Source organism: Lampetra planeri, chromosome 19 (genome assembly GCF_965212315.1).
Source record: "Lampetra planeri chromosome 19, kcLamPlan1.2.h2, whole genome shotgun sequence".
In the NCBI taxonomy this organism is placed as follows: Eukaryota; Metazoa; Chordata; class Hyperoartia; order Petromyzontiformes; family Petromyzontidae; genus Lampetra; species Lampetra planeri.
In genome coordinates, this window is record NC_136125.1 from 2,339,227 (window position 1) to 2,627,584 (window position 288,358).

Genomic DNA, 288,358 nt, shown 5'->3' on the forward strand with positions numbered 1-288,358 from the left:
ACAGAGCAGCTGCTGGCGTTGGCTCACGACCTGGGAGTCCCCATCAATACGGCGGACGAAATGGACATCTGCTCCTTGGGGGTTGCTACAAGTATCCACGCACACGAGGTCCTCAAGCGCAAGCGGACGGTCGTCTGTGCATCGGCGGGGATCGCGACACCTGCCGCGACGGTCGCCGAGCCTCAGACTGCTACGGCTCGGGAGGAGGCTTTCACCGTGTCGAGACCGGGGGAGTGGAGATCGGGAGGTCGTTCGCCCATACGATCGTCCCGCAAGCTGGAGCAACCGAAACCTACGACGTCCCTCGTCATGTGTTACAACTGCGGCCTTCGGGGTCACGTCGTGTCCGGGTGCCGGGCTCCGCGTCAGCGCGCCACGGGACCACGTCCGGACGACGACCAAGGCCCCAAGTCGTCCCAGCTAACCCCGGCAAGTCGCGGCACCCCACACGCTCGGTCCACATACACGGCACACTCGGGTCGCCGCTTCGCGGTGGGGGGACCGCGTATGGGTACCGGGGATTCGGTTCGGCGAGGGGGGTTCGTACACGGCCCGGGAGCAGTCAAATGGTCCGAGTTGGCCCACAGGATAGTGGCTGCGTCGGCCGGGTCGTCCGTAGTAACGGGTTCTATTGACGGGGTTGAGGTCCGGGTGCTGGTGGACACGGGTGCGTCGGCCACTATCATTTCGGACCTTATTTATAACATCCTCCCCGTCCAATGTCGACCCCTTCTTCCGGTGGACGTACCGTTTTACGCGGCGAACGGGGGATCTTTGGGAATCATCGGACAGATTCGGGCGACTATTTGTATTGGCGATATCAAATTGGCGGGTCCTATTTTTGTGTCATCATCTCTGGCAGTTCCTTGTTTACTGGGTACGGACTTTCTGGCTAAAATGCCCATTAAAATTCTCGTCGATCAGGCCTGCATTGAGCTTCCATCGGGTCGGCGGGTTGCATTTTTAACGAGTCCTACCAAAATACGCACGGTTTGTGCAACGGTTCAGGCGCTGGCAACTCAGACTGTGCGGGTGCCCCCGGGATCGCAAATGTTGGTACCCCTTCGATTGCGAAAACCCCTCGGGGTGGATGCGGCGGAACAAGGTGTTCTGTTGGGGCCGTCAAACAGAGCTGTTGGGGGCCTCGACTTAGCGGTAGCTCAGACCATGGTGCGGGCGGACAGGGATCTGTTCGTTATGGTTCTGAATACGGGGTCGCGGCCAGCTGTAATTACACAGGGCACGTTGCTGGCTCACGCGGCGCCGCTACCCGTCGATGAACAGCTCGTTGCACATGCGGATTCTAGCCTCGATACGCATCCTCCATTGGAGGAGGGGACAGAATGGTTGGACTCGTTGTGTGCTGGGTCTAGTAACTTGTCCAGTGTGCAGTTGGGAGCGTTGAGGGGCCTGCTACTCGAATATGCTGACGTGTTTAGCAGACACAAGTACGATATTGGCTGCACGGACCTGTTGCGCCACCACATAGCGACGGGTGACGCGGCCCCTATTCGGCAGAATCCCTTCCGGCTCAACCCAGCCGAGAAGGAGCATGTGCAGTCGGCGGTTAATGACATGTTCGCTGCCGACATAATTTCACCCTCTTCCAGTCCGTGGGGTGCTCCCATCGTCCTTGTTAAAAAACAGGACGGGTCCTTGCGGTTTTATGTGGATTTCCGCCGCCTAAATAAAATCTCGATGGCCGACGCGTATCCACTCCCCAGGATGGATGAGTCGCTGGATGCCTTGGCGGGAGCACAGTTTTTTTCGACGCTTGACCTGCTTTCGGGATTTTGGCAATTGCCCCTCGATGAGGAATCGAAACCAAAGACCGCTTTCCGGACACCAGGAGGCCTATTTGAATTCAATCGATTGCCCATGGGCTTACATTCCGCTCCCGCCACGTTCCAGAGGCTCATGGAATTGGTTTTGTCAGGACTCCAATGGGACACCTGTTTGATTTACCTCGATGATATCATCGTTTTCAGCCGGACTTTCGAGGAGCACCTCCAGCGATTGAGAGGGGTGTTCCTCAGGATGTGTTCCGCTAAATTAAAATTTAAACCGGCTAAATGTCACCTGCTTCGGGAATCGGTCAGGTACTTGGGGCATATCGTTGGCCGTTCAGGGATCTCTACAGACCTTGCTAAGACGCACTGCGTCAGCTCATGGCCAACGCCAACCTCAGTCACTGAAGTCCGCAGCTTCATAGGATTCGCCTCCTACTACCGCCGTTTTGTCGAACATTTTGCCATCATAGCCAGGCCCCTACACGCTTTGACGGCTAAAGGGATAAGGTTTCACTGGGGGCCGGAAGAGGAGGCTGCGTTCTGCTCCCTTTGGGACGCCTTGGTGCGGGCTCCTCCCTTGTGTTACCCCGATTTCACGCAACCGTTCCTGCTTGACACGGATGCCAGTAACACGGGTATCGGGGGAGTGCTCTCACAGGTGGTCGGGGGGGTCGAACGGGTGGTCGCCTACGGTAGCAGAGTTTTGTCACCTGTGGAACAACGCTACTGTGTGACACGTCGTGAATTGCTAGCGATCGTTTTTTATACAGCAATTCAGGCCGTATCTCTACGGCCGTCATTTTACTGTTCGTACGGAACACGCGGCTCTCCAATACGCAATGCGGGTGGCGCAACCCTCCGGCCAATTGTCCCGATTACTGGAGGTCCTCCAAGACTATCAATTCACGACGATTTACCGTAAGGGATTGCGGCACTCAAATGCGGATGCCTTGTCGCGGTTGTCGCCTCGCTCGGAATGCGCATGTCTTCTGGGATCGGCGCGGTGTAAACCCCCTGTCGCCGTCCCCGCGGAAGTTTTGCTCGCCACCACTAACGCTCCGGGGGTCGACGCGCCCGCCGCTCCCACGGGCGGGGACTCGTTACTCACGTTGCCTCTTATCGAGTGGGGCCGTCTCCAAATGGCCGACAGCTCCCTACTCACGTTGCGTCGGAAGGCAGAGGCTCCCGGGGGGGGGGAGATGCGGGTCGGTTCCTGGGTGGTCAGACAGGGCCTCCTGATGAAGTGGGACAATATGTCCCGGCGTCATACGCTCGTTGTGCCATCTGCTATGCGGGGTAGGGTCATTCTGGCTGCTCACGAATGACTCATGCATTTGGGATTTCATAAAACGCTCGCCCTACTCCAACGGGACTATTATTGGCCGGGTATGGGGAGCGACGTGGCAAACATCCTCAAGGGATGTGTGGGGTGCGCTCAAAGAAAACCGAAACCAATAGCGGCTAATCCACCGCTACAATCCATTCAGGTTTTGCGCACGAACGAACTGGTTGCGCTCGACATCTTGGGGCCCTTTCCCGCTACACCTAGGGGTAACAAGTACCTGCTGGTTGGCGTAGAATACTTCACCCGATGGCCCATGGCGTGGCCACTCGCCAACCAGTCGGCTGCGGCAGTGGCGAACGCCTTTGTCCAGGGCTATGTTTTGGACAAAGGCGCCCCCGAACGCTTGCTGACGGACCAAGGAAATAATTTGTCGAGCGTTTTGTTGCGCGAGGTGTGCGACCTGTTGGGTACGAAGAAAGTGCGTACCTCCCCGTACCACCCGCAGACTGATGGAATGGTTGAACGTCTAAACAGGACGATTACTTCTATGCTGTGCCAACAGGTCTGCAACGATCAGGTTGATTGGGACTTACAGGTACCTGGGGTACTCGCGGCCTATCGAATGGCCCCCCATGCGGCGACGGGGTTTTCCCCATTTTTTCTCATGTATGGGCGGGAGGCCGATCCGCCCATGGATGTCCAACTGGGGATTTCCCAGCCACATGCGAAATCTAAATTGGCCGACCACATCAAATTTAATATCGCCAAACTGGCTGAAGCGCGAGAGGCTGCGAGGTTGAATTCAAGGTCTCGCCAGATCGCTAACGAAAGATTGCATGCACGAAAGGTGTATACGCACGATTGGAAACCAGGCGATAAGGCCTGGCTGCACTGCCCACATGCACCGTTGGCTACGTCCCCTAAATTGTTGAGACCATGTAGGGGACCGGTGGAAATCGTGCGTATTGCGCGACCCCAGAGTATCCAGATTAAATGGGAAAAACGCCGTTGGTACGTACACCCCTCCCAGCTGAAACCCTTCGCGGCACCACATGGCCTCCCTTTGTGCCGTAACGACCGAGCGTGTGATGTGGCCGTCGACTCGGGGAGGGATGTGTCGCAGTCTGATCCTCACGTGTCTCCACCTGACCCACTCCCAGGTGTCTCGGACCTGACGGCTGTTGACCGTCGTGAACCGGAACCCCGAGGCACGCGCGGATCTCCGATGCCTGCCCCGTGCCTTCCTGGACTGCCGGCGCCACCGGACGGTCAACCGCGTCTGGTGCCATACGACGGACCGGCCAGGCGGACTTGTGCTAAGACACGACACTTTTCATGAAAAATAAATAAATAAATAAAAGAGGGGGGGCCCGAGATTGCAGCTCGTCGCCACGTTCCCCTTCTGCCCAGTATAATGTCCCGTTCAAGGGGCGCTCGGAAATGAAGGGACGCTGCACGAGTCATTTTTTTTTTTGCATACACATTTATTGTTGTCGCTCGCCGGGTTGTACATATTGTTCTTGTTGTTGCGGTGGCATGTTCTGATTCTTGCGGATGGCGGAGTTCTTGTTGTGTTGTGTTGTTGTGATTGTTGCTTGTGTTACGGGGCACACACGGGGGGGGGGGGGGGGGGTAATAAAAATGTTTTATAGCAGCCGGGTCGGCTGCGAGTTATGTGGTAGGGGGTGATGTAGTGGTGGTGTTGACGCGCGCCGACAGTGATAGATCACGGGGCGGCGCGGGGTGCGTGGTTGTGCGCGCTGACACAAGGTGGGAAATAGGATCGTGGGTGCTCTCAGCGACGTCTGCATGAAGGACTATAAAGGGGGACGCGCGGGAGCACTCGGGGAGTTGATAACCAGTTGAAGATCGACGGAGTTGAAGAGGTAGACGGAGTTGAAGAGGTAGGGTCCTGAGACCCCTAGTCCCGCTGTCCTTGTAAGTGCCGGGACCCTGTGTGGCTCGGAGGCGAGACTGTGGGACCCGTGGTCTGACGTCCATGTGGGACGAGGCTGTGGGACCCAGAGTCGAGACGGACACCCCAGCCGGGTGGGTTCCGAGAAGCTACGGGGCGTAAGAGCCCGTGTGGGTGTAGCCAGGGGAACCCCGTGGGTTAGGCTGCAGTTAGCCACCCGTGTAATATAAGTTGGTGCTAATAAAGAGTGTGCTACCCGTAAGGTCATCTCCCGCCAAGTTACTACATTACATATTTACCGGTTGAGGGTGGGAGGAGCCAAGGCAGGCCCCTGGATATTATTATTATTGTGAGGTTGGTGTGGCTAAATCCGCTGCTAGGAAGGAGCTGTTTCTTTTTGTTTGCATTTTGACTGCTTGTGTTGTGGTTATTGTAAACATGATGCCTTATATAAAGGTGTCAGTTTTTGTACCAGTTGAAAGGGTAAAAACCTACTACTATATTTTGTCACTGGTAAAGGAGATGTCTCATAGTGTAAATGCTTACCCCGAGCTCTCAATACTCTGATAGTGCACACTCTTTGAGTTGTACGCCTTTTGGCGTCATCTGGTCCAACACCAATGGAGACTAGGCTCTAAGAAAAGCCGTCTCGGGTGTGGACCAATCAACTTCAAGGACAGTGCATATCATTATCATCATCAGAGTTGTTTCTTTTTGTTTGCATTTTGACTGCTTGTGTTGTGGTTATTGCAAACATGATGCATAGTATAAAGGTGTCAGTTTTTGTACCAGTTGAAAGGGTAAAAACCTACTACTAACCAATTGGAGAGTTTGCCATATATAAAGCTCTGCGAATCTATCCAACGAAGAATGAAGTTAATGCTCATAATGAAGCAGTGCTTCAATACTTCAGAGCTCTTAAGACCCCTATGTATACAACAACAGCAAAGGATCAATTAGTGGATGCCGCAAGAAATGTTGAAAATATACATTATCTGTCATGGCCTCGAAGGCCCGGCACCACACAGTGACATTCACAGTCACTACATAAGCAGCTATGCCTAATGAATTACACCTTTTTATCTAAACCCGGTTATAATCTGTTTAGATCAAACACTTCTTATGTAAGAGATATGTGGATGCCCATTGGTAGTCCTTAAAAGCGTTATTTTTGTCCGTCTCATTGTTTAATTTTTTTTTATCATATATAACATTATATCTCAATGAGTGGTGCTGTGGCATAGTCCCTCAAATACATAGAAGGTTTGAGCTCAAATCCTTTCCAATAAGTCCCATCCTATGGAATATCAATAGGGATTGTTCTGTGCATTATACTGGCCCCTGTTATGGAAGTGTGGAATTTCTACCACTGGCTCAGGGTCATAATTTTTTATTATTATCACCTCAGTGTTTGAGCATGGAGCCACTTTTACCTTAAATACATATGGAACAATCAATACTCATTATTTGTCCGTCAATATATATTATGAAAACAGCATTTTGGTACTGTAATATAAAGCGATAAAATGGGCATGCATAATGAAATGGGCATGGTTTACTGCTGGTAGGTCTATTCTGATGTTAATGTTGGATGAATTTTAGCAATGTCATGAGAGGTTTCCACCACAGTAAAAGTATATCATGCTTCTACTAACTTTCATAAAATAACGAAGAGACGAATGTTCTTTGGGAAAAACAAACATGTTCACAGTGTCAAGAGCAATCGTCTCCACCCACTTGCTTCCACGAGGGTTCACTGTAGTGTTAAACAGTCCTCGTGAAATGCAGCTCATAATTTTGTTAACAGCCACTGTAAGGATAAATGTCACGGTTGACTTGCAATATGCCCTCTATATTCACCTGCTGCCCTTAGCAGCCAGCACCCTACCGCTAATGGCCAGAAGCTCCTGAATTAATTGGACACGACTCATCTACCTTGAACTAGTGTTTTTAGGCAGTACTCTGCTTCCTCGTACTTCTCTGTTACCCTTGACTAGTTGTGGAGCAAAACCGAGCCGAGCTGCCTTCCGCAAACTCTGGCCTCGTTTCCGCCACTATCCTTCAATCTACTCCCCACCTAGATGGGGGGGGGCTAGATAGGGGGGGGGGGGCAGCAGGGTGGCGCATTTGTAACCCGTGGTCCAATAGCAAGTGGGACCTAGGTCTGATTCCTGACATGGGTGCCTTTGTGAAGTGTCTATGTCTTCCTCCTATTCTACATGGGTTTCCTCCGGGTTGTCCGGTTTCCATGCCATAGCAAAGAAACGCACACACATTATAACAGGTATTGTCCAAACATCAAAATGCCAAACGATTACATGCACATTACTCAATTGGGATTACACTTAACAGTATCATCCTTGACTGGAAAAAAAACTTGGCAGGGCCCTCCTGAAAAAGTCATGAGACTCAGTGACACTCGTTGGTAAATACTAAATAGGCGTAGTAACCCCACACAATCAGGAAAAAATTGTCATTGTGTTCTTCATATTTACTCTTTTTCCCCCAATTTTATCCCAACTTTGGTATCGGGCTCATGCAATGCGGAGAAGTATCCATGAGGAATTCCCGCAGACCATCACGGTGTGCTAAAGAACGGTCTGCAAACGCAGCAGTAGCAATCCGCTGTTCTCTAACCCCCTGCTTAACCCTGTAGCCATCAGTTCACTAATAGAGAGGGTATAGCCTGTCATTGCCATACAACATATCACGATGCTGGTATGTTTACCTAGACAAGCCGTCCTTCCAAGAAGCCATGTGTCATCTGCAGCTAAAGGGCTAAATTCACCTAAAGTTGTCACTGAGCGAATATAATCTGAGTATAATTTGATGAATTTCGCATTTACTAGACCACCACATCCCGTGGCTTCTTACCCACCTATTATCGTGAGTAATAGAAATAGGCAAGCTGCCATGGTATGCAGCACACTGGACTTGCAAGCTAGTTGTCACCGGTTTGATCTCCACACGCGGCAGTTGAAACAATGGAGCAAGTTCCTTGAATCCCCCCCCCCCCCCCAACAGCCTCTGTCCACCCAGCAGGATGAACAGGTTGAGCACAGTTTGCAAATCACCAGGTCGCGTGTGGTGAGGTAAAGTGTGGGGGCCCGGCCACCTCCTCAAGTATGTCTGGCGTGGAAGCGTGGACCGGTCCCATTTGTCCTCTCGATTGGCCCTCTAGCCGGGGTACATAGCAATGTCCCAGGGGGTACGTGAGGCGATTTGTAAATGTGTGAAACGATGTCAGACATTATAATCATTTTTGAATAATCACGTATGAATCTGCCAATATAAAATAACTACTTAAACATTTAAATCCATATGGTAACTTAGAACGCTATTAAAGACCTTTCTAAACTCAGTGATCATAAACAATATGGTTTCCAAGAGTAACCAGCGAGCGCAAACAATTTACCTCATGCGAGCAGAGCCTCCATTGATTTTGTTTTATTTGCTTGCAGTTACAAGATAGTTAGGATACCTCATGAAATGGACAACTGGTAAAAAATATTGATATTCATTATTCATATATTTATTTTCCAGAACCATGTTGGGTCAGGCAGAGGGGTACTCGGTTGAAACAAAATTCAACAAGGGGGTAGCCAAACAAAGGTTAAGAAACACTGCTCTTAAAGGTCCCATGATATAGGTCCCATGATGTAGCTGCTCACCCCGAACAAAAAATGCTTTGATACGTGGATTGGTTTTGTACTGTCCGCCTTTTGGCGTTCTCTGGTCTGACACCGGTTATACTAGGCCATTAAGAAGGCTGCCTGTGGTGTAGGCCAATCAGTTTAAAAAACAATGCATATATTATAAGAATTTTTTTTTTCATGTTCACAAGTACGTGTGGTTAATGCAATACTTGATTCCTTGCAAAGGATATCTATTTGGTGTTAGAATATCTTAACACCTGTTTTATTTCCAGAAAGGGTCAAACATATTATGTTTTCAGTCAAAAAAAAGTTTCAAACCACTGCTTTCAGAGCCCCCTCTAGTGCCGGCCATTCTGGCAGTGGCGGCGTGAGTGAGAAATTGCAGGGCTGCTCCTTTACCTGTTAATATCCCTCAGTAAAATTCTACTCTCCCCTGGAACTTCTGGAAGACTGCTTTCGGATGACTCATTTGCGAGTAAGTGTGGACAACAAGAATAATTTTTCCACCACTTCCGATTGGATCCTCTGACCCATACATAAGCCAGGCTCATGGCTATAATGGTGATGATAATATTGTTTACCACAGATCAGTTCAGGGGTAGAGATAATAAAAAGAGCATATAATGGGAGGACGTGTTAGAGCACGCGTAGGCAGCCAAAATAACAAGTCATCTTTTTTCTAATTCGGTGACAAAAAAGCCTCAATATTTCAAGTGCCGTAATGCTTGTGGCGAATACGAGATGGGGGTGGTCCTAAATAAATGACGTCACGAAGCAGCCCCTAAAGAGCCGCAGGTCTGCCGACCCCTGGGCTAAAGGAGTGTCGATGCGCGTGAATGTCACTCTTCGAAATGGATAATGATGACTCCACAATAATTATCAGACGACGTTAATGTGGAAAGGAGCAATCACAAACCGCAGAAATGCTGATGAGGGACGAGCACTCACGTCTTTGTAATGTACAAAGAAAAATAGTCGACGACCACCTGTCTTTGAGAGCGTTTCAATCAAAGTTTATCTGATAAGAGTGCTTAGAGTATTACGGCAACAAAGAGCAGGACTCGATTTAACGCCTCGTAGTCTTTTGCCACCGATATTATCCACAAAATAAATGTTTGGGTTAGATCGCGTAAATATAAATGCGTCGTTAAACTCACCGCCACCATCCGACACAGCCAATTAGTTAGGTTTGTCAAAGTAAGATGTATCCATTACAATGGATATCTATCACAGGACCAAACCAAATCAAACATGTTCCCCATTATTTTCTTCAATCACGCTCAAACTGGTTCATTTCGCTCTCACTAATTGCACAAACGAGTTGTATTCGTAACCTCCAAAATAAGTGGCTCAATGACCACGAAGCCATTTTTCACACACTGCAGCCCACCCGGGGGGACCATGCACCCGTCCCCTTACAGAACGGCTCCATCTCGACCTGCAGTGCAGCTTGTGCACCATCTGTGTCAACACTGCCCCTCACTGAGGCAGGAGCGGGGGGGGGCACCGTGAGTGCCAGAACCTGCAGAAACACTCGAGGGAGTCGGGTCCAGTTTTCGTGCCTTCTGCGGCCGTCTCGAACGCTCTTTCTACCGATAGTATGAAGCCCACCGGAGCTATGCACTTAGAAATTTTAGATTGAAAAATAATTTATTTTAAACTGCTTTTTTGTGTGTTAGTTTGTTATCCTTCCTCCGCACCTCCGTTTTACGGGCTGTGCGAAATAAGTTCAACATACAGTACATACATTTCCACCTCTGCACGCTCGCTGTGACCTCACCATCAGCACATTCACTGCACTACGAAAGCGGTTAACCGAGTTCGATTTCCGCTCACGGCCAACATCGGCGATGATTATATTATCTGAACCGGTCGTGGACCTTTCCTTGGACGACTCGGCCTCAAAATGAGTGCGTGGTGTGGTGTCAACATCGCCACTAGGGAAACAGGCGGCCGGACATGGTCCTGACCACCCACCCCTCGTGTGCTGTTCCGACCTTCATAGCTGCTTGCTAACAGCACTTTCCCCAACAGTCTATTAAAGATAAACGGTGGATCTTTGTCTTTGTTTGTCATCCGCAAATGCTTAATGTGTATGCATATTTATGCCATTGTGTCTCTCGTAATGTTTTGCAAATCTCTTCTGTCGCTGACAATTACTTTGGTAAAAGCGTGCGTCACTCATTCCGACTCACCTATTAATATTCTTAATATTTATTTTCCTACATTCTTCATACAATAGTATACATGTTTCATGTTTGTAAATACTTTTGTCTACATTGGAAACTACATTTATTTTAGCTAGATGCGAGCCCATGAAGCAGATGTCCCTGGCTGAAAAGACGCGTATTGTATGTGTATTGTAACTCTATTCCTGTTGTCATGAAACTAAATATATCCACACTGACATCACCTTATAAACTATTAACTTGATTTGAGACGAGAGCTTTAAAATGCAGGAAATTGCCCTTTTCTGAACGTGTGAAAAGTGGGGCGTAGAGAGAGTGTACATTGCAGCACTTGTACACTTTACAAGTCAAACGGTCTTAGCTGTAAATCATTAACAGGTAAAACACAGCCTGCCATAGGATGATCAAATTGTAAAGGTGTGCGTGTCACGGTCACACCTGCAGTAACATGGCTAAGGTCCACCACCGTGGCACAAGACAAACGGTAAATACAGTTTACGCGACGCTGTACAGCGCAGATCTCCACAGACGGACAACACGTTCGAGCAAAGGAAGTTGTGTACGCATGAAGAACACGCGGTTAATGTTGTACCTTTTAACGATGGACACGATATGACTAAAACGAAATAATTTTCTTCGAAATTTTGTGCAATGTGGTAGAGTCACAAATAAATATTCACAGTTTGTCTCCCTACCGAGTCGGAGCACGTCTCCATTTGGCGACCCTGAGCAAATTGCAGTAATTCCACATTTCTATGGCCGGGCCCAATGTATGAAAACAACAAGAATAGTAAACTCCCTACAACGTATCACTCGTTTTAACTATCTCCTAATGTGTGATGGGCTGTGTCTGCCTCAAACCAAGATTTGACGTTGCTACTACCCTCTTCATTGCGAGAGACGTGCTTTGCCACACAGCCACGTAAAAGAAGTCGATTCAAATCTTTGCAGTGGTTTATATATCTTGCTGCCTACACCGGGTGAGGGTGTAGATACTGCATGGGCAACCGGCAATCGTGAAAAGGTTAAAGAACCCCTTTACTCAGAGTAGCAGCACAACTCAACATCATTTCAAGGACCACACTCAGAACTTCAGGATCGTGCAATGGCTGGCGCTCGCCACACCACGATAGCGCAGTCTTGTTCTCAGGCTACAGAGGGGTTCACAATATTTATCCTCTCTAATTTGCATATTCGTTGACGGACCTTAGAATGACTCACATCCACACTCACCTTTCTTTGGCCATTGCCAAAGGAAAACACATTTTCAGTTAGAAGGAAAAGCCGTTAAAGCTTTAGTTAAGTTGTTTAAAAGTAATATTTCACCTTTTGGCTGTGTATTTGTAGGTGTGTATAATGTACAGTGTTCAATTATGTTACTGTTATACAACTATTGTAATTCAGTACAACCATAAATACTACGCGATTGCAATTGCAGTATATTGGATAAAGGTTACACTCAATGTTTCACGACAGACTGCAACCGTGCCTGTAGAATGTTGTACTGTAGGTGGCGATGTACCATTGTTATACTAAAACTAGCTGTACTACCCGGCTTCGCCCGGGACTTGTATCCACCACGCCCGGCCGCCTTTGTCTCCCCAGTGGCGATGTTAATACGCCACACCAGTTACTCGTTTTGAGGCTGAGTCCCTCCCTCACCGCTCTCCCTCCCTCACCGCTCTCCCTCCCTCAACGCTCTCCCTCCCTCACCGCTCTCCCTCCCTCACCGCTCTCCCCCCCTCACCGCTCTCCACCCTCACCGCTCTCCCCCCCCTCACCGCTCTCCCCCCCCTCACCGCTCTCCCCCCCCCCACCGCTCTCCCCCCCCCCACCGCTCTCCCCCCCCCACCGCTCTCCCCCCCCCCACCGCTCTCCCCCCCCACCGCTCTCCCCCCCCACCGCTCTCCCCCCCCACCGCTCTCCCCCCCTCACCGCTCTCCCCCCCCTCACCGCTCTCCCCCCCTCACCGCTCTCCCCCCCCTCACCGCTCTCCCCCCCTCACCTCTCTCCCCCCCTCACCGCTCTCCCCCCCCTCACCGCTCTCCCCCCCCTCACCGCTCTCCCCCCCTCACCGCTCTCCCCCCCCTCACCGCTCTCCCCCCCTCAACGCTCTCCCCCCCCCCACCGCTCTCCCCCCCCCCACCGCTCTCCCCCCCCCCCACCGCTCTCCCCCCCCCCACCGCTCTCCCCCCCCCCACCGCTCTCCCCCCCCCCACCGCTCTCCCCCCCCCCACCGCTCTCCCCCCCCTCACCGCTCTCCCCCCCCTCACCGCTCTCCCCCCCTCACCGCTCTCCCCCCCCTCACCGCTCTCCCCCCCCTCACCGCTCTCCCCCCCCTCACCGCTCTCCCCCCCTCACCGCTCTCCCCCCCCTCACCGCTCTCCCCCCCTCACCGCTCTCCCCCCCTCACCGCTCTCCCCCCCCTCACCGCTCCCCCCCCCCTCACCGCTCCCCCCCCCCCTCACCGCTCTCCCCCCCCTCACCGCTCTCCCCCCCCTCACCGCTCTCCCCCCCCTCACCGCTCTCCCCCCCCTCACCGCTCTCCCCCCCTCACCGCTCTCCCCCCCTCACCGCTCTCCCCCCCTCACCGCTCTCCCCCCCCTCACCTCTCTCCCTCCCTCACCGCTCTCCCTCCCTCACCGCTCTCCCTCCCTCACGACTCTGTAGAGGACGTGAAACTTTGATGAATTTACCTCAGAGTCGCGTGGTGGGTGTCGAGGCCTAGCACCGTGCAGAGCCTCCGGCCTCGCCTGATTTTCCCACCCGGCTGACGCTGGGTACGGGTGCCGTTCCCCCCCCCACCCCGCGCTACAATAATACTGTCTAATCGCTATAATTTTAGAATCTACCGACCCTATAATAGTAATTGCACACATTGTGGTGGGGGGGGAGTGAAGAGGACGTGAAACTTTGATGAATTTACGTCAGAGTCGCGTGTTAATGCGTGCGCCTATTTTTAAGGGGAATTAAAAATGGCGTCCACCCCGCGCCGAAGGCGTCGCTACCCGTTGCCAGGGGCAACCGCCGTCCAATGAAAGCGGCGAAGGCGTGGCTACCCGTTGCCAGGGGCAACCGCCGTGCAATGAAACTGCAGCCCGCGGCGAAGGCGTCGCTACCCGTTGCCAGGGGCAACCGCCGTCCAATGAAAGCGGCAAAGGCATCGCTACCCGTTGCCAGGGGCAACCGCCGTCCAATGAAAGTGCGTATGGTCCGGCGACACACACACAGACAGATAGACAGATTCGCGATTTTATATATATAGATACCGGATATGAACATATCTTAAATATTATTAAACAATTTTGATATTGATCTGTTTATTAATGCTCTCTAAATTATATTTACAATTACAAAATAGTTATTGTGTATTATTAGTATGCTTGTTTACCCAGAATAACTTTACCGCCACTGATTTTTTAGAGACTCCTGCCAAATATTCACAGTCGGGGGCGATGCTGTTTCTGTGTGTAATCTATATTATGTACTTTTCAGATACATTTCAGCATTGGGTTGTTTGAGCAATACCAGTTATATTGTTGTTTATTTAGCCATGGGAATAACCGTGATAATTTGGAGTAAATCCTTACACATTGCACTTCATTCACACCGTACGTAGCCAACCGTGGATACTGCTCCACATAGAACAGTGCCCGAGTCAGGAATCAAACCCGGGACCTGGTCGTTGTGAAACAAGTGTTACCTGTCGGCCAGTTAATATAGTTATTATTACAATAGTTTGGTCAGAAAATTCATATATATCCCAGGAAAAAAGGGCAAGTTGCTCACACCACACTGTGCGCCCCTTCGCAGCATGAAAAAGAAAAACAGCTTCTCGCCCAAACCCTGTAACGGTGGGCATCGTCTATGAAGTGGAACCAGATGTTGAAACAAATTAGCACAGTCAGCATTCACGAAAACACACCAAAGCCTTCATTTACTTGACTCAAAGTCACGTAATATTCCCAAAAGGATGTTCTTTTTTTATTACAGTATAACGGTAATGCCGAATATTTATTTTAAAAAACCTACACGAATGGAATATGTTTTGTAAACCATTTGTCAAGTATTCTACGATTGCACAGGGCTGGCAGACGAAGGTTTGTTCTGGGATTCGTCTCGTGAAGATAGTACACGCACACACACACACTTCCCGTGGGTTTAGCCCGCATGGCATTTTCAAGCGAGTTCACCATTGTAAAACATCCCCACGCATGGGTCATTCTCTGGAATGAGAAACACTGCGAGTATATACTATTTCCTTTCAAGCTCGTTTAAATTTGGTTGATCAGGTACATTATAAATACTGAAGTCTTTATGTATTATTACATGCATGGACAACCGAACTAGCCGACATGCTAGCCACTCAATAGGTAAAGGGGCAGCAGCCCTGCAATGTCTTGCTCATACCATCACTGGCACAAGGGCCTCAACTCGAGGGGGCTCTAGAGAGCCACTCTAGTGAGAGCATGGTTTTTACATTTTAATACGTAGGCTTTCTCGACCAATATTATCTATTATATAGATTTTTGGTTAGATCGCGATTTATGTGATCTACCTAATGCTGGTCGCGAGTTACACCTGCATGCTAGCCAGATGTCTAGGAAGAAAGTAGGAGCACCTACACACTTTACCCTACCACGATTTCACAAAAACATGAAATACTACATTGGTATGACAGAACAAAGGCGATTCGTGGAGCCTCTGCGAGGCTGCTCTGGGAAATTAAAGGAATCATAATTATTAATATGTTTTAGTTATAACATGGTATGCCTGTTGCCCAGCACTGCGCTAGATACAGACAGTACTGGTACACTCACCCTTATCGATGAAGTCCAACAGACTGGCTTAAATTACACAACTGTAGTAAGTTCAGTTACAAGGAAGTAACAAAGTTCTTTCTCTACAATCAACACGAACAAACAAAGATAATGTGTGTATGTATGGCGATGCTACAATGGATGCACTGAAATTCCATTCAAAAACTGTACAATATTTATTTATACTCTTTGGTTCTTTCGATGAAGTCACGTAGGTAGAAAAATCAAAGAAAATAAAAAATAATATATCACGACGTTTCTATCGCAACACAAGCGGTCATCCTCAGGCGGAAAAAATAATCCAGCAGTGGAACTGCTGAACCAGTGAGAGAGCTGTTACAACAAGAGGTTATATATGTGGCGAAGGGCAAGCAGGCGGGGTCTGAGCTGGAAAGGAATTCCATCCCTGCACGCAATCACGTCAGTTGTGTTAATGGGTGAGATTATGGAGAGCAAGATTATGGAGAGAGATTAGCATGAAATGAGCTTCCGTCGCTGCATAAGAGTATCATCCCCTCAGTGGGCCTCACCTGGTAAAATGGAAATAGTTGAATAGTTGAATATTCTACTCACTGTGCTGACTCTACTCACTCTGCTGCGCTATATGAACCCAGTTCTGGTTGTGGCTAACCTCAGTGGCCAGTGATATTTAAATCGGTCCTAAGCCTCCCTTTACTAACCTGCACTAGTGACGTATGGTCAAACAACCTTTCATGACCTACACGGCACGGGGTGGCATGCACAATGACATAGACACGTGGTGCATATAAGAAACCTTGCACATAAATTATGAAAGTGCGCTTACAATGTAAGCAGGATACCTTGTCATAAGATATGGCATAAACAGTTCTCATGTGTCTGTATCCATGGATCATTAAAAATTAAGTGGCCAAAACTCAACACCAGACCATGTATTGATGTATTGTATCGATTCACACGTTCCCCAAATAATATTTAACACAAGTTAGTATTTCCACGTGACAATATTCTTCACGTATTTTTTCTCTCAAGTTAAAACGAAGAACAAAGAATATAAAGCATATACTGTATACTACAATGTATTTTATGAGGTAGCCCTTTTAAAACAGCTTAACTACCCAGTTAACACTCCAGGGACACACACATTAAATTATGTTATTGCAATTTTATTTAGTAAACTCATCAAAGTGCAAGTGGCATCCAGGCCATCCCTTTATTTAACAAACGAGCTTCACAGTCTGACATTATGCACCATGAAGATAGATCTGTATGGTATATGCAGACCCAGAAAGAGGAGTCCTGGACAATTAGATCACTGAATACACAGCGCCTAAAACGAATATCAAAATAACTTAAGACATTTACCAATAACACAGTGGTCTTAAAATTAATCTGGCTTAAAATTAAACTAAGTATTTGGTGATGCTGCATTGGCATAAAAACAAATATCAAAATAACTGAAGACATTTACCAATAACACAGTGGCCTTAAAAGTAATGATAGACGACGTTTCGGGTAATAACCCTTTTCAGAGCACACACTAAGATGTATTTGACCCCTCTGCCCTGTCGATGTTATTGACAATGCGTTGAGTTTTTGTGTATGTTATTTGGCTTAAATGGTATCGTTTATAAGTTCACCTCTTTACAATTTGAGTGCACGTAAGGAACACAACCGAGTTAAGAAAATCCCCAAATATAAACGCACATATAATCTAAACTTTGAATGCACCACAGTAAAATCTTAAATTACTACATCTGAGATTATAGTGTGAGCGGAAAGTAAATTAAATATGTTGCAAGGTGCGAATGATCTTGTTAAGTTGAAGTCTGAGAGCACACTCAACTCGGCGGCACATTTTGTAGGAGGCGTCTTCTCGAGCAAACAAAGTATATTTTTGGGTAACACAATCATTAACTCGGTTTTAATGTACAGTAGTTAAAAAAACTAGATTTAACAATAAGTGATTAATTCCATTGTGTTTATAATGACGTGGTCTTTGTACAAAGGAATAATTTACCTGTGGACTGTTTAACTCACCAGCTTTGTTGAGATCCAGATAACGAATGTCAGTCAGAGCTGGGTGCAGGCCAATTTATATGCTAAACAAATCAGTATGAATGTTAATTAATAAGAACATGCGAATCAAATCAGTAAAACCGATTGTCCTTCAATAAAAATTAAAACCCATTGTTTCCTGCGTTTTTATTCTGCATATCTCAGCAAATCTAGGCACATTTATCAAAGTATCTGCATTTCTGGTCGTGGCATTTCCACACTTCCAAGGGGGACGCTCATCTCACCACAACACCACGAGAAGAACAATATTACAACAGTACCATTGAACAATGTTGTTACTGTTGTAACATTGTTCAGATTAAGTGAAGATGCGTGGAAAATCCATTCAGTTATCCGCAGGTTAGCGTTGATAATCAGAAGAACATTTGTGGATTATCCGGAAAATGTTGTAAAGCATTGTTATTCTTTTCACATCGAATATGTCAGTAGCTTGTATGTTCTCACAGACACCAAATCTATTAGCAGAACCATAACTGTACTGTATTTTTAGAACTACATTAATGCTGTGCCATTGCATTTCACTACGTTACTATGTGATTGACAAATACTGAGGAGACATCACAGAATACACTACTCCGCTGCTTCTGACACGGTTGTCTGGCTTGCCCACTGTGGCTGTTCTCCATCTACATCAGCCATACGTAATACGATTATTTTATGATGTATAAATTCACTGGGTTTTTATAATTATGTATGGTATACTATACTGTAAACTACACATTTCAATGATGAAGTCAGTATTTCAACGAATGGCAAGGCACATAAAAGGCGCCATTTGACACCTTTGAAGAACACATTTTCTCTGCCTCAAATCACGGCTGCTGAAGACGATCGTACACGCGCACGGATTCAAAATGAAGCAAACTAATTTGATTATCTTCTTTGTTCTTGAGGACGGCTGCTTGCGTTGTGGCCGAAACGTCGTGAGAATTATTTTATTATGCTTTATTTTTTTTATTTTATTACTTCCCTTCTACGTTACTTTACCGAAAGAACCAAGAAGATGAATCCCTGCAGTCACGAAAGCTTTAAATCGAAATTTAATTTCATTATGCCACTGGCGCGTTGGCAGAGGTGCACAAACACAAGTGACAAACGAAATGACTCAACACATTCATCAATAACCGTCCCTTTCGTCAATACACTATTACGTAGAGTAGGATTGCAGTGAAACGCCTATCTGCCCTATTAATTATCAGCTCTCCCTTTCTGTCACCCTTTCCCCCAAATTGCTCTGCCGAATATTCTTAGTATTATCCGCACGTAGATATGTTTTTTTTTACTTTGTCAGTGAACGTTACCAGAAAGTTTCTTACGTGAACACACGTCACGCGCTGTCGTATCTTTGTCCTGTGACATTTCGATAATGTTACGGAACAAAAAGGTGTTTTTCGCCCACCCACGTGAATTGGGCATCTCCCTGCCATTGCCGTTCGATAACAAAGCAACCAACCACTTGTGCTCCGGCTCCTGACGCTGCGACACACGGAGCAAGCCTGTGATGGAGACCTTGCATTCACGACCACAAAGGGAGGATGGTGTGCGCGTGTCGTAGCACCTGCTGTTATGCAGGTGTGATAACAACAACAAAACTGCTGATGACAACAACAAAACGCACATGCAAATTGGTTGGGTGAAAATTGTAAAGGTACATTTTACTCCACCAGAACACCGTTTTGTGTGACAGTTGAAATTCATTTCGCATAGCTATGATTGTTCCGTAGATTGCCGGCCTGACACCCGAAACAAATGCAGATAAAGTGAAACACTCCTGTAGCGGGTGCATTATTGGCAGATGCTATCAATATGCAAAAGTTTATCGTGTTATCCACACTGATATCCATGTATAGCCATGGACAATCGATACTTTCAATGTGCAGAAAATGTGATTTTCTGTGGGAAGGAATACGAGACACAGAGGATCACAGGAGGGTAGATAAGAGGCGTTTCGCAAATACATTATGAACACCGCGACCGATTTGCGTCGCCCCAACCCAGCACTTACAGTACGTCGCTGACAGCATCGTCCGCCCTCTCTCGTATCCGTCGCCTCAGCCTTCGAGTCCACCTACCCTGGACGTGAACTACTTTGCGTCGCGCATAAATAAATGTACCTTGCTGTAGAGTACAATATATTATTAATGTGCAGTTTTTTGGCGATGTGGAAAAAATCGCCTTGATTTTTACGTCGTTTAGGTAGTCGTCGCACCTTTCAGGAACGTATTTTGATGTCAACCGGGGTATTACTGTATATCATCATCAGCAGCAGCAGCAGCTTTAGTACCAATCAAATCCACTGCTGGATGAACACGACCCCATTCCTCACCACCTCGTCATGCAATTATCCATCTCGCTTCTGCTCACGAGCTGATCGTATTGCTGCATATTCACGGTGGTCGTCCTCTCTAATGTCTCCTTCGGATGCCGATAGTGCATATGTAACTTGTAACGTGCAGGAAATATTTGTTTAATTCATAGTGTTTACTTAGAAGAGTTTAATTCACAATATCAAATAGTTATTTTCGGTGTTAACCATTAAAATAGCATTAACTTGTTAAGGCGATGCAAAATACAACAAGAACGGCTATAAATACGGTGTAACAGAAAATATATTTTAAGATAGAAAAGAGTTGTAATTTGGTTGATGTAATATGTACCACACAGCAAAGGGTCACATGTAACTATAAACGGCAGTCACCAAATATCAATGTGCCAATTGCAATTAATCATAATAATAGTTATCTCCCCATAGATACCTCAAGACTCACGAAAGGCATTGCATTTTGTGTGCAGGAGGAAACCTGGGTTTGTGTAGAGCGCCTTTGCTCAAGAGGGCAAAATACTCAAGGCTCACAACATAGATACGCAGAATATATCTCTTTCATATATATCTGTCTCCACATAGTATATAAAAGTATTTCATACACATTCCATCGGCCCCACGGCCTTCTGGCAGGGCTTAAGTTGAGCTGCATTGATTCAGTCCAAGCAAACTCTTGAACGGTTTCGACATACAGTGTCTCATCAGCAGTCATGCTTATCTGAAGAAATGCTGGTGAGCTGCCACATGTTACGGGCAAGGACCCTCTCAGTAAGATATGGATCTGTTTGTCACAAATTATATAATAACGCAACATTCAATTACTTGGTGATGCAAAATAATCATGAGCGTAATTTCTGGAGAATATAAAGTCTAAAATAGGTAAGCAGATTATATTTATCTATATATCTGCCTCTTCACGTTAAAACTAAAAGTATTTTCTTGCACAACCCACAATGTCACAAATATACGTCAGCAACTAACTTGATGTCTTACCTCGGGCATATCATAGTTTCACCAACCCGTCAGTCAAGCAACTGATATTTGCATGCCGTCACAGCAACTGGCTGCAAAGAGCCTATAATACTGACACGTAGAAACACGTAATTGCTCTATGATTTATGGTTAACCCATGACAAAAGGCCAGATTCGATTAATATTTGGTTTTCTCTCTCTGATAAGGTTAAGCGGAAGGCAATAAAAGTAATGTACGGTGCCTCTCCAGTTGCCTCGAGACACGGGGCAGGTTCATCACAGCCCCGCCGCGTGTCTGAGACGCAACCATGCCAATTCTAAACATCTTGACGCAGCAGCGCTCTCAAGGCGTTCCAACAATTTGCCTGAAAGGCCGCGACATATTTCTTTCGCGTCGTTCGTGACGCTGTTCGGAAAATAGCACGCAACTCAAAGCCTGGCAGAAACAAAACCTCGGAGGAAATGGCAGGAGACAAAAAAATGCGGTGATGCTATTCGTGGTAAGTGATGTTATTATTGAAGTTATTTCAGGTCATGTCGGCTTTATGGGTTTGCATCCACAATGAAACTGAGACTGAGGCCAGGGCAATATAACTCCTCTAATCCATGCTCCGTATGTCCATGAATCCAAAAATTCATGGCGTTGTCGCAGTTCGTGAGAACTCCTAAATTGCGTGAAATCAAGGCCATAGCCACGGAGTCAACATTGGGGGGGACCACATATTCCAGGGTGTCTGGGGGTCCGAAACCAGAAAAATATCTAAATTTGAAAACTCATTTCCTGCCTAGAATATTTAAAAATTCACTAACACATAGTGTATTGTATTACATTGCTCTGTTTTTACTTTTTTTTTTACCATTTATTGTTTCATTGTATGTAATAGCAGAGATTAGGGATGAATAAAGTACAACCATAACCACAATCATATAAACAGAAATCTATGCATTGATTTATATGAGACAAGTCCAGATATTGTGGCCAATTTTTAGCAAATTGTTGTTTTTATTTACATAGCATAGCAATTTTTATAGCAATGTATTTGGGGGGGGGGGCATTTTGAGCATATTTGAATATTGGGGGGGGGGTGTGTGTCCCCCCCCAATATATATTATAATTACGGCCTTGCGTGAAATAATTCATCTCTGCAAAAAAATGACGGAAACTCACGGAGGAATGAAGTGTTTAGCTGCACACCTCCTTGAATTTGTATCGTGGAAGATTTGCGAATCACAAAATAGCGAGCCCCACATCAACGCGGTCAACGTGGTTTCCACTCACAGCACGCTCAGAGGCAACGTCAGCACAACGTCGTTCAGAGTGGTCAGCGGCTTGAACATTATCCCACGCAAGTGTACCTTATATCGCACACTCACAAACACCAACTGATTAAAGTAGCTCAAGTGATCGTCAGCAGAAAATGCCTCATGAACAAACTGCTCGGGTCCACCTGGGAATCCAAAGTGCAAACACTGTGTAGCTATGGACTTGTTTTTCTGTTGAGTTGATGAATACTGTGTATTTGTCGGGTTAAAGACCCAACGCAGAAGATCCCTGCTTTCGATCTTCCGCGAAGCTCATGGTCCATCTGAAACCGCATCCCCTGCACAAACCATTGCAGATACGAATACTTGATGCACAAATGGCGAATTCAAAACTCTCCCGGCAGTTTGCGACTGTGATCATCCAAAACAGACCGTGGTACAACGTAGAACAATGTAGAACGATGCAACGCCCCAAACACGAAGGAGACATCACACAGATAGACTCCGCTGCTCTTGATGTGGTTGTGGGTTGACCACCTGAATGTGAAATGGAAATTGTTGCCCTGCATTTACAGGGTGGTCCAGATGTATTGTGACCCCCATTTAATTATTTAAAACTTTTTATTATTGTATACCAATGGGTGTGAGAACAGAAATGAATAAGCAAAGGAATCAATGTTAGGGGTCTATTAATTGGGGGTCACAAGACACCCGGATCACCATGTACATCAGCCATACGAAATAATAAGTGGGGTTAAAAACTGCCCACACCAGACTACTAGACACACACGGCTTCATTATACAATTTGGCTTATCATGAGCACATTGAAGTCAACAAAACTCACATGACCACCAGTCCTCGCTCACATTGTCCCCAACTTATACGCAGCATCAGAATGCAGCCAATAAACTAACAACGCAAACTAAATGTTTGCTATAAAAAGGACATGTGGAATTGTTTTCCATCAGATCACTTCTGTGATTAATTATGTTGTCAACCTCTTTAATAATCAAATCTTCCATCTGTGTATTTGTTTGATAAATTATCAATTGGGATTAAACCAGTCTGTTTTCCTGATTAAATTAATGTCGTTGGTTCTGGGCTTCTGGCCATGAGTTAGCTCAATCAGTATTTTATTATGCCGGGCCTGGAAAAAAATCTTGTCCTGCTACAGCCTGAATGTCCTGACGAAAAAAATGTTGAGGATTTTTTTCCAGCCCACTGTGAATGGACTGCTGGATGAAGGCCTTGTGTTGGCAATGGAAGTTGTCAGACCATACTTCACCAGGCTGGTCAGTGCTGTATCGTAGTAACTGGAGTGCCCAGGATCTGTTCAGATACGACTCGCCACTGATGTGAGCAATGGGGTTCAGAGGGCAGTGCACGAAACACCCACACACGAATAATTGTGGCTCAATTCGAAGACACAAGATGCCAGGTAACCGAGTCCGTCATTCGTGTTAATCAGCGTGATGTCAAAAGGGACATGTGCTCTAATACTGAGAGAATGGATATTCTAGGTTTTGTATTCAGAATTAAGGATACAGCACATCAGTTATACAACTAGTTAATGCATCGCTGTGCATCAGTACTATATGGCAGTTTTGACGACATTAATACATTAAATTTTGTTCACTTCATTTATCATTTTTTAAACTACATCACAGCAGAAATAATAAACAAACCAAACATACGCGTGTAAGGTCTCATCTCTCTGCAGTTGCTCACCCGTTCCGTACATGGGAGCTTCCTCCGTGTATATCCACACAGTAGGGGGAGAGGGGCAAGGCGAAAGGAGGGGCTTACAACATTAAGCATAGCCCTCAAGGATAATAATTGTTTAGGTTTCGATTTAAAGCTTTCGTGACTGCAGGGATTCATCTTCTTGGTTCTTTCGGTAAAGTCACGTAGAAGGGAAATAATAAAATAATAAAAATTAAACATAATAAAATACAATTCTCACGACGTTTCGGCCACAACGCAAGCAGCCGTCCTCAGGTGAAGAACCGGTCAGACGCTGTCTTTCCGACAGACCGGTTCTTCACCTGAGGACGGCTGCTTGCGTTGTGGCCGAAACGTGACTTTACCGAAAGAACCAAGAAGAAGAATTGTTTAGGTGTTGTACACATATGGGAACCAAACCAAAGTGAAATATTTTTCGTGCACGTGTGATGAACACGCACAAAAGTAAATAAAGGAAGCCCCGTGACACCTTGTTTATAGGTTGTTTATAAACTCGTCTGAATAGGGGACTGCAGGAGCGAGCACGCCACCCGACCAGTTCGCTTGAGACGTGCCATCTGCTGCACGGTAGATGTTAAAGATCTCATGATGACATTCACTCGGGCAAATGATCATCAGGGGTGAGCCGTCCATATTGTCGAACTCTAGGCGGTCGATTAGGGCGCCAAGTTAAGTGGGGCGCCAAATTTGAGTTTAAAAAAATACAAATAAAAATATACAAATAAAATAACGAAGATTTCATTATTTTAATTCCCGTGCGCGTACAGAGAGAATATAAATTATAATTGATTTTTCAACGCTTTTGAGAATATATTGGTTGGACAGACGGACGGACAAACCGAATAATTATGCCTCTGTTTAAAAAAAATATGTTTAAAAAGCATTAAACGAAAAATATGGGCAAAATGTTTCCCAATTTACCAAAAACCTCAGCCTAGATCTGCCCTTGGGGTTTAGGGGTGGGGGCGCCGATTGCATGGTTCGCCTAGGGTGCCAGTTGCTGGCAGCTCGTCTTGGGCCGTCCCTGGTCATCATAATCATCATAGCATTTTGGTGTCAGGGACCGCATCTCCTTCTCTGACAGCATAAAGTTCAGAGAGCTGACCGAAAGTAGTCGCCAGTTCTTTTGTCGAATATGAATAACTTTAAGGTTTCTCTTTGTTAAACAAAGAACATATTGTTTATCCAGTGTATCCTGTAGCCTAACACAATAGATGATGGTGCGTACTTATGTTTTCATGCCAGACACATACTGAGAAGACACAATGTGAGTTTATTATTGCAATGTTACTTTCCATTGCACTTACAGGTATGTGTATGCGTGAACACGGAGACAAAAACAGTCTGCTAAGTCTTACGGTTGTGAGGGAAAGCGTTGTTTTCGAGTTCTTATTAATAAGGCTGGCACGTAATTAATAGTGTCTTAGAACATGTACAGGTAACCCAACATATGGGACCATGGGCTCTTGCAGACTCAAAAACTGCACTCACCAAAATATTGTCCTTTTCTGCACCCTATTTTCTATCCCAATTCAGTATTAATGGTGATGGTTGGTGAGATGGATGTGGTTATTTTTTTTATTTGTGCTTGTTTTTTTTCCAGTGGCGTTTCCTATGCGCTTACTTTACTAAAATGTCCATCCTTGCACAGAATGCTAGTTGGTTTGGATATGACTTAAACAACAGATACTTGTTTCAAATTATCCACAAACCAAGTCACTTTTGCATCAAGCAGTTATATTAAACAGAGGGAGCGAGTACAATTTATCCTTGTTTCGTGTGTGACTCATGCAACATCTGGAATAAATAAACGTTCTTTGTAATGTCTGGCCGTTTTTCCATAAAAATGTATGAAAAAAAACATTGTACACTATAGTGTCATGTAAAACGCAGCCAGTAGGTAGAATCGAGCAAGACCCATTTGAAATACACAACTGTATATCACGGACTTATTTCGGCACAATCATAGTTGCCCCATGGTAAAGTGTGGCTGTAATTAACGCCATCTGGTTGAGACCAGGTATTTTTTTCTTTACCATAACGAGCTGTAGAATGGCCTGCAGATTTGAGGACTTAATACTGGTAGGAACCTCCTGGTTACACCAGCCCACAGGGGATCATTGTGTCCGTCCGTCGTGCATCCAAAAATGGGAGGGGTGGGGCTGGGTGGAGAGGGGACGGTGGGGAGGGGCTGGGTGGGGAGGGGAGGGTGGGGAGGGGCTGGGTGGGGAGGGTGGGGCTGGGTGGGGGGTGGGAGGGGTGGGGCTGGGTGGGGAGGGGCTGGTTACCCCGTGGTGCCCTTATAAAACTCAACGTTTAACCTACTCACGCCGGCTTGTGCCCGCCCTCACAGTCGGCCATATTTGCGGAATACACCATGCCGCCGTTGACCCTGGCCATTGACCGAGCAACCCAACGTTCCTACCAGCTCCCTCCGCAGGAATGTGTCGTGTAGTTTGCACACATGCATGACCTGGGGATAATAAGACGTTTTTGCAAGCAACTATTTCCTGTGTGCAATATTTGCACAGGCACTGACTAGGATAAGGGAGCGATGTTGCTTGAACGCTGTTGTAACTGTGGCAAGTTGTTCCCATTGCAATTTATAACGTGCTGCTCAATTGAATACTGTGGCAAGGCAAGTTGAAGATATATGTGTCCGTTACCCCGTGAAATGTACTTGTTGTTGCTGGCTGCTTCACGATGCGGGTCTGTGGTCAGCAACTGTGATTTTTTTTAAAGCCAGTGATCTATCACACTTGACTTCATGTTCAAGGTTTACTGCTCTGTGACCAGGTCATAAGGCCGTCATGTCAACAGCAATGATAACGTGTCATGGGAACCTTGCCAAACACTCTTTGGTTATAAAGGCATATGCTGCTCACAAACTAGTGTGTGTGTGTGGTTCCAAAAACACCACTTGTTTAAAATCAAGACAATGTGGCAGTGACATACATTGTTATTTGGCCTAAGAGAGCACATCGAATTACTGCAATTACATAGAAGTACCAGAGAGTAGACAGAGAGTCCTTATAAGCCAGCTGTAAACATCTAATTTGGAAAGCACGGTCAACATGTCACAGCTCACGATGTTGATGTCACTGCACCTCACTGGTGCGTTTTTCGTTCTACTCGGTCCCATCGGGCTCTCTCTGGGGATTTATTTTGATTGCTGATTTGACGTTTTTAGGACCAAGGCTCGGTCCTCAATATATATCTTCCATATTACATTGGGCAGGGCAGAATACACAAATCCACGCTTTTCACCGCAGCAGGAGTCAGGCTGGGAGATATCCACAGGACCAGAGAGAGAGAGAGTCCCATTTTAGGATGCGCAGCTGTGCACACATACACGAACACGCGGTATAAACCACCCGAACGCCCACCACCCAGAACACTCTGCGGACCGATCGTGCAACTTGTACACGTGAATTATCAACCTGGATTCACCGCGAATGGGAAACGAGCTATGTGAGCACAATGCGAAACGCGTGGAGGGGGCGATGCGCGGATCCAATTAACCGATGCGCGTGGCCGATTAACCGACGGGCGGAGCAAAGTTCCCCCTTCAATGGGAGCTCCCAAGAGCTGATGTTGATGCATAGCATTGAGGTGGTTCAGCCAGATAATTGCATCAGGAGCAGCGGAGTGTATCGCCATGATGACGTCTCCGTCATCTTTGTGGATTGGGCACTAAGTCATCATGTACGTCTCGTGATCAATCGGGTACAGACGTCGTGGGACCGCCGCACCTGTTGCGTCTCGAGGCTGATTAGGATGTGACAAATGTATTCCTATTGTTTGTGTTTTCATCGATAATCTCCTCTCGTATAGCCATTCCATGGCTGGTGGGAAGCGCTGCGCTCTAAAGTCTAAAGCACAGGGCGACGTGCGCGCTTTATCAGTGTAGCTGTCCAGAATAGACTATACAAGCTGGTGACCTCTGGTACAGACCTCAGGTACAGCATCAGCAGAGGGGCTGAATGCACGGTTTAATGTTTAAAGGGGTTGTACGATGAGTTGCTATGCCTGCTAACACTGATGGGCACAATAGACCCCCGCAATCGTGAACATAATTCGTAATATGTGGCCAGTATGTGCCGGTCGAACGGATACAAAAAAACATCAAATAATAGACACACATGGAAGTTACATCATTACACACGTACCACCGTCGTAACTCCTCCACAATGTATGTCGGAAGGGGAGTCCACGCAGCTCCAGAAAGCTCTTCAGAGGGTATTTGGGCTACTCTTCTACACTCACCATACGTCTTGGAGTCCCCGTACTTTACCGCACCACACATGGCGACCCGCCGATCGATTGTGGTTGTACCCATTTATACTGCCCAGTGGAAGGTGAGGCGGGGTTTAAGACAATTTCTTTGTTGTTTCGACTGCCGCTCCGAGAGATGGAATCGAACCAGCGACTGACCTCTGGATTGCAAATAACACAAAATTAAACACATTTGTCAATAACACTGCCTTAAAGGGATATATAAAAAAACGACGTTTCGGGCTTCATATGTATAGGCATTTTCACGTACTTATTTTTATTGCTCTGGATGTATTCAGTTGCTACCACGAGCCTGCGTGCTCTGATTAGGTTGTCACTGGGTTTTTATAGTTTTATTTTTTATTCTGTTTTAGCTCTGCACCTGGTGACATCCAGGTGAAAGGTGCTTTACAAGTGTAAATTATTATTTATTTTAAGGCAGTGTTACTGACGAATGTGTTGCGATCTTTTCGGTATGTTTGATTGTGCACCGCTGGCCAACGCGCCATCACCAAATCGCTTTTTTTAAGCTGCATTTGCAAGTCCAGAGTGCTGACCATTAGACCGCAGCAAGCTCCTTTCGGGCTGGAAAGTGAGGCTTTCCTGGACACACACAGCTGACGAATACGTGACGGGCGGTTGCTCACGGTGAGAGAGAGAGAGATTTGGTTCAGCGAAGTGATCGGCACCGTATCGCGCCCTTTCAGCTGCGCGCTTCTGCGGCCGTCTGGAACGCTGGAGCTGTGCTCTTTAAAATCTAGATTTAAAACTTTTTTTATTTAGAACTGCTTGTTGTGTTTAAGTTTGTTGTCCTTTCCCCGCACCTCAGATCAACACGGTTGGATAAAAACGGTGCGAAAAAAGTTCAACATATACACATTGCGATGTTTTCAGAGAGGCGAGGTGAATGAAGTGAAGTGCTGGGTGCAGTGATATGAGGGGGGGGGATACTGAGAGAGAGAGGGAGGGAGGCGGGGTGGGTGAGTGGGTGGGTGGGGTGGCTGAGCGAGCGAGCTGGGCTTGCTCACAGAGGGCGTAGCTCTGGATGTCGAGAGGGCGGGGGGTCGCGCGCGAGCGCGCAACGTGGCAGAGTGACGCCAAAGTTTATATGCCCGCTATTGCGCTGCGGGCCAGCGCTGCCTCCGCAATCTCCTCCACCGCACTCGGGCCATGATGGCACGTGTCAGGAGCACGGCAGCGCGCGTACATTGAGTTTGGAAGACACTCGCCTCTCACTCGGCATTTGATTGAACAGATCCGTCTTCGGTCGCAAAGCCCAAGCTGCGCTCTCGACGATGTCAAAGCTCGTGACAGACGCGTGATGCAAGGGTAGCAAATCGGCGAGCGGTGACAACTAAGGGACGGGGGGGGGGCACGCTATGCGACTGCCTTGTCCGCGAGGGTACACAGCACGACTCGGCGAGTGAGCACTCATGGATAGCCAGCAAGAAGCGGCCACCAGCGCCAGCAGCAGCAGGGCGCACGGTGATGACTGCGAGGAGGAAGCGCAGCGTCCCAGTCGGGCGGACCGCTTCAAGCCCAAGCGGAAGACGACCGAGGGCAAGACCCGCAGAATCCTCTCCAACATCTTGTTAGAGGAGGCGATCGACAGCGGCAAAGATAACCCCAACCGCGCGTTCGCCAGCAACGCCATCAAGACCACCAAGTACACTGTGTGGTCCTTCTTGCCAAAAAACCTATTCGAGCAGTTCCACCGCTTCGCCAACGTCTACTTCGTCTTCATCGTGCTGCTCAACTTCGTGCCTGTGGTGAACGCCTTCCAGCCCGGCCTGGCAGTGCTGCCCGTGGCCTTCATCCTGGCCGTGACGGCCGTCAAGGACCTGTGGGAGGACTACAGGCGCTACCACTCGGACCGGGAGATCAACAACGCGCCCTGCCTCGTCTACTGCAGGTAAGCGGCTCCTCCGCATGACCCTGCGTGACCCCGACACTGAGGCCCGCGGTAAATGTGCAATGCTCTCCACACAAGTGGCGTAGCAGCGACATCATTAGCTCAGGTGGTGCCGGCAATCGGTCATGCGGGGGGCTGGGGTGGGGGGCAATATTTGATTTTTCTCACACGGTCGCCAAAAGTTAACTGCTCTTAATTATATTCAAATGTGGAACCTTTGAATTAAAGCATTTTCATGATAAAACAAAATAAACCGCGTTTTAAATAAGTGTTGTTTTACACTGTGGTTGAAAACATATCTTATGGTGGTCGTCAAGGGGGGCCCCTTCTCGTAGCTTTGTCCACCAGGGGGGAAGAGGGGGGGGGGGGCAAGGCACCCCTTCCTACCCCACTCGTTACGCGCATGTCTCCTCCAACCTCGAATATGCAGTGTGAGCCATTAAATACCCTGCACATCGGAGCATTGTTATATCCAGGACATGCAGCAATGGACCCGTCGAGACACGGACACATCATTACATCTCTCTTTGTAGCAACGACCTGTGTCACATTTCGTGATATTTAATTTGAACACAAAAAATATATATTCAATCTGAACCGATCGTATTCTTTAAAGGTATGTCGTGTATTTCTGGAGGTTCACGACTGCATCTCCGCGCCGTCACCTCGTGCGCCCGCCCGCACGTTCGGTGCGACTCTCCGGCGCGATGCCGAGTGACCGGGACTCGCTGTGTCTCGCCACAGCGCCGCCACGTTACGTGGTGCGTGCGTGATGTGCGCGCGCGTGTGTACACATACGCGCGTGTGTATACATACACACGCGCGCACAACAACAAAGATCCCCTGTAATAGCCTGCAACAGACTGTTGGGGGCAAGTGCTGCTAGCGACGATTATCTGAACCGGTTCTGGGCCTCCCCGGGGTCGACCCAGCCTTAAATGAGTACCTGATGAGGTGTGTAAAAACATCGCCGCCAGGGAGACATAGGCGGTCGGGCTTGGTACTGGCCACCCACCCCCTCGTGTATAGTTTCGCCCTTCAAAGGTCCTCGCCAACACACGAGAGCGCACACACATGGAGAAGTGTGAAAAGAGGATTTCCCCATTGTCATCTGAGATATAATCAATATTTATAGCTTAGCGTGTCCCAGATGAACACAATGGGCATCCCTTCCTGCACAAAGCTCTCGGTACGATGGTAATGTCACTTGGCCCTCTACACACAAGGATATATCGATGTAAGAGAAAGCCTTGTACTCACAAGCAGGAATGCTGGGGCATGAATCTACCTATACATGGCCCGAATGAGACAGCCTCACACGGAGCTATTGTTCTAATCAGATCAGCTCGTGCAGGATTGAGATGGATTGTGGCATCGCAGGACTGAAGGATGGTGATCGTGTGAGGAAGCTTTCCACCAGCAATGGCTGATGATGATGGTGATTCACTTATAATCCGGACATTTCATGATTCACATAGTTCTTGGTGGTGAGGATACAGAATGAAAAAAATCCCAGCCCCTGTTGACTCAGCCCACATTTCTGCTGTAGTTGATGCACTAAGCTATATTGTGCCTGTAATAAGTCAGCAATGGGTTGTTCTAGTCACGCTGACCATGATTAGAATGTGGCATCCCCCACCTTTGACATGGAGCTGCCTATGGAGATGGAGTACAATGATCATCGGCCAACATTTGTTGAGAGAGGGAATAGTGAAACATTTTTTCTGCGTAGCTTTCGTGACTTTTATTTTTTTTGCCAACAAAAAAAGAACCCGAAAAGAGCCCTTTTATGCAACTCTTATATACACACACACACACCAATCTACCCAGCCACCCACTTACCCAGCCACCCTTTCAGATACATTGACAACGCCTGCGAGTAACGCAAATGGAGAATGTCTTTGTATTCATTGTGCCGTGTTCTGGGTAGAACTAAAAGTCATCTTTAGACATTTCTTTTGCCATGAGCACTTCAATGCACGCGTGTTTATTTACAGTCGTGGTTACATGGGTGTAACAGTAACAGTTCTTCCGGCTACGTGTAATATTGCTTTTTCTCACTCGGAATATCGATGTTGAGAGGTTTTACTCAAAAATGCAGCTTGGCACCAGTCATATGTGAAAATTGTCATCATAAAATATCGACTCGGAGTATTATTGTTGTTTAATTTTGAGAAATACAACGATTACACGTTGATTGACAAACCAGAGTCATTGCCATTACTGCTTCGTGTTACATAGAGCACGGTGTTTGCTCTAAGCAATGGACAGGTAATGATTTGCAGAGCAGGTGGTATGTCCATTACAAGTTGTGTTTTGCAAACCCTGACCGGTACACCACTACTAATAGTACATTTGAACTTGATCTTCAATAACTCCGCTCAGTATATTTTTCAATGAGATATTTAGTTGGTTGCATCCAATGGCACAGCACAAATACATGTGGGCATACATTTACCTGATGTGTTATGTCACCTATTCGACAATGAGGAATTAATTATGGTGATTGTTTGAGATTATGTCCAAAGTCCATTATCATAGACAGAGGAGTTCTAAAAAAATAATAAAAATGGATTGTTATGGGAAAATGTTTAGAGCACTCCACATCCTTCCCACATGTAGATGGAAGGAAGAGGTTGCTAAAGATGCCTCTGCTGTGGTCAGAAATCTCAGAGGTTGCTAGAAATCAGTTTATTGCAACGGAGTACATCATCATTAGAGCTGCGAGATTCCCTCGATTCATAGCCTGCAATCGCACTTACATTCCAATAGATTTCTAACTGGGCCTTGGCATCGGTAAAATCTTGGAATCATGGGGCAGGGGGAGAGACTTCACGGAAGCCATCGGAACGTTCTGCGTAGGCATTGACCATTAGTACTCGTCGGTATCTGCCAGAACCACCATTGAAACGGACGATGACCAACACCAAGTCTGTGAAATTAGCTCAACCCTACCCCGATTCTGTCGTTCAGGGAAGACGGGAAGGCCTGTGGTCCCAGGACACACAGAATCAGTCAGAATCACCATTATGGCTGAATCACCATTCTGGCTGAATCACCATTCTTGCTGGCTGGAATCAACAATGCCAAACATAATTGAAGGCATAGTTGACTCTTAGCCAAGCTAGATTCGCAATCGAGTCCCAATAGAATATCATTCTATTGCACACACCTGCCATGGTAGAACCCCTGTTAGGGTATCATTTCAATTATCAAAAAATTTAGGATGAAAATCACCCACAGAGGAATCACACAATTCCTGTAGGAATTACCCAGCTCGAATGACAATGTAATTGTTACTTTGCGCCATGCATTGCCATCGAGCTCATAATGTGGCTCTGGTGGCCCAGAGCACAAATGTTAACAATTGTCATCTCAAGTCTCATAGAATCAAGAGCCTTCAGTCATAAATAATTATCGCGGTGGCAAGATGTTAACTACCTCGCCTGGTATACAGGCCGTGGGATCCATCCCAAGCTTGACGCCTGTTATATATTTGGAGTTTGCATGTTATCCCCGTGGTTGTGTGCATTTTTCTTTGGGTCCTCCGGTTTTTCCTTCCAAAGTTATAAACATGCGTTTAGAGTACTTGGTTACTATACATTTCCATGTGACAAAGAGCTACATAGCTCAGTGGGCCTTACCTGCAAAAATAAAAGTAGTTTAGTTTTAGTTTATAATTAAAATATCAATAGGTATTGTTACTGGTTTCTAAAATAAACACTATTTTTTGCAACAGTGTTAATCATGAAAACTATACATATGCAATATAGCAACACTCTATACGGACACACATTCGCACACGTGCTATTCATACACCCTCCTTGGTTTGTGCGCTCACGCCATTGCCATATGCTACATAGTCCTGTTATGCGCTTAGATTGAATACTTTACATTGGCTGAAAAGCTACACTCGGTTAATCCTCACAGCAAACCTTGAAAGCGCAGCTGCATTGACTCTGAGCTATGTGGCTGGCTTGACTTAAGTTAAAATTGAGCACATTTTTGGATTACGGTGCACTGCTGTCGTTATTATATATGGCACATTTGCCTCCACATTGGCTTTTGTTTAAAACGTTTCCCCCTCCCCTGCCTCACGTGACTGGCCTGGACTCTGTCAAACGACTGTACTGATAAATGTCTGCATTTCAGTTGCATTGCAAAGTTGGAACAAAATTGTCAGTATAAAGGTGAGAGTGTGTTTGGGTTTATTTCACATTGCTTAGTTTCAGCAGTTATTCTCTTCACCAGCAGCCCAGTATGAAACCTTCACTTATTTGGTTTGTGTGTACACGTGTGTGCATGTTCTCACCAACAGCCTGTTAAGAATATATTGGGGGTCTTTGTATTTGTCTTGTGCATGTGTGCTTGTGGGGACCGATGGCGCAGTGGTTAGCGCGCTGTGCTACAAACCTGGAAACCCAAGTTCTTTTCCCGCTCAAGTGGTGAATAATTGAACCGGGCCTGGACCTCCCATAGGTCGACTCAGCCCAAAATGTGTGATGTGTAGATATCAGCACTGGAGACACAAAGGTGGCCGGGTGTGGTGTTGGCATCCCACTGTACCGGCCTCATTTATTAGTGTTCACAAATAATGATTGCCCCAACAGTCTGTTATCGGATATGTGGGGGATATTTGTCTCTGTGTGATAAGTTATTTTTAATCATTTAACAATGTTACACATAGTTTTTCAAAAGTAATATACACATGAATGGGCGTTAGTAGGCCGCTCTGATGTTCCTGGAACTACCCTATTATAAACACCAGTTAAAGGGTAACTACGTTTAAACTGATTTAACAAATCCAAGGTCACTAAGCCCCAATACAATGGTGGTATTGTAAGAGACTAAACCTAATCCTCACCTCCCATCGGTATCTTTGAGAGGGAAAGCAGGAATACGTTGCAATAGGAGCTCAAAACGGTCGTTGTTTAAGTGTGTTCACAACAGCTTAATGCGTAATCTGCCAGAAGTGACTTTAAGGCATTCCCAGTATAATGGCATGAGAGTTCATCTCTTGTGCAAACTGGTTCAGATATAGAAATGAGCTGCATGAACCAAACCTAAACAAATCAAAATTTAATATATATCTTGTTCCACCCTCCCCCGAAAGATGCAAATGGCCCCTCGCCAATCTTTTTACAAACACCACAGCTTTGCCGCTTTAAAAATATATAGCTACAGTACAGTGCTATATTTATGATATGAATGTAATGTGTCACCCGAACATAAGTCCATTGTCTCTCTGTGTGTGTGAAGGGTATGGCAGCGGTTAGACTCGCAGTTAGCACGCGGCACTACGAACCCGGCGGCCCGAGTTCGATTCCCACTCACGGCCAATACCAGTGACGATTATCTGAACCGGTCCTGGTCGACTCAGCCTCAAGTACCTGGTGCAGTGTGTAATCATCGCCACTGGGGAGATAAAGGCGGCCGGGCGTGGTGCTGGCCACCCACCCCCTCATGTGCCGTGCCGGCCTTCATAGGTGCTCGCTAACAGTACTTGCCCAACAGTCTGTTAAGGCTATACGGGGGATATTTGTCTTGAAGGAATGGGACGGAGTGTGTGGGAATGGGCGATAGTCGTGTGGCGTTGCTGATCACTCATGAAATCAGATGGGTCGTGAACGAGGGAAAAAAGGACGGAAATCGACGGTGTTGAACGGAGTACTACAGCGTGCAGTTAAATCTGCGGCGTTCCTTCCGAAATGTCGCAATGTTGTAACTTGAACGTTTATTGTGAAAAATATTGATTTGCTATAATCGTCATATTTCACATGGGTCTTTAAGTAAATGTATAACAGACATTTATTATTCAGTAGCTGTCGTCACGCTAAACAAACAGCGTGATATCCTGGATACCAGTAATGCAAAGAAACATTACTTCCAAAAAGGACTCTTGAAGTAGCCTTGAAACCACTCTTAATTGGCATTCATTGAAAGTGTTCTTTTGTGCACAGGTGAAAGAAAATATTCCAAACCAAAGTTGCCCCAGGCACTTTGTAGATACACGTGAAGTTATTCAGGTCAAAGAGGCAAACATCCATCGTGCATGAGAACACAATGTATTCGTTACACCTTTGACAAAATGTATTCTAATATTTATTGAAAAAAAACGCATTTTACCAGGTAAAGCCCACTGAGCTATACAGCTCTTTTTCAGAAGCAATCTGACCACAACCGATAATAGCTCAACGAAGTGGCTTATCGTGTGGACATTTTTAGAGGCCAAATAATCTATACGCACATTTCTAAATGTGGAGGGAAAACTGGAGAACCCGGAGAAAAATGTACGTGACTACTGGGAGAGAGAACATGCAATCTCCATATATACAGGCGTCAAGGTCAGGATCGAACACACAACCTCTTGCATAACCAGGCGAGGTAAATAACATCTTACCACCGCGGTGTATTTGTGCTTTAAACTTATTATATTCTTAGAAAAGTATAGCAATTTAATTATACGAGTTTGTTCGCAAGAAAAATAATGTAATAGCATTTTTAGGATATTTTAGAATTCATTTGTAAGAATTACCCCGATGACTGGCCTTTGTATTTAGGGTCTAATTCGAGAAGTTGAGACATCCTGCAATAAAAAGTGTTGAAACAACACCCGATTTGTTAAATACCTTCAATAATTAATTTAAAATTACAAACTGTTGTATGGGATATAAGGGCGAGCGGTGGAACAATGGTTAGTGCCCTGGACTGAACCAGGCCCCATGAGTTTGATGTATCTCAATTGCGAGTGAAATCTGAATCTGCTATGAACCCACACAGAATAGTTCCGTGATATACATTATGACGAACCCCCCATTGCTGACAGAGCATAGGGAGGTCTCGATCCAGCAGTGGGTTGACAAAACTATGTTAATTCGTATTATTTGGAATATACAGCATGTATACAACTTACAGAAAGCCACTGTTGCCTTACTTTAATGAATGGTGTGCATCTCAGTTGATGGTCCAGAACCGACATTTAGCATTCTTATGCCGGAGATCCATCGTACCTTATGCCAACTCCTGTTGACTTTCTATCATAAGTAGCAACCTCCTGTTCCTGCCTCTGGATAGATACAGAGCTAAGTTAACCATGACCCGGACTGAATTTCCGACCGTGCAGCTCCTGCTGCCATGAAAACTGCACTCCATCCCAGGACATCGTGCAGCGTAAATGCACTGTCACAATGGAACATTCCGTCTTATCGATTCGTTTCAGTTGTATAAATACTCTGATTAAACTTTAAATATATTGTTTAGAGCTATGTGATGAAAAGTTTTGTGTGAATCTGTTCAAGTAAACTCTAGAATTCTCACGGATCAGGTTTGGCTACAAAGCACAACAGGTGTAACATGCCACACAAGCTCTAGTGAAAACCCGTGTTTGAGCATTCCACACTTAATTATTTTATTGCCTGCTCCATTAAGTTATATTTGTAGTCATGAAAGTCTAAAACACAGAGGTCACAGAAACTAAAACAAAAGAAGAGAATTTTGCGTGGTTGAGTGCTCTTAACGACATTGCGAGAATATAATTTAGTGCACAAATTAAGATCAGAAAATTTCTGGAGCCAGTTGGACGAAAACATTCCACGTTTAAAGCAAGCACATGGCATTATTATACAGTAGACTACCAATGCCCTCCCGCACAAAGTCGAAGCATCTGGGCTGTTTGCTAAGAAAACAAAACGCATGAAAGGCCTCAAGGTTGCCTTTAGTTTCAGGCTCGGTGTGATACGTGGAAAACGGATATTGCATTGAAGAAAAAGAAGACCCCGTGGTTTTTTTAATTCAATTTTTAAAATAGTTTATATTAAGATAATAGGGTTTCCCACTTTTATCTCGCAACAAAACAGATGTTAAGATGTTAAAACGCCAAACTGAAGCCTTTTACAAAGAATCATGTTTACATTAACCACAATGCTTGTGGTCAGAATGCAAACAAAAAACATACTCTGATAATATATGCATTGTCCTTGAAACTGATTGGTCCACACCAGAAACAGCTTTTTTTTTAGCCTCGTCTCAAACGGTGTTAGACCAGAGGACGCCAAAAGGCATACAGCCCAAAGGCAATGCACTATCAGAGTATTGTGAGCTCGGGGTGAGCATCTACATCATGGGACCTCCTTTGCCAGTACCAAAATATGATAATAGGTTTTCCCCTTTTATCTGCCAACAAAATAGGTGTTAAGATGTTAAAATACCAAACTGAAAGATTTTACAAGGAATCATGTCTACATTAACCACAATGTTTGTGGTCAGAATGCAAAAAAAAAACCTACTCTTGATAATATACTCTGGTGTGGACAAATCAGTTTCAAAGACAATGCATATATTATCAGAGTAATTTTTTGCATTCTGACTACAAGCATTGTGGTTAATGTAGACATGATTCCTTGTAAAAGGTTTCAGTTTGGTGTTTTAACATCTTAACACCTGTTTTGTTGCCAGATAAAAGGGGAAAAAAACCTATTATCATATTTTGGTACTTGCAAAGGAGGTCCCATGATGTAGTTTATTTTAAGTGTGTGATGTGGGTGTGTGTGCGCGCTTCAAAATAATAATTTAGCTCTTACTTGCGAGATCACACGAGAAGGGCATCTCAGAACGTGTTTTCCCCGACCTGGTTTTGAAGTGCAGTACGACTGTCTGTGTCAGTTTTCTTCAATAATTTTCAGAGGGGGTTCATTTTCACCGATAAGACACCAGTGAGGGCAGCCACACTGCCTGCACAGAGCGGTTTCACATTTGTGTATTGCCGGGGACCGCACGTCAGGGGCCGCGCTAAAGGCCACTAGTGGCCCGTGGGCCTTGCAATGAAGAACACTGGTCTAGGTGTAGATCCTGCCCCTGCAGTTAAGACGCTGTTTTCTTGAGCCAGTTTGTATGATTTAATGATGTGAGTTTGACAGGTACGGTGTAAAAATGCAGGGAATTACCAAGTAAGGCATGGCAAATATTGTAAAGTGAATGCTGAATGCCCTGTTTGACGCTATTTTCAGGAATGTACGTATGTATGTTGAACTTATTTCGCACTGAACGTAGCCAACCATACTAATCGGAATTGCAGGAAAGGGGCCATTTAGGTGAGACCGAATTTTATATAAATATCAAATTGTCCAGTCATGGAGTTTAAAAACAACAAAATACTTCCATGTTGGAGCGGAGCATCTCGTAGAATGTTTCCATTGTAAATATTGTATTTAATGTGCGGTTATATTTAATGTACTGTATATACAAAAAGTGACTTAAAGCTTTCGTGACTGCAGGAATTCATATTCTTTGGGTCTTTCGGTAAAGTCACTTAGATAGAACAATACAATACTAAAAATAAATAAAAATGAAAATAAAGTGAGTAAAAATTATATAGAATAAAAATAAATAGAAATGAAAATAAAGTGAATAAAAATAATGAAAAATATCACGTGTCGATCGCAACACAAGCAATTGTTATCAGGAGAAAAAAGGAGAAAGCTGCTGAGCCAGGCTGTTTTAAAGATTTGAAATGGGTGTAGCTCAAGGGTGATAAACGAAGTGGGCGGGGCTAGTGATGTTAAAGTGAGAGAGATTAGCATGTCAAAGTAAGAGATTAGCATGTCAATGTAAACGGCGGCTGTATTAGTGTGAACCTGATAATGTAAAATCAGAGAGTCGAAAATAACTGCTAACATCGGAAGGTAGGATGGAAACATCACAGCCGGTTATGAATTAAACTGGTGAATACTATCCTTCCAATGATTGCTCAGTTTGTACCCATCTTCTCGGTTGAAATTGTGTCTGTCTATATATCTGGATGGCTTCATAAACTAATCTTTGTTGATAGCCAGTGGGTTTGCAGAGTACCTTCGTCTTGGAAAAATCTATATCGTGTGAGCCCACCGCATTAAAACAATGATCAGCCACGGCTGAGGTGTTTACTGCATGGGCAAAACGATTGCTGATGAAATTGTTGGGTGGATGTCAAGGCCTCCGTACTATATACCCTTGTGTTTTGAAGCTGGGTCTGGCTTGGGCTGAACTGTGAATACTTTTTCAGAGACTAATCGTAGTGGTTTAGAAATATGGGCTGAACATTTTTACGATCACTGTGGTTAACAGTCTTGTAAATCTGCTGCTCATAGCTGTTATGTGGGATTTTTCAAGATGCAGCGAGGTATGGGTTCAACTGCATCATAAAAAAAATATTGGTGAATTGTCCTTTGGAGCTACCTTGCTACCTTGTGTGTGTATGTTAGGGAGTGCATACGTGTGTATGTTAAACTTATTTCGCACCGTTAGTAGCCAACTGTGCTAATCTGAGGTGTGAGAGTGGGCAGCTGAAGGTGGTTTGTGCACAACTCTATGATCTCTGCAATCTGGGTTCTATTCCCATCCAGAACAAGTGGCACGTTGTATCTGAACCTGTCTTTGGTCTCCCATATATCAACTCAGTTTACCTGTTTACACAGGAAGCACAGACGAACTCAGTGTCAGAAAGTTGTACCGAAACCAGAGTTGCGCAATGAGATGGCATTGACCGCATACGCTCCTCGACAAACAAACACGCAGCAGCAAGTTACAGCCTCCAGCACGCAAAGTACACCACCAGACACAGCCTTCCCTTCTGTCGTCACAGGCCGCCACACACAGACCATGCCTGTTCGCTGAATACAGAAGGTGGCTCGTGTCCATTCAACACTCTATGAATAAATGTCCACATTCCCAACATTTCAGCAAATGCGAGACCGAGTACATGTGTTTGCATTGCCATTATACCACTTGCTTCACATGCAGCATGAGCAAATATCGGTCCTTCTGAAATTGGCAGTTACATAATAGCTAAACTAGAGGTAGCATAACCATGAAAAACACACGTACTTCTTTAAGTTTAAATTTTGACATGTTTCTCAAAGGGCACATATTTAAGTTCATTTTAAGTCAATAACTATCACGCATCTATTTTTGGGAGATCTCCCTCTCTGTGTGCCACGTCTTTCTTTTGGAAATTGTATTACGTACCGGATTTTAAATTGTCACTGGGTGTGGGCTTTCTCTCATGCGTGCATACTCGTTGACAGCTGCATTAAACTGGTGCTGCCCCATGCGTAATACGTGTCTAATGTCAATGTTGAGTTTATAGTTCAGTAACAAGGTGGCTATACTGATTTCCTCATGACTATGGCTGCATTGTGAATCCGAGATTGTGTAATTGTGCCTGTCATCTAGCAAGGAATGTGTCCGCACATTGACGACAGTTATTTTTTTTTAAATACACATTGTGGATCTCTAATTAATAACTGTAATATAACTTACATTGTGTGTAAAATATGTATGTGTGTTGAACTTCTTTCACACCGTACATAGCCAATCTTGCTAATAAGAGGTGCAGATATCCTGTACATGCCATACATTATATCTCAGGTGATGCTGAAGCTTCGATGTTATCTACACACATCGAGGTTTGACCGACATTCCTTTTGTACTGTTTGGGTTTACTCCTATTAATACCTCTGGTTATGACGGTTGGCTACGCATGGTGCAAAAAAAGTTCAACGTGCAAGTTTGCGATCGTATGAATGCGCATATTTCCGAGAGGTGAACACAGGGAATATATCCCGATATACCATACACAACTACTTTATTTCACTTTTTCAAATCAATAAATTTGGTTCTCAATACCTTTCCAAGCAAAGTGCCTAGAGAGAACCCACGTGAACGGTGGAAGGATACTCAATGTTGACTCTGCAGGCGTCAACATTGAAATATATAGCAGCCAAATACTCCAAACACATGATTCTAAATGTACCCGGAGAACAATCCACGTGACCACGGGTTGAACATGCAAACTCCTAATAAACAAACGTCAGGGTTGGGATAGAATCCATCACCTCCTGTATACCAGGCAAGGTAGTTCACATCTTGCCACTGTGGCATTGGTGACGGACATAGCTGTGGGAACACAAAAGTGAAACGCTGCCCACTGTGGTATTTTTCAGATGACGCTGAAGCTTTCAATGTTATCTACAAGCATCGAGACCTCACCTACATTATTTTTCGTACCATTTTGTTTTGCTCCGATTGCACCTCCGATTTGCACGGTTGGCTACTTACAGTGTGAAAGAAGTTCAACATGCATACTTGCGATCGTATGAATGCAAACATTGCCGAGAGGTGAACGTGGGGAATTGAAAATCGGAGGTGCGAAATGTGTTATCTACTCGCATCGAGGCTTCATCTACATTGCTTTTCATACCGTTTGGGTTTACTCTGATTAGCACCTCTGATTAGCACGGTTGGCTACTTGCAGTGTGAAAGCAGGCCAATATGCATACCGGTGATCGTTTGAATGCCCACATTTGCCGAGAGGTGAACGTGGGGAATTTAATGTTTAGCTCCATCACTGTAGAAATTGTGTTTTGTCCGGCCACCCAACACCAGGTGACGCTCCCGGTGGCTCTGCATTTGGGCCGATGGAAATGACCCGACATTGTGGTCAGATGTGAACATGGGTGACGGTGCAGGTGGAACAGTTTTGTGCACAGCGAAAATAAAGGAGATGTTCACAACGGAGGCACTTCATTCATTCCACCGAATATTTACATATTTCACTCTGTAGTGTACTGGTTCTCCTTCTTTATGCTATATTAAATTTTCATGAGCGAAACATTATTGGTATTCACATGGTAAAGACTAGTTATATATTTATAATCTATAAATGCAGTAACATAGATGTACTCTACACATTTGTTTAATTACAGTTTACGAAGGACACTTTTGAGCAAATACAGTCCTGTACTACTCGGTATCTTATCACAAATGCATGTTGATTCTAAGTTTGCAAATTGTGGCTGTAAGAACACTATCAGATCAATATATCACCCAAAAACCTTTTTAACTTCCTGTAGCAGTGCAACAATTTCCTGCCACATCATTAAACAAGAGTCGTCATCTGTTCATCTCAGATGTTTGACTCCCCACACCATAGTCAATGGTCTCAACAGTTTCCTGTGATGTATTGAATTAGTATAGTCTGTTTCAAGGCCTTACCAAACGACCCTATTCTTTACAAACACCACATGTGCAAACCAGTGTTCTTCACTCATTTTCAGAGGGAGGCCACTCTCGCCGATAAGACATCATTGTGAGGGGCGCCACCCATTTGATGAAATTTGGGGTTGACAGCGGCAGCACGATGACAATGGGGGCTGTTTTCACATGTTGTGATTGTCGGTGGGCCGCATGTCAGGGGCCATACTAAAGACCAACAGGGCCACCAGTGGCCCGCGGGCCTTGTAATGAAGAACACTGGTGTAAACTCCACACTGCTTTAGCAGGGTCCAGCGAATATGGATGAAATCATTGAATAAATAGAATGTGCGACCGTGGGTGCTGTTAATGTTGGGTCCCAAACTTGCTGAGCGATTTCACATTGCATCTGATTTATTCCCTACACATAGTAGCAAATCACTCTCATCCGAAATTACAGACTGCCAGGTCAAGTGTCACTGGTGAGAATCTACCCAGGCCAAAACAAATGTCCTGGTATGAAAAACAAAAACCTGGTCAACGGTCTGGTGCCCTGCAGCCCTTCCAACTGAAACAAAGATCCCCCTTATAGCCTTCACAAACTGCAGGAGCAAGTGCTATTAGCGAGTAGCAACTCTGAAGGCCGGCACAGTACACAGGGGGATGGTTGGCTAGCACCACGCCCGACCACCTTTGTCTCCCTAGTGCCGATGTTTACACACTGCACCAGGTACTCATTTGAGACTGAGTCGACCAAGGGGAGGCCCAGGACCGGATCAGATGTTCGTCACTGGTGTTGGGCATGAGCGGGAATCAAATCTGGGTCGCCAAGTTTATAGCGCAGCGCGCTAATTGCAACACTATCACTCCCCATCCTTCCAACTAAATGCACACACACTTTAAGTATTCAAATATTTTAAAATGATCTAAGCCAGTGACACTTTTGTACGTGCACTGTCTGATAAATGAAACAATTCTTGCATTCCTGTAATTCCCCACCCACACATATCATTCAGAGCCATCAACGTGCCAGGTTTCCTCATTTCCGCAATCCTTACGTTAGAAGATGTATGGCCATTTTTCAAACGCTGTTTGTACTTTCAGGATGGAGTACGATTCCATTAATAGAACACACATTGTTTGTCCAAGCCTGTTGTAAAGTATCCCTTGGTGACTGGGCCAAGACCACCAGACTACCGCAACTTACTACCACTGCTAATACGGTAATCCTATGGTCACATGGGGACAAGCCGCCAATTGTCAACGCCACAATTGGAAGACGGAGAGATAAAGTAAATGTCTGGTGGAACGGGTATCACGGCTGTTCATGCACTGCACTGTGAATCCGGTGACGTGAGCTCAATTCCCAGCCATAGCAAACATCTCAAGTATCCCTGGGCCCTCTCTTCACCAACCTAAACTGACTATCCTGGTGAACTATGATCAAACCCCAATCACCAATACTGTGTGGGGGACACTTCAATAGGCAGTGGACCAACAAACGGCTGTGAATGATTGTGCTGTTATTATTGCAGGCAAGCCACAAGGTGTTGACAGTGACGAATGGACATATATGTATTCGTTTACTTGAAAAAAACGTACGGTATCATTATGTAAATATTGGCAATCGTGTATACTATATTATACTTAAGGAAATCAGTTTCAATGGTTGCACATTGCATACAAATATACATTTCAACTAAAATAAAAGGCATAAAGTGCCGTAAACAGGTAACTTTATGTGCATAAACTTAGGAACTGCAATTACTGCATATTGCATCATTTACAAAGAAATTTATGATTTACCTAAAATAACTTGATTGTGAAGTTAAGCAAACAACTGTGAAGCAGGTGCTGATTTTATAAAAAGGGAGACTTGCCGTCCACTAGAGAACTTTGTTCTGTTATTAAGTCCTTATAAAGAATCCATTCACAGAAGCTTTAGCTGTAAGCAGATCTGTCCAGGTAGTGGTTTGACATCTCCCATTACACAGTGGTGGCCTTGTGGCAAATGTTTTTCGTGCAATACAGGACCCACAATTAGCCCGTAGACAAAAGTTGTGCAGCCTTCATGACTCCGATTACACTGATAAAGCGGTGATGACTTCCAATCCGACTGCACGTTCACATGAAAGTCACCGATATAATAGGTGGATGTGGAACAGTTCCCGAAGATTACAGAAGTAAAAAAAAACGTTAAATGATTTCTACATGGTACTGTATGAAGTGACACTGAAGGGTTGTGCACGGTTATGTTGTGAGTCTTAACTTGCTGGCACTCAATTTAGCCATGAACGTTGTTGAATAATCATAACAACAATTCAACAATGGATAACGTAAACTAACTCCAAGTTTCCAAGACTAGCCGTCGTCGTTGCAATTGGAAGCTAGTACAGTACTGTCGTAGTTGTGTTGTGGAAGTGTATCATGCGTACACCCTATATTTGTATAAATAAGCATCGTCAAAGAAACTGCACCTTGTCTATGGTAAATACACATCCTAGATGGCACGTATTTCACCGGTTGAACATGCACAATAATGCCCATTGACTTGAGGCAGCAGCTCACAATTACTTTGCTTTATGTTTCTTTTCGCATTTGCGGTAACTTCTCCTTTCACATTATTGACAAACCAACTCGCGCTCCAACAAGTGTATTCTTTGTGCGCATAATAGATCTAGTTATGAAATGTTATGTTTGCTAAAACACCACCAAACATAACACTTATAAATGCTAAAACACCACTTTTTTATAAGGACATGTCGGAACACGGGCACTCTGTTATAAGCGCCTCTCCTGTGTGCGAAAGCAAGGGTGAATGTTGTCCTGCATCTACAGCAACCATACGAAAGGAGAATAAGCACGCATGTTTGTCCGAAGAACTCCTTCGAGACCACCACATCAATTGCATTGAATGAGCTGTCGTTTGAGAGATTGTTACATCTCATGTTTATATATCAACTCGGCGAAAGTGCCAAGGAAAATAAGAAAACTTTAATTCAATAAAATATCAGCCCTGACGCTGCATTTACACTTACATTTACATGAGCCCCTGCAAAGCAAAACCCATTTCATACCCATGCAATGGACAGGCATAATTGTTTTGTGCATGTATTTAGCAACTATTACACTTGGCATATTAACCTACTTTTTGGCATTATAGTGTGAGACATTCTGTTCTCGTGTTATCTGCCCAGCATCTAGACTCACCATTGTGCTTGTGCTATACAATTCCACCGTTTCCTAACTTGCATGGCTAAACCAGGTTTCACGAGTTTGGCGTTGCTCAGAGCTGTTAATGAGGCATGTATAATAATACCGAATTACCATATGTGAATGCTGTCTGGCTTCTAATGTTCTCGTTGTATTAGAATAGCTCAAAAGGTGACACCACCTGCGTTGCTTGTAAGAGAAACACCGCTTACCGCACATGCGCGAGCGGTGAGTGTAATGATTTCTCTTAGCTGAAAGAAGCATGGGTTGCCATTCATCTCTGATGAATAGAAAAATACATCCTCAATAATATTTTACCAATTGTGAGATTTTTAAAATGATTTAACTTAATGTTGCCAGTCTGCCATATATTATGCATACAGACATTCACGTGTTATGTATATGGTGGAAGATAGGAAATGAGTGAAATTGTTTGGAAAGAGAGATTGCAATAATCTTCTAAATCATAATACAATTATTAACAACACGGATTTTTATCGGTTTTGCACTTGCCAAGCACCCAAATCACAGGTATAGAAGTGCGTGACCGTATGCCCAAATACCTGTACGCTGAAAAGTTTAAACCAGACAATACAATGTTATGGGGAAATTATTGCAAAACTATTCACAAAGTCATTTTTTCATGATTAAGCAGTTCAGTAAGATTCCTAACATATTTTTTCAGTTCCATATATAAAGTACATACATGGGTGTGCATGCGTGAAAGTGCCGGCTTATTGCTCAACTTCTGGGAAGGGTGTTGTGACGTCCTTGTGACGCAGACTCGCAATGCAAATTACCTGTGGCCTCGTGAACTCCTTCCGCCTTGCAGCGATGCTGCCTGGCAGGTTTGGCTCGACCGGTGTAAATTTTATGGCGTGCCGAACACACGCGCAATTTACTGCACAGGAATGTGGTAAATGTCTTCAAATCCTTTACAAGTATTGAATTTCGTTTATATTAATGGATTTCACTTTTTTACATACATTTAAACATTTGAACATTATGGCGGAACCCCGGGGTCCCATCAGCCCCCGGCTCTTGCATAAACATTAGATTATAATGTAAACAAAAACTTTGCTCTTTTTCACCAATGGGTTTGAAGGATGGTGGCATGTGTTGTCTTGTTAAACTATGCCTTTAAAACTGAAAAATACTTACCTGCAGTACCTCTATTTAAATACACTATCGATTTTTTTTACACCCCTCTGTCAATTATCGTGTTTCTCAGTGTGGATTTGTGAACACACTTTGTAAACAGTACATAATAATAAGTAATATAAAAATACTTTTTTTTAACATGCTTTAATGAAATGTACCCTACTCGTAATGGCAGGACTCCAGGAAGTGGCCCCGCAGCTTGCCACAGCGTAAGGGGCCGTGGTGATTTACAGGCAATGTGAGTTGAGCGTGGACAATTAGACCCGTAAAAAATATTGGTTAAAAATACATTTTTAATTTCTAATGATAGAAGATACTGTAGTATTGTCATTAGTATGACATACCTATACCAAGTTTGCAGTCGATACATTGGAAAGACGGTTGAAATTGAGTTACAAGATTTGAGGATACGACAACAGAGAGAGAGAGTTAAATAAAAGCGTGTAAAATATTTAAAAATATTTTTAAAATATATAGAATATAGTCAATGTCATCAGTATGACATAAGTATACAAAGTTTGCAGTCGATAGCACATTGGGAAGTGGGTAAAAATTTAGATACAATATTTTTTAAGGATACGACAACAGACGGAGTGAGTTAAATAAAAGCGTGTAATAATAATACAATAGTACTCGTTTTCAATGGGCTGTTCACATTGTAACAGAGTAGTGGGTCGCCGCTCCTCTTATCCGCGTTAATACGAGCAGTATGTGAGGACTGGCTTAACCGCAAAAAAAAACCTATCTGCACCGATGCCACTGGAAAAGAGAAGTATTATCAAACAGGAGAAATTAACGGTGCAACGCATCTCATCTGTTAAATATCTGCAGGTAATAGGATTGTCATCGATTGATCCTGGCTGCAGACATTGGTAGGTCACAAAAAAGAATGAAGCTAAGAGAGCAGTGTCCGTGTATTATGCAGACTGTTATGACAAATAAATGACTTAAGTCGTGTAGGTAGTTTGAGCAGCTTTGGATAACACTTATGATCCTGCCCATACCCGAGCATAGAGTGCATTCGCTTGTTCAGCTCTTCGGCGCATTCGTTCTCGCTGCGCTTGGACACGACATGACAACAGAACGATCCGCGCCAAGTGGGTCGCGGCGTTCATGTGCGCGGTGGGATGGAGTCGCCAAAAATACATTAATTAAATATGATTTTGACTTCCGTTTATTCAGGACCCCGGGTACCGCCATAAGGTTCATTTTTCCATAGCATCATGTTTAAAATTAGGGCGCATTGTGGCAGAGCTTGTCAAAGTGAACATGTTCAGCAGCGTAGCCTATGTAAACTTTTGGCATTGATTCGTACACATGCAAACCTGAGTTCGATTGCCAGCCATGGCTAACATCAGTGCCGAGTGATATCTGAATCAGTCCTGGGGCCCGCCCTTCACCAACCTTCACTGACTGGCATGATGGAGTTTGGTCAACACAACCTCTATGACTGATGCGGCATAGGGAGCCTTCAACCATCAGAAAATTGACAAAGGGCCGCACATTATTGTGATGTATTTCTTTCAAATTATAATTTGATAGCATCACATACACATGGAAGAATATTCCCACCAATCTTCTTTCATATGGCTGATGAAGATGCAGAGTAACAACTACAATTTTCACATTCAGGTGTTCAAGCCAGACAACCACTGTGATTTCTCCTTTGTATTCCCTGCAATCACACAAGTAAATGCATATCCATACAAAATTCATGATTCTTCTGTAATATTTGAAGCATATATCTGAACAATTATTGCCAATCAAATTTTACGTTACACGAACATTTGGAGGAAATATAAATTACATGCAAATTTAAACACAGATACATATATATCTACTGTTTACACGACAGTGTAATAACTACCGTTAATAATAATAATGACATTTAATAATAGTTAATAATGACATTTATAACGCACCAGATAATTAATCTCGCGATTGTTAACTGCTATTTCCTTGGCTTGAAGCAACCCTCACAAAAAAAGTTGACCATCAAGCAAGCTTAAAAAAAACACACGTGATTGGTTTCTATTCATTGATTACAGTGTTTGGAATGGTAACCTTTGCCCACCCATGACCGTTTGACATCACCAAAACGACTGAAAGGGATTTGGGTTGTTTGTGATCCTCTGACGTGTGCAGATTGCTGTGACCCACCACAAAATAAAAGGCGACCGTGAATGTGCGACCTTTAAGTATTTACGATGTTTTCTCGGCGAATGTGCTGAATACGCTATTCATCAATATTCAGGTCTCTGGCAAAGACATGCATGAAAAGCAATCACCGGAGAACATTTGCTTTATTATGAGATATCATACTCAACACTCTTCCTTTTGGTGGATAATTTTGGTTCATATTATTGGTGCAATTTATCACTCAATATAACAATTCTTATGAACTGAAAATGTTCATGAATATTAAACCAATTTCCAAGTACAGCGCTGAAGAAAGACAATCACGTGGAACTAAAACTCTGTGAAAACGGTGGTGCTTTGATATTCTAAAGCAATAGGGTGCTATCCGTCAAGCGAGCACTGGCAAGCATGTGGCACATTGTGAATTACACCGCACTGGGGTGTCTGAATTACCCAGTAGGTTTAGTCAGTTGTAGAGGTCAGAGCCGGCTCGGGTCAGTTTGTCCTAGAGTTGACAGTTAATGCATATGTCCCTAGGTGTACCTGTTACGCACAAGCAATTAAGAATAAATCTCGACAAACAAATATATAAAGAAAAAATACTGGATGCACAGGTGATTGTGTGCTAATGATCACTACTCTTGAAGCAATAACATTTCTGTAGAGGCAGTTTCCTTGTAGTGGTGCCCACTGCACTCTCTGCTTTTTAAGATTCCCGTCGTAGGTGTGTGCAGAACGCACCATTCCTGACTCAACTGGTGATCGTTCGTAAGTCGAACGGTTTGTAAGTCGGAACACAATAATGTATGTACTGTATTTGAATATATTTTGTGGTCATTGTTATAAAATGTGTTATGTTTGAACAAAAAAGAGAAGCATTGTTAAACTCATAAATAAGAATAAATATTGTACATTTGGCGAACGAAATAGTTCCATGGTCCGGTTTGTAGGTGCGAGTTCACATTTGTAAGTCGGATGGTGATTTTTTTTTTATCTTATAGAAGCTCGTTCATAAGTGCGGATGTTCGTAAGTCAGGCGTTCATAAGTCGAGGACCTTGTTTATTTAAGTTTTACACATAAAAGACTATGTAACACAAAAAACTGAGCTCAAACACCACGTGCAAAGGATTATAAACAGTTTGCATTGTTATTTGCAGCCATAAAGGGTTCGAACTGTGAATCTCTGCAGTAAGTTGCTACTGCGTCGCAGTCCACAAGGGAACCATGCTGCTTGTTGTCGAGGGTTTGTCATAGCTCATCATCACTGCGAGTCCATATAGCGAGCACCGCTTCACGTAAAGCAAGCAGCGGTTGTCTTGTGAAGAGGCTCGCCAACGTTGCCGCGTGGTTTCAACAGAGATGTGCACTGCTTGTTTGAGCATTGGAACTTCTGTAATATTTTTTACTCGACTTATTCACAGTGCCATGCACAGGACTCTTAACTAATGTGGACCGGGGTGGGTGTGTGACATGGTCCTGGCAGGGCGCAGCAGGGGTTCGTCGAGAGTTGCTGGAAGGACGTGCGCGTCGGGGACTTCCTGAAGCTGCGCTGCAATGAGATCATCCCAGCCGACGTGCTACTGCTGGCCTCCAGCGACCCCGACGGGCTCTGCCACCTGGAGACGGCCAATCTGGACGGTGAAACGAACCTCAAATTGCGGCAGCTCGTCAAAGGCTTTGCCGACCTGGTGAGTGACGCTCACTGCCCAGAGCTTTTGCCCCAATGGACAGGCTCATGCCCGTTTGTAGGCCGGTCCTGCATACACCTTGTACCGCACAGGGACACCTACCACTGGGGGTCCCCTTCGCTAGATTACGGCAGGGCGATGGAAGGGTGGAGAAAATATTTGATGGAAGGCAATATGAATCGCTGAGGCTTTTAATGCGTAATAAATGCAAATCCTTTGAGCCAAGTCGAGCCGTGCGCTGTGGTCTACTGTGCGCGTCTCTTCGTTGCTGGTGTCGGGTGCCATTTTTTTAGTGCAGGTGAACACATGCTTATAATAATGTTGCCACGCTCAGAGGTCAAAGGGAAAGAGCACATTGTGCTGAGAAAACAACAACACTGGTGGTATCCGTTGTGCTCTGAGTTGGAATACATTCATGCCAACGCATTATTGAGGACTCTTCTCGCCACCCCATTCAAGAACGCTTACCTTGAAACTCACGAGGTTCAGCCGTGAAGGGCCCTCTTGCACTGTGCCTTCCATACAACTGTTAAGATTAATATGTGGAGTTTCACGAGTCATCGTAAAAATGTATCCCACTCAGCAGGATGTTTCAGAATGGATATCCTTGAATGCGCACGCAGGCACGTCACTTGCATCGTGAAATACGCATCTGTCATAACCTTCCTCAGCAAGTTATAAATAGTTGTGGCCCACATGCAGCGAGGATTGCTTATGAGGCCTTTCTCCACCCATGCCATCTTCCTCGCTCTTTCCTATCCAATCGCTGCCTTACGTCAGTGTTCGTGCATGGCTCACTAAGTGACCTCTTATTGTTTTCACGATTTAGCTTCTTAAATTTAAGACGAGGCAAAAGTAAATGTCTCCCACCCATTTATGAGTATTGCTTGCTGGCTGCTGCTTGCCTTCTTAGGCGGTGGCCTAAAGCTAGTGGTGGAAATGCCACCGTCTGACAATATGTTCAGTTTAAAAATACTGTATCAATAATAATGCTAGTTGATATAATTCGCATTTGATCACATGTTTGTTTGCTGGCAGATACGTCACTCACCACTGATGTTACTCTTGGCTGAGACTCAAACTCGGGTCACTAAGTTCAGAGCCCAGTGTGTGATCCACTGCTCCACTGCTCATCTGCCAATTTTTTTTTTATCTGTGAAAAAATATTATCTGGAAAATGTAGGTTAGTTTCACGGACAGGATAGCAGCACCGTTGATTTTCAACTCGCAATGTTTTAAAGTCGTTTTGAATGACTGCATCGTTAAAATGTATCACTTTGGCAGCAATTTATAGCACAGGAATGTAATAGTGCGATCACGAGATTTCTGCCCAAGGAGACGAGAAATTACTTTTTTGACAGAAGATTAACGGCAGCAGACCCATTCTCAGTAATCCACACTAGCCAGCGTGGTGAAGTATGGTCAAACAACTCCCATGACCAACACGGCATGGGGGAGGCATTGATCCAGCAATGGAGTGACACAAATATACTACAAGTTTTTCTTATGTAACAATGCCAATATATATCACATGGAAATAGTGTGTAAGATTAATCTCAATCAAATCCTGATCCTTTTTTACGGGAAACGTAATAGTTAACCAAGTGGCTCACATTCTCAAACAGAAACTAATTCAGAAATCATCTTGCGTGGTGCAGGGAGTGTGGATTGTGAGGGTTAAGATAGACTAAACACAGAGATGTAGTTGGTTCTTTATCACTGCAGCCTACATCTTTTAGAGCATCTAGAACTTTTTTTCGCGTTTAGTGTCTTATCCCTTCCCTGCACATCCAGCACAGTTGCTATGTACGGTGCAAAAAACAAACCCTGTAAATTCCAGCGAGTACAGCTACAGGTGTCACGGCGGTCATCTGAGGTCAGCTACACAAGCAACGCACAGTATCTAAAACAGCAATGACAGCAGGTTTAAATGCCCCTTCTCAAGTGAGTCCAGGCAGGTGCTTATCTCAATTGCTGCATCCACAGCCATTGGTGGGAGTTCTACCTTCCTATGGCAACATTATTATATCCACAGGATGACAGCAATTGAAATCCAACCCAAGCAGTGCCAGGCCATTGATGAGCTACTCATTTCACTGACCCTGGCTAGGAGTTTACATCTCGGATTTCGTAATTATGGGGCCTGCTAGTCTACTGAGATAAATCCTGCACATGAACTAGATTTTTGGGCAATAGATAATGATTTAAAATGTAAACTAAATAAGCATCGATAATAATAAATACAAGTACTAACTAACATGTCATTGTAACTAGAACTATACTTCGCTCGTCGTTTAAAAACACCCGCGATATCCAGCGATTGTATGGCCTACGTCAGTGTAAACATTGCATTACATGATTGATAATGCAAATAAATATTGGATTCCAGAGTGTGCTGAGTCGCCACCTGTCCAGACAGTCTGGGAATCAGCATCTGTGCTGTGGTGCACGGTATTGATTCGTACCCATATAGATCCGGTACCGGCGTTACTGTGTTAAGCTGTAATATGTTTTACTGCACAGTTTTCATAGATCTAGGCTGGCTAAGAAACTTGTCTTTGTTTGAGTGGAAAAGGTGGGAGCCATCGAGGATACCTAAAATAAAATACATTTGTAACATTTTATAATTTTCAGATTTAGTTGTTTAATTTTTTATTGAGCTACGCATCAATTAAACTTCATCTGTCCACCAATATATTTGGATACGAGGCGTTTTACGAAGTCAATTCTAAGCTTCACGACTTTTTGAAGTTCTGTGAACTGTCAAGGACAATTGGCACTGGATAAAGTGTCTCAGACGAAAGAATGTGGGCTTTCTAAAGAAGTTTTGAACAACCTGTTTGCATGGTATTTATTGGCATAACTTCTTTCATGTGGAGCCTTTACTTCCTGGTTTTGTCTGTTGAGTTTGGCTACCTAACACCTCCCATCACTGCATTCTATGGCGACAATCCAAACAACAACAGGCTGAACGATTGAAAACAGAAATTATTTCATTGAGTTCCCTGCTGTTGACGCAATCTGTGCAGGTCATATTTTTATAATCTTCACATTTGCTTGTGAAGATCTCAAGTTAGAATTTGCGGGGCTCCAGATGTGCACCCTTCATTGACTTGAAAAGCGCTTCATTAAAACGCTTGTTTCGTGATTACTTGAAATCGACGAGGGGAGCGAGGAAAATAAATAAAAACGTGTTCACTCTGCAAAGGGTGACTGATTCCAGCAAAGTTCGCGCAGGATACCAATATTATGGGCGCGGGTTAGTGCACATGGATACAACAAGGACAACGTGTACATTGTCGAGTTCATGTGGCGAATCTCGTAACTTTTTCTTGTATATTTCAATATTTAAGTGCAATTCACCTCACTCTTAGTAAAATTTGTGTTAAATAATTCGAATATTCTGCATTTCACAATGAGCCAGATGATTGTGTCAGGAGTAGCAGAGTGTATCATCGTTACTGTGATGCCTTTCTTGTATTAAAAGGGCCTTTTGATATAACCCAGGTTGCCCTTGCAAGAGGCCATGCATCATGCCTCAGGAAGGGCCTTATATATAAAAAAAAATGTTATGATCCCTTATATTATATTTTTATGTTGCTACCTGTATCATTGCGTGTGTGCGCAGGAGTGCGATTTCGACCCTATGAAGTACACAAGCACCGTAGAGTGTGAGAGGCCAAACAACGACCTCAATAAATTTAAAGGTTTCATGTGAGTATTCCTTGTGGTCTTGGAGGCACGTCATCACCTTATTCGGATCTAGTGCGCGTAAAGTGTCTGTTGTGAGAGTGTGCCGAGTGGAGGGGTTGAGGATTGGCCGTCTCTCCACAGGCTGCACAGCAACGAGCGCAAGGTCGGACTCAGCAAGGACAATCTGCTGCTGCGAGGATGCACGGTGCGCAACACGGAGTACGTGGTGGGGATCGTGGTTTATGGCGGTAAGATCAGAGCCACTGCAAGCTCTAACACAGTGTTCTTCATTGCAAGGCCACCAGGGGCCACTGACGGCCCCTGGTGGCCTTTAGTGCGGCCCCTGACGTGCGGCCCCCGACAATACACAACATGTGAAAACACCCCCCCCCCATCATCATCGTGCAGCTGCTGTCAAACCCCAATGGCTACAAATGTGTGACAGCCCTAACACTGATGTCTTCAGCAGTTTTTTCTTGCTGCGGTTGTCCCACCTGATGACGATTGCTTGTGTTGCGATCGAAACGTCGTGATCTATTATTTTTCTACCTACGTGACTTTACCGAAAGAACCAAAGAGTATGGATTCCTGCAGTCACGAAAGCTTCAAATCAAGACTGATGTCTTATCGGCAAAAGTGCCCCCCCTCTGAAAATTGACTACTATATTTACCCAAGAATGTCAGTGTGTAACGCGCATGGCGTCACTCCACGTCGACCAGCTCCCCTTATTAATAATCATGAACAGGTTACGTCCTCCACATGGACCCGCCCTTCATTAATAATCATGCGCAGGTGACGTCACTGCACATCGAACAGCCCCCCTCATTAATAATCATGAACAGGTGGGGTCCTCCACAAGGACCCCCCCCCCCTGTCATTAATAATCATGTCGGGTGACGTCACTCCGCATGGAGCACCCCCCCACATTAATAATCTTGAGCTGGTGACGTCACTCGACATGGAGCACCCGTCCTTGGACGGGCAAAAGGCTAGTTAGTGAATACCACTGCTCTTAACAGCTCATTATAAAATAATACTGACTAAATAAATGCCCGTTTTTATATGAGGCATGCTTCCTTCTGTAATTGCATCCACCCGTTTATACATTCATCTATTTATGCATCATTTATTTTTCTCACGTTTACATTTTGACATTTTGTCAAAATACTCATGAAAAGCATTTCCTATGTGCACGAGTTGCATACTTTCATCTATACAGATCTACATGACAAAATATATACTGTAATCAATTTAATGGACTTATATATAGTTACATAAGGCACCTGAAATTACCTTTGAGGTTTGTGTTGATGCATGTAATAACCCAAAAATCAACAATTTTGGTAATCAACTTGCCAATCAATATTACTTGAATAATATCTCATCAAAGCCCTAAATGATGAGTGACGTCTGAACTGATGCTGCGGCCTCCCGCTTCACTAACCTGTATTTTTCAATGTGGTGAACCAACAAAGGGCTGTGCATTATTACCGTTGTTAATATCACCCATTGTTAATCTGCACAGGTCACGAGACGAAGGCCATGCTGAACAACAACGGGCCTCGCTACAAACGCAGCAAACTGGAACGCAACATGAACATGGACATCATCTGGTGTGTGGTCATCCTGATCGTGATGTGCCTCTTCATTGCCATTGGTAAGTCTTTGTCTCTCTCTGGGTGACCTTGCCTATAAACATCTGGCAGTGCCACCAGTATGGGTTGAAGCGAGCCCCGAACCAATGGCTGTTTTTCATCTCGCGACCCCCTTTGCTGCTGCAGCTCATGGCCTTTGGATGGCTGGATATGAGGAAAATCCGCCGTTCGACGTCGCGAACAAGGACGGCGATCACATCTCGCCGGTGCTGTCGGGCTTCTACATGTTCTGGACCATGATCATCCTTCTCCAGGTAGGTAGCATGGAGCATCTTTTTGCCGCGAAAACTATGCAGAGTGGATGTGTGTAAACCTGGAAGCTCAAAGCTGTGCAAGAAAACAAGCACGTTTCGACTGCAGCTGATTAATAAGTATAACCCGTAAAAACAAAGTTTTTCACTATAAATCCTTTATATGCGTGGCAATGAACTTAATATAAAGGATTTAAAAATATATTCGCCTGTGGAGGACGCGGGGATCGATCCCGCGACCTTTGGCATGGGAAGCGAGGGCGCTACCAACTGCGCTACTCCGCCACAGCCTGTGGAGGGGTTACGCTCTGGGCTCTTACACTGTTACGTTCAGCCAAAGCCATGAATGAGTTCTATTTGAATATATGTAAAATACATATTTTTTGCCTAAAAAGTGTAACATTTTGGGAATTTTTTTTCAGGAACATTAATTGTCTCGCACAACGAGTCTGTGTGGAAAATGTCAGCTCGATTGGATCACGGGAAGTGGGTTAAAAAACGACCGAAAGATTTGCACGGTCGTAAGCAAGCAAGCAAGCACGCAAGCACGCAAGCAAGCAAGCACGCAAGCAAGCAAGCGAACTTAATATAAAGGATTAAAAAAAAAAACTCTGGCCAAGTTAATGTATTGTTCACATCCTCTACCCAAACACTTTGATTTCATTGGCTACATTGGGTGGTGGATGTTCTTGCTCTTTTATAAGAATGTGGAATAATTTTCGCACCTTTTGAATATAATATATACAGAAATAAATGTCTGCGGTCCGACCTTGCTGAGTACATATCTCAGCTGGTTAGGCACAAGCGCATGGTGGAAATTCTTTAGTTGTCGGAATCATCAACTGTTCTGTCAGTACATTATGTAGGTAGCAGGTGTCTCTTCTTGCAATTTGAGTATGTGCTGGGTTTTGTCCAAGAACTCATTTCCTCCCCAAGATAGAATGCTGCTGCTCATTTGTGAATAGTTAAAAAATCCCAAGTATGACGCTCCGAAGAACAAAGATGAAATTGGCGAGATGTTTTCTCCCTCGCCTGGTAAGCAGGAGGTCGTGGGTTCGATCTGACCCTGACACCTGTATATTTGGAGTTTGCATGCTCTCCCCGTGGTCGCTGGGATTTTTCTCCCCGTGGTCGCTGGGATTTTTCTCCAGGTTCTCCGATTTTTCCCTCCACATTTAGGAACATGTGCTACAAAAAATGTCCACGTAATAAGTCACTTCTTTGAGCTATCATTTGTGGCCAGGTCGCTCAATGGGTCTTACCTGATACAATGAAATTAGTTTAGTTTAGAGATGATCCTTAATGGAAGATTGCACAGAAACGCTTGCCATAAATTAATCACAATACCTTGCTGATCTCATCAAGGAGCATAAACCATCACGCAAACCCGGGCATCCTCGCAGCTGCATTTGGCTAACCGTTGAACAAAGACGGTCACTGCATCGTGCGCTTTCAGATACGCTTCTGCGACCCTCTGGAATCCTATTCCTTCCGATTTTAGGAAGCCACTAAAGCTATGCACTTTTAAATCTAGATTTAAAACTAATTTCTTTAGAACAGTTTTTTGTGTTTATGTTATTGTCCTTCCCCCGCACCTCCAATTTGCATGGTTGGCTATGTACGGTGCAAAATAAGTTCAACATACATACCTACATACGTTCCACTCACTCTGCCCCACTCCCACACAGGTGCTGATCCCCATCTCGCTCTACGTCTCCATCGAGATCGTCAAGATTGGGCAGATCTACCTCATTCACCAGGACGAGGAGCTGTACGACCCAGAGAGCGACACACCCCTCCAGTGCCGTGCCCTCAATATCACTGAGGACCTCGGCCAGATCAAATACATCTTCTCCGACAAGACGGGCACCCTCACCGAGAACAAGATGGTCTTCCGCCGCTGCACTGTTGCCGGAAAAGAGTACTCGCACAGTAACAATGGTATGTCAAACAGTTTGCCCAACCATTTGTATATCAACAATCGCATCATTATTGCACGATCAGAGTCACAGTGCAAGGTTTGATCAACATCCTTTTGGAGGAAGTCCCCGAGTCAGCAGACGGTAACGTCGTGTCATTGAATGGCTCTGACAGATGACGTGACAGAAAAAGGCCCAAGAAGATGACGCATCATACTCTTGTGTCATTTCAGCTTGCCTCTTATACACACACACACAGATACAGACAAAGATCTCTGGTGTAGCCTTCACAGACTGTTGGTGCAAGTGCTGTCAGCGAGCACCTATTACGACTGGCATGGTACACGAGGGGGTGGGTGGCCAGCACCACAACCAACTGCCTTTGTCTCCCCAGTGGCGATGTTTTTACACACCGCAATAGGTACTCGACCTAGCGAGGCCCAGGACCGGTTCAGATTATTGTCACTGGTGTTGGCCGTGAGCGAAAATGGTGCTTGGGTCACCGGGTTTGTAGCGCAGTGTGCTAAGCGCTAAACTACTATTCCTCTCTTATACACACGCACAAAGACACAACATGCTGTGCTCTTCAGTGATCTCCAAAGAGTCATGTGGTTGGGTTTGTATGCAAATATACATCCTGGAAACTAAGCCAGGCCAACTGCAGTGAAAACCAGTCATCGTGCAATATTTATTGTGCATTCACTGGTGATCAGGCTGAGGCGAACAAACTCCCGAGACCGGGGAGCCACCTTTACACTATCTCATCATCCAGATGCAAACCCATGGTCTCAACAGGACAAAGGACAGTGGTTTAATGTGGACATTAGCCCCATGTGATGCCTGTCCATCTCCAAAAACTCAAACTGTGGCTTGGACATCGCCGAATACGATGCATGTTTGTGTTACTGTGAGCAGTAAAACGTTACAGAACATACACGTAAGTTGTCGTTTATTTAAATAATATTTGTGCTTTTTAAGTCAAGATAGAAAAATGTGCACGCACTGTTAATTAACTTTCATATGCAGTCACAATTATTTTTTTTGATACAGTAATTTGTACGTGCTTGGCAAACTCTTCCACACCTGGCCAGATGTATTGGGAAGAGGTGGGGGTACCCACACTTAGCCCCACCGCACGCGACCTCCTGACCGGCTAACTGTGGTTGTACCCATTTATATTGCCGGATAGACTGAGGAGATGGGGTCAATTTAATAAACTTGCACCATTGTTTCAACTGCTGTTGCCAAGGAGATGGAATAAAAACAATCTATTTAAACTATTATATTTTTACCAGGTAAGGCCAACTGAGCTACATAGCTCTTTTTCATAAGCAACCTGCCCACATATATTTTCTCAATGATGTGCCTTATCACGTGGAAATGTCCAGCAGCCAAATACTCGAAACGCATGTTTCTAAATGTGGAGAGAAAAACTGGAGGACCCGGACCACGAAGGAAACATATAAACTCAAAATATACAGCATGCGTCAGGGTCGGGATTGAACCCATGACCTCCTTGTATACCAGGCGAGGGAGATAACATTTCGCCAACACGGCACCGCAACAGAAAAAAACCTGCCTCAAATGACTATTGCCATCTCCCAATGACGGTCCTTCGCTATTGACCGACATTCCACTTCCATCGCAAAAATCAATTCTATTCATAAGATGACCACTGCACACTTTCCATGAAGTAGTGCTCATTTTAATGAATGACGGGCCGAGTCCATCCTAACGACGTCCGACCTGCAAACCCAGCGCCCCGCTAATGCCCTGCGGCAGCTGCCACGCAGTGATGGCCGCACAATTCCCACCATGCCCTCACTGACGGACCCCCACCCTCCATTCCTTTTTCTTGTCGACCCTCTCAGCGCAGCGCCTGGCCGCCTACCAGGACTCGGAGTCCGACGGGGACGAGTGGGCGAGGGGCGACTCGCTCCAGCGGGGTGAGCCGCCGCCCACCGCACTGACCGCATCGCAGCGCGCACGCACCCTACCCTCACGCGCCTTTGGAGGGCGGCACGCGGGCAACCGCACCCTGCGGCACCGGCGCAGCCTGCGCAGGACGCCCAGTGCCCACTCGACGCGCTCCGCCCCCGGCGCCCGCTCCACACCCTGCCAGATGGGCCACCGCCGGCAGCCCAGCGTACTCTCCAAGGAGGCCGCGTTCAGCAGCCCAATGGTGAGTTGCGCGCCGGGCGTCCGGCGCCGTGCGGAGACAGCGAGGGTTGGTGGTTCGTGCGCGAATTCGTGAAAGTCCCTCCCTACCCGCTTGGGGCCGTGAGGTCGCCACCTCCTGGCTTTCCAGGGTACGGGCGGTACAGCAAGCAGATACATTTTTATCCGTGTTCCATCTGTACGGAGGTTGAGTGTTACCCACCCTCTCACGCATGCGTTTTCCCTGAGTGCGTCGGTTTCCTCCCATCTGTATAACCACATTAGCGGAGCTGGCCAAACATCCCAATATAGGGATACATTGCCATTGGCCATGGCTGCCTTTTTGTTGTTAATAAATCAGATCGATCATTTAGGGTATTGGGGGGGGGGGGGGGGAGTGTGGATGACATGCAATTGGATGGTGGAATTATGTTCAGTTTTAGTCACACGCAAAATTATTCACACCTGAAGTACATTTGTGGCTGATTGAAGCATGGTCACATCAATGTCTAACAATTGTATGGACAACACCTGATATAGGCACACATGCTCCAAGACCATGCAGAACAGTTGTGCCGACAGCAAATCTGGAATGCATCATGTTGCCATCCACTGCTATAATAATACTCATTCAGAGGTACATAATTGCTGTGTCTTTGCTCACTGTGTCCAACACATAGCATTGTCATTACATAGATTCGCTTTGGTTTTTACAGGGGATTGATTTGCTCTTAAATGTGTTTTTGTTCTGTAGGAGACAGATGTGACACCAGATCCCCAGCTGGAGTCGCGAGTCAGAATGTACCTCAAGAATCTCAACTCTCTCCCCAGCAAAAACGGCACTTTTGTGATTCCCGAGGACGTCGCGAACGTGGTAGACTTCTTCATCACGCTTGCCATCTGCAACACCGTCGTGGTGTCGTCTCCGAACCAACCACGCATCAAGGTCAGAGACTCGACCCGAATGTAGCACGGAAGAAAACGATGCTCCTTTACCCGTTTAGTCAGTCCTGCCACATGAGAAGCGGTCAGAGTGATCGACTCACAATCCCGGTCAGGGATAGACTCGACCGGTCATTCTACCAGCTCCATTAAAATGAGCGCTACTTCATGGGAGGTATACAGTGGTCATCCTATGGATCGAATAGATTTTGTGATGAAAATTTCGATCATTAGCTGAGGACCGTTGTTGGGATATGACAATGCTCATTTGAGGCGGGGTTTTGTCTGTTGGGGTGCCGGGGTGGCGAGATGTTATCACCCTCACCTGGTATGCAGGAGGTTGTGCATTCGATCCGACCCTGACATCTGTATATTCAGAGGTTGCATGCTTTCCCCGTGGTAGAGTGGAATTTTCTCCGGATCCTCTGGTTTTCCCCTCCACATTTAGAAACAGGCATTTATATTATTTGGCTGCTTCTATAAATTCCCACATATGATAAGCCTTTGTTGAGCTATCATTTGTGGCCAGGTCACTTCTGAAAACGAGTTAATAGCTCAGTGGGCTTTACCTGGTATATACCAGTAAAACATTATTTTTCAGGAGGGTCCTTCCTCTTTTTATAATTTGAGCCAGTGCAATGTTTAGTATTTTTTTCATGTAGAAATAATCTAGAAAAAACTCAAATTTACAATGTAAGATCACTCAAACACTGCACAAATGGCATGTTAGAACCCTACTTGATGTACTTCCTATTTAGTTACATTAGAGCCTCAAAAACATGTTAGTTCAATTTCTGCTTGAATTAGCAACCTCGCTCCAAGGTAATGGATTACTAGTCTGCACAACAATTCACATCCAAAGAATGTAATTTCTATAAAAACAAATCTTTAATAAAGGAAAGCTCCTCTTATCCATGGCGCTAAGGTGTACCAATGTCATGGATCTGATTATCCCCCTCATTATCCATGATATTACTCGTCTTATCTGTGGGGTAAACACATCACGAATAGGACACATTTCCTGTGGAAACCCTCTAAGCCACAGAAACATTGTGAGTATAGGGAGCTATGCATCATGGGTAAAATCACAAATATTCATGGATAACAGGAAGAAATATGGCCGAGGCTAACAGGAGTTTTGCAGACCCTACAGCGACCATGGATAATAGGAGGCACATGTAATGTGCCTCTATTGCAAACCTGCAAATTAGAAAAAGCTTGATGCAACGAAAATAAAATACATCTTGTGGAATGTCTGTACCAAGTGCATATCAATGTTTAATAGATGTAGTGCATTAATTGCTCAGCTTAACTTCTTTTGTGGGGTTGTTTTTAAATGTAATTCCATTTTAACGAATTGCCAAATTATCAGTCATCATGTGTAAAGCACTCTGAGATGCCTTGGTATAATGGAGGCCCTATCAAATACAAATAATGTCATTATTATAATTATTTTAACACTCAGTGTCACGCATTGTCACTTGAGTTTCAGTGCTTTTTGAAATTTGCTCTTGTAGTATGTTGTACTCGTCGCTTGTCACGTTAGTAATTTTGCCTCGATTGCGTTGCGTACAGACGAAGAAAGCGTCAGCAGTAACATCACCGATGAAGAAACTCGAGGAAATGTTGAAGAAGCTGCGACTCAGCTCTGTGACTCCCAGCTCAAGCTTCAGTTTGCATTCAAAGGCAGCGGACAAGAGCTCCCCAGCTGCCTACCGTGACAACCTGCAGGCCAAAGCGGAGACGGGGAGGCCTGTGTCTCACCCACCAACCCCTTGCTCTCCGCTGGCAGCCAAACCACTGGCGGCTGGCACGCCTACGAGCCTGGAAATCCCGGGGCTTGGGTGGAACACTCCTTCCCCTACGCAGGAAGACGAGTGTCCTTTATGGATGAGTAACGGGGTACCGCCCACGGCAGAGCTCCGCTACGAAGCAGAGAGCCCAGACGAGGCCGCGCTAGTGTATGCAGCGAGGGCCTACAACTTCACTCTTGTCTCAAAATCGCCCGACCAGGTCACCATCGACGTGCCGTACGTGGGGAGGTTGACCTTCGACCTCATGCACGTAATGGCCTTCGACTCGACGCGCAAGCGCATGTCGGTGGTGGTGCGGCACCCCCTGACGTACGAGATGGTGGTGTACACCAAGGGGGCCGACAACGTCATCATGGACATCCTGAAGCCTTGCACCGGTGAGCATGGCGGGCGGCACTTATGAGCATCAAGCCAATTCAGGGCCGCAGCCTGTGGTCCTTGACAAGATAGGGTGGGCGACGTGGCGGTAATGCAGCAAAAAAAGGGCCCCGGGGTTCGATTCCGGACTCGGACGTCTTTCTGCGTGGAGTTTGTGTGTTCTCTCAACTTGCTCCATAAGGGTTTCACCCAGAGCTACTGATTCCTCCCATAGCTAACAACACATGCACCATGTAACTGGCATTAGCCAAACATCCCCGTGTTAAAAAAAATACTCATTTGGGATGACACAACATCGCCCCTACTACAAAATAAAAACTTGGCCTGACCCTCCTGAGTCTGTTAGGCAGTCCTGGGTGAACAACCGTAAAAAATTAAAACTAATACAATTGTATTTGACTGCATGGGTTTTTGAACTAATATACTATATAATAAGTAATTGTTATAATTTATCTGCCATGTTTCATTGGCAAATTCTACATAAGAATTTAAGATTAGGTTTACCGCTTTTGGTTCATCATTAGATCATACCGACATTTCACCTCTAAGTGGCGGTGACATGACTACGGCGGTTGCGCCAGGCTAGATGAAATTTGAGGCCACGTGTCATGTAGAAGGGTAGCTGGCACGAGGTCATATATGTTGACATACAGTAATGCATGTAAAACACACACACACTGAAAGGCATTTAATAAATATAGCGCAAAATAACTACAAATATATTTTGTATTTGTTTGTGAATAAATGCGGCTTAGATAATTGTGAAGCATATAAGATTATTTTTTTATCAAGACATTTCACCAGTCACTGACAATTGTAGCTGAGTGGCAGTTCCTTGAGAGGGAATGTTATATATATTTTTCTTCTAATGACAGGAAACTCTGACAAAGACAAAGATAAGGCAAAAATGCACGCACGGACACAGGCCGACCTGAACCAGTACGCCATGGACGGACTGCGGACATTGTGCATCGCCAAGCGGGTAAGACTTTCAATTATTTTATATTATAATACAATGGAAATCGGTGGCAAAGAAGTACAATGGGCAGGTTTAACTGTCGGTGGAACAATGTATTTCGAGTAACACCTCGATATGCGTGTATTCAATTAACGAAGTTTTGGTATCACGATGTTTAGATTTGTGTACCATTATTTTATGCAGTAAGCTCAACAAAATATACACTGAAATTGATAAATAAATCGATCTACGATTCCGTAGGAATAAGAATAAAATGATATTTATTCATTATGTGTCTTTCATTGGGAAGTTATTAAGTGTTTATAGTATGAAATGGTAAGTTACGAAGGATGGGAGCGCATCATCATAGTCCTAATGTTATACGTTATTCGGTATACGAAGTTTAAATTATACGAAGCTCCAGAAACGCATCTACTTCGTATATCCAGGTGTTACTGTCGTAAGGTTATAACATCCGCCCACCTTCCCCGGTCCTTTCTCTCTGCCTTTAATATATTTGTCTTGCCTGTAGTTATTGCCTCAGCTTCGTTTCACAAACATGTGCATAGGTCGGAGAAGCTTTAATTCGATTTGGACAATTGAATTGTGATCACTTGGCAATAGCTTTCGTCTTGCTGGGCGCCTTCTGTCCTCTCTTCATGGGCAGGTCTAGCACCAGTGACACCTTTGACCTCTGCCCATTACAACTCGAATCTCAAAGCGGCAGATGTTTCCATGACAACTTGCTCTTATCTGTCCCTCTTACATTGTACGCTATCGATCGAGGCCCCACACAAACACAACACTTATTTCTAAGCCCTTTCTACAGTGGATGCTTCACCCATGACGTAAATATATATTTGTGTACTGGCTCACAATGCAATTTTGCTTAAAATTCAAGCGAAAAAGGAAGTTGTATGTTCCCATACATACAAACAAAGATAAAGATCCCCGTGTAGGCCTTAACAGACTATTGAGGCAAGTGCTGTTAGCCAGCACCTATGAAGGCCTGCACAGCACACGAGGGGTTGGGTGACCAGTAAGACGCCCAACCGCCTTCGCGATGTGTACACACCGCACCAGGTACTCCGTTGAGTCTGAGTCGAACTCGGGGAGGCCCAAGACCGGTTCAGATAATATAATCGTCCCTGGTGTTGACCATGAGCGGGAATGGAACCCAGGTCGCTGAGAGCGTCGTGCAACGTGCTAACTGCTGCATTACCGCTCCTCACAATGTTTGTACATGTGCGCATGCACACACACGTAGTTAGGTACGCATGGCTACTTGTATGTTTGTACTGCCGTATTAAAGCCTCCTCAAGCTGCCGCGACTCGCACAATCCTGTGATGTCCAGTACTAATCCACCTCGCACCTGCACGTGAACTAATTTCATTGCTCCATCTCTTCAGTGTGCTCACATTCGCACACATTCCATTCTTTGGCTGCCACTCCAACGATTATCGTGGCCATCAGCCATCATCCCATCTTGCAAGGGGTACTGCCCAAACCCCCTCACTTCACATTTTGAATGAAGTCATTGCCCACCTGCGGATGTTATCTAATCCACATGTGCCTCGTTCCATCTCTCAATGCACAAGCACGCATCTCTCCGTGCTTCTTTCCACACTCTTCACTTTTTCTTAAATTGTGTCGTGAATGATCGTGCTTATAATGCATGTCACAGCCTCTGAGTAATAATCACACCGATACGTTCATCTTCATTTTTAAGTTCAGCTTCCCAATAGTGCTCTAAACTGATCTTCTCTCCATCTTTAGTTCATAATTTTGATTTCGGTCCACCTTTAATAGAGCCCTCTCGAGGGTACTTGGCCTAATCTTCCACGCTGGCCAAACATCTTGGAAGGTGTGGGAGTACCCACACTTAAAAAATAACAAGGTTCACGTTGGTAGCGGTGCGCTTGGACTAAACTATACATCAGCGTATGTGTGTCTGCATGTGTGTGTGTGTCACTATTTGTGGGGAGCGTTAGTATAGCAGTTAGCGTGCTGCACTACTGTAATGCGAGCAAGGATTGAGGGGGGGCGGAGTCTGGGTCACGTGGGGAGAGGGAGGAGTCAGGGTCACGTGGGAGAGAGGATTTTGGGAGAGAACCGAAAGGGGAATGGGGGGGTGGAGACGGAGTGAAACGGGAGGAGGCCACGCTGGGCAGTACGGGGAGAGTGGTACGGTTGCCACGCGGTGGGAGACGTCGACACCGTCAGCCATCAGTGTCAGATGCAGAGAGCTAGCGGGCTGTGGGAGGCTAGCTGTATACGGGGCAGCAGTGAAGCTGGAGAGCGGAGCAGCGGTGTGGCTGCAAGGCGGAGCAGCAGGGAGACTGCATATCGGAGCAGCAGAGTGGCTGTGGAGTGATCGTCGGGAGAGACGCGGGCCTGAGCGAGGACGCCGTAGTAACGAGATTCTACGAATCCAATAAAGGACAACGGAGATCGACATATGAGAAAGAGTACTTTATTACATTGGTGTCAGAAGTGAAATGGCATGTCAAAACAGCTCAGAAGGAAGAACGTCCCTGCACCATCTTCTGCAGCATCTTCTGACGACGACCTCCCTCCAGCGGTGGCGCTACCGACGATGGAGGCGGAAAGCGACGCTGGGACGAGCGGGGGTCCGGGCGTGCAGGACGTGGCCACCTCGGTGGGCCCATCCGCGCGAGTGGACACTGATGAAGGATGGTGACAGGTGGCGGCCCAACTGGAGGCACTGAAGACGGTGTTGGCGCAGTTGTGCGACCTTGTGACGCCGGCGACGACTTCGGGGAGGCCCGGCGGGGAACAGCGGGCCGGGGCCTTGCCGTCGCCATCAGCCCTCCCGACCACGCGGCACGAAGACGCCATCTTGGGCGTGGCCGAGTAGGAACGGCGGGAAGCCGCCATCTTGCGCCCTCCGCCGCGGGAAGCCGCCATCTTGCACACGTTGCGGAGTGACGCCATCTTGTTGCTGCCGCGTGAGTCACCATCGGCGGAGGACGGCGGATCAAGGACCCGCAGCCGTCATTTAACAACGGTCAAAGAATTCTCCATCGGCGGCGACTGGAACGCATTAGCCTGCCGTTTTCAAGCGGCCGTACGATCCACCAAATGGACGGACGCGGAGGCCCTGGAAGTCCTAACCAACACTTCTCGACGACGAGTCCGTCAGGTTCTTCCGCTCCATCAAGGCCGATAAGAAGAGGACGCTGCAGGGTGTCTTCGAGGAAATGGTGGATGCGTACGAGCCTCCGGACGATGCCCATCATAGATTTGTACAGCGGCAACGGGCGCCTGAAGAATCACCGGTGGCTTTCAGAGGCGCCGTTCTGGAACTGGCGATGGCAACATACCCCGAGAGAGCCGGATTTGTTGGAACCCCTTATGTTGGGCAAGATGCTGGAATTGTCTAGAGACCTGGGGATCCCCATGCCGGTGTGCAGCCATGATAAGTTGACGTCCCGTGCTGCGGCTAAGTGCTTGGATGCTCAATTTAATCTCCGACGCTGGAAACAAGTGTCAGCTTGGATGGGGGGCCCCATCGTTGAAGGCGGTGCTACGGGGTGGGATCCTAAGAAGGCGGTCTACGTTCCTGACGACAAGGGTCCGCAGGAGTTGACGGCTGCCTCCGCCCAGTGGCCTGCTCGGGGGGGAACGGGGCCGAGGTCTGGCCCGCCGGCGCGGGAGCGTCGGGACAGAGGGGGTGCCGCGCGCTGCGGCCGTAAGGGCCACTTCGCCAGGGACTGTTGGGCTCGCATCCCGGGGCCGCCCCAGCAGGAGGCCTCGACCACGGACGTCGCGCGAAAAGACCAGCCAGGACAGGCAAGTCGGTGCGCATCAGACACCCGGCAAGGCCTGTCACCTCATGCATCACCATCGCCGCGCGGTCCGTGTGTCGTTAACAACGAGGTGCCGCCGATTGACCCGTATCGCTCGCTGACGCAATGGCGGCGATTGGCACGGAGGGTAGTTGCGGCCGCTACTGGGTCGTCCACAGGAGGTCGAGGTGCGTATTTTGGTGGACTCCGGTGCGTCCGCGACCATTATTTCGGATGTCATTTTCCATCTTTTGGGCATTCCGCCAGGGAGAGTGCAAGCGGTTTATGATTCGTGCATAGCGGCGAACGGGGGAAGTATGGGCATTGTGGGCCAGGTGGACGCCAACATATCGATTGGGGGGGTGTCGGCTTCAGGGACCGTTTTGATCTCTAGGTCCCTCGCGGTACCCTGTTTGTTGGGGACTGATTTCCTGGCAAAAATGCCCATTCAAATAAGGGTTGATAAAAATTGCATTGAATTTCCGGGGGGGTGGAAAATTTCGTTCTTACCGTCGCCATGGGGCCGGTCTGCCCCTGTTTGCCAGGTACAGGCGCTGTCCGAGGTATCTGTTGACATTCCACCTGGTTCGCAGATGCTTATCCCGTTGAGATATCGGAAGCCAGTACCTGGCGTTGAGGGAGCGGCGGGGGTTTTGTTATCGCCGTCCACGGCTATAACGGGTGGCTCGGCGCTGATTGGGGCACAAACGATTGTCCGGCCGGGCCAGCCCCCGTTCTTGCAGGTGCTGAATGGGAGTGCGGATAATGTTAGTGTCCCGGCCGGAACGGTTTTGGCTCACGCCACGACCGCGTTCACGGCCCATGACAACCGGGGCCGCCGGGACATGGTAGGCGGGGTTTTGGTGCCTACAGGGCAGGATGATCGTTGGGTTGCTGAGTTGTGCGGGGAGAATTCATCCCTGACCGGAGAGCAACGGTCCGCACTTCGCGCGCTGTTGCTAAGCTATTCCGACGTGTTCAGCTCGGATGATTTTGACTTGGGACGCACCTCCTTGCTTTCCCACCACATTGATACGGGGGATGCCGCTCCGATTCGGTTGAACTCGCATCGGTTGAGCCCGACGGAGCGGGATCAGGTCCACGGTGCAGTGGAGGACATGCTGGCAGCTGACATAATATCCCCGTCTAACAGTCCATGGGGCGCGCCGGTAGTCCTTGTGAAGAAGAAGGATGGGAAACTGCGATTTTGCGTCGATTTTCGAAAATTGAACAAGGTGTCCATCGCAGACGCGTACCCCCTGCCGCGTATGGATGATTCCCTCGATGCCTTGTCCGGGGCGAAGTTTTTTTCAACACTGGATCTCTCCTCGGGATTCTGGCAGCTTCCCCTCGATGAGTCCTCGAGGGAAAAGACGGCTTTCCGTACGCCGCAGGGATTGTTTCAGTTTAATTGCCTTCCAATGGGCTTGAATGCGGCCCCCGCCACTTTTCAGCGGTTGATGGACACATCAGTGAGGACGGGGTGGCCACGGACCCAGAGAAGACGGCGTGCGTCCGCAACTGGCCAACCCCGGCCTCGGTTGGGGACGTACGTCGCTTCCTTGGGTTCGCCTCATATTATCGCAGGTTCGTTCCGAACTTTGCAATGATCGCTAGGCCCTTGCACCTCCTTACGGGTAAGGGTCGAAGGTTCAGTTGGGGTCCGCCGGAGGAAGCGGCGTTTGAGGGCCTACGCGATCGGTTGGCGACGGCGCCGACATTGGACTATCCGGATTTTAATCGACCTTTTATTCTGGATACGGACGCTAGTGACACCGGGATCGGGGCCGTTCTGTCACAGTCCAAGGGCGGCGTGGAATGCGTGGTAGCCTACGGTAGCCGTGTGCTGTCCCCGGCAGAAACCCGCTACTGCGTTACTCGCCGCAAACTATTGGCTATTGTCTATTTTCTCCGCCAATATCGGCCATATCTATACGGCCGTTCGTTTATTGTGCGCACGGACCATGCAGCTCTGCAATATGCCCTGGAGACCCTGCAGGAATTTTCCTTCGACATTCAATATCGGAAGGGGTCGCGTCACGCGAATGCGGACGCGCTCTCCAGATTACCACAGGGGTCCCCTTGCGCTTGCGCGTCGGGTACGAATAGGTGGTCGCCGGTTCAGCTACCCCCTCGGCCTGTCGTGTCAGCTGTCGAGGTGCCTGGGGCTCCGGTGTGCCCAGAACCGGCCGATGGGGTTCTGAACCTGCCGCGCTCGGTATGGATTCGCGAACAATTGCTTGACGACTCGTTGGGGGCTTTACGGAGTCGGGCTGCGAAGGGAGCGGGGGGATTGCTGTCCGGTGGGACGCCGGGGGCCGCTCTCTGGGATGGTTTGCTCATGTGGAGGGAGGGATTGCATGACCGCTGGCGTCTGGTAGTACCGTCGTCGTTACGGTACGAATTGATTCGGACTCTGCACGGCGACACTTTATTACATCTCGGGGTGCAGAAGACTTTGTTAACATTGCAGCGAGACTACTTCTGGCACGGCATGACGACGGATGTCGTCGGACACATTCGGGCGTGTCCCGAGTGTGCCCGGCGGATGCCGCCTAAAAACCCTTATGTGCCGCCGGTGCAGTCTATACAGGTGTCTCGAATCAACGAGTTGGTGGCGCTGGATATTTTGGGACCTTTCCCACCATCCGCTAGGGGTAATACATTTTTGCTGGTCGGGGTGGAATATCTTTCCCGTTGGCCGATGGCTTGGCCCTTACCCGACCAGTCGGCGGCGTCTATCATGGACGCCTTCCTGTTTGGATATGTGCTGGACAAAGGGGCGCCGGAGAGGCTACTCACGGATCAGGGGCGAAATTTTTCTGCTAAATTGTTGGTGGAAGTGTGCGCTGCTCTGGGAACCAAGAAGGTTCGTACGTCTCCTTACCACCCGCAGACGGATGGCATGGTGGAACGGCTTAATCGGACGCTGTCGGCCATGCTATGTCACACGGTTGACGGGAAACAAGCTGATTGGGACTTGCATATACCTGGGGTACTCTCCGCGTATCGGATGACGCCTCATGCATCCACAGGGTATTCTCCATTTTTTCTAATGTACGGCCGCGAGAATGTGCCGCCGGTGGAAGTACAGCTGGGTACGGGGGCGAAGGGTCCTGTTAAACCTCTCCCCGAGTACATTCAGGACACTGTTCGACGCGTCGCCGAGGCACGGGAGGGGGCCCGATTGGCTACTGCCAAGACTCAGGCGCGAAACGAGCGTTGTGCCCGGCGCTCGACCGGTACATGCCCCTGGCGAGTGGGGGACATGGCATGGCTGCACTGCCTGCAGGTGTGGCCGGGGACCTCCCCTAAGCTTCACAAACCATGGCAAGGGCCGGTTAAGCTTATTGAAGTCCCTAACCCGCAGTCCGCGCGGGTTCGGTTCAGATCGCGGCGCTGGTACGTCCATACGTCTAGGTTGAAGCCCTACGTGGCCCCGCGGACGGATGCGTCATCCCCTGATGTTGCCTTGCCGGTGTCTGTTGCACCCGACGCACCTCTGCCCTTGCCTGTTGACTCTGCAAGCGCGCCTGTCGTGCCTTCTACAGACGAACCAGCCGTGACGCAGGTGGATGCGGCGAATCCTGCTCTGGGTGGGCCTACCATGGCGACGGGGCCACTTGACCCCGCTGCCCCTCCAACCCCACCACAGACACGGTTGCCAGAGACCCCGGACTTGGGTCTCTCTGGGGAACGGGACCTTAGCGTTGACGGGCCTCCAACAGCGGCGGGCGGTTCTACTCCCGTCGATCTTAAAACCCCGTCGCGTTCTCGGTCTGTGGGGGGACCGCCGCCCGTTCGGGACGGGCCGGCGACCCGCACGCGTTCCAAATCCCTTTCCTTTCGTTGATTGTTCTTGTTGTTCTTGTTATCGTTGTTATATTCTCCGTTGTCCAGTGATGCCAGATGGTTAAAATGTTGCTCGCATTATTTTATTATATTTATTGCAGCCGGGGACGGCTGGGTTTTCATCAGAGGGGGGGGGTCTTGTAATGCGAGCAAGGATTGAGGGGGGGCCGAGTCTGGGTCACGTGGGGAGAAGGAGGAGTCAGGGTCACGTGGGAGAGAGGATTTAGGGAGAGAACCGGAAGGGGAACGGGGGGTGGAGACGGAGTGAAACGGGAGGAGGCCACGCTGGGCAGTACGGGGAGAGTGGCGCGGTTGCCACGCGGTAGGAGACGTCGACACCGTCAGCCATCGGTGTCAGACGCAGAGAGCTAGCGGGCTGTGGGAGGCTAGCTGTATACGGGGCAGCAGTGAAGCTGGAGAGCGGAGCAGCGGTGTGGCTGCAAGGCGGAGCAGCAGGGAGACTGCATATCGGAGCAGCAGAGTCGCTGTGGAGTGATCGTCGGGAGAGACGCGGGCCTGAGCGAGGACGCCGTGGTAACGAGATTCTACGAACCCAATAAAGGACAACGGAGATCGACATATGAGAAAGAGTCCTTTATTACACTACGAACCCGGCGACCTGAGTTCGATTCTGCTCACGGCCTACACCAGTGACGATTGTCTGAGCCGGTCCTGGGCCTCCGCTAGATCGACTCAGCCCAAAATGAATACCTGCTGTGGTGTGTAAATATTGCCACTGAGGAGACAAAGGCGGTCTGGTGTAGTGCTGGCCACCCGCCCCCTCGTGTACCATGCCAGCCTTCATAGGTGCTCGCAAACAGCACTTTCCCCAACAATCTGTTCAGGATACACGGGGGAATCTTTGATACAAGCACGCGCACACGTCTGTACACAGGCACGTATGAAGCGCGTGTCGTAGCGCGCGCACGCATGGCAGCGCAGGTGAGCATGGAACGTGTGGCTGCGCTGTGTGTGAACGCGCAGGAGCTGACGGAAGATGAGTACGCGACGTGGGCCAAGAGCCATCTGGAGGCCGAGGCGGCCATCGACTGCAGGGAGGAGATGCTGTTCGAGTCGGCCCTGCGACTCGAGAGGGACATGCAGCTGCTCGGTGGGTGCCCCCCGCCCCCCCTGTGCCCGCGCCACTCCACGCTCCCCGCGGGGTTTTTGTCCGAGGCAGTTGGATGAGTGCCACCCGTTAAAGGGGGAAGCTACCGACGAGTGGAGAGGCTTGGTTTTTTTTTCTCATCTCAGACATCAGCTGTGCTAGGGACAGGGTGTTTGTAGGCATTTGTGTGTGTTTGTATGTATGTATGTTGAACTTATTTCACACCGAACATAGGCAACCATGCTGATTGGAGGTGTGTGGGCCTTGGCATGCTGCGCTACGAACCCTGCGACCCGAGTTCGATTCTCGCTTATGGCCAACACCAGTTACGATTATCTGAACCGGTCGTGGGCATCCCCTAGGTCGACTCAGCCTCAAATGAGTACCTGTTGCGGTGTGTAAATAACATCGCCACTGGGGAGACAAAGGCGGCCAGGCGTGGTGCTGGTCACCCAACCCTTCATAATGTGCTCGCTAACTGCACTTGCCCCAACAGTCTGTTAATTTTATAAGGGGCATCTTTGTCTTTATAGGTTAGTGCTTTGAGATGAGCAGTGATTAGCACATTGCTGATCACTGCTCATCTGATGTGGGTTTAAAGCCAGGCCATGTCAGTCATAAAATGTTAATTTGTAAACACCTGCACAAGGGATACAAAATTGTGCAGGCATGGTGCCGAGTAAGTCGACCAATTGCTGTGATGTGTCTATATGGAATCATATTAAAATTCATGGACCAATTCACGGAACTATGGGCCTTGAACACCAATTTTTGTCAGTAGTATTTGTGTGAACTGTGCAAACTTTGGGCCAGGTTTGAGCTCTCTGAGTCTTTTCAGGAAGCCATGGCCTTTTAAATAAATACCACTAGGCTGAAGATGCTTGACCTGTAGCAACGGCATTGTAAATACATGGCATTATTTTTTATCGGCTGCACCCTCCTGATGAGACTGCAATGTAGAAACTGATGCAGCATTTGTTTTTAAACAACGAAAAAATATTGGTCTGGAAGACCCAGTGGTGGATGATCTCAATGTTAGTTTATGATGGTGATGAAGCCATTACTCTACCTGCTTGTCTACGGAGAATACTCACAAACGTAGGCTTTGCAACATGCAACAATCAGGTTGCACATCTGTCTTAGGTTCATAGACACCTTGGGCAAAATGACAAATTACGAGTTAAGAGCCAGGGAAAACATGAGAATTATGATGTCAAACGGTGAGCATCGATGCGGCGAAGTGCAACCGGCGAGCTGACGAGCGATGGTGCGGTGCGGTGCTGCAGGTGCCACAGGTATCGAGGACCGGCTGCAAGATGGGGTGCCGGAAACCATCGCCGCCCTGCGCGACGCCGGCCTGCAGGTGCATGCCCACCTTGCACTCGCTTGCACGCACCCTCTCTGCATAGGCCTCTTCAGATGCAGTCACTGCTCATATCAGGCCAATCACCACTCGTCGGGCCAATCGCCGCTCATCGACCAATCGCTGCTCATCAGCCAATCGCCGCTCATCGGCCAATCGCCAATCCAAAAGCTCTTAGTCTGAAAAGCATAGGAAGTTATGTAAAATTATATATTTTTTTATCTCACCAAGTTAATCTGTTCCTATGACAGTGCATGTAAAAATAATAATAATAATAATAAAGTATGACAAGTGGAGCATTGTGGGTAAGTAATTTAATCGATGTCGTAAGAAATATTTTTTGTTCTGTCTGCCTCATGACTTCCTAGACTTATATTAACCAGCAGCATTGGTTTAGGTAAACAATCACCTTCTGGGTATCATCAGCAGAGTTTATATGAGAATGATGACCTTCATTTATAGCGAGATAAGAGCAAAGTGAGGCCAGGAATCTCTTTTACAAGTGAAGTATTGGAAAATGACGGCAGGAAACTCCTTGACGGGAACACACTTCTTTTATTAAATCTTGACTCGTAACAATACAACGCGTGGCCTCTCTTCTCACAATGCGCTTCTCTTGACTCTGGATTCTGTGCTGCCGGCTCTCTGTGCCTCGTGTAGACTCCGCGCCTCGGCTACACTCCTCTCTCGCCTCGTGTAGACTCTGCGCCTCTGCTACACTCTCCACTCGCCTCGTGTAGACTTTGCATCTCCCTCTGGCTACACCGTATGCATACTCGGCTCGTGTAGACCTTTCTCTCTCGCTGGCTACACCGTATGCATACTCGGCTCGTGTAGACCTTTCTCTCTCGCTGGCTACACACTATACATTACTCAGCTCGTGTAGACCTTCCTCTCTCGCTGGCTACACACTATACATTACTCAGCTCGTGTAGACCTTTCTCTCTCGCTGGCTACACACTATACCTTACTCTCCTCTACTCTCCATTACTCTCCTCTCCGGGCTCTATCTCTGCACCTTCGTCTTCATTCTTAGATGGTTCCACTTCTGCCCCCTGCTCCTCTGTGCATCACCTTATATACCCCTTCTTCCCGGGAGACGGAGCGGATGCGGACCTCAACGTCGGCACCGCTCCTCAGTTACCCAATCCCCACGCGCTATCCCTACGATCCGGTTCCGCTCAGCGCGTGTTTCCACTCCCCGACCAATCACACCGCGCTGCTACCCGATCACTCCCTCTGGGCGCGTCACCGGCACACAGCCAATCAGCAGCACTACCCCCACCCGCGCACTGACGCCTGCTCCTCCCCGTCAGCGCGCGTCACCACACACACACCCGTACATACGCGCTGGCACACGACATATACACCCAGCGCGTATCACCACTACATCACCCCCTCCCACATAGCTCGCAGCCGGCCCGGCTGCTAACAACAACCAACCGCGACGATAAAACGACAACCAACAAAAAAACCCCGTAACCCCCCGAGTGTGCCCCGTAACATAACACAACAACAACAACAACAAGAATAACTATGTACAGATTGACAATGAACCCGAAAAGTCAACAATAACACGATACGAGCAAATTCGAAACGAACGCGCCCCACGTCCCTGCGACTACACGCAGTGACGAGGCGCTCCAACTGCCCCGACTCCTCACGAGGCAGGTCATGCAAAGTAGCACGACCTGGCGCGAGTCCGTCTGGCTGGTCCATCGTATGGGGCGGGACACTGACGACCGTCCGGCGGTTCCGGCTGCTCCAGACGGCGCGGAACGGGCCTGAAAGGGCCGGCCCTGCCGCGGAGATCCGGCCGCCGGTGATCGGCAGCTGTCAGTTCCGAGACACCTGGGAGCAGATCAGGCGAAAATACGTGTGGATCAGGCAGAGACATTTCCCCCTCTGGGTCGCCGGTCACGTCACACGCCCGGCCATCACGACACAAGGGGAGGCCATATGGAGGCGAGAACGGTTTCAGTCGGGAGGGGTGAACGTACCACCGGCGCCTTCCCCACTTTATCTGAACGCACTGGGGCCGTGCAACGCGCACGACCTCCACGGGTCCCCTCCACGGTCTCAACAATTTAGGCGACGTAGCCAAGGGTGCCTGAGGGCAATGCAGCCAGGCCCTGTCACCTGGTTTCCATTCGTGCATGGACACCTTCCGTGCCCGCAACCGTTCATTAGCAATTTGGCGAGCCCGCGAATTAAGCCGCGCGGCCTCCCTTGCCTCTGTCAGCTTGTGAATATTAACTTTAATATGTTCTGCCAAATTAGAATTAGTTCGTGGAGCGGACAGGCCAAGTTGCGTTTCTATTGGCGGGTCAGCTTCCCGACCGTACATCAAATAGAATGGGGAAAACCCCGTAGCTGCATGGGGGGCCATTCTATACGCGGCAAGGACTCCCGGGACCTGCAGGTCCCAATCTACATGTGCCTCGCACACCTGCTGGCACAGCATGGAAGTCAAGGTTTTGTGGAGTCTCTCCACCATCCCGTCAGTCTGCGGGTGGTACGGGGAGGTACGCACCTTCTTGGTACCCAACAGATCGCACACCTCTTGCAACAATTTACTCGAAAAATTTTTACCTTGGTCGGTCAGCAGGCGTTCGGGAGCCCCCTTGTCCAGGACATAGCCCTGGACGAAGGCATCCGTCACAGCCGCTGCCGACTGGTTAGCGAGAGGCCACGCCATAGGCCATCGGGTAAAGTATTCGACCCCCACTAACAAATATTTATTCCCTCTCGGCGTGACTGGGAAGGGCCCCAAAATATCGAGTGCAACGAGCTCGTTGGTACGCGAGACCTGAATAGATTGCAGCGGTGGATTAGCTGCCACGGCCGGTGGTTTACGCCTGGCGCACTCAACGCACCCCTTCAGAATATGCACCACATCACTTCCCATTCCCGGCCAGTAATAGTCACGCTGAAGCAGGGCAAGCGTCTTGTTAACCCCCAAGTGCAAGAGGCGTTCGTGTGCCGCCAAGACAACCCTCCCCCTCACAGCGGAAGGCACCACGAGTGCGTTCCGCCGGGACAAACTGTCCCATTTCAATAACACGCCCCGCTCAAGTACATAGGAGCCGGTACGCTCCTGGTCCCCCTCGGGACCCCCAACCTTGCGGCGCAATGCTAGCAGCGAGCTGTCCGCCATCTGGAGGCGGCCCCATTCGCTGAGCGACAGCGAGAGCAGCGAGTCCCGACCCTGAGAGGCAGTGGAATCATCCCCGATCGGTGCGCCCGCTGTCGCAGCCAGTGCCCCCATCTCCCCCGCAAGCGTCGGTTTACAGCGCGCCGATCCCGACAAACACGCGCATTCATCACAAGGCAACAACCGCGACAAGCAATCGGCATTCGTGTGTCGCAACCCCTTACGGTACGTAGTCGTAAACTGATAGTCCTGGAGGACTTCCAACCAACGCGACAACTGGCCCGAGGGCTGGGCGACCCTCAATGAATACTGTAGCGCCGCGTGGTCCGTTCGGACTGTAAAGTGACGACCATAAAGATATGGCCTAAACTGCTGCACAAAAAAAACAATGGCAAGCAGCTCGCGACGGGTGACACAGTAGCGCTGCTCCGCCGGAGACAACACCCTACTACCGTAGGCGACAACTCTTTCGACACCCCCAACGACTTGGGATAGCACCCCCCCAATGCCCGTGTTGCTAGCATCCGTGTCCAGCAAAAAGGGACTGGCAAAATCGGGATAACACAAGGGTGGGGCACCCACCAAGGCGTCCCGGAGGGAGCGAAACGCGGCCTCCTCCTCCGGTCCCCATTTGAACTTCACTCCCTTCGCCGTTAGAGCGTGCAAGGGTTTTGCAATAGTGGCGAAGTGCTCAACGAACCGCCGATAATAAGAAGCAAACCCGATGAAACTACGCACGTCAGAAACGGACGTAGGTGTCGGCCACGAACCGACACAATCCGTCTTCGCGGGATCGGTGGAGATCCCCGAAGAATCGACAATGTGACCCAAGTATCTAACGGACCTACGAAGGAGGTGACATTTGGCCGGTTTAAATTTCAACTTAGCCGATCGCATTCGCAAGAACACCCCTCTCAATCGCCGGAGGTGTTCCTCAAACGTTTTACTGAAAACAATGACATCGTCCATATAAATCAAGCATGTATCCCACTGCAAGCCCGACAAAACCAGCTCCATAAGCCGCTGAAACGTCGCTGGAGAGGAGTGAAGTCCCATGGGTAACCGGTTAAACTGGAACAGCCCCCCTGGAGTCCGAAATGCTGTCTTAGGTTTCGACTCTTCGTCGAGCGGCAACTGCCAAAACCCCGATAACAAATCAAGAGTCGAAAAATATCGCGCACCAGACAATGCATCGAGGGACTCATCCATCCTGGGGAGCGGATACGCGTCAGCCACAGAGATCTTATTCAGGCGACGGAAATCAACGCAGAATCGCAGGGACCCGTCCTGCTTCTTAACCAGCACAATAGGCGCTCCCCACGGGCTAGAGGAGGGCGAAATAATATCGGCTTCTAGCATATCGTTAACAGCCGACTGAACATGTTCCTTCTCCACGGGACTCAGTCGGAAGGGATTTAGCCTGACCGGCGCCGCATCGCCCGTTTCAATGTGATGGTGCAACAAATCCGTGCACCCAATGTCATACTTATGTTTACTGAATACATCAGAGAATTCAATGAGCAACTCGCGCAGCGAACCCAACTGCGCCGCCGACAAATCGTCCGAGGCGGCACATAACGAATGGACCCACTCAAGGTCTTCCCTTGGCTCAACGTTCCGCGCGGGGCTCGAGCCCACCTGCGCAACCAACCCATCATCCCCAGGGACCTGCGCCGCGTGAGCCAGCACGGTGCCCTGCGGAATGACAGCTGGTCGCGACCCCGCGTTCAAAACCATCACAAACGGATCCCTGTCAGCCCGCACCAAAGTGTGAGCCACCGATAAATCAAGACCCCCGACAGCCTTGTTAGAAGGACCCAAAAGCAAACTCTGTCCCGAAGCCTCCCTCACCCATGGTTTCCGCAACCGGAGGGGAATCAACATCTGTGAACCCGGGGGCACTTGCACTGTCTGCGTCGCCACCGCTTGTATCGTAGCGCACGCCGTCCGAATGTCAGTAGGGCCCGTCAAAAATGAAATCCGGCGACCCGATGGCAGTTCAATGCATCGTTGATCGATAAGAATTTTAATGGGCATTTTAGCCAAAAAGTCAGTGCCCAAAAGACACGGAACTGCCAAAGAAGACGAAACGAAAACGGGTCCCGACAATTTGATATCTCCAATGCAAATGGACGCCCTAACCTGACCGATAATGCCCAACGATCCCCCATTAGCGGCGTAAAATGGCACATCCACTGGAAGCAGCGGACGACATTGGACCGGAAGAATATTATAAATGAGGTCCGATATAATAGTTGCCGATGCCCCCGTGTCCACTAACACCCTAATCTCAACCCCATCAATAGATCCCGTAACAACGGACGAACCCGCCGAAGCAGCCACAATTCTATGCCCCAATTCCGCCCATTCAATGTCTCCCTGGTCCCGGCCGAACCCCCCTCGCCGAACCGAATCCCCGAACCTTAACCGGCCCTCCTCCGCCGCAACGCGGCGTCCCATGTGTGCCGAATAAACAGGCCGAGCGTGTGAGGTGCCGCGACTTGCCGGGGATTGTAGAGATGACTTGGGCTCTCGGTCGTCGTCCAGCCGAGCTCCCATGGCGCGCTGCCGCGGAGCGCGGCACCCGGACGCCACGTGGCCCCGGAGGCCGCAGTTATAGCACGTGACGAGGGTCGGAGTAGATCTTGGTTGCTCCGACTTTCGGCCCGATCGCAGAGGCGACCGGGCCCCCGGCCTCCAGTCCCCTGGTCGTCCCGTGGCGAACGCCTCCTCTCGTGGGCTGACGACTTGGGGTTCGGCGACCACCAAACCCGGGGCTGCGACGACAGCAGCGTTGCAACCAACGCCTTGCTTCCGTTGTAGGGCCTCGTGCGCTTGAATACTCGTGGCGACTCTCAAAGAAGAAATATCAATCTCGTCAGCTGTGTTGATAGGGACCCCCAGGTCCTGCGCCAACTTGAGCAGCTGCTCCAAAACCATCGCGTCTTGGCCCTCCTCGTCCATCCGAGGGAACGCAGCATCAGCAAGAGCCAGCAACGCCGTGCGATAGGCCAGCGCGGTCTCCGTGGCCGCTTTCCGTCTTGCGTAGAACTGATGGCGGCACGTAGAGGGAGGCCCGTAGACCCTGGCCAACAACCCCAGCGCATCCTTCAGCGTGGAGCGGTCCGACTTCCGTGCAGCCCTGAAGGCCGCGAGCGCATCGTCGTCCAGCATGGCGGGCAATGCCCGCAGCGCCGTAGCATCGGACCACGCTGACATCTCTTGATGGGCCAAAAACCTTCGCTGAAATTGGCCCCAGTCTCCGCCTTCCGCCTTGAAGGCTGACAACGTGGGCAGGCGCTGCTGAAAAATGAAGTCATCCGCCTCGTGGTTCCTCTCCGCCTGTCCGTCGGTGTCTAAGATGGCGGCTCCAGCAGCAGACGTAAGATGGCGGACCCCCTCGCGCGCTGATGACGTCGATGCGCGCGCTTGGGAACCCACCACCACGTGGCGCTCGCCGTTCCCGCCAAAAGTAGGCCCAGGCGCAATGGCGGGAATCCCCCATTCGTTTTGGCGGGAATCTGCGGGGCGACCTTGTAAAATGTCCCCCACCGTCCCCGCTCCTCCCGACGAGCTGATCTCCGCCAAGATGGACGCGGCGGCGAGCAGCAGCTCCGCCAGTCGGGAGTGCGCCTCACGAAGCCCGGCGTCTGTCCCCGGTCGCTCGGCCGGCGCCGTCGACGGACCCTGCAGCGTGGGCAAGTCCTCTTCCTCACCCCCCGCCACCAGCGGCCCCGAGTCGTCCAGGTCTTCCTCGCGGTCAATCCCGTGGGTCCTACGGGTCTTCCTCGTCTCCATACTTGGAAGCCCGTTTCACTTCTGACGCCAGATGAAGTATTGGAAAATGACGGCAGGAAACTCCTTGACGGGAACACACTTCTTTTATTAAATCTTGACTCGTAACAATACAACGCGTGGCCTCTCTTCTCACAATGCGCTTCTCTTGACTCTGGATTCTGTGCTGCCGGCTCTCTGTGCCTCGTGTAGACTCCGCGCCTCGGCTACACTCCTCTCTCGCCTCGTGTAGACTCTGCGCCTCTGCTACACTCTCCACTCGCCTCGTGTAGACTTTGCATCTCCCTCTGGCTACACCGTATGCATACTCGGCTCGTGTAGACCTTTCTCTCTCGCTGGCTACACCGTATGCATACTCGGCTCGTGTAGACCTTTCTCTCTCGCTGGCTACACACTATACATTACTCAGCTCGTGTAGACCTTTCTCTCTCGCTGGCTACACACTATACATTACTCAGCTCGTGTAGACCTTTCTCTCTCGCTGGCTACACACTATACCTTACTCTCCTCTACTCTCCATTACTCTCCTCTCCGGGCTCTATCTCTGCACCTTCGTCTTCATTCTTAGATGGTTCCACTTCTGCCCCCTGCTCCTCTGTGCATCACCTTATATACCCCTTCTTCCCGGGAGACGGAGCGGATGCGGACCTCAACGTCGGCACCGCTCCTCAGTTACCCAATCCCCACGCGCTATCCCTACGATCCGGTTCCGCTCAGCGCGTTTCCACTCCCCGACCAATCACACCGCGCTGCTACCCGATCACTCCCTCTGGGCGCGTCACCGGCACACAGCCAATCAGCAGCACTACCCCCACCCGCGCACTGACGCCTGCTCCTCCCCGTCAGCGCGCGTCACCACACACACACCCGTACATACGCGCTGGCACACGACATATACACCCAGCGCGTATCACCACTACACAAGGGATACCTGTGGTTCGAGGCATTTCAAATAATATTCACTTCAGCGCTATTTACACAAATGATTGTTAGTCAAGAGGTCAATGCCACTATATTAAGCAATTTTCATTCGCAGTCCTGAAGTAATGGTGTAAATTTCACATTTATGTAAGGGACCAGGATATTCTTTCCACAATGTGGTACCTATTATATTGGCCTGAGAGGAATGATGTGCTGAGTAGGGCGCCACGGTGGCGAGATGTTAACTACCTTGCCTGGTATACAGGAGGTCATGGGTTTGGTCCCGACCCTGACGCCTGTATATTTGGAGTTTGCATGTTTTTCCTGTGGTCACATGGATTTTTTTCCAGGTCCTATGATTTTTTCCCCTCCACATTAAAAAAAATGCATGTAGAGTATTTGACTGCTATACATTTCCACATTATAAGCCACTTAGTTGAGCGATAATTTGTGGCCAGGTCGCTTCTGAAAACTAGCTATATAGCTAAGTGGGCCTTAGCTGGTAAAATAAAAAAAATAGTTTCATAGATCCCCTTGATGATGATTTGAACTCATATCGTTCACAGTGTGAGAGGGACACTACCACAGCACAACACCGCAGGTCACACTCTGGATTGGAGTTGACGACCCTAAGGATACACTGATTATGGATTAGCAGGAGTATCGTCAGATAAATATCCGAACTGCAAAAAATATTTTGGTTACATTTTTTAAACAACGTACCAAAGGCATTATATGCTACTTCTACGTGTGCTGTTACTCAGCTATTGTAAGAATCACCTGTATTTACTGTAATCCATGTGTAGGTGAAAATATGGACAATATAACACTATGCATACATTCTTGAATTGTTGGCATTCACATTTCTGATTACACAACAAAGTTTCTTCAAAGATAAATACATTTGTGTGCTTGGCATTGAATATACTGTACGAACAATGCACATATAAACCGTGTGCCTCTTTCTGTTGCTGTCATGAATCTACGATAGATTTGGGTGCTCACAGGAGACAAACAGGAGACTGCCATCAACATCGCGTTCTCCTGCAAACTTCTGGACGCCAGCGACGAAATCATCACTCTCAACACAGAGAGCCTGGTGGGTACCCTCGCCAGCTCACCAGCCAGAGGTGCCACGACTTCCGTGACAGTTCTAAAAAAATTCGTTTTCAATCTAGAATTAAAATTGCATATCTCCAGAGGCTTCTTAATGTCAGAAGGAAGAGCATTCCAGACGGCCGCAGAAGCGCGCGATGCAGTGACCGTCTTTGTCCGATGAGGAGGACCGGAGAAGCAGAGGGCAGCACCGACATCGAACGTTGTGCTTGCTTGCGTCTACAGGTGGCGTGCGACGCGCTGCTGAAGCAGTTGCTTCAGATGATCGAGAACAAGAGCTTGAGCGTGGGGGACGTGGCACTGTCATCTGTGATGGCCGGTACCGTGGTGGCCGCACGCCGCGGGCTGGTCATCGACGGCAAGACACTGTCGTTTGCACTCAACAAGGACCTGGAGGAGAACTTCCTGAAGCTGACGCACCACTGCCGCTCGGTGCTCTGCTGCCGCTCGACCCCGCTGCAGAAGAGCATGGTGGTGAAGCTGGTGCGGGAGAAGCTCAAGGTCATGACGCTAGCTATCGGTAAGCGCGCGTGCGCACGCCCACACCGCTGTGACATTGAACATAATGACGGTGAACGGGTCAATATCAGGAAACACTTTGTTTTTGCTTATTTTTAACAAAAGTTTCAGGGCCGGATTTCACTTGTTGGCAGCAGATGCGCCTTGATCGAAGGCCGTCTATAAATAACATAATATCACATAAGGTACCACTTCTATGCTTAAAATAAGAAGGAAATGACAATACAATATCTGTAGAAAATATTCCAGCAGTAATTTGCCTGTTTTACAAAAATACTGATTGGAATTGCCACTCAGACTACACATGAGTTAGGCTATGGGCTAATAAATCAGAATAGTTTTTTTACAAATGCATAAATGTATTACCTCCACAAATTTCAATGATTCTAAATCACAGATAGTATATACGTTTTGACTTCTTAGGATTGAGCTGAAATGTTTCCAATTATTGCGTCTCCAATCTGCCAATCTCCAAATTTTCCAATTCTCCCAGGTTGTAGTTGTGGCATTCAGCTCGATGATAGGTGTAGCAATATAAACTGACTTTGGCAAACGGGGAAATGAATGTCGACCTTTATTAAGCGCTTCTTCCACAGCATTTAATTTTGATATGAGGGTGAATAACGTACGCATTTGTTGTACCTTGTTTAACACCATCTTGACCATTGCTACATCAACTCTGTCTTGCTTCCACTGCCCCGCAGGGGATGGAGCCAATGATGTCAGCATGATCCAAGTGGCCGATGTGGGAGTGGGAATCTCTGGTCAAGAAGGAATGCAGGTTGGTGTGAAGTTTGTGAAGAAGATGATCTGTGAATGTTCAAGGAAATGCTGCGTGATATGCTTCCAAGCCAAACACAAATGAGCAAAGCGTAGCCGCTCATAATATAATTTCAATCGAATTTTATCATCTTCTGGTTGTCTATTGCAGCTGCAATGGACCGACATTTGTTTTATGGATTCAAATTTGTTAATTTGAGAAATAGGATGTGTACATGCACAGCCCTTTTGCCCTATCACTGCTGGATGAGGGCCTCCCCACACCATACAAGTCATCAGGGTTAATTGGCCATGCTTCACTATGCTGGCCATTGTAGGTTCATGAAGGCAGGGATCATAGTACAATACTACAGTGGATATTTCTGCACTGCCGTCCGCTGAAAAAAATCTCTCTGCATGGTGGTCACCCATCCAAGCACTGTCCAGGCTCGAAGCTGCTTAGCTTCTGAGATAAACTGAATGATGTTTGTAATACATTTAAATAAGAAATTTTGTTTTTTCATGTTGACAACTCTAAACCTAGGCTTACCAACCACTGCAGTGTATTTGTGGGTACACATGAACGTGTGATTGCTGCAGCAATCTCTGTTATTTCAAACTCCTTGGCTAAAATGAGCCACCTTATGATTCATTTCCCAACAGGCGGTGATGTCAAGCGACTATGCCATGCCACGTTTCCGACACCTTCACAAGCTGCTGCTGGTGCACGGACACTGGTGCTATGACCGCCTGGCCAACATGGTGCTCTACTTTTTTTACAAGAATGCGGTACGAGCTTGCCCACTCTGCACGTACACACACGCACACACACGCACTCTCCAGCATCGTCCTCTCACCAAGGCAGCTTCTGGGCGTCACGGTGGCGAGATGATAACTGCCTCGCCGTGTATACAGGAGGTCGTAGGTTCGTACCCAAATCAGTTGCGTGCCAATACACCACTCAAAAGACAATGCATTTACATGCATGTTTCTCCTCTTCTGGTATTAAGACATCATATATATCCCACAATACATCCTGATTTTTTATTGTACCTCAGGTGGCAACCCTAATGTGCACACAAACTGATTGAGGACCCAAGTTCTGAGTTATCCTCCACTCCACAAGAGGTTGAAACAGGCTGATTTTACTAGGACAATGAACTGGATTGTTGTACAATGGATATTACTTCAAATTACAAAAAATATATATTAAAAATTATAAATATGACCAGTGATATTGATAATAAATTGAAAACTAATTTCCTAACTAACTTTCTAAATTGAACTACTTTTTTTGTCTAGTTTGTTGTCCTTCCCCCGCACCTCCGATCACCACGGTTTGCTACACATAGTGCGAAAGAAGTTAAACATGCATGCATACATAATCGTGCCAGCATGTCATTGTAGTGAGTTCTACGCTTCCTCAGTAGCAACTGTGCATGTATGGAGTTGGCGTGGATTTAACGTGTGCGTGTGCGCGTGCGTTCCCCCTTCGCAGGCGTTCGTGACGCTGCTCTTCTGGTACCAGTTCTTCTGTGGCTTCTCAGGCTCATCTCAGATCGACCAGTGGTATCTCATGATGTTCAATCTGCTCTTCTGCTCGCTGCCGCCCCTGGTGACGGGCGTGCTCGACAAGGACGTCTCTGCCGAGACGCTGCTGGCCAGACCTCACCTGTACCAGAACGGCCAGAACTCGCTGGTGCGTACGGCAAACACTGTGCCACGGCTCTCCGTTGCGTTCGCAGGTCTCACGCCGCGCGTCCTTTGGCACGGTGTCCGACATTTCGCTCTACGTTGCCGAGAACTTCCTCCGGAACCGAACTGGCATTCGGCTCTGCACGCTGGGTGCGTGTTCGGTTCCCGAAGAGGCTCCCCAGGGCATGGAGCGGAACAGTGGACATTGTGCCGAACGACGCGCAGCAACGACGCAAAAATGAGCCCGAGAGCTAAACGGCACGACCACGAAAACCTCCGCAGTACCACGCGACGTAGTCTGTAGACGTGTGTAATGACGTATGAGGTGATCGAGTCTCATGCTCATGTTGTACGCCTCGAATTTGTGTGCGTTAATAAAATAGTTCAATGGTCGATGTATAATTGATATGCTAATGTTACACTTATGCTGATTGAGCAAAATAAAGCGTACAAACAAAACCACGGAGATGTGCTGGAGAGGCAAGAGAAGGGCAGCCCTCTCAGACCCTCGTGAAGCACTGACGACACACGGGTTTGTGTTTGCTGGGCTCCCTGTAGGCGTACCGACCAAGTCTGTTCTGGGTGACCATGGTGGACGCGCTGTACCAGAGCATAGTCTGCTTCTTCCTCCCCTACTTGGTAAGCGTTCCATTCGCCTGCTAAACCACCAGCACCACCACTACCACACGTTTCTTCAACACATCTCAATTACACCCACTGCTCAGCGCGACAGCATTGTTCAAAAGTGTGCTTCAGCAGAATTCGACGTCAAGTGAAAAATCACGTGTATTTTTTTCTGTCCTGTTTCGTATGATGATGACCATCAGTTTTGCTCACACAGTGAAAATAATAGGATAATGTAAATATGAATGATTAAAATGTATTTTATACTTTCTGACTCTTTCGTTCACATTGATATTAATAAAGACTTTACGTGCAAAGTTAGACTTTTTTAAATTGGAATATGGCAAATGGTTTTTAATTATTCATTCTTAATTATAATGCACTGCCATGACAAATGGTCAAGTTTAGATATTTTTAACCAAATCATTACATTCCTAAAACATGCTGATGCATGCCTATACTATCTACTAAAACAGTCTACTCCACAAAACATTCAGTAAACTTTTCACCACATTGATAAAGGAGCTTCTTGTTCAAAATGAGCATGGGCACGTGCTCATCTCTGTTGGTGGCCCTAAACCAGTGGTTGAAACAACTCCACATTTCTATGACCAGCACCAGTATTTTCTCAAACCACTGATAATTTTCTCACAAAGTGGTACTAATTCAATAGTCTTGGAAGTGTTAAGACGGACTTGCCTACCAACCATGGATTTGCCATTTGAGTGCTGTACCCCAGGATGGCCAGGTAGAAGGTTTGTTCGGTAAGGGAAAGAGAGTTAACGGTGGGGTCACACAAACGACTGCCCTAACTGTGTGTGTGCGCTGTTCTCAAGGCCTACCGTGGATCCGACATTGACATTTTCACGTGGGGAACACCAATCACCACCGTCTCGCTCTTCTCCATTCTCCTGCACTTGGCGATCGAAACCAAGACCTGGGTACGGCACACGCTTGTTCATAGTTCGTGTTATTTGATGGCGGATGCTCAGGAGTTTAATTCCCCGAAAAACTCGAAAACTAAACTATTTTTTATTTTACCAGGTAAGGCCCACTCTGACCTATATAGCTCTTTTCAGAAGTAACCTTATTACGTGGATATTTCTTGCAGCCAAATACTCTAAATGCATGTTTATAAATGTGGAGGGAAAAACCAGAGGACTCGGAGAAAAATCCACGTGACCATGGAGAGAATATGCTAAATCCACATATATAGATGTCAGAGTCGGGATTGAACCCACGACCTCCTGTATGCCAGGCGAGGTAGTTAACATCTTGCCACCGTGTCGCCCACAAGGGGCTTTATGATGATAAGTGACGAGTGTTTCCGCACCTCCGATCAGCACAGTTGGCGACGTACGGTGCGAAAGAAGTGCAACATACATAGATACACAGACTGGAAAGAGTGAAATGAGGCTCATGTATGTTGTGCCCTGTGTGCTCCCTGCAGACGTGGATTCACTGGGGGAGCATGGCCCTGAGCTTGCTACTCTACTTCCTGTTTGTGCTCGCCTACAACGCCATCTGCATCACCTGCGCCGCTCCTTCAAACCCCTACATGATCATGGAGATACTCATGACGCAGCCTCTCTTCTACTTGGTCTGCGTCGTCACGCCGTTGGTCGCACTGCTGCCCAGGTAATCGCCCTTTACTCGCCGCACCCTGCAGCTTGACCTCGCACCGATAAATAAGCCCTCGTTTTTTTTTGTAAAAAAAATTTTTACACAGAAATTGGATGTAATACAGATCGAATGGCCTGTGTGCGTGAGAATCAATCATCTTTAAACCGTATAGCTTGTAATTGATTAAAGCGATCCCTGCTGCCACTACAGACATTACATTACACCACAATATACATATATTAATTAATTCACTAAATCTGATTGTGGCCCTGGAATCGCTCGGTGGTGTTGCATTGTTGCACATTAAAAAAAAAAATTATGAACCCCAGAACACGGACATCACAGAGAGAGATTAAAATTACGAACTCATTGTTACACACTTAATATTTAAAGCACGACTGTGTATTTCACCGACTTCCCATTCCTCAGGCTTGTCTACCGGACACTGGAAGGCTCCTGCTTTCCATCTGAGAATCTGCGCGGGCGGCAGTTGGACAAGCTGCCCGATGACATCCGGCAGGGTGTGTTGCGGGCCGGTCTTGACCCAGACCCCGGACCCGCCCCTGTGCCCCTCGGGGCCAAAATGGGCCGAGTCCAGTGCGCATCTCCCATGCTCTCCCCGACTGCCGCCGACTCGGGCATTGCGCTCGATAACTTGTCCATCAGAAACAGCCGGTGCGAGGCCGCCACCGCCGAGAAAGACTTCCTACAGTCACCAAGCAACGACTACACACCGCTTCCTGAGACCGGCACGGCAAAGCGGCCACAAGCGCTGCAAACGGTGTGGGATGTGCAGTCCTCTCACCACCACCACAACTACTTGCACTCCGTCAGCACCTCTGAAGCCGACTCGGGATTTCAGAGCCCGCCAATGAGCGAGGAAACAAACACATTGCCAGGAACCCCTCTGTCGGACACAGACACTGTCACGACGCAAACAACCAATTCGGCGAGGGCTTCACTGCGCGGGCACAGAGGCAGAACGAAGGAGCAGCTGTGCCACATTGCCAGCAATGGGAGAGCGACTGAGCCAGGAGACACTATCGCCATGTCTAACTTTGTGAAGCTAAACACGGGGAGCCCAAAGCGTAAGGAGGTCATTCTCGATCCACTAGGCCTGCCCGAAATGCAAGAGACTGTTGTTTATTTGGATGAGAGTATTTATGAAAATGTGTCCACTTCAAAGCTGTAGTATTGGCGACTCTTTAACGTGTTTACGCGTACAAAACACCTGGACAAAGCTTGCTGATTTTATCAACAAAGCCATTTTATTAGCGTGACACATCCAAACAAGGCAAAGTTGTTTTCGTTATAGAAAGGCAAACTGACTGCTTTACACACGTGCAGTGGTAAAGAATGAAGATTTCTGTCATTTCCTAGCACAGCGGGGCCAAAGCATAATCTTTCCAGATTTACAGTATTTATTCATCAAATTAATGTTGTCTGAGCAAACTTAACGGACATGCTGAAACCAGAAAAATAAGTGCCTCTGTATTTCCCATATCACTGCACCTTTTAATAGTAACATCACACAGCTATGGGTCACAGTTTATCAGTTGAAGTGGAATGCGAAAAGTGGCGACTGGATAGGGCCAGTAACAAAGCAAATTATTCTAACTAAAGCAAAATTGCATAAACATTTCGTGAAATTGCAAAACGGTAATTTGCATCACAGCACTGCGGTGCTCTGTCGTGTTACACACAGCACTGCGGTGCCCATCACTGTACCACGAGTTTGTCTTACAGGAATGTTTCGTACCTGATGCTAGGAATATTTATATTGTAAATGCAATGCCTGCTTTGAGTAAGCAATGCACACGTTGGCCTTAATTTACAAGCAGATGTCGTTTGGCCAAAGTGGTCGACATTTAGCAAAGAGAATGGAACTCTTTGCTACGTTGTGCCTTCATGCAAGGCACATTTTTTTAAACAATTTTTTCTTCTTCTTTTTTCATGGGTTAAGCAATATGCAATCAAGAATATTTTCATTGGAAGCCACAAAACCAATCTAATACAAATGGTCTCGTGAATTTAAAATGTTTTCTATGTGACTGTACTTATTTAACTCATCCGATTTCCACGTGCGTGGATCAGAATGTTTCATCTTGAAAAGATATTCCGATGAATTACCTCATCCGTTCCCTGCAAAAACAGCGTCCTAAGGTTTTGTGGGGTAACATGCATTCAGAATGTGCTCCTGCCAGTGCACAGGTTGCAAGAGTCGAACATGTGGCATACTTGGGATAACCTTCGCTCTTGGTATTTAATATTAAATTCACGAACTAAGTAACACACATATCATTGAGAGGCCACAATCATTTACCCAATGTGCATGTCCAGCTGTTTTTTCATTCACCTGCTGGATGTGGGCCTCTCCATGTGGTGCAGGCCATGGGGGTCATCAGACGACACTTCACCACGCTCGTCGGGTTGAGTTGGAAAATGACGGAGAGCCGAGGTGTTGGGAGTAGAATATGGTACAACAAAATATTTTGTTGCCCTGCCATCTGCTGACAATGTGGCCCCCACAGCAGTCCACAGCACCTGTTTTTCGCCAGGCAGGCTCACCCGTGCATTTTGCTTCCGAGACCTGACGAGATGGGGCTCATTTATCCCTAACCCCCCGTGTATTTCAGCATAATCCAACTTGCAGTTACGTACTGTGTTTAGCGCCCAATCTGTATTGAGCTTGAATACATTTACTCATCGCACTCCAACTGATAAGATGTGATTTGAAAGACGAACAATCACTGATGAGGATTAACTTGCAGTGTATTCTATTTTGTACAAAGGGCCACGTACTGGCTGTCCCATTAGCCCGGTTCCACTCATTGATGGGGCTTGGACACAGCTTCTCCCGCAAGGAGGGTAGGCATGAGGACTTGGGCCAACATAGGGCTCACCTCCACGCTAAGCTGAGACATTCTTTCCTGACAATTACTCAGTATATGTTAACATTTGCGTGTATTTTTTTTTATTGGTCAGCAACATTACATTGTCTGCATTTTTGAAATCCCACCAATTTAATGTCTATTGCTATATGTTTTACGAAGCTACGTCTTTGTTGTCACTCGTCATAGTTAGAGCAGCTGCTTACAGTGATGCTAGAACCTCGACAAGTCTGACTGGGCGGAGGGAATTTCAAGCTATGGGGATGTCAGGAACGTGCTGCAATTTTGAAAAAGTGTATAGTATATTGCACATTACATTCACACAAAACACCTAACACATTTAATTGCGCTCAATAACGTCATAAAAAATCAACTGAATGTATACAGTTGAATATTCGCAGTTAAATAACACCTAAAAAGTTACTAATGTACAGGTTAGTCTTAGTAACTTCCCTCCACCATCGAGCAGAGGATGATGGTGAAGATTGAGGTTCGCTGGATTGGGAAGGCTGAGAATGAGCTTCAAGAATGTTTTGAGTTTATTTGCAAACTAAATAAATGCAGATGTTTAAAAGCCAGGGAGAGCTCTGTCAGGGCGTGTGGATGACTGGAGGCACAGGTTGCACGGGTCTACCACGTGGTCTACTTGGGATAACATCGCACCCTTGGTATTTCATATTAAATTCCCAAACAAATTAAGTAAAACTTGTTGATCTGTGAAAAAGATTCCTTTTAAATTAAATAAAAAAATGTTTATTAAAGGATAAGGAACAAAAACGAGAGTGTAACTCTGGAGGAGATTTGGTTTCCGAGCTATCGATTTATTTCGGGGCTGCCTTTCCGACTGAACTCGAATAATGGCTCAGTCCGGCTTCAAGAGGTTTTACTGCACATTCTGTATGCAACAATATGAGGTAAGTTCATTGCTTTATACATACAATATTTTTAGTTTCGTTTCCCATTGGCAGACATTTAATCGATGGGTGGTTCCCCTTAATAAAGGTTTTAAATTGACAGCATTGAAATGATAGCGTTTAACACCAGTGTCTGGTCATAACATTACCGGTTATAGCAGGACATCTATGGACTCCTTGGGTTGATGATCCCCAGTCAGGATAGGGCCCAGGTAACATAGATTATATGACAATCGTTTATAATATATAGTACAGATGTGCCTTAGCGTTTTCCGAATTGTAATGTTTTCTAAGGGCTATAAAGAGGACACCTATGCAAAATGTTCATCCGTATTGTGGGACGATTGAAGCCATGTTATTTATAATAATCTGCTCTGTTATAATTATAGTTCTTTATACAAACCAAAATGTGCGTTACCATATGAATGCTTTAAATGCTTAAACAAAATGATAAGCATACTGTACGTGTTTGAAAGCAGTACCGAGAGTGGTAGTTGTCGATGTTATGTTGGTTTTAAAGAAAATTATGCAATATTTCAACATGATATCAAATATTAATTTTATTTGGAGGACTTCTTTGTATATTTGTCACTGTGATTCATGAAACCGCCAATGGCGGTAAAATGTAAAAAACAAAAGAGTTCTGGTGCATTTGCAGCTTCAGAATGCTTATGAATAATGTTTACAATGAAGGATTACTGTTTGTGTAATATTGTGCTTAAATGAAACAAAGTTTTTTAAACAATATTAAGGGTTTTATATGAAATGAAATTGGCAATATGTTGGGTTTTCTGTACTGGAGATTTGTTGACCTTTATAAACACTAAGTTTACAAGGAAAATGGTTTTACAGTCACTGTTGCGTTAAAGTAATTTTATGGAATGTTAACTGTTGATCCAAAACTGGTTTACGCATCCAAATCTGCATGTGTAATAAAAAATAATATATTTTGTAGAATAAAGTTGTTTGAATTTTTACACTTGCGCTTGTAATTTTTTCCGTGGCTTTTTGTGACGCCATAAAATCGCACAGCTTCAGAAGCGCGTGCTCAGTGTGGGCGAACATAAAATAAACGTGAGCATTTCCTGTAAAAAAAAAACCACCAGTGAAGAGGACAACACACCCGCCGAGCTACGCGCTGGCCTCTTTACGGCAGCACAGCAAGCAATTCGTGGAGCAAGCGGTACGGATTCTAGCGTGTTGCCCGCTTGTGCCTGTGCGTGGGTGTACCCCATTTTCCTCAAGTGAAGCAAACACCCAAAGTGGGGCCCTCCTGAAAAAGCCTTGAGAAATATTGAGGTGTTCCTGGATAAATAAAGGGCATTACTATTATATAAGAGCATATATATAACTTATTTGGTGCGGGCAACAGCACACTACGCATGATATGTATACGCGTGAAGGGATGGATGCTATCTCTCCGTTTAAGCATGTACATTCTAATCGCATTGAAAGGCCCTGTATTATGTGCACATTCCAACAATGAGAAGATATTTTACAAGAGTTCATTGGAGATTCAGCAACGCTCCATATCTAGCAAGCAAGCAACACAAATCGGTGACTTAAAATTCTCAAATTTTTTGCTAAAACTAATACACCATGAATTATTCTTTCCAAAATCTAAAAATTCGTTGGGAATTTTGTTAATGATATATATATACAGTATCTTGAAATGTGGTTGGAAACACACTATTACTTATGTTTAAAAAATACATATTATCGTACAATATTTGGTAGCTGCCATGACAACAATTATGTGAGCATTGTTTGTATTTATGTACCTTAATATAAGCTTCTCTACGCGCATTCCTTACAATAAACCATCTCATTCCATGTCTGGCTCGGTGCCATCGTTGATTCATACGTCATCATCAGGTGACATGGGGACTCTTTCATCCAGCATTAGATCGAAAATGGCTATTAATGATCAAATATCGTTAAATACTCGGCTGCGCGTCCAGCTAACCGCAGCGGTACACTGCGTCACCTGCTTTTTATATATATTTTTTTTATTTCGATTTAAAGCTTTCGTGACTGCAGGGATTCATCTTCTTGGTTCTTTCGGTAAAGTCACGTAGAAGGGAAGTAATAAAATAATAAAAATAAAACATGTGAGAATTGTTTTATTATGTTTTATTTTTATTATTTTATTACTTCCCTTCTACGTGACTTTACCGAAAGAACCAAGAAGATATTTTTTTTAATTGAAAAGCCATATCGTTCAAACAGTTTTTTGTGTTTTAGTTTGTTGTCCTTCCCCTGCACCTCCGATTAATCACGGTACACATACGGACCCGGATCAACAGCCATAACAGAGGGCACACGAACATTCCAGAGTAAGGCTTGCTGTGTGTCCAGGGATTGCGCCCTCTGGGTAGTCCTTCCTCCCTGAACGGGGGCTAGTTTTGGTGCAACAACCGGGTTCCTTCTCTAACCAAGGTGGCGGGGGGGGGGATGACGAATATAACGAGCGAAATAAAATAAAAACTTGAGGCCCACAACGGCCATTCTCCTCCTAGGATCAGCTGTCGTTTTTTTTTTGTTTAAAAGAAAGTGTGCAGGAAGATGTGCCTCTCGATCCAGCCCAGGAGCTGCGTCACGTTGGTGTAGACGCCCGGTCCCACCGACTTGGAGGAGCACACGGAGCCCCACGAGGTGAGGCCGTACAGCGTCCAGCGCCGGTCGGTCTCCTCGCACACCAGTGGGCCCCCGCTGTCACCCTGCCACAGCAACAGCCACACAAAGTCACACCGGCGGCGGGAGCAGATGCGGATACTTGAAGCGGAAAGTGGAAAGTTAAATCTCTCCCGTCAGCGTGCGACTGTTTACCCAGACTAGACCGTGGAACATATAACGACGAAGCAATGCCCGATTCACAAATACGAAGGAGGACTGATCATACGGCGATGCACCACTCTGCTGCTCCTGACTCATGCATCTGGCTAAACCGCCTCAATGATGAATGGTTTCAAGCTCAAGTTTACTTTGTTTATCCAGGTGAGAACTCGAGAGATGAGGATGAGTCCCATTTGCAAGAGTAACCTTGGGTCGACGGAATAACACAAAGTGCTCGCCACAAATTAACTACAATACCTTGCTGATCTCGTCAAGGACTATAAATCATCACACGAACTCCAGTCATCCTCGCAGCAGCTTTTGGTTGGCCATCGAACAAAGACAGTTACTACATTGCGTGCTTTCAGATGCACTTCTGCGGCCCTCTGGAATGCTCTTCCTTCCGATTTTAGGAGCTATGCACCGTTTAAATCCAGATTGCAAACTCATTTCTTTCGAACTGCTTTTTTTGTTTAGTTTTGTGTCCTTCCCCCGCACCTCCGATTAGCATGGTTGCCTACGTATGGTGCGAAAGAAGTTCAACATACAATACTTGTCTCATGACCTGCCCGACCGTGAGCTGTGCATCGCTCAGGAAAATTCCTCAGCCGCAGAGCTGCCCGCGCCTGTCTTGCGGGTGCATGCACAGCGGTTGTCCGGAAGCGCCGTCGTCTCACCATGCAGGAGTCGACGGAGCCTGCCTCGTAGCCGGCGCACAGCATACGCGGCGTGAGCGGGCGCAGGGGGAAGAAGCCCTGGCAGGCGCTGGGTGAGATGATCCTCACCTCGCCCTCCTGCAGCTTAGACGGGACAACTAGAGCAGAAGCAGGCGCACGCACCACGGCAGGATTTCACAGTCACGAGAGATCCTTTGCATTATTTTACAGCAGTGGCATCTGTTGGCAGCCGATGAGGCATTCAATGAAATGCCCCCATTACTTAACCAGGTAGGAGCCCGTTGGGATACAACTCTTCAGAATGTAGTCACTGTCTGCAGACTGGTATCTATAACGTTGCATTTTTTTGTACAATTATTTGAAATTTTATGTAGAAAATAGTCGCCGAGTCTCAAGATTCTTTTGTAGGAGTATCCTGCTCAAGTTGTTAAAAACTAGTTTCCTCTTGTGAGCATATCTGTTTATTGAAAGAAAGAAGTAACAATACCTGGGAAAGCCCGTGTATATGCACACCTCTTAATATACACGACGCAAGAGGCTGGGGATTTAAGAAACTTGCCTCGTCGTTTCGACTGCCGTTTTGTGAGGTCACATCAAACGGACGACCTGTGCATTGTAAGTCCAATGTGGTAGCATTACTGTAGTGGTAGCACATTATAGGTCTGCGCTCGTTCAAACAGAGGTGTGAGTAGCAAAGCTACACGTACTCTCTCCTAATGCCCTGCCATGGCGAGCGGAACTCGACATTGGCATATCAGCTCCTGAAGAACGCGATGCCATCTTGCGCAATGCCATGTGACGCACATGTGTACGCGCTCATCCGGGGTCAGAATCGTGTAACTCTCTGGAGAACAGCACGTATGTGTGTATGTATGTGTTGAACTTATTTCGCACCATACGTAGCCCACCGTGCTCATCGGAGGTGTGGGGGAAGGACAACAAACTAGATACAACAAGCAGTCACAAGGAATGACTTTAAAATCGAGATTGAAAATTAGCTCCAGTGGTTTCCTAATATCGGAACATTATGTGATTGAATTAAATGAGTGGTGAAGTTTGTCTGTGCAAGGTTATTGAACCAGAATTGTTGAAGTCCTTGGTTAAAGGAAAGAGCCGGTGGATAGCTAGGGAATGCCCTCACCTAACCATTGATGGATTATGGATGATGATGATTAAATTGATTATATGTGTACCCTCACCCCCGACGACTGCAGCGGTTCAAGGAGAATTCCTGGCACCACCAACACCAGCACCTTCTCAGCGCAACTTTGTGGACGAGCTGCCTGCGAGAAATGCTGAGCTGCGTCCCCCGTGCTCACCCTTGGCGCTGGTGACTCCCCAGCCCGTGATGACGCAGTAGGTGTCATCTGGCACGCCGACACCCCTGTGCGGGAGGCAGGCGGGCTGCACGTGGGGGCTCTCCCACACCTCCTCCCGCAGCTCCACGAGCGCCACGTCGTAGTCCAGGGTGCGTGCGCTGAAGCGCTCGTGGCGGATGATGCGCCGCACTTTCCTCTCCTGCCGGAATGCCGACAGGTGCCCCAGGTTGTTCACCCCAAACACGGCCGTCCAGGCCTCCGGGTCATGTTGCCTAACAAGGGCGGAGAACTGCTTCAGAAGCTGAAGGTGGGCCACACGAAAGTACCGCGATCCACCTTGAGATTTCGCGCACGCTCTCTAAGGGCTCGTGTTCAATCCTGAGGCTCAGTGAATGCCAGTGTCCTTCTGGTTTAAACTTACCCAGCAAACAATGCTCTGTATTGAGCTACATCTGAACATTGCGTGGCAGATGCAGCTATTTGCTCCTCCACCAACGGACAATTAAGATTATTTCTCAGTGTGACTGCAGTCACCAATCTTATGTTAACTACCTCGCCAAGTATACAGGAGGTCGTGGGTTCGATCCCGACCCTGACGCCAGTATATTTGGAGTTTGGATGTTCTCCCCGTGGTTGCGTGGATTTTTCTCCGGGTCCTCAGGTTTTTAACTCCACGTTTAGAAACATGCGTTTAGAGTATTCGGCTACTAAAAATGTCCACATGATGTCACTTATTTGTCCGATCATTTGGGGCCTGGTCGCTTCTGAAAAAAATAGCTGTATAGCTCAGTAGGTCTTATCTGGTAAAATACAAATAGTTTGAATAGTTAGATATTAATCTCAAACCATGAACTGCATAGTTATGCCACTACGCTGTTTCAATCACTTGCTAGCAAAATTTATGTTATTCAGCAGTCTACTGCGAAAGCCATTCATTGACAGGCCCACCAACCTCAACATAAAAAAAATATGAACTCTGCTGATGTAGTCGGTGTGAGCTCGCCTGTGACGAATCACACGTATGATTGAGCACTCTGCTGGTTATTATAAGAAAAGGCGATGGTGATCAAGGATTGGACCCCAAGTGCGACAATACACGAGTAGAGTACGAGTCACGCCCCCAATTTATATTTGGGTGGACTTTGTGCTGAGGAATTGAGAAGCGGTGTTGTGACGTGGAGGGTGTTTCTGATCACTATTTCAGATATGCAATTTGCCCTACTGAAGAACACTTTGAAATAAAGTTTTGCCGTTTCGCAAACCCCTGGTGCTCAGCTGTTGTGGAGTCGCCCACTTCTCCAGAGGACAGAACACAACGCAGGGTCTCTAGTCATCGTCTCCGAACTTAATAATTTTGATTGTTGCTATTGTCGTCTGTTTCGCCAAGCTGTCCCGCTTGCAAGGATTCACGACAGGAGGAGAGGGACAGGGCAGACCAGCTCCACTGAAAAACTCCCCGTCATAACAAAAGAAGAGGACTAAGATGACAATCTGCTGAACCGAGTGTGTGTGTCAAGCGAATATAAGTATCTCTCTGCTCAAATGAGCATGGAGGGGTACTCATCTCTATCGATGGCCCCTGGACTAGAGGTGGAAATTCCACATTCCTATAGCAGGGACCAGCCTCTCCAGAAGACAATCGATGTTCACCTCCAACAAAGTGGTACTCGTATTATTCGGGGATGATGGCCCGAGTGAAATACTAACTCGTACTGTTCTATTCTAATTTGCAGATCCAGTGCTCTAACACAGATGTAAATAAAATGTAACAAAAAATCGTCCTCCTATAGAGAGACTGGCCACTATCAGCATACCGTGACCTCTGGGTGTAACGCAGTTTGGAAATCTAAATTATTATGATTATTCAGTGAAATGGGCATCACACCAAACTCTTACATGCTGAGCCCTCTTGACTTTACGTTGTGAACCATTGCGTTCCTCAGACAGTAAGTGAAGGCACTGAATATGGCTTCCCCTGAGGCTGTGCTTCAGCTCTCAGACCTGCACATGGACTCACGAATTTCCATACGAAGCCGACCGCAGAGCTGTAGTATAAGCAGTGCGTAAGCTCACTTTGGGAATGAAACCCCATCAGTATCTGCTTGTTTGATTATCAGCTTCGCAGATATACTGTGGGCAAGACAGGAACATCCGCATGGCACCCCCGCGACGTGTCACCCAGTCATCCTCTCGTCGCATGACTCATCAATGCGCGATAAGAAGCGGCGAACCAGCCATTGCTTTGACGTCCGTCTCCCAGGGGCACGCTCAGCGTCACAGATCTTCCATCACCAGTGTAACCCCGCGGGCGAATGTGTGTCCGCGAACCCCCTCACCGCGTGAAGCAGTGTGCCCCCGTGAGCGCCCATCTGCGGTGGATGAGAGTGCAGCCGCAGGAGTGGGGCCTCAGCGCGGTGCGCAGCGAGCCTTGCCATGGCCAGCGCCCCTCGCGGCTCGCTCGGCCGCCCAGGATTCTCTTGCTCATGCGTCGCGGCGACGACGTTGAGCGCCGGCCACAGTCTGCGCGCACATCCCGGGCAGGAGCGCAACTAATGGGGTATGTGTGGCAGCGTTTATGCGACGCATAGCGGGAACTCCAGTCGGACACAACGGGGCCCCCGAATCAACAGGTAAACAAGTAAAATAAACGTGAAGAAAATTAACAAAAAATATGAGAACAATAATACTGTATTTCGTTATAGTCTACATATCTATATATATAAAATCGCAAATCTGTCTGTCTGTCTGTGTGTGTGTGTCTGTGTGTCGCCGGACCATACGCAGTTTCATTGGACGGCGGTTGCCCCTGGCAACGGGTAGCGACGCATTCGCTGCCGGGTGGACGCCATTTTTAATTCCCGTTAAAAATATGCGCACGCATTTGTGGTATAAACTCGATATACCCAGCGTTGCCCGGGGGGAAAATACATTTAAAATCTTATGAAAACTTTCAAACATTACATACCAATGAAAAAACAACTGTGTAATTACTTTTAAACCTGACGCGCCAAGAATCGATTCTCTGAATCGCGCAAAGGAATCGAAGGTTGTAGATTCCTTTAGATTCGGACGATTCCCGTTTACTATAAGTTGCTTAAAGTCGATATAAACTGCTACGAACGGGAAATATCCGGCGTTGACCGGGGCAAAAATGTAATTAAAAACTCCTGAAAAAATAACAAATAAAATAACAATGAAAATGAAACTCTATCATTCAAAATGTAAACCCCCAACATGCCAGGAATCGATTCTTTGAATCGCACAAAGGACTAATCGAAGGTTGTAAATTACTTTAGGATCGCGCTTCCTGTTTAATATAAGTTGCTTATAGAGTTGATATAAATTGCTACGAATGGGAAATATCCGGCGTTGACTGGGGCAAAAATATAATGGTGAGGGCGGTTGTGAGTGGCGATTGTGAGTGGTGATTAGTGAGTGGTGAGGGGAGGTTGAGTGGTGAGGGTGAGTGGTGAGGGTGAGTGGTGAGGGTGAGTGTTGAGGGTGAATGGTGAGTGGTGAGGGTGTGATTGGTGAGGATGAGTCGTGAGGGAGAGTGGTGAGGGAAAGTGGTGAGGGTGAATGGTGAGGGTGAGTGGTGAGTGCTGAGGGTGAGTGTTGAGGGTGAGTGGTGAGTGGTGATTGGTGAGCGTGTCATTGGTGAGGATGAGTGGTGAGGGAGAGTGGTGAGGGAGAGTGGTGAGGGTGAATGGTGACGGTGAGTGGTGAGGGTGTGTATATATGTAAGGTTATTAAGAAATATATTTTTCACCCGGGCAACACCGGGTACTACTGCTAGTTAATGTATATGGATGAAAAACAACCGTGGCTATTTCATTAAAAGTGAGTTGGGAGAAAGGAGGGGGGCCCACAGTCGCATCTTGCATAGCCCCGTTGCTCCCCTGCGTCCGGGGATGGATAGATGTGGGCAGAAAGCATTTTGTAATTGGTGAAGAACCCCTGTGAGGACAAGATGTATGCGTGTGGCAAATAGCAAACAAGTGTGAAGTAAGCTTCACTAATTCAGCATCACTCATACCTCACATTGCACAAATGGGAATAGTGTACTCAGATTTAAGTTGAGTATGTAGTAAACTCAGAACTACAGGCCTTTTTAACAATAACGTTTTTAGGCAGATATTGACCAATTTTTTCAAGAAACTGAATTGCAAGCTGAATTAAATAAGTGTGTTAATGTTCAAAACCACCTCTAGGTATGTATGTATGTTTAACACGTAGGCTTTCACGACCCCAAAATTATCCATACGACGTTTTTTTGAGTTAGATCACGTAAATATAGATGTGTTGTTAAACCCGCCACACCTGACACAGACAATTAGTAAGGTTTATCGCGCAAAACAGAACGTGCCAATTCGTTACTAGTACAGCACACCGGTGTGTTGGAGAGTAAATCCACAACATTCACATTTAACCCCGCCCCCCCAGCCCCCTCTGGCCTTCGCATCTGAGAGGTTTACAATAACCCCTCTATTAAAGAATGAAACAGGAGGATTTCTTCACAAATATGGCTGTCGCCAGATGAGGCTAGTTGTAATTACTGGCCTTGTAAGTGTTGTGGATTTACTCTTCAACACACCGGTGTGCTGTACTAGTAACGAATTGGCATGTTCTGTTGATGTGACAACAGGGGCGGTTTCTTCATTAGGGCGATTGGGCGACGCACCACCAATCTCAGCCGTTACTGTGCCTCTGGATATAGTCCAATCAGCGTCATGTCACATTCTGTGGAGTACCGCCTCTTTTTGGGCGATTTCACTCTGGCTGAGAATCGCCCAGAGTGTTCCCATAGACTTACATTCAAAGATGTTTTTTTTCGAACGGCGGGCGCTGCAATGCATTCTCTATGGCTTCCGGGAGGGCTCGCACTAACGTGCTTACGTCATCATAGGTAAGCACGTTTCAGTCAACAATATTATTTGTCGCCACCTAGTGGAATCTTTAATAAAAGAAACTGAGTGGATTGTAATAATAGTGAGATAGAAACAAACAAGATGTATTGTAAGAGTCACTTTATTTTTCATTAATATTAAAGAAGTGAAGTTGCCTTTACATGCTTAAGCTGTTAATTTATCCATTGCATGGGTGGACCTTATCCTTATCAATCATCCAGACATTTGCCCCCCCTGAGAGATTTTGCAGGAGCCGCCACTGTGTGACAACCCTTATTAATTGGCTGTGTCGAGTGGTGGCGGGTTTAATGATATATTTATAGTTATGTGATCTAACCTAAAAAAAACCTCTAATATGTATGTATGTTGAACTTCTTTCGCACCAAACGCAGCCAACCGTGCTAATCGGAGGTGCGGGCAGGAAGGACAACAAACTTAAAAACAAAAATAAGTTCTAAAAAAGTGAGTTTTCAATCTAGATTTAAAAGTGCATAGCTCCAGTGGCTTCCGAATTTTGGAAGGAAGAGCGTTTCAGACGGCTGCAGAAGTGCATCTGAAAGCGCGCGATGTGGTGACAGCCTTTGTTCGATGGCCGGCCAAAAAAGCCACTGCTGCGAAGCACCCTGTACTTGCAATGTAGACATCGCTGGTTCAAAACAATGGGGCAAGTTTCTTTAATCGACCGCTCCTCCATCCCTCGGCAGACCACATGCGGTGGGGTAAAGTGTTGGTACTCTAAATTATTCAAAGAGATTTTGGCCATCTTCTTGGTTCTTTCGGTAAAATCACGTAGAAGGGAAGTAATAAAATAATAAAAATAAAACATAATAAAATGAAATAATTCTCACGACGTTTCGGCTACAACGCAAGCAGCCGTCTTCAGGTGAAAAATGAGACACTACCAAGCTAGGAACTTATATATAAGCTGGGTTGGAGGTGGAAGAGCGCCTTAACAGAAAGAATGTGCATATGAAGAGGAATTTAGCATATTCATGGGAAATGCGTAGGAGGTGGGCGGGGGGGTTTCATAGTCATATTATGCCCATGCATTATACAGGATCAGCAGCACCAAGGGGGGGGTGCAGGGAGTAGCATTAACAAAGGAAAGGAATGTTAATGATATGTAGCTGCAGTTACTAAACAACCACGTATCCGTGAACATAAAGCTGACCTGAAACACGGTAGGACAAACACCTCAGCCGTGGCAGATCACTGTTACAACTCAGTGGGCTCACATGACATTGACTTCTCCAAGACAGAGGTTCTCTGCAAGCCATCTGGCTATCATGAGAGATTCGTTCATGAGGCGATCCACATATACAAACACAGAGACAATTTTAACCGAGAAGATGGATTCTGGCTTAGCAATCATTGGAAGGACGTAATAAACCATTTCGATACACATTAGGGTGGGTAGAATAATACATAGTGTTATATTAAAATGTATAAGGTATAGGGCGGTTAATAGCAATACAGTATATAATTTAATGTTGGGTTTATCTATGGCAGTATATAGTACGGTATATGCTCGTGTGATGTAAGAGAATAAAGTTTAGATGGAAGCATATTATATAATTTTTACGACGTAGAAGTGTAATGTATTACTTGCTGTTAGTAACTCAGCTTATTGTAGAGTATAGTAAGTATACTGATGGTGCTATGCAGTTTATACTTTAGTTTTTTATGTAGTTTATACTTTAGTTTTCTACGTGGTTGTTTAGTAACTGCAGCTACATATCATTAACATTCCTTTCCTTTGTTAATGCTACTCCCTGCACCCCCCCTTGGTGCTGCTGATCCTGCATAATGCATGGGCATAATATGACTTTGAAACCCCCCCCGCCCACCTCCTACGCATTTCCCATGAATATGCTAAATTCCTCTTCATATGCACATTCTTTCTGTTAAGGCGCTCTTCCACCTCCAACCCAGCTTATATATAAGCTCCTAGCTTGGTAGTGTCTCATTCTTCACCTGAAGACGGCTGCTTGCGTTTTAGCCGAAACGTCGTGAGAATTATTTTATTTTATTATGTTTTATTTTTATTATTTTATTACTTCCCTTCTACGTGACTTTACCGAAAGAACCAAGAAGATGAATCCCTGCAGTCACGAAAGCTTTAAATCGAGATTTTGGCCAGTGTGGAAGAGTAGGCCCAAACACCCTCGGAAGGGTGCTCCCTGGAGCTCCCTTCACGGTGGACCTTTCTGACAGCAGTGGCGAGAGCCAGCAGTTGACAAACCGATGCGTTGTCACGTGTGCTTGACTCTCAGCACGTTGTGACAATTTGTCTCGCAACGAAGATGAGATTGCAGTCGTGTAGCCACTGGCGTGCATAACGAATAGTACAATGTAGAATCCACAGGTTGTTAACCGAACAAGAAGGTTAATGATGTGGCCATTATTTTAATGGTTCCACAAAAAGTTCGGAGCAACGCAGTATTTTTTACGAGTGAGTTCACAGCATCCCCACAAGCCGTCCATAAGCACCAAGAGTCGAGCATTTCTATTGCACATGAAATATTAAGAGTAAAACAGTGCCTACATGTACATGATTACATTTTTAAACTCACCATTTCTGTGGCAGATAACAGACACTATGCTCTCGCTGTCACATGGAATCCTAGGGAGAGAAAAGGTGGCAATTGAAATAAAAAAGACATAATAAAACAAAATAGTGGATAAGGTCCATCATCCAGAAGGCCTTCCAAACCAATGTTATCCAGCAACTTTTATTAAAATAAAATAAAAACTGGGCCAGTTTTTACTTTGTGAGTCCCGTCGGCAGGATGTGGCCCATTAAATTGACATCTCCTGGACATCTGTGAAAAAAGAGCTTCATAGCTCATCGGATTCCTCCAGCATGAATAAAGATTCTGATTCTGACATAAATCCTAGGATCCCAATGCACAATGCATGAAAAGCAGGGAACAAAAAGAGAACCAGGGCAGCCTCCAAACTAAAGAGGGAAGGCCACAGTAAAGAGATGGGTTTTCAAAGCAGATTTGAATATATCTACCGATTCCGATTGCCTGATTTCAAGTGGCAATGATCTTTCTCACAAATATAGAATTCTTCACAGCAACAATGTTTTATTCTTATTATTTATAAATATACAGCGGTATACACAGGACGAGATGTGTGAATATGCGAGTGTCTGCATCGAGTGATGGAAGCTTACACAGCAGGTGAGTGGAGCACCTGCATTTTGAGCCCCAGAGCAACCACCGGAAAATTGTCCCTCTGCAATATGAACACATCTTAGTACGTGCCGTTTGTCATTTGCTATTTATCTGTGGGAGTGTACGCTGTGGAAAGATGTGTTCCTCTCCATTGCATATGCAATTTTCACCAATGGTTCAGGGTCGGCAGTGGAGATAGGAATGACCAATTGCTCATTTTGGGATGGTGACACTTTTACTGCATGCGAGATGTTAACTACCTCGCCTGGTACACATTAAGTCGTGGGATCGAAACCAACCCTGACGCCTGTATATTTGGAGTTTGCATGTTCTCGCCGTGGTCGCGTGAATTTTTCTCCGGGTCCTCCGGTTTTTCCCTCCACATTTAAAAACATGCGTTCAGAGTATTTGGCTGCTATTAATTTTTTTGTCTGCCTGCAACCAGGTGTGTGAGCAAGTTAGGCAACCAGAGGCACGGTGATACGTTTAAAGCGATATGGCACGGGTTGGTTTGGAAACGAATGTGGGGTCACCTTGCCTTCACGCCCGTGCGTGGGGAGGGGCTGCATCAGCAAATACTCACCCCTCTGCGAGGGCGGCCTGAACGGTGCTGGTGTTTGTCTGATGCCATCCAGGTGTCAGGTGCAGAGGAGGCAAGAATTTCTTCCTCACTGCCCTTTGAAGAAAGTGGGTGTCTGCCTCGCCCCTGGACAACAACAACAACGGCAACAGAACAACAGCAACAAAACACCAATCAATGCTATTTGAGATATCAAACATCACAACTTATCGTGTTATCGGATTCACAAGATATATGTCCATAGCTTGACAATCATAATAATTATATTTTTTGGTAATTTTGAGGGCATTTGAATGAAGATTTTTATTATTATAATTATTATTTGGTATTTGGGCTATGTGATCCACATACATTGGTCTGCCCTCATAAATAATGGTTTAGGGTCTTAATAGCTACAGTGCATGGCTTACTTTAGCAGTTTCCTCTTGTAATGTAAGTTACAACTCTCCATGCTGTTCAGCTGTGCCAGCATTAACAGGCTTGCACTTTGCACATTTCTGACACGAGTGTTGGCTGCGGTCCAGCAAAGTGTAGAATATTGTGTAGGAAGAAAATGCTGAACAAAAACGTCACATTTTCCCCACATGGTTATTTCCACAAGACAGCTGCACTTCATACGCTACGTCAACTATACTTAGTGTTACGTGCTTAGAGCTTTCAACTTTAAATTTTGCACAATACAATCTAGTTGACCAGCACAGTCACAATGATGATGTGTCTACAGAATTATATTTAGAACTGGCAGCTATGGATCAAACGTGATTTTATTTAGAGCCCGTAACATATGTGGTAGACAATACACACTGCACCAGTTTCAGAGGGACAGGGAAAGAGGCTTTGTCAATTGTAATATTCTACTACACTGACAGCTATGTCACTCTTCAGCCCCACGCTCAGACTTGCCAGGCAGAACCTGTTTTGTGCAGTTCACTGCAGCAGGATTTGCAAAAAATACACCGTGCACATGTTTTAAATGATAGTAGAGTGTGAATCACATGTGAATGTTGAATTTAACATTGGAATATATTTACGCCCAAGAGCTTTCACGAAAAGGTTTAAATAATTGTATCTGCTTGTGCACAGTTACATTTTACCTGGTTATATATTTATATGGAAGAGGGGTGATCGAACAAAGGGTGAATTCTGAGTAAAGAGAGCATTTATTTTAAGGATCACCAAATCTCATGGAGACAATGTTGAAGTCGTCGCATTGTGCGTTCTCAAACAAATTAATAAATTTAAGCTGAAAACATTCATGAAAACATGTCAAAGCAGGATATGACCCGACAATGAATTACTACTGAAATATACTCTTTAAAACCTATATAGTCCACGTACTGAATGTCAACGGCTTAGATGCCTATACAATCAGCCATTTACCAGTCTATGTAAAGTCTCTGTGTTGTTGTCGCTGTGTACAACAGACTGCCGGGCCACATGTGGCTCTGCCCCGCCCAGTTTTGATGTTGCTTGAATTTTCCCGCTCGCCAGTCAGCCTACGCCGAAAGACCGAGCTGCGTGTCATTTGTGTTCAGCGATTTTTTTTTACGTCTGGATGTGTATGTGTGTGGAGGTGCTACTCGCTAACAGCATTGCACCAATATGGTGGATATTTGTCTTTGTGTGTGTGGGGAGCGATAGTATAGTGGTTAGCGCGCTGCGCTACGAACCCGGCGAGTTCGATTCCCGCTCACGGCCACCAACACTGGTGACGATTATCTAAACCGGTCCTAGGCCTTCCTCCTCTAGGTCGACTCAGCCTCAAATGAGTGACTGGTGCGATGTGTAAACATCGCCACTTAGGGAGACAAAGGCGGCCAGGCGTGGCGCTGGCCACCCACCCCCTCGTGTGCTGTTCCAACCTTCATGGGTGCTACTTGCAAACAGTACTTGCTCCAATATTCTGTTAAAGACTACAAGGATGATATTTCTCTTTGTGTGTGGGTGTGCGTGTGAATCGGTGTTGCCGAGTCACCAAGGGCCGTCACGCCAAGTGTTCCACTCTCACCAGAAACCCATCTGAGCGCAGGCCAAGTGGCTGAGCGCCACACTCCACCCGTCCGCGCAGACCCCGCGCGACTGTGCGTGTCTGTGGACGAGCAGCGCGCTCCGGGGACCAGGCGTCACCTCTGCGTTGTGGTCCGACATCCCCACTGTTCGAAACATCACAGATTGCATGAGTTAAAACTTTTTTTATTTTCCTGATAAGTTTTCCCCCCACTGTTGGTTTACACATCCACAGACAACTTGTATAGGTATTCCGGCACCCGTCTCTTCTGGTTCCACTCTCACTTCTCAAGTGGCAGCTTCCGTGATCCCATACGAGGACAGTCTTCCTCTCACAAACCCCGGCACTGGCAAAGGTGTCCCTCAATGCATGTCATGTACACATCCCCACAGTATCTACGGCGTCTTGAGATACGTTCGCATAAACGTCCGTGTTAAACGGAGTTTTATTATTGTGTATTACACTAACAAGCACGGGGTGGTAATCATCTTCTGTTAATGGCCCAATGAGTGATGCTGGTGTTGGAAAGATTCCTAGGATGGGGGCGAGACTGTCGACCGGGCAGCCAGCTTGAACGTCCCACAAAATGAAAATCGTTGTGTTGACCCGAAAATAATTAATTGACCTCCAGTGGGATTTAAATTATCAATCTTCCCATTGCAAGCCATATGCTCAAATCTCTCCACCACATGCCTGAACCATGGGCAATTAGGCGTTTACAAACAACACGTTCATCAACAATGAATGCAGCGCTTGGTAATCGTTTCTGCCGTTAAACAAACGTGATATTGTTCAATCAGTGTATTGGCACCAGCCAGTGTTTACTGTTGCTGCAGTAATGGAACGGTGACAAACAATACATACGCAATCCATCAGTACCGTGCCACAAGGGGGCTCAGGCACGCTAATGTGGTTTATTAATCGGCGTAGCAGCTAATGTGCACGCTGGCCAAGGCAGAAATCATTTTCATCGCTTTCCGCATGAAAAACTATTGCGCAGTGATGTACGCCGCTTGCGCAGCAGCTTTGGATTTGAGCGCGCGCTCCCCAGATTGTTGTGACAGAGCCACCCACAGTAAATGTGATGTACCAATCGTAAAAAAAAACACAGAAATGCCCCTTATTTGTGGCATTGCACCGTATTTATGGCATTGCTATATTCGTAGAAAGTGCTGACAACAGAAAGTCCATGGAAAAAAACCTTATCCAAAATTGGTCACGCGAATGAGAAATAGTCGACATCCCATTGTCCCACGTGATCGTCGTGTTGATGGACGGGGTGGCGTGGCATCTAGTTTATGACATATTGCACAAGTTTAAAATACCATATAGCCTACGAGGACGTCAGCTTTTACGAATGTTAATTGGTCTCTGTAGGCAGTGCGGTCCTGTCTAACAGCTTAAATTAGTCTGAAGTGAGCAACTGGTACCATGTTTACAAGCGCTGGGAGGGCAAGCAGCAGCTAGGTTTGTATTAGCCCACTTGCGACTCAAATTGAGCTAAAATAATTTTACCAACCATTGAACATTGTATGAGTTGCCGATACATTGGACAGCAGAATTATAATTTGGACAATGCAATCACAGGCAGTCCTCGACTTACGAACGACCAACTTACAAACGACCGTAATAACGAACCAGCTTTCATGAAATAGAAAAAAAATACTTAAAACGCAAACTTGCAAACTGAACCGCGGAACTATTTTGTTTAGAGGAGCGATCCCACGCGAGATGTAATGAGTCGGCCTCGAGCGAGGAGTCAATGGATGTGTGTGTGGGGAGCGGTAGTGTCGCGGTTAGCTACGAAACCCGAGTTCGATTCTTGCTCACGGCCAACAGTAGTACCTGGTGTCGTGTGTAAACATCACCACTGGGGAGTCAAAGTAATATTTAGAAATACTTTTTTAAAAACACGCTTTGATGAAATGTACCGTACTGGTAATGGCATAATTCCACGACTCCAGGAAGTGGCCCAAAAGGCTTGCCATAATGTGATTTACAGCCAACGTGAGTTGAGCGTTGACAATTAGACCCAAGCCGAAACATAATATTAAAAAGATGGTTTAAAAATGTGTTTTTATTTTTAATGATAGAATATAGTATTGTCATCAGTATGACATAAGTATACCAAGTTTGCAGTCGATACCACATTGGGAAGTGGGTTAAAATTGAGTAACAAGATTTGAGGATACGACAACAGAGTGAGTTAAATAAAAGCGTGTAAAAAAAAGGCGGCCAGGCGTGGCCCTGGCCACTGACCCCCCTCGTGTATCGTGCCGGCCCTCATAGGCGCTACTCGCAAACATAACTTGGCCCCAACAGCCTGGTGAAGGCTACACGGAGGATCGTTGTCATTGGGATGTGTGTCTGTGTGTGTGTGCGCATGCCCCGTGTGTGTGCAATTGTGATGACTCATTGCCCCCTTCCGACGACAGTACAAGCCAGTATCAGGACCCAAGGTAAGTGAAAATAAAAGTTTTTACTTTTATTTTATTTGTTTTATAGTGTTACACTGACCGTATGGGAATTTAAATAGTGCATTATTGTGTTCCGGCTTACGAACCGTTCGACTTGCGTACATGTCTCAGGAACGAATTGTGTTGGTAACCCGAGGACTGCCTGTATATTATACTAATTCAGGACTCGGTGCATTTTTAAGAAACTATATCTCACTGCGAGCTCATCAATGAATATCAATGAATGTGTATGTACAGGGCAGCAGGGAATATTAATACTCATGAAAACAAGTTGGGGGCCCGTGCATTGGGGAACCAACTTGTGACTAGAGATCATTCTGACTCCAACAAGATGATATTTATCATTGGTTTGGAATTTTCTCACCACGTGTAGAAGGCCTTGAGTAGAGGCGCCCATCAAGGGGAGGAGGAGCGCAAGGTGGAGTTATGTAAACACAACTCGCATAGCCTGCTGCGGTCAAAATATCTCATTTATTATATAAAGTCTGGTGTCATGAGAATGTGTTACCGCTTACCTTATTTATGCAAAAATGCCTGAGGTTTCCCCACAAAGCCTTTAGAAGAAAATAATATTTTTATGGGTATTAATTTGCTTCATCATCAGCGATGTATTGTTAATAGCACTTACTAAGGGTGTCCCCTTGCATGTTGCGACTGTTGTTTGACAGACTGAAATGGCTAAATTGATATTTTCTGCATATTTGGCCATTTTTTACCAAAAGTTGGCAGACAATTGCACTCTATAATAAATGTATCAAGCCCCAGTGTACAAACCATGCAATTTAAAACATCGCATCAGACTACAAAGCTCCTGCACATTTCTGTCAGTAGAGCTCCTTTAAGATTGCTGCCTGGAATAGACCAAGGCATCGGCATCCAAGGAGAGACTTCAAGATTAGGTCTAACGACAGAAGCTATGCCAGATTTTTTTCTAAAGTTAAAAACCTCACAGGGGAGTTGCGTTTGGATAGTTTCAAAAACAGAAACCACTGTCTTACTGTGCACACCTCAAAAGACATGGTAGCTCAGATGATACATGATACACGCTCACATGATAAGTTCATTGGCCCCGAAACACCACCATTACAGTAAAAGTAATTGGCTTAACAAATGGGATTCATGTGGTCCATGTGACCCACGCAACCATGCTGCCCATGCCACAGCTCCTTAGGACACAACGTTGATACCCACCACAGTCCCATTCGTCAGATCCGTCTGCACAGTGTCTCTCGCCGTCACACCAGGCCCTCTGCGGGACACACTGGTGGTTCAGGCAGGCCACCTCCTCCACCTCACACTGGGCTGCAACACACAAGAGACCGGTGTTGGTACAACAGCGAAGCACCGCATGGTGGCCAACCGAGGACCTTGGATGTGTCACAAACATGCAGTCAATCATTGGGTGTTTTTCTGTGTTCACTCCAGATCCCTTCTGTTATCCTTATAGTATGGATGTTGAATTTCTTTCACACTGTACGTAGCCAACCGTGATAATCGGAGGTGTGGGGGAAGGATAACAAACTAAACACAAAAAAGCAATTCCAAAGACATTAAGTGACAGTTAAAAATAATGTTTTCACCACTGGCGAGGGTTTGAAAGGCATTAATATGTTCACGAGTTGTTAAGCCAAGATAGGCCATGGTTAGGAATCCTACGATTCACTGGGAATGCCTAAGATTCAGAGAAGTGAACTAAACCATGCATTATGAATTATGAGAACGGCAGGAATCCGAAGCTGGCCAGGCACGCTGCACTTTTGTGTGTTTGGTTTCTTTTCCAATATCAACAACTCCTTGTTTATCACGTATTTATACATCCACTTGTAATCTGAGCATCGTTTTCCAGGTTGTGCGATTTTTCCATCCCAGAAAACAACACGCGGATTATTACGTATATGTATGTGTGTTGAACTTCTTTCGCACCGTACGCAGCCAACCGTGCTCATCAGAGTAATATAACAGAATTGTTGCAATTTCCTACGAGTGGGCAACATCGTTTATTTGTTTCATAGCCAGCCACTGACAAAAGCAGTGTAGAAAAAATCCAGAGATTTATTTTCATTTATATTTATGGGGAGACCTAGAGATCCAATAACTGGTACAAATGTTACGATTGACTTCTAACAACATCTTAATAAAAAAAAATCCACATATTTGTTTCATGTCGTACACCTCCAATTAGCATGTATGGTGTGAAATAAGTTCAAAATGCATACATACATTGCAATATATAAAACAATATATTTATATTGTTTTATTATATCCCTTCTACGTGACTTTACCGAAAGAACCAATATATTGTTTTATATTTATATTATTTTATTATCTCCCTTCTACGTGACTTTACCGAAAGAACCAAGAATATGAATCCCTGCAGTCACGAAAGCTTTAAATAAAAAAATACATTGCAATGTTTCATCAAAATATTAACAACAAAATTAACTGCAAGAAAATCGCTATATTAGTTTTTTAGGCATGTTATTCAACTTGTCAGTGAGCTGCAGTAATAATAAGTGTCACGTAGTTAAACCCTTGCAGTTAATATTGTTGGCTGCATTGGGTGGTGAAAGTCTTAACAACACCAATGTTGTTAGAGCATTACGTGGCCTAACCGAAAAATCATGTATGAATAACTAAATATCCGTCTTTTTTAAGTTATTACATAAAATGCAATGTCTCACAATGTCTACAATCAACCACGTTCAAAAGGGGTTAATGGCGATGCAGTCAATGACACTCAATTATGCAATAAGAGAACTTTCAGACTTTGTTGCATTGTGGTTGCGTTGAATGAAGTGCACCAATTAATTGCAGCTTCTTTAACGTATTGACCTCATGTGAAGTATAATATTCAGAGATAATATTGAATTATGCTGAACAAATGTTTTTAGGCGTTTTGATTATTTTTATTACAATGTGACACAACTCTTTGAAAATTGTGGTAAACACTCAAATGCCAGAGCAATGATGCTTGTGGGGGGTTATTAATATTGTGAATATGCACATATAAATATACAGCTCAACACACGAGCATTTGGAATCGCCTTCAGAAACGTGACATTAATACTGTACTGTAATACAACACAAACCTACAGCAAAATTTCTCATCTTCCTCATCCCGGCAGTCTGGGAAGCCATCGCAGTGCATGTCGAGATTGATGCAGCTCTTGTCGGAGAAGCATTCCCACATCCCTCTCTGAGCGCACTCTGCAGTAGAAACACAATAACGGTTGCCTCCGTTAGTGTACAATATCCCCTGGGAGTTCCGTGGCAAAATGCAAAAATGAAGTGTATTGCTTTGTCCTCATTTATATGCTTGCCATCCCGGATAATCATCGGCTTGTGAAACATGGGCCGCCGCGTTGAGGACTTCCTTTCATTTGGATGAACGCAGCTGGAGCATACGCAGCGACGCGGAGAGTGGGTATCCAGAAACACTGCTTTATCCATCAAGGATATTGTGAGCTAACCGCTCAATCCGTAACGCTTGAAGTGAAGCCTGCAGCTTCATTTATGAGAACTTCAAACTCGTATAAATCCGCACAAGACAAACTTTATTATTTACGGCAAAGCAGAGATGGGTCTACACGTTTCATAATTACACAATACATGAAGGCTTGGAGGAGCTAATATCTTTTCACTCTAGATTTATTCGCAGCATTCAGGAGTATATTATTTTGAGTTGTATAAGGCATTTACATATTATTAACACATTTGCAAATACAATTCCAGTGCTGTAATTAAAACGTTCATATTTTTTTATTCAAAACGTGGGATTCTTGCACTACTATGTGGATATTAATTGTTAAAATCAATATAGAGCACTGTGGAGCATTGTCACTGCTTTTGATGGTTCAAAGATAATAAAGATGGATGCTTTATATGAATCCTTACCACAACAGTTCCCTCCTCAAAGCATGAGAATTTACCTCGGTGAGTTTACATTCCTAAAAATCTGGCACAGAATTCATGTACAGATTTATTTCAGCTGCACGTAAGGGACCCTAAACAAACTAAAATATTGACAGTTGATATTGACACCCAAAATGCATTTGAGCTTCTAGCAATCAATGCCTTTGATCCATTTCATTTGATTTCCAACTGAATTTTCTGCAGAATTTGTGTTGGCACGTACTGTTGTAAAAGTGGCAGGTTTAGGAATTGATTTCTAATTCTTATATCACTTCATTTTGAACTTGTGAATATGATTGATGTGACTCAATAAAGGCCGTGGCTATTGTTATAGCATTGAACCAGTTGTATACATTTCACATTCCTGTGGCAGGAACTTAAAAACACCGATTACTTTTCACAAAGCACCACTTATGGTATCTAAACTAACCTGGCCACAAATAATAGCTAAACGAAGTGGCTTATCAATATTTGACTGATATAAATGTCCACATGATAAGCTACTTCGTTGAGCTATCATTTGTAGCCAGGTCGCTTTTGTAAAAGAGCTACATAGCTCAGTGGGCCTTACCTGGTAAAATAAAAAATAATGTATAGGATGTTTTAAATGTGGAAATGTATAGCAGATAAATACTCTAAACGCATGTTTCTCAATGTGGAGGGAAAATCCGGACGACCCAGAGAAAAATCCATACGACCACGGAAAAAACATGCAAACTACAAATATACAGGCGTCAGGGTTGGGATCGAACCCACGACCATCATGTATACCAGGTGAGGTAGTTAACATCTCGCCACCGCGGTCTACCATCGCTGAAGGGAGGATGCGCTGAGCGAAGCTGTTCACAGCACACAGTGATGGTGGTGGTGTCCCTACTACAGGAGAGAGACTTTCAAATCAAGAGTTTGCTTGTAGTAGAGTGTGCCCCCTTCCCAGCGACTCCGATGTAGCAACAGTGAGCGTTGCTGTATAGCGGGCGTCGCACGTACCGCAGTCCTGCTCGTCGCTCGCATCGTCGCAGTCGCTGCGCGAGTCGCAGCGCCGGGCGGCGGACACGCAGTGGCCCGAGGCGCAGCGGAAATGCAGCAGCGGAGAGCACCGGGCTGAAAGACACGCGGGCGCCAGGCACGGCTCGCTCGCAGGGGACGAAGGGGGGGGGGGGTGCTGGCAGTACATCGTTTTCTGTGTGTGTGTATGTCACAGGGAACTGTGCCACTGTGCGTGTCCCTATCATCGTCGTTATCATCAGTCACAGTTACAGAATGGCTTCCTGTGATTGGGGATGGGAAATGGTGGCAAGATTAGATGAACACACAGACAAATATTCCCCATATAGCCTGAATAGACTGGTGGGGCACGTGCTGTTAGCGGGCACCTATTACGGCAGAACGCAAGGCCCTATAAACACACACGAGGATGATTTCGGAATCAAGTTCAGGGTGATTCGGAGAATCCACGCTATTACTGAGTTCTATATAATGATGCAAGTGATACTCCTCTCGTATAATTAAGTATCTTAAATCCCCTTCCTGCCTCTGTTCACCCAGCAGAATAAACGATGAAAACATTTTCAAACTTTTATTTTACCAGGTAAGGGTCACTGAGTTATATAGCTCTCTTTCAGAAGCCACCTGGCCACAATTGATTCCTCATCGAAGTGGCTTATGTTGAGAGCGATATCAGCCAAATACTCTAAATGCATGTTTCTTAATGTGGGGGGAAAAACCAGAGGACCTGGATAAAACTCCACACGACCAAGGGGAGAACATGCAAACTCCAAATATATAGGTGTCAGGGTCGGGTTCAAACCCATGACCTCCTGCATACCAGGTGAAGTAGTTAACATCTTGCCACAGTGCCACCCGAAACTTGTACGCCAGTTCGTTCATGGGCAGGTCGCGTGTGATGAGGTCAAGTGTAGGTGCTCCCACCTCTGTCAAGACATCTGACCAGTGTGGGAGATTAGGCCAGAATACCCTACAAAGGGGGTTTTACATAGAGCCCTCTCCTGAAGGCCCTTCTAGCAGCAGAGGCATGAGCAGGCATTTGCAGGGGGCACCTTGCCATAATGTCCAAAAATCCAACATTCTCTTATAACAACTGCGTTGTTATCCGTGAGTATAATAGGCTATTTCCAACAAGGTTAGACTGGACCACCCTTTAATATTCAAATGTACATACGTATGTTGAACTTATTTCGCACAGTACGTAGCCAACCGTGCTAATTCGAGGTGTAGATTGTGCCTTCAATTTTATAAAATCCAGAAGCTGTCCCTCCTGCAATGCTGTGGTATGAGTTACAATGGAGCCCGCAAACAAGCGTGAGTATCTATTATGCTCCTCTGTGTAGCAACATGGATTTTCTGGGTAGCCACACCGCCAAATAACTCACAGATTTCTTGCCTTGCATATGGGCGTTGAAACGTTAAGCTCATTATTCAAACCTGGTCAGAGCTTGCCAAGACAATGTGCGAACACATTGTGCAGGGCCATGGAAGGAATACAAATGCTCAATGCCAAAACGTAAAAAATATGAATCACGGAATTTTTTTTTACGAAAATGCTATAAATTCAAATAATAATATAAATATTCTAACAGCTTACATATATCACAAGCTTAAACGTTGTATCTTTCATTTATAAACCGGTCAAATGGTATTTTAAAAAGCATGAAATACGATACTACTCTTATCTATCCCTCCCTTATCCACAACTCCTATTATTATCTGCGAGGCTGAACCGCTCCACAATTATTTCCCTTACGGTGAATTGACCGCTCCAGTTATCTGCAGTCACATAGTGAGGAGTGGGCTGACAGAGCCACAGCTGGGTGCGAAACCCCCGGGGAGAAGAAGAACACCGTGGACAGTTCCGCAGGCTGTGATGCCGCAGACAAAGAGCAGAGAAAAAATGAAACTGGGCCAACGCTGCCTTTCACCGATAATAACCAAATCCCCATCCTTCATCCATACCCTTACATAACTGTAATGTCCATAAAGCCAACATTCCTTGATAACACTGTTTATATATGTACTATATATTTTCATACAACAGCACATTCGAGTATTAATGTTGCGAGATTTATCACTGCATGATAATTTATTATACTCCCTTTTTTGAAGACTAAGACATTTAATTCTAGACACCAAAATAATTAGAAAAAAAAGTTTCCCCTAATATGTTAGCAGCTATTACTACAGAGACATTCGAATGACAACAGTTAAAATGAGAACTTTGTATATTGAGAAACAATTTTCAATAAAAACAAGACGATGTGCACTAAAAAAAATGTGCCACCACGTCAAATAGGTATGCCGTGTGTGTAACACCTGCACGCAACTAAAGAATCCACGTTTCCTGAACGACTTTACTGCCATCTCTTGACCATGTCTGTTAATGCATCGGCAGAGGTGGGACAAAGTCATTGTTATGCAAGTCCAAGTCGAGTCGCAAGTCATCAAATTCATGACTCGAGTCTGACTCGAGTCCAAGTCACATGACTCGAGTCCACATCTCAGAGGTGGGACAAAGTCATTGTTATGCAAGTCCAAGTCGAGTCGCAAGTCATCAAATTCATGACTCGAGTCTGACTCGAGTCCAAGTCACATGACTCGAGTCCACATCTCAGTGCATCGGGACCCCTTGGTAGCTGGGCCGTTTGAACCGAAAACGTCGCAGCCTCCATTAGCAGACATGTTCTGACCAAATGGAGTTGGTTGCTCGAATCGTACACCAGGCGGTCATTCGTTCACATTTTTACGTTTCGGCACTGCACTATGCTCAAAGATTTGCGTGTCAAAGAAGGCTTGTGCAGGATATATGAAGAAGTACGGTATTACCCAGGAAGTCAGTAAACTTAGGCTTTATTGCCGGAGGGTCTGAAAACGTGTGGTCAGCTGAAAGGCTCCCTCTGGCACCCCTTGACCTCCCCAGTGTGAACAGACTGCATACAGCAGCAGAAATGCGATGTTAAAACATAAATAAAATACAACTAACATGCACAAAATATTCAGCGCTGCCATAATTCGTCGTTTTGCCAACATTGCACATCCATGTGAACGTTATTATTTCGAAGTATGACGAACCTACTAAAATTATACCGTTTTTTGCTGTTATGTATAACTAGTTATGCATGAACCCACATGAGTACATAGGCCAGGCTATTCTAATATCCACAGAACCACAACAAACAATGGGATTCATGTAACGATTCCAAAATACATTGTTTTTTCCAAAATACAAATCTCAATGAATTGATTTTCTAAAGTGTTCTATAGTTCAAAATCACAGAGGTATATGGCATTTACATGTAACCTACATGCCAGTCCTGTTTTTAGTTTTGAGATAATACATGACTACTTCCATAGATCAACGTCAGTTCATAGCATGTGCACAGAATACAAATAAAGCAAATTATGAGATCCATTTTGATTTTGAGCATATCTGGATTGTGTTGTGAATGTCAGTGCCCCGAACAATGCAGAGGCTGCTCTATTTGAGCACGGAACGATCCGGCAAGGATTACGCTGTGGATATTTCTGGCTGTGCTGTGGCAGAAAGGAAGCTAAAATAAGTGATACAGAAGTTCAATGAATTCTTCATTGTAAAGTGATTATCAAGGTCAAAGAGCACACTGACAGAATCAAGAGACAACAGCTTATGTCACCTTTGCCTGACCTTAAAAATGAATGCATACAAATATGTCAAACTATAAACTACATTTTGCCAGGTGAGGCCCACAGCTATATAGCTATTTTTCAGAAGCGACCTGGCCACAATGATAGCTCAACGAAGTGGATTATCAGGTGGACATTTCCAGCAGCCAAACACTCGAAACGCACGTTTCTAAATGTGGAGGGAAAAACGGATGACCAGAAGAAAAATCCACGCGACCAAGGGGGAGAACATGCAAACTTGAAATATACAGGCATCGTCAGGGCTGAGATCGAACCCACGACCTCCCGCATACCAGGTGAGGTAATTAACATTTCAACACCGTGTATGATACATTTAACTATATTTATGTCTTGGAATACAATAACTAAATAATCGTTTCTGCTTTGTAAGATCACTTTGGCTCTGGTTGTAAAACATTTCCCTAGGGTGTATCTGGTATGAATGCAAGAACTCAACCCAACTCCTGTGCTCAAGGCAGATTCATCTATTCGATTATTTATAAATCATACACATTATGCAGATTTCTCATGAAGGGTAATGATCAAAATGAACTAGACAGGACAAAAAAGGACTGCAAACTAAAAATATACAATGGGAAAGGAGAGATAAGACAAACAGCATATACAATACAGCCAGTACAAAGACTTGAGAAAGAAAGTAAATATTCTTGATTTGAAGCTTTCGTGACTGCAGAAATCCATACTCTTTGGTTATTTCGGTAAAGTCACGTAGGTATAAAATAAAATATAAAAAATAAATCACGACATTTCTAGCGCAACACAAGTGTCCGTCATCAGGTGGGAAAGCATAGTCTGCTGCTGAGGCAGACTGTTTTAAAAGGTTTGAAATGGGTGTAGCCCAAGGGTGATAAAGAAGTGGCCGGGGCTAGTGATGTTAATGTGAAAAATTAGCATGTAACTGTAAGATAGGAGAGCGGCCTCCTAGATGAGGACACGGAAGTGGCTATGTTAATGTGAGAGATTAGCATGATGTTAATGTGAGAAATTAGCATGCAACTGTAAAAAAGGAGGGTAAGCATGAGAGATCTAAGAGAGAGGCATAGAGAGAGAGACACAGAAAGTCGGAAATAACAGCTAACATAGGCAGGTAGGATGGAAACATCAGTCAATTAAGACTTTACCTGGTTAATAACGTCCTTCCAATGATTTCTCAGTTTGTACCCATCCTCTCGGTTGAAGTTGTGTCTGTGTTTATATATCTGGATGGCTTCATGAACAAATCTCTGAAGGTAGCCGGTTAGTTTGCATCTACGTCCTTCCTTGTGGAAGAGATACATAGATGACACATTCGTCATCTGACTACATGGCCTGCCAGACCACATCAATTCCATACACCCGTCTATCAAATTCACCATGGAAGTGAAAAAGGATGGCAAGCTACCATTCCTGGATGTTTTGATCGAGAAGATACCTGATGGCTCGTTGGGACATTCGGTCTACAGGAAAGCCACCCACACGGATGCCTATCTAAAGCCTGACTCCCACCACCATCCAGCCCAGAAGAATTCCCGTATAAAAACACTACACCATAGGGCCCGTTGCATCTCCGACCAGCACCACCTAGCCAGTGAGTTGGAGCACGTACACCAAGCCCTCAGGATGAACGGATACTAGGACCGTACAATCCGCAAAGCTGTCTAAAGTGTTCCATAGTTCAAAATCACAGAGGTATATGGCATTTACATGTAACCTACATGCCAGTCCTGTTTTTAGTTTTGAGATAATACATGACTACTTCCATAGATCAATGTCAGTTCATAGCATGTGCACAGAATACAAATTAAGCAAATTATGAGATCCATTTTGATTTTGAGCAAATCTGGATTGTGTTGTGAATGTCAGTGCCCCGAACAATGCAGAGCCTGCTCTATTTAAGCACAGAACGATCCGGCAAGGATTACGCTGTGGATATTTCTGGCTGTGCTGTGGCAGAAAGGAAGCTAAAATAAGTGATACAGAAGTTCAATGAATTCTTCATTGTAAAGTGATTATCAAGGTCAAAGAACACACTGACAGAATCAAGAGACAACAGCTTATGTCACCCCTCATTAAAATGCAAATCAATTTATAACATTTTTGACATGCGTTTTTCTGGATTTGTTGTTATTCTGTCTCTCACTGTTTAAATAAACCTACCATTAAAATTAAAGACTGATCATTTCTTTGTCAGTGGGCAAACGTACAAAATCAGCAGGGGATCAAATATTTTTTTCCCTCACTGTAAGTGTAGTGTATCGTGTCGTGTATAGTGTAGTGTGCAAGTTAAACGTTGAGTTTTATAAGGGCACCAAGGGGTGACCAGCCCCACCCCACCCAGCCCCACCCCTCCCATCCCCCACCCAGCCCCACCCCTCCCACCCCCACCCAGCCCCACCCTCTCCACCCAGCCCCACCACACCCTCCCCACCCAGCCCCCTCCCCACCCTCCCCACCCAGCTCCACCCTCCCCACCCAGCCCCTCCCCAGCCTCCCCTCCCCACCCAGCCCCTCCTTCCCCACCCAGCCCCTCCTTCCCCACCCTCCCCTCTCCACCCAGCCCCACCCCTCCCACCCACAACTGAATCACCTTAAGGCTGGGAATGTTGAAAGAAACACGAAGATCCGCTATTTTCTTTTCAAGGATTCCATTTTATGAATGGAGCCACCCTCCCCCAGTTCAATTTTGTGAATGAAACATCGCCCGTCTCCTCATTGGCCCCCGAGTCGCGGCGGTGCCCCCCCCCCACCACTAACCCCCCCCCTCTACCAACCCCAACCCACCGCTCCCATTGGTCGGTGCCACCGAGCCAATGGGAGGCCTCTGGTGGGGCGGGGCCATGCACAACAGACAGACAGACATATCATCCCTGGTTGGCAGTGTGGAACTGTTATTCCGACCTGTAACATAGCCGCTTTTGTGTCCTCGTCTAGGAGGCCGCTTTCCTATCTTACAGTTACATGCTAATTTCTCACATTAAGATCACTAGCCCCAGTCACTTCTTTATGACCCTTGGGCTACACCCATTTCAAACCTTTTAAAACAGTCTGCCTCAGCAGCAGACTACGCTTTCCCACCTGATGACGGACGCTTGTGTTGCGCCAAAACGTCGTGATTTATTTTTATTTACTTTTATACCTACGTGACGTTACTGAAAGAACCAAAGAGGTAAGTAAATATTTTTCATAGAGTACATGCAGTACAAATGATAGAGACAATACAAATTATACAGAATAAAGACAAGACACTCAATTAGACCATGAAAACAGTACAGATATGAAAGGCGTTAAAAATGAGACGGTACCGGTGAGACGGAGCAAAACTGTGAAACAAGACAGAATAATTAATTGTTGAACGGAGGAGACAGTTTAATCGCCGCACGGGTAGTGTAGTATTTAGTTGGGGGGTGCCGTTGCTACTGCGAGAGGAAACCACAGTGAAGCTAATTCACTCGCGTCCACCCTCGGCTCCCGTTACAATCAGAATCATAATCTTTATTTAAGCTGGAGGAGGAATCAATCCGATGATCGACGAAGCTCTGTCATAGGGAACTTTTTTCCCAGGATCAAAGTATGAAAAACATCATACATAGAAGGGAAGTAATAAAACATCATACATTTTACCCTTTCATGCAATAAAACAGGTGTTAAGATATCACAGGACCTTTTTGCCAGTATCAAAATATGAAAGAATAAGATTACGTTTTACCCATTCTGGCAATAAAACAGGATGTGTTAAGATGTTTAAACACCAAATAGAAACATTTTTGCAAGGAATCAGGTCTGCACGAACCACACAGTACTTGTGGTGAGCATGCATACAAACATGCTCTGATAATATATGCATTGTCTTTCAAACTGATTGGCCTACACCAGAGACAGCCTTCTTTAGGGCCTAGTCTCACCAGTGTCAGACCAGAGAACGCCAAAAGGCGAACAGTACAAAGACAATGCCACTATCAGGGCATTTATAGCTCGGGGAGAGTAGCTACAAAATGGGACCTTTTTTGCCAGTATCAAAGTATGAAAAATTAAGAATAGGTTTTACCCTTTCTGGCAATAAAACAGTTGTTAAGATGTTCAAACACCAAATAAAAATCTTTTACAAGAAATCAGAAGGTTTTTATTTGGTTTGCATGTTCATCACAAGTACGTGTGGTTAATCCGAACTCGATTCCTTGCAAACGGTTTATATTTGGTGTGTGAACGTCTTAACACCTCCTGTTTTATTGCCAGAAAGGGTACAACCTATTATCTTTAAAGCTTTACGAAGCTATTTCTCACAGACGTCCAGCATCACGCACGGTGCCGCGCGTGGCACACCGGCGTCCCCCCCTCTCACCGTCCGCGTTGTTGGCGTCTGGCAGGAGGCACGCATCCGGCGGCCCCCACTGAGACAGACGCCCGCATTCGGCCTCAGGGGGCCAGCTCAAGCCGACGGCCAAGAGGTGCCTCTCGCAGCTGCCTCGCACCTCCTCACACAGGGACCTGCGCACAGAGAGGCCTCCGTCGTGAGACCGGCACCCACATTCGTTTTTGGACAAGTTGCATGTGTGTTACTGTATGTTGAACTTCTTTCGCACCGTACATAGCCAACCGCGCAGGGGGGGGGGACAACAAATTAAAAGACAAAAAGCAGTTCTAATAAAATGAGTTTTCAATCTAGATTTAAAAGTGCATCGCTCCAGTGGCTTCCTAATATCGGAAGAAAAAGGTTTGGTGCTTTACACACATATTGTTAATTGACGACAGAAGAGATTGGCGTCAGAAAGATGTGCACTACTTGAGCATATTGACACAAGATAGAGGAAAGTGGAAACAATTACGAAATGTGTAGTGGACACCTAGGGCTCTCTGCCCATGGATCGTGATGATGATCGTTAATTATACAGCAACTACTATTATTATTATGACCTCGTCACATGTGACACGTGGCAAAGGACTTAACTCACAATCAGGAGGTTGTCCGTTTTAAACTTGGCCGTGATAGACTCTAAATCAACAGCGGCTGTCCTATTGACTATTTCCTACCATAGGAATGTGATATTTCCACCACAGGCTGAGGGTCACCAATAAAATGAGTATCAGCTCAAAGACCAGATTTCTGATACACCAATGTTCCTGGATGCTGTGTTATTGTGAGGTTTTTTTTTGGCCGCGTGTCAGGTATTTTTGACTCAGGGTGCTGGATTCTGTGTGTCTCATCACAGTCGACACTCGCGTTGCTCATTCCCATGGTGCCTGGAACAGCTTCGCATGAGCGCCGCTGCTGCTTCCAGATCGTTCCTGCGGGACCCATAACCATACGTTCCGTCTGCTTCACGGTGAACGCGATAATGATCCCCTGACGTCATTTGTAAGAAAAGGGTTAATATTTGGCATCATTGTCAAACGTTGCCAAAATTGAAAATTACCCGCAAATTACTCGATTGGGATTACACGAAGCAGCAATCATCACCCCACACCACCTACTGGCAGAATAATGCCTCAGGTCACTCTTGCAAATGAGACTGAGACTATCATGGTCTCTTGAGTTCTCACCCTGGGTGAAACTAAATAAAATAAACCTCCCAGGCAGAGGTTGAGTCAACCACCAACTGGGATTTTAAAGTCAGGATCTTCTGATTGTAAGTTAGGTGCTCTGCTTAAATGTCATCTAGATAAACTCATTTATAATCTGAATATCTTACATCATCATCATCCATGGGCAGATAGCCCGTCGGTGTCCACTGCATATTTGATCATTTATTTCCACTTTCCTCTGTCTTGTACCAAGTCGTGCCACATATTTCTGGCACCAATATCTTCTTATGTCGTCGTCAAAGCCATTCTCTATTGAGTCTTCCTCTTTTTCCAGTTCCTTCCATTTGTCCCAACAACACACTTTTAATTCCCCTGTTGTCCATCCTACATGTATGTCCAAATAGTTCCAGTTTCCTTGTCATCACTGCCTGCATCAGGTATTCTTATATGTGCAACCTTTTTTCTTACTTATATTTTACAGTCAAACATTAAATCGATGGAGCACCTGAATAAGCAAGGCTTAGTGAGGGAAAGGATTGGTGGATCATATACATCAATAAAACTCTCAAATCTCTTGGTCTGCAAGTTTTCCAGGCAATGACAGTACAGCCAGTGAGTTTCTGACACATCCTTGCAGACTTTTCATAAGGGCATCACAAATATGTTGCTTAATAGCATTTTCCATTTTGGACAAAAGCTATGCTATTAGTGTGAAAAGTACACTAGCTCAGAACCGTCAATTTTACATCTGTAGCCCGCATATATTCTTGAATCCAAGTGTCCATCTATCGGTTGATGAGTGTAACTGCAAGCAAACCCATTCGCACGCATGCATCTCTCAGAATTTTTCAGTTTTTGTTCCATTTTGTTACTCTAATGCCCATATTTATGATCCATATCAATACAGATTGTACGCATTCATTAAACAATCATATACCCCCAAGGACAAATTGACATTGCAAAGCGTTAAAGGACCCATGCGTGTGCATGACTTTTCTTCCTTGTTTTTTTCAGACGTACATGTCCTCAAAGAGACACAGTGCATCGTCGCTGCAAATTCTAATAAACTTTTAGCGCCTTACTCACAAGTGACAGAGAGGCATTTAAGAAACACGTTGAAGGTCAACAGTTCCAAGGGATGCTACGTAGGTTTGATTCTAATTTTGGCCGAGGAACTCCCGTCTCTGATGCGGGGGAACGGGGGGGGCTGGGGGGGAGGGTTGGGGGGAAGGGTAGAGGAGGGGGGTCACGGACCGGCAGGGAAGTATTTTGTGGCTGGAGTTGGGCTTGCATTTTGGCAGGAGCAGCGCGCAGCTGAGGAAGGTCATGTGCGGATGGCAGGCGGTATGGGTTAGGGCCTGCAGAAGCTCGGCCTCCCAGCTGGCAGCAGCGGCGGCCTGCGTGCCGTGTCCCAGGGCGTTAGGGAAACCCGTGGCGTTATAAGGCTGGTTCAGGCACCACTCCAGGGTGATTGGTTCACACAGGTCTGAAAAATAAGATGAAACGGAAAAATGTGCGTGGCATGTAGGGGAGACGCTTGCCGTGGTGAATTGCTGAGCACACCGGACTTGTGATATAAATACGTGCGGTCGGGTGAAGTGTGGGTACTCCCACCTCTTCCACGACGTCTGGCCAGTGTGGAAGAGTACACCAAGAATAACCTCTAAAGCAGTGTTCTTCATTGCAAGGCCCACGGGCCACTGCGGCTCCTGGTGGCCTTTAGTGCGGCCCCTGACGTGCAACCCCCCACAATTCTCAACATGTGAAAACAGCCCCCATCGTCATCGTGCTGTCAAACACCAATGGTTTCAAATGTGTGGTGACCCTCACACTGATGTCTTATTGGGGAACATGCTCAAGAGTAATTTCAGGGCTGCACCTTAACTTTTTATATAGCATGTATCATATAATTATTGTCGACATGAATCAATAATGTTTTTCTTAGCCACCGAAAAAAGCTGTTATGGCTCACATAGGATCGAACTGGGCATGCCTCCATTTAAAATCAATGGCTAATCTGCGTTCCACAGGGGTATGCACTAATTGCACATTGATGCCAGGCACATAGCTTTCAGGAGTACCATACTGTACACTGGAGCTCTTTAGAAGATTGACATTTTTTGTTATGGGTTATCCTTGAACTTAAAACAGGTTTACATTTTTGTTTACATTTTAATATTATTCTTTAGGTTTTTTTTTTTTACCAAATATCCCCTTACAAAACCAACTACCTATGGGGCAACGTTTTGTGTTTCAATGTTCAGAGTTTATTGAAGGCCGCACATTGTAAATGGTGTGGCTATAAATATGGACCCCAATCTGTTTACGTCCCTGTCTTTCTGCACTGAAGAAGAGCCATTTACCAAACACTAGGCTGTGATATATAATTCAGTTCCATGAGCGTTTGTTAGTATGAACATAAAAAACTATTTGTAACGAGGACATTACAGCATAAGTAGAAAAGTCATACCAATACTGTATATGCTTATGTACATACGCAGGATCATGACCATTCAATGATCTAGATTAAAGCCCAGTTATGTAACAGCTTAGTGAAATAACTGAACTGCTGAATGAAATTCTGTCACAAGCAGGGCGGCTTATTGGTAATTAGAAGTTAATCCATGGGTGTAACAATTCCCACCTATGCAATTCCCACAATGCTACTCATCTGTCACAGATTGCCGTTTACGCGCGCACCGCACGAGGTCTCTTACTGCAGTCGAGCTCATCTCGCATGTCTGGGCAGTCAGGAATCCCGTCACACAACCGGCTCTCGTGCGTGCAAGGTGACGCTGCAAAGCAAAAATACGTTCACAATCACGTGTATCCATTTTGTCGAGATACTACTGACTAGAGGCCTTACTATGCCGTGACCCATACTGCACCACACTGATCAATGTGCGGTCCAGATATCACTGATTTTGGCAATGGCTGGGAAGTCAGTGTTGCCTGTTCATATCAGAGCGAGTGAACTACTGCAGCATTCCTCCTGTCAATAGAATATTAATCCGAGCAACTTGAGGACCCTTTGTGGACCTCCAATTAGCATGGTTGCGTGACGTACAATGCGAAAGAAGTTCAACATACATACGTACAATCCATTTTTGAATGATAGGCTCACCGTGCCATGTCAATTATGGTGGCTGTTTTACCATACAATAAACATTATTTACGGGTTTCTTCTCTCCTGGTATTGAGAAGCCAGTAGGGAAGTGTTGTTTAATTGAGCCATGTTTACGAGATTCAGGATGAATTACCATAAAACTGGCATACACTTGTTTTCCAGTCTCGACCATCCCTTTCAGAATAATATGGTATAACATCTCGAAAATTCCCACCGACCTAATGTCAGGTTTAATTTGAATCCACAACCGTGAGTGTATATTGAGTGCACATCTATTCAAAAGACAAAGTTTCTCCATACACAAATGAGCATCAGGTGATCCTCATCTACATAGGTGGTCCTGAACCTGAGACCACGATCTTCACAGAACCACCGCTGCTGTAGCGACATTCAAGCAAACTTACCTCTGCTTTCAAACGGGCAATGGGAAGATACCCATTTCCCACATGGGTGGGGGTATTATTTCCTCTCTGGAGAAATCGTGGCACAAGGCAACCTCTGAACAGGATTTAAACCCGCATCCTGCCAATTCAGAGCCAATTGCTCTGCCACAGTGTCATGGTTGGCTACGTATGGTGCGAAGACAGTTCAACATACATACCCAACTGGATGAACTCAAATCAAAGTCTTTAACCAAGGGAACTGCTATATGTATGTTTGTTGAAATTATTTCACACCGTATGTAACTAACCGTGCTAATCGGAAGTGCATCACCTACCCCTATATTTTCACGACGAAGGACACATTTGTGTAGGTAAGCAAAAGAACTAGAGGCTCACCTGGACCACAACCTTCCTCATCGCGCCCATCCTCACAGTCCCTCTCCCCATCACACAGGTACGAGGGAGGGATGCACAACCCGCCATCACACTCCTGCATGCCATGGCTCTTGCACGCTGCACAGGTATCATCATCATCTTTGGTTAGAAATGTCTCTCATTGGTTTAATATAACTGGTATAATTCAATGTTTATTTGCAAAAGATAGTAAAAATATATATATTTCATTACAGATGTAAGCTTGTTCAGTATATGACAGGAATTTAACCTTCGTCCAGGTTAACAAACACCATTGCATCACCACACCACAGTCCACATAATGCTTATCAACGTCCATTCAAATGAAATCTGATGAATGGTAAATTATGAACTTGCACTGTGGCAGTATATGAGGACTGTTTTTTTAGTAGCCCTCCATTAGCCATTACTAATCGTACAAAAGCTCAGCCCACACACATTATCGTCATGTTGAAAGCTCAATAACAGAATTATCCACAGCTCAATAGAACATCGGCCTAATTTGAGGAATCGTTTGATCCGAGACAGTGGTGCATGGTAACGAGAGAGAAACCCACTGCAGTTCAGCTCATCGGATCTGTCGGAGCAGTCGGCATCTCCATCGCACACCCAGGCACGGCTCACGCACACTCCGTCTCCGCAGCGGAACCACACCGCGTTGTCGCAATCTGAGGATGCGCACCGAGGTGAGGGAAGCGCACAGCAGCCTACGTCGGTCTCGGGCCCATGTAAGGCTTTCCTGCGGGAACTGTGGCCAACATACACGTCGTCCTTGTCCGCATCGCATACCAAACGATATTATTTCTTAAGGGGTGTGATTTTTCGCCCACGGATTCGATACATTGTGAAATAAAACTGGGCTATATAGGTCCCATATAACATAATATATACCACAATGTCACGACTATTTCCACAGGTTATAGAACAGTCAACAGAGCATTTAAATGTGTAATTTTTAAGAAACATTTATACACATTTCCCCTAATTGCAAAGACTACTGAAGACAAAAGTCATTATGATTTGACACCCGAAGATCAAGGGCTGGCGTGTGCAATATTACAGGCCCAACAGGATGCTTGATTCACTGTGAGGAGATCACGACATTTACAGTGATCGTTGCAAACAACGGGATCGTTGCAAATAACGGGGTAAACAAAATAATGTGAGGGCGTTATGAAAGTGGCTTCTTATGCTGAACACGTACACACTTGGTGATAACAAAAGTGTAGCCCTGCAACAGGGGCAAGACCTCTTAAAGCGAATGTCCCTCAAGAGGCGGTCGACTTAAGAGGTAGAACTGAGGTCATGGGTCCCAAATGGCTTCTTGGAATGCACGGTGGTGCACGTCCAGCAATATCGTGCATTACTGACCCTTGGGTGTTGGCCTGAAAACATCCCCCCCTCCCCCACTGCCTCCCACATCAGCTATCGGCTATTGTGCTCACGGCAGGCAGTCTCGTCGCTGAGGTCCCCACAATCGTTGAAGCCATCGCAGCGCTGGGAGAGCGAGACGCATCGGCCCGTGCCACAGCGGAATTCTCTGGCTCCGCACGCTGCAGCCCCCGGTTCACCACCGGCGCACAGCGCGAGCCACGGACATGCACACCGCATGCAAGCAGCGGTTAGCAATGCATCCGTCCGTCGATTACATTAATTCGCAACCAGATGAAAGGCCATTGAAACAAAGGTCACGTTTGTAATGTGGGCCTTGAGGACAAATGCAATTAGTGTTTACAAATAATATATGTATACGCCAAACTTGTATTGATGTTTATGTCAGGAAGGTAACATGCTGAAATCTTGACTTAAAGCTTTCGTGACTGCAGGAATTCATATTATTCGGGTCTTTCGGTAAAGTCACATAGATAGGTTAAAAGAAAATAACAAAAAACTACGACGTTTCGATCGCAACACAAGCGTTCGTGTTGCGATCGAAACATCGTAGTTTTTAGTTATTTTTTGTTATTTTCTTTTAACCTATCTTTGTGACTTTACTGAAAGACCCAAAGAATATAACATGCTGAAATGTCTGAAGAAATATAATCTTTAAGACAAAGAAAATGGAGCAAGAGCTGAAAGGTTTGCAAAGAAGCATTGAAAGATGTGTGGAAAAATTACGCTGAGACAGAAAGAGGAATATATGAACGAGAATACCAATGAAAATTATGTACATCCCATTTACGCCTAAGCAAAGTAGGTATTGCACAGGAAACACAGCATTTTATGGGACCAGGCTGGTAATGGGATGGCAACGAAAACAGGGAATGCACCAAAGAAGGATAAACTCCTGTGGAGGAGTGAGATAATGTGTGGCACCACAGGTCCACAGAGATGACAAAGATATGGGGGGGTCTTAATCCAGTATTGGTTGGTTCGTGGCTGGTGATGAGCATGACGACCTGAAATTTTACATAAATTATTTTGTTATATGTCCACTTTTTATCATAATGCATTGTTCCACAAATATTAGGCACGTGTGTCTCCACTGTGTTGCTCACAACAGAGCTTCTCATCACTCCAGTCACCACAGTCGTTGTAGCCGTTGCAGACCAGCTTCTTGGAGATGCAGAGCGTTGAACTGCACCAGAAGCCTCCCTGTGCAAGGCACGGACCCACTGCCCCATACACAACACCACAATGACACCGGGTAAATGTTAACCTTTTGGAGAGTGGAAAATGAGTCTTACATTAATGTAACATCACGAATACTGCACCACAAATATCGATTTGTGTTCAAAACATAATCCGCAAGATTTTTTTCTAAAATCAATTTAAATTGTAATGTATATTTGTTGTCCTTTGCTAACCTTTAAATGAAACATACCCTCATTCAAATATATATATAATGTTTTAGAGTAAAATATATCTGTGGGATTGTCATTCTCCCTGTAAGTCTTTGTGACCCATCACTGCAACACGCAATTTAGCAGTCGAAGATAAAGAATGTGGCAAATCTTTCAGGTACGGAGCTGTCACTGCAGAGTGCATCCATTTTATGGGAACAAAACTACATTATTTACAATCACGGGCCTCAAATAATAGTGGCGTCAACAGCATTGGTCCTGGTACTATAGATAGCTGTACGCAATTTGCACATCCCGCAGGGAAGCACCACTTTGGTAGTGGGTCACAGTGTCCCTGTGTTTTCTTTGCGGTCTGGTAACACTTTTAGCTCTTCAATGCATTAATTTAAAGTCAATTTCTTGTTTTAATTGTAGTTATTTGTGTCCAACAATGGTTCAAGACACACCATAAAGTTTGTTTAGTTTGTTGTCCTTCCTCCGCACCCCCGGTTAGCCCGTACAGTGCGAAAGAAGTTCAACATACACGCAGGTGGTTTTAAACATTAGCACACTTTCTTAATTCATCTTGCAGTCCAGTTTCTTGAGATTTTTTTTTTTTATATTTGCCACAAACTGAATTGGTGAAGGCTTGCAGTTGTGAGTTCATTGCATACTCATAACTTAAATCTGAGTATTCCCATTTGTGCAATGTGAGGTAAGAGTGATGGTGAATTAGTCTAGCTTACTTAACATCAGTTTGCCATTGGGGAAAAGCCTACAATCTGTACTTGAGAAACTTGAGAATCTGATGATTGAAACTAAGAATACCTCGTGATGGGTGCCTGCATGTCCTGGACTAGAAGGAAGAATGGGTTGGTTAATATGACAGCTTTATACGGTGTTGCATACACGAATTAAAAAAAGTAGAGCACAGTTGTTTTGGACTTGAGATACTCTGTAAAATAGTTGGCAATCGGTTATCATTGCCATGAGCAGACTGACCAAAGGAGATAAACAGGCAGCAAATCTATGAGAAAAAAAACAAGCTATTTTTCTACCATTGCGATATCAAAATTACTTTGTGATACACCGTCTTAAATGGCAATATTTATCTAACTGCAATTACATGAACATGTTCATGAACTGGAAATAAATTGTTAAATATATATTACTATGCTGCAGCTGAATGTATAAAAAATGGGAATGTAATTCGTGTTTTTCCTGTAAGTGAATGGATGAGGCTGTTCTTGTGGTGACATTGAACCAAGCTTCATGAATCTGATATATAGCAGAGTTAAAACATAGGCATTTGCTTATTTTTTATGTTAGTAATTTCTTGTTTCACAGAGGCCTGAATGTGACTGTCACATCTGGTTATGATCTTTCCAAAAGCAAAAGCTGTGAATTAAATGACTAAATTCATCACTTGCATCCCCTCAGAGTGAGCAATCCACTAAATCATAGCAGTAATATGAGCACTTTCTATTTCCATAGTAAGTATCGAATTTCAGATGGCGACGGGGCATTTAATCCCGGCTGGATGGAAACAAGTCTGGAGGCAAACCATGTGTGTTTGGCAGTGGAAAAATCCTTTGGTCGTCAACTCAGTGTGCTATGTACACTTCGGTTAAATCTAGCGAAGCGTTAAGCACTGTGCAAACACCCTTTTCCAAAACCCAAAATACTCTTTCGTTGATTTGCCTCGCCACTTTGAACCTACGTTTCCTCACAACATTACCCTCGTCCTGATTCTCGCCGATCGACGGATTAAGGCAGGCATGAGCCGGTGCCTGGCAGCGCCAAGGTGGCCTGCGTGGGGCTTGGCAAATTTCAGTGAAATCCTTTGGCTTGAATCCCCCTCGCACTCAAGTGGTAACTTGAATACGACTGGTTCTCACTGTTATCTGTCATTCAACACCTTGTCTTTGAACGAATGCCATGATGATAATAGCCATGTTTTGCCTCATTTACTTGGATTCTTTTACACACCATTTTATTCGTAACTAGAGGTAAAGTCGATGCTACAGTATTTAATAGGTCAATTAAAATTATCATCCTTACAATTAAGGCTGTGAGAGGCTTCTGCTAGTACCATTTGGCCCAGTGTGGAAGGTATTTTATAACATCTCTTCACATTAATCTGCAATTCATGCCAGTCAATGCAGCACATTTTAGAAAATAAATGCCTCACTCTACAAGGGAGTCGGGAAATTATTAGAACAGCCGACGAAGCATTGCTTAAAACCCATATGGCATATTTTCCGTGAGGAAAATTACCAAAAAAACTGCTCCACTTTGCCAGTGCATCAGCAACGAAAAGGAGCTATATTTGGAGGTCTGCTTACGTCAGCCGCAATTAGGGACCAGCACCTGTCTGCTCTGTCCACAGACAGCCTTGTAATGACGTACACTTCAATTCACACGCTTCTCCCAGGAGGAGCTATACATTAACCCAGGGCGGTAAACAAATGAGCAAAATTTCCACACATCACAGTATTAGAAAGGATATTTTTTCCAAGACCGGGGGAGGGGTGCGAATGTCAACATGTTTTCATTAGTGTGTTATTCCCACGACACTGATTGCAGGCTAGGGTGCTCGGTATGACATATCGAATGTGACCACACCAGTCATGAAACATCTGTGGTGTCAAACAAACCTTTCAAAGGCATTTTGTTGCTGGTGAGGGTCGTAACCAAGTTATGCTCATTGTCTCTTTTTTTCTGCAAATTATCTTAACATAAAATAAAGATTGATAATTTACAGACCTTTGTCAATTCACTGGTGGATGAGGGCCTGCCCATGCCGTGTAAGTCATGGTGCCTAATTGGCCATGCTTCTTTCTTGGCCATACTTATTAGGAAGCCACTGGAGCTATGCACTTTAAAATATACATTGAAAACTATTTTTTTACTGATTTTTTGTTTAAGTTTGTAGTCCTTCCCCGCACCTCAGATTATCACAGTTAGTTGCTTACTGTGCGAAAGAAGTTCAACATACATACTTCACTTTGCTGGCCAGCGCGAGTTGATGAGCAATGGATGCGCATGTGACTAATTTAATCTCTAAATTAACTTTCATTTTAACACGATAATTTCTGGACCTATCAACTAACAAAATAGTTTCTTTAAAAAATAAAGCATGAGCAAAGTCCAGGCAAACGAGTTTCTGTGAGGACACAGCATCAACAACGATGCCCGTATACCTTCCTCACTGACTTCTTGAGGGGCAGCCAAGCAGGCGTTGTGCTCATCAGCTGCGCCGGCAACGGAGCTGTCATTGTGAAAGTGGGAGCAGCTGAGGAACTCTGGCCACCCGAGCCCAACTTGAGTGAAGGCCCTCTCGCAGCTGGAGCGGGCGGCGTCACAGTAGGACATGCAGGGCAGAACCGGCAGGCTTGGGGGGCGCGGGTGGAGAGCAGCACAAAGCAAGGCCGAGTCAAAGTGTCTCCCAGCTCTTTACACTTTTTAAACTTTTATTTTATTTTACCAGGTAAGGCCCACTGAACGATATCTAGCTCTTTTCCAGAAGCGACCTGGCCACACGTGATAGTTCCACGAAGTGGCTTATCGGGTGGAAATGTATAGCAGCCAAATGCTCTAAACGCGTGATGCTGATTCTAAATGTGGAGGGGGTCAAAACGTGCATTGCAACGACGCCCATCTCAGTTGGCAAGCCCTCAGCCAGCCGTGGAAGAAAACGCAACAGAATTGGTGATAATTTCGTAATAAGTAAAATGATAAAATGTAAATTTTACAAAAAGTGCAAGGAAAATCTTAGGAGTAATTGATAAAAAAAAACTGTTGATTATAATTGTTTTGAAAAAAAAACGAATATGGTATTCCTCTGTGTTGTTATTCATGTATTTCGATAACAGTTAAACATATGTGTATATAAAGCATAAGTACTGTTTTACCCATTCCGTGCCATATTTTTGTATATATAGGTGTGTTAGCCAACATTTAAATCACGTAAACATTTTAATACGTTCACCTTCAAACATGTCACTTTTAGGGCGTCAAATTTGAATCCATTGAGTTACAATGTTATATGGTGCATTTAGCTATTAAACATGTCACACTTAGTCAGTTTTATCGCCATTCAATTTATGACAGCTGCTGTTAAGCATTATCTTCTGACATTGACTTCTATTTTCTCCCTCCCTGAATTGCACTATTTTGGGCGCTGTAAAAGTTGCAACTTTTAGTGCCGTTTTCCTTGATACTAAAACAAAACATTACTAATGTTTATACTCTTAGGTTCTTTCGGTAGAGTCACGTAGATAGAAAAATAAATAAAATATATGTCACGACGTTTCTATCACAACAACAAGCGATCGTCCTCAGGTGAAAGAGAGAAACATGCCTTTGTAACAGGGCATTATATAGAGGGGGGAGGGGAGGCCGCAAAGGGGCGAGAAGGTGGGGATAAAATTCAAAGAGGGCTTGGGTGAAATAGAGAAAATAAATGTGACAAGGAAGCTTAGATATCAAACTTTACAAAATTTAGAAATGTAATGCAACTCAGAGATTCGGCTAAAACAACTGTTAACACTTTACCTGGTTGATGACGTCCTTCCAAATATTGCTAAATTTTGCATCCATCTTCTCGGTTGAAATTATGTCCGAGTTGTGTGGAAAACCTCCCCATAGAGGCGGTTCAATCTTGATTAGAAGCTTACGTGACTGTAGGATTTCATACTCTTAGGTTATTTCGGTAAAGTCTTCAAATTAAGGACGATCACTTGTTGCGATCGAAACGTCGTAAACTATTATTTATTTATTTTTCTATCTACGTGACTTTATCGAAATAACCTAAGAGTATGAAATCCTGCAGTCACGAAAGCTTCTAATCAAGATTATTAATATGTATCTAGGACTGCAAACAATCATTTCGTTCATGAAGACTGTATATGAAATTAATTCAACGTGCTCCCCTTATGGTTCACATTTCAAACTCTGCTTGGCACCATAAGGATAAATGGTAAAACTCCAAGCATGGTTTAAGATTTACTATCGCCGATTTTTTAAGTCTCAGTTCAAATAACTCGCAATACAAATGTTATAACCTGCATCTACAAAGTTGTACATTTATCCCAATAACTTTTAATTCATCGCAGTCCTTGGCTTTATACATTTATATTTCAATTTAACCAAGGTTAATCGTGGTACAATATTCTATTAATAATGACAAGCAAGGTTTTGTCCATGGAGAAATGACTGTTGGCACCCCATGTACCCAGGGAAAGCCATGACCAGCGGTATCCTTCAGCCCAATCCAAAAGCGTGCAACTAAATTAAGCAATTCCCACAACAAGCCCCTTCCCCGCGTATGCTCATGAAATGTATCAGCCAGTCCCTACGCATGCCACTGCAGCACACAAGGCTGATTGCAGTTTTTCACACTGAGACTTCTCATGTCCGTGTCTGTTGAGAGTTGGAGGACATCTCACGCCGACTATGCCCAAACGCAGACCGAATATTATGTGGACATGCCTTTTAAAAACAACTTTTTGCCATCATTCAAATCGCATTTTGGTCAACATCCCACCCTCTTGTTGCAGGAAAGATGGCCATGTTTGTGGCAGATTGCCTTCACCACTTTTGGCGTGAAAACATGGATGTGACATCATGGATCAGTCCAACACAAAACGTGTTTTGATCAATTAAAATATTCTATCTACACCTGAATTTGTGCATTTTTTGTGGATGAATCTGAAAATCAGTGACACACCTTTACGCTGGACTGTATAACCATATACAGAATGCAGCTCCGAGGTTTGGAAGGAAATGGGCCAAAACAAATTTGCAGACAAATATGGGCAGAGGAAGTTTCAATAGATGGGCAACGTGCAGGATGGAGAATGCATGAAGCAAAAAATACTGTAAGATCAGACCTGGGAGGTTGGTTACAATAGTTAGAGAAGCAAGGAATACGTGGTTTTGTGCAATGGTATCAACAGCATTGGCTCGACAATGCCTTGACCTTCTGACATGTGCTACCGTACACTTATGTGTGTGTATATACAGTGAGGGAAAAAAAGTATTTCATCTCCTGCTGATTTTGTACGTTTGCCCACTAACAAAGAAATGATCAGTCTATAATTTTAATGGTAGGTTTATTTGACCAGTGAGAGAATAATAACAAAAGAATTCAGAAAAACTCGTGTCAAAAATGTTATAAATTGATTTTCATTTTAATGAGGGAAATATGTATTTGACCCCTCTGCAAAACATGACTTAGTACTTGGTGGCAAAACCCTTGTTGGCAATCACAGAGGTCAGACGTTTCTTGTAGTTGGCCACCAGGTTTGCACACATCTCAGGAGGGATTTTGTCCCACTCCTGTTTGCAGATCTTCTCCAAATCATTAAGGTTTCGAGGCTGACGTTTGGCAACTCGAACCTTCAGCTCCCTCCACAGATTATCTATGGTATTAAGGTCTGGAGACTGGCTAGGCCACTCCAGGACCTTAATGTGCTTCTTCTTGAGCCACTCCTTTGTTGCCTTGGCCGTGTGTTTTGGGTCATTGCCATGCTGGAATACCCATCCACGACCCATTTTAAATGCCCTGGCTGAGATTTGACGGTACATGGCCCCGTCCATCGTCCCTTTGATGCGGTGAAGTTGTCCTGTCCCTTTAGCAGAAAAACACCCCCAAAGGATAATGTTTCCACCTCAATGTTTGATGGTGGGGATGGTGTTCTTGGGGTCATAGGCAGCATTCCTCCTCCAAACACAGCGAGTTGAGTTGATGCCAAAGAGCTCCATTTTGGTCTCATCTGACCACAACACTTTCACTCAGTTGTCCTCTGAATCATTCAGATGTTCATTGGCAAACTTCAGAAGGGCATGTATATGTGCTTTATTGAGCAGGGGGACCTTGCGGGTGCTGCAGGATTTCAGTCCTTCTCGGCGTAGTGTTTTACCAACTGTTTTCTTGGTGACTATGGTCCCAGCTGCCTTGAGATCATTGACAAGATCCTCCCGTGTAGTTCTGGGCTGATTCCTCACTGTTCTCATGATCATTGCAACTCCACGAGGTGAGATCTTGCATGGAGACCCAGGCCGAGGGGGATTGACAGTTCTTTTATGTTTCTTTTATTTGCGAATAATCGCACCAACTGTTGTCACCTTTTCACCAAGCTGCTTGGCGATGGTCTTGTAGCCCATTCCAGCCTTGTGTAGGTCTACAATATTGTTCCTGCCATCCTTGGAGAGTTCTTTGTTCTTGGCCATGGTGGAGAGTTTGGAATCTGATTGATTGCTTCTGTGAACAGGTGTCTTTTATACAGGTAACCATCTGAGATTAGGAGCACTCCCTTTAAGAGTGTGCTCCTAATCTCAGCTCGTTACCTGTGTAATGGGTTAAATTTAGGCGCACACACTTCTTGGGAGGCAACACTCATTTATTAATAAACACAACGGTTACTTAACAGTTACTCTTACTCTACACATAGGTTGGTGACCACCGACCTACCCTAGCTAACACACACTTGTCTCTTAGCTACTCCAGCGTGACCCAGCCAGGTGGCTGCTGGCAGTCCGCTCACTGTAGGCCTTCTCTTCTTGGCATCTTCACGAGGCGTCTTCTTTCTTCGCAGGAACAGCCCCAACCTCCTGAGGCGGCTGCTTATATGGGCCTCGGCGTACCCGGGCCCCACCCCGGCCACGCCTCCCCTTGAGCACCCTCTCGAAGCCCCCCCTGCTGTCCACGTGCCCCCCGAGGTCCCCCTAGACCCCCGGCCCCCACTGGGATCAGGTCACGCGTCCAGCAACGGCCCTGACGTCATTCCCGCCTCCAGCCGGGATGACGTCATGTGTGTGTGTAGACCCACATGGTAGTAACGCTCCCGGCACAGTGACGTCATACGTGTGTAATGCGGGCGAAAGCGACCTTCCGGATGTGACGTCACGAGGAGGCGGAGCCAGGTGACGTGGGTGAAAGGTAGGGGGTCCTTAAGCGGGTAAACCGGAAGGAGAAGGCAGTCGGGGTGTGAATGGAAAGGTGTGGGGCCACGCGGGCGTACGAGCCGAGGGGGCACTGTCAGAAGCGGGAGCCAACCCTGGGAACAGTAGGGAGCTACTGGGAGGTGTAAAGCTGCAGACAGAGATAGGCAGTAAGGCTGTGTGTGAGGGGCAGCGAGGTGGCTGCCAAGAGTCGCAGGAGCAACGAGAAGGCGAGACAGCACGAGGCTGTCAGAGCTGCAGCAGGAACCAGCACAGAGAGGAGCTGTGTGAGAGTACAGCAGCGGAGCTGCTGTGGGGCTGCAAGAGCGACAAGAACAGCAGCGGGGCTGCTGATGTGGACTGGAGTGACATCGGAACCAGCACAGAGAGAATAAGAGAGACAGCCGTGTGGGAACGCAGTACGGACCGAATAAAGGACACTGAGCCAGAGATCGTGGTCAAGTCTTTTATTACACTGGGGTCAGAAGTGAAACGGCATGTCTAAGCAAGTAAGGAAGAAAATTCCCCCGGCGCCAGCATCGGCTTCTTCGTCCGACGACGACGAATTCCCTCCGACCACGGATTCTGCTGGGGTGGTGGAGGAGAGCCCTGCTGAGGCGAGCACGGGGACGGGCGTGGAAGATGTCGGCGCGATGGCGGGTCCGTCAACAACATCGGACGCTGACCAAAGATGGCAACAGGTGGCAGAACAACTGAAGACACTCAAGGACGTCCTGGCGCATCTATGTCACCTCGTTACGCCAAGGACGACGATGGAACGAGAAGGTGCTCCACGGGCCGCCACGTTGCCTGCCCTGCCGCCGCCATTGGCCATGCGGCAAGAAGACGCCATCTTGCGCGCTCCGCGGCGCCAAACCGCCATCTTGGCCACGCCGCGGGCCGACGCCATTTTGAATTTGCCTCCAGAACAACCATCATTGGAAGACGGCGTAAAGAGGAGTCGGAGTCGCCACCTTACTACAGTTAAGGAATTCTCTATCAGGGGCGATTGGAGCGCTTTCGCCTGCCGATTTTTGGCGGCGGTTCGTTCAGCAAGATGGACCGATGCGGAGGCCTTGGAAGTGTTGCCGACTCTACTGGACGACGAATCTGTTCGATTTTTCCGTTCCATAACGGCCGATAAGAAGAAGACTTTATGTGGAGTTTTTGAGGAAATGGCCGACGCCTATGAGCCACCTGACGACGCGCATCGGCGATTCGCTCAACGACAACGAGCACCCGAAGAATCGCCCGTGGCGTTCAGGGGTGCGGTGTTGGAGCTGGCCATGGCAGCATATCCTGACACGCCACAGGATCTGCTCGAGCCTCTCATATTGGGGAAAATGCTGGAGCTGTCTCGGGATCTGGGGATCCCCATGCCTGTGTGTGGGCATGAGAAGCTCACGTCCCGGGCGGCAGCAAAGTGTCTGGATGCGCAGTTTAATCTCCGTCGCTGGAAGCAAGTGGCGGCATGGACGGGTGGGCCCGTCAAGGAAGGAGGCGCGATGGGGTGGGACCCCACAAGGGCGATCTATGTGCCGGATGAGCGGGGTCCACAGGAGCTGACGGCTGCCTCCTCTCCATGGCCGGGGCCGCGCGCTACGCCATCGGGACGGGGCCGCCGGGATGCAAGACCTGCGCTTCGGCGCAACGAGGCCGATTGCTTCCGCTGCGGCCGTAGGGGCCATTACGCCAAAGATTGCTGGGCCCGCTTCCCGGGTCCGCCGCAGCAGGAACCCACAACACCGGACAAGCCGACCAAGGAACCTCCGAAACAGGCATGTCGGCACGCACCAGACACTCGGCAAGGCTTTACACCTCACCCACCACCTGTGTTGCGCGATCCTATTGTTGTTGTTAAAGAAAGGCCATCGACGGGGCCTTGTCATTCAGTTACGCAGTGGCGCAAATTGGCACGGAGAGTTGTCGCGGCCGCTACGGGTTCGTCCACTGTACCGGGGTCCATACAAGGTGTGGACGTGCGCATTTTGGTCGACTCGGGAGCGTCTGCGACTATTATATCGGATGTCATTTTCCATCTGTTGGGCATTCCGCCGGGGTCTGTTGCTGCTGACTCTGACTCTTCCCCGCCTGCGTCCATTGATCTTGCTAGAGCGCCTGTCGTACCTGTTCCAGACAGGCCGACCGTGACACCGCGGGGGAGGAGTGGGCCTGTTCGGAGGGCGCCTGCCAGGGCTGCGGTACCTTCAAGCCCGGCGACCCTTCCGACCCCGCTGCAGGCGCATTCGCAGAATACGACCAAGACTGATTCGTCAGGGACACGAGATGTCGGTGGACTTCCAATCGCAGCAGGGGAATTACCCCCTGTCATTTCTCGTGTTCCATCGCGTCCCCGTTCTACAAGTGGGCCGCCGACCGTCCGGGACGGGCCGGCGACCCGCACTCGTTCCAAATCGCTTACGTTTCGTTGATTGTATGTTGTTATTGTTCTTGTTCTTGCCGTCGTATTTATCGCATGCTTTCGTACGTTCGTCGATGTTACTTGTGTGTTGTTCTTGTTGTTATATTGCATGCTTAGTGTCCTTTAAGGGGGAAGGTCGGTTCACCGCATTACGCTTTGGTGTTGTTCAGCCGAGGTCGGCTGGGTTTTTTCTATGGGGGAGGGTGGTGTAATGCGGGCGAAAGCGACCTTCCGGATGTGACGTCACGAGGAGGCGGAGCCAGGTGACGTGGGTGAAAGGTAGGGGGTCCTTAAGCGGGTAAACCGGAAGGAGAAGGCAGTCGGGGTGTGAATGGAAAGGTGTGGGGCCACGCGGGCGTACGAGCCGAGGGGGCACCGTCAGAAGCGGGAGCCAACCCTGGGAACAGTAGGGAGCTACTGGGAGGTGTAAAGCTGCAGACAGAGATAGGCAGTAAGGCTGTGTGTGAGGGGCAGCGAGGTGGCTGCCAAGAGTCGCAGGAGCAACGAGAAGACGAGACAGCACGAGGCTGTCAGAGCTGCAGCAGGAACCAGCACAGAGAGGAGCTGTGTGAGAGTACAGCAGCGGAGCTGCTGTGGGGCTGCAAGAGCGACAAGAACAGCAGCGGGGCTGCTGATGTGGACTGGAGTGACATCGGAACCAGCACAGAGAGAATAAGAGAGACAGCCGTGTGGGAACGCAGTACGGACCGAATAAAGGACACTGAGCCAGAGATCGTGGTCAAGTCTTTTATTACACGTGTGCACACAGTAATGATACCACAATCACTACATCTGTATAAAAGACACATGAGAGCCAGAAATATTTCTCATTGAGAGGGGTCAAATACTTATTTCCCTCATAAAAATGCAAATCAATTTATAACATTTTTGACATGCGTTTTTCTGGATTTTGTTGTTGTTATTCTGTCTCTCACTGTTCAAATAAACCTACCATTAAAATTATAGACTGATAATTTCTTTGTCAGTGGGCAAACGCACAAAATCAGCAGGGGATCAAATACTTTTTTCCCTCACTGTATATAATAAAGTCACTCCTGCACTCCACTTCTTTCACTCTCTTAACCACCACCACATGCTGGAACTTGGGCTGAGCACTTCACAAAAGAGCTCTGCAGATGTAGAACAGTTCCGCAGGGTGCAGATGTACTGAAGCACATTGCATGTTTGTGCGTGTGCCACCCGAGTTCGATTCCCGCTCACGGCCAACAACAGTGAAGAATATCTGAACCAGTCATGGGCTCCCCTAGGTCGAATCAGCCTCAAATGAGTACCTGGTGTGGTGTGTAAACATCAAAGGCGACCGAGTGTCGTATTGCCCACCCCAACCCAACTCGTATGCCGTGCCAGCACTTGCCCCAACACTCTGTCACAGACTATACGGGGATCTTTGTCTTTGTGAGCGCATCAAAGGGGCTCGGCATGTGATTGGTCAGTATGCTATAACGAGTGTTTATCTCGTGGCAATTAAATTGAACGTTTTAGTCATTACAACTGGATTAAGCCCACGTAAGTGGAAAATCAAACTTAAAAAGATAATCAACCCATTACCCTTGAAAAACGTGGCTTATTGATTGGGGGGGGGGTGCTGACCAGTCTCAGCGGCTTTGTTGACGTGCTTTGCAATGCGAACTCTACCTTTGAGGCAAACACTGTGGATGCACCACTGCGCAGCCGAAAGACAGCATATGGCGGTAGCATCCAAGCTGCTGCAGATCCTGGAAGAAGGTGATGAGGAGCCTGAGGTCGACGGGAGGCAGGGCTGCCATGATGGTTTCCGCGTAGGGAAGCATCCCACACTCGCTTGAGGTGATTGGAGTGCACACAACTGGATGTACAAAGTTGGGAGGGTGGGTGAATTTAAAATAGTGCATCGCACTCTTTTTCTGTTGTGCATTTGCAAGAGACATATCTGAAACATTATCTCAATGTGTTCAAATTAACATTGAAAAAAATACTGCTTAGATTTTAAATATACAGTATTTTAATTGTTCTGCATCACAAAATAATGCCAAATTAGCATATCATTTTTGTGATGCAACATTAGAGGATTACTTGAATCCTCAAAAACAGAAATTTAGTTAACAAGTCTGCAGATGTTTAAGCTGATATACAATCAAGTACCATGTTTCTTTTCAGATACAACATCTAAAAGTGAACCAGGTGGCTCAGATCACAGAGCCAGCATCACTTATGGAACGTGTTTAAACCGGGTTCTCTCGTGTAGTGAGTCTATGGTTTAAGCCCGGTCACAAAAATGACTGCACAAACAATTTATTTTTAATATAAATAATTTTTTTACTTAATTTTCCGAATTTCCATCTCTGAGAAAGATTTTTTAAACACAGGTTTGACTGTCGTGCAACACACTCACCGCAGAGTGTATTGGAAAGTGTAATCCCGATTTTTGTAAAGCGATAAGACATTTCAGGGAGAAGTGCTGCAAAAAAAAGAAATGTCTTCCACAGCCATTCCCAAACACATCGGGGTGCACGGCCCTGTGACATTTCTGAATTCATCACCTCGTGACACAGTGCCATAAAAGCACTAACCTAATGGATTGAGGGTGGGCAAGGTGCAACATTGAAAAGTCTCCACCCTGGCTTCTTAAGATTGGGGGCTAAATCAGGCAGCTGTGCAATTTTTTTTTACTTAGCTGGGGTATTGTGATTTAAATTCAACGATGCTTTGTGGAATTACGTAGCATTCACAAATTTTTGTATTACAGTATGTGGTTTGTAAAATTGTACTAAAACAAATACACCGTGATAATAACATTCACCTTGATGACTCTTTATGAAAAAGGGCTTTTCCGTTACCAGTGATGCAATTATCTCTGGAATAGAAGGAAATGCGGTGGTCCATGCATTTGTCGATGTTGGGGCCACACTTGGCCTCACATGATCCACGTCTTCATCGAGAGCCTCTAAAGTCTGGAGCCAAGGGTTCATGGCAGGGGTGCTCTCTCGGTTCCGAGCATCCAGCAAAGGTGGGGAATACTTGACAGGCATTGATGTTGAGCTGTCAAATATTTCATTAAGACCTGACACATCGTTTACGTGACTTGGTTCTTCAGTTTCCACGACATGAGATTTTTTAAGATTCATAAAGTCAGGCACAAAAGGCACCGCCACGTTTTGTCTCGTTATGCTGTCAAAGTCTCTTATTTCTTGGGTCTCACCATCAGGAATGTCTTCAGTCTCATCGTGAGCGTCTCCAAAATTTTGGCGCATATGATAAGAGTCGTCTTCACCGAATTGTGTCTCACTTAAAACGTAGTTACTAAGATCTATTTTCCCACTATATCCAAAGAGTTCATCGCTGTATGGAACATGAATTTCATTTGAACCTTCGAATAAAACATCGCTCATTTCTCCAGAATAAGTTTCCTGCGAAGAACCTGAACCATCTACATCGGTGTTTTGAGCTAACGAGAGTTCTGAATCTCCTGTGGAATGTAGTGTTGCCATTGCAGTTTCTCTCGACATTAAAAATGTGTCGGAGGTCCTGTTAGGGACAATGGGAAGATTGAGACCGTCTCCAGATTGAAAGTCAACACCATCGTCTGCTCTGCCATCTTCCAGTCCTGACTCTCCCTCACCACTCCCAGCCGACTCATTGTCCTGAGTTTCCAAACCACCGTTAAGTGGAGGGGCGATCCAAGAGTCCTGTCCTTGCTCCGTATCACCGTTTGCGCTTGTGATACTGAAGCCATATTTAAGAAAATCTTCATCCAGCAGACCTGGGTGGAGAAATACGAGTTATGCAAATTCGATTTTTAAACACTGTTTTAGCCAATGCGCTATTATATAACTGATAATTTGCTTCTAATTTTTGCTACACACTTGGACAATCTGTTGTTTCACGTAGTTGTAGCTACATTGCATAGCACACCTAATGCTTCCATTACAATCACTAATTTACAACAGCCAGATCCCAGGAGTTTATTCAGCCAAAATTAAGCTTAATTACAGAAAAATGTATACCTCTGAATCCCAAATTAATTTTGACCTGGGTCTATTAAAAGACACGTGACCTGTATAGATCCCTTTTCCGTACTAATCACCAGTGGGCAAAGGGGTGCTGGTCAGCAAAATATATTTGACACAAGACATGAGTGAAACATACGTACTCGTGTATGCATTTCCACAGCCCCTTTCTGTCAACAAACATGTTTTCCCAAGAAAGTGATGGGGGCAAAGCTCCTGCAGTATTGACAAGTGTAACAAGGCCAAGTGCGTTAATTAGCCAAAGAGCAATGCTATAATTGACACGTTACACAACATTCATGGCATATCAATCCACCACTGTTTCCCTTCCTAATGGTCATTTAACGTGTAATCAGAGCATATCACAAGCACTACGTTTTTTGTATTTATATATAAATTGCTCCAGTCTTCTGCTCGCAAGCTGAGGCTGACTGGAATACCTTATAAATACACAAACACAAGTTGGGAGAAATATTTTTGTTTGTATATATATATACATTTTAGATCGTGACTCTAATAATATGAGTGATGGGAATTTATCTTCTGCGCTGACACTCTCTGACTCTGACCCGAATCCATCATCAGCGTACATTTACTGCTGCCTTGAAGACAAAACATGCAAATGTCGCTATTCCAACATATGGGGTGTTCCCTTATCGCTTTTATGCTGTGCTTCTAAAATGATAAGCTATTAACTCATTAAAAAAAAAACATTTTTGTGATTTCAATGTTGGCATTTATCATATCTCTTAATTGAAACCCAGTGCGAGTAGTTTGAGTTTTCTTGCACATACGAGTTTTTCTCTAGGTCCACCCAATTAGGATCGGATCCTGTACCAGCATTTGGATGAAAAGGGGACTTGGAACACATTGAAGCTTTCCTCAGGACACAAAGAAATTATGACTGCACTCTGTAGGGTCACCATTTTTCTCACTGTAGTCCAAACTCAGGCACATTTCTTAGTCAGCCTCGGCTTAACCAATACCGTGCAGTTTACTGTTAAAACAGTTTAGCACAATACCGGGAAGTAGTTCTTGGTACAAATCAATTCCAGCCACCCAAACATCTTGCCAACTCCAGAACTATCCAGGTGAAATCCAGACAGGTGGCAACCCTGGCTGCATAACATAATAATGACAGTAATAATGAACACAACACTTGCCTGTGGCTGCGAAAAGCAGTAGCAACACGCATGTGAGGCAGGTGAAGAAGAGGCCCAGTGACGACACCAGGTGACGTCGTTTTACAGAGTCCCCTTGCTTTTCTTGGTCATCCATCACTTCACCATCGGGACATATACTAACACGTTCACATCCTATGAGAGGTTTGACATTTTTCGGGTTAAATTATGAGCACGCATTGCATGCGGACATGAAAAACAACTACCCGAGGTGTTTAGAATTCCATGTTTTATTAACGACAAATGTGTTAAAGAAAAAGATGAATTAGGTGACTCGGTTATATTTTTTACAATGGTGCTTATTAACCATGTGTCACAGCAGGTAGTCGACAGCGGTTACAGTATGTAAGCAGATTGCTCTCTTACTTTACATGATCAAATTCACCCCTGCTTTTGTCCACCTCTTTAATTAGCCCATGACTCCATGAGAGCGTTGTTTGAATAGTAAATTACATAGTAAATAAATCATGACTGATATTCACATGAATTTAAACCCCAAGGTTGTACTTTTAAAGTAATGTGTCAATTAGACATTCTTAATTTGTCAATATGCAAAAAAACACGTTAAACAGCACTTACATTCACCACATCTACGCCTCTACATAAGGAACTAAACAGGTGGACTTTTCCACAAATCTGGCTGTCGCCTGATGAAGCTAGTTGTAATTACTGGCGAAACGTCGTACTCAGTTTGTAAATGTTGTGGCTTGGCTCTCCAACACACCGGCGTGCTGTACTAGTGACGAATTGGCACGTTCTGTTTACGTGACAATCCTTACTAGTTGGCTGTGTCGGGTGGTGGCGGGTTTTAACGACACATTTATATGTTTAAGCGATCTAACCCAAAATAAGTAACATTAAAAATACTTTTTTTAAACACTCTTTAATTAAATGTACCGTACCAGTCATGGCAAAACTCCACGACTCCAAGAAGTGGCCCCGAAGTTTGCCATAACGTAAGGGGCCGTGGTGATTTACAGGCAACGTGAGTTGAGCGTGGACAATTAGACCCAAGCCGAAACATAACATATACAAACGATTGTTTAAAAATATATATTTTATTTTAATGATAGAATATAGTATTGTCATCAGTATGACATACGTATACCAAGTTTGCAGTCGATACCACATTGGGAAGTGGGTTAAAATTGAGTTACAATATTTGAGGATACGACAACAGACAGAGTTGAGGATACAACAGAGTGAGTTAAATAAAAGTGTGTAATTAATAAATAAAACTATATTATGGAAAACATACGGTAGTTGTAAAACTAAAGTTACAGGCGTATGCACCAGTTCACTGGAAGCACAGAAGACACCACTCTGCCGGCATTAAAATATTTAACACACCACTTGGGTCTAAAGACAATTCAATAATCAAACTGCAAGTGCATGCTGGTTCTGGCGAGAGGATTTTAACAGAGAATTGGTGCAGTACTCACATGAATGTTTAAAACTTGTCACGGACCATCTAAATCCTCTCTGTTCGTGTGTGCTTCGCATGTGAGCGGTGGATGTTGTGCATATAAAGGAGTCGAGCCGATTGGAATGATCGTTGGGGTTCCCGCTGCCTTGGCAAAGCCGGGCTATTTCAGGGCCAGAGCAGCTGTCCCCTTCACCGCATACCGACCCCCCCGAAACAGCCTAAACATAGCCCCCCATGACATCACTGGAAAACACACGCCGTGCTTGGCATCCCCCCTTCACTTTGTGTGCGTTTAGTTTGTCTACCCACCCCCACCAGCACCTCCGATTAGCACGGTTGGCTACGTACGTTTGCGAAAGAAGTTCAACACACGTAGATTACATACTTTGTTTCATCTGCTGGGTAGCTCTTCGCCTCCTGGGCAGAATCACACAGAGGCATCCAGCGCACGATCAACCACGCAAGGTGGCAGTGCCACCGTGCTTATCGGAAATTATTTTGACGGATGAAGCTCCCGCCCGGCCACCTCGTGCTCTTTCAAAGAGAAGCTTCGTGGCTCATTGTATCCATCCCTTAATGATTTACGTGGTTTCCAAACGAACATTATTCGTGTTTTTAACAGTATTAAAACAATTTATATTGTTTTCACAGCCCTCCGTCAATCCACTGCATGTCGCGGTGAATTTGTGACAACACCGCTACTCCGATGAGCACGGTTGGCTACGTGCGGTGCGAAAGAAGTTCAACACGCATACATACGTACATACATACAACAGCGTTTTTGCAATCGATCACCCGTTCCGATAGTCAGCAACTAGCTACACTGATCGTTCGCAGTGGAATTCCGGTGTAGTCGTAAGCCTATGTAGTAGTTGTAGAAGTTGGTAGTTATCGTGGCGAGTTGCAGTGGCTGTTTTGTAGTTGTTGAAGTTGTCCAAGCTGTGATTAGTGCAGTTTTAGTGAATAGTGTAGTTGTTTAAATCGCGTCATAAACGTACTGTTGTCGTCGTGACCGAAGTTGTAATTGTTTTGATCGGTGTAGTCGCGTAGTTGAAGTTGCTAATTCTGCTCCTGCTGCGCGTGGGAGCGGTGGTGCAGTGGTTAGGTCCCCTAGGTCTACTCGGCCTCAAATGAGTACTGTACCTGGCGTGATGTGTAATAAACATCGTGGCTGGGGAGGCAAAGGCGGCCGAGCGTGGTGTTGGCCACCTAACCCCTCATGTGCCGTGCCGGCCTTCATAGGTGCTCGCTAACAATTGCCCCACTTGCCCCAAGCGTATGTTAAGGCGATACAGGGTTTTATAGTTTTTTGTCTTGACTGCTGTAGCCCCTGGCTGCCGCGAGGTGGCGGTAGAAGCCGCGCAGCTCCCCGGCCGCGCGGTGGCGCCCGGCGAGCCTCGTGTCCCCAGGTGCAGCGTTCAACAACACAGCGGGCGGTGCCAGGTGGTGAGCGGGCGGTGCCAGATGACTGGATGGTGGCAGGTGAGCAGGTCGTGCCAGGTGAGTAGCACGAGGAAATGAAGAAAAATTGTATGGTCTCAATTAACTACATAGCTCATTCAGATGCTCATAAACATAAAAGCTACCTAAAATAAAAACGAGTGAACAAACACGTTATGTGAAGTTCAGCTTTTATCGTCACAAACATGCTTATATTATTGTTGTAAAGACTGAATGGAGGTAGCAAACACAAACAGTTGCATTTTAAAGCACAGTTTTTACTGAGCTGTCAACAGAGAACATGAATGACTAAGGACGATAGCTGGAGAAAAAGAAAAAAGCATGGGTTCCAAAAGTAACACTACAAAAAAATACATGCCTGCAATTCTAACAAAAACAATTCAAACATCCGGATATTTTCATCTGCTTATTCCTTTGCACAGTTTAAACTTGCAACTGTTTATCTAATAGCTTGTGTACGAATGTTGTTTATGATAAATCCGCGTTTTGCATGTTTGAACACGAAGTGTGTTCCCGATTTACTAAAATATAAAAATACAGATCGTGCACGCGGTAGAACTCTTATTCGCGGTGATATGGCGGGGGGGCGACCAATATCGCGATTTTGCCTTGCGACTCTAAAGCATAGCAGGGGGCTCTTTGAAGCACAACGTATTTGCACACAAGTTTAAACACGTTTTGAGTGTACAAGGACTCCTCTACTTACGTACGAGTTAGGTTCCAGAGGTATGTTCGTAAGTCGATTTGTTCTTAAATCCAACTTTAGTCCTGTCGATTCCAAACGTGATGTATGACATGTGCACTAAACACGGGGGATGGCTTTAAAAGTTGAATATACTACTGTAGATGTAGATGCCACTGGTTCTTCACTGCCATCTATTGCGTGGCGGTTGAACTTGCCACTCTCGGTCCGAACAGACAACTAGACATACGTTTGTTCGTATCTCTGCAAGTTCATAAGTCAAATGTTCGTAAGTAGAGGAGTTCCTGTATCTCCTTGTCCGTCTCCGTGTATGTGTCTGCGTTCTCGTGATCAAAGCAAGTGCACGGGCAGCTCTTTCACAGTGCCTTTTTTTCGTATGTTGAACTTCTTTCACACTAATAATAATAGGGATTTTCTCCTTTTTTCTGGCAACAAAACTGAAACCTTTTTACAAGGATTCATGTCTGCATTAACCACAATACCTGCAGTAAAAATTCAAACAAAAAACACACTATGATAATATGTGCATTGTCCTTGAAACTGATTGGTCCACACCAATATCAGTGTGTTTTTTGTTTGCATTTTGACTGCAAGTATTGTGGTTAATGCAGACATGAATCCTTGTAAAAAGGTTTCAGTTTTGTTGCCAGAAAAGGGGAAAAACCCTATTATTAAATTTTGGTACTGGCAAAGGAGGTCTAATGATGTAGATTCTTTCACACTGTACATAGCCAACCGTACTAATCGGAGGTGCATGAAAGGACAGCAGAAAAATGTTGAGGATAACCAACGGATGTAATATGCTGCACGGCATTCTCTTATCCATGAAAAATTGGTGAATAATCGTGAATTATAGGAAGAGGCCTCACATATTTTGCGCACCCTGCCGCTGTCGTGGATTATAGGATCACAGATAAGGGAAATTCTGTATTTCGAAATGGTACGTTTAAAAATAAATTCCTCATAAAATTGTATATCGTAATATAATAAAATCTAAATAGGAACTATATTTGTACTGCATAAAAATACATGCATGTTGTATCAACACTGCATAAAAAGACACACGTAATGTTTCATGTTTTGACAAGTTAGTCCAACAAAAACTTAAATGTGTGAGACCACCTCGCCCCCCCCCCCCCCCCCGTAAGATATAAAGTTACTGGAGACAGCCTACATGGCCTCTATTGTGAGAACCCACCACCTGATTTTTACTAAAAAAATGTAGTGTGCCAGAGCAATTGATAGCATCCCTTAAGTATGCACCGTACATAGCCTACCGTGCTAATCGGAGGTGCTGATTTTTATTTAGAATTTATCCAGGAGAGCCACGTTGAGTCGTAGGACTCTTTTTGAGGAGGATTCTGCATTGTTTTTATTTTACGATGTTTCCATCTCATGTATTAATGTTTGTTCACGTGGGACGAATCTAGAGCACCCCAGCAACATGAGGGGGGGACCCTCTATCCCCGTACAGTGGGAAACAGATAGTGATTATCATGGAACTTTTTATTCCAGTGTCAAAGTATGAAAAATAAGAATAGGTTTTACCCTTTCTGGCAATAAAACAGGTGTTAAGATGTGCAAACACCAAAAAGATACTTTTTGAAAGTAATCAAGTACTGCATTAACCACACGTACTTGTGGTCAACATGCAAACAAACACCCTCTGATAATTATATGCATTGTCTTTGAAACTGCTCTGGATTCCTCCCAGTGCACAAACATTCATAAAAGGCCCCATAGATAGAATTGCTCAACCCGAGCTATAAATGCTCTGATACGTGCATTGTCCTTGTACTGTTCGCACTTTTGGCGTTCTCTGGTCTGACACTGGTGAGACTAGGCCATAAAGAAGGCTGTCTCTCATGTAGGCCAATCAGTTTCAAAGACATGTTTGTTTGCATGTTCACCACAAGTATGTGGTTAATACAGACTTTATTCCTTGAAAATGTATCTATTTGGTGTGAGAACATCTTAACACCTGTTTTATTTCTAGAAATGGTAAAATATATTCTTATCTTTCATAGATGGTGATTAGTCCACTTGCTGTAATATCGTCCCCTAGCGAGCCAGAGTATGGCACCTCCACACCTACGGGAAGTGAGTTTCACAACATTTGTGCGATCGACCAACCCTCACCTTCACAGTGCTGGGTTACATTACAGGTGTGCTTCACCGACACCCAGCTGATGAAAAATAATAGAAACTTATACTAGTTATTATTCACTGGCATTCCAACATTAAAAGGAAACAAAGTGAACACATAGGCACCAATTCGTTATTCGCATACTATTGTGACAAAACGAATGCACCCTCCTCCCGCACCCCTCAACGTTTTAATGCGAGCTAGAAATGGATGCTCCCCATGTAGGTGTCCCGCTGGCCTCCGAGACACCATTGTCGTAACCATCTTGCGGGTCTGCAGTGCCCTCGAAGTGCACAGTTTCGGCATCCAGCTCTATGAGGCTGTCCTCCGAGCCTGGGGACATAAAAGAGCTCTCCTGTTACAAACAGGAACATACTGGACAAGCAGGTGCAGAGTGTGGCAACATTCTCCTTAAACAATGAGATGTAAAAATGTGAATACTCTTCAGCAATTTTTTTTAATTTTACCAGGTAAGGCTCCACTGAGCTATACCTGTATATATTTTTTTCAGAAGTGACCAGGCCACCTATGATAGCTCAACGAAGTGGCTTATGTTGGAATTTGATTGCTGCCAAATACTCTAAATGCATGTTGTTTTTAAATGTGGAGGGGAAAAACCGGAGGACCCGGAGAAAAATCCACGTGACCAAGGCGAGAGCATGCAAACTCCAGATATACAGGCATCAAGTTTGGGATCAAACCCACGCACTCCTGCATACCAGGCGAGGTAGTTAACATCTAGCCACCGTGGCACACCAACATTTGACAGGCTGATGGCACGCAACTTGCTTGAAATCTTCCTAAAGCAGACAGCTTATATAAAATGCATAGGCATGGTATACATTTCAAAAAAGTAATATTTTCAAAATGGAAAGTTGTGGAATGTCCTACTAGCATTATCTTGTAATGTTGTTACCATCCACAGTGAGACTTGAGGACATTGTTAATGGAAAAGGAAAATCTTGGACAAGAGGAGTTTTCATCCTCATAGCCATAAATATTTTTTTATATCTCTCCAATGACATTGACATCTTCTGAATCAATGGCAGAATTTTCCCCATTAAGCTAAAATAAATCAACCAATATCACATTTGTTAATTTGTAATGTTTAGAAAAAATCTAAGTTGAAAATTACGGAACAATCTTACAATGATTTTTATATTCAAATTGTATAAGTTACAAATGAAATAACATATCTGTTATAAAATATGACATTTCAATTTAGACTAAATTCAATCAAATATTAAACCTGTAATATATTTTTAGTAAATTGGCTAAGATAGAGCTTAAGGGCAACATCATACCGAGGTAAAATCAATAATGATATTCCTCACAATTGTCCAAATTCAATACTGAGGTAACACTGCGACATGCTACTCTAATGTTGTATGTATTTATTATTCTGATAATTATGAATAATAATGATATTATTATGTATATATCCACAACGTTCATGTTGCGAAAACATAACAAAATAATAAAAATACAGTTTATAGCTTTCACAGCTTGATGGGCTGTTTAGGGAGTGGGAAAGGGAAATGTCTCAAGTAACTGATAATATAAATGTACTTGTGATTGCACTTGTGATCGTCGTCAGACCTGTAAAATCCGCGGGTTAAGAATAAGATAACTTAAACCAGAAATGTGTGTGGGAAAAGTAGTGGTTGTGTAAGCTTAATACTGCAGAATTATCATCTGAGCCACGGGGAAGGTAAGCGGAGCAGGTTAAAGCCCATTGTACACGGGGCCCTTCTGCGCCTGCACGGAGGGGTTACCTTTGCAGCTGAGGCTGCCCAGGGTGTCTATCGTTTGGGAGCCGCTCGGCGTCTCCTCCTTGCCGATGCCGTCCTCGCCGCTCGACTCCCGGCTCATCTGCCCGTAGCCGTTGGGCGAGGATGCGGGGCTGCCGATCCAATTGTCATCGGCGCCCGTGTCACCCGTCACCGAGCCCCACGACGGGGTGCGCGAGGCGGCCCGCGGCCCGCGGAACCCACAGCCCTTCCAGCCCTGGTACGCCAGCGAGTTGAGGAAGCCTTGCAAAGGGTTTAGGATGCCCTGGAGACAGCGTTTTTTTGTATGTAAGTAACTTGTTGCATATTCTGTACATTTACATTTGTTTAGATCCGTTGTGACTGTGAGAAAACGCTACTGGCAAAACGTCACGGTATTCGAATCTTAAATGTTGTGTTGGTTTACACTCCGACACACCGGTGTGCTGAAGTAGGAACTAATTGGCACGTTTTGTTGAAGTGACAAACCTTACTTATTGGCTCGGTTATAACGACACATTTACATTTACACGATCTAACCCAAAAAATATTTATTTTGGAGAAAACGTTACTAATTCGAAATTGAATAGGTGGCTTTAATTGTAAGTTCAGTGAAATTCTACCTTATGTAACATCACAATGTACGCAATAATTATGATATTTTCAATCCACTGCTGGAAAAAGGCCTCTTCTCCATGCCGTGTTGTTCATGGAGATTGTTTGACCACCCATCACCACACTGGTAAGTGGGAGAGCGAGGGGTGCCCAGGATTGGATCAGATATAAAATCACCGCTCATGTTATCCATGGCTGGGATTCAAACTCAGGTTGTACTTGAACCACTGTGCCACCGCTCCACTCAAGATATATATGTAATATATTTTTACATGCCATATTTGAGTGGCAAGAAAAATATCATCCAGATATTCCAAGGACTGCATGCAATGTTATCCAGCACCTACCAAAAGTGGCTTGTGCGCACAAGGTTGTGTGGAAAGTACATCCAGCACACCTATCTACCCAGTGCTGTTGTTTATATGCCATGTACCAAGTATAGTGTTATTTGTAATTCATTTGGACAAAGGGAACGCCCAGACGACATTTGTATATCAATAGGGACTGTTCTTGTACAGATACATTTTACCCGAGTCTCTGATTTCGGAGAATATATTAAACGCAATCTTATTCATGTCAAAGGTTTAAAACAAATTCTGCATTATTATAGATTCAATTAGCATCATCGGATAATTGCTAATTTTTTCTTTTATTTAAAAATAACAGAGACTTCTATGTGTGTGTAATGTTGTAGCCAACCTGACAACTTAAATTCATGATACCCGAAAATCAGATTAATGAATAAAAAGCTTTCCTAACGCGTTCACTCCCTTCATTGTGTGCACTGTACAAGCTGTAAGATCTCAATCCACTCTTGATATAAAGCACACCACAAAGTGTCTCGGGTTCATAATAAGAGCACTACTGTGTAGAGGACGAGCAATGTTGTTCCATACCATCATGTACCATGTGATGAAGACAGTATTTTTTATGTCTCTGTTGGCCTTCTCACCGAGACCAAGCGAGAGTTCCTGCACAAACAGCAGTGCTTCATTTATAATGTTCGGAATCCAGCTGAAAAAAAATACAAATATAATTACTTTGATAAGCATTATCACGGTCAATATGCACAGGTTGGTAAATACATTTATTTTATAACATTGAGAATATAATTATTCATAATAAACGTTTTTGGGTTAGATCGCGTTATTTATAAATGTGTCGTAACTCTCCACCACCTGACACTGCCAAACAGTAAAAAATGTGTCACGTTTGAGTTGGGGGGGGGGGTAATTACCAGGGCTTCACCATTCTGGAAAATTGCCCGATGATGCTGGATTTAATTACCAGCGAAACGTCGTACTCAAAAATTGTAAATTATGTTAAATCACTCAACACACCAGTGGGCTAAAGTAGTGAACTATTTGTCTTTTGTAAACGTGACACATTTTTTACTGCTTGGCAGTGTCGAGTAGTGGAGGGCTACGACACATTTGAAATAAACCACTGTGACGACGATCTGGACGTGTGTCTTTGTCTTTATTATTTCTTCCACAGCTGGACAGCGCCGCTTTCTCTCTCTCTCTCACTGGCACGGCTGCACTCAGTTCCGCCCGGCTGGTGGTTACTCGCTCTCTCTCTCTCAACCTCTCCCGCTCCCGCGCGCCGCTGATAGGCGGTGCGCTGGGAGGAAGCCTCCGGTCCGCCAAGTGGCCGCTGGTGTTCCGGAGGCGAGCGACGTGGTACCGCTCCTTGACTTCACACTCTGCTCCCGAGCTCTCTTCCGCTTCCCCTTATATCCCCCTGGCCCACGCCACCAATCCCCGCCTACAGCCACGCTCCCTCACGAACCTTCGAGATGGTTACTTCCCTCTAGCCTTTTGAGCTCCGCCCCTAACCTCGGCCCGTCCCTCTAATTGGGTGATGGCCCAAGGGGCGGAGCCTATCCACTGATCGGCGCTCATCGATGAACTCTCGTATTACACATTTATAAATTACGCGATTCAACCCAAAAACTTTATTATGAATAATATTGGTCACGAAAGCCTACGTGTTAAACAGAATATAATTACTTATCTGCTTCTGAAATTCATTAACTACAGTTATATTATCCATGACTCCTCTTCTGCACACTTGTGGTCCGATCCACAGTTTTTTTTTCCCATCATCCACAGATCAACAATTCCTATTCATCATTTTAACTGATATATTAAAGAGGGCAGAAAGCACCCAAACGTATGGGTGCTCAGCATTTCCCTTAGTCAATTTTAGCGAAGGTCCCTTTTGTCAGTGACGCTGCCTTCAAAATTGACACACCTCGTCCTTTCGCTTGGCCATAGCCCGCTTGTCGGGCACTTGTATAGCATGAGGCCCCTCCCACTATGGCTTGCCACGCCCACTCTGTTACTTGGCAAACGCCCACTGTTTACTAGGCAACGCCCACCCTGCTATTAGGCAACGCCCATTGTTGCTAGGCAACGCCCACCTTGCTACTTGGACTCTTCACTGGGATGTGACAAATGCGGAGGATGCCATCCGCTCCATTCGGTGTAAAGAGCAATGCAAGTTCAGTGTTGAGTGGTTTATGTTCAAGTAGTATATAGAACTGCTGTTTGTATTTAGTTTGTTGTCGTTCCCCGCACCTCTGATTAGCGCAGTTGGCTACGTATGGTGTGAAATAAGTTCAACATACATACATAAATTATGTGTGAGTGGTATGTGTGTGCGTGTAGATAATGTGAATTTACAGCCCTTCTGTCCATTCACTTCAGGGCGAGAAGGCTCCCCGCACCGTGTGGCAGTATGGGGAGCCAGACAATGGGAAGGCTGCGGAAAGTTCCACGGAAAACATGCGGCCTTTCCATGGCTGCTGGCAGTTCCACGGACAAAGTGCAGCCCTGGCGGAAAGCTGCAACTTTCCCCATTGTGCGTTGGGGCCACAGAACGTGAATCCCACTTGTGAAGAATTCAGAATTAAATAAAAGCTGTTCACTAAATTGCGCAATTACTCACGGATAAGAGAATGGTCACAACGCGGAACTAGCCGAATGCCGCATGAGAAAAGTCATACAATGTAACTGGATACGTGTGTAAACGCGATGATCATGGATGTGGGTGACTTGGAATATGGTGATGGAAAAAAGAAGGAACGTCCCAAATTACAACTGACAAGCATGCAATTCCACAAGCTCCACGAGCATCATTAATTGCATTTGATAAGGTACCAAATACCTGTCATGTAATATTAAAGGGGAGGTGTGGTGCTTTTTGTACCAGATGAAAAAGACCAGCATTATTTTAAAGAAGTGAGTTCGCAGTTGACACTCCAGCCTCCGCTCATTTTCAGTGTAAATGCCATGTCTTCCTTTCAGTAATGATGAGACTGGGGAAAATACAATGCAAAGTAGCAATTAAGTGACACATTAACACATTCCTGCGGAGGGAGCTGGTAGGAACGTTGGGTTGCTTCGTCAATGGCCAGGGTCAACGGCGGTGTGGTGTATTCCGCAAATATGGCCGACTGTGAGGGCGGGCACAAGCCGGCGTGAGTAGGTTAAACGTTGAGTTTCATAAGGGCACCACGGGGTGAGCAGCCCCTCCCCACCCAGCCCCCACCCAGTCCAACCCTCCCCACCCAGCCCCTCCCCACCCTCCCCACCCAGCCCCTCCCCACCCTCCCCACCCAGCCCCTCCCCACCCTCCCCTCTCCACCCAGCCCCACCCCTCCCATTTTTGTATGCACGACGGACGGACACAATAATCCCCTGTGGGCTGGTGTAACCAGGAGGTTCCTACCAGTATTAACCTCAAGACTACATTTCAGCATGATCTTGCTTTTCAGGATGATCTTGCTTTCGAATGTGTGGTCCATATTTTGAGCCAATTGATACAATTGTAAGCTAAACCACGATTGTCCACGTCACTTGTTGAAGTCTTAAATATATGGACTTATCCGGACTACTCACCATAGCTCGGCTGTCTGATTAATTACAGTATGAAATTAATTTATTTCAAACTATGGATTCGATTACCAGACTAGTCGAATTCCACAAAGACGGTTGGAAAAAAGTTTCACCGCTATTCCGATGTGTGTCACTGAATGGGAGGTGATGGACGTGGCTTCGTGACATCTTCGCTGGGCATGACTCATCGGGGGTTTCCCGCCTTCGGGAGGCAAGGTGTGGGGGGCGGCGAACCTTTTTAAGGGGCCCAGATGATCAATAAAAAAAGTCGATCACAATTTTTCGTTGAAAATCAAATGACTCGACTTATGATCCCAGTTCCTCTTTTCACCATCCCCTGTAACCGACCCAATAGTCTCAAATCTACAGTTACTCCACATGCAGCTCTAATAGCTCAGGGGAGGAAACGACTGCAAAATCCTCAAAGCTTTACTTTTACCCACCGTGTCATGATAGAGTTATTGTATTCTTTGTCCCTTCCCTCGAGTTGTTTGAACAATGCAAATTATAACGTGCACAATATTTAACTGACATATATAACTGTTACTGTGAGGTGCTGAGCCAAAATCAGTGTCACTCATGAGCAGGGCAAGGGATATGGGGTCTGTAAGTGTCTCTTCAAAGTCATTGCAGAATGAACGCTGCTGCGAACGTGGACTTCCAGATGGAGGGGGCTGCCACGGACAAATGATTGTATTTTTCATTCTCATAGCTCAAAACATTTCTGAAGGCCCACTGTTTCTAGCCGTCACGTGCCATTTTTAACATCAACACAATGTAAACCAATGCTCGCTCACCTGTAGTCACTGTCCGGGAGAAGAGGATAGGGTTGACAAAAAAACCCATGAACATTGGGATGTAGGTGCAGATGTAGTGAGGTATGGCATGCTCTATGCTCTGTTCGCACCTGCAATTGAAAAGAGAATTACAAGATGTGTGTGCTCATACGTGTGCTTCCTGTGCTGAAGGATAATGCACTCTACTTCTGTAAGTCGATAATGTACTTTCATACTACATGTATGCTCCTGCATATGCATTGGTATCTACAGTAGTCATAATGAAAATGTACACGAGGGTTACCCCTGTCCAGGATTTAACATCTGTGTCCAGGTTACAGGAATTGATTTGTATTGAGATATGACGTATTGCTCAAGTTTAAAGCTCAACTTTATATTGTTTAGCAAGGTGACAACTCAAGAGACCAGTCATTTGCAAGGGTAACCTTGGGCTATACTCTGCCAGTAGGGGGCGATGATTGATGATTGCTATGTAGTCCCAATCGAAAAAGTCCATATTAGGTCGCCCCTTGATGCTGATTGCCTTCCTTCTGCATTCACATAATTTACATTAATTCTGTTGTGGATACATTTTGTCCTGTTACAGCCCTACTGATGGGGTCGCGCAACCACCCAACTTCATGACCGTGTACTCCGCCGTTTTCTTTTTTCTACGCCGAGAATACTAGCAGGTCTGGGTTGTCTGTGGAAAAACGTGGCAACCCGAATACACATGTATGGCGCTTAACCCCACAGTTTGTGAGGATACACGGGAAATGTTCTGATATGCAATTCTTAAACTTTTTTTTGTTACACTCTCATGAGTATTTTTAACCGCCTATTACAACAGAAATGCAGTGCTGTGCATAAAATAATACATTTTCAAACACATTTAAATGCAACCACAATGTAAAGTGTTCATAGAAAAATGTTAGGTGTTTTATACTAGACATCTGGGAAGAAGAGCTTTATAGCTCATTGGATTTCTCCGGGAAAAATATATTTTTTTAATGTTTGTCTTTATGTTATCCCAGTGCTGGCGTGTGCGTGCTGACGTGCACTAACGATGAGCATAAGAACACAGGACTCACATGAAGAGGCTCGGGTAGTAGAGAGTGAGCACCCCTTCCACACACAGCAGGCAGGCGAGACCCCAGGCAATAATATGGTACAGGGTCATAGTGCTGCCCACGTCATGAGTACAAAGAAAAGAACATACACGTTGCATTGTTCAATATTGTACAAATATTTGAAGTAAATGTTTTAAAACGTTATATTTAAATGTTTTCGGCATCCAATGAGATGTCCGCATTCCAGTAATGTAGCTTTAAATCGACATTAACACCCTGTGTAAAACAGTCAAACGCAATGTCTGTTTTAAAAATAATGTTGAGATGGCGTTTTTTTATTGTCACAAAATGACCAGTTCATTAGGTCAGGGCTCACCAGATGGTGTTTTAAAGATTTTTAGTGAAATTTGTAAGGAAAAACACCTCACGCATTTTTTAAAAATAAACTCTTGAAATTGTGATTGTATTTAAATAAGTGTTTGAAAATGATTATTAGTTAATAATATGTCATGTTTTGATGATTAGACATACTGTATGAGCATGTCGGTTTTAGAATTCAATGTCGAGTGGCCATATACAAGATGTTACCTAATCCGCTGATAACGGTGGAAATGGTTAACGCACTGCATTATGAACTCAGCAACTTCAGTTTGATTCCTGCTATGGCTAACATCAGTGATTGTGTGACCCTCCATAAAGCCACATTGACCAGCGTAACAACGTATGGTCAAACTACCTCCACGGCAAGGGAATGGCTTTATCCAGCATTTGATTGACACAGGGCTGGACATTCCAATTGTGTGGTTCATACTACGTGTATTCCTGTACTTGTGATGTTACGATTAATTGTAGTTTTATTGAATCAATGATAAAAATAACACAGTCCCTTCCAATTCAAATTGTTTTCTCCAAGTGACTAACATCCATTCGCTAAACATTTAGTGCTGCTTAGTATGATTGCAGCAGGCTCAAATTTGCATTTGCATTCATCATGAAATTGATTAAAAAAAATATCAGTTACCTTCTTGACTTCATGCCACTTGACAAAAGCACACATTGTTGTGCAAGATTCACTTGAATATAAAACATGTTAGCTTATCCCTGAGATATTAAGCAATGCAATTCTTGCACAGAAAAACGTATTGGCATAAAAGATGCGTGAGTCATTAGCTAAAACGATAATCTTGAAATTACTGTATACTACACTCTCTTGTTGCAGCCAATATCTCCAGCCAAAACTGGCTGGAGTCGTCTTAATTAAAACGCGAGCAGATTGGCGTCTTAACCAATGGAATTACTATCGATTTAAATACGCAGGCAAGATTCCATCTCAAGCCCAATGAGAGCCCAGTAATATGACTCGGCAACAACTATGTTGGGAGGCTCTGGATTGCGTGCTTTCAACGATCTGCATTTGTTGAGGATAGGCCTCGCAGGACGTTATTTTAACTGTGCGTGCGTTGAACTGTCACATTCTTTGCAGAGAAAATGAGAATGAAAATGTGTGTGTGAAAGTGTAACTCTTGCCCTAGCGGTTAACAAGTGGCTGCAGGAGTGAACGGACCGATGTAATGGGATTTGTAGAGCCCAAGTGAGAAGTTGCACTTTTTCCTTTACAGCACTGCAGTTCATTAGTAAAACTAATGAAGCCATAAGTTATATGCATGCAAAATGTTCATAAACGTACATTGAGTTAATTAAATACATGCCTGCACTTAGTTCTTCTATATTTCATTAGTGGTTGCAAGTTATGACTATGTATAAAACAGTCTGCAAATGTAATATACCAAGCGAACATAGTTTTATTTTACACATTGGAAAAAAACAAATAGACCCACCTGGAACCTGCAGCTCTCTTTGCTACCAAATAGGCATCAGCAGCAAAGCAAAAAGCCCAGAGGAAGTTGGCTGAATAAAATAGCTGTATCCAAATCTGTTAACACAGAAACAACGAATGTCAACATTTATAATATGTTAATTTGAATACAATTGACGTTTGTCATCACGACAAAACTTTAAATGTAAACGTAGTCACTCAATAAGAAGTAGTCTTATTTTTTTCGATCGTGAAAGAATGACAGTTGAGTCAACCCCCAAATCATGTGGCGTTGAGATTGGCAGCTAGCCGTGCTAACCGAAAGACCAAACATTGATTGGTTTGTAGTCGTTATGTGCCAACATTTGTTTAAACGCCTATGCATTATTTAAATTGATACAACTATCAGATATAAAGACACATGGAGCTAGAGACAAGGGAGACATGGAGGGAAATACGGAGAAACATGGAGCCGCAAAGAGTGATAAAAGGAATTGCATTGAGACACTCGTCAAGTCTCACCTGAAGAAGCTCCATATGCAGCTTTAGTAGCCTAATAGTACAGGTGTTGGGCTACCATGGAAGCCAAACTATTGTTTTAATGTTTTAACTTAATCCTCGCTATGTGCATAATTACTCTCTGCCCCACTTTTGAATATTTGACAAACGTTTTTCAATAACTGATTACATATTTTTTCCACTTATTTCGTATGACTGATGTAAATGCAGAGCAACAACTATAATTTCGCATTCAGATGGCCAAGCCAAATACAGTAACCGGTTTGGGGTGGACCATGAGCATTCGTGGAAGTTAAAATCCAGGGAACCTTCTACGTTGGGTCTTTCACATGGTGTTTTTTGTGAGTTATTTTGAACTCCATTCAGCTCTCCAAGCATCATCTGGATTTAATTCGTATTATGTAATGAATATTTAGTTGACTGGAACACATTACTTTTTGTAGGCAAACATAGGGTTTACACAATTGCACAAAAGCGTTGTTCCAAAATGGGTGTAGGAGCTCATTGTAGAAAATGGGAGGCACATTCTTCTCAGCTACTGTTACAAGTCATGTTGTGGTCATGGGAAGTTTGGAATGCCAAGCATGCTGAGTGTGTGAACAAAGAATGGCATTTGTTATGATTTGAACAATAATGCATAGAATTAAGTAGCTGTGCTGGAGATTAAACTGTAAGATGTTTGGTTAAGAATACAACGAATATAATTAACTTCCATACATTTATATTAGTTAATAAGATTTTTGGTTTTGCAGAAAAGAATCAAATATATATTCCAGATGTTTTATTTATGCCAATGGTTTCCATTAACCAACAACTGCGTAGAATGCATTCGTTTTGGAATGTGGGCTATAATAACTGCCATATACCATACTCTCTGGTTCTTTCGGTAAATTTACGTAGATAGAAAAAAAATAGAAAACACGAGGTTTCGGTCGCAACTCAAGCGTCCGTCTTCAGGTGTGAAACAATTATCTGCTGTTGTGGCTTTATACTGTATAGGCACGGGAGGGGAGAGGGAAGGGGGGGGAGTTTGGCTGTGGGAGTTCACAGGGGAGAGGGGGGAGGGTTTGTGGTGTGCATGGACGGGTGGGGCTAAAGAAATTAGCAAGTAAATGGACTTGTAGTACAAGTCGTAATCAGACGACGACAACTAGGTGGGTGAGAGAGGATGACGACGACCGGGTGGGTGAGTGAGGATGACCACAACCTGGTGGGTGAGTGAAAATCATAGCAGTTTAAACTTGACGTGGTTTATCACATCCGTCCAATGATTGCTCAATCTGAATCCATCTTCTCGATTAAAGTTTTGTCTGTGTTTGTATATCTGGATGGCTTCATGAACAAATCTCTGAAGGTGGCCCGAGGGTTTGTAGAGCACCTTGGTCTCGGAGAAAACAATGTCATGTGTGCCCACAGCGTTGAAACAATGATCCGCCACCGCCGAGGAGTTGGTTCTGCCGTGTTTCAAATCCACTTTGTGTTCGTGAACCCGGTCTGAGACACGTCGCTTCGTTTCACCAAATGTAACTGCTGCCGCAGACACAACTCAGCTTATAGACACCAGGACATTGCATGTCCGGAATCGCATCCTTCACCGATGGGATCAAATCACGGATTTTGTGTACTGTATTGAACCGAACTTGGATCTTGAGTTTGTTTAAGATTTTGGCAATCCTTTTGGTGACCCCTGCTATGTATGGTAAGGTGATGGTTTTGATTGGGTCCTCAGATGGTTCTCTACCCATGGTTGGGGATGCAGCTTTGCGGATTGTGCGGTCAAAATATCCATTCCTCCTGAGAGCCTGGCATACGTGTTCAAGCTCACTGGCTAGGTGGTGCTGGTCGGAGATGCAACGGGCCCTATGGTGTAGTGTTTTGATGGGGGAATTCTTCTGGGATGGATGGTGGTGGGAGTCAGGCTTTAGATAGGAATCGATGTGGGTGGCTTTTCTAATGACAGTGTCCCAATGAGCCATCAGGTCTCTTCTCGATCAAAACATCCAGGAATGGTTGCTTGTCATCATTTTCCACTGTCATATACCAGTGGTGATACATCTAATTTTATAAATGATAGACAAATTACTTATTTAATTATAACGTGAGTTTTCTCATGCGACATTATTTATATTTATAATCATTGGGATTCTAGTTATTTATGTGTATTACATATGCGTCTGTAAGTGAATTTTCAAAAAGAGTACCTGTTTTACTACACGTTAAATACTGTATAGAGAATGCTCAAAGCAGCAAAATACTCAGATAAAAATTCTATTTGGAAAAAAAACTTTTTTTTGCTTGTTTTGACTTCGGCATATTTTGCAAGATTATATTTCTGAATTAAATATTCAGGGATTAATCAATACATTTAGGACGAGAGATCTTTTGAATACACAACATATTGGTAAAAATATATAATGTATTAAGAATATATATAAGCAGGTGTATTTTTTACAACAATATCTCCAGAAATGAAGACTGCTCTTGTACAAATTTGAAGCCATTTAGGGCAAAATTAAGTCATTATACCATAATGCTAGTTCACTTATACAACACAATGTTTAAAGACTTGAGGCCCAATTCAAGTAAAATTAGTTTTTACTCTTTTGTGGAATTCTGTCAGAAGACAAACTATCCACGTTTAATGTATCAGTTTTGGCCCGAATGCGTGGTCACAAAAACCCAAAGGCAAACAATAGCTGAAGTGCTGATAACAGTTAGGGCTGTGTATGCTGAACTTGGCACACTCACCCTGTTTCCATTCGTCTCGCTTAACCCCCAATCCACTCGGAATGCAACTGGTATTCTTGTTTGTAAATAAAACTCTTCTTTGTCTACCTTTAAACACATAATATCCTCTACATTCCTGACAATTATGGATTGTGCTATTATTTGCAGAGCTGTTTTAAACTCAGCGTTGACTTCGTTCAATAAATAAAAAATCCTCATCGCATTTAATTTTTGATTATTACTCAATGCACCATTGTAATCGCTATTCTCAGTTTGGGCTGCGGCCTTTCAGACAGGAGAGATACATTGGGCCAAATGTCTTCCATGCGTATGAAAACTTGTTGAAGGCACAACTATGTTTCTTATCCAGATGCAAATCCTCACATCCTAAGATGTTGCTGCCCGCTTTCACTGCAATAAATTTGATCTGGCATAAATTTCAGTTGACGCTCCTCGATCCTGGAATTGACTGGCCTCTCAACTGTGTCTAATTGCAATTCTGACCTTAGCAGCGCTTGAATAAAAACCATCACACTTAACCTAAACCTCGAATTCAATTCACACTGGCCAATTTAATTTGGACTGTATGTATATATGTTGAACTTCTTTAACACTGTAGTAGCCAACCATGCTAATCGGCGTTGTGTGGCAAGACAACTAAACACAAAAAGCAGTTCTAAAGAAATGCATCGTCAATCTAGATTTAAAAGTGCATAGCTTCAGTGGCTTACCAAGTATATAAGGTAGCCAACTTCAGCATTGGCTTATCCGGAAAATTCCCAGATGCCCTGTGACTCTGTTCAACCTTTTTGTGTGAGAACCTGGTCAACTCACTGCGGTGGAAGCACAGAAGACGCTGGGCCACACGTAAGTGGCATTCACTGTGGACATCCCAGCGACGAATGATGGCGAGGACACCCACACAGATGAACGGACAATGATGCCTGCAGGAATGGCATTTCTTGAAGTGAAACATTGATGACATTAACACAGCTTGTGTAGAAGATGTGAGAAATGTGCATACGCATGGTTTAAAAAGAAAACCCACAACATTGACGATCCATAAACAAATGTTATACCACACACATTTAAACAAATCATTTGGTGATACTTACATGGGCAGTATCAAATTAAACAAAAATATACCACAACACATTAGTGAACACTTTTTGCCTGTGCCCTAAACGTTGCCGATTACATTTGTGTTTTCCCTTCACGGCAGTCTTACTTACGGATTGTATTTAGTTTTTCTTATCTGTGTGCCACTGCCAATGCAGTACAGTATCACCAAATAAGTGGTCTGCCGGCCGAGTCGCCCTTTGAAAAAAGAGGCTCTTACCTCAATGGGCTTCACTGATTCAGAAATACTTTCTTCGAACGTTTACAAACGTTGGGCATGCTCGAACACCCAAATCACCCGCAGTGGCTGCCCCCCCCCATCCTCCCCAACACCCGCCCTGCCCCCCTATTTAACACAAGGGTTTGAAGAGTTTAACACAGAGACAACAAATACCGAGGCAGCCCATGGTGTCGCACAGGGCCAGCATGCGCACGATGTGCGTGGAGGCGGAGAGGCGCGCGGTGCGGGCGGCGGACACGTGGGGCGACGCGTGGGGGCCACCCGCACCCCCGGCATCTCGGTACGCGCCGGGGCTGAGCTCCTCTCGCGGCGGTGGGGGGCCACCCCGGCCGCCACCACGCGCCTTGTGGACCCTGGGCAGCAGCTGCATGAGGGAGCCCACGAGGCTGACGGCGGCGCTCGTCAGGCACACGGCGTTGAAGCCAAGCGGCGTGAAGGACAGCATCGCCGATGTGGCCGGGTCGCGGTTGGGGCAGCAGAAGGTTTCCAGCCTCGGAGAAGCCATGTGTCCCCCTCCTTTGCTTTGTGCACAACCAACTTCACCTCCACCCCGGAGCAAAAATGCGCTTTTTGGATAATTAACCGTTACCGTACGGACTGTGCAACAAAAACAACAATAACGATACTAAAATGTGCAGCACTGTATGTTAACAGCTATCTAATTTAATTCCCTTAACTTTGAGTTGCATTCTCTTCACATTTGCCGTTTCGGCGGTATTTACTATTCCCTGGCAAAATTCCCTTTGCAGCGAGCGATGTAGCAGCAGCAGCGGCGGTCTCGTTGAGTGGCGCGCCTCTTATAAGCCCCTCGCATCACATGGCTGTCATGTGCTCTCCACATCTTAATGGGCGCTTTCTTTGTGGAACGGATCAACCAAATGTTCACTGTCACTTTACGAGAGCGTACAGCAACATCCATCCCGCGTTCGCATGTTCATCTATTCACGATAATTGGGAATGCAATTAAAGGAAAATGCAAATGATACATATGTTTAAACAAACGTAATCTATAAAATATAATGGAAAGCCATTCTTGGCACCAGTCATGGATGCTTGGTTTGGTGTGTCTGAAGAGATTAGTGCACGCTCTATGGGATGCCACTTTCCATTCATTTATAAATAGAATGTGTGCTGTGTACAGACTGCAGTTGGGGAACACGTCTTCTAACATTATATTCTTGGTTCTTTCGGTAAAGTCACGTAGAAGGGAAACAATAAATAATAAAAATATTAAACAATAAAATTCTCACAACGTTTCGACTGCAACATAAAGCAATCATCATCAGGTGTGAAAAACACAGCAAGAACACTTTTTTGAGAATTTTATTGTTTTATATTTTTATTATTTTATTGTTTCCCTTCTACTTGACTTTACCAAAAGAACCAAAAATATGAATCCCTGCAGTCACGAAAGCTTTAAAATCTTCTAACATTGTTCATGTTTTATCAAAATACAATAAGTGCACTGAATTATATGTATTTTACAGAGTAAAACATTGCATGAATAGTACCTTCAGAGTAACCAGTATTGCCTACATTGTATTGGCTTTGTCATTGTACTCTTGAAAAAAGTACTTGGAAGAGTTAATGAAAACGTATAGATTTAGCACCAGGATGTGTGGATGTTTCAGTCTTAATGAGGTGTTTATTCTGGACATCTGCCTTGTTTCACTCTGTTCGCGTCAACATTACTGGGTGATATTCTAGGCTGGTGACAGTGCCATCCCAGAAGGGGGATCGGTACTTGAGTTGGTAGCGAAGTTCATTGTTGAGGGCTTTATTGATGGATGTTTGGTTTTAGAATATTAGCAAGAACAAGGGCTTGTGACTCATGAGAACACAGCATGGCAACACACGCTCAGATCCTGGTACTAGACGAATAGAACCAGGTTCCCAAGATAACCATGCCACAAGGTGACATTCAACCCACACCTCGTCTAGAAGTCTCAGGAGGGTAATTATAAACTAACCCGCTGGTTCATCAGTTCCACTGCTGGATTATTTTTTCCGCCTGAGGACGACCGCTTGTGTTGCGATCGAAACGTCGTAATATGTAATTTTTTGTTTTATTTTCTTATTTTTCTACCTACGTGACTTTACCGAAAGAACCAAAGAGTATGGATTCCTGCAGTCACGAAAGCTTCAAATCAAGATATCAACTAAACTTTGTATTTATTTAAAACTTGTTTTATTTTGCCAGGCAAAGCCCACTGAGCTATTATATATTTTTTAGAAGTGACCTGGCCATAAATTATAGCTCAACAAAGTTACATGTGGAAATCGTATGTGAATAAATGTGGAGTTGAAAAACTGGACCTGGAGAAAAATCCACACGACCACGGGAAGAACATACAAACTCCAAATATACAGGTGCCAGGATTAGGACCGAACCCATGATCTCCTGCATACCAGGTAAGGCAGATAACATTTCGCCATTGCGGCGCCCTGTAGGTTAGGAAGATGTGCTTACAGCAAAGGAGACCTCACTTCTCAACAGAGGCCCTATGTATTGGAGAATATGAGTACACCAAAGTGTATTCCCTTTTCAAATTCAAACACAGGCACACGTTACACAGGCAGTGTTTAAAAATTGTACAATTTCTCTTTTAATGCGTTTTCACTTTTAACACCGACACAACAGCTCATCCTTGCAAAGAATAATGATGTACGATTGCTACAACATGGAACATGCGGTATCATTCAGAAATTACCAAGTGGTTCTGAATTGCCAAAAACATGCAATATGGCGTTGTGATGGATGATCAAACTACCAATCTTCAAGTGACTGCAGATAAAGATATAGCTACTTAAACTGACCGTAGTATAAAGCCAACGCGTTTTTTTAACTCTCAAAGATGCTGCCTTACAAACGGCCTATAATCGCACCTTAAATTATCGTGCAAACCGAATCCAAATTAATGCACTTAATATTGAGACCATTGTTCGATGGAGATCCGAGTAATCTGTGTACAGACACACACCATGTGGTAAAGGCCTAAAAAACAAGAGAACAGACTAAACGCAATTCATACCAAGTTAATGTATTTTATTTTACAATCTACGACGATTTTGTGTACATTCAAAGTTTTAAACTTGTTTTAATAAAAAGTAACATTGAAATAAGTTCATTAGTATGAAATGTACCGTTAAATATAATTAAAAAGTGCAGCTTTTGGGTACTTTTAATGTGTTATAATTATTTAGAGTGCCCCAAAAGTACTCAAAATAGCTTTTAGTCTTTCAGCCAAGATACATTAGATATCGGACACAGATACATGCTTCACCCCTTAAAAGAGCCTATTAACATGCCAGGCCAAGCATCGGAATGTGCACACAGTTCTGGATCTTAGTCGAAGGTTTGGAGAGAGTTTCATGGTCAAAAAAGCAGCCTCTCTGATGTTTGGGCGATGTTGCACACCCAGGCTAATGAGATATCTCAAGGGATTATGCAGGTGAGATGTTTAAAAATATATAAAAAATGTGCGCTGTTCAATGCACTGCCTGTAGGTTCAACGGTTCAACTGCCTTTGCTAACATGCAAACATATATGGATTGTATGAATTAGATATGGAATTTCACAAATGCAATTAAGTGAATATATAAACAAACTTTCGGTTTTAAATTGTCAATTATAAAAAAAACATTTAAACTCTACAACCTGCAGCCTTTGAACAAACGAGGCTTCACCATCGAGATTTCACACGACCATAGAATGAATCAAACCCATTTACCTAGAGACATTACGAGAATGATTGCAAGCAGCCTGAAGGAGAGGTATACGAGCGTGGCGCATGCCCCTCCGTCACCCAGCGCCTCTCCCAGACGGGACATGCGCACGAGTGCAGAGGTCACGGACTGGAAGGCGTGGGCCCAGGAGCGGGCGCCGTACAGGCCGTGCAGAGAGAGGCTGCAGGCGCACAACAGCACGACCAACAACAGCAATCGGCTCTTGACTCGCGTCTCACGGCGCAGCAGAGGCAGCGCCAGGCACCGCCTCGCTCCGCGGTGGAGCAGGGGGAGTTGAAGAGCCTTGAGGGACTCCACGAACACCAGCAGCGCCAGCGCCACCCTGAGACGCTCATCCAGCGTGGTCAGCTTGCCCAACGTCGGATTTTCTCCTGAAAAAAAATGACGACTTTAATGTGACTTCGACTTCAGTGTGCGTAGATATTTTACGGTCGTGCTGTATTTCCTCTGATTAGCACGCTTGGCTACGTACCGCGGGAGAGAAGTTCAACATACATTTATGTGATGTGTTTTCGGGTTGTACCGCGAGTTGTTGGTCACGATGTCTCATGTTTTACTCCACGTGCTGGGTGTTGTGTATATACCCCCTTTTTAAAAAATGTTAAATATTTTTTTTTTAAGAATTATTTTGCCAACATATAATATCGTTTTTTTTAATAAGACGCGGCAACGTGAGAACGGACACGCCCCCACACTCCCACAGATGTGTGCACACCTCATTTCAAAGGAAATAGGGCATAAAAGAAGGGTAATCAAGATCATAAAAACTCCCCGAATTTCACACAGGAGGAACAAGGGAGGGGGGAATGGCAGGCAGGGGGTTGGAATGACACCCTCTCGTAAAAAGCCTTGCAGGGCCGGGCACCACGGAGGAAGAGATGGTTATGTTCTTAACAAAGAAACAGCATTGACGACAAAAAGCACATACGGGTCTTTGAACCATGTTAGATGCACAAGTACCAACTTAGCCATGAAGATTAAGCAAACAGTATCCATCCTCACTCCAATTGAAAACCAGAGTCGCGATTCATCAATTGTTAATTAAATACGGACATTATTTACCTTAAATAATTCCTACGCGGCCGGGCCGAAGCATCAAAGAATAATTAAGGCTTGGGGGTCCAAAACAAAATTCCTAGCCGGGATAGCAAATTAAATAATCACGAAGTCAAATAATAAGTAAGGAATTAAAGAAGAAGAGGAATCAAGGGCGGATAAGGCTCTCAAAATTAACCAAACACAACACCCATGGGAAGCGAGCAACACGACCGTCTTTGTCTTTCCGAGAGGATCTCCACACGCAGGCACAAAAGCGAGAAAATGACACCCATAAAGGGGGCAATGGCTCAAAGGAAATTAACACGCTCTCGGAAATAAATAAATAAATAAGCGCATGCGCCGGGTGCTTCCACCGTGGAAACAACGTCTTTGTCTTCCCACAACACGGACAGCAAAAATTGCACACGCAAGGAAATAACATTTCCATGAGAAATCGGGTCACGATGAAACATCGGGAACACGGTTTCGGCATAACTGGGGCATAATGGAAATAAGTCGCATTTCAACTTCCAAACCAAAACAACTTAAGCTGTGTGAGACAAAAGATATGATCCCGAGCAAGGGAGGGAATAATTAAGCTCGCTTAACGCGTAGGTTTTCGCGACAAATATTATTCAGTAACAAAAACATGGATTCGAATATTTCTTTTATATATATATAACTCGACGCGAATCATCGGTCTGGCTAATGGATAACTTCGGTGGCGCCGTCACGAGGCCCCCACCCCCCCCCCCCCCTTCCAGAACGACACACAGCTGTGTCTTCAAAGCTAATAAACACACGGACAAACACGCACGCGAAACACACGGACGGACACGCACACGACACACACACACACGGATGCAGATGGTCCCACCCACAGGAAGGTTTTATGACAGACTTTGAACAACTCGGGAAACTGAGTGGATTTTCTCAATATATACCGAAGGAAAATCCATACAAACAGATCATCAGGGCCTCTGGCCCCATCACAGATCATCCGGGCCACGGGCCCCACCACAGATCGCCAGGGCTCTGAGCCCCATCTCGTCGCCAGGGCTTCGACTCCACCACAGATCGTCAAGAAGTTTTTCGTCATCCAGAATGACGAGGTTCGCGGGTTAGCGACGTGCCGCTACAAGCCGAGGTCTGCACCAACTGAGAAGAATCGCTACCCTGAGTCGCAGAGCTGCGAGTGAAGCCAACAAAGACGCCAACGTCCACCCTGCCACGAACGAAGCATCGCTCCTCGTCAGAGTGACGACCAGCGAACAACCCGCAGGAAAGGCGGAGATCGCCAAGCGAGCGCCACCGAGCGCCACCCAGCGCCAGCAGAGCTGCGCCACCGTGCGCCACCGTGCGCCACCGTGCGCCACCGTGCGCCACCGTGCGCCACTGTGCGCCACCGTGCGCCACTGTGCGCCAACGAGCGACACCCAGCGCCACCGAGCGACACGAGCGACCGAGCATCTTCAAGGACAGCATCGTGCCAACTCGTCATCCAGCGGTAGAGAGAGAGAGCGCACAAGCCGAGCGACACGCTGAGCGAGGGAGCAGCAGGCGCTCGCGGCGGCCACGCCCAAGCCAGAGAGAACTTCTGGCCGCTGGTTGTATCCTCCTACACCACACAAGCTAACGACACAATTCATATTACGAGGGGACAACGCACACACAGCACGCACACGAATAAGAAAAATTGTCATTGCGTTACAGAAAGGGTTGCCATTTCGAGGTGGTGCGTTCAATATCAACTGATCGTGCAAAGCAGTTGCTGCCGTCGAGTTACATGAATAAGAAATGTTTTAGTCATTCATTTTCGTTAACTGCATAATTTCGCCAATGAATAAAAAATGTTTAGTCATTCATATTAGGTAATTGCATAACCTCGTAATTGCATAAGGATTTTAGTTATTCACATTAATCGAATGCATAGTATCGCAAATGCATAAGAGTTTGGTTATTCATGAATTATTGACGCATGTTTGACCTGCATGATAGAATGTCACATGCTTGTTAGAATAAAATTGCTTAACACCAACTGTTCGAGTGCTTCTTTCCAAGTCCATGCAAAACTATCTTATTCTTGATAACTGTATCCTGTGATGAGATATGAAAATGGAGACCTAAAATATCATAACACACACTAGGATAATCGGTAAACGGTAAATAGATGATAATCGTGTTATCCTGATTGATATAACTCTGGATAAACGAAGCTGAGCCTAATTATCATAACTGCTCACAGTAACATAATCGCAAGCATCCGCATAAATTACTACGATTATCTCCGTGATTATCATAATTCATGCATACAATTACTCACACCATCATAATTTATGCATATTAACTCACACATTAACATAATTAATGCGATTTGCGCATTTTTCGGAAAATTATTAATTTTTATTATTTTCATCAAAATTTCATAACCCGACACAGACAACATGGGCTCAAAAAGCTCCCAACACGAGAATTAAAACGCAAAAAGACATCGTATCAAAATGAAAAAAAATGAAGTTGAATTCAATTAGAAAAAAAGTTCATTAACATTTTTAACTCATGCATCGGCTCAATCTCATTCCATTCTGCAGGGCAATGAGTTATTTTGTGTACTGTAAAGAAACACCACAAGTTATATAACAAAAAACATATATAATAGGACTGTTGCACGTGTTTAGTTTGTTGCCTAACTGATTGAACACAATCAGCACTCCACAGCATTTTTTGCTTTGTTTTCACTTTTTTTGTATTGTAAATTATGAGATGTTTATGATAACTAACATTATATTGATTTGTGTATAGCTTTGTGTGGAAAAAATACGTTTCCCCAGGCTTCCAAATGCACTGTAGTAACTTATCTCATAATAAAGGTTTTTGGGTTAGATCGCGTAAATATAAATGAGTCGTAACTCTCCACCACCCGACACAGCCAGTAAGGTTTGTCACGTAAACAACGCGCCAATTATTTACTACTTCAGCCCACCGGTGTGTTGGAGATTAAATGGCGTCATGACGTTCACAGCGTCATCTTGCTCTAATTAAGACCGGAAGCAGGTGGATCGTTTCACTATTCTAGCAAATCGCCAGATGATGCTGGATGTAATTTCCAGCGAAACGTCGTAGTCAGGCAGTGGAGGGTTACGACACATTTATACTTACGTAATCTAACCCAAAAACCCTTATTGTGAATAATATTGGTCGTGAAAGCCAACGTGTTAAAGTAACTTACCTTCTGCTCCTGTAACCTCCCAACCAAATCTGTGCCCAATCTGAGCATTAAAAGTCAGCCATTAGCCACACTCATAAGAGTGCATCTCCTATCTGCAGCTGTCTATATAATGTGTCTTTCACTTAATCAGTATCCACATTTGTCTGCACGTATACTTGGACCAGCAATAATTTGGTATATCTTGTTTCTAGTCTCACTGTAATTATGTCATTTACAGGTTCCATGCAATAATGGATCTAGCTAGCTCTGCTTCATATAGAACTCGTAACAATTTTTTGTAAGAAAAAAATGAACGTTGAAAGTTTCCTTGATCATGTGTGGATTACTTTGAGGTAATGAATTGCATTGGGTGTGCATACCTTGAGTATGCCAAAAAGAAGTAGATTGCGACCAGTGTTATCCTCAGAACGAAGCAAAGTAGTTCCACGTAATTCATCACTTTGCCGAAGTAGGACATCTTCTCTTTCTTCATTTTAAAACTTTCACAGACCAAAAGAAGCAGGCCCAAGACCAAAATGATGATGTAAGCAGCCATGGTCACCACAAACCAAGCATTCCCGATTTCTTGTAAAGGAGATACCTTGAGATGGTATTGTGGATGTGCAATACCTAGAAAACGATACAACACCTTTACATTACTAACAACATGCACACAATGGATGGCATTTTTTGACTTAAACTTTCGTGACTGCAGGAATTCATATTCTTGGTTCTTTCGGTAAAATGACGTAGATAGAAAACAAAAAAAATGTTGGATTATAGTGTTGGATTATATATTTGCACTATAATCCAACATACTAATCTAAGTTCATTTCCTTTAACATGCCACGCTATGTATTACCTTTACACTATAATACCCCATTAACACTACTTCGGCTACCTTTGTTCTCAAAAACTTATATAAACTTTTGCTGGTAACAGCTTCTCTTCACAAGGCAGCAGACATCGTGCTGCTCGCAGCAGACATCGCGGATGTCACGATTTTCACCTGAAGACGTTGGCTTGTGTTGCTATCGAAACGTCGTGATTTATTTTGTTTTATTTTTACCTACGTGACTTACCGAAATAACCAAAGAGTATGGATTCCTGCAGTCACGTAAGCTTCAAATATAGAAAGAAACTACATCGAAACTAACGAGCAAATCACCTGGGGACAGTGAGATGTCTTTAATTGACGAAACCAGGTGAGCTGAGTTAGGAACAGAAGAGGTGGTCTTACCAGTGAATGGCTGCAAGGTCTCAGACAGATATCGGGCCAGTTTGTAGGTGGGTAAACCAATGGTGGAGACGATGGGACGAAGGGGTATACCTTCTTCATGGATTTTTGGTAAGCCATATAGTCTGGGTGGTCTAGCAGCAGAAGGTTTTAAGGAAAACCGTTTTGTCTGTTCAATTAATGAAGCTGAATCGGTGATGATATTGTTCGTTTTTGTAACGAGGCATTTGGTGGGGTCTCTAAAACAAATTAAAACATATTTCTCGCCCACTCACTTTGGAACCCTTATAAGCAGTTACATTTGGAGGCTTGCCCCCTCTTTTCTCTCCGCCTGATGAAGACCGCTTGTGTTGCGATCGAACGTCGTGGGTTTTTTACTTTTATTATTTTCAATTTATTTAAATTAAAAAATTTGTTCTACTATTTCATTTTATTAAAAGTTTTCTATCTACGTGACTTTACCAAAATAACCAATATGTGCCCATCTGTGCATGTTATTTTTATTTGCTGCCAGCCTGCACGCATTCAAACATATGACATTGTGCCTTTAAAACGTGTTTACTCTATTGATTTTATGTGATTCAATGTGTGTGTGGTCGATAGTAGGGGAGTGTTAGTGTAGCAGTTGCCCCAACAGTCTGTTCAGGCTATAGGGGGATCTTTGTCTTTGATAGCAGGGTTACACACTCACCGGTCAGAGAGAAAACCAGCAGCATATTCATATGGCAGAGCAGATTTGTGTTTGCGTTGAACACCGTGAGCTCTGTGACGAGTGCTGACGTGCGGGAATCTAGCCAGGAGTTTTCCTTCACGTACGTGAGAGTGTCGGCTGCTTTTGCTGCATTATTTACCAACTCCACCAAGTAACCATCACTCCTGAGTGACTCTGCAAAGAAACGCCAAGCATAAAAACCACGAATGGGGTAACACATTAGTCAATAACACTGCCTTAATATATTATTTTTTAAATTGCTGACATTTTAGGCAATGGTCCATGTACTAGAATACATTTGCGATTACCTTTTTTTGGTGACTGTGATTTGCACCACTGCCAATGCAGCGTCACAAAATAATTAATTTAAAAAACTGTAGACTGTTTTTCGTATATTTTTTCTGTTTTACTGCCCTTTTATTCTGTTGAATGTAACATTACTAGGTGACAAATCCCTTGCACAATTAACCTTGTAGTAACTAAAATCCTACCAAATGTACTTGAGGCATCCTCGTCTGGCATATTCTGGAAGATCCAGTATTTGTCTCTGTAATCTCCTCCTGTTGTGTTTGATGGTACCCAGGCCTTTGCATAGTGTTTTATGTCCACTACTGGCGGATAGTGTTTAACATCTTGCAACATCTTCACATACTTCATCTCAATTGGTCCTGCCACAATAATGCACACATTCATATACCAGCACGATTTAGTCATTTCAAAAATTCAAACAACGCACTTACAATTTATTTTTTTAATAAATTTGTCTCGGTGTTGCAATCGGTATTGCAATCGTCAATTGCAATCGCGTATGCACTTCAACAGTTTTAAAATAAACTATTGGTTGCCAGTAAACAGAATTAGCATGAAACTAAGGTGTATTTTTACACAACTAGGATAATAAAAAACAGATTGGACCTGCGGGTCTATTGCGTTAATATTTTGTTGTGAATATTTTAGGTGGAATAGTAAAACAAAGAATGTGTAACCATTTATATTCTGTGACGAATAAAATAAATATTGTGCAATATTACGTAAAATGTTAAACAGGTATTATTGAATGCATCGATATTTCAGGAAACTTTGCTTTAAAATTGTACAGGAGTACATGTTTTACCTTTTGTGTATCTCAGCTGCCTTAGCCACACTGAGCCCACCAAAACCATCTCAGGGGAATGCATGTTGGACAGAAAGGTGTTGGCTGTCTTTACATTGCTGCTGCTTTGTTTCATATTTGGTAAGAGTGAGCCAAACATCCAGTCCCAATAGCCGGGGGCATCATCGATCTTAAGGAACAAAACGATATATATCACCGCTATACGTAAGCGACAGTAAAATAATTACAGTGGATTTGTGATGCCTTTATATTTGAGAAATAATTTGCTATAATAAAACACCTGTGTAGAAATTACCAGATCAAAAATTACATAATTAACACAACATGCCGACAAAATCTACACAACATTAAGTTCTGAAAGCAATGCTATTAATATTAATACTATTTTATAAATTATGGTCACAGCATTACAAATACAATATTTACACTTCATATAAATGCTCTAATAAGCTGCGTACTGTACTGATGGTTTTAGTCCAGATCATATCCCACCTGCTCCCTAAAGCAAAGTAATGGGTACCAATTAATTGATTAGCACAGCTGGCTACATATGGTGCGAAAGAAGTTCAACACACATACATACAACATTCATATACCGATGTAGAATCCAAGTATCTTGTTTGTAAACATAAATATAAAGTGTTACTATACTTACATTTTCATATTTTCCCGTGATGAAAATGTTCTGCACATTTTTTTTAAAAATGAATGTCAAAACCATTCACGTGTGTGTAAGCGGCAAAGAACAATGCGATCAACTGGAGGACATTCAAGAAGAGCTTGATGCTCAAAATCCTTTGCAAAGTCTGTCCAAAAAGAATGCGTGCTGGGCTTTGCATAGATGTTCCTGTGTAAAGAGGAACATTTCAATGTTTTAGAATATAACGATGTTGTTGGTAATTTATTTGTTATTTATGTCGACAGTGCACCGACTGGCGGCCATAAGGGCTAATTACGGGTGGGAGAACAGCACACAAACAGAAGAGAGTATGCACACGAGCGACCACAAGGAGGGATAACTATGCCGAGGGTCAAAGAGGGGATCTATCTGGAAGCTCCCAGAACCCGCAGGAGAGTTCGATAACAGGGGCGTGGCCAGGGGCAAGGCATGGCCACGCTGGGGGGATAAAAGGTGGAGAGGAACGGGGTTCTGGGCGCCGTGGGGTTCGGGGTCCTGGTGGTCATCGCTGTCATCATCGTCATTGCTGTCGTCTCTTCGTCACCGTCGTCGCTATATAGTCAACCAGCTATATAGTTAGACATTGCCTTCATTGCCGAATAGTCAGCCAGCTATATAGTCAGCCAGTGTTATGTTACCCTGTGACTTCTTCTTCTTGGTTCTTTCGGTAAAGTCACGTAGAAGGGAAGTAATAAAATAATAAAAATAAAACATGATAAAATTATTCTCACGACGTTTCGGCCACAACGCAAGCAGCCGTCCTCAGGTGAAAACCAGGTCCGTCGAGGCGACAGAGTCTGAATGAAACAGCACACGAGCTTGGAGCATATATATAAGCTGGGCGCCTTGACAAAGGAATTTGCATATCAAGAGGAATTTAGCATATTTATGGGAAATGCAGGAATGTGATTAGTACTACATATGCATGTGCATTATGCAGGATTAACAGCATCAAAGGGAGCTAGAGTTGCTGATGCTGCTGCAGTTGCTGATGCTGCTGCAGTTGCTGATGCTGCTGCAGTTTCTGCTGCTGCTGCAGTTTCTGCTGCTGCTGCAGTTGCTGCTGCTGCTGCAGTTGCTGCTGCTGCTGCAGTTGCTGCTGCTGCAGTTGCTGCCTTATCCATTTTAATATAACACTATGTATTATTCTACCCACCCTAATGTGTATCACACTGCTATATATTTACTATACAATTACGACACCATACATTACTCTGCACACTGCACCATGCCAGTGAGTGGAACGCGGTCTGAAAGTCACCGTAAACGTGAACACAATCAGTTAAGATCCGAAATGGTTTATTACGTCCTTCCAATGATTGCTAAGCCAGAATCCATCTTCTCGGTTGAAATTGTCTCTGTGTTTGTATATGTGGATCGCCTCATGAACGAATCTCTCATGATAGCCAGATGGCTTGCAGAGAACCTCTGTCTTGGAGAAGTCAATGTCATGTGAGCCCACTGAATTGTAACAGTGATCTGCCACGGCTGAGGTGTTTGTCCTACCGTGTTTCAGGTCTGCTTTATGTTCACGGATGCGGTCCGAGACATGTCGTTTGGTTTCTCCAATGTAACTGCTACCACAGAGGCAACTTAGTTTGTAGACGCCAGGGTACTGTATGTCTGGAACCACATCTTTTACAGACGGGACCAGATCACGGATTTTATGTACTGTGTTGAATCGGACCTGGATCTTGTGTTTAATCAGGATTTTGGAGATCTTTTTTGTGACCCCAGCAATGTAGGGTAAGGTAATGGTCTTGAAAGGCTCCTCAACAGGATCCTTCTTGATGGTTGGAGTGATGGCCTTGCGGATTGTGTAGTCGGAGTAACCATTAGCCTTAAGAGCTTGGCGTACGTGTTTGAGTTCACTGCCAATGTGTTCCTGGTCGGAAATGCATTGGGCTCTATGGTATCGAGTCTTGATGAGGGAATTCTTCTGGGAAGGATGGTGGTGGGAATCCGGTTTTAGGTAAGCATCCGTATGGGTGGCTTTCCTGTAGACAGAGTGGCTCATTGAACCATCAGGTCTTCTTTTAATTAGGACATCCAAAAAGGGTAGCTTGCCATCTTTTTCGACTTCCATGGTGAATCTGATGGCTGGGTGTATGGAATTGATGTGGTCGAGAAATTGGTCTAGAGCAGGCCGGCCATGTGGCAAGATGACAAAAGTGTCATCTACGTACCTCTACCATAATGTCGGGCGTAGAGTGGCAGTCTTGATGGCGTCAGTCTCAAATTTCTCCATGAAGATGTTGGCTACAACCGGAGATAGGGGGCGCCCATTGGGGTGCCCTCAGTTTGCTTGTAGAAAGTTTCATTCCAGGTGAAGTATGTATTGGTTAAGCAGTGTCTCACCAGGGGGGTATCCCAGCATTCAGTCCTTGATGAACCAAGTCTTCAATGATTGCGATGGTGTCAGGTACAGGAACTTTGGTGAATAAGGAAACCAAATCAAAACTGACAAGCAGGTCGTCTGGGGACAGGGCAATCCCCTTGATTGTCGATACCAGGTCAGTAGAGTTTAGTACCGCAGAGGTGGTTTTTCCAGTGAAAGGCCGTAAGATTTCAGACAAAAAACGAACCAGTTTATAGGTGGGGGAGTTGATAGTAGAGACAATGGGACGAAGAGGTGTATCTTCTTTATCTATCTTTGGCAAGCCGTATAATCTTGGTGGCCTGGCTGCAGAAGGTTTCAACGAGAACTGTTTGGTCTGATCAATTAATGCGGTTGAATCAGAAATGATTTTCTTGGTTTTAGAGACGAGGCTGTTGGTGAGGTCTTTTTTTATTTTTGTATAACTGCAGCAGCAGCAGAAACTGCAGCAGCAGCAACTGCAGCAGTAGCAACTGCAGCAGCAGCAACTGCAGCAGCAGCAACTGCAGCAGCAGCAACTGCAGCAGCAGCAACTGCAGCAGCAGCAACTGCAGCAGCAGCAGCAACTGCAGCAGCAGCAACTGCAGCAGCAGCAACTGCAGCTCCCTTTGATGCTGTTAATCCTGCATAATGCACATGCATATGTAGTACTAATCACATTCCTGCATTTCCCATAAATATGCTAAATTCCTCTTGATATGCAAATTCCTTTGTCAAGGCGCCCAGCTTATATATATGCTCCAAGCTCGTGTGCCGTTTCATTCAGACTCTGTCGCCTCGACGGACCTGGTTTTCACCTGAGGACGGCTGCTTGCGTTGTGGCCGAAACATCGTGAGAATAATTTTATTATGTTTTATTTTTATTATTTTATTACTTCCCTTCTACGTGACTTTACCGAAAGAACCAAGAAGATGAATCCCTGCAGTCACGAAAGCTTTAAATCAAAATTTACCCTGTGACTATCATTAAGTCGTAGCTGTAAGCCGACGAGAAATAATACTGGTAGGAACCTCCTGGTTACACCAGCCCACAGGGGATTATTGTGTCCGTCGTGCAGGGAGGAGCTTGGTGGGGAGGGAGGGGCTGGGTGGGGAGGGTGGGGAGGGGCTGGGTGGGGAGGGTGGGGCTGGGTGGGAGGGGTGGGGCTGGGTGGGGAGGGGCTGGTCACCCCGTGGTGCCCTTATAAAACTCAACGTTTAACCTACTCACGCCGGCTTGTGCCCGCCCTCACAGTCGGGCATATTTGCGGAATACACCACACTTGCCGTTGACCCTGGCCATTGACCGAGCAACCCAACGTTCCTACCAACTCCCTCCGCAGGAATGTGTTAAAGAAGTCCTCTAAAGGTAGTGTCTCTGAAGTCATTACGTTACATGTATTTAAAAAAACGTTGGTATTTTCACTTTAACATTGCCAATTAAGAACCCACGAATCTCAGTACAAATATTGAATTAAACAATGTAAATGTTTACCATGTTTACCATTTTAAATCCACAGTCATGTTATTATCCACGGGAAATTGTGGACAATAGGGCGAATTCAGTGCTGACTGTTGTCTCACTCACAAAACTCTGCGAGTGCATTGAAGCTTCTGGTCAGGGTTAGTGATTTGGCCGTTTTAATGGAATCCTCCGTGAGCCAATCGAATAAATTCGCTACTCTTGGCAACTAATCCCTCTTGTCCAAGGAGAACTTGGTTGAAAATACCACGATGAATTAGACCTTGGATAATAGAGGAGCGTGGAGGAGAGGATGCCGACTCTAGAGATCTAATATAAATGTAATAAAGGACTTCGTCAGGCACTGCTGGTCTCCATTGCTCTTTTATTTAGTTCCTTCTCGCACCCCGCTGGTCCTGACCGCGGACCAGCGTCTCCTCACGCGCGCCCCGCATGCGCTCCCTCATCAGCTCCTCTCCTCACGCGTGCCCCGCATGCGCTCCCTCGTCAGCTCCTCCGCTCTTCCTCGCACCCCGCTGGTCCTGACAGCGGACCAGCGTCTCCTCGCGCGCGCCCCGCACGCACTCCTCCGACAGCTCCTCCGGTCCCGCCACTCCGCACACCGCTGGCCGACGGCGTGCCGAAGATCCTTCAGCCACGTGGTTGATGGCGCGGATCCCCTCCGGCCACCCAACGTGGCTCAGCTTCTTTACTCCAGCAACTGATCCGGAGCCCTTCCAGGCTCCCACCTATATCCCCTTTACCACGTGATCCTGACTCCTCCCCTTCCGGATCGTCAGATCCGGCCTTCCCATACTCCCCTGCTGGCTCCACCTCCATTCACCTCGCTTCCGATTGGACCCTAGGTGAACGGCGGCCCCTCCCACACTCCCCCCATACAGGGCTCCGCCCCCCAATACCTCGGGCCGTGTGATTGGGCCAGAGTCCAGCAGCGAACCCCATTTACGCTCGCATTACATAAATAAAAGTCAAAAATTGTATGTGGGTTTGTGTGTGGCCGCGCGCTTGGCTCTCCAACGTTGGGGTTTTCGTAAAGAATATAGCCAGGTACCACACCGTAAGCCCCGCGGTGAGCAAGCGCTATTCCTTTTTCAATTCCGTCAACTTTAAAATAGTTTAATTAGCAATTTAGTGCGATTTCTGTGCACTTATTTATTTATGACGTGTGCACGACCATACCAACTCACGCGCCTTTGAAGGGGAGGACGGCCCATGTCAAGTCGCACACCTTCGGTGGGAGCGAGGGGTGTAGGCGCAGCTTTCTTGTGCCAGAAAATAAGTTACGCCTTAACTTGTGAGAGCAATAAGTCTGACGCGTATTTGAGGTGTCTTAACTCAAAGTGTGTCTTTATTTCTTAGTTGCACAAAAACGAGCATTTATACCTTCGCCTGTTCACGTACTGTATCACCCTGTCGCACAGTAAAAGACTATCCACTCGCTCTCCACCCGGCTCTTCTCATAGCCCCCGTTTATACTGTAAAAACCGGAAATGACGTCATGGGTTCAACCAACGGAGCGTCTAACCACAGGGTGGTTTCTAAACAGTTGGAATATTCCAAATCAAATATAACCAGTCCGTCAACAAATGTATGACGGATGTACATCACATTTATATACAGAAATAATACACTCACTTTCTGTCTTATGGCTCTTACAAGAGGGACATTTTCTTTCGCGTAAAAAATCCTATAAAATACACTAAACGCTCAGGTTAGTTATTCACTGTCTCATGTCCCCCCCACCCCAATGCGTGCAGTTATTACTACTGTAGGACTCGTACAAGGGTTGTCTTTCTCTCCTCTTTATTTTCCTCTTAGAGTCCACCTTCGCCGCGCCACCGCTCCGCATCTCGGCGCGGCCTCGCTCCGCTCCGCGTCTCTCTGCTGCACCACCGCTCCGCGTCTCTCCGTGCCCTCTACCTCACTATCACTACACTTGTCGTCTCTACGGTTTCTCCTACTCTGCATCCTTCCGATGCATGGCTACCCTGGTTGCTCACTGCGTTCTCGCTACCACTGTCTCTCCGTGCTTTACTCTACTAACACTGTCTCTACGCTTTACTCAACTATCACTTGCTCTGCGACTCTCCGGGCACCGTTACTGCAGCTCCATCCACGACGCCAACTCGTACAGGACTTCCTTCTCTCCGTTGTGCTCTGGCTTATATTCCCACACCAATAAATCTCCCTAATTATCTCTACCCCCCGCTTATCAATCGCCCCCTGGCCCCCCCGTGTCACGTGGCCTTGTTTTCGCCGCCGGAGCGACGCCAGCTAATGCCCAATTACCTTTCCAGCCACTCACTGGCCTGTGTCCTCCCGGCTACCCTGACACCTGTTTCAACCCTTAACGACCCACTTCGCCTAAAGTCACAACAACAACCATTACCTCACATCACCCCACTGTACTGTGCTTGCTTGTATAGCAACAGAGGCGGGGGATGCGTGGCGCGCTATACTCAAGCCCTACACTACTATACAGTCGGTACATGCTACCACTATAGGCCATCAATCTAGGCTCTGCACGGAACTAGGCCTCACCACGCCACTCTGTCAGGTGAGTACTTTGTGCTATATAGTCGATAAATACTGAGTCAGCATGTACTACTGTAGTGATAGCAGGTACCACCACAGTCGGTATGCATTGCTGTAATCATAGAAGGTACCACCGCAGTCACTATGCACTGCTGTAATCATAGCAGGTACCACCACAGTCGGTATGCACTGCTGTCATCATAGCAGGTACCACCACAGTATGCACTGCTGTAATCATAGCTGGTACCACCAGAGCCAGTACACACTGCTGTTAGATTTTTAAGAGTAGTTAAAAACAAAAATTAAGACCAGGGCAACGCCAGGTACTTCCCGCTAGTTTAATATCAATTCAGCACTCATAAGGTAATATTCTAGTTTACACGCAATATCAATATGGTTTTAGAACTTGGCGGTGCACACTTCCAATTAAAATAGACAACAGAGTTCAGCGTCTGTTGTGTTAAATGTGTTATTGCATTTTTATGATTAAACAATGCACATTATTTACAAAAAAGGAGGGATGTTGTCCCACTCCTCTTTGCACATCTTCTCCAAGTCATTAAGGTTTCGAGGCTGACGTTTGGCAACTCGAACCTTCAGCTCCCTCCACAGATCTTCTATGGTATTAAGGTCTGGAGACTGGCTAGGCCACTCCAGGACCTTAATGTGCTTCTTCTTGAGCCACTCCTTTGTTGCCTTGGCCGTGTGTTTTGGGTCATTGTCATGCTGGAATACCCATCCACGACCCATTTTCAATGCCCTGGCTGAGGGAAGGAGGTTCTCACCAAGATTTGACGGTACATGGCCCCGTCCATCGTCCCTTTGATGCGGTGAAGTTGTCCTGTCCCCTTAGCAGAAAAACACCCCCAAAGCATAATGTTTCCACCTCCATGTTTGACGGTGGGGATGGTGTTCTTGGGGTCATATGCAGCATTCCTCCTCCTCGAAACACGGCGAGTTGAGTTGATGCCAAAGAGCTCCATTTTGGTCTCATCTGACCACAACACTTTCACCCAGTTGTCCTCTGAATCATTCAGATGTTCATTGGCAAACTTCAGACGGGCATGTATACGTGCTTTCTTGAGCGGGGGGGACCTTGCGGGTGCTGCAGGATTTCAGTCCTTCATGGCATAGTGTGTTACCAACTGTTTTCTTGGTGACTATGGTCCCAGCTGCCTTGAGATCATTGACAAGATCCTCCCGTGTAGTTCTGGGCTGATTCCTCACCGTTCTCATGATCATTGCAACTCCACGAGGTGAGATCTTGCATGGAGCCCCAGGCCGAGGGAGATTGACAGTTCTTTTGTGTTTCTTCCATTTGCGAATAATCGCACCAACTGTTGTCACCTTCTCACCAAGCTGATTGGCGATGGTCTTATAGCTCATTCCAGCCTTGTGTAGGTCTACAATCTTGTCCCTGACATCCTTGGATAGCTCTTTGGTCTTGGCCATGGTGGAGACTTTGGAATCTGATTGATTGTTTGCTTCTGTGAACAGGTGTCTTTTATACAGGTAACAAGCTGAGATTAGGAGCACTCCCTTTAAGAGTGTGCTCCTAATCTCAGCTCGTTACCTGTACAAAAGACACCTGGGAGCCAGAAATATTTCTGATTGAGAGGGGGTCAAATACTTATTTCCCTCATTAAGATGCACATCAATTATAACATTTTTGACATGCGTTTTTCTGGATTTTGTTGTTGTTATTCTGTCTCTCACTGTTCAAATAAACCTACCATTAAAATTATAGACTGATCATTTCTTTGTCAGTGGGCAAACGTACAAAATCAGCAGGGGATCAAATACTTTTTTCCCTCACTGTATGTTTGTCTGGAGAACACCTAGATGGCTCCACCAGTTTTACTGAATGCGGTGTCAATAGCAAGCTGATGATTTTCAGTTTTTGCGGACGACGTTGAAATTACAAATAAACCTTTTGGCATAATAACAACGATGATGTGGTTATTAGCCCTGTGATGATTATGCATTGCGCCATTTATAATAGCCCAAACATGATATTAAAATTATGAGATAATCGCAAAAAAACAGAACTTGAATCTATATTTAGACTGGAGGAATCTGATGAGCTATGAAGCTCTTTTTCACAGATGTCCAGTAGGCAAGTTACAAGAACAAACAATACTGAAAGACAAAACACGAACGATAGGAGTGCAAGGAAAGTAAGTCATCTTCTTCTTCTCTTATATATAAAAGTCTCTGCGCGCACTTGCGAGGGATTTGGCTCACGGACGGTGGGCTTTACGTAAACAAAAATTTGCCAGCACGCCCTAAGCCCCACGGTGGGAATAGGCTATTCCGTAAACTTTAAAGTAGTTTAATTAACAAATTTGAGCCATTCTTATTTTAATTATTTACTTATTGTGCGACATCGACCATACCAACGGACGACAATTGCCTAGGGGGGGGGGGCGGACCCTGCGGGGGCTCTGCACGGGACTAGGTCTCACCAAGCCTATGATAAGTACACATTTACTTGCTTCTTACGCTACAATCACGTACGTACAAAAACGTTTTTTGTTCATCATCTGGGAAATATGATATTATTTTTGTTTCTGTGGTCACAACATATATATTTTGTTCATAACTTGCCCATTACTTTCATCTTTTTTATTCTGTCAACTCACTTTCAAATACACCTCTTTATGCAAATATCACCTTACTATTATTACATTACTTATATTTCGATTTAAAGCGTTCGTGACTGCAGGGATTCATCTACTTGGTTCTTTCGGTAAAGTCACGTAGAAGGGAAATAATAAAATAATAAAAATAAATCATAATAAAATAATTCTCACGACGTTTCGGCCACAACGCAAGCAGCCGTCCTCAGGTGAAGAACAGGTCTGTCGGAAAGACAGCGTCTGAATGAAATGCCACCAGGCTTGGAGCGTATATTTAAGCTGGGTTGGAGGGGGAAGAGCGCCTTGACAAAACAATTTGCATATCAAGAGGAATTTAGCATATTTATGGGAAATACAGATATGGGATAAGCCATTACTTGTGGAATGCGTAGGAGGTGGGCGGGGGGTTTCAAAGTCATAATATGCCCATGCATTATGCAGGATTAGCAGCATCAAAGGGAGGGAGTAGGGTTAGGATTAATAAAGGGAAGGAATGTTAATAATATGGAGCTGCAGCAACTAATATGCTTATAGAATATGCATTGTAATATTACACTATGTATTATTCTACCCACCCTACTGTATACCACACTGCTGTATCACCATCATGGCTTGGCTTCGCGAACGAAGATCTAGGAAGGACATCCACGTCTTCTGCAGGCACGCTGGTGGCTGAAGATGCCTATGCGGGACAAGCAGGTCCTGCCACAACAGCTGCAAGTATAGGTCTCATCTGGGATGGGTGCTGAGGGATCATGGTTCTTCCTCCTTCTCCTTTTGTCCTCCATACGGGCCCTGCGGGTATCTTCGAAGAAGGAGGTGGCCTGATGGACTGTGTGCCGCCAGGAGTTGCGATCAGCTGCTTGTGTTGCCCACTGACGGTGATCGATGGAGCAAGCAGTGAGGGACTTCTTCAGGGAGTCTTTGTATCGCTTCCGTGGTGCCCCTATGTCGCGATGGCCAGAGGACAGTTCCCCATACAGGACAATCTTAGGTAAGCGGTGGTTCTCCATCCTGGCGATGTGCCCTGCCCAACGAAGCTGTGTCTTGAGGACCATGGCCTCGATGCTGATGACCTTCGCTGACTTGAGGACTTCAGTGTTGGCGACGAAGTCACTCCAGTGAATATTGAAGATTGTGCGGAGGCAGTGCTGATGGAAACGCTCGAGGAGACTCAGGTGACGACGGTACGTGACCCAGGACTCAGCGCCATACAGGAGAGTGGTCAGCACAACAGCTTTGTAGACGTTGACCTTTGTGGCTCTTTTAAGGTTTCTGTTGTTCCAGACAAGTTTGTATAGTCTGCCAAATGCACTGTTTGCCTTGGCCAGCCTGTTGTCGACTTCGTTGTCAATCTTGGCGTCAGACGAGATCACGCACCCCAAGTAGCTGAACTGGTGGACAGCTTTCAGTTCTGTTTGTTCAATGAAGATGCTTGGTGGATGGTGCTCCTCATGGGGTGCGGACTGATGAAGAACTTCAGTCTTCCTCAGGCTGACTTCAAGGCCGAAGATCTGAGCTGTTTTCGCGAAACAGGACGTAATTCGCTGCTGTATATTCACTATACAATTACGATATTATATATTACCTTATACATTGTATTAAACATTACACTTTAAACTATTTATTATTATACAATCTGCTATTCACGATACCATTGACCGTCGCGTGAAAGCTACTAAGAGGAAGCAACGAAATATGTCAATGGGAGAGTGGTGGTAGGAGACTTGCAGCGGAGCAAATAATCCATTCCTTGCGGAGAATAAAATATATATAGTCAATGCCAGTGAGTGGACTGCGGTCTGAAATTCACCGTAAACGTGAACACAATCAGTTAAGAATACATCTTCTCGGTTTAAATTGTCGCTGTGTTTGTATATGTGGATCGCCTCATGAACGAATCTCTCATGGTAGCCAGATGGCTTGCAGAGAACCTCTATCTTGGAGAAGTCAATGTCATGTGAGCCCACTGAATTGTAACAGTGATCTGCTACGGCTGAGGTGTTTGTCCTACCGTGTTTCAGGTCTGCTTTATGTTCACGGATGCTGTCCGAGACATGTCGTTTGGTTCCTCCAATGTAACTGCTACCACAGACGCAACTTAGTTTGTAAACGCCAGGGTACTGTATGTCTGGAACCACATCTTTTACAGACGGGACCAGATCACGGATTTTATGTACTGTGTTGAATCCGATCTGGATCTTGTGTTTAATCAGGATTTTGGAGATCTTTTTTGTGACCCCAGCAATGTAGGGTAAGGTGATGGTTTTGAAAGGCTCCTCAACAGGATCCTTCTTGATGGTTGGAGTGATGGCTTTGCGGATTGTGTAGTCGGAGTAACCATTAGCCTTAAGAGCTTGGCGTATGTGCTTGAGTTTACTGGCAGTGTGTTCCTGGTCGGAGATGCATTGGGCTCTATGGTGTAGAGTCTTGATGAGGGAATTCTTCTGGGATGGATGGTGTTGGGAATCCGGTTTTAGGTAAGCATACATATGGGTGGCTTTCCTGTAGACAGAGTGGCTCATTGAACCATCAGGTCACCTTTTAATTAGGACATCCAAAAAGGGTAGCTTGCCATCTTTTTCGACTTCCATGGTGAATCTGATAGCTGGGTGTATGGAATTGATGTGGACGAGGAAATGGTCTAGAGCAGGCCGGCCATGTGGCCAGATGACAAAAGTGTCATCTGGTGAGACACTGCTTAACCAATACATACTTCACCTGGAATGGAACTTTCTACAAACAAACTGATGGCACCCCAATGGGCTTACCCTACATTGCTGGGGTCACAAAAAAGATCTCCAAAATCCTGATTAAACACAAGATCCAGATTCGATTCAACACGGTACATAAAATCCGTGATCTTGTCCCGTCTGTAAAATATGTGATTCCAGACATACAGTACCCTGGTGTCTACAAACTAAGTTGCCTCTGTGGTAGCAGTTACATTGGAGAAACCAAACGACATGTCTCGGACCGCATCCGTGAACATAAAGCAGACCTGAAACACGGTAGGACAAACACCTCAGCCGTGGCAGATCACCGTTACAATTCAGTGGGCTCACATGATATTGACTTCTCCAAGACAGAGGTTCTCTGCAAGCCATCTGGCTACCATGAAAGATTCGTTCATGAGGCGATCCACATATACAAACACAGAGACAATTTCAACCGAGAAGATGGATTCTGGCTCAGCAATCATTGGAAGGACATAATAAACCATTTCGGATCTTAACTGATTGTGTTTACGTTTACGGTGAATTTCAGACCGCAGTCCACTCACTGGCATTGACTATATATCTTTTATTCTCCGCAGGGAATGGATTATTTGCTCCGCTGCAAGTCTCCTATATCCATTCTACCATTGACATATTTCGTTGTTTCCTCTTAATACCTTTCACGCGACGGTCAATGGTATAGTGTATAGCAGATTGTATAATAATAAATAGTATAAAAGTGTAATGATTAATACAATGTATAAGGTAATATATAGTATCGTAATTGTATCGTGAATATACAGCAGTATGGTATACAGTAGGGTGGGTAGAATAATACATAGTGTAATATTACAATGTATAGTCTATAAGCATATTAGTTGCTGCAGCTCCATACTATTAACATTCCTTCCCTTTATTAATGCTAACTCTACTCCCTCCCTTTGATGCTGCTAATCCTGCATAATGCACGGGCATATTCTGACTTTGAAACCCCCCGCCCACCTCCTACGCATTCCACAAGTAATGACTAATCCCATATCTGCATTTTTCCATAAATATGCTAAATTCCTCTTGATATGCAAATTATTTTGTCAAGGCGCTCTTCCCCTTCCAACCCAGCTTAAATATACGCTCCAAGCCTGGTGGTGTTTCATTCAGATGCTGTCTTTCCGACAGACCTGTTATTCACCTGAGGACGGCTGCTTGCTTTGTGGCTGAAACGTCGTGAGAATTATTTTATTATGTTTTATTTTTATTATTTTATTATTTCCCTTCTACATTACTTATTTTCACTTACAACTTTTGTGAATGCAGGAATTCAGATTTGTTTTTGCCTGTTTCGGTTACGTCACGTAGCTACAAACATTTCAATACATTTAACTTTTGTCCCTAGGCCATACACACCATACAAATCGTACACCTATTTTTTTGGCTTATAACTTGGCCATTGCTTTCATCTTTATTATTGTGTCAACTCACGTTAACATATCGTCTTTCTTATTGTGTCAACTCACGTTAAAATACACCTATATTTTTACATATCACCTTCCTATTTTTACATTACTTATCTTCCCTTACACCTTTCGTGACTGCATTATTTCATATTCTTTGCCGCCCGGGTAAAACTACATGGCTGCGAGTTTCAGCCATTCCCTCTACACCTTCGCGTGCAATAGGGATTTCCTCTGGCTCCCACATTATTTCACATCTATTTTTACCACGTACTTCGTGAAGCCTTCAATCTGCTACAGATACAATGGGAGGCTGATCGATGCCCGGGTGTAGTCAAGGGATGGATCTGTAATGTAGTAACTTGGCGGGAGACGACTTAACGGGTAGCACACTTTTATTAACACCAAACTTAATTACACGTATGGCCAACTGTAGCCTAAACTGCGCGGTTCCCCCGGCTACACACCCACGGGCTCTTCCGCCCCGTAGCTTCTCGGGAACCCACCCCAACTGGGGTATGAGTCTCGCCTCTGGGTCCCACAGCCTCGCCCCACATGGACGTCAGACCGCGGGTCCCACAGTCTTGCCTCTGAGCCGCACAGGGCCCCGGCCCTTACAAGGACAGCGGGACTAGGGGTCTCAGGGCCCTATCTCTCCAACTCCGTCTTCGATCTTCACTGGTTAAACAACTCCCCGAGTGCTCCCGCGTGTCCCCCTTTATAGTCCTCCGCTCCCGGGGAGGCGGAGCCCATGCGGACGTCGCTGAGAGCACCCACCCCAGTTGACCAATCACCACGCGCTGCCCCACGATCCTTTTTCCCATCTTGTGTCAGCGCACACAACCACGCACCACGCGCTGCCCCGTGATCCATCACTGTCAGCGCGCGTCACCACTATACCACGCGATGTGGCCACACCCGGCACGCACACACACGTGCCCCCCTTGTCAGCGCATACCGCCACTACATCACCCCCTACCACATAGCTCGCAGCCGGCCCGGCTGCTAAAAAAAAATTTCCTCCCCGTGTGTACCCCGTAACACCAACAATAACCACAAAAACACAACAACATAACACAACACAACACAACAAGAACTCCGCAAGCCCGCACGAATGAGAACACGCCACCGTAACAACAAGAACAATATGTACAAACCGGCGAGCGACAACAATAAACTATGTACAAAAATGAGCCGTGCAGCATCCCTTCATTTCCGACCGCCCCTTGAACGGGACATTAGACCGGGCCGAAGGGGAATGCCGCGAAGAGATGTAACCCTGGGCCCCCCTTTTTTTTTTTTTGTCAGGAAAAGTGTCGCGTCTTAGCACGAGTCCGCCTGGCCGGTCCGTCGTACGGCACCAGACGCGGTTGACCGTCAGGTGGCGCCGGCAGTCCAGGAAGGCACGGGGCAGGCATCGGAGATCCGCGCGTGCTTCGGGGTTCCGGTTCCCGACGGTCAGCAGCCGTCAGGTCCGAGACTCCTGGGAGTGGGTCAGGCAGAGACACGTGAGGATCAGACTGCGACACATCCCTCCCCGAGTCGACGGCCACATCGCATGCTCGGTCGTCACGGCACAAAGGGAGGCCATGTGGTGCCGCGAAAGGTTTCAGATGGGAGGGGTGTACGTACCAACGGCGTTTTCCCCATTTAATCTGAACACACTGGGGTCGAGCAATACGCACGACTTCCACAGGTCCCCTCCATGGTCTCAACAATTTAGGGGACGTGGCCAATGGGGCATGTGGGCAGTGCAGCCAGGCCTTATCGCCTGGTTTCCAATCGTGCGTATACACCTTTCGTGCATGCAATCTTTCGTTAGCGATCTGGCGAGATCTCGAATTCAACCTCGCAGCCTCCCGCGCTTCAGCCAGTTTGGCAATATTAAATTTGATGTGGTCGGCCAATTTAGACTTCGCACGTGGCTGGGAAATCCCCAGTTGGGCATCCATGGGCGGATCGGCCTCTCGCCAATACATGAGAAAAAATGGGGAAAAACCCGTCGCCGCATGGGGTGCCATTCGATAGGCCGTGAGGACCCCCGGTACCTGTAAGTCCCAGTCAACCTGATCGTCACAGACCTGTTGGCACAACATAGAAGTAATCGTCCTGTGGAGACGTTCAACCATTCCATCAGTCTGTGGGTGGTACGGGGAGGTACGCACTTTTTTCGTACCCAACAGGTCGCACACCTCGCGCAACAAAACGCTCGAAAAAATTTTTCCCTGGTCAGTCAACAAGCGTTCGGGGGCACCTTTGTCCTAAACATAGCCCTGGACGAAGGCGTCCGCCACTGCCGCAGCCGACTGGTTGGCGAGCGGCCATGCCATGGGCCATCGGGTGAAGTATTCTACACCAACTAGCAGGTACTTGTTACCCGTAGGTGTAACGGGAAAGGGCCCCAAGATGTCGAGCATGACCAGTTCGTTCGTGTGCGAAACCTGGATGGACTGTAGCGGTGGATTAGCCGCTACCGGCGGCGGTTTTCTTTGAGCGCATCCCACACACCCCTTGAGGATGTTCGCCACGTCGCTCCCCATACCCGGCCAATAATAGTCCCGCTGGAGTAGGGCGAGCGTTTTATGAAATCCCAAATGCAGGAGTCGCTCGTGAGCAGCCAGAACGACCCTACCCCGCATAGCAGATGGCACAACGAGCGCATGACGCCGGGACATATTGTCCCACTTCATCAGGAGGCCCTGTCTGACCACCCAGGAGCCGACCCCCGTCTCCCCCACCCCGGGACCCTCTGCCTACCGACGCAACGTGAGTAGGGAGCTGTCAGCCATTTGGAGACGGCCCCACTCAATGAGAGGCAACGCGAGTAACGAGTCCCCGCACGCGGGAGCGGCAGGTACGTCGACCCGTGGGGCGTCAGTGGCGGCGAGCAGAACTTCCGCGGGGACGGCGACAGGGGTTTTACACCGCGCCGATCCCAGAAGACATGCGCATTCCGAGCGAGGCGACAACCGCGACAAGGCATCCGCATTCGAGTGCTGCACACCCTTACGGTAAATGGTCGTGAATTGGTAGTCTTGGAGGACTTCCAACCATCGGGATAATTGATCGGAGGGTTGTGCAACCCGCATTGCGTACTGGAGCGCCGCGTGGTCCGTACGAACAGTAAAATGACGGCCGTAGAGATATGGCCTGAATTGCTGGTTAAAAAAAACGATCGCTAGCAATTCACAACGTGTCACACAGTAGCGCTGTTCCGCAGGTGACAAAACTCTGCTACCGTAGGCGACCACCCGTTCGACACCCCCGACCACCTGCCAGAGCACTCCCCCGATACCTGTGTTACTGGCATCCGTGTCAAGCAGGAACGGTTGCGTGAAATCGGGGTAACACAAGGGAGGAGCCCGCACTAAGGCGTCCCAAAGGGAGCAAAACGCAGCCTCCTCCTCCAGCCCCCAGTGAAACCTTACCCCTTTAGCCGTCAAAGCATGTAGGGGCCTGGCTATGGTGGCAAAATTTTCGACAAAACGGCGGTAGTAGGAGGCAAACCCTATGAAGCTGCGGACCTCAGTGACTGAGGTTGGCGTTGGCCACGAGCTGACGCAGTGCGTCTTAGCAGGATCTGTAGAGATCCCTGAACGGCCAACGATATGCCCCAAGTACCTCACCGATTCCCGAAGCAGGTGACATTTAGCTGGTTTAAATTTTAATTTTGCGGAACGCATCCTGAGGAACACCCCCCTCAATCGTTGGAGGTGCTCCTCGAAAGTCCGGCTGAAAACGATGATGTCATCGAGGTAAATCAAGCAGGTGTCCCATTGGAGTCCTGACAAAACCAATTCCATGAGCCTCTGGAACGTGGCGGGAGCAGAATGTAGCCCCATGGGCAATCGATTAAATTGAAATAGGCCTCCAGGTGTCCAGAAAGCAGTCTTTGGTTTCGATTCCTCATCGAGGGGCAATTGCAAAATCCCGAAAGCAGGTCAAGCGTCGAAAAAAACCGTGCCCCCGCCAAGGCATCTAGCGACTCATCCATCCTGGGGAGTGGATACGCGTCAGCCATCGAGATTTTATTTAGGCGGCGGAAGTCCACACAAAACCGCAAGGACCCGTCCTGTTTTTTTAACAAGGACGATGGGAGCACCCCATGGACTGGAAGAGGGCGAAATGATGTCGGCAGCCAGCATGTCATTAACAGCCGACTGCACATGCTCCTTCTCGGCTGGGCTCAGCCGGAAGGGATTCTGCCCAATTGGGGCCGCATCACCCGTCGCTATGTGGTGGCGCAACAGGTCCGTGCAGCCAATATCGTACCTGTGTCTGCTAAACACAGCAGCGAATTCGAGTAGCAGGCCCCTCAATGCTCCCAACTGCACACTAGACAGGTTACTAGACCCAGCACACAACGAGTCCAACCATTCTGTATCCTCCTCTGATGGAGGGTGCGGATCGAGGTTAGAATCCACATGTGCAACGAGCTGTTCATCCACGGGTAACGGCGCCGCGTGAGCAAGCACAGTGCCCTGTGTAATAACAGCTGGTCACGACCCCATGTTCAGAACCATAACGAATGGATCCCCGTCCGCCCGCACCATGGTCTGAGCTACCGCTAAATCGAGGCCCCCAACAGCTCTGTTTGAGGGCCCCAACAGAACACCCTATTCCGTCGCATCCACCCCGAAGGGTTTCCGCAACCGAAGGGGTACCAGCATCTGCGATCCCGGGGGCACTCGCACAGTCTGAGTTGCCAGCGCCTGGACCGTTGCACAAACCGTGCGTATTTTGGTAGGACTTGCCAAAAATGCAATACGCCGACCCGATGGAAGCTCAATACAGGCCTGATCGATGAGAATTTTAATGGGCATTTTAGCCAGAAAGTCCGTACCCAGTAAACAAGGAACTGCCAGGGACGATGAAACCAAAATAGGACCCGCCAATTTAATATCGCCAATACAAATTGTCGCCTGAATCTGTACGACAATTCCCAAAGAGCCCCCGTTCGCCGCGTAACATGGTACGTCCACCGGGAGTAGGGGTCGACATTGGACGGGGAGGATGTTATAAATAAGGTCCGAAATGATAGTGGCCGAGGCACCCGTGTCCACCAGCACCCGGACCTCAACCCCGTCAATAAATCCCGTTACTACGGACGACTCGGCCGACGCAGCCACTATCCTGTGGGCCAACTCAGACCATTTGACTGCTCCCAGGCCGTGTACGAACACCCCTCGCCGAACCGAATCCCCGGCCCCAATGCGCGGTCCCTCCACCGCGAAGCGGCGACCCGAGTGTGCCGTGTATGTGGACCGAGCGTGTGTGGTGCCGCGACTTTCCGGGGGTAGCTGGGACGACTTTGGCCCTTGGTCATCGTCCGGACGTGGTCCCGTGGTGCGCTGACGCGGGGCCCGGCACCCGGACGCGACGTGACCCCGAAGGCCGCAGTTGTAACACATGACGAGAGACGTCGCAGGTTTCGGTTGCTCCAGCTTGCGGGACAATCGCATGGGCGAACGACCTCCCGATCTCCAATCCCCCGGTCTCACCACGGTGAAGGCCTCCTCCCGAGCCGGAACAGTCTGAGGCTCGGCGACCATCGAGGCAGGTGTCACGATCCCCGCCGATGCACAGACGACCGTCCGCTTGCGCTTGAGGACCTCGTGTGCATGGATACTTGTAGCAACCCCCAAGGAGCAGATGTCCATTTCGTCAGCCGTATTGATGGGGACCCCCAGGTCGTGGGCCAACGCCAGCAGCTGCTCTGTCACCATGACGTCCTTCCCCTCCTCGTCCATGCGGGGAAAGGCGGCATCCGCCAGGGCGAGCAGCGACGTGCGGTAGGCGAGCGTAGTTTCTCCGTCCACTTTACGCCGTTCGTAAAACTGGTGGCGACAGGTCGAGGGCAGTCCAAACACCTTGGCCATGAGGTGTAGCGCGGCCTGGAGCGTGGAGCGGGACGATCTTGGGGCGGATGTGAAGGACGCGAGTGCGTCGTCGTCCAGCGTCGCCGGCAGCGCACGTAAGGCAGTGGCGTCGGACCACCCCGACATTTCTTGATGTGCGAGAAACCTTCGCTGGAAGGCCCCCCAGTCGCCCCCCTCAGCCTTGAACGCCGTCAGCGCAGGCAGTCTTTGTTGGAAGACTTGGTCGTCCTCCTCCAATGGATGATTTTCCTGCGCGCCGCTGTGGTTGAAGAGAATGGCGGCTCCCTCGGCAGGTGCATGGTGGAGACTTTTGGCGCGCGCTGATGACGCGGGCTGTGTAGAGTGGAGGTCCCCGACCACGTGGTGTCCACGCTTCCCGCCAATCGATGGTGGAACATCAAAATTGGCGCCAATTTCAAAATTTGATGCGCGGAGCGCATTCTGGCGGGATCCTTCGGGCCGCGCTTCCTCCTCCAGCCTCGTCGTCGTCCTCCCGCCTCCAGAAGCGGTGATTTCCGCCAAAATAGAAGCGGCGGCGAGCAGCAACTCCGCCAGGCTGGAGGCCGATGTCGGACCCGAGTGGAGCGTCGGGTATCGCCGCGAGGTGCTGCGGCGTCGGCATCTCCTCGTCCTCCCCTCCCGCGGCTTGTAGTTCCGGTACGTCGTAGTCGTCTTCCCGATCTCGCTCGTGGGTACGGGTAGTCTTCCTAGCATCCATCCTTTTGAAGACAGGTTTACTTCTGACACCAGTTGTAATGTAGTAACTTGGCGGGAGACGACTTAACGGGTAGCACACTTTTATTAACACCAAACTTAATTACACGTATGGCCTAAACTGCGTGGTTCCCCCGGCTACACACCCACGGGCTCTTCCGCCCCGTAGCTTCTCGGGAACCCACCCCAACTGGGGTATGAGTCTCGCCTCTGGGTCCCACAGCCTCGCCCCACATGGACGTCAGACCGCGGGTCCCACAGTCTCGCCTCTGAGCCGCACAGGGCCCCGGCCCTTACAAGGACAGCGGGACTAGGGGTCTCAAGGCCCTATCTCTCCAACTCCGTCTTCGATCTTCACTGGTTAAACAACTCCCCGAGTGCTCCCGCGCATCCCCCTTTATAGTCCTCCACTCCCGGGGAGGCGAGCCCATGCGGACGTCGCTGAGAGCACCCACCCCAGTTGACCAATCACCACGCGCTGCCCCACGATCCTTTTTCCCATCTTGTGTAAGCGCACACAACCACGCACCACGCGCTGCCCCGTGATCCATCACTGTCAGCGTGCGTCACCACTATACCACGCGATGTGGCCACACCCGGTGCGCTCACACACGCGCCCCCCTTGTCAGCGCGTACCGCCACTACACATTCCTATTGCTCAACCATGTTATGTATGCCCATGATCTGGTAATTGCTGCTCACTCAGAGACGAGTTGGAGGCGGCTGCTGCTGAACTTGGAGCTTGCCACTAAGAGGTGGGGCCTTGCCATCAGCCCCACCAAAACTAAGCACCTGCCTGGGTATTTTGTACCATCGGACACTCCACTCCCACATCTCCCAATTGGTGATTGGCCGCTTGTGGAGAGAGTGGAGAGTTTGCCATACCTGGGCAGTGTGCTCATCACCGGCTCCGGTTTAACATCAGAGGTCTCACTCCGAATCAGTCGAGCAGCATTGTATTTTCATCGGTTGCGTAACGCTGTGTGGAAGTCTATCGCTCTGCACGAAGCTTCAGGTCTTCTCGGCCACGGTCATTCCCTCCCTTCTCTACGCTTGCAAAACGTGGACCCCCCTAATGGAACATCTTCGCCGGTTAGAAACATTTAGGCGGGCCTGCCTACGATCCATCCTGGGTTTAACCACGCTGGATTGTGTGAGGAGCTCACAAATCCTTTAAATATCTGGACAAAGTCACATCGGTGAGCTCCTCCGGCAGGCAAAGCTGCGCTGGCTGGATTATGTAGCCCGCATGCCCAGTCACCGCATGCCTAAACAGCTTTTGTTCGGCCGGATCGAGGGGGCTAAACGGGCGCGGCACGGGCTGGAGAAGAGATGGAGTAATGTGGTACAGGAGGACGTGGAGCTGAGTGGACTTGCCGATGACTGGTACCAGCAGTCTCAACATCGGCCTTTGTGGAGGAGGATCATGAAGGACGCTACTGGATAGTTGGAGGCAGTCGCCCTCCAACAACAACGGACGGCAGAGGAGCGACGCTCACAACAACGAGCGGAGTGCTGGGTGGCTAAAGCACAGAAAGTTGGCACAGTAGGGGACACAGGTGGTGCATCAGCCAGTCATCTCACTCAGTCGACCTGTGGCACCTGGGTCTGCCCCGTGACCTCCTGCCAGCGGCCGTTCTACACTTCACGTGGCCTCAAGGTGCACATAGCCTGGCACAAGTGTCGTGGTGACGTTACTGCCACTTAGTGGCGAATGGCGGTTGTTGTTGTGTGGCTGTATGTGCGTGTGTGAGTCGATGTGTGTCAGTTGTGTGTACGGGAATGTGTGTGTGTGACAGTCCATGTGTGCGTGTGCATCGATATGTTTGTGTGTACGTCTATGTGTGTGTGTGTGTAGGTCCATGTGTGTGTGAGTCTATCTATGTGTGTGTGTCAGTCGATGTGTGTGTGTAAGTCGACGTGTGTTCGTCGGTCAATGTGTCTCTTAGTCGATATGTGTATCTTTGTAAGTCCATATGTGTGTGTGGAGGTCAATGTGTGTGTCAGTCTATGTGTGTGTGTGTGAATCGATATGTGTGTGTAACTCCATGTGCATGTGTCTAAAGTCGATGTCTGTCTGTGTGAGTCCATATGTGTGTGTGTGTGTGTAAGTCGATGTCTTTGTGTGTGTGGGTCAATGTTTGTGTGTGTAGGTCGGTGTGTGTGTCTGTATTTTTCGCCCGGGCAACGCCGGGTACTTACTACTAGTACAAAATAAATAAATACAATGAAGTATATAAGTGTAGGGGCGTTACGGGAGGGCAAACCAACACACAAAGGGTGGTTGCGCCCGCACACATAAGAGTGCCTACATCCACGTCCGCAACGGTTAGCCCTGGGTGGCTGTGCTGGCGCTGTGATCCCCCACAGCCCCACCCCTCGGAGCGGAATTGCTATATAAGGCAGGGAGCCGGTGGGCTCGGGGCAGAGTGTCGCAGCTTAACCAGCGAAGATCGAAGGCTAGCAGAATAGGCCCTGGGACTTCCCTGGCTCGCTGTCCTTCTACGGACCGACCAGGGCAAGCCAGTGGCGCGGCCCTGAGAGCCCAGAGCCGATGCTCTTGTAAGAGCCGGTCTGGTTGGCTAAGGGTGCCGAGATCCGAGCTTGACCAGGGCCGGATCAGCTAGCCTCCCCTAACACTCTAGTGGAGGACTCGGGAGCAGACTAGCCGGGAATAGCGCTAGTGGTGTCTCCCTGTTAGACGGGTGAAGGGGCCGTTACCCCTTCAAGAGCTGTGTTATTCCCCCGGTGTGTAAATAAATAAGTGTGCCTCCGACTATGTCATCTATGTCTCCTTGAACTCACTACAACTGGAGTCAGAAGTGGTCTTCTAAAGTTAGCAAATGGATACAAGACGGATGACTCGTACCGGGGGACCTGGAGAGGAAGACATCTCGGCTGACTCGGAACCTGAACTCGTCGCGGACGAGCCCGTGCAACCACTGCCGAGTCCACCGCCACCACAGCAGCCGGACGGGTGGGGGCCGTCGGCTGACGGGCTGTGGGTGGCTCACTCCCACCTGGCGGAGCTACTATATGCTGCAGCCGCCACACTAGAGGAAATTACTCGCCTGGGGGTTGGAGGAGCAGCACGGTGCGACGACGGGCGACACTCAATGGCAGTTCCCACCATATCGACGGGGCTGGAAGTTGAATTTGCCGCCATCAGTACAGGGGGTGCTGAAGGCGGGGCCCCGGCACATCAGGTGGGTGATGGTCACCAACCAGTGGCCGCCACGTCATCAACGGGGGTCGATCACTGCTGCCTCCGTTCAGCAGCCGCCACGTCATCAAAAACGGCCGACTGTGGCGAGCGCCAATCAACGGCCAGCGCGTCACCAGCAGTGCGACCGCCGATGGCGTCCGCCATTCCCTCCAATACTGTACAAAATGGCGGGAACAGTGGCTGGCGATCTTCGGCGTCGGAGTCCACATTCCAACAGCGTTTGCCGGTCCTGAAGGAGTTTGTGGCGGACGGCGGCGACTGGAGAGCGTTCGAAAGACAGTTCCTCGCCCACCAGGAAATGTCATGATGGACAGACGACGAGGCGCTACGCGCGCTCCCGACGACGCTGGATAGCGATGCTCTTGCCACCCTCACTACGGCGCTGAAATCGGCGCGTGCTACACTGCAGTCGGCGCTCAAACTCCTGTCTGCAGTCTACGGGCCACCTTCCGACTGCAGACAACTATTTTACGACCGACAACGGGGCGCGAAGGAATCGCTCCTGGCGTACCGCACGGCTCTCCTGGCTCTGGCGAAGACGGCCTTCCCGCGCATGGATGAAGAGGGAGTGGACGCTATGGTGGCAGAGAAAATCTTGTTGCTGGCTGACGATTTGAACATCGTCATCTTGGCGCAGGACGACAAAGACATGTGTTCCCTGCGGGCCGCGCGGCACATCCACGCTAACCTGCTGTCCCAACGTCGTAAAGCTAGCAAGGCGGCAGCCAGGCACACCGTGGCCTCAACCACCCTCTCATCAGAAGAGGTCTGTGCTGTGGGTCGCCCGACGGAGTGGAGATCCGGTGAACGACCAGCTCGGGACGTGCCGAGCCACCAGGATCAGCCCAAGCCGACTGGGGCGCTCACACGGTGCTACAACTATGGCCTCCGGAGCCACGTGGCATCTGGATGCCGGGCTCCTCGGCAGCGTGGTGCAACACCTCGGCTGGACGACGCTCCTCTTCCCAAGGCTCCGCAGTGAACTCCGGCAAGTCGTGGCACCCCACATGTTCGGCCTACGCACACACCTGTTACTCACTCACGCGCTGCAATGAACGGGTTTTGAAAATCGGGTGTCGTTGTGTCGAACCATGCCACGATGGGGAGGGCGTTCCAACCGGGCCAGTGGTCTGAGTTGGCTCACCGTGTTGTTGCCGCATTGGCGGGGTCGTCGGTCGTTGTGGGACATATCGATGGGGTGGAGGTACGGGTCTTGGTTGATACGGGAGCATCGGCAACAATTGTGTCCGATTTAATTTACAACATTCTTCCCGTTCAAAGTTGCCCTCTGCTCCCAGTCAATGTTCCGTGTTATGCTGCCAACGGGGGCTCGTTGGGTATTATTGGCCAGATCCACGCACAAATTTGTATTGGGGACATCAATTATCTGGGCTGGTGTTAGTCTCCTCCTCTCTGGAAGTCCCGTGCCTGTTGGGGACGGACTTTTTGGCCAAAATGCCAATTAGAATACTGATCGAGCAGGGATGCATTGAACTCCCTTTGGGCCGATGTATGATGTTCCTGTCCTCCCCCGCTACTGTGCGTACGGCCTGTGCGACAGTACAGATGCTCGTTACGCGAACGGTACGCGTACCGCCGGGAGCTCAAATGCTCGTGCCTCTTTGGTTGCGTCGACCTGTCGCTAAGGGGATTGTGGATCACAGTGTTTTGTTGGAACCGTCTAGGGCCGGGGTCAATGGACCCGATTTGATAGTGGCCCAGACGATTGTTAAAGGGAACGAGGGCCCCTTCATCGCAGTCCTCAATGTTGGGTTGCGAACGGCTGTGGTTCCTCAAGGGACTGTGCTTGCACACGCAACGCCGGTACCTTGTGAGGAACCAGTCATTGGGCAGGTGAGCACCGCTCCTCCATCGCAGCCACATTTGAACTGTGATGAGGGGTGGCTGGATGCGCTTTGTGCGGGATCATCGGATCTGTCCGACTCACAGCGTACCAAATTACGAACCCTTTTGCGCGATTTTTCCGATGTTTTTAGTCAACACAAATATGATATTGGCTGTACTAAATTGCTGCGACACCATATTGACACTGGTGACAGCGCACCAATCCGCCAAAATCATTTTCGGTTGAGTCGCGCCGAAAAGGATCATGTCAAATCGCTGTAGATGACATGCTAGCTGCGGACATTATATCCCCTTCTACCAGCCCTTGGGGTGCACCCATCGTGTTAGTCAAAAAACACGATGGCTGTTTGCAATTTTGTGTCGATTTTTGTCGCCTAAACAAAATCTCGGTGGCCGATGCATACCCGCTTCCGCGAATGGATGAATCTCTTGACGCCCTGGCTGGGGCACGGTTCTTCTCCACGTTGGATTTGCTGTCTGGGTTCTGGCAGCTCCCTCTGGATGATGAATCTAAACCAAAAACGGATTTCCGAACGCTGCACGGCCTATTCCAATTTAACCGCTTGCTGATGGGGCTCCACTCAGCTCCAGCAACTTTCCCGGGCTTAATGGAATTGGTTCTTGCTGGCTTGCAATGGGATGTTTGTCTGATCTACCTAGACGATGTCATCATCTTTAGTAAAACATTCGAAAAACACCTTCAAAGGTTACGGGCCGTTTTTCTCAAGATGCGTGCTGCTAATTTGAAATTCAAGCCGCAAAAGTGTCACTTGCTCCGCGAATCTGTGCGGTATTTGGGTTACATTGTCGGACGGTCAGATATTTCTACAGATCCCGCCAAAACACAATGTGTCAGCTCCTGGCCGACTCCCACCTCGGTGGGGGAGGTCAGGAGTTTCATTGGATTCGCGTCATATTACCAGCGGTTTGTCGCCGATTTTGCAATGATCGCTAAGCCCTTACATGCCTTAACATTGAGGGGGTTTAAGTTTCACTGGGGCCAGGAGGAGGAGGCCGCTTTTCATTCCCTCTGGGACGCCCTAGTGGGGGCCCCGCCATTAAGTTATGCCGATTTCTCGCTACCCTTCTTGCTCGATACGGACGCAAGCAACACGGGCATTGGTGGTGTGCTTTCCCAGGTTGTTGGGGGCGTAGAGCGTGTTGTGGCATATGGCAGTAGAGTTTTGTCTCCGGCGGAACAAAGGTACTGTGTCACCCATCAGGAACTATTGGCAATCGTTTTTTTCATTCAAAAATATCGCCCATATCTGTACGGTCGCCACTTCACCATCCGCACAGATCATGCGGCGTTACAGTATGCCTTGTGAGTTCAACAGCATTCTGGACAATTGTCTCGATGGTTGGAGATTCTTCAGGATTTCGATTTTGAGACTACATATCAGAAGGGTGTTCGCCACATGAACGCAGATACTCTGTCGCGCTTGCCGCCCACTTCCGATTGCGCTTGTCTCCTGGGTTCGGGGCGTTGCAGACCTCCGAATGAGAACCCTAATTTGGTCCTTGCTACCACCGCTGCCGCACCTTCAATTGCGGGTCTTATTGAGCAAGAGGAGAGGGTTGTCCATTGCGGAGTGGGGGCGCCTCCAAATGGAGGATACTTCCCTCCTCGCGTTGTGCCGTCGCGTAGGGGATCTGGTCTGGGTGCGACGAATATTGACTCATGGGGGTTGTACCAGGGTCTCCTGATGCATTGGGATGGGATGACCCGCCGCCACAGGCTGGTGGTGCCTTTCACACTGAGGGGTAGGGTGGTGTGGGCTGCTCACGAGTGGCTCCTGCACCTGGGGACTCACAAAACCCTTGCCATGCTCCAGCTGGATTTTTCTTGGCCGGGCATAGCAAGGGACGTGGATGATCTCCTAGGGTCCTGTACTCAGTGCGCGCAACGTAAGCCACCATCAAAGGGGTCCAACCCACCGCTGCAGTCTATTAAGGTCACCCGGGTTAACAAACTCGTCGCACTTGATATTTTGGGTAATTAGTACCTATTGGTTGGCGTTGAATATTTCACGCGATGGCCTATGGTTTGGCCCACCCTAATGTATATCACACTGCTGTATATTCACTATGCAATTACGATACTATATATTAAAGTTTATAGCAATACAGTATATAATTTAATGTTGGGTTTATCTATGGCAGTATATAGTACGGTGTAGACTCGTGTGATGTCAGAGAATAACGTTTAGATGGAAGCATATTATATAATTATTACGACGTAGAATTTTAATGTATTACTTACTGTTAGTAACTCAGCTTATTGTAGAGTATAGTAAGTATACTGATGATGCTATGTAGTTTATACTTTAGTTGTTTATGCAGTTTATACTTTAGTTTTTTACGTGGTTGTTTAGTAACTGCAGCTACATACTATTAACATTCCTTTCCTTTGTTAATGCTACCCCCCTTCCCCCTCCCTTTGATGCTGCTAATCCTGCATAATGCACGGGCATAATATTAATTTGAAACCCCCCCGCCCACCTCCTACGCATTTCCATATGCTAAATTCCTCTTGATATGCAAATTATTTTGTTAAGGCGCTCTTCTTTCCACCTCCCCCCCTCCAACCCAGCTTAAATATACGCTCCAAGCTTGGTGGTGTTTCATTCTTCACCTGAGGACGGCTGCTTGCGTTGTGGCCGAAACGTCGTGAGAATTATTTTATTATGTTTTGTTTTTATTATTTTATTAATTCCCTTCTACGTGACTTTACCGAAAGAACCAAGAAGATGAATCCCTGCAGTCACGAAAGCTTTAAATCGAAAGATAACACTACATTTAGTCTGGAAGCACATTCAAAGTATCTTAATACCTTTAAATCTCCACATTCCTCCCATTAATAAATGAGAATATATTTTGACAAAATTACATCATTATTATGCAAAATTGATATTATGCTGTATAGATGGGCCAAATATTACACAATTTTTTTTAATTGGTCAATATATAGCATGTATACACTTATGTGGATGTTTTATTGCTATTTCTATTCTACATAATTTCATTTTGTAAAATTATTTGTGACTTACCAAAGGTGATCTTCAGAAAAGTTGCCCTTTATTGCTCTGTTTGCCATCCACGTATTGGTAAACAGAGCAATGTCTTCCTGGACTTGGAACGTCTTCTAAGAACAGTTAATGTCAAAAGGTAAAAGAGGCATTGAATTTTCACCAAAAAAATATCTGGAAGAAAAGGATTACTTAGAGCATAAATGTTATACATTTTCAGTATTTCTTCAACCAACTGGTTACAATCACTGGAAGTGGCTATTTCTCTTATGCCACATCATCATACACTGCCATTGCACTTTGTGCAAGTACAAATGAATTGACAATGGAATCTGAAATTGCATTTGAATGGCCTTAGTTTTAATACAAACTACACCACTGAAATGCTACGGCCGAGAACCTGACTCTGTGGTATTATTTGTTCTATTGCAGTTGCGAGCACACGCTCATTGCATTGTACTCACACTTCTTGATTTTCTTGATCAAACAATGACATTTTCCTGATGTTCCAGGAATCGCCGACATTGTCAACGTTCAACCAAAGTTTAATGTGGGTTGGCTTTCCACAGTATTCAGGCTTGGAGAATATGAAGTTATATATGATTCCACTTTCATATGCCTAAAAAGGGTAGGTCAGTAACATTTTTTTGGTTGAATTAACATCATCAATTGTTTGACATGCACCTGTAGCGCAATGGAGCAAGTAGAGCATTTAGGTTTGAACTAGGATTGTTAAATGATAAGCAATAATCCGGTAATCGTTTTCACAATAGATTACTGGAGCCGATACACGATTCCAGGTGGAACTGCCATAATGAAAGCACCATCGGTTTCACTCATCTCTCGGTTACTATTTAGGAAACGTTCAACTGCCGCACAGGGAGCTGGACATGAGCGGACTATCTCTGAATTGCAAACCCAGCATGTTAACATTTACACCACGGTTAGGTAACAATAGTGTTATAGAGGTTTGTATGTTTTGACTGTGTGTGTGCGTGGATTGTGAATGTACGTTTGATTTTGGGGGTGATCGTCTTCGGAGTGGCGTGGGTGCATGGGTGGCAAGGGTTAGGGAGAGGGTAGCATCATCTGTACAGTTGCGGAGTGGGAGAAGCTTGGTGCGGTGGCTGAGGAAGGCTCGGTCCGTAATTATACTGCTCAAGTCGAGTACTTTATGTTATTATGTTTTAACTAATTTTATTTGACAAGGTAAGGCCCACTGAGCTATATAGCTCTTTTTCAGAAGTGATCTGGCCACAAATGATCGCTCAATGAGGTGGCTCATCATGTGGAAATGTATACCAGCCAAATACTCTAAACGGATGTTGTTTCTAAATTTGGAGGGTAAACCAGGGGGAAAAAAATCCACGCGACCACGGGGAGAACATGCAAACTCCAAATATTCAGGCGTTAGGGTTGGGGTCGAATCCACGACCTCCTCGCATACCAGATAAGGTAGTTGACATCTCGCCACTAATAAACCCTCGAGGCATTGTTATATGTGTGTTTTCACATGGTTACCGGGAATGCAAAAATAATTTTAACAACCCTGGTTCAAGCCAAGTATTACCCCATGGGGAGCGAGAGCTGCAAAAAAGACTATAAAACTATGCATCGAAAATTACCTCTAATTGTGGATGAGTGAGCTGTCTTTCTCCTAATTCAATGTCATCAAAGTAGAGGTTGAAGTAGGCACTCGATACTACGTTTGGATCATTTTTCGTTGCTGTTGCTATTCGTAACAATAACAGGCTTGTGTAGTTTTCATTCACGCCCTCCATGTAGAGAACTTTGCTCTGAGGGGGTGGCACCACAGCATCGTGCAAATATAGAGAATGTCCTTATTAAGTTATTCACTTCAACAGACATTTATATCCATCGAAATCAAGTACCATACCAGTAACAGAGATTAAATTATTGACTCAAATCAGAGTTGCTACAATAATTCGCATCATATAATGTACTGGCTGAGAATATGCGTATGGCCTATTTTTTGTGGTTATCCAAAATAGTTTGCGGTATTGAGTTACTTTTAACTCTGCATAGCATTAAGTTCACACGCCTTTGTTAAGGGGCATAATTATGTTTAATAATATTAATACGTATGTATGTCGATGGAAACTAGCGGCTTAAAGATTGTCCCCTGTCCCTAAAAAGTAATGTAACGAATTGTCATTCGGGTTTATAATTTGTTTAAAGAATTGAAAATTTGCTAATAATGTGGAGAGTAGAAAAAAGCTAATCACTTTCATGGGTCACGTAAATCGATTGCTTACACTACACCAATAATTATACCCACAATACGTGTAATGAGAGAGCGCCATCTAGGGGACAACAAGGGGTATCTGCATAATACACCACTGGGTAACTAATACCCAATGGGAAGTGTGGGATACATCTGGGCCAAAGGTGATGGGCAGAGCTAGAGAGTACGTGCGAGAACGGTCGAAAAGGTTCCACGAGGGGGCGTGTCCGGAGGTGGAGCTTGCTCCGCCGAGGAGAATAGAAGGGAAGGCAGTGAGAGGACTCGGGGTCGGTGTGGGGAGCCTGGCGTCTGGACTGCATCATCGCCTACCTCTACTCGCCACCGGTCACATGGCGGGCACTGCCAGCGAAGCCTTCTCTCCTCCCAACGCACCGTTAGCCAGCGGCGAGCGTGGAGAGAGAGAGACGCGCTGCGACGGTGGAAGAGGGAGAGCGCGCGTCACGGCAGTAGAGAGAGAGAGAAGCCATCCGGAGAGCGAGAGCGGAGCTGTGCAGTCATATAAATAAACAAAGGCGCCAGTCAACAGTTGTCGTGGAAGTGCTTTACTACAACTGGAGTCAGAAGTGGTTCTTCTAGTGACAAGGGAGTACAACTGAAAGCGACATGTCCAAGCATCTCAAGAAGAAGAACCCACCTGTGGCATCTTCTGACGATGACGGGGCGGGGACCCAGGACCTGCCGATCCCGGGATCCATGGTCCCAGTTACAGGAACCACGGCTGGTGAAGTCACCACACCAGAGACGGACGGCGCAGCTGCGGCATCTTCATCACAATAGGCGGAGGACGGCTGGAAATGGGTGGAGGAGCAGCTGGACTCGCTCCGGACGGTGCTTCTCCAGCAGGTGTCGCTTGTCGTGTCGTCTACGGTGATGGGTGGCCCACAGGAAGGTTTGCCGAGGGGTGACGAGCAGAGGCTTCGGGAAGGAGCCTCGGAGGGTCCCCCTGTGGAGTCGACGGCTGCCATTGCGGGCGCAGGAAAGCTGTCCGCCATTACACACGCAATGGAGACCACGCGGCGAGACCCCCGCCATCTTGGGCGGTGCTGTTGAGGTGCGGTTGGAGTCCACCATTTCTGAGGAGCCGTGTGGTGCGCAGCCGGTGGAGGCTGCTGCTGTTGGACAGAACGGAGCCGGGCGCAGCCGCCGTCTTCCTCAAGTCAAGGAATTCGTCGCTCCAGGTGGCGATTGGAGCGCCTTCACTTGGCGCTTCGAGGCAGCGTTCCGGTCAGTGCACTGGTCGGAGGAAGAGGCGTTGGCCGCTTTGCGGACCGTTTTGGATGACGACACGCTGGCGGTATTTCGATCAATTCCTCCTGAGAAGAAGAAAATGTTGAAGGATGTGTACGCGGAAATGGCAGAGGTCTACGAACTGCCTTCCAGTACTCAACGAAAGTTCATGCAGCGTAGGCGGGGGAGTTCCCCCCTTGCCTACCATAGCGCTTTGATGGCGTTGGCTGTGGCCGCCTACCCCAATGTCAAGCAAGAAGTCCTCGACTTGCTGATTATGGAAAGAATGCTGGCTTTGGCAAGGGACATGGGGGTGGTTCTACCTGCTTTCGATCATGAGCTGCAGACGTCTCGATGGGCCGCCAGATGTCTGAATGCGCACGAGAACCTACAACGTTGGACGCAGATGGCTGCATGGACAGGGGATCCTGTTCGTGACAGTGAGCAGACGGGTTGGTCGCCAGCTAAAGTTGTCCACAATCCGGACGATGCGCCTGCGGGGAGTGATCTTGCGGCGGCTGTTCCTCATTGGGATCGACGTCGGGGCGACGTTCACATCGAGGTGACGACGGGGCAGCTCGCCGGCTGGCTGTCACATGCTTCAAGTGTGCCCGGTTGGGCCACTTTGCGTTTTTCGACTCCGCCTGCTGCTCCGGCTCTGACTCCTTCGCCGACGGCCCAACATCTTCCCATGCAGGCAAGTTGGCACATGTCGGACACCCGGCCTAATTCGTCACCTCAGGAATCTCATATCACTGGCCAGGGTTGTTCGTATCATAATTCGGGTACTGTCGCTAGGGGTTGGCCTGTCTGGATAATGCAATGGAAAAAGTTGGCACGTTGCGTGGTTGCGGCGGCAGCTGGTTTCTCGACGGTACCTGGCTCCATTCAGGGCGTTGATGTGCATGTCTTAATGGATACGGGGGCTTCCGCTTCAATCATTTTTTATGTAAATTTTCAGCTTCTGTCTATCCCATCTCACGAGTTTGTCCGGCCTTTGACGCTTGTGTTGCTGCCAATGGGGGTAGCATGGGCGTCATCGGCCAGGTGGATGCCCACAATGCGATTGGGGATGTTGCTGCATCAGGGCCGGTCTTGATTTTGAGATTCTTGGCTGTGCCCTGCTTGTTGGGCACAAACAGTTTTTTATACCATCTCTGCTCTTGCATTCACCGCCGTGCGCCGACGTGCAGGCGCTAGCGGGCATTACAGTTGAAATTCCGCCGGGATCCCTAGTGCCATTGCGTTATCGGAAAGGCATCCATAGCGAAGATGCGGCAGCCGGGGTCCTTCTGACCCCATCTAATACTGCGACCCGGAGTCTCACGCTTGTCAGCGCCCAGACTATAGTTCGTTCCGGACAGGCCCCGTTATTGCAAGTTCTGAATGGGGGTCCGGATGGGGTTGTCATTCCCGCCGGTACAGTGCTGGCTCATGCGACTACCACCTTTACGGACCACGACGAGGGTTCGTTGTGCCGATTGGTGGGAGCGACTCGTTCCGCGTCTGTGTCGGATGATCGATGGATCATGGAGGTATGTCGAGATAATCTGTCGTTGTCCTTCGACCAACGCAGGGAGTTGCATGCACTTCTGAGTGAATTTGCTAACGTTTTCAGTAAGGATGATTTCGATTTGGGACGTATGTCCCTTCTGTCCCACCACATTGATACAAGTGAGGCCAGCCCTATTCATCAGAACTCGTATCGATTGAGCCCTGGGGAGAAGGAACGTGTACAGAGCACTGTGAATGATATTCTGGCCGCTAATATCATCTCCACGTCTAACAGCCCTTGGGGCGCGCCGGTCATACTTGTTAAGAAAAAAGACTGGAATCTCAGATTTTGCGTAGACTTTCGCAAACTGAATACGGTTTCAGTGGCCGACGCGTATCCGCCTCCGCATATGGATGACTCCCTGGATGTGTTGTCCGGAGCGCGGTATTTCTCGTCTCTCGATTTGTCTTCCGCAATTTGGCAATTGCCCCTGGATGACTCTTCGAAACCAAAGACCGCGTTCCGCACGCCTCAGGGACTCATTCAATTCAATTGCCTTCCAATGCGGTTGAATTTAGCTCCTGTCACATTTCAACACTTGATGGAGTTCGTCTTAGCTGGCTTGCAGTGGGGCACTTGTCTAATTTATCTGTATGATGTAATTGTGTTTAGTCGCACGTTTGATGAACACCTTCGACGCCTGCACATCGTGTTTCAGAGGATGCGCTCTGCTAACCTCAAATTTAAACCAAAAAAATGTCATCTATTGCAACATTTGGTGCATTACTTGGGTCACGTTGTGAGCTCCGACGGTATTGTCACAGATCCGGCCAAGACGGCCTGTGTTCGCGATTGGCCAACCCTAACATGAGTGGGGGATGTACGGAGCTTCGTCGGGTTCGCGTCATTTTACCGTCGGTTTGTGTCAAATTTCGCTATGGTCGCTAAACCCCTGCACGCGCTGACTGCTAAGAATCAGAGGTTTAAATGGGGTCCAGAGGAGGAGGCGGCGTCCGTGGCCCTTCGCAGTCACTTATCTGACGCACCCACGCTCGAATATCCAGATTTTTCCTTGCCGTTTATATTAGACACCAACGTCAGCGACACGGTTATCGGCGCTGTTTTATCGCAATCCAGCAACAGTGTGGAAACAGTAATCGCTTATGGCAGCCATGTCCTTTCTACAGCAGAAAATCGCTACTGTGTAACGAGAAGGGAACTGTTGGCCATTGTTTACTTTGTGCGTCAATATAGGCCTTACCTTTACGCAGGAAATGAATTGTCCACACTGACCATTCGACTCTCCAATACTCCTTGAAAATCGAGCAGCCAGCCGGCCAATTGTCTCGTTGGCTTGAAACTTGACAGGAATTTTCCTTCGAGGTCGTTTATCGTAAAGTTTCCCGGCATTGCAACACAGATGCGCTGTCACGATTGCCACATGCTTCCCGCTGCGCATGTTCTTCCGGAACGAGTCGTAGGCCTGTCACTTCACCTCCAAGAGCTGTCATGTCTGCGGTGGATGATTCCACGACCCACGCTGCTCATGTGCCGGCTGACAGCGTCCTACAACTTCCGCGCTCCGTGTGGGTGCATAGCTGATGGATGATTCCTTAGCTACTTTGCGGTGTCGAGCGAAACACTCGCTTGACTCCCTGGCGTCGGATGACAATGGTCGATTTGCATTTAAGGATGGCCTTTTAATCTGGAGGGAGGATATGGTGGATTGTGGTCCCTGTTGCCCTCTGTGATGGCTTGATTCGTGTGTTGCATGGGGAAAAATTGTTGCACCTCGGTGTTCAAAAAACTTTTCTGACGCTGCAACGGGATTGCTTTTTGCCCGGCATGACGGCCGAGGTCTCTAAAATTATTCGTTCCTGCCCTTACTGCACTCGGCAGAAGCCGCCGCATTAAAGATATCTTCCGCCGTTGCGATCCATTTCGGTCACGTGCATCAACGAGTTAGTGGCCCTTGATGTCCTGGGCCCATTTCCAATCACTCACAGGGGTAACAAATACCTTTTGGTGGGTGTGGAATATTTTTCTCGGTGGCCGATGGCATGGGCCTTTCCCATTCAATCGGCATCCTCCATAGCTGACACGTTCTTGAATGTTACGTTAAGGACAAGGGTACCCCGGAACAATTGCTTACGGACCAGGGTCGCAATTTTTGTTATAAATTGCTCCGCGACGTCTGCGATGCTTTGGGCACTAGAAAAATCATGACCTCGCCGTACCATCCTCAGACCGATGGGATGGTTGAGCGACTCAATCGTACTCTGACTGCCATGCTTTGCCACACTGTCAATGAAAAACAGACCATTTGGGATTTACACGTTCCGAGCGTGCTCGCCGTATATAGGATGGGCCCGCACGCTTCCACGGGATTCTCACCATTTTTCCCCATGTATGGAAGGGAGAACGTGCCACCCATTGATACCCAATTGGGCATGGCTGTTAGAGACGCTAAACGAACCCTACCTGACCATGTTTGAGACTCCCTGGGTTCGAATTTCTGAGGCGCGGGAGGTGGCTAGGGTTAACACCCCTAAAACGCAGGCTCGCAATGAGCGTTGTGCACGAAGGTCCGGCCGCGACATGCCATGGCCTGTCGGTGATCGGGCCTGGCTTCATTGCCTTCAGGTGCCTATTGGCACCTCTCCCAAGTTTCACAGGCCGTGGCACGGGCCTGTTGAAGTGGTTGAGGTTAGGCAACCACAGTGCGTGCACATTTGGGCGGGTCTCCGTCGTTGGTTCGTCCATCCATCTTGGTTGAAACCGTTCTTTCCTCCGCGCATTGCTTCGTCATCCCCAAAAATTGGCCTACCTGAGCCTGATGTGTCCGGCGTGCCAGAGCGGTTGCAGATTGATCCTCCGAGGGATTCTGTTTTGCCACCCACAGCAGCCGAGCCCTTGACTGCTGCTGCGGACACCGACCCCGCACGACCCAGCTCAGCAACGACGGACTCCACCACCCTTCCCCTGACCGCCCTGCCTCCTACCGAGCCAACCCATGCAGGGCTGGATATGGATGCAAGGGATGGTCTGGCGTCGCGGACCCGTTCAAAGATGCCCCGATGTCGTTAACGTCCATATGTGCCTTTGCCTGTGTTGGGTATTCGCCTTACTTTCTTGTTCTTGCGTTCATTGTGGTTCATGCGCTCTTCTTTGTTACGTATGCTCTTGTGCTCGTTGCCACCGGGGTTATGTCACTCTTCCATTACTTGTTCGGGTTCATTCATAGCCAGGACGGCTAGTCTTTTTATCACGGAGGTGGGGGGTGGTGATGTAATGAGAGAACACCATCTAGGGGACGACGAGGGGTATCTGTATAAGCCACCACTGGGTAACTAATACCCAATGGGAAGTGTGGGATACATCTGGGCCAAAGGTGACAGGCAGAGCTAGAGAGTACGTGCGAGAACGGTCGAGAAGGTTCTACGAGGGGCTGTGTCCGGAGGCGGAGCTTGCTCTGCCGAGGAAAATAGAAGGGAAGGCAGTGAAAGGACTCGGGGTCGGTGTGGGGAGCCTGGAGTCCGGACTGCATCATCGCCTACCTCTACTCGCCACCGGCCACGTGGCGGGCACTGCCAGCGAAGCCTTCTCTCGTCCCAGCGCGCCGCCAGCCAACGGCGAGCGTGGAGAGAGAGAGAGAGACGCGCTGTGACGGTGGAAGAGGGAGAGCGCGCATCACGACAGTAGAGAGAGAGAGAAGCCATCCGGAGAGCGAGAGCGGAGCTGTGCAGTCATATAAATAAACAAAGGCGCCAGTCAACAGTTGTCGTGGAAGTGCTTTATTACACATGCACCATAACCTTAAACATCAGTATTAATTGGTGAATCATTTACACCTCGAATGCAAACTGTCCACATAATGATGCTGTTAATAATATTCATCACGGGTTTCCTGAATGAAAAAAAAATACACACGTAAAAAAAGAAAGGTGAATGAAATTGCAACAGAGAGTAAAGCAGGATTACAACTGTTACCTTCTGTGCGTCTCTTGCATCTTGGTTTCTCGCCCACAGCAGCACGATGATGTAGAGCAAGACCATGATGGTGACGGTCGCAAAAACGGCGCCGTTTGTCTCCAGGTTGAACTTTGTGAACACCGTTGTAAAATCGATCATGTTTGGCGTCAGAAACTCTGCTGCGACGAAGACGTTTTCTTGGATGAAGTCCAAATGTCCACCTGTCTCGTTCCTGCCAACTACACAGCTCGTCACCTCCCGTCTGGAGTTGGACTTAACCTGTTCAGAACAAATATCTTTCAAGATCACTGCACATACATATGTATTCCAATATAGGCATCCCCCAATTAAACCTTTTTTTATAATTATTGTAAATATTTTAATAACCCGAGCGAATATGCAAACGAGGGGCAGCTGATGCTCCTGAAGTGTTTCCCACATATAACCATTTGTACATTGCAGACGTGGTGCGATGTAAATAAACATCAACGTATTTCAATTGCTGTTGGTGGCTGGTTGTCGTGTTTCTTCATAGTCCACTGGGAAAAGCACGTTGGTAGGCACTGTCTACTACCTCTTCGTGGTATTTGTAAGCAATTAAATAAGGTATAAATGTGACAAAAGGTTTATTAACATACTTCTGTAAAGGAGGAGTTCCAATTGTCACTGGTGCTGTACCTCCATTTGCAGGAAATTTGCTGTATAGTCACCTCCACAGTTTGATTAATGAGCGTGTAGTTACGACCTACAAAATAACATGCATATGATCGGTGTGACAATTGCAATTCTGTACTTGTTCCGTAATTAATTGGCGCTGTATTGAGTTTAAATGAAAAGCTTACCTGTATACAAAAGAGCAATGTGCAGTGCTCCATGCTGTGTTGAATTACGAGCGATGAAAAATGAAGGCCAAGTGAGAAGAGCCGTTTCCGTTTTATTTTTCTGTTTGGCATCAATTTCCCTTTTATTTATTTTTCTCAGTTTGCCACTGTTTGATGATTGTGAGTTGGCAGCGAAGCGGTAGTCATAAAGCTGTGGATCAGACTCCGGCTGTTTTCCAAACCGTACAACGATCTCTGCTTCATTCCTAATTTCACTGGTTGACGTGATATCCAACATAATGGGCATGCCACTACTTTCAGTGGCAAACGCTTTACTTTCCATTGTGCCATTTTTTGTATTTATTGGTAATGAAATCTTCTGCCCTACAGTTATTTTATTTTTCAACTTTATTAATGCAGAGGTGGTATTAATTACTTGTTTATCCATGCTAATTTTAAAGCTGACGACTGAACTGTTGACAGGAGAATCTTTATTCCACAAAAATGGGTTTTCACCGAATGCTGTTACCTTAAAAAGAGAAGATATCTGTATTAAAAATATGGAAGTGAAATGTCAGGTCATACGAAGCATGTATTCTGAGCGAATTCACACCGCGCTGTACATTGTGCATCACGCACTTCGGTTCTCGCTCCATTGACACCAACACACATACAAATATTTCCTATCCATTAAGGCTTCATGTGAGTATTGTGGTGATGAGAAATTGTACAAGAACTTTGTTTTTCCATAAATTCTTACCATGACATTCACTCTGCCCCTTTGCCTGATGAAAGGTAACGGATCATGCACAATGATTGAAGCGCTGCTCCCATCCGTTGTTTGCCAGCTTGCGTTGAGAAGTGTGGTGCTAGAAACAGTTTGCATTACGATGGACATGTTTTTGGAGCTCAGTGCGAAAGGCTCTTCAATTGGCACTGATTTCTGACTTTGTACTTGTGCTATCAGCAATAGCGATTGGTAGATATCATCAAAGGACTTTTTCTAAAAGAAAATAAATGAATTATGAACAATCCAACATTATTGCATAGACATTTAAATACTGGCCAAGACTAATTAGATAATGTATCGAAACTGAGAGAAGTAAAAATAATTTTAACCGTTCGGATAGCTACAGACTTAGTGCTGCTTGTAAGGGAATCATCAAATAATAATCGTTTAAATGCATGTATATACAGGTCACCGTTGAACAATAACAGGTACGGTTTTTTTAGTGCACACAATCGACAGGAAGTACGAGAACAATGGGCTTGCATAATGCGCATGCATAATGTACGGTGATTACCATGTAAATAACTCAACCGGCAATTGATACCCATTGTCATTTATATGCATTCATTAATCTCACCCCCCCCCCCACTTCGCTCAAGACGGGCTCACAAGTGATGCCATCACATCTACCCCTCTATTTAAGGAACGAGTCAGGAGGATTTCTCCACGAATCTGGCTGCCGCCTGATGAAGTTATTTGTAATTACTGGCGAAACATCGTACTCAGATTGTAAATGTTATGGCTTTGCTCTCCAAAACACTGGTGTGGTGTACTAGTAACGAATTAGCATGTTCTGTTTACGTGACAAACCTTACTAAATTGGCTGTGTTGGGTAGTGGTGGGTTTAACGACACATATTTACGCGATCTAACCCAAAAATACCTGTATTTTGGACAGTTAAATAGTGCATACAAATCTGTTTGAAAAAAACATACCATATTTTACATCTTTTTCACACGAAACAATAATAATACTGTCGAAATAATAAGGAAACACATGCAACATATTTCGGTGGACATTGTATTTTTGTCTTATTTTAATTTTATTTTTTATTTTAGTTTTTAGATTTTAGTTTGGTCATGTTACACAACTTCAGCTAAAGATAATCTGCTGAGTTACAACATTCTCAACATTACCAACCATGCCCAATTATATCAGTCACACATGATACCCACTGCATGTTTAGACAACAGGTGTCACCTTTCACAATTGGAAGTTGCAAATTTCATTAATGGTTCAGCTGAGCCCTCTGTCCCTCTGGGGTGGATAAAATTAGTCATTCTTTCAGCGAAATGAGCAGTGGTTAACCTGAACATAGATTCACCCACACCATAGGTGGTAAGCAGGGGGTGAGCACTGCCTCATGGTCAACGGTGTGGCAAACGATTTTTAATTTTAATGAAAGTCATTGTTACACTCGGCTGGTTATTGTAATTATTATATATATTTTACATGGAATTCCTAGAAATGTGGGGAACTGCTATTTTCTAATAAGTTGACGAATTTAAAAGCACAATGTTGTGAACAAATATATGGAGAATAAAGAAGTGTCAATTAATGCACCCTAAGATAGCCCTATAACCTGAAATTCGCGGATGGCATAGATCCGATGGAAGAAAGCTGCATAGTATTGCATAAAATTGGTCATATGCTGAATAAGTTAGGAAAGCAAGCAGGACTGAGGATTAACGTGGAAAAGACAAATACGATGGTGTTCGGAAGGGAGGACATTGAGAAAGGAGTAATAGAAAGTAGCAAGATTGTGAATGTAAAGGAATTTGTATACTTGGAAAGTCTACAGAGATAGGACAACGACTGCACAAAAGACATAAGAGCGAGGATCGCAAAGGGAAAAGGAGTAAAGGCAGGATTCAATAACATATCAGCTGCAAGACCAAACTGAACATCTTAAGAACTTGCATGTTCAGTACAGCTTTGTATGCCAACGAGACTTGGACATTAAACAAGACTGACAGAGATAAGAGTATATGCCACTGATATTTCAAATGAAATGAAGGTGTGATAATCAACACACATGTATAATCGGTGTGGATGGGAATGCAGTACTGTAAAATAAAATATAATGGAGATAACACATTGTATTTCTACAGTAACAGGGTACAAAGAGTTTAATAAATACAAGCAGGGGGTTGGGGCTTATGGTGATATTGTGCTATTGAACTTGACTTATGAGAAGACTTACCAAATATGAATCATTTTTAGTCAAAGATGACAATGTGCTGTTAACGTCATCTTGGGAATTAAAATGTGCCTGAATTACATTTGCACTGATTTTAACCATCGCTGTGAAATATAAATTACAAAAGTCAGGTGAAAAAAACCACATTATTTTCACAATCTAATATGATCGCAATTAAAGTCATCTTTAAATAAATGTATAAAACTTAGAAGTTTTACGAATTGTTCATGTCAACAATTTGAATGGAATTAAACATGTTGAATGCATGAAAAGCACCTTCAATGGTCTGCAGAAGAGCAATTTTCCCAATATTTTTCATGGAACTGATCTTTTTCAAAAAATATATTTCGGCATTTAAGAAGACAGCCTAAACGGGAACAAGTAATTATCAGCAAAAATCATGACATTTCAGATAAAATAATTGTCTTGTTTCTGCACCTGTTCTACGTGTACAGACCTGGTCTTCAGGTTGAGAATTCTGAGCCATGGAAGTCAAAGATAAAGCGTATTGCAAAACTGAACTTTCATTCTGCAAGCTGACGTTGGATGATAATATTGCCTTGGCAAGCTCTGCTATAAGCTAAGGAATACAAGCAGCAAAACACGAGTTTAATACACAGTGAAATGCAACAGGTTACATTTTTCAAAGTTTTTTCATCATCAAAACACATAGCACACACTTATGACAATATACGGTCAGCTTAAGTTACGTAAAAATGTACCTCTTTTCTTTCTGTTTCATTAACTACATTCTTTAGAGCCTCCGTTGCAGTCATTATGACCCCAAGCAAAGTGCCACTGCTCGTATTTGCCATCTCCTGGATTGCGCCTCCTGGTGCTAGCATCTTGCGGATGTTCTCTTTCAGTTGGTCCGGTGGAGGAGATGTCACCTGGAAATAATAAAATTGGCATTCATCACCATCTCAATATATCCCCAAATTCTGAGAATTCAGTTTTAAACAAAAGCTTTTCATTTGAAACACATGGACTCTATTATTCTCTATTATTTGGGCACAAAGTGTCCGTGACATTTGCACACATGTAGATGACTAGTTGGCCCACACCCTCATCTGCCGCACTCGAGCTATGCTGCTGCCTGTGCACGTATTTGATCCTATGCTCACACATTCCTGCGGATGGAGCTGGTAGTAACGTTGGGTTGCTCGGTCAATGGCCAGGATCAATGGCGGCGTGGTGTATTCCGCAAATATGCCCGACTGTGAGGGCGGGCACAAGCCGGCGTGAGTAGGTTAAACGTTGATACAGGTAGGAACAGGTTCCACACTGCCCACCAGGGATTATCTGTCTGTCATGCATCGGAATGCAGCCCACCCATGCACCCCCCCCCACCGACCGCCGAGCAGGGCCACGATTGGTTGAGGATGTCGGGGAGGGTGGGGGGAAGGTAAACGCCCAATCATTCAACTTCCCCCCCCCCCCCAAACGCCGAGCGGGGCCGCCATTGGTAGAGGTGGGGTGTAAACACGCCCACTCATGCAATCCCCTCCCCACCGAACACCGAGCAACGCCGCGATTGGTTGACGATGTCGGGGAGGGTGGGGGGAAGGGTAAACATGCCCACTCATCCAACTGCCCCCCCTGAACGCCGCACTGAGTGTGTGTGAGTCTGAGAGTGGGAGTTTGTGTGTGTGAGTCTGAGAGTGAGTGTGTGTAAGTCTGAGAGTGTGAGAGTGAGTGTATCTGCGTGTGCGTCTGAGAGTGTGAGTGTGTGAGAGTGAGTCTGAGAGTGTGAGTGTATGTGTGTGAGTCTGAGAGTGTGAGTGTGTGAGTCTGAGAGTGTGAGAGGGAGTGTGTGAGTGTGAGAGGGAGTGTATGTGCGTGTGAGTCTGAGAGTGTGAGAGTAAGTGTGAGTCTGAGAGTGTGAGGGTGAGTGTATGTGTGTGTGAGTCTGAGAGAGGGTGTGTGAGTGTGAGTCTGAGAGTGTGAGATGTGAGTGTGTGTGTGAGTCTGAAAGTGTGAGAATGAGTGTATGTGGGTGTGAGTCTGAGTGTGTGTCTGAGAGTGTGAGAGTGCGTGTGTGTGAGTCTGAGACTGTGAGAGTGAGTGTGTGAGTCTGAGAGTGTGAGAGTGAGTGTGTGTGTGTGAGTCTTAGTTACCTAGAGTGTTATACAGGTAGGAACAACAGGTTCCACACTGCCCACCAGGGATTATTTGTCTGTCTGTCGTGCATATCTGGAATTCCGCCCACCCATGCACCTCCCCACCGAACACCGAGCTACGCCGCGATTGGTTGACGATGTCGGGGAGGGTGGGCGGGAAGGGTAAACATGCCCACTCATCCAACTGCCCCCCCCCCCCCCGAACACCGCGCTGTCCAACCAAGTTCCTACCTGCCCACTCCGAAGGAACGTGTTAAGGGCATCACGGGGTGAGCAGCCCCTCCCCTCCCCACCCAGCCCCACCCCTCCCACCCCCCACTCAGCTCACCCTGCCCACCCAGCCCCTCCCCACTCAGCCCCTCCCCACCCTCCCCTCCCCACCAAGCCCCACCCTCCCCACCCAGCCTCTCCCTCCCCACCCAGCCCCTCCCTCCCCACCCAGCCCATCCCTCCACCACCAAGCTCCGCCCTGCACGACGGACGGACAAAATAATCCCCTGTGGGCTGGTGTAACCAGGAGGTTACTACCAGTATTACCTTCACTCAACAGGCAATTTCAACCTACATCAGCCCTGCCCATTTCTCTATAGGCCCGGTTCTTTCCTGGTTAGGCCCTCATTGGTCTTTCCTCTTTTGGCTTCGCGTCTATCCTTTATAAGCCCCGCCCCTTTTTAGGCCACGCCTCTTTCTGTTTAGCCCCCCCCCTCCCCCATCGGACAAAGAATCGGACTAGTTTAGATATTTGTGAGGGTCGGGTGGCTGTGAAGACCAAAATCCCACTTCGAGCAACCATATAGAAACATCACAATTTTCTCGAGCAAGTAAACAAAATAAAACATTGACTATCAGAATTGTCCCACATCCGGAGAGCCTTCCTGCTATTAATTTAATGATTAGGCCTCAACTTCACAGCAGTACCTTTATAAAAGTGTTATTGAAGTATACATTCTTAAATCGTAATTTATTCATTCATAGCTATTAAGTTAATAGGTGCCAACTAGACTTCTAACATGTTAATTCGATATAATTATATGTATTTTGAAGAAGTATTTTCCCATGTATTCATTCAAGATAAAACCTCGGGTCACGTGGTCAATTGATGGGTCTGGTAGCGGATAGACCAGAAGTAGAATGTTGGCAACCACTGTTTCTTAAGGTGTGTTGTTATTGTTGCGTGATGTATGCTATGCATGCTGTGTATTCATGGTGGGTGGAGTAATTGTGAGCGCAGATGGGGGGTTTGGGGTGGAGGAAGGAGGGTGAGGTGGTGTGGACGGGTTACGTTACGTGTGTCTAGGGGCGGTGTACCATTCTGCCTGCATTGACGTTGGATACGTGATAGGCCTGCTAGAGGGCTGTCAGGTGGCATGGTTTAATGTGGAAGCTTTGGAAGTCAGCACTTGAGGCGGTGGTCGTGCGTGGAAGGGATGGTTAGGGAGGGGGGATGTTTGTGTAGGTGGTGAGTGCACTGAGGGGCACGACTGAGATGTTCCACAGTTAAACGTGTTTCATTTACTAGCTTGCGAAAGAAGTTCAAAATACATTAATTATTTAACAATGGCTAATGGCCAAAAACAAAATACAATCTAACAACTAGTTTTTTTCGTTCTCCATGACGTTTAAAAGAATACTTGCAAAACAAACTGCACATATCCTTGCAATGTGAAAGCAACTTCTTGAGACGAGCGTTTTCTCTTGTTGCAACGAGTAAACGTCGAGAATGACTCACATGCACAGGTGTTAGGAACGACGAACAGGATCCGTAAGGGTTGCACACGATCACTTGAAGGTCCAGCAGCCCTTGAGGATCCAGGTCTCCCGCGGGCAACAGGAGTTTGGGCGACCTGTCCGACTTGGTGTTGAGCAGGTAGTAATCAACGTTGCCCGACTTCGCTGTATATGAGTACATCAACGTATTCCTTCCGATGCCTTTCTGAGACCAGTTTCCACATGTGAGTTTGAAGAATGTGACTCCTGCCAAACCTGCAGAAAATACACTCACATGACGTTCCATGAACTCTGTTGTAGTTTTGGTTGTAATGCCTCAGCAATTGCACAGTTTAATACTGTTCTGGAAAACACTAATATCATGTGAATAGTCACCAATTATTTGATTCAAATGAATGAATCCCATTACAAAAAGCATGCTCAATGCATTGGAAGTCTACATGTGGCTGTTGTATGTTGTAGTGGTACTGTAATCAGTCGTGGGAGACTCGTGTTGTTCCTGGTCATGGATTGTTTAAGTGTAATCCATACTGGATAATGATTTACATTTACATTGATAAAACAAAAATACCTGTTGGTGGGTCACTTGTACAGGAGCCATTGCTGGGATAAAGGCTCGTTGTAAACCTGTACATGACTTCTGCCATATTTCTGTTTGGGACTGTACCCGTAACGTTGATTTCGAATGTGTTTTCTTCTTTCAAAGCGTGTTCATTAACCACTATGCCTTCATTATATATACCTTGAGAGGGAAAATAATATAATTTTACACATATCTAATAGAGTATAAATACTGATCGTTAGTATCTGTTACTTTATGTGTGTGTTACCTTCACAAAAATGTTCCATATGTAAGCATTTACTATTTATATATAAAAAATATATCTTAAAACTGCTCTTAGTTGCAATTATAACATGGAATGGATCATGTACAATATAATTGATGGCTTAGAGATTTATGGATGGATTTGATTGCACGGGATATTGATAGTAATTATAGGTTGGCTAACTTTCTAATATAATTGTGGTCAAACATTTTAAAGTACTGTTCTGTAATGCATTAAATTAGGGTATTATGTGTTCCTGTATTTTATTATGAGAGGTATTATGTGTTCATGTATTCTATTATATTTCCATTCTGTAATCATAACGATTTGCTGATATTAAGCATATATTTACAAAAAAAATTCCAATGAGTTATGTTTTGTAATCAAATTGTATATATTTTTGAACACTTATAAATGACAAATGTCAGAGATAATTACCTGTAGAAGTCATCTCTTTAAAATACACATCTGATAAATTCACCATTTTCCAGTGGTAGGTAATTACATCATCAAAACAGTTCAAGCAGTTGACTAAAAGTACCAGTGGCATTGGAGAGGTAAATTTCCGATTACAATTATCAATACACCTGCAAAAAAAACACTGGAAATCATTAAAAAACAATACACGTGTAAATTATATTACATTTTTAATAACCAGCCCATTCTACGCCACAACCATGTTAGCATTGTTGGGATACTTTAAATTCATACATATGTCGTGAGTCCAACTGAGTCGCAGACGTTGTCTTGGGAGCAACACTATTTATTTCACCAACTCAACACAACATAACGTAACCTACACTTGGGTGTTGAATGCCTATCTAGCCACGCTACAGCAGAACTAGACACGGTTCGCGATCCCGGCCCGGACCAAAAGCTGGGTCCCGGACCGCGTGGCTAGAGGCTTCTTAATCTGACATGGATCTTCTTCACCAGCAACCCGAAGAAGCTCGAGCCCCTCACAGGGCCCCCGTTATATCTTCCTGGGCTGGGGTTGGCTCCGCCCCTCGCCCCGCCCACCTTATAGATCTCTCGAGCTCTTTCCCGAAGGCTCCCGAGAGCACTTTTATACCACGTGACTGACCAGTGGCCCCCGCCCACCGGTGCCCCCCCTCCAATATCATCCGGTCACGTGTCGGCAGGTCAACCAGCGTATCATGCCCCAACGTAACCCTGGCTGGCTGACACTCCCTCTCGCTCCCTCACTGGGAGCCCGCACCGCACACTGTATGTGGTGCCTCCGTGCTGACCAGCGCTCACCCAAGCCCCGCTAGGGCTGGTACTACGCCCAGAAAGCGGGATACATATAATGCCAACACATCTGCCGTGCTTTTGTAAGCCCGGCACCACACAGTAACAATCACAGTCACTACACATATGTAGTGACATAGAATCGGTCACTTAGCAGCATATCGCTTGTTGCTGGCAGGGAAGGGGATCTGCAGTTACAGCAGCCCTGACTGACAGCAGGTCACGTGACAGACCAGAGAGAGGGATGCAGGGGAAAGGTTATATAAGGGGCATGTGAGGGAAGCCCGGGAACCCGCTATTAGGTTCTAGAAAGGGGGCGTGGCCGGGGCGTAGCGAGGCCATGCTGAGAGGATAAAAGGGGGCTCTGAGCAGGAGCTCGATGCTGTCATTTTGAGCGGGATCCTTTCGTCCTGCTGGATTCTTCGTCGCCATCTACGTCTTCACCATCTCGGCGTCGTCAGTCAGGCAGTCTGCCAGCTGTCCTAACTGGGAGCTATAGTTACTTTTTGTGAACTGTTAAGGCTGTTAATAAGCAGAGTGCCTCCTGCTCTTAGGGTCTTTGAGTCAGTCATTATGCATACATACATACAAACATACTTGATGCATATTAGGTGTTGAGAGAATGTTGATATGCAATATGGCAGTGAAAATCTTATAAGACAGAGCTCTTTAAATGTATATGTATGCAGTGTCACCTATAAGTAGGATCTGCAGAATATCTTTACATCCCATGGCATATACATGAAATTGGAGAAAAAACAGTGTTTCTACATTTGTAGTTCCATGCTTTGCTTATGTCATGTATTTATCTTGTAAATGATAAAAGCTAACTTATTCGGCTGTCATGCAAAGCCAAGCTGGTAATATGCATTTCTATAAAAACGCATACTAGCTACGAACGATTCTGTCGTTAACTCAATATTATTATTTTAAGAGGTCTTCCCTATTTTATTTTTGAATGCTGTACAGAATAACAATGTTCATACCCTCTGCTGCAAATTAGTTTTACACGATATACTCTCAGTGGTTTTATATTCAAATCATGTGTTCTTTCACAAAGGATGTCATATATACAGTAGTACCCAGCTTTAGATCCTCCCGTTTCATCTACTTTCGCAATAACGTTCTCAGCTTTTTGTCACCCAATCCCGTGTTACACACTTTGGTACCTCGTCATAATGTACTCGTCATTTACGACCTTTACAAATGAGACTTAACATTGTACACGTTTTTTTATTTTATTTTTTTCCCACATACCGTATTTATCGCTGTATTTATACAAGTGTAAACTACTTTATGAATGATAAACAACTAATAACACATTTAGTGTAATAGACAAGATGATACATCTTAATATATAAATAATGTACACTTACTTGTCACATCAATGGTTGTACAGTACATATTTGCAATGGGTTACTGAGCATCCTCCATTTAGGTCCTGTACCACGTTACGATTCACCATCCCGTCTCTAGTAGTAGTACCTAGTAGTAGTACCTATCTAGCACTTTGAGAAATAGTAGGTAATGCACCACGTTGTTTCGATTTAAGTCCTTTCAATTTACATTCTGGTTTTAAGGAACGCATCTTGGGCGTAAACCGGGTTATTCCTGTACCGCTACAACTCAATCTGGCCAGCATGGAAGTCGAAACTAAAGCTTCTCACGATGGGCTCTTTCTATTGGAGCCCCTTCTACCAGCAGTAACGTGGACATCAATCAAGCTTTCTTTACAATTGCGCCATTCTCAAAATTGCCACAGAGGACTGCTCAAGTAATAACGAAACTAAACTATTGTTTTTTTTATTTACCAGAAAAGGCCCACTAAGCTATATAGCTCTTTTTCAGAAGCGGCCTGGCCACAAATAGGGGTCGGCACGGTTTGGCTCAAACCACCAAACCGCGGTTTGAACCGAACCAAATCGGTTTGGTTTGGCTCTGTTTGAACTGGTTCGGTTTGGTTTGGGGCTACGAAAACCGACTCGGTTTGGCTCGGACAGGGTGGAACCGGCTCAAACTAGTTTGGTTCAAGCCAACTTAAGAGGTTTGGTTTAGCTTAGTTTGGTTTGGTTTTGGTTTGGTTTGGTTCAGTCGTCGCTGGTTTGGTTTGGATTGCTCAATTTGAAACCAGTTTGAGTCGGTTCAAACCGTGCCGACCCCTAGCCACAAATCATCACTCAGCAAAGTGGCTTGTCATATGGAAATTTATAGCGGCCAAATACTCGAAACGCATGTTTATAAATGTGGAGGGAAAACCCGAAAGACCCGGAGAAAAATCTACGCTACCACGGGGAGAACATGCAAACTCCAAATATAAAGGCGTCGTGGTCGGGATCGAACTGACGACCTCCTTTAATATTAGGCGAGGTGGTTAACCTCACGCCACCGTAGCATTACATCAATAAAATATAAGTTACACGAAGAAAAAATAATACACATTAGTTCACGATATATTGAAAAGAGGTTATAAAATACATATTCAGCCTGATTTGAAAAACCGCAACATCAGCTGGTGTCCATGGTGCACTCCACATCAACATATCATGGCCATGTTCGCTACACCATGAACGTCCTACACGCGGAAACACGTGACCCACAAAACCCGTACAGTACTATGAATCCTCAAACTCGGACTACAAACCCACAAACCTTGGCTTTGAACCCATGAACCCGGATTAGGAACCCACAAACTAGTATGCAGTTGCACAGCTGTACCTCTTACCTTTACTCCTCCATGTTTCTCATGGTTCTGCATTGAGACCTGCGTTGTGAATTGTTCATGTTAAAGTTTATTAGACATACCTTATGGCAATATCCAGAAAACTTCCTCCCTTGATTTGAAGCGCTTGCGTTCTGTTTGCTATGCGTTTTCCTTTAGTTGCTGTCACCTCAGCCAAAATAACAGCATTTATTTCCAGCTCAGACTGTGGGATTGATATTTTTCCATTATCCAATTCACTGAACTTACAGTTTGCCTTTACATTATTTTGAGATGATTTGGTACATTTCCACTGAAACACCATGCCCGTGATAGACTGGCTTACGTCATCGGGATCATACGACATTTCAGATGCGTCGACTTCCACATCGGCCCCATTGCTAATGGTCCTGGTGTCTCCACCTGTGATGTACACTTCTAAAGGTGTCGGTTGAACAATTAGAGTGAAGTTGTACGTCATGTTCATTAAATTTAATGGGGAGATATTTGCTGTGACCTCTATCAAGAAGGTACCTTCAGCGAAATATAAAGGTTCAAAGGGTTGTATTTTGGGACCATACCAAGGCACGGTTTGAAAGTTCCCAGTTTGTAGGTCTTTGATGGACCAGATATAGTTAATGTAATCATATTGGACCAAGCAAGTCATACTCACAGTAGCCACAAAATGTATTGCCTCAGATATTAACAATAACCGTTGCCTATTGGTGCTTAGTAGATCATCTGTGAAAGTTACACCATAGGGAGTACATCCATATTGGTTTATAGTAAGAACTTGTGCGCTTGTGTTATTGCCATATTCACTGATTTCATGAACTACAACTGGGTATGTCCCATATGCAGGATAGGTGTAGGTGTACACTATAGGATCCGTGTAATATACATATGTTGGAACATTCATTTTCAGCAAATTCATACAATAACTTGGGCCAATTATATATCTATTACCGTCTCCGAAATTCCAGAGATAACAAGCAACGCAAAACAATACATTCTTCAAAGTGAATTCTACATTTCTAGTGACACTCACTTGCTTGACAGATAATTCATTGGGATTCGATTTTGGACAACTTGAAAGGATTTCTATTCGGAGAGATGGGTAAATATGCCATTTTTGGGGCATGAACTGTAAACCAGCACCGTAGAAAAAATGGGAGAAAAATGTAGAAGTTGCTGAATCGGAGTCTGTGTTGCCAGTTTGGACCTGCAAGCAATCAAAAGATAGCACAAGGTGTGTTTATTTACAAGCATGCTCTAAAAAGACATGAATACAATTATTCCACGCGATTTTTACAAATTTGACCATCGACATCACAATGCCAAGCTCCAATTTATTTTCGTTGCATCTTGCCAGAATAATTTATATATTCAAAACCTAAACCGTCTCTAAAAGTTGGTAAGATTGATAGCATGACTGCCATTTCAAACTTAACTGTGACAACCCACTGCAATTTGCACATATCTGCATAAATACACGGTGTCTTCTCTACTCCTATATCGTCATTCCCTATTGACATGATTAAAGTGCAAGTCGCCAAACACGAACCACTGCCATTAAATTTATTTTTGTAGTATGTGATTATGCAAACAAGAAGCCACTAAGAGAGAAAAAAAATCGATTGATGAATACGTTTGCAAAAATATTCGTGAAACGGTAATTATGCAATGTGGAAATTATTAACAATTTATTCGGAGAAAAAAAGTGGTGCAAATATTATAATTGCCACCCGGCTGCATATACAGCATCGAAGCAGGTGGATAAACTCGTGAAACTAAATAACCGCAATACAATCTTCAAATACGCCAAGGAACCAGGCTTGCCATTGTTTATCAGATGTTGTTTATTTGCCTGTTAAAACTCCCACCAAAGTACGATCAAATTGTGTAAAATAACAGTAACTACCAGTATGCTTATATATGCAACTGTCTGACATTCAAAAAAAATGTAATAAAGCATTCTAGAGCTAGAGAACAAACATGCGCACATGCCAATGCATGTTTCAAGTGTAACTTAGATTCAACAACATCGAAGCGTTAAATCAACATTTGAGCATCGTTTGTAAACAAGGGATGCCTCTTTATTATTCCTGAAGTATATATTTTTAAACCTGAAGTGGTATTTTTCGATTTAAAGCTTTCGTGACTGCACGACTTTAATATATATATATTAAACTTTAATATATAGTATCGTAATTGTATAGTGAATATACAGCAGTGTGATATACATTAGGGTGGGTAGAATAATACATAGTGTAATATTACAATGTATAAGGTTTATAGCAATACAGTATATAATTTAATGTTGGGTTTGTCTATGACAGTATATAGTACGGTGTAGACTCGTGTGATGTAAGAGAATAAAGTTTTGATGGAAGCATATTATATATATTTTTTACGACGTAGAATTGTAATGTATTACTTACTGTTAGTAACTCAGCTTATTGTAGAGTATATTTAGTATACTGATGATACTATGTAGTTTATACTTTAGTTGTTCACGTGGTGGTTTTAGTTACTGCAGCTACATACTATTAACACTCCTTCCCTTTATTAATGCTACCCCTATCCCCTCCCTTTGATGCTGCTAATCCTGCATAATGCATGGGCATAAGTAGTACTATTCACATACCTGCATTTCCCATATCCCCTCCCTTTGATGCTGCTAATCCTGCATAATGCACGGGCATAAGTAGTACTAATCACATACCTGCATTTCCCATAAATATGCTAAATTCCTCTTGATATGCATATTCTTTCGTCAAGGCGCCCTTTTCCCCCCTTCCAACCCAGCTTATATATATGCTCCAAGCACGTGTGCTGTTTCATTCAGACGCTGTCGCCTCGACAGACCTGGTTTTCACCTGAGGACGGCTGCTTGCGTTGTGGCCGAAACGTCGTGAGAATTATTTTATTATGTTTTATTTTTATTATTTTATTACTTCCCTTCTACGTGACTTTACCGAAAGAACCAAGAAGCTGAAGTGGTATTTTAGAGGCAGTCTGGCAATCAGAAGGGAAAGAGAAAGTTGTGAGTTGAGTGCTAGTCGGAGTGCCAATGGGAGTGGCAGGAAAATTTCAGCTACAAACATGCAAGGGAAGGCTGAGTATTATATTCTGTCAGAGATTATGACAATATTAAAGGTTACGGGTTAAGAGTGCCATGTGCTGAGCACTACACAATCACTCCTCGAAAAGACAAATATCTATATGGGGATATAGCCAAAAACAAACTGTTGGGTGGAGCAAATTCTGAAAGCGAGCACCTATGAAGGCCAAAGCGGCCTCCTCTGTATCCCCAGTGCTGATGTTTACACACCGCACTAGGTACTAATTTAAGGCTAAGTCGACCCTCGAAGTAGCGGTGACGTTGTGGGGGTCGCTAGCCCCCGAGTTCCCTCCTTCGATAATGCTAACGGCCGGGCTACCATCATCAATCGCCCCCCGCTGCTAAGCGAACCGCTGCTACGTTCCTCACCCATGGTGTGGGAGCCGTCGCCCGAGGATTCCCCTCCACCGCGGGTCCGCGTAGTAGGCATGGTTGGATACCGCGTAGTATTATGTCCCCCTTTACGCTACCATGATACCTCCCTTTCCTAATCGCGTACCTGCGACCCACACGGAGCGAACGTACGCACACACACACACCGCTCCGTGCGCTCCAACTCCACACTGACTACTCGCGTTATGATCGTGCACCTGTATCACACACGGAGTGAACACACGCGACACCCACTCTCGCACCGCTCTGCGCAGCGCTCCCCCGAGGCGAGCCGCAGCACTACAGAACCACTGCGTACACACGCTCACCCACGCGCTCAGCTCCGCGCAGCGCTCACTCACGTGGCGAACCACTGTGTGCACCCGCGCCCCCACACGCTCACGCTGCACGACAAGATCACGCGAGACCACGCTTCGCTATTAATGATTCATTATCTGCTACCTGGTAATTTAATGTTATGTCAGTATGAGTCGACGAGGCTGGCCTATCCTACTTCCCCTGGACCTATTCCCTATTTATCGGCTTACGATACCCTACTTCACCTTCTTACTCCCTGTTAGATGCCCACGGCGGTTCGTTGATCCCGTACTCGCAGCGTGCCTCGATGCGTCTCACGGACGTTCGGGTCGCTGGACTGGAGAGCGTCCTGTCGCCTGGCGCTGGAGAGAAGAGAGCCCGATTTCCCCTTTGCGCCCACTATTTATCCTCCCTACCTCAAAGGGAATGCGGCTCTGGACAATAGGCTCGCGACCCTCTGGCACGCGCACCGCGGTTCCGGGCGCTTTTGATATGCTACTTAATGGTCAACCTGCGCGGCGCAAATTCCAATCAATCCGCTTTTGATATGCTAATTAATGCTCAACCTGCGCGGCGCAAATTCCAATCAATCCCTTTCTCACGCAGGCCCCCCCATTATCGCAGCTTATGCGGCGGCGTCCGTCACAAAGGTGCGCCGTGGGAATTTGTGCACGGCTCCCCGCGTGACCCCGCTCTCCCGATTACTCATACTAACAGCCTTATCCTTTAACTCCCCTAACAATGGTGCCTGCGTGCCCGAGCGTAATTATGCCGTCCCTCCGCTCCCTGTGCGGGGGTGCCTGATTATGCAATTCAGATGCGCTGCGTGTTTTCTAATGATGCTCCTCCATCACAATGCTTATTCCCTCTGCCTGCCCCGTCGATACTTGCGTGTGTGGGGTGTGTGGGATGCGTTTCACCCGCGGTGGCCGAGTGGCCCCTCGCTGCGACCTTGCAATCTTAAGGCCGGTCGCAGCGCCGCGGTGCAAAGTAGCGTCGGGGGAGGTCGTCCAATTCCCTGGTCGCCAGAAACCGTGAAAGTTTAATCCCGGTAAGGGCTTCTCGGATAAAAACCGGTCGGCCAGGTGACCTCCCCTCGGAGCTCTATGGGGGGGGGGGGGGAAATGCGTGCGGGGGTGTTCATGTGAGGTGAGGTGAGGGGGACGCGGGGTCGGCTCCGTCGCTTGGTGGTGGCGAGGTCGGAGATGGGGCGCCTGCTGAACGGCTTCGTGGCGGCAGCATGACAACGTCTCCACGGCGCTTGTGCCATGCTAGGTGCACGACCATTTCCCACATGCACACACATGCACTTTCACACACATACATTCCCCAAATGAGCACACACATTGTATACTGACTTGCATACTACACGAAACCTTTGTTCATCCACTTACACAAATATAATAAGGAATGTAAAATTAGGAGCGTAGAAACACTTGCTTGCTTAACTACATACACATAGACGTAATAATTTAGGAGTGGTGGAGAATACTATTTACTGTGGTAATTTATCTTTTGTTCGCATTTTTTAAAATGAAAATAACAGATTCGCAAACAAAATGTGCACAACCTACACAAAACGTAAATACAAAAACAGTAAACAAATAATATTAAACATTATACTCTACTTAAAAAAGCATACTGTGAGAAATAATATTGCACTGTATTTTTTGTTTTATATATAAAAAAAACAATGGTCAAGTAGGGGCAAAAACTTACTGAGAGGAAATTTAAACTCCATTTCAATGTGGCTGGGTCCTTGATATACATGTTACACACGTTCACCCAGCTAGGGATTGCTCCATTCAGCGTGTCCTGAGCTGGCACAGATCCTTGAAAAATCAATCCTGTGACATTAATTATGGTTTGGAAATCAATGATTATGTACTCAGAATTCACTGCAAACAATGGAGACCAGTGATCCGGACTGTGCAATCGGGCATGCCGAGCTTCATGGGTGCCATATACAGAAGATGCTGATAAAGCGTTGTCTGGTATGATGCCTGATTCCAATCCAATAGGACGCTTGTATTCTAAGGATTCAGAAATTCATTGGTTAACTTTTACAACATTCCATTGCAACAAAACCAGACGTTACCTCACCATACTCATTTGCAACTGATATATAATTTCTCATTAGAAGGCGAGTTTTTGGTAACCATAAAGAGTATGTTTTATTTACAATTACATCTAAACACACTTTGTATTTAAGGAAAGTCGATTATATATACAAATGGTTGACTCTTGCAAATTACTAAAGGAGGCATTTCAAGTCCACTTTAAAGATGTGGAATAGAATATGGAAATCATAAAAGCAATTTAAATTCAAGCCTCAGAGTGAGGAATGAAAGAACACTTTTAGAATTAAGACACAACAAAACTTATAGTAGAACTCGATAACAGAATATATATTTTTTCAGAATGCGAAATTCAATAACACTGTTCCATTTAGTATAAGGAATATAACAAATACCCATACCAAACTGGGTTTAAAGCCGTTAGGAATTTGTAAAGTGTTGCTTTACTCAGCAGTAGCTCTACAATTAACCAGCATTTGTCATAGAGGGAAACACAAATCTTTCTTCAAGTATGCAGATAAATTCTGACAGCTCTCTGCTATCTTTCCATGCACCGTTCATAGATCCGCTGTTGTTGTTTATGGGAGCTTCAAGGAAGCTGGCGAGTGGTGGTGCTAACGGCAGTCAGTACAGTACACACAGTACTGTATACCGTACTGCTTTTCTACAATCAACTTAGAATGCTCCACAACTGACCAGTGAGTACCTCTGTAAAAGAGTATATTATTTCAAATATCATAGTTAAAATGTAAGCTTATTCTATGCTTCTCTCGGTAAAGTCACGTAGATAGAAAAAAAATATATAATGTGATTAAAAATATCACGACGTTTCGATCGCAACACTGCCGGTGTGTCGCTCCCTCTCCTACATTAACATTAGCTGCCCCGCCCATCTTATCCTACATTAACATTAGCTGCCCCGCCCATCTCTAAATCTTTCAGAACAACTTGCCCTCAGGGGCTAACCTCCCTGTTCCCGATGATGACCGCTTGTGTTGAAATCGAAACGTCGTGATATATTTAATCACTTAATTTGTATTTTTTATTATTATTTTTCTATTTACGTGACTTTACCGAAAGAACCATAGAATATTAATTTCTGCAGTCACGAAAGTTTTAAGTCAAAATTAAACGTGAGCTTATGTGGTGCCACAGCGACGGGGCCGCTCTGCCGAGCCAGGGAGCCGCCCGGCTTCCCCCACCGCACTTCCCCCCATCACCCCCCCCCCCCCACATAAGCACGCACCCGCACCCACGTAGGGCCTCGTGGTCGGGTCACCTACCCTGAGTTTTCACCCGAGGGCCCCCTCGGGGGGTTACCCCACGGTTTCTCAGGGCCAGGGAATTTGACAGGACCCTTCCCAGGCCAAGTAACACTGCGGCGCCATGGGCGGATTTGAGATCGCACGACCACGGCGAGCTCAGAGAGCCCCGCAGTTAGAAACGCATACAAACACAAACACGGGTCAGCAAGGCGGATAGCTGGGATCAGGGCCAAAAAAAGCAGCGTTGGCGGAGGGCGCCACGGGTCTGGGGCTCCTGATTGGTCGGGAGAACAATGCGGTCGGGGGCGAAGGCGCCGAGCCATTGATGTAACCGAGGACAAGGAGAGCGACGGACCCGGGGCTACTGATTAGTCGAAAGATCAAAAGCCGGCGGGATCGCAAAAGGGCGGGAAATCCTAGGCTCAGGATTGGTCGAGAGACCAAAGCGGTCGGGACGGGGGCGCCTAGCCTTTGATGTGAATAGTATAAAAGACGGAGGGCAGAGTAGGGGAGGGCCTCTTCTTCTGGAGTTTTGACACGGAGTCAGCGACGAAGGAGTCATCGGGCGAGCCGCTAGATTGTCTGCAGGACGATCTGAGCGCCGCAAGGCCACCAAGGACTACAGACGGTATCGTATTACGCGCCTTACAACACCTCAGAGCGGAGAGTAGGATCCGTGGGAGAAGGGTTAGTTCGGGGTAAGGACAAGAGGAAAGCAGTTTAACAGAGAGCGCAGCATAGAATAGGGCTGCACGCCACCAGAGTGTGGGTTAGAAGCGCCTTGCTGGCCCGCACACACACACGGGTGGCTCGGTTGGTTAACAAGCGCTAATAAAATCTCGAGCGTAGTAATAAAACCGTGTTGTTGGGTATTTTTGCACGTGGTATTAGCGTGCGCTGCATTCGCGGGTGTGTGGTCGTTCTATGCGTAAAGGCCGTGGTCTCTGTACGATTGTGCGGGTACGGAGGTGTGTGTGTTGACGCCCGGGGAGCGCACAGTGTATTTGTATAAACGCGCGGCCGCGCAAGAGGGGGGTTTTACGTGCTCTCGCTCAAGCGTGGGCGTCGCTCGCGTGTGTGCAAGCCGCGCACGGTAAAACCCGCAAGCCGCACACGGTGAACCCGCGAGCCGCGACGCCGGAGCGCGCTGTGATCGCACGGCTGGGGGGAGCGAGAGGAGGAGGAGGGAGAGCGCTTTTGTGTGTTTGCGTGCCTACGCAGCCGTGTGAGAGGAGAATTGTCCTTGTACGATACTTGTGTTGACGTACACGTGCGAGTGCGGGAGGGGACGAGTCGTTGTGTCGGCGTGTGCCCCGCTCGCGTGTGCGAAATCTCTGTGCGCATTGAAGCTGTTAGCTTTGTGCGATCGTGCGTGTGCTCGTTACTTGCGTAAGTGCGGCGCGGTGGTGGGCCCCTGACCCCCAACCCCGCGGCTCGAGCGCGTAATCGGCTGCGCATTGTTGTGCTGTTTATCTCGCGCGCACGGCGGCGGCAACTTGCGCTCCGCGGCCAACATCAGCGCAGGGGGAGCATGCACACACGATCCGCAGCACTCACGGGGGTACAGGATAGGGAGCAGATGGGGGACGAAAGTCCGGACCCCACCAGACAGCAAGGGGGTAATGATACGGAGGGGACGATGGAGACAGAGGCGAGCAGCCTCCACAAATTGGTGTCAGAAGCGGTACGGACCCCCGCGTTACCTCACGCTAAAATAAGACTAATATTTACCGGCCGGGGGGCCCCTTCGTGGAAGGCATTCGCCCGCAATCTCTTAGGGGCCAAGGAAATTAATGGATGGACAGACGCGCAGGCAGTACGTCAACTTAATATGAATCTTGATGGGCGGGCAGCCGATTTTGTAGAAGCGTTACCCGCGAGCGCACAGACACAGCTAGAGGAGCTGATGCGCCGACTCGATCAGCGTTTTGGCACGCATGACGAGGAGGAAGCAAAATCGGCCTTAGAGGCGCGCCGTCGCCAACCTGGCGAGGATCTATGTGATTACTCCGAGGATGTGCGCGAGTTAACAAAGATCGCACGCCCGGGGTACGCAACTGATGTTATTGAGGAACTGGCCGCCGAGAAAATCCAGCGGTACCTGTCTCGCACGGCGTGGTGGCAGCCAGACATGAGCTGCCCACGTCTTCCCTTTAACGCCCTTGTCAAGCGCGCACGTAAGTGTGAAAGAATTCACAGCGAACGCGCGCAGCTCCGGGGGCTGGGAGGAGAGCGCGCCATTGCGAGCCTGCTCTCGGAAGACGAGGAGGAGGAACAGGAGCTCGCGAGGACGGTAAGGGGCCGGGAGAGAGAGCCTCCAGTGTCCCGCGAGACAACCCCGGGATGGGTTGCCGGTATACAAACGGGTATAAAGGATGTCTCCGGCCAGGTAACCCAGGTAGGCGACAGGGTAACCCAGGTAGGTGACAGGGTAACCCAAGTAGACAACAAGGTAACCCAAGTACGGGCACACATGACTGCGCTGGAGACAATGGTAGAGACGGTCCAGGCCGAGGTAGGAGGATTAACTGGGAGAGTGGCTCGACTAGAGGCAGAGTCGGGGCAGCGGCGTGCCGGAGGGGGGATAGGGAACGGACGGGGGGGCTCCTACGGGACGGCCCCCCGTGCGTGTTACCTGTGTGACCGGCGAGGGCATCTCGTGAGAGACTGTCCGCAGATCGCCCGCGCTAGAAACGCGCCGGGGTTAAACCCCAACGCCCCCTAGAGAGTGGACCATCTAGGGGTGCAATCGAAGCGGTCCCGATGCAAAAAGATGGTAATAATGGCGAGCGAGTGATCCATAAACAGGTTACAACGACAACACCCAAGGGGGCGGGGACCTCGGGCGATTGGCTGCGGGAGCTGGTGGCAGGGATAACGGGAGCCACGTCGCTGGTGGAAGGCCAGGTGAACGGGCAGCGCACCCGGATCCTGCTGGACACGGGCGCCGTGGCCTCTCTCATGAGCGCCGCGCACTGCAGCATGCTCGGGGTGGACGTGGGCTGCCTGCAGGCCCCGGATCGCGCGCTGCACACGGCAAGCGGAGCCGGGATGGGGTTGCTGGGGAAGGTCTCCCTCGAGGTCCGTCTAGGAAACCAGGTGTGCACACAGGAATTCTACGTTTCGAGTGTGTTGTGCCACGAGTGCATTGCAGGAACGGACCTCCTGGAAAAGTTGGGACTTAACGTACAGCCCCGCCAACGATGCGCTACGGTGGATGGCAGCGGGGAGCGGATTCCGTTCCTAGGACAGGAGCCGAATCGCCCACGCTTCACACCCGTGGCCGCTACGCTGGTGTCGGCCGTCACCATCGGGCCTCTCGCCGAGATGCTGGTGCCAGTGGCAACCCTCTCCACCGACCCAACCCACCGACCATCGGGCGAGGTAATGCTGACTCCTCACCCGGAGTTGGCATCGCGATACGGAGTGGTAGGGTCAGCCACACTGGTAAACGCAGATGGGGGCCGGCTGTTTATACGTGTGTTTAACCCACACAGTACCCCGGCAATGATACAATGACGCACCCCGGTAGCCACCGTACACCCCCTGCACGCTCGCCACTCGAACGACTCGGTGTTCGCACTCTGGGCGGAGGACCCTGGCCGCCCCGAGGACAGCCAGGATCTGGCCTGGCGGGTCGGCCCGACCCCCCGAGCCGAGATTGTTCCACTGCAGGATGCGTTACATGTGCCTTGGGCAGCCTTACCTAAGGGGGAGGCCGATCAGCTGCGCGAGTTATTGCGGGAGTACGCCGATGTGTTCAGTGAGCACGATTCGGACGTGGGCCGGACCGACCTGGTCAAGCACCAAATTGACACAGGTGCAGCCCGACCCATCAAACTCCCCGCATACCGAGTGGGTGCGCCTGAACTGACCCAGATCAAAGAGGCAGTCACGGATATGCTACGCGATAACATAATCCAGCCCTCCGCGAGCCCTTGGTCTGCCCCGGTGGTACTGGTAACGAAAAAGGACGGATCGACTCGGTTCTGCGTTGATTACCGAAAATTGAACGCAGTCACCCTCGGCGACGCTTTTCCCATCCCACGCATCGACGACACCTTCGACAGTCTCGCAGGAGCGCGGTATTTTTCCACCCTCGATCTGGCGTCCGGTTACTGGCAGGTGGAGATGACGGAGGAGGATCGGCCAAAAACAGCATTCACCACCCCGATGGGCCTGTTTGAGTTTCGAGTGTTGCCGTTCGGACTCACTAACGTGCCCGCGACGTTCCAGCGGTTGATGGAGTTGGTGATGCGGGGCTTGCAGTGGGAACAGTGCCTGATTTACCTGGACGACGTAATAGTGTTCAGTAGGTCGCTGTCCAAACACTGGTCCAGGCTGCGGGAAGTATTCCAGCGACTGCGAGCAGCCCATCTCAAGCTCAAGCCGCGTAAGTGTTACATTGCGCAGCGCGAGGTGGGGTACCTTGGACACCGAGTCAGCGAGGCAGAGATGAGCACCGATCCCGAGAAGGTGCGTGCCGTAGTGGATTGGCCGCGGCCGAGGAACCTGACGGAGATCAGGTCATTCTTGGGACTTACCACTTATTACCGTCGATTTGTAAAGGGATTCAGTGAGATTGCACGCCCCCTCACCCAACTCACCTCCCCTAAGAACCCCTATCAGTGGTCGGAGGCCTGCCAGACGGCTTTCACCACACTCAAAGACCACCTCACCCACACCCCCACCTTGGCTTTCCCAGATTTCACCACCGATTTTATTTTGGACACTGACGCCTGCAGCAGTGGGCTGGGCGCGGTGCTGTCGCAAGTGCAGGGTGGGACGGAGCAGGTCATCGCGTACGCCAGTCGGACCCTGAGCGGGGCCGAGCTGAACTATTGCGTAACCCGTCAGGAACTGTATGCCGTGATTTTCGCGTGTAAACAGTTCCGACCGTACTTGTACGGCAGGAGATGTCGTGTGCGCACCGATCATTATGCACTGCAGTTCCTCCTTACATTCAAGGAACCGCGGGGGCAGATGGCTCGATGGCTGGCGCAGCTGCAGGAGTACAACCTGCAGATCGAGTACCGAGCGGGGCGGACACACGCGAACGCGGACGCCTTGTCAAGGCGGCCCGCGGTGCGCGCTGAGACGAGGGAGGGAGACGCCTGCCCGTGCTTCACGGGGGGATGCTGCCGACAGGCAGCAGAACCCAAGGAGCGCGCGGAAACTAAACTCCCCCCCCCCGAGAGAGAGTGCGGTGTGCGCCGCAGGAACCCCTGCAGAAGGAGCCCGGGGACAGACGGATCATCCCACCCCGACCGGGCGGATCCAAGAGGATGTTGGCTGCGCCTTCCCGGGCTTGGACGACGAGCAGCTGCGACAAACCCAGCAGCGGGATCCGGATCTGGCGGCGGTGGAGGCGGCACTGCAAGAAAAGAAGGATGCACTACCAGGGCCCTGGAGCGGTGTGTATGCCCGGTTGTGTGTAGAAAACGGGGTGGTGAGGGAACTGGCCGACGATCGGCAGCCGGGGTGCATCTGCGTTCCCGCCCATGTGCGACCCCAACTACTACGACTGGTACACGACCACCCGCTCGGGGGCCTTGATGGGGAACGGCGCACCCGGGAGACTCTGCGTCGCCAGTATCTCTGGCCTAAATTGGCGCAAGATGTGGCCGCCTGGGTGCAGGGCTGCCGGGCCTGTCAGCAGTGTGGGCATAAGCCGGCGAGGTACCAGGTACCCCTGAGGCCGTTCCGAGTCAGTCGGACGAATCAGTTGGTCGGAATCGACCTGCAGGGGCCCTTTCCGCAATCCCACCGGGGCAACCGATATATTCTCGTAGCGGTGGAGTACTTCACCCGCTACCCCGTGGCGGTGGCTATCCCGGATAAAACAGCCCTCGTAGTGGCCCGGGCCTTCGTGGAAAACTACGTACTTAAGTGCGGGATCCCCGAACGAGTCATTACCGACCAGGGTAGTGAATTCGAGGCCGAACTATTCCAGGCGCTGTGCCGAGAGTTCGGGATCCAGAAGGACCGAACCACGGCGTATCACCCCCAGGCGAACGGGATGGTAGAGAGGATGAACCAGACTCTAGCCGGGAAGCTTAAACGCATGGCGGCCGCGAATCAACAGGACTGGGACGAACACCTCCCCTATGCCCTGTTCGCCTACACCACCGCCGTTCACACATCTACAGGACAGACCCCGTTCCTAATGATGTTTGGTCGCGAGTCTCGCCTGCCCGCAGATCTGCTGTTCGGTGTCCCTCCGCCGCAACGGGAGGAAGGGAGCCACCCCGTGGAGCACTTGCTGGAGACCCTGCGAGGGGCCAGGGGCCGAGCCTACCCGCACGGAGAGGCCGCGCACCAGCGGCAAGAGCAGGGCGCCCGACCCCGTATGGAGCCCCCCTTCTACACTGCGGGCTCCGAGGTGTGGCTGTACACTCCCCGCGTCGGTGCCGGACAGGTGGGGAAGCTGACCACCTACTGGCGAGGACCCTGGATTGTGAGACGGCAGATCTCACCATGGACGGTGCTGATTCAGGGAGGAGAGAGGGGCCGGGAGATGGTGGTCAACATCCGCCGACTGAAGCCGTGGCGAGCAGCCCCCGAGGGGGGGAGCCCCGCCGTCCAAGTACCCCGAAACCCCAGGGTCCCCCCACCCCCCGTGCCCGGGGGCCTCGCGCAGTATATGGGCCCCACGGAGCCCCGGGCTCCGAGGGGCCCCGGGCGGGGCCGGGGGCGACGAGGACGGCGACCCTTAAACCCCACCGCCTCTGAGTTTGTTCCCCAGCCCGCAGGTGCCAGAGGCCGAGGGGAGCCGTTAGAATGGAGGAGGAGACCACCGCCGGAGCCCCAGGAGACGGAGCCGCCACCCCCGAGGCCAGCCACAAGGGCCGGGCGAATCCCGCGGACCCCGCGGCGATACCTTGTGGGGGCAACCCAGGCGAGGTGCTCCAGTCAACCCGGGACGGGGACTGGCACCTCGGGGGGCTATGTGGTGCCACAGCGACGGGGCCGCTCTGCCGAGCCAGGGAGCCGCCCGGCTTCCCCCACCGCACTTCCCCCCATCACCCCCCCCACATAAGCACGCACCCGCACCCACGTAGGGCCTCGTGGTCGGGTCACCTACCCTGAGTTTTCACCCGAGGGCCCCCTCGGGGGGTTACCCCACGGTTTCTCAGGGCCAGGGAATTTGACAGGACCCTTCCCAGGCCAAGTAACACTGCGGCGCCGTGGGCGGATTTGAGATCGCACGACCACGGCGAGCTCAGAGAGCCCCGCAGTTAGAAACGCATACAAACACAAACACGGGTCAGCAAGGCGGATAGCTGGGTTCAGGGCCAAAAAAAGCAGCGTTGGCGGAGGGCGCCACGGGTCTGGGGCTCCTGATTGGTCGGGAGAACAATGCGGTCGGGGGCGAAGGCGCCGAGCCATTGATGTAACCGAGGACAAGGAGAGCGACGGACCCGGGGTTACTGATTAGTCGAAAGATCAAAAGCCGGCGGGATCGCAAAAGGGCGGGAAATCCTAGGCTCAGGATTGGTCGAGAGACCAAGGCGGTCGGGACGGGGGCGCCTAGCCTTTGATGTGAATAGTATAAAAGACGGAGGGCAGAGTAGGGGAGGGCCTCTTCTTCTGGAGTTTTGACACGGAGTCAGCGACGAAGGAGTCATCAGGCGAGCCGCTAGATTGTCTGCAGGACGATCTGAGCGCCGCAAGGCCACCAAGGACTACAGACGGTATCGTATTACGCGCCTTACAACACCTCAGAGCGGAGAGTAGGATCCGTGGGAGAAGGGAGAGCGCAGCATAGAATAGGGCTGCATGCCACCAGAGTGTGGGTTAGAAGCGCCTTGCTGGCCCGCACACACACACGGGTGGCTCGGTTGGTTAACAAGCGCTAATAAAATCTCGAGCGTAGTAATAAAACCGTGTTGTTGGGTATTTTTGCACGTGGTATTAGCGTGCGCTGCATTCGCGGGTGTGTGGTCGTTGTATGCGTAAAGGCTGTGGTCTCTGTACGATTGTGTGGGTACGGAGGTGTGTGTGTTGACGCCCGGGGAGCGCACAGTGTATTTGTATAAACGCGTGGCCGCGCAAGAGGGGGGTTTTACGTGCTCTCGCTCGAGCGTGGGCGTCGCTCGCGTGTGTGCAAGCCGCGCACGGTAAAACCCGCAAGCCGCACACGGTGAACCCGCGAGCTGCGGCGCCGGAGCGCGCTGTGATCGCACGGCTGGGGGGAGCGAGAGGAGGAGGAGGGAGAGCGCTTTTGTGTGTTTGCGTGCCTACGCAGCCGTGTGAGAGGAGAATTGTCCTTGTACGATACTTGTGTTGACGTACACGTGCGAGTACGGGAGGGGACGAGTCGTTGTGTCGGCGTGTGCCCCGCTCGCGTGTGCGAAATCGCTGTGCGTATTGAAGCTGTTAGCTTTGTGCGATCGTGCGTGTGCTCGTTACTTGCGTAAGTGCGGCGCGGTGGTGGGCCCCGACCCCCAACCCCGCGGCTCGAGCGCGTAATCGGCTGCGCATTGTTGTGCTGTTTATCTCGCGCGCACGGCGGCGGCAACTTGCGCTCCGCGGCCAACATCAGCGCAGGGGGAGCATGCACACACGATCCGCAGCACTCACGGGGGTACAGGATAGGGAGCAGATGGGGGACGAAAGTCCGGACCCCACCAGACAGCAAGGGGGTAATGATACGGAGGGGACGATGGAGACAGAGGCGAGCAGCCTCCACACTTCGTTTATTTATTTGAAAGTTTTATGTACGGTACTTGGAAAATTTGGTGCACCATGAGTAACACATTCCTGCGGAGGGAGCTGGTAGGAACGTTGGGTGGCTCGGTCAATGGCCAGGGTCAACGGCGGCGTGGTGTATTCCGCAAATATGCCCGACTGTGAGGGCGGGCACAAGCCGGCGTGAGTAGGTTAAACGTTGAGTTTTATAAGGGCACCACGGGGTGACCAGCCCCTCCCCACCCAGCCCCACCCAGCCCCTCCCCACCCTCCCCACCCTCCCCACCCAGCCCCTCCCCACCCTCCCCACCCAGCCCCTCCCCACCCTCCCCTCTCCACCCAGCCCCACCCTCCCCACCTAGCCCCTTCCCACCCTACCCAGCCCCTCCCTCCCCAGCCAGCCCCTCCCTGCACGACGGACATAATAATCCACTGTGGGCTGGTGTAACCAGGAGGTTCCTACCAGTATAAATCTCAGATAACCGACATATTTGATTAACCAGAACTCTCCATTCCCCGTGGATGCCAGATAACAGACCTTTCCCTGTACTGTACTCATGTTACTGTTATTTGGAGATAAAATAAAACTACGCATGCCAGTCCATAAATGTAGCCTATTTGTTGTCTGAGATATTTAATAATGTATTTTTACGCTGATTTTTTTTTAGTATCACTCGTTGAACCTTAAGCAACAGAAATTTAACCTAACACCACTAAGTGTGACATAATTTGTTTCTGAAACTCAGACCCATAGGAATCCTAAGGGTGCCTGCATCTTGGTTTATGGAATTAACTCACGTTCTAAATATTATTCGTAAATGTTAATGATCAGAATTGTTATTTCTATTACATTGAACCGCTATTAATAACATTACAAAAGTTGTAATATTAAGTGTGTTTCATATTTTATGTATATTTATGAATAAGGCCATGATTTTGGTACAGATGTCACTGTGATCATGGAAATCATGAATTTGAATAAAGTTTACAATCTTGGGAATAGCTCTAGAAACATATTCGATCAACACTCGTTTATTTTATTTCAGGAATGGGTACGGCATTAATCGCTGGTTCGCCAATGAGATTTATACCAATTTACATTATAATATGACCAATTCATCTTCTTGGTTCTTTCGGTAAAGTCACGTAGAATGGAAGTAATAAAATAATAAAAATAAAACATAACAAAATAATTCTCAGGACGTTTCGGCCGCAACGCAAGCAGCCGTCCTCAGGTGAAGAATGAAACACCACCAAGCTTGGAGCGTATATTTAAGCTGGGTTGGAGGGGGGAGGTGGGCAGAAGAGCGCCTTGACAAAATAATTTGCATATCAAGAGGAATTTAGCATATTTATGGGAAATGCGTAGGAGGTGGGCGGGGGGTTTCAAAGTCATATTATGCCCGTGCATTATGCAGGATCAGCAGCATCAAAGGGAGGGGATGGGGGTAGCATTAACAAAGGGAAGGAATGTTAATAGTATGTAGCTGCAGTTACTAAACAACCACGTAAAAAAAAAACTAAAATATAAACTACATAGTATCATCAGTATACTAAATATACTCTCCAATAAGCTGAGTTACTAACAGTAAGTAATACATTACAATTCTACGTCGTAAAAAATATATATAATATGCTTCCATCTAAACTTTATTCTCTTACATCACACGAGTCTACACCGTACTATATACTACCATAGACAAACCCAAAATTAAATTATATACTGTATTACTATACACCACTTTATACCTTCGACTATAATATTACCCTAAGTATTATTCTACCCACCCTACTGTATACCACACTGCTGTATATTCACTATACAATTACAATACCGTATATTACCTTATACATTGTATTAAACATTACATTGTATACTATTTATACAATCTGCTATACACCATACCATTGACCGTCGCGTGAAAGATACTAAGAGGAAGCAACAAAATATGTCAATGGAAGAGTGGTGAAAGGAGACTTGCAGCAGAGCAAATAATCCATTCCCTGTGGAGAATACAAGATATATAGTCAATGCCAGTGAGTGGACTGCGGTCTGAAAGTCACCGTAAACGTGAACACAATCAGGTAAGATCTCAAATGGTTTATTACGTCCTTCCAATGATTGCTGAGCCAGAATCCATCTTCTCGGTTGAAATTGTCTCTGTGTTTGTTTATGTGGTTCGCCTCATGAACGAATCTCTCATAGTAGCCAGATGGCTTGCAGAGAACCTCTGTCTTGGAGAAGTCAATGTCATTTGAGCCCACTAAATTGTAACAGTAATCTGCCACGGCTGAGGTGTTTGTCCTACCGTGTTTCAGGTCTGCTTTATGTTTACGGATGCGGTCCGACACATGTCGTTTGGTTTCTCCAATGTAACTGCTACCACAGAGGCAACTTAGTTTGTAGACGCCAGGGTACTGTATGTCTGGAACCACATCTTTACAGACGGGACCAGATCACAGATTTTATGTACTGTGTTGAATCGGACCTGGATCTTGTGTTTAATCAGGATTTTGGAGATCTTTTTGTGACCCCAGCAATGTAGGGTAAGGTGATGGTTTTGAAAGGCTCCTCAACAGGATCCTTCTTGATGGTTGGAGTGATGGCTTTGCGGATTGTGTAGTCGGAGTAACCATTAGCATAGAGTCTTGATGAGGAAGTTCTTCTGGGATGGGTGGTGGTGGGAATCCGGTTTTAGGTAAGCATCCGTATGGGTGGCTTTCCTGTAGACAGAATGGCTCATTGAACCATCAGGTCTCCTTTTAATTAGGACATCCAAAAGGGTAGCTTGCCATCTTTTTCGACTTCCATGGTGAATCTGATTGCTGGATGTATGGAATTGATGTGGTCGAGGAATTGGTCTAGAGCAGGCCGGCCATATGGCCAGATGACAAAAGTGTCATCTACGTACCTCTTCCATAAGGTCGGGCGTAGAGTGGCAGTCTGGATGACGTCAGTCTCAAATTTCTCCATGAAAACGTTGGCTACAACCGGAGATAGGGGGCAGCCCATTGGGGTGCCCTCAGTTTGTTTGTAGAAAGTTCCATTCCAGGTGAAGTATGTATTGGTTAAGCAGTGTCTCACCAGGGGGGGTACCCCAGTATTCAGTCCTTGATGAACCAAGTCTTCAATGATTGCGATGGTGTCAGGTACATGAACTTTGGTGAATAAGGAACCCACATTAAAACTGACAAGCAGATCGTCACCTGGAATGGAACTGTCTACAAACAAACTGAGGGCACCCCAATGGGCTCCCCCCTATCTCCGGTTGTAGCCAACGTTTTCATGGAGAAATTTGAGACTGACGCCATCCAGACTGCCACTCTACGCCCGACCTTATGGAAGAGGTACGTAGATGACACTTTTGTCATCTGGCCATATGGCCGGCCTGCTCTAGACCAATTCCTCGACCACATCAATTCCATACACCCAGCAATCAGATTCACCATGGAAGTCGAAAAAGATGGCAAGCTACCCTTTTTGGATGCCCTAATTAAAAGGAGACCTGATGGTTCAATGAGCCATTCTGTCTACAGGAAAGCCACCCATACGGATGCTTACCTAAAACCGGATTCCCACCACCACCCATCCCAGAAGAACTCCCTCATCAAGACTCTATACCATAGAGCCCAATGCATCTCCGACCAGGAACACATTACCAGTGAACTCAAACACGTACGCCAATCTCTTAAGGCTAATGGTTACTCCGACTACACAATCCGCAAAGCCATCACTCCAACCATCAAGAAGGATCCTGTTGAGGATCCTTTCAAAACCATCACCTTACCCTACATTGCTGGGGTCACAAAAAAGATCTCCAAAATCCTGATTAAACACAAGATCCAGGTCCGATTCAACACAGTACATAAAATCCGTGATCTGGTCCCGTCTGTAAAAGATGTGATTCCAGACATACAGTACCCTGGCGTCTACAAACTAGGTTGCCTCTGTGGTAGCAGTTACATTGGAGAAACCAAACGACATGTCTCGGACAGCATCCGTGAACATAAAGCAGACTTGAAACACGGTAGGACAAACACCTCAGCCGTGGCAAATTACTGTTACAATTCAGTGGCCTCACATGACATTGACTTCTCCAAGACAGAGGTTCTCTGCAAGCCATCTGGCTACCATGAGAGATTTGTTCATGAGGCGATCTATATATACAAACACGGAGACAATTTCAACCGAGAAGATGGATTCTGGCTCAGCAATCATTGGAAGGACGTAATAAACCATTTCGGATCTTAACTCATTGTGTTCACGTTTACGGTGACTTTCAGACCGCAGTCCACTCACTGGCATTGACTATATATCTTGTATTCTCCACAGGGAATGGATTCTTTGCTCCGCTGCAAGTCTCCTTTCACTCTCCCATTGACATATGTTGTTGCTTCCTCTTATTATCTTTCACGCGATGGTCAATGGTATAGTGTATGGCAGATTGTATAAATAGTATAACATTGTAATGTTTAATACAATGTGTAATGCAGGCGTAAACGGCCTCACGGATATGACGTCATGGGGGGGAGGAGTTAGGTCACGTTTGAGAGAGAGGGGTGAGGTCTTAAGGGAGAGATACCGGAAGAGACGGGAGAGTGTGGGAGATAGAGTTAGAGTGAGGCCACGCAGGGCGGAGGTTGGAGAGTGGCGAGATCGCCACACACACAGAGTAAGACTCGGCACCGTCGGCCAGCGGTGACCGAGCACGGAGGAACGAGGAGCAGCGGTGGAGCTGCAGTGAGGGCAGCCGGAGGACTGCACAGGGGACCTGCAGCGGAGCTGCAGAGGCGAGGAGGCTACGGGAGCGAAGGCAGCTGTGGAGCTGCCAAGCGGAGAGGCTCTGAGCGAGGGCCGTGTGGGACAAGTGTAAAGAACCCAAATAAAGGACAACGGAGACAGACCTAGTGATCGAGTCCTTTATTACAAATGTATAAGGTAATATACAGTATCGTATTTGTATAGTGAATATACAGGAGTGTGGTATACAGTAGGGTGGGTAGAATAATACTTAGGGTAATATTATAGTCGAAGGTATAGAGTGGTGTATAGTAATACAGTATATAATTTAATGTTGGGTTTGTCTATGGTAGTATATAGTACGGGGTAGACCCGTGTGATGTAAGAGAAAAAAGTTTAGCTGGAAGCATATTATATTTTTTGCGACATAGAATTGTAATGTATTACTTACTGTTAGTAGCTCAGCTTATTGGAGAGTATATTTAGTATACTGATGATACTATGTAGTTTATACTTTCGTTTTTTTTACGTGGTTGTTTAGTAACTGCAGCTACATACTATTAACATTCCTTCCCTTTGTTAATGCTACCCCCATCCCCTCCCTTTGATGCTGCTAATCTTGCATAATGCACGGGCATAATATGACTTTGAAACCCCCCACCCACCTCCTACGCATTTCCCATAAATATGCTAAATTCCTCTTGATATGCAAATTCTTTTGTCAAGGCACTCTTCTGCCCACCTCCCCCCCCTCCAACCCAGCTTAAATATACGCTCCAAGCTTGGTGGTGTTTCATTCTTCACCTGAGGACGGCTGCTTGCGTTGTGGCCGAAACGTCGTGAGAATTATTTTATTATGTTTTCTTTTTATTCTATTATTACTTTCCTTCTACGTGACTTTACCGAAAGAACCAAGAAGATGAATCCCTGCAGTCACGAAAGCTTTTAATCGAAATTTGACCAATTCAGTATTATTGTGACATAATATGTATTATTAAATTTTATATTTGCTTTACATGTGTACAACTTGTTTATGCTGTCTATATACTTGTGATTTAAACAGCATACTCACCATCAGGATACATTGTAATGGAGTATTGTGCCATGAAGATTGCATTACTCATTGGACCAGTCAGTAGTTGTATATTCAATACATTGCTCATAGAAATGAATGTCAAAGAACTCGTAGTAATAATGCTTGTACTGTAGAAAATATCTTCATAAATAAAAATTGCATCACCCGTTGCCAAGCTGTATGTAAAAAAACATGATTCACGAATATATAAAAACATCAATCCTATATAACAGTGGATTAGTGGATCATGAATCAAATGCAAATAGCATATTGTGATCAAACATACCGTTTTTCTATGTTGAGGTTTTACACAATCTTATCATTTTAGTTAATGATTTCCATTTAACCTACGAAGTTCTTGGAAGTGTATTCAGTAACTTTTAACTTAAAGTTTAAAGCAACAAATCAATACCCAGCACACTATATGCACACATACTTAGACTGCGCATCTGAAGTCAGTAACCAGGACCTGTAAGCGTAATCATGAAGGAATTTCGCTTTAGATAATTAAAAACACAAGATGGGATAACAACCATATGGGAATTGGAAAATCAACACTTTCTATTACATGTTTACAAATGCGGTCTGTCAACTATTAAATAACTCCTATACATTTTGATATGGGGACCGTATCGTGAATCATATTATCCATGGGGTGATTTAAAATGTACTCCACTTATCCACAGGGAATACAATTATGGATAATTGGATGAATTTGATGTGCACCCCTTATACGTGAAAACATCGTGGGTAATTGTATGCTGTTTCGCGGTAAAATGGTGGATAACGGCAGAAATAGGGAAGAAATAGGGCCGCAGATAATGAGTTTGCATGTACCCTACAGTTCTTGCGGATAATATAGTTGAGGGTTATAGGATAACGGATCAGAAGAGTTTATCCTGTTTTGCACCCTACAGAGGCAAAGGCGTCCTTTAATATGAGGCACTTTCTGTATTCGTGACAAAATTCTGACTTTGTCTTGTCCAATTTCAAGGGAAAGGATCAAGAGCACTCTATCAACTTAGCAACGTAGCATGTGTTATAAAATTGTATTGCAGTCATCCACTGTGTTGCATTCTGTTAATCTATATATAAGCTTACAAATAGGACTTGAATTCTACTTACCTAACCACTTCTGCAAAACATTACTCACTCTATCCTCTGAGTAGGCATATTGCACAAACTGCCCACAAACAATCACAGCATTATCGATACAAGCGCCTAATAACTGATCCATCCAAGTATAATGGACACCGAAGGCGATACGTTACTGAATATTAAATTCTGTCATGAGCACTACCGGCAAAACATTGCGGAAATAGACGTTCGAATTGGGGGTTTAAGTTACCCATTGGCCAGACAGAACAGCCACTGATGATATATGGTCTGTTCGAAACAGCGAGCTTTGGATTGGCTTGGAAATTAAAATGGAAATAGGCGGGAGTTTAGCTGAGGGAAGATTCTAGAAGGAGGGATCGAAAGAACTTTGGGCCATTCTGCACAAGTTACATGACAAATTTTAAAAGTAACCTTGCAATAATAAAACTGCACTTAAAACAAAGTCGGTGATCAATTGTAGTTAAGACAGTCACCAATATTTTGTTTCACTAAATATATTTCCAATCTTTGTGGGAGTGCATAACTTCACAATTGTCAGGGTAATCCCATATACGCGTAGCCAGCCGTATATAAGGATTTTGCCCTTATATACAGTATGATCAATGAACAGCGTTTTGGGATGCTGTTAGCATGAATGACGCCACTTTATAAAATTATTAATCTGAGAGCAGCAACAAGGGTTTGTTCTGGTCATGCGGTACAAGCACTTCAGGTAAACAGCCATGACATGACTTCTGCACTTTCTCGGCAAATGTTCCACGTGGCATTGGGTGAGGTCATGATTGTTAGCAAAGATACATTCCTCATGAGTACATATAGTTATTTAATGAATTCAAAAAAGACAGGACATTGTCCTTGAAAGTCATAAATATAAAGTTATTAAATCTGAAACTCATACCTAGTAATTACTCTACATGTATAAGCAAATAAGAGTAACATTTCCAGCATGCCTTTTACCTCGTAACATCCACGGTCAGTGTTATTATATTTCCAAGTGGTGCCTGAATGATCCATATGTTAATATCTAAACTTGGGGCGGCATTAGGATAGTTTGGGTTTAAAATTGTTCCTTGCATCGCTGTCAGCGTAACAGTAGCGCCGTCTGCAATGAAAACAGAATTTGCATAATCACAAATAACTGAGCCAGGGTCAATAGGTACATGTGGAAATTAACTAGACTTTTGTCATTTGACCTGACCGCTCTACAGTATTGCTTTCAGAACCAATCTCATGGATGTTGCGATTCGATTAAAGTTTACTGCGTAATCGTTATTCGTAATAAGCAATGGTGAGGGTGATTCAAATACTTGTGAAAGATATATGCATTTTTGATACTAAATAAAGTCATCAGTTTGTACACAATATACCCCAAATAGCCTTAATGTTCAAAAACAGCTTTGAGTTGTAATACTTTGTAACACATTTTTTGCACTGGGGTGTTTGAGCAATTTTATCATTCTATTTTGCGAAATCCGTACAAATACGACAGGAACAGCTTTTTTAACTGCTGCAATGTCGCCACTGCAGAGGTCACGAATGTCATGCACCCCTTACATCTACGCGTATAACGAACCCTGCTTCCAATGCAGTGGATCATAATCAAGTACACATTAACTTGTAGTTCCGTTTTTAATTTTCACCAATCGTTGTGTATACAAGTACAAAAGCACACTTACCGGCCGGCTGAAAATTGTGAATTAAACTGGCAAGTGCCAAAATAACAAATACGCCTATGGTCCTCATTTTTGAGGTTTGAACAAAAACGTGTTTCAGCTCTGTACGCAAACAAAAAGTCTGTAGAAACAAACAAAAAAGGTTACAGGCATAGATTTTACTTTAACTGGCTCATCAATATTTCGAGAAAAAAATGCACCATTTTCTGAATATAAATACAATGTATTTAGTGAAAGAACTCCAGCCACCATATTATGATTAAAGGACATACACTTTAGGTATTCCTTTCAGTCCGTCTTGTGAGAAATGTATACTATATGTAAATTCTACTCCTTATACAGTATATCCAAGCAAGAGCTCATCGACATTCATGATCTCTTTTGTAAAGGTAGGGATTATTTAGGAGAGATCTGTGAAACAAAGTTAGGATGTATAGTAATATAACATTTTGTCAATTACAATGATTAAATGTAGTTATGACTGGCAGAATACCCTATTATTGTGAATAGTATCACACTGTTGTTAACAATACCTTAGAGCAAATGCACCTTACAGAGATTCATTGAAACTATTGAAATAAATATTTCCTGGTGGCTGCGGAAATCAAACCTTCAAACTCGTGGAAACGAGCTCAAGTGTGAGCATGCTGGCCGCAAGGCTACCTAATCTCCTGAACATATATGCTGTATGGGCGTTGTGTGAACAAATAATGTTTGGGAACTATGTTTTCTCAAACAAATGTGTTCACATCCTCGTTATGCCATCAAACAGTATTTTCATGCAAAATATAGCCTGAAAACAAAACACCGACAAAACAAACAGTTCAAGTATTGGGTTTCATGACTCAGAAATATGCCCTGGTCATTTTTTTCTTGATACATTTGTATTCTGTAACTGTACCTGCACTCTTAACCATATTTTCACGTTTATAGTTAATTATAAATATAGTTCAGGTGATCTCGACATAACGCCTGAAACTCTGTATGCCGTATGTAACGCTGGGTAGCATACGTGGATCCGAGTGACGTTACAAATTATCAAGTAAAACTTACGCACACACTAACACCATCTGGAATGCCACCTCATAAATTGTTTTTGAAATCAAGAAACCATTGTAATGCTGATTCGAAATCTCAACCCCAAAAAAGGATTATGCAATGACACTCGTCTGGTGATTCGTAAAATGCACCGTCATTTTGTTGTGGCTGAACTAATTTCAGAATCCAATCATGTCTTGATTCCTAGAATTTATCTGGCACCGCCTGATGTGAATTTACCCTTTATTTTGAAGCGAAGACAGTTTCCAATGATTCCTGCATTTGCTATCACTGTCAATAAGTCACAAGGACAAACTTTTGAGTATGGACTTCATCTCAACGAACCTGTTTTTCCCATGGACAACTTTTATATTGCTTTGTCAAGATGCAAAAATCCAACCAACATAAAAGTGCTGATTCAACAAAATTCATCTCAAGGAAATAATCGTCAATTTACACCGAATGTGATAAATAGAGATTTTTTTAAATGAAATACATTCAATACAATCTTTACATTTTAGTTTTTTCAAAAAAATGTATGTTTTATGAACCCGTCATATGGTGGCCAATTACACTAGTAACATTTTAGTTAATAACATTCATCATCCGATAACAACAAACGATATTTTGGCCTCACCCAAAGGGTCATACGAGTTGTACACAGATGATTTGCTGTGTTATGGCAATACAATTCCCAGGAATGAAAATGTGCCCAAGTTAAATTAAAATAATCACCATCAAAAAAAAATCACCGTTCTCTCATTACAAATCACCACGGGAAAAACATCAGCTAAGAGGAGCATTTTCCACCACTCTTAGCTGTGAAATATCCATTAACAATAGCGTAATTGAATAGAGCCGACTTGGGCATATACTCCAACCGAAATAAATACTTAAAATAAATCAATATACACCCAAATATTTGTTTCGACCATATGATGGTGCCTCACCATTGCTTACTCTATCCTGCATTGACTGTTTGCAGCTATATTAAAAGCCATGAGCGTCTACCTCAAATTCCTGTATTTTAATACTGTAGGGGTGTTAGAGAGAGAGCCCGTTATGCATGGCAGCCTATGGTAAACAAACACAGTAGGCGGGGCTACATGTGTGCACAAGCAGGTGCCCTCTGCGACGTCCGCGCCAGACACCCTGGGGGGTCGATTCGGTCGTTATGATCCCCCGGGGCCCCACCCCTCAGGGAGGGGTTGGGTATAAAAGGGGAATGTATCGAAGGGCTCGGGAGTGATGTTTAGCTAAAGAAGAGGAGGCGGAAGACGTCTGAGATAGAGCCCTGGACTCCCCCTGGTACGCCGTCCTTATCAGGACCGCGCAGGCTCGAGCCAGTGGCGTGGTACCAGAGCCAGAGCCAGTGCTGGTCTGGACTCTGGGTACCGGGCCCGACTGACCAGTGTCGGGCCAAGATAGCCTCCCCTAGCCCATTAGTGGAGGACTCAGAGGCAGGCTAGGGTTAGCTAGAGAGGTGTGTCCTCAGATAGACGGGTGAGGGGGCCGATACCCCCTCAAATGTGTATGTCACAACGTTGGTGTTAAATAAACAAGTGTGCCTCCAACTCCGGTGTGAACGAGTCGTGAGCGTTACTACATCTGGCGTCAGAAGTGAAACAAAGTACGAACATGGATACACGCCGGACGACTCGAGTCGGGGTACCAGAGGCAGAAGACACCACTGCAGTCGGAGGGCCCGAGACGGCTGAAGATGCCATCGACCAGCCGGGGCTGGGCGCATCCACGCCACAGCAGCTGGAGGAAGGGGAGCCGTCGATGGAGGGGCTGAGGGAGGCGCACGCGAAGCTGACCGAGCTGCTGTACGCCGCAGCCGCCATGCTCGACACCATCACGCAGCTGGGGGCTGCGGGACCGCCACGGGGCAACGGCAGCCGACGATCACAGCGCCTTCCCGCCATTTCCACGGAGCAACATTTTGAAACTCCCGCCATCGCTGCAGCTGCTGTTGAGGGCGTGGCCGCTCTAAGCATCGCGTCCAACGGCGGGAGTACAGTACCTGCCGCGTCACCACCAACGGGCGGAACGTCACCACGGGTGCGACCGGCGATGCCATCGCTGGTTCGTGCCGACGCTGAGTTGAGTGAGGCAGACGAGGGAGTGCGTTCTTCCTCTGCAGCCGCTGCCTTACATCAGCGGCTACCTCCACTCAAGGAATTTGTGGGCGAGGATGGCGACTGGGGCGGCTTCCAGCGGCGCTTCCTCGCTCACCAGGAGATGGCACAGTGGACAGACGCCGAGGCTCTCCGCGCGCTGCCAGCACTTCTCGACAGCGACGCCCTCGCCACTCTAACATCGGCTTCGAAGGAGAGGCGCTCCACGCTGCGGAAGGCGATGCAGGTGCTGTCAGCGGTATATGGTCCACCATCGGACTGTCGCCAACTCTTTTACGATCGCCAGCGAGGGACGAAGGAGTCGCCCCTGGCGTACCGCACAAGCCTCCTGGCACTGGCGAAGGAGGCCTTTCCACGAATGGATGACGAGGGTGTCGACGCCATGGTGACAGAGAAGATACTTTTGCTGGCGGACGACTTAGACATCGTCATTGTCGCACAGGACGATGCAGAGATGTGCTCCCTCCAAGCGGCCCGTCTTCTCCACGCAAACCTGTCCTCTCAACGACGGAAGGCCAGCAAGGCGGCGAGCGGGCGTGCCGTCGCTGCAGCCACCCTCCCGGCGGAAGAGGTTTGCGCCATCGACCATCAACGGCAGCATGGAGCGGGAGTACGGGAGGACCGGGCCGGTTCAAGCCGTCTACAACATCCATCGTCGTCACCAGCGCTTCCACGCTGTTACAACTGCGGCATCCGGGGCCACGTCGCCTCGGGGTGCCGCTCTCCTGGGCAGCGCAGGATGACACCTCAACGGGACGCCGGCCCTCGTCACAAGCTCCACCATCATAATCCGGCGAGTCGCGGCACCCCTCACGTTTGGCCCATGCACACGCCCGTCGCACACTTAAACACCGCAGCGAAGGGGGGGCCAATATCGCGTACCATGGCACCAACACGCACCGCTCTGGGTACTCAGATTGAACCCAGCCAGTGGTCCGTGTTGGCCCATCGGGTTGTAGCCGCGTCGTCAGGGTCGTCGGCCGTTGTGGGTCACATCGATGGGGTCGAGGTGCGCATCCTGGTCGATACAGGAGCATCGGCGACCATTATTTCGGAGTTGATTTATAACATTCTCCCTGCCCAAAGCCGTCCTTTGATGCCTGTTAACGTGCCATTCTTTGCTGCTAACGGGGGTTCACTTGGCATCATCGGACAAATTCGAGCCCAAATTTGTGTCGGGGATATTAAATTATCTGGGCCGATTTTTGTTTCCTCCTCGCTGGCGGTTCCGTGCCTGCTGGGGACGGATTTCCTGGCCAAAATGCCGATTAGGATATTAATCGACCAGGGATGCATTGAGCTCCCATCGGGCCGACGCATGGCGTTTTTGCCATCCCCCGCTACGAGCCGGACGGCGTTCGCGACGGTGCCGGCGTTCGTAGATAGAACGGTGCGCGTTCCTCCGGGGGCGCAAATGTTAATTCCTTTGAGACTTCGGCGGCCCTTCGCTAAGGGCATTGGGGCTCAAGGGGTTTTGCTGGGACCGTCTAGGGCCGGGGTCAGTGGACCTAATTTACTCCCGGCCCAGACCATAGTGAGAGGGGATGGAGAACCCTTCATCGCGGTCCTCAATGTGGGCTCGCAGACGGTGGTGGTCCCACAGGGGACCGTGCTTGCTCACGCAACGCCGGTGCCCTGTGAGGAACCCGTCGCGAGTCATGTCGGCGCTGCCCCTGCACCGCGACCACATTCAGACAGCGATGAAGGGTGGCTCGAGGCGCTTTGCGCGGGATCGACGGACCTGTCAAATTTAGAGCGCCAACGTCTTAAGACACTACTGAGGGAATTTTCCGACGTTTTCAGTCGGGATAAATACGATTTGGGCTGCACTCATCTGCTGCGTCACCATATTGATACGGGTGACAGCGCGCCAATACGCCTAAATCCTTTTCGGTTGAGTCCCGCCGAAAAGGACCATGTCAAATCGGCTGTTGATGACATGCTAGCCGCCGACATAATTTCTCCCTCCAACAGCCCTTGGGGAGCGCCGATCGTCCTGGTTAAGAAGCAGGACGGTTCGTTGCGGTTTTGCGTTGACTTTCGGCGCCTTAATAAAATTACGGTTGCCGACGCATACCCGCTCCCACGGATGGACGAATCGCTTGACGCCTTGGCGGGAGCGCGATTCTTCTCCACATTGGACTTACTTTCGGGATTCTGGCAGCTTCCTCTGGACGATGATTCAAAGCCTAAAACTGCTTTCCGTACTCCGCACGGCCTGTTTCAATTCAACCGGTTGCCGATGGGCTTACACTCAGCGCCGGCAACTTTCCAGCGGTTGATGGAATTGGTTTTGGCTGGATTGCAATGGGAGTCGTGCCTGATTTATTTGGATGACGTCATTGTCTTTGGCAAAACTTTTGAGGAACATCTCCAGAGGTTGCGGGCGGTTTTCCTAAAGATGCGGGCTGCTAATTTGAAATTTAAGCCCCAAAAATGCCATTTGTTACGCGAGTCGGTGCGTTATTTGGGGCACATCGTGGGGCGCTCAGGTATTTCTACCGATCCCGCCAAAACGCAGTGTGTAAGCTCCTGGCCGACTCCCACCTCAGTGGGAGAGGTTAGGAGTTTTATTGGGTTTGCGTCGTATTATAGACGCTTCGTCGCTAATTTTGCGACTATCGCCAAACCCCTACATGCTTTAACATCTAAAGGGGTTCGGTTTTGCTGGGGTCAGGAGGAGGAGGCTGCTTTTTGCTCCCTTCGGGATGCTTTGGTAAACGCTCCTCCCCTGATTTACCCTGATTTTTCAAAACCGTTCTTGCTCGACACCGATGCGAGCAACACGGGTATTGGGGGCGTGCTCTCCCAGGTCGTTGACGGCGTGGAACATGTGGTTGCGTACGGCAGTCGGGTGTTGTCTCCAGCGGAGCAACGATATTGTGTCACCCGTAGGGAACTGTTGGCAATTGTCCATTTCATCCAACAGTATCGCCCATATCTGTACGGTCGGCGTTTCACCGTCCGCACAGATCATGCGGCACTGCAGTACGCCCTGAGGGTTCAACAGCCATCGGGACAATTGTCCCGATGGTTGGAGGTCCTCCAGGATTACGATTTCCAAACCACATACCGTAAGGGCGTTCGCCACACCAACGCGGACGCTCTGTCACGCTTGCCAACCGCCTCCGAGTGTGCATGCCTCCTGGGGTCTGGACGTTGCAGGCCTCCAGGGGACACATCGCTACCTGTCTTGGCGGCCGCCAACGACGACGATGCAGTGGTTCCTAATTCGATCGAACAACAGGGCAAAGATTCCCTGTTGGGGTTGCCCGTCATTGAATGGGGGCGCCTCCAGATGGAGGATGTCTCCCTCCTCGGGTGGCGACGTCGCGTTGGCGGTGCGGCGGGGGGAAAAAGAGGTGGTTCCGACGCATGGGAAATGTGCCAAGGTCTGCTGATGCATTGGGACGGGAAGTCACGCCGACATCGGCTGGTGGTCCCTACTGGGTTGCGGGGTAGGGTGGTATGGGCCGCTCATGAGCGCCTCCTACACCTGGGGACCCAAAAGACTCTCGCCTTGTTGCAACTTGATTTTTATTGGCCTGGCATGACGAGGGATGTTGGGGATTTGTTGGGATCATGCCCTCAATGTGCACAACGCAAACCGCCGGCACGGGAGTCTAACCCGCCTTTGCAATCGATCAAAGTGTCCAGGATAAACGAGCTGGTCGCTCTGGACATTTTGGGACCATTCCCCGCCACCCCCAGGGGGAATAGATATTTGTTGACTGGTGTCGAGTATTTTACACGCTGGCCTATGGCCTGGCCTCTGGCCAACCAGTCGGCAGCAGCCATCGTGGAGGCCTTTGTTCAGGGTTATGTCCTGGACAAAGGTGCTCCGGAGAGGTTGCTGACCGACCAGGGCAGAAATTTTTCCGGTAAACTACTCAGACAAGTCTGCGATCTCCTGGGCACAAAGAAAATTCGGACCTCCCCATATCACCCACAAACTGACGGGATGGTCGAACGTTTGCATCGCACCATCTCGTCCATGTTATCACAACAAGTTTCGGACTCGCAAACGGATTGGGACCTACAAATTCAGGGGGTCTTGGCGGCGTACCGGATGGCACCCCATGCAGCTACGGGGTTTTCTCCCTTTTACCTCATGTACGGCCGAGAACCAGACCCGCCTGTTCGTGCCCAGTTGCGGATCCCCGTGCCGCAGGGAAAAACTAATCTGGCTGACCATGTTAAATTTAATCTGGACAAATTGACCGAGGCACGGGATGCTGCAATGCAAAACTCTGACCTCCGTCAGAAGGCGAATGAGCGCCTCAGATTGAGTCGAGCGCACATACTGCAGTGGAAGCCGGGGGACAAGGCATGGTTGCACTGCCCCCAGGTGCCACTGGCAACCTCCTCTAAACTGGTGCGGCCGTGGCGGGGCCCTGTGGAAGTGGTGGAGGTGTTACGTCCGCAGTGCGTGCGCATAAAGTGGGGGAAGCGGAGATGGTTCGTGCACCCCTCTAGGTTGAAACCCTTCGCAGCGGTACACAATCCCACTTCACACGCGCGTGGCCAAACGTGTGGGGGGTCGGCCGACTCGCTGGGTCCGTCTCCGTCGCTCTCACCTAATGCCTTGCCGGCTGTGCCACCTTCAGGAGCATCGGGAGTGACGGGCTCACGCCCGATCACCCCTCCTGCGGATACCGAGGGTCACGCGGAGTCGGATGAATGCTCACCCCAAGACGGACAGTCGCCACCTGATGGTCCGCCACGCGGGGTTACCCCGTGCGAAGGGCCCGCTGCAAGGACGCGCGCTAAAATGCGCAAACTGTTGTGAGGCCGGAAAATGTGTACATAGCTGTTGTGTTTATTGGGTGTTGTGTGGGTGGTGTGTTCCCCGCTCCTCGGATGTACATATGTTGGGTTCACCGTGTGTTGTGTGTGCGTGGTGGGTTCCCTGCTGATTGTATATAGGCTGTTTTTTTTACGGAATTCGTATTTATTCGGGGGGGGGGGGGGTGCGTCGGGTTGTTTCTCATCTTGTTGTTGCGTTCTTGTTCTGGTTCCTGTTATTGTTCAAAAATAGTGAGGCACACGCGCGGTCAGGGGGTGAAGGCACCTTTATTGTCAAATTTTTGTATGTTGGCAGCCGGGACGGCTGCATGCTATGCGGGGGGGAGTGATGTAGGGGTGTTAGAGAGAGAGCCCGTTATGCATGGCAGCCTATGGTAAACAAACACAGTAGGCGGGGCTACATGTGTGCACAAGCAGGTGCCCTCTGCGACGTCCGCGCCAGACACCCTGGGGGGTCGATTCGGTCGTTATGATCCCCCGGGGCCCCACCCCTCAGGGAGGGGTTGGGTATAAAAGGGGAATGTATCGAAGGGCTCGGGAGTGATGTTTAGCTAAAGAAGAGGAGGCGGAAGACGTCTGAGATAGAGCCCTGGACTCCCCCTGGTACGCCGTCCTTATCAGGACCGCGCAGGCTCGAGCCAGTGGCGTGGTACCAGAGCCAGAGCCAGTGCTGGTCTGGACTCTGGGTACCGGGCCCGACTGACCAGTGTCGGGCCAAGATAGCCTCCCCTAGCCCATTAGTGGAGGACTCAGAGGCAGGCTAGGGTTAGCTAGAGAGGTGTGTCCTCAGATAGACGGGTGAGGGGGCCGATACCCCCTCAAATGTGTATGTCACAACGTTGGTGTTAAATAAACAAGTGTGCCTCCAACTCCGGTGTGAACGAGTCGTGAGCGTTACTACAATACCTCTAGATTATTTAGAAAAAATAATAATATCCACCCTCCTATTTAAATATGGACTCTTGTTCTTATTTACAACCTCCATTACCTCCACATATATATTGACACCTGTAATCTACGAACCAAGAAGCCAATCATTCACTGCCCTAAACTCATTATTTGTAATAGGCTATTAATAAATTTTAAGCCACGATTAAAGAAAACACTGTCAATATTTTATTTTGTTTACAATAATATTTCACACTACAGTGTGTATTGTGGACACCCTAAACCTTTTGCCTCGGGAGATAGTATTGATCGGTATATTTGACCGCCTGATTACTGCGACACGTAAAAATGATACATTACACTTCCATATACATGTCGACCAAACCACCAATGTAGAACCAGTGCAATATTACCAGTGAGACAATACCTAATAGTGTACAAACGTTTACTTCAATTTCTGTATTCACAGTAGAAAGACAATGACCTGGAACAACACTGTGGGCTATAGGAGGTAATGTTTCTACTGAAACAATCTTAGTTTGTGAAGAACTGCACGGGGACAGGTGGGCAGCTGAGAATTATATAATCTCAAACAAAATATATCAACCAAAATGTGTCAAACAATTCAGACAATCCACATGATTGTGTATTTGCTTTTTAACAATTATTTATTTTATCACATACTTGCATATATATTGTCTGACATATGTTGTGTGACATATATGTTTTCTGAAATATGTTGTCTGAGAGCCAAATCAATATGACAAATCGAAACTGGTAGGCAATACAATTCGCGTATAGCAGCTGTTGGAGAGTAATCAGCACCACATGCGTGGACTGTATATATACGTTTTTGTCACGTAATCAGAAACCTTTCACGGATCAAGTTAACATTTACGAATAGTTTACAAGAAATATGAATAACTTTGTATTTCAGACGTTTTATTCCTAATATCTCACTTATTAAATTATGTTTGAGAGATAATATAGCAGAAGCAAAGGGGAAATGTGTGTAGAGCTTGTATCACGACCAACGATATTCACCTAATATAGTGGACGCCACGAGACACGGATAATCAGGAAGTAAAAACAAGCCAACATACTAGTGTGCTGTACTAGTGACGAATTAGCATGTTCTGTTTATGTGACAACCCTTACTAATTGGCTGTGTGGGGTGGTGGCGGGTTTAACAATACATTTGTAGTGACATCGCTGGATTTCAACAGGCTGTGGGTGCAGTACCGGCCCTAGAGGGGCACGGCGTGCGGCGTAGCGACATCGCTGGATACCACAATGATGTGGGTGTAGTACCGGCCCTAGAGAGGCCTGGTGTGTGCTGAATAATAGCGCTAGATGGCACCACGCTTTATGTGCAGTGCCGACCCTACAGGACAGGGTGTGTGGGTGCTGGCCGAAGGATGAGGTTGTGTGAGGCCATGGCACTCTGGTTGACCCGGGAGGACACGTGACCGGTTAAGTTGACAAAGGGGCCCCAAGAGGGGACTAGGGGGGTCACGTAATTGGGACCCAGATCCTTCCTGAGGATTCTGGAAGGTGGACGTGGCCAAGGGCGGAGCCGGTCACGCCACAGAGAATATAAGCCGGGTCCCGAGAGGGACCAGGGTTGTTGTTCATCCTGGAAGAAACCATTTGTCTACATTCTCCGTTCAATGAGTCTCCAACACATGGACCTGGGCCAAAGTCGTCAGTCCCGGTCTGTAGTAGTAGTTACTTTGTAACTAGTGTAGTTAGCCTGGTGGTCACCACCTTAGGTTGTTATTCTGTTGAGGGGAAGTTACCCTGTGTGTTGGAACTGAATAAATGTGTTGCCTCCAAGTCTATGTATGCGACTCAGTTGAACCCATCACATTTATATTGACACGATTTAACCAAAAAACCCTATGTTATGGAAAAACAAGCCCTCTGGTTGGTACTTAATGGGCCTGAAAGGAGATTGGTTAGAGGCAGGCAAATTGAAGGGATTGGAGCAGAATTACAACATGTGTAGAGGAGTATTGTGAGTGACCAATGAGGGGGCGAACAGAAGGAGGTGCGAGCGGGCTGACAGTCAAGAATGACGTAACGTCACTGGTTACGTAATGTGCTTTGGGGAGCACTTTCGGGAACATGGGCGAAGCCACTGGAGGTCGTCACACCGCAGGAGGATGAGCAGGCCTGCGCCTTCATCTCATTCGACCAGCGCAGGAGGGGTGCTGGAGGACGTCGGCCGGGAGGGCAGTGGCGAGCGAGGGCTCCTCCCTTGCGAGGGTCTTCGCCCACCACCTGCTTCAGGTGTGGCCAGCCAGGCCATATCGCCAGGGGTTGCCGCAACAACTTCGGAGCCTTCTCCAGGACTCCGTCTTTCCCCGCCTTCACGTCGACCTCTATATAGTTTCATAATTGTATAGTGAATATACAGCAGTGTGGTATACACTTGGGTGGGTAGAATAAGACATAGTGTAATATTACAATGTATAGTCTAAAATCATATTAGTTGCTGCGGCGCCATATTATTAACATTCCTTAACTTTATTAATTCTAACCTTACTCCCTCCCTTTGATACTGCTAATCCTGCATAATGCATGGGCATAATGACTTTAAACCCCTCGCCAATCCTCCTACGCATTTCACAAGTAGTACTAATCGCATATCTGCATTTCCCATAAATATGCTAAATTCCTCTTGATATACAAATTATTTTGTCAAGGCGCTCTTCGCCCCTCCATCCCAGCATAAATAGTCGCTCCAAGCCTGGGGCGTGCCATTCAGACTCTGTCTACTTGACATACCTGTTCTCCACCTGAAGACGGCTGCTTGCGTTGTGGCCGAAACGTCGTGAGAATAATTTTATTGTTTTATTTTTATTATTTTATTATTTTCCTTCTACGTGACTTTACCGAAAGAACCAAGACTATTAACCCAAATATTTGGTTTAACCATATGTTTGGTGCCTCCCCATTGCTTACTGTATCCTGCCATGACTGTTTGCAGCTATATTAAAAGCCATGAGCTTCTACCTCAAATTCCTGTCTTTAAATACCTCTAGATTATTAAAAAAATACTATCCACCCTCCTATGATCAATTTAATCTTTCTATTGTTTTACAACCCACTGCGAACAACGAAGCCAATCATTCACTGCCCTTTTGTCTGGGGAGATTTATTGACCTATATGTTTGACCACCTGGTTACTGGGACACGTAAAAAACGATATATTACACTTATATGTCAACAAAACCACCAATGTGGAACCAGTGCAACATTACCAGTGAATCTATACCTAATGGTGTACACACAAAGCTTTATTTGAAATTCTATTGTCACAGTTGAAAAACAATGACCTGGAACATTACTGTGGACTTTCGGAGGTAATGTTTCAACTTACATAATGTTAGCGTGTGAAGAACTGCACGGGGACAGGTGGGCAGCTGATTATTGTGTAATCTAAAACCAAGTATAACCACCAAAATGTGTTGAACAATTCAAACAATCCACGTTATTGTTTATTGGCTTATTAACAATGATTTAGTTTGTCTTTCAGATACTATTTACCATTACATTTAGTTGTAAACAATATTTTCATTGCATAAATAGCTGCAAATACTTGCACATATGTTGACTGACAAATATTTTGTCTGACACACAAGTCAATATGACAAATCTAAACTTGTAGGCAATGCAATCAGAGTTGAGCAGCTGTTGGAAAGTAATCACCACCACGTGTGTATCTATTCGTTTCTTGTCACATCAATCAGAAAAACATTCACGGATTAATTAAAAATTTGGTAATAGTTTTGCACGCAACACAAATAATTTCGTATTTATGACATTTTATTGACGATTTTATAAATTATTACATATATTTCAGAGACAGCATAGCAGAAGCAAAGGGACATTGTATAAAGCGAATTAGATTTGATGGAAAAAAAACTGAGAGGAATGGCAGGTGAACAACAGCTACGAAGAGGCATACTGTTTAATATCTGTAATATGGTAATATTTATAGATGGAGTTTTGATATTGCACAGTTGTATCATTTTGCTGACTCATCAGATATAATATATTCTGTATGTATGTTGAATCTAGATTTGAAGTTTTCGTGACTGCAGGAATCCATACTCTTTGGTTCTTTCAGTAAAGTCACGTAGGTATAAAATAAATTAAATCACGATGTTTCGGGCGCAACACAAGTGCCCGTCATCAGGTGGAAACAACCCCAGCAATAAACAATTTGCTGAAATGGGCAAGAGGAGGCTGCTTGTGACACGAGGCTATATATGTGAGTATTTAATAGTTTGTGCTCTTTTAGTCGTATGCTGTTACATAGCATTTACCACACGAGCAATTAATCCGATACACACCTTTTGTTGATAACTTCCATTCACATTTAGTACAATATTCAATTTCTATTTTATTTTGTGTACTGTACCAAATCTTACTCTTGATTTTTTTCTAGTATTTTCCAAAACTCTCGCGAGTTTGTCAGTCACTCCCAATTCTGTTAACTTCCCACACAATGGCACACATTGTATTGGCCCTGAAGGAATGATGGACATAGCGAGCCCCTGATTGCACATTATTCAATTACACATTGGACACTTAGGTCAGACCATGCAGTTCCAGTGGCAGGGACGTGTGATAGTGGTGCAGTCTAGAAAACAGCACATGGGCAATACAGGAGTCTCTCTCTCTGTTGTTCGTATAATGAGGGAAAAGCAACAGTTGTGAAACACGTTATAGTATATTTAACCAATAGAAGGAAGCAGTAGATGCTGTGTGGATTGCAGCAACACCGCCAGGATGTTGCGTGGATGGCACTTTCGTTGGTGATGTTTTATGGTTTGGACTTCACCACAATTGCAGTTTGGCGATTCTTTGATCTCCCATTCGTGGAAGGTGTAAGCGCATCTACGGGACAGTAAGAATAGCTGAATCCCACTGCACCTCTGCACAAATAGGGATGGAGATTTAGTGAGGGACGAATTGTCTCCGTATTCAGACTTGCAACTAGGTGGGGGCTGGATCAGCCACTGAACGGCACGGAGGAGAATTCGTCTGGCCCGGCTTGCCAACAGTGAGTGTCTTTCCTTCCCTCTTTTGTCGAAGATACCGCGGCACACCTAAGGCTTTGCAGCAGCAGTTGCACACTGGTTGCAAATAGTTGGTGTACAGTGGCTTAATGTACCAATTCAATGCAAGCTTGTTAATGATAGCGAATACAGTTCGTCTGAATTGTAACCATTAATTGGACCAGTAATTACTGGAACAGACACTCGGAGCAACGACTTTTGCATGTTGTATACTGCTTATATCAATTGTATGTCTGCAAAGTCATTGTTTTGAGTTAGAGTCACTGCCATTATAAAATGTGTTGAAGGGCCGCTCCATGGTGAAATTACATTGTGCTTCCAATATATCTTATTGAAACTTAATAATATTTATATAGCCCCTATACCAAGGCACTTTACAGCAATTATAAAAATGTACATAGCATGACAATGATTTGAAATAAAGAATGTGGTTATTGTACATGGTGTAGTTTTGATGCAGCAAAGCAAGATGGATTGATAAAGAGGGGTTGATAGACCTGGTCGTGGTTGGGGGGGCGACAGTAAGCTAGAGGGCTGAAAAGTAATCAGCCAACATTGCATTGAGAAGACAAAGGGGGTGGCGAGGGGCTGGAGCCAGGACAGAGAAGGGGGCCACGGCGATGGAGTCCCCCGCTCCACCTACGATGTCCACAACGTCCATGCAGGGCAGCAGCGGAGTCCGACCGGGCCTGCGACGAGGAAGAACCAGCAGCCTCGGCCCGGCTTGCTTTCCATTGACGCGACGCTTCCCTCTGTGCCCACCAAGCTGATATGGTGAAGACTCCCCCGGCAAGAGCTGGACCTCCCATCCTTGAGACCACACAAAGCCCCCATGTCCAGGGGCTGCCGATACCTCGGCGGCCACGTGGCCCGGAAAAGGAGCCGCTCGACGCAGGTGACGGAGTGGCCCACCAGTCTCGCTGGATGGCGCAGAAATCGCACGGATGCTGGGCGCGGGCCGCATCACGTGGCAGGCAACGCGGTGCGGTCCAGCGAGGAACCACTGGCAGCCAGGCTGAGCAGACGCCCAATGGGCGTGGGAGCAGGCAGGAGACGTGGCGCCTCCAAAAACACAAAGGTATCCGCCAAAATTATAAATAAAACAAATAATAGCGGTAGAGGGGAAGAGAGAAGGATAGAGAGGTAGAGGAGGTAAGTGATGGCAGAGGGAAAGTAGGGATTGAGCAGATGGTTGCTGCTGCCAGCTTGCTCTGGAAATTTTTGAAGGACAAATACTATATAATTAACTTTTATTTCATTCAATATTTAAATGTCCAAAAATGTAAAAATTTGGAGTCTTAGATTATCATTAAGTTGTAATGGGTATGAAGTTAGGGTAATTTTTATTAAGAGATGCTGGCCATTTAATTTTTTCATTTTTTGGGATTTTCTCCACAATGTGATTCACTCAGACGTTTGACAAGATAGAGAGGACATTCCTGAGTATAAAACAGTGGACATAATTTATGTTTGCAACTAATAAAAGATTAAGACCTGGAATTATTGGACTATGAGTGTGCTTGCATTAGCAACCATCAAGCACAAAATGTGCTTTAGGTCGGTTACGGGGTTATGTTGTGGGAAGCAGAGGTCAATGCAAATCCGTTGCTGTACTCTACTTCTATGCTGCCATATCTATGTCATATCATTTAGTTGTTTTAAATACTGAGGCATCAAGTTGAACGTTTCTATGGCTGAGGTGATTGTATGGTTAGGGATCAGGTTTCTTGCATGTTCATCTCAGGTGTCAGCAAATAACACACATTTACATGTGGTGTCCAGCGGCAGACACTGGGTAAATATATTGATAGTGCACGGAAGCCTGTGGGGAAGGGAGGACAAGAGACAAGGGAGTCAGAGAGCAAGGGGGAAGAAGGATAAGTGGAAGTCTTCAAATGGTCTTTGAAGACATGTATCTGTCTTCGTATCCCCACGTGTCTCTCTATATCTCCTTGTGTCAGTTAGACGCGAATATACAAAGAGATAGAGACACGCAGACACATAGACACGAAGATGTACACACTGACATGGAGACACAGACATGGTGACACACAAACAAACCGAGACAAAAGGTCTTCGGCAGGACATGGCGCCAAAATGTTAATGGCCAATAGTCATAAATAATAGCAGAGTGGTAGCCAAATAATGGATCGCGTCCCAGAGGACATCTACTATAATGAGATCTGTCCATATGCAGGTGCTGGGTGGATTGTCACATCACAAGATCGTGAGAAGTGGCAGCAGCTTGGGGATGCCTTCATCCAGCAGTGGATTGGCCATGTTGATTCGCGACTTTGCACACTACCTTATAAACCCAGCAGTCCAAGTTATGTTCCCAGTCACAGGTAACATCATTGGTTATATTCTGACCCGGTTAAGCACTTCCCTGAATCGACTCCCGTTTGTTTTAATGAACCAAGTGGTAACTCTGTTTCCCTCATTATTAATCTGGTTTATCTTGTCTTCAGCCATCCTTGATCCAAGGGTTGGCCGCACCATGGGCAATCCTTGGCCACTGACTTCTGTCTTCTGCTATCCTCATTGTCTGTTCCAGCCTGAGCCTCGTCCATGCTTTGATGTTATTTATCCATGTCAGCCTTGGTCTTCCTCACACACGTGAACCAGGTATTGTGCCTTGCATAATCTGATTTTTCAAACAAGTTCCATTTATTCCCATGACATGATTTTATCACCTATAACAGTTTTCTTTCAACACCAGCTTTCTCCAGAACTCATTGATTTATTTTCTTTTCAGTCCAAAGGCGTTTCTTCGAGCTTCATCGTTCTTCTTGATTGTCCAACTTTTACAACCATACGTAGCAACAGGCCACACAAGGGCATGCAGAAGACTGATCTTCATTCCAATGGGGATGCTGTGACTCTTCCAAATTGTCTTAATGGATGACCCAATCGCCTGACCCTTACTCAGTTTAGTTTCAATTTATTTTGAACACTTCGCATCTTCAGTGATAACTGATCCAAGATATGGAAAGGTGTCTACTTGCTCCAGCTGGATGCCTTGTATCCAGATTTTGCAGGCTGCTTCATCACTGCCCATAACTTTGGTCTTGTCCACATTGATGATGAGGTTAAACTGACAACTAACCCGATCTAAGCTATCTGTCAACTCCTGCTGCTCCACCTCGGAACCAGCAAGCAAAATTATGTCATCGGCATACCGAATGTTTGTGACTCGTCGCCTTCCAATGTGGATTCCTCCGAAAAAAATATCAAGTGTCTCTTTTATTACCGTTTCAACCAGGATGCTAAATAAGTATAGAGAAAGGACACAACCCTGTCTGACTCCATTTCTGACACGGAACCATTCTGATAGTGCCCCAGCCACTTTGACTCTAGCAAGTTGTTTCTGATAAAGTTTTTCCAGTAAGTCAACCAGATGTAGTGGGAAATCCATGTCCATCGTGGTCCGCCGGAGCTTATCATGCTAGACTGAATCAAATGCTTTATTGAAGTCCACAAAGCACAGATATAATGGCTGATTATGTTCTTGCCTTGCGCATTAGCTCACTTGGTTTCTCTAATCAAGGACATATCACTGTCTCCAGATGATTTGCTTGTCAGTTTCGATGTAGTCTCGCTGTTCACCAAGGTACCTGTACCTGACACCATTGCAATCATTAAAGACTTGGTCCAACAGGGACTGAATCCTGATGTACCAACTTTGGTGAGACATTGCCTTACCAACACTTACTTCACCTGGAATGGTACATTCTATAAACAAAATTAGGGTACCCCAATAGGTTCTCCCTTATCGCCAGTGGTAGAAAATGTTTTCATGGAGAAATTTGAGACAGATGCCATCCAGACATCCAACCTACACCCTTCCTTGTGGAATAGATATATAGATGTCACGTTCGTCATCTGGCCACATGGCCTGCCAGCACTGAAGCAATTTTCAACCACATCAATTCCATACACATATCTATCAAATTCACCATGGAAGTGTAAAATAATGGCAAGCGACCTTTCCTGGATGTTTTGATCGAGAAGAAACCTGATGGCTCGTTGGGACACTCTGTCTACAGGAAAGCCACCCACACGGATTCATATCTAAAGTCTGATTCCCACCACCATCCAGCCCAAAAGAATTCCCTCATCAAAACACTACACCATAGGGCCTGTTGCATCTCTGACCAGCACCACCTATCCAGTGAACTGGAGCACGTACGCCAAGCCCTCAAAATGAAATTATATTCGGACCACACAATCCGCAAAGCTGTATCCTCAACCATGGGGAGAGAACCATCCGAGGACCCAATCAAAACCATCACCTTTCCATACATAGCAGGGGTTACCAAAAAGATTTCCAAAATCTTGAACAAATACAAGATCCAGGTTCGATTCAACACAGTACACAAAATCTGTGATTTGATCTCATCTGTAAAAGATGTGATTCCTGACATACAATACCCTGGTGTCTACAAACTAAGTTGTTTCTGCGGTAGCAATTACATTGGGGAAACGAAACGACATGTCTCAGACCGTGTTCGCGAACACCAGGCAGATTTGGAACACGGCAGAACCAATACCTCTGCCGTGGCTGATCACTGTTTGAACGTGGTGGGCTCACACGATATTGTCTTTTCCGAGACCAAGGTTACTCTGCAAACCTTCGGGCTACCATCAAATATTTGTTATGAAGCCATCCAGATTTATAAACACAGACATAACTTCAAGATGGGTACAAACTGAGCAATCAGTGGAAGGACGTCATTCAGGTAGGAACAACAGTTCCACACTGCCCACCATGGATTATTTGTCTGTCTGTCGTGCATGGCCCCACCCCACCAGAGCCCTCCCATTGGCTCGGGGGCGCCGACCAATGGGAGCGGAGGATTGGGGTTGGTAGAGGGGGGGGGTTGGTGGTGGGGGGGGGGGCACCGCTGCGACTCGGGCCAATGAGGAGACGGGCGATGTTTCATTCACAAAATGGAACTGGGGGAGGGTGGCTCCATTCATAAAATGGAAGCCTTGAAAAGAAAAAATCTGATCTTTTGCCTCATGTTTCTTTCAACATTCCCAGCCTTAAAGTGATTCAGTTGGGGGTGGGAGGGGTGAGGCTGGGTGGAGAGGGGATGGTGGGGAGGGGCTGGGTGGGGAGGGGAGGGTGGGGAGGGGCTGGGTGGGAAGGGTGGGGCTGGGTGGGGAGTGGGAGGGGTGGGGCTGGGTGGGGTGGGGCTGGTCACCCCGTGGTGCCCTTATAAAACTCAACGTTTAACCTACACACTACACTATACACGATACACTACACTTATACAGGTAGGAACAACAGCTTCCACACTGCCCACCAGGGATTATTTGTCTGTCTGTCGTGCATGGCCCCGCCCCACCAGAGCCTTCCCATTGACTTGGGGGCGCCGACCAATGGGAGCGGTGGGTTGGGGATGGTAGAGGGGAGGGTTCGTGGTGGGGGGGGGCACCGCCGCGACTTGGGCCAATGAGGAGACGGGCGATGTTTCATTCACAAAATGGAACTGGGGGAGGGTGGCTCCATTCATAAAATGGAAGCCTTGAAAAGATAAAAGCGGATCTTTTTGCCTCGTGTTTTTTTCAACATTCCCAGCCTTAAGGTGATTAAATTGGGGGTGGGTGGGGCTGGGTAGAGAGCGAGGGGCTGGGTGGGGAGGGGAGGGTGGGGAGGGGCTGGGAGGGGAGGGGAGGGTGGGGAGGGGCTGAGTGGGGAGGGAGGGGCTGGGTGTGGTGGGTGGGGCTGGGTGGGGAGGGTGGGGCTGGGTGTGGAGGGTGGGGCTGGGTGGGGAGGGTGGGGTGGGGCTGGGTGGAGTAGGGCTGGTCACCCCGTGGTGCCCTTATAAAACGCAATGTTTAACCTACACACTACACTATACACGACACGATACACTACACTTATACAGGTAGGAACAACAGCTTCCACACTGCCCACCAGGGATTATTTGGCTGTCGTGCACGAATGCGCTGTCCAACCAAGTTCCTACCTGCCCACTCCGAAGGAACGTGTTTAACCAGGTAAAGTCATAACTGGCTGTGATGTTTCCATCCTAACTTAACTACCGCTCCTCCCTTTTCCTCTGTAGCGGCGGCTCTCGTTTGTTTAATAGGCTGAATGTCTCACTGGCACGGCCACCGTTGCCATGCTGGTCTCTCACAGTGCAGCCATTTTGTAGATACGCAAATGCCCTTATGAAGAACACTTTGAAATAAAGTTTTGCGGTTCCACATACCTCTGGTGCTCAGCTGTTGTGGAGTTGCACACATCTCCGGAGGACAGAACACAACGCGGAGTACCTACTCATTGTCTCCGAACGTTATTATTTTTTTATGTTTAGCTGACCTGTCCCCCTCGTTAGGATTCGCGGAAGGAGAGGGACAGGGCAGGCCGGCTACAAATGTCTAGCGTCATAAAAGATGTCGCTATAGAGTCAGTACCAGGTAAGGGTGGTACTGCATGTGCGGAGCCCCCTCCTCGCACTCGGCGGGGGGGGGGGGGGTGTGGCCAAGGGGGGAGCCGGGCCACGCGGGAGCGGATATAAGGCGGGGTCCGGAGAGGGATCATGGTTGTTCGTGGCTGGGAATCGTTAGTGATCTCCAAGCCTGGGTCTTCGTCTCCAGTCTTCAAGTACATCGGCCAGGCAGCACGTGGCTGTCTGGTCCGATCGTAGTCTTCGACAAAAGCGTGTAGTTAGCCGGGGCGGCCACCACCCCAGGTCATTCTGTTACGGTGCGCTGTTAGTGTTAAATAAACGTGTTACCTCGAGAGAAGGTGTGCGTCTCAATCGAACCCGCTACAAATGTAACCCATCTAACCCTGACTTTCAAGGGAGACTGTGATGGGGCATGTCCAGAAACGACAAACAGCAGGACGGCAAGGAAATAATATACTTGTGTAAGGGCACGTAATCGTATATTTTATTAAAGATGCACGGTTGACTACATAGAGTGCAAAACAAGTTTGAAATACATGCATAAAAGAAACATGCAATGAAACTGTAATTCTATAATTTCCAGCGAGCAGAATAAGTATTATAAAATTAGTTTGTCTTATGTTCAGGTGTAGATATAACTAGTGCACTGAATCGCAATGACAACACTTTTCCTATCAATCAAACATGCCTTCAAATATAAAGATAGACAAGTCTCTAAATAGTGTTGTGTGCTCTAAGGCAGGATCTAAATAACCTGGCAATTTGATGCCATATCGCTTTTTTAAGTGCACCACATGTATAATATTACAAACACTATGACAATTACCCAAATGACCATGCCAAATGTAACATGCACAGAGAGCCTTGTAGCATCGGTTTTCAACTCATTGATTATCAACTTAAATGTAGAACACCAACAGCAAGAACTAACGTGTGTCGGTTAAGACGGTGGGGGATAATTATTCTTTGGTTCTTTCGGTAAAGTCACGTATAAAGATAAAATAATAAATTAAATAATAGCATACTACGACGTTTCGATTGCAACACAAGCAATTATCTTCAAGTATAAAAGAAATAGCAACAAAAATCTAACCAGAAAACTATAGACAGACATATTAGCAGACAGATATCACAAATATACACACAGAGAGAACACGTATCGGCACAAAGAGAGAGATCGTCTCTGTGACGAGGCCTTAAATAGAGAGAGGGGGCGGGGGTGGAGAGAGGGAGGGGGCAGAGAAAAAATTAGCATGTCAATGAGTGGACGACGACGTGGTAGAGTACGCAAGCTTGAAAATTAGGAGAAAGACACACTAAAATTAAATAACCTAGCAAAATATCGAAATGTAATGTAATGCAACACAGAGAGTCGGTCAACACACAATTAACGCATAGCCTGGTTGATTACGTATTTCAAAGATTGCTAAGTTAGAATTTAAGTGTGAAAATTCCAAAGAGAGAACACAGGCAGAGAGAGAAAACAAAAAACCCAGAGAGAGAGAAAAAAGATAAGCTTAAAACTTCTCCGTAGAAGTGGTTCAATCTTAATTTATTATTTTATCTTTATACGTGACTTTACCGAAAGAACCAAATAATAATTCCTGCAGTCACGAAAGCTCCAAATTAAGATTGAACCACTTCTATGGGGAAGTTTTAAGCTTATCTTTTTTAAAATCCTTTATATTAAGTTCACTTGCTTGCTTGCTCGCTTATGACCGTGCAAATCTTTCGGTCGTTTTTTAACCCACTTCCCGTGATCCAATCGAGCTGACATTTTGCACACAGACTCGTTGTGCGTGACAATTTATTTTCGTGAAAACATTTTTCCTAAATTTTCCACTTTCTAGGAATTTTTTTTTTTCATATTTAATTTAAAATACCAATGTGATAAAAATGAAACTCTTACTCAAGAAAAACAGAAATGAATAATAAAATAAAACCGATGCCACGCATATAAAGGATTTATAGTGAAAAACTTTGTTTTTACGGGTTAATTATCTCTCTCTCTCTCTGGGTTTTTGGTTTTCTCTCTCTGCCTGTGTTCTCTCTTTGGAATTTTACACTTAAATTCTAACTTAGCAATCTTTGAAATACGTAATGAACCAGGCTATGCGTTAATTGTGTGTTGACCGGCTCTCTGTGTTGCATTACATTACATTTCTATATTTTGCTAGGTTATTTAATTTTAGTGTGTCTTTCTCCTAATTTTCAAGCTTGCGTACTGTACCACGTCGTCGTCCACTCATTGACATGCTAATTTTTTTCTCTGCCCCCTCCCTCTCTCCGCCCCCGCCCCCTCTCTCTATTTAAGGCCTCGTCACAGAGACGATCTCTCTCTTTGTGCCGATACGTGTTCTCTCTCTGTGTATATTTGTGACATCTGTCTGCTTATATGTCTGTCTATAGTTTTCTGGTTAGATTTTTGTTGCTATTTATTTTATACCTGATGATGATTGCTTGTGTTGCAATCGAAACGTCGTAGTATGCTCTTATTAAATTTATTATTTTATCTTTATACGTGACTTTACCGAAAGAACCAAAGAATAATTCCTACAGTCACGAAAGCTACAAATTAAGATTGAACGGTGGGGGATAATTGAGAAATTACATTAGTCAACATTACATGACTACATCAACACGTCAAGATTGATAAGCAAAAAGAAATGACAATGTTTAACATGATATACAGATGACAATTCATGGGAATGTGGTTCAATGCCTTGAAACAAGGCATTCCCAAGACTTAATTGCAAGGGTTTACTGATGAGAATGTTTAATTGAATAACAAAAACCACCCTCAAAGGGGTATAACTTGGATTAAAATATTTTAAACAAAAGGTCACTGCTGGAGTTAGGATAAAAACAAATCTTATCAATGAGGAATATAGCATTTTCTCTCTAAGGGAAAGTGTCTCATTTCCACAATGTTTGTAAAGTACTGTACTGGAAATACAGCACAGGTTTGCTAGGTGGACACCATTACTCTGAGAGTGTGGACACATTTCTATTTTTTGGTGAGAATAGCAAGAGAAAGGACAGCAGCCTGAAGGAGAGGTATGCGAGCGTGGCGCATACCCCTCCGCCACCCAGCGCCTCTCCCAGACGGGACATGCGCACGAGCGCAGAGGTCACGGACTGGAAGGCGTGGGCCCAGGAGCGGGCGCCATACAGGCCATGCAGAGAGAGGCTGAAGGCACACAACAGCACAACCAACAGCAGCAGTCGGCTCTTGACTCGCGTCTCACAGCATAGCAGAGGCAGCGCCAGGCACCGCCTCGCTCCACGGTGGAGGAGCTGAAGAACCTTCAGGGACTCCACGAATACCAGCAGTGCCAGCACCGCCCTGAGACACTCGTCCAGCGAGGCCAGCTTGCCGAAGGTCACATTGGCATCTGGGAGATCACACATATGAACGTTCAAATTTAGACAACAAATGTAATTGTACGGTAAAGCCCCTGCTTGCCAGATGTTTTATTCAGCCGCAGCAGGGCTGTGCAGCCCTGCAGGAACACCGCTCACCGTGGCCGCGAGCCCCCTGCACCTCCATGGAATGGAGCCGCCTCTTGCTGGCTCTTCCCTTCGTGGTTGTATCTCTCGCTGCCTCTGCCTTCGTTTAGTGTTTATTTTAGTACTAATAATCGGAGCTTAACATCTTAACAGCGATAGCACAGCATGTTGTTACGGTGCCGAGTCATTTGCCCAGTGCCCTGCCCCCCCCCTCCCCCCGGCTGGGCCCGATGCTCTCGGCTAGGCCTCGTGCCGGCCCAGGCGAGTCTGGACCTGTTTTGATGGAATCATGAACGTGCCTGGTGTCCAGGTTATATGGCTTATACGCAGGGACCAACAGTCTTCACGTGAATCGTGGAGTTGTCCCAAACATGTTTTGTGGATCTCCATATGTATGCTGCTAGCTGTTGCTGTGATTCTAGATCACAAAAAAAAATCGTTATCCTGGAGAAATCCAATGAACTATAAAGCTCTTTTTCATAGATGTCCAGTAGGGGTGGGTCAGAAATTTACAACAATCAGACATTTGCAACAACTCAAGGCCAGAAGGATGATAATTAACTGCCTAATCCGGGGTTACCTCAGTCCATACTTCATGGTCGATAAAATAAGAATAACTTTGTGGAAGTCAACAAGCAGCACTTGGTCTCTAGGTTGATTTGCCCCCTAAGTACAGTGCGTGGAATTTAACTCATTGGCTTCGGGCTGAAAATCACTTTTTAGATAATAAATGTGATTGTATATGCGACAATGAGGGATTATCTAATAGTAATAGTCTCGTGAAGTCTAAATATATTTAGATTTCCCCAAAATTTGCAATTAGTTTAAATATATCAATTGGGCTGGATTTCGATTTGTTTTTGTTAATTGAATATATAACAGTCAATGTATCTATATATATATAAAATCGCAAATCTGTCTGTCTGTCTGTCCGTCTGTCTGTCTGTCTGTGTGTGTGTCTGTTTGTCTGTGTGTCGCCAGACCATACGCAGTTTCATTGGACAGCAGTTGCCCCTGGCAACGGGTAGCGACGCATTCGCTGCGGGGTGGACACCATTTTTAATTCCCGTTAAAAATATGCGCACGCATTAACACGCGACTCTGAGGTAAATTCATCAAAGTTTCACGTCCTCTTCACTCCCCCCCCCACCACAATGTGTGCAATTACTATTATAGGGTCGCCTCAGCCGGGTGGGCAATTTAGGCAAGGCCGGAGGCTCTGCACGGTACTAGGCCTCGACACCCCACCACACTATAGGCCGTACATATTACTGCACAGCGGCCCAGGAGATCATGGCTGGGGGGGGGGGGCAGGGGTAGCAGCCCATCTGTGTATATATGTAAGGTTATTAAGAAATATATTTTTCACCCGGGCAACGCCGGGTACTTATGCTACTATTTAAATAACATGGATATTTTTTATATGAGAATCCTTTTTATTGCTTCTATTCAAGTATGAGAATAGGTTTTCCCCTTTTTTCTGGCAACGGTGTTAGACCGTTGAGACTAGGCTCAAAAGAAAGCTGTCTCTGGTGTGGACCAATCAGTTTTGAAGACAATGCATATATTATCAGACTATGTTTTTTGTTTGCATTCTGACCATAAGTATTGTGGTTAATGCGGACATGATTCCTTGTGAAAGGATTCAGTTGAATGTTTTAACATCTTAATACCTGTTTTGTTGCCAGAAAAAAGGGAAAAATCTATTCTCATATTTTGGTACTGGCAAAGGTGGTCCCATGATCTATTCAAGTACTTTTGAATAATAAGTAATTTTACCTTGTAAATGAACTAGACAATTCTACCCTGAGGCCCGAGACAACCGTTCAATGTTAAGTTATATAGTATTTAGATAACATCTTCACTGTACATACCTTGAGTGTGTTTGAGAAGAGTCTCTTTGAGAGCCACATATGATTTGTAATAAATTGTGACCAAGGTTATCCTTAGGACAAAGCTGGTAATTTCCACAAAATGGATGGCATTGCTAAAGTAGGCCATTTTTTCTTTCTTAAATTTCAGAATTTCGTCACCCAAGAGAAAAAAGCTCAAGACCGAAATTGAGGTATAAGCAGCCATGGTAACCACAAACCAAATATTTTCACTCATATGTATAGAAAACACTGCGAGATGGCCTTGTGGTGTTGCAACACCTAGAAACGAGACAGACAAAAATTAAATAATGCAATTAAAACGGTAAAAAAAACGTTATTCTAAATATTCAGTTGGAATTTAATTGAGGTCATGAATAGATAAATGTATTAAACCAGGGGTCCTCAAACTACGGCCCGCGGGCCACATGCGGCCCGCCGAGGACATTTATCCGGCCCATGGTCACTAATTGGGCTGCGCTTGTGAGCACTACGTCGACACTATGAAACTCAACATAAAGATAAATATGATTGTTTGGTCGGAGAAGTGAGAAAAGATCAAATATTAAAACTGAAAAATACATTAACAACTCAGCAAAATACTTTTGTGAAGCAGAAGCAGCTAAATATTTCATCACTGCGAGCAAGTTTTCAAGTTGCCAAGCTAATAGCGTGCACTGGCAGATCATTCGTGGAGGGAGAATTTGTTAAAGAATGCCTTCTTTCTGTTGCCAAAGAGATGTGTCCAGAGAAGGCCGATTTATTTAGTACAGTGAGTCTTTCAGGACCTACAATTACACGGAGGATTGAAGAAATGGGAGACAATTTGCATCAACATTTGCAAAACTCCGCAAAAAAACTTTCCTATTTTTCCTTGGCACTCGACGAAAGCAATGATGTTCGTGATTCTGCACAACTTCTAATTTTTATTCGTGGGACGAATGACTATTTCGTAGTCACAGAAGAGCTTGCTGCACTGCAAAGCATCAAAGGAACAACTACAGGAGAGGATATCTATGAAAAGGTTTGCCAAACTGTGAATGGTTTGGAGCTGAACTGGGCTAAACTAGCCAGTGTGACAACTGATGGTGCTCCTAGCATGGTGGGGTCTAATAAAGGAGTAATTGCTCGCATTAACCAAGAGATGGACAAACATAACCATTCTCATCCAATAGCCATACACTGCCTCATCCACCAACAAGTGCTGTGTAGTAAATCACTGAAGTGGGACTGTTATGAAAATTGTGGTATCTTGTGTTAACTTCATTAGAGCTCATGCACTAAACCACAGACAATTTCAGGAATTTCTGTCTGAGCTAAATGTTGACTATGAAGATGTTCTGTACCACACAGAAGTCCGTTGGCTGAGTCGAGGGAGAGTTTTGAAACGTTTCTATGACTTACTTCCACAGATTACAGCTTTTCTGATTTCAAAAAACAAAGAAGTACCAGAGTTCAATGATGCAGAATGGAAATGGCACCTTGCCTTTCTGACAGATGTAACAGAGCTACTCAACAGTTTCAATGTGCAACTTCAAGGAAAGGGGAAGCTCATCTGTGATATGCAATCGCATGTCAAAGCATTTGAAGTAAAATTAGGCCTCCTCATCAAACAAGTGAAGGAGGAAAACTTCTGCCATCTCCCCACAACTCAAAATCTGTTAGCGGAAAAAAACATTGGTTGCATTCCCAAACAAAACATGTGTGGATTCACTGGATAAATTGCAAAAGGAGTTCCAATTTAGATTTAAAGAGCTTCATCTCCATGAACAGGACATACAGCTTTTCCGTAACCCATTTTCTATTGACATTGAAAATGTGGATACAATTTACCAAATGGAACTGGCTGAACTGCAGAATTGTGACTCTCTGAAAGACGCATTCAAGTCAAGCAGCCTTCATAATTTTTATGCATATCTCCCCTCTGAGACATATCCTTATCTCAGGAACCATGCACTCAAAATGGCAACCATCTTTGGCAGCACTTATGTCTGTGAACAGACTTTTTCCAGAATGAAACATTTCAAATCTCCAACCAGAGCTAGACTAACGGATGCACACTTGCATCACTTGTTATGACTAGCAGTGACAAATATGGAACCGGACATTGACCATCTCATTAGCCAAAAGCAGGCCCATAGTTCCCATTGAAATACTGGCAAGTTTGTGGATTTAACTTTACTTGTTCTTAATTTTAAATATTGTATTTGTTCCCGTTTTGTTTCTTCACTTCAAAATAAGATATATGCAGTGTGCATAGGAATTTGTTCATAGTTTTTTTTAACTATAGTCCGGCCCTCCAACGGTCTGAGGGACAGTGAACTGGCCCCCTGTTTAAAAAGTTTGAGGACCCCTGTATTAAACTGTTGATAGAAAGCACAATAGGTTTATTTGAAGCACAGCTAGTGTGTGCATGCATACCCGGACAAATGCATTCACCAGCTGCGCTTCAAAAACACCTGCCACACTTTAAAAATATGTAATTTTGCATTGCAGTGCCTCGCAAATTTGAGGAAGAATTAGCAACACGATTCCAAAAATCCCCCGAAAATGTGCAGGTTGTAGGAGTTTTTAGCCACCTAATTTTTTTTTAATCTGTGAAAATTCTCAGATTCCTAAATTTTTCTCCCCTGCAGATTACGGGAGTTGCCACGAACCGTGGGTATACCGTACATTTTAGGACTTGCGGAGTTTTGGCCTTTGTAATCATTGTTAAGTTCTTTGGCACAGACATGAAAACCAGCTTTCTGTCAAACCTGGACCAGAGCATTTCTAACTGCCATTTTCACACCACTCCTACTCAGGATGTTGCAAATCTCGCAGAGTGATGATTTAGGCGTGTGCACTCCACCAGGTTTTAGCTTATGTGAATCTAAGGGATGCCCATGCCACATATCTAGAAACGAAGATGCAAACATGACTACATTGCATTGCAATGAGCAGTGCTATAGCAACGACGGTACAGTGTTGGGTGGCTGCCTCGAGTGGGACACCGTTCCGCAGGGGGCACTGCTCAAAAGTGTAGGAGAGTTGTAAATGAATAAAGCAGCGGCTGCTGGCAGCTACTTCAGGTGTTGTGGTAGTACTGGTGCCGCATTAGCGTGGGGCGGTGATGGCACCGAACGGCAGTTCTGTAAAACAACGGGTCCTCAGATTCGGCTGACCGTGACATCATGAATATAAGTATGGCCATAACAATAGGCACGAATAAATGAATGTGAGCATGACAGTGGTCATGAGTAAATGGACATGGGCATGAAAATGGGTATAATCCAATCAGGGCCGGTAAATTATGTCCAATCAGAAGGAGGGAGAGGGTATTGAAGCAGGCAGACTTTGAGGTATTTTCTGCTGGTGATGAGGGAGGCTACACAGCTTGACCAAATAAGGAGTTAGTGCTGATACGACCCACGTGCGTGATGCCTGATCGGTGCTCCACAACTGGGTATATTACCACTGCTTGGGGGTGAATGGTGCACACAACGTGAATTCGGATGCCGCATTTTATTTTAGGGTAAATAAAAATCCACTAAAACATACTGAAGTTGTTTGTGTATATCAATTGCTAAGGCATAGCTATCGCAAGAATAAGCACTATTCAACTGCCAGCATTAGTGGTTTAATACAGGAACGTAATTTGAAGTCTCCCTGTTCTGGGCCGGCGAATACGGGATGATTCATTGCTTGTGTAGCAAAGTGCCTGCTCGCAATTGTGTGTTCCTGAGCGCGTTTGACTGTACAACGGCCTTATTTGATTACTACATATGCAGGGAGTTCTACATTATTGCATAAACATGCCAAGCTGTGAATGGACTTGCAGATGTTACAATTCCATGATTAATTGTGGGAGGCTGTTGAGTAGTAGTGCATGCCATTGTATAGTATTTGTGCTGCGTGCAAGCGTGCATGTGCGTGCTATTGCACTTAGTGGGGTAATTACGCTTTCGATTGAAAACTCCCCCACTGTAGGATCGCAACCTTATCGTGGTGGTCAGGTTTGCATGTTCCAATGACCCTCAGAACTATGTCACATGGAGTCTTGTACTCCTGGTAGGGTCTCCCTTGACAAAGAGGTCTGGGGGAGGTTTCAAACCAATAACAGTCAAAAAAAATTGCCCCTTATGAATGGTTAAAAAATAAAATAAAAACAGAGAACCTCGCCCAGACACCACCACCAGGCCTGGAGCCAGGCCTGGGGGTGGTATTCGCCGGCAAGCACCTGATGACCCACGTAATCCGGTTGGGCCCAGCCTAAAATGGCTTTGTAGCGCCGTTCTGTAGGCCCACCAGCCGCAGGACCAAGGGTGAGAGGTGGGTGCGATGCCAGTATGGCAGGGAGAGGAATGGTCTCAGATGGATTGGACTTTGGCAATGGACACTCCCTATTGGGACGTGGAATGTCACGTCACTGGGGGGTGTGGGGGGGGGAGGTGCTGGAGCTGGTGGACGAAGTGGAAAGGTACCGACTATATATAATCGATCTCACCACCACACACAGCATTGGCAGTGGAACCAAACTTCTCAATTGGGGGTAGTCTATTCCGGAGTAACCCCTGGTGAGAGTCCCCGGGCAGGTGTGGGGATACTCACAAGCTCCTGGCTGGGTACTGTTCTGTTGAAGTTTGTCCCAGTGGATGAGAGGGTCGCCTAAATGAGACTTCTGGTCTCAGAAAGGAAAACTCTGACTGTTGTCTGTGCTTATGCACCAAACAGCTGTTCAGAGTATTTGGCCTTCTTGGAGATCCTGGGTGCAATGCTCAATAGAGTGCCGCCTACCGACTCCATAGTCTTACTAAGTGACTTCAATGCTCACGTGGGAAGTGTTGTATATAGGCCTTTTTCCAAAAAATAAGATTAAGAATAATTCTGCCAATTTTTTTTTTAATAATCAACCGCGGGGTCGCTTGGAGCACAGACAAAATGTAACCCCCACCCACACCCCACAACAGCTGCCTTTCAGAAACACGGAGCCGGAGATAGAGGTAATAAAAAAACCCTTGGTACAAAGGAAGGAGAGGGGGAAGCTCTCTAATGAGATTCTGGGGAGATCTCATCAAACTTCAAAGGCCAGCTTGTCCAGGGCGGCGAAAACCAAACAGGCAAGTTTTTAGGTTATGTTAGTTAACGGAAAAATCCAAAAACTTAGTGACAAGAATAAGTGAACATCATAGACCCACACACTTACTCCAATGAAGAACCAGGCTACAATCTACATCAGTGGATTATTATTTCTCAATTATTAATTCAATACTAATGTTATTTTTTAAATCTTTATCTACGCGACCTGACCAAAGCATCAAAGAATGAATTCTGGCAGTCAGGGATGTTCTTAAGCCAAAATGTAATTCTCCAACCTCGGGATATCAAATAATAATAATAACTCGAGAACAAACAGCACAAACCCTGGATACAGACGGGGGAACGAAGGTTAATAAAACCCTAGGAATATACGTGGTAATAACCATGATAAATGACAAACCAAATAATAATTATGAAGAATTAGACCAAGGGTCATCCAGAAGAATAAAAAGGCGAAGTAGGTCAACCACGTGCAACCAAGATAAAATGTCTTCCATAGAGAAATCCTCCCAGCCGCCTTTGTCTCCCAGCAGCACGTGATAGCAAGATTTGCACACAGGTAAAAGAGCATCCCCTTCTATTGATGACAGGAAGGCTTTGATTAAACTTATATTACCCCAAAATTTTTTTACAAATGCACACACGTACCCAAAACAACAGGAAAATGCCACCGGACAGGAATCAGGCCAGGGTGAGACTTAACAGATGGCTTAATAAACAAACACACACACACGGACAACTCCCCCCCCCACAGCAAAGCGACATCAAACGAATTCCGGTCCATTGTGAGAAGGCGAGCTGAGGTGGGCGAATTTTCATTTAAGCACGAACACAGTTCAAGCTTTTCAGTCTTGCAAAGGAACTAGAGGGGCATGGCCTCGAGATCAACCATAAGTGTCGCCTCGCAGAGAGAAGGGACGATGTGTTGTTAAGAGCTGAGTTTGGCATGGGCTGACAGAGTATCGCTGAAAGTCTTATTCTACATTTGTCCTGATGTTTTGAGTCGCTTGCAAAGTCAAAGATTGCGATAAGTTGTATGGTACTAAGCTTTCACAGTCGTTTAAGGGGTGTGCGAATACAATTACAAGTTTTGAGAGTGGATGCCAGCGGACGAGCAGCTGCAGCTGGAGTTGAACTGACGAGCAACGACGAGCAATCAACCGGGAGAAAGGGCAGAAAGCGCCAAGCATCGACCAAGCAAGCATCGCACAAGACCAGCAGCAGCGCCAGCCGCGCCATCGAGCAAGGGTGCCTGCCACCAGCGAACGAGCGCATCGTTCATCGCCAGAGAGCTCGGAGCCGGAGAGAGTGCGCAGCAGCGCCAGCCGCGCCATCGAGCAAGGGTGTCAGCTGCCAGCGGACGAGCGACAAGAGCATCTTCAAGGACAAGCATCGTGCCGACGCAGCTCATCCAGCAGCGGAGAGAGCCGGCAACTAACAGCAGACACGCCCCGAGCGAGAGGGGGAGCAACGAAGCCGTTTGTATAATACGCCCACCCTCACACACTCAACGCTCCGCAGAGAACAAACTAAAATTTGGTACAAGGAATGCCCAACCTCGGCGTCTGCTTTACGCAAAGAATTGATCAAAGAAGACACACGCACACAACACACATATCGGGACGAATAAAATTGTTCCAAAAAGTTATCTTTGTGTTTCAAGAAGGGTTGCTATTCCAAGGTGGTGCGTTAAATATCAACTGATCGTGAAAAGCATTTGCTGCCCGTCGAGTTACATGAATACGATTGTTAGAAGCATTTTAGTCATTCGTTTTCGTTAATTGCATAATCTTGACAATGATTTAATTGACGTATACTTTTGCCTTCGGGATATAATAATCTTTTTATTGCCTTTCGTATGAATATCGTCGCATGCCTGTTTAAGGACTTTTCCCTATCGCCGTATATGCTCGCGTTACTCGGTGGAATTAATCAATTGTTCGGTTGCCCAGTTTAACAATGTAATCATTGATGGTTAAATGTACGGATCAATGAGGGGAACTTCCCCAGTGGTGCTGTGCTGATAATTCCAAGCATAAGAGTTCGCATATTAGAGTGTTATGTTTTGTTTAGAAATTAAAATTGCTTAACACAGTGTCCTGAGTGGTTCCTTCGTGAGTTCATGCATAATAATGTTATTTATAAGAACTGTATCCTGCGTTGAGATTTGCATTTTGAGACCGAACATAAACACACTAAGACATAATCAGTAAATGGTAAAGCGAGAATAATTGTATTATTCCAATTGATAATACAACCCTAGACAACGAAGCCGAGCTTAATTTAGCATAATTACATTACACTTGGATAACTTCATACAACTCGTATTATCCCGATTGATAATACGACCCTAGACAACGAAGCTAAGCCTAATTATAATAACCGAATACATTAGTATAATCGCATACATTCGCATAACTTAATACGATAACATCCATAATTAGCATAATAAATGCGCATAATTATATAAAATAGCAAAATTTACGCTAATTACGCATTTCCCCAATCTTCTTTTCAGTTTTTTTTAAATTAATTTTTCAAGACCCGACATATATACAACAGAAGCGATGGAGATACCTGGAAAGGCGTGATTGGGAGGAATGGCCCCCCTGATCTGAAGCCAAATGGTGAGATGTTATTGGAATTCTGCACTAGTCACAGAATGTCAATAACAAACACCGTGTTCAAGCACAAGGATGTTCACAAGTGTACTTGGTACCAGAGCACCTTGGGCCGGAGGTCAATGATTGACATTATAGTTGTATCATCGCACATAAGGTTGTATGTTCTGGACACTCGGGTGAAGAGAGGGGCCAAGCTGTCAACTGATCACCACCTGGTGGTAAGTTGGATCCGACGCTTGGGGCACTGACCATATAGATCTGGAAGGCCCAAACGAATAGTGCAGGTTTTCTGAAAACATCTGGCGGAAGACCCAGTGCAGAAATATTTCAACTTCCACCTCCTGGAAAACTTCTCCTACACTTCAGGGGAGGTCATGGACATTGAGACCGAGTGGACGATGTTTAGGACCTCGATTGTTAATGCAGCTGCGAAAAGCTGTGGTCTGAAGGCAGTTGGTTCCTGTCATGGCAGCAACCCAAGACCCACTCGTGGACACTAGTAGTGAGGGAAGCTGTCAAGTTAAAGGAGGATTTCCGAGCAATGCTTGGAAAAAGTTATCCCGATTCTATGGAGAGGTACCGGCTTGCCAAGAGGGCGGCAGTGGTAGCAGTCGCTGAAGTGAAAGCCTGGGCATGGGGGGAGTTTTGAGAGGCAATGGACAGGGACTACTGTGCAGAATCAAAAATGTTCTGGCAAACTATTCGATGCCTTAGGAGGGGTCGACGGGATGTGGCCCAGGCTGTTCTCTGTAAGGATGGCTTAACATTGAACTCAACGAAGGAGATAGTAGAGAGGTGGAAGCAACACATTGATGAGCTCCTCAACCCGGTGGACATGCCCCCTCTCAGGATCGAGAGGAGCCAGTTGAGGTGGTTCAGGCACCTGGTATGGATGCTCCGTGGTTGACTTCCCCTGGAACTCTACGAGGCATGTCCAACTGGACGAAGACGCCGGGGCCGGCTCAGGACACGCTGGTGGGACTATGTCGCTCGGCTGACCTGGGAACGCCTGATAATTCCCCAGGAAGAGCTAGAGTCTGTCATCAGGGAAAGGGAGGTTTGGACCGCCCTACTTAACATGATGCCGCCGCAACCTTCACTAGGACAGGCGAATGAGAAAAGAACGAATGGAACGTTTGAAAACTAATTTCTTTCAAGCAGCTTTTTGGGTTCAGTTTGTTGCCCTTTTAGTAGTGGCATACACCATTGCCCACTGTGTCAGGTGGATGCAACAAAAAGGGGGAGTTTCATTCCTGTAAAGCGGAACTAAACGTTCCCCTTCCCTTGCTTGCATTAACTGAGTTGTGACAGGTCCCAAAGTGTCTAGCTACAGCTCTGCATATATATTATACAGTACTCTCAATTAATGCCACACACTCACCAGATGGAGAGAAACCCAGAAGCAGATTAATATGGCAAAGCAGATTTGTGTTTGC

General features: G+C 46.4%; 4 protein-coding genes and 1 long non-coding RNA gene across 7 annotated transcripts in view; 1 reads left to right on the plus strand and 4 right to left on the minus strand.

Annotated features, from left to right (window-relative positions):
• Window positions 1–29,365: 29,365 nt before the first annotated feature.
• On the plus strand, window positions 29,366–94,299 carry LOC144723948 (phospholipid-transporting ATPase VA-like). Of its 2 annotated transcripts, XM_078602731.1 has the most exons (22): window positions 29,372–30,202; window positions 51,208–51,412; window positions 55,041–55,126; window positions 55,247–55,353; window positions 56,632–56,763; window positions 56,888–57,015; window positions 58,701–58,953; window positions 60,803–61,113; window positions 61,843–62,034; window positions 63,606–64,221; window positions 65,098–65,204; window positions 73,827–73,953; window positions 75,237–75,313; window positions 84,175–84,282; window positions 84,525–84,819; window positions 85,523–85,599; window positions 86,241–86,366; window positions 87,076–87,276; window positions 87,831–87,911; window positions 88,733–88,837; window positions 89,347–89,534; window positions 89,949–94,299. In XM_078602731.1, exons 1-22 carry the CDS (start codon window positions 29,724–29,726, stop codon window positions 90,709–90,711), a joined length of 4,764 nt encoding a protein of 1,587 aa, XP_078458857.1. In that variant the 5' UTR covers window positions 29,372–29,723; the 3' UTR covers window positions 90,712–94,299. The 2 variants fall into 2 exon arrangements, with proteins under 2 accessions (XP_078458858.1, XP_078458857.1); XM_078602732.1 differs by lacking the exons at window positions 73,827–73,953; window positions 75,237–75,313; window positions 84,175–84,282; ... (6 more) ...; window positions 89,347–89,534; window positions 89,949–94,299 and adding an exon at window positions 67,734–68,040 and having other exon boundaries at window positions 29,366–30,202.
• Window positions 94,300–95,867: 1,568 nt separating this feature from the next.
• CORIN (corin, serine peptidase) lies at window positions 95,868–147,809 on the minus strand. The gene is made up of 21 exons (XM_078602686.1): window positions 147,665–147,809; window positions 145,295–146,254; window positions 144,151–144,340; window positions 135,329–135,519; window positions 131,841–131,957; window positions 130,788–130,895; window positions 129,900–130,010; window positions 129,325–129,441; window positions 128,136–128,213; window positions 126,673–126,904; window positions 124,238–124,383; window positions 116,212–116,325; window positions 114,403–114,516; window positions 112,501–112,611; window positions 108,833–108,977; window positions 106,828–106,950; window positions 105,636–105,685; window positions 100,492–100,675; window positions 98,156–98,427; window positions 96,708–96,973; window positions 95,868–96,044 (listed from the first exon to the last, which is right to left on the minus strand). The coding sequence occupies exons 1-21, from the start codon at window positions 147,777–147,779 to the stop codon at window positions 95,868–95,870; spliced, it is 3,921 nt and encodes a 1,306-aa protein (XP_078458812.1). The 5' UTR covers window positions 147,780–147,809.
• Window positions 147,810–150,062: 2,253 nt separating this feature from the next.
• Window positions 150,063–168,703, minus strand: GPR143 (G protein-coupled receptor 143). Its single transcript, XM_078602733.1, has 9 exons — window positions 168,126–168,703; window positions 167,447–167,556; window positions 163,389–163,483; window positions 161,572–161,664; window positions 160,502–160,611; window positions 159,016–159,124; window positions 156,699–156,816; window positions 155,194–155,473; window positions 150,063–153,751 (listed from the first exon to the last, which is right to left on the minus strand). The coding sequence occupies exons 1-9, from the start codon at window positions 168,475–168,477 to the stop codon at window positions 153,609–153,611; spliced, it is 1,410 nt and encodes a 469-aa protein (XP_078458859.1). The 5' UTR covers window positions 168,478–168,703; the 3' UTR covers window positions 150,063–153,608.
• Window positions 168,704–176,359: 7,656 nt separating this feature from the next.
• Window positions 176,360–184,976, minus strand: LOC144723950 (uncharacterized). Of its 2 annotated transcripts, none has more exons than XR_013586424.1 (5): window positions 184,734–184,976; window positions 179,029–179,197; window positions 178,406–178,582; window positions 177,894–178,088; window positions 176,360–176,595 (listed from the first exon to the last, which is right to left on the minus strand). It is a non-coding gene; the product is annotated as an uncharacterized LOC144723950 (long non-coding RNA). The 2 variants fall into 2 exon arrangements; XR_013586423.1 differs by having other exon boundaries at window positions 184,726–184,976.
• Window positions 184,977–276,310: 91,334 nt separating this feature from the next.
• Window positions 276,311–288,358, minus strand: part of LOC144723952 (polycystin-1-like protein 3) — an 18,732-nt gene continuing 6,684 nt past the window's right edge. Inside the window, exons 6-8 of the mRNA XM_078602734.1 lie at window positions 288,304–288,358; window positions 279,223–279,501; window positions 276,311–277,233 (exon numbers count right to left, since the gene is read on the minus strand). The exon at window positions 288,304–288,358 is cut by the window's right edge and continues 140 nt beyond it. Coding sequence (XP_078458860.1) covers window positions 276,821–277,233; window positions 279,223–279,501; window positions 288,304–288,358 — 747 coding nt within the window. The 3' untranslated portion in view covers window positions 276,311–276,820. The remainder of the gene's footprint in view (window positions 277,234–279,222; window positions 279,502–288,303) is intronic.

Excerpts from the sequence above, each read along its gene's own strand:
- LOC144723948 (XM_078602731.1), top strand. The coding sequence starts at position 29,724 with ATGGATAGCCAGCAAGAAGCGGCCACCAGCGCCAGCAGCAGCAGGGCG. Across the intron at positions 73,954-75,236 it reads GAGGGACATGCAGCTGCTCG|GTGCCACAGGTATCGAGGAC; the intron begins GTGGGTGCCCCC and ends GCGGTGCTGCAG. Across the intron at positions 84,820-85,522 it reads GGTCATGACGCTAGCTATCG|GGGATGGAGCCAATGATGTC; the intron begins GTAAGCGCGCGT and ends ACTGCCCCGCAG.
- CORIN (XM_078602686.1), bottom strand. The coding sequence starts at position 147,779 with ATGGATGACCAAGAAAAGCAAGGGGACTCTGTAAAACGACGTCACCTG. Across the intron at positions 130,896-131,840 it reads GAGTGATGAGAAGCTCTGTT|CGTGCGGAGCCAGAGAATTC; the intron begins GTGAGCAACACA and ends CGGGGGCTGCAG. Across the intron at positions 126,905-128,135 it reads GCGAGATGAGCTCGACTGCA|ACCTGTGTGAACCAATCACC; the intron begins GTAAGAGACCTC and ends CTTATTTTTCAG.
- GPR143 (XM_078602733.1), bottom strand. The coding sequence starts at position 168,477 with ATGGCTTCTCCGAGGCTGGAAACCTTCTGCTGCCCCAACCGCGACCCG. Across the intron at positions 167,557-168,125 it reads CGACACCATGGGCTGCCTCG|GCATCATTGTCCGTTCATCT; the intron begins GTATTTGTTGTC and ends CCATTCCTGCAG. Across the intron at positions 153,752-155,193 it reads GGGCAGCCTCAGCTGCAAAG|GCTCGGAGGACAGCCTCATA; the intron begins GTAACCCCTCCG and ends TTATGTCCCCAG.